Raw genomic sequence first — 218,960 nt, forward strand, 5'->3', positions numbered from 1 at the left:
ACAATAAATGCGACTTACTGCCATGAGTCTGAGCTTGACACAAAGAGTCCTGTCGTGCAGGAGAAGCACAACGCCATAGCTTGTGTAATTTGACGCATTCAGAGAGACACGTGTCGGATATACGTAGATGACGTCTGCGCAACTGATTCAAGAGTACGCGGGGTCCGTTTTACTCGACGAAACAAGACAAGACGAAATGCGTTGGCGGATTTGAGGAATAGAGCGATTAAGCAAGGACTTCAATACTATGACATGATTGTGTCTGATTGTTGCTATTGTTCTATTGAGCGACCATCCCGATAGTGTTGGTGGCGTACGAGGTGGATCGACTCGCGTTGCTAACATGATGCGTCCTGCTTCGAGGACCCTCGACCCTCGCATTCATGCAAATAAACAAGTCTAGCTGAAGGAGCGTTCTGGTGAAATCAACGGCTTTCAAATGACCTTCTAGTTCGCAAAGAAAAGTTTCTAATAGTGCAAAACCCCAAGCTTAGGCTCTATGGCCTTCATCGGATGGCGAACCCGCCTCCGTGCCTCAACAAAGCGACCTGGAAGGCCAATTCGAAGGAACCCCACGGATCGACGGTTCGGCTACGTTTCCAATGCCGTCTGGAACGCATGATGGAAGCCTGCGGGATCAATAGCCGTTTGGTGCCCCCAGATAGCCCGGCCAACATGCATCCTCTTCACAGTCCCCAAACGCGGCCACAACGAGAACGGGAGGCAGGGCATATAATATAAGACTTTTCGGCGGCTTGAGGGCTGGCTCGCCGGATAGGGTTTCTTGCAGATAGACCACTGGCCATGTGGCAATTGACGAGTAGACCAAGTTGGGAAGCATACCGGTTCCTAGCCATCGTCTTGGAATAAGTGCGTTTCGAATTACCATCTGGAGGAATAGTCGGAGAGTAAAGCAGAGCCACCATATCAACTTTCGTTCCAAGTCTGTGATCCCCGAGACCTGTGGCTGATGTGTGGTTGGTGACTCCATTAGGTAGGATGAGTCTGGCGAAAACGGCTGTGTAGAGAGCGTGGGAGCTTGACAAGTGGTTGGACCAAGGAATGTTTGACGAGTGACGATTTTTCAAGGTTTTAAGAATCAACGGGTCATACCCCCTGGTACAATCGACATGGATCGCCTTTGGGATGCCTAATGCATTGTCCATCGGCGTGTTGGTTGGGTTGGCTGACGGGATCAACGCACGGGGTGAAACTGACCAGCCACAGCCACGAGAATTGCTGATGCTGCCTGCCGGTCTTGTCCAGCAATTACTCTGGTGGGACAGAAAGCAAGCTGTGTCCGCCAAGCCAACACATCTTGCATCTCACTCATAACGTGGAAAAAAGGACCAGCCGCTGAATGGTGTACGTGATTACGCCTCCAATTATGTCGTCTTCGTCCCTCATGGCTTGGCACCCGTCTCGTCCCTCTCTGGGGTGAATTTGAACCCCAGCTCTTCCAAAGTCGTGGCCCTGCAGCCCTGGTCCTCGAATGCCCTTTTTGCTTCCAAGAAAATACTTCGAATCCAAAATTGCTCACGCCCCCACCGCGGCGGCTCCTTGCCCAGTTTTGAGGCAGTCATAGCGTAGTCATGCAGCTCGTTCAAGTAGACGCCATCTTGGCCATCGGGCATGATATGCAGCCTGTCGCCAGCCTTCTCTGCCTCTTTGTTCCACCTCAGCATTTCGGGCTTGGGCGGCAGCGGCAGGTGGTTGGACCATATGGCTGAAAATACCGCCGCCTGGGCTTCCGAGACCGGAAATGGGACGATGCGCATATTCAGCGCGGAAAAAACAATGGTAGGGTGTTGAATGCAGAATATGTGTTTGTATAAGCCATGTATGCTTGAGCCATTTGTGATGAGATCCTTTTCAAGGTTGTTGAGGAACGGGAGACTGTATCGGAATCCCGTGCAGAAGATGATGGCGTCAATATCCGTCTCCACGCGCCCGTCCTTGAGTCTCACGCCCTTCTCGTCAACCAGAAACTCGTCGATCTCGGCAATCTCCCGACAGCCAGTGTGCTGCAGCTTTCCCGGCGGTGTCTCGTGTCTAACTGACAGAATGGTTTGCCCCTTGGACACGCTGTTGATTTGGTAGGCAATGTCTAACCCCGACGGCCCGTTGCCAACAATGACCGTCTTTTTATCTCTAAATGTATCCACAGAATGATAGTTCTTGGAGTGAATGATGATTGAGGGATGCGCCCGATGAAAGTCCCTTATATTCTTGATATCCGGGACGAAGGGAGTAGAGTAGTGTCCATTGGCCACGACGACAGCGTCAAACACCTCTTGGACAACTTGCCCATCGACGGTTGACTGAGCCGTCACCTGCCATTTATCTTGGCCATTCTCAGGCTGCAGAAGGACGCGTTCTACCTGAAAGCAAAACTTGATCAGGTCTCGCACATCCTGAGCGTATCTCACCAGGTAGTGCTGTATATCGTGACGGCTGGGATATATCCAAGACTCTTGTGGAAACTCCAAATCCGAGAACATCATGAGGGATTTGGGGATATTGGCATGCAGCTTGCTGTACATGGGCGATGGAAATATTGGGAACTTTTCATGCGGCACACGGGCTGGTTCATCTGGAGGGAAGAATGGGCTTGTCTGGGGAATAGGATTCGGAGCTGGCACAACGGTGTCGTAGTTCCAGACACCACCGACCTCTGCCTGTTGCTCAAAGACCACTATTCGGTCGTATGTGCCTTGAGCTCGGAGGTATTTTGCTGCGGCCAGTCCACAGGGACCAGCGCCGATGATCGCGATGCGCTTGACATTGAATGTGCTCGGGTATATCGAGCCCATGGTGTCGAGATGCGGGAGCGGGACAGGGAAAGGGTGCTGATAAAAGCTCAAGGAACAACAACCAGAGGAAAAACAGGAGAAGGGGATGGTTTATTCCGAAACTATCATGATCTGTTGAAGACAGGTAGGCTTCAGCTGAGGACTGAGGTAAGTTGCACCGAGTACTAAGTAGTGAGTGTTGTGATGCCATCATTGGATGACGGCGCCGACGCACATATTTGTACATACACGCACGAGGCCCGAGGGTACGAGGGTGCCCGACGCCGGCTGCTTGAATTAGTTCGAAAGGCGTGCTTCGCTCTTGCCGCCGCCTGGGCCCACCCAGACTCAGACTGCCTGCCGGCTTGCCAGTTTACCAGTTCCCGGTCAGCTGTTGGCAGTTGACGGCTAATAACTAATAACTAATAACTGACTTGCGCCCCACCAGCAATTCACTCCCTCCTTCCTGGCTGGAATGCCTGGACCCTCTGCTCACCGCCTGCCCTTTAAAGCTCAAGTTTGTTCTCACAAGCTTCTCAGCAGCCATTCGAGCTCCGGGTTGAAGCTCCAATTCCGCTAAACATCACAATCACATCCACGCGACAAAGACTCCCGCTCCCCTTCATTTGCATCACACAGCCTAAATGATGCAGTTGCTGACCCGAGCGATTGGCTCTGCAACACGTTTTGCATGCTGATAACACCCACATGACAGTCGTAGGTGCCTCAGCTTCTGACCATCGATCGACATGGCAGATCGAACGCCGTTGGACGCTCTTCGAGAATCCCTGGCTACACCAATAGCCCAATTAAATCCTGAAATCGCCGATGCAAAGTCTCGGGTTGTCGATGGTGTTGTTACCATCACTTGGCCATACAGTACCGTGACAAAATCCATCGCATTCATCCTCGCCGAGCATGATATCCTCATACGCCGTAACCGTGGACAAATTCGAGTCGAGCTGCGCGGTGCTTCTGGCCAAGCCTTTGCAGATGCGAATATTGGCGGTGGAGACCAACTTCGCATAAGCTTAGATGGTGCTCAATGGACCAAAAACGATGCGAAGACCGGTTTGCCAGGCGGATCGCTCGAATGGCAACTGAACTTCACCAGCCGCCTATTGCTTTCTATTCGAAGGGTCGAATCAGAAGGCCCAGATGCCATTGATGTTAGTGCCTCAGAAGACCTTGTCGATGGTGTGCTGGAGTCTCGCCCGGATTCGCGTATCACTCCGCCACCGGCGTCTGTCGGTGTGGAAGACCGAGAGGAGATTTCAACTCCTTTCCCGCAATCATCTCACTCCACCGTCCTATTGAAACGGCTTGCCTCCAATACCTTCGAACCGGAAGAGTATGCATCGCCAGCATTCATAAAACGGGCCAGAGTTTCGTACGGATCTTTATTCGAAGGTGAATTAGACTTATTCGGAGATGACAAGGGGAAGAATAAGAAGAGCAGACAAAAGTCCTGTTTTAGTATGGGCAATGCTGTCTGGAGATATAGCAGTCGGTCGCCGAGTCCCGAAACAAAAGAATTATCAGAACCGGAAAGTCTAGAAAACGAATCCACAGAAGAGATACGCGCGACAGCAGATTCTAGGCAAATTATCCCGACACCGCAGCGGTCTGCAATGGTTGATGAAGGGTGCCAGACTCAAGAACATGACTTCACTTCTTCCATGCACGTTCAGGTTTCGGCTGAAGCGCATTTTCCTGAGCTAGAGTTGACGGCATCACCAACGCCGGGGTTATTTCCCGAAAGGGGTCCAAGTTTGCATACTCCGTCAAGAAACTTATTCAGTCGCTCGCAACTGCATGATGAAGTGTCTGATGTTGCCACGGAACCCCTTGACCCTCATGTCGCTACTAGTCAACACAATCACAGTTTCGGCCTTGGGCTGTCGACGACTCATGCAGACATTGTGCCCAATGCCTTCGGGACCGTGTCTGCACCGCCAGAACTGATGGGAAGTCATGAGCGCCTTCTTGAGGCCACCGTTGGACCTAGCTACCCCGACTTTGCCACAACAGACCAAGTTTATGCCGAGCCTATGATGCGTCATGACCCAAACTTGCACTTTCAAGAACATGATGTCCATTCAACAAACCATGGATACCAACATGTTTCTCAACGAGAGAGTCCGACTTGGCATTCCGAAGTTGTGTCTTCATATCCACCACTCCCAAGCGAGCGCCGAGATTCGCAAGCTGCAGTAACAATAGTTAGTTCTCCTCCACTAGAGGCTGAGGCCAGCCGTGGCACTGGTTTTCGTACATCACAATCACCCGCAGAAGATTATGAAGCACCCCAAGATCAGGAGGCATCCCCAATAGCAGGACAAGCTTCAACACTAGGACAAGAACAATCAGACTCTGAAGATGATGGAGGGGACATAGAGGGTGAAGACTACGACTTACGGAACTATGCACACACCCGGGATGATGATGAATCCGTATCAGAAGAAGGTTCAGATGCTCCAGGTAGCGATGTGGACGAGCAGGCCATAGATTCGGAAGAGGATGGCGATACAAGCGAGGACGAGGGGGATGAGAGAGAAGAAGGCGTGCGCATAACGCAGCATAGAGGCTTTCCAGCCAGGGAACAGGAAGAATTCGCTGGATCAGAAGATGACGAATTAGCAGAAGTGGAAGAGGAAGAAGAGCAATTCTATGATGAGGAAGGCATGGATGAAGAGAACGGATACGACGAAGACGAAGAGTTAGAAGAAGAATACGACGAGGAAGATTACGATGAAATGGAAGAGGATGCAGTTGACGACCTATCGGCTCCTGACAACCCAAGAGAACCGGTTTGTATTGATCTGATATCCGATTCGGAAGATGAGGAAAGAGATGATGAACCCCCGAATGAAGAACCCCCGAATGAAGAACCCCGAGACATGATGCGAGGAGAACAGGACCAGCGTGAGGATGAGACATCACCATATGAAGAAGAAAAAAAAAATGAACAGGTCATCAAGGAGCCCACGACTACGAGACATCCTGATGACAGCGAGGTAGAGGAGGAGGGTGGAGAATCCGAACCCGTAGCAGAGGAGGTCACCGAAGGCGAGCCGATTCAACCAAGCACGGCATCTCACGATGCTGAGGTAGCGGGTGTTACAGGGAAGCAGGAAGAACATGATGAGATGGACGTTGACGAGGTGTCAGAGCCTGCCAATCAGAATGTCGTTGAAGAGACTGAAATGTCCGGTATTGCGGTTCAGCAAACCACCAAGGATGATACCCGAGAGAAAGCGTGGCATGAGGAGGACGCCGCCGAAGCCCCACCTGTTGAAGATGTTGGAAACACACCCCATGAGGCGGATGTCTCTGAGGAGCAAACGGTAGTCCAAGAGCCCTCCACGGACATGGCCGATGTTAAGACGATGGAGCCCCTGCCACCTGTTGATATTCAGGGACCAGCTGCTAAGCTAGGTGAGCCAGCTGTCAAACAAGAACCTGAACAACAAACGGACAAAACCGAAGCTGCAAAGAATATACAACTTTCCACACCCCCGGAAACTCAGGCTTTAGAGAAAACTACGGAACCCTCACCTGCACAAGAGATGGAGGAAGGAAAAGAATACGACGATTCCGCTGCCGCTGAGGACCAAATCATGAAGGAATATCGGGAGTATCAATCCCCCACCTACAAAGGCTCTACAGCACACGTCAAGCCCGGCGCAGAAGCAGCAACTGAAGCACCTGAACAAGGACAATCACAGGAATTCGAAGTCCTAATCACAGCTGCGTCGCTGCGCAACCGCCGCCAGTCTCACTACAAAACCCAGTCTGCTGATTCTACAAGTTCAGCGCCTAGGGATCCCAGTGTGCTCTTAGCTCAAGCCAGCAGCCAAAACCGCTCGGATGAAGTCGAGCCAGAGCCAGAGCCTGGCAATGAACCCAGTTCGCCACACATGCTGCGCATCATTCGAAGCACCAAGCCCGACCATCAGGATCCAAGCATCCTCCTTGCCAAATGGTCGGCGGAGCCATCCAAAAGAGACGAAACACCCGGTCCAACAGTCCGGGTGACACGCAGCATGACGGGGCACTCTGAAGAACCGTCCTCCCCGATAGGAACAAGAATGTCTAGGCGCGCCGCCACGCCCGAAACCCAAACCACCCATCGTGACGACCAAGTGCTCGTATCCCCCTCTATATCGGGCTCCTTCGTCGAGGACGAGTCACTCTCAGCCCTGAAGCGCCAACTGCAGAAGGACCTGCGCACAAAGCTCCCCGACCACGTCCCCCTTCGCTCCCTCCGCACATTCCTCAATAAGACAGTCGATGTGCTCGCCGTAGCGACATCCACGCCTCCGCAACCGCACCGTCCTAAACACGGTCCGAGGGACTACATGCTCGAACTGACACTTGCCGACCCGTCTTCTGCGCCGTCTGGAGTCTGTGCAGCGCACATTTTCCGTCCGCACCAGGCCTCCCTGCCCGTTGTTCACATAGGGGATGTCGTACTGCTACGCCGTGTCACGGTGGTGTCGATGAAGGGTCGTGGTTTTGGGTTCAGGGTCAGTGATGCCTCTGCGTGGGCCGTGTTTGAGATGGGCGACGATGAGATGCTGCCGCAGATTAAGGGCCCGCCAGTGGAAGTGGCCGATGAGGAGGTTGAGTATGCAAGCGGGCTGAGGAAGTGGTGGCGAGTGTTGGACGAGGCGGCCAGAGGCAAGATTGATAAGGCTACACAGAAGGTGGTGGGTTAGTCCTGTGAATAATATCCCTGTGCCGGAGGAAAGGCCGGAGGAAAGGAGTTTGTGGTGTCTATGTTTTACGAAGTTATGATTCGGCCTAATGGAGGTAGGACGCTGTTGCATGTGAAGCCCGCACATGTGGAATCTACAATTCAAGGAGATGATGTCTTGACGGAAAATATTGGTCACTCGTGCATACAGCAGACTGGACCGTGCTACGTGTAATAATGAAGACAGAGTCGTCCCGTTGTCTGGTCTATACTATTGAGTTCATTCATGTGACAGGGTGGATGGATACGGGGCAAGCCATGCGCGGCAACAGTGATCCCGCCACGAATAACAATGGACAAGAGTAACACATGCGGTTGCCCATCTCACATGCTTCTTCACAAGGGGAGGCATGTATGTACACTGGGCCCTGAGCACACAAGTACCTTCTACCTTGCTCGCCAGGCCGGGATCTAGATGCAGTAGTAGTTGGAGATGCGAGCGGGCCGTGAGTCACTAACACGTGTAGAAAGGCACCGGACCGTTTCGGTTTGGAGGCTGGAGAATGCGGGGGCCCGTCTCCGACATGACTTCGTCTGTCGACTAGTCGCTTAAGCTTGTCCACTGCCCTCCGATGTGCGGAGGAGAAGGGACGACGTATGCATGTGTGAGTGAACCTTGCTGAAATGCTGGGCAGTGCCGCTTTTACCCGGGGGAACTTCTGGCGTCGCTATTCCCGTCTTGGTGCGTTGGGGCGACGTGGTTGTCGTGCTCGTGGCCAAAAGTCCTATTCCATGTTGCCGACTGTAAACGACGGGCGTTGCATCTTCCACCTTGCCGTCGAGTGTGCTTGAATGATGGAAGGAAGGAAGGGAATTTGCTTATCATGGGGTCATCGTGCTGCGGCCGGCGTCGCGTGTCGTCACGAGGGACCTGCACAGGCTTCTTGGCCTCGTCGCCATTCACACCTGGCTAGCTGGCCAGCTCTTTTGTGAGCATATCTGATGTGCAGGAACTCTGAGAATCAGTGTATTCCACACATGGATCCGGGGTCGAGATAGGCGCATATGTCAAGGTCAAGGTCCAGCTATACCTACGAGAGTGCTTTGATGGCCAAACCAGTCAGAAATACGCCACTTGTCTATCCCGCCGGGCTCACAGTCGAGCACGATGATGGAGTGTACCCTTGAAATAGCTTGCTTGGCCCATGAGCCTGCATACTACCGCTCCGATATACCTGGCCTGCTCGACCAATTCCGAACATATGAGGCATCAGACCCGCGGGATAAAATCTTTGCATTTGCAGCATTGACCATGGGGACCGAAAGGGCAACTATAAGTCCGGACTATTCGGTCCCTGTCGACGTGGCATATAGGGGTTTCGTGTACGCCTTGATCAGCTCGCAAAGGAATTTGCAGATCCTAGCACTGTCGGGACTATGTGCAAACACTCGCGTCCCGATTCTATTTTAGACCTCCCATCTGCCGGGATCTAATCCCTAGCTCACCTTTGCCTTGCTGGACCCCTGATTGGACGGTAATGCTAGAAACATACCTCGTTTGCCAAACACGAGGTCCCGGATGATGGCCAGTCCAAACGGCTATATAAAGCAGCAGGTTCCTTTATGCCTGCGGTCTGATTATCCGAGAATGTGAATATAATGAATGTTCGTGGCTGCACACTTGACAGGGTCTTGCACCTTTGTCCGGAGTTTACTGGTCCGCTAATACCGGCAACGATTCGGTCCTGGCATGACTGGGCCATGGCTCATTGTGGAGACGCGAATATTCCACTGCCTCGTTGCATGATGCCTTTCTTCGTACGATTGTAGCGGATGTAGCACACTTGGAGGTACGATGCGTCCGGGGGTTTTCGGCCGAGTGGCCCGTTCCGAATGGGCCGGATAATACTGGGAAGACTTTTGGTTTGCCTTCGGCCATTTATATGGCGGTCCATAGCCGACAACTGTGTATCCCCTGAGAGGGGATTCTTAGGTTTAGTTTGATTTGATACGCGTAGGGGTGATGAAGTTTGTCTCCTTCACGGCGGACATGTGCTGTTCATCTTGGCGCAGGTTGGGGATACGTACCGATTCAATGGTGAGTGTTTTGTACCCAGCTTGATGGACGGGGATGGCATGAGCTATCCGCGTATCTGGAGGGATTTCGCTCTTGGATAGTGTGGTCATCTCGATAGTTTGTACTAGTAGACCTCTATCGGTAACTAGTATTTGAATGTGTATAAGGGCATAAGAGGCACAGGCACAGTAGATCTTTGTCTAACTGGGGCCCTCTTCTTTTAGCGCAAGATGTGACTTCTTACATTGCTCCTGGAGGTGAGTTCCTTGGCTGCCAACTGGTTGGTTATCGAGTCTATATGCCGTCGTGGTGGAACCTGAAGCTTGTGGGAAATAGAACCTGGGCAAGGGCGGCCACAGCACTAAGCCTGATGCGCTGTCAGCCGCAGGCATTTCGCAAACGTACATACTAGAACCTGACAGTAGCTAGGGAGATGTCGGAACTATAAGGTAGCAAGTGCCGTGGCTATACAAGGTGCTAAGATAGTTGCGAGTAGCCCGGCTGATGTGCTTGTGTGGGGCCGAGGTTAGTTGCCGTTTTGCCGTGATAAATGGAATAGACTGCTCAGGGACTCCGTAAAATATGGTCGCCGTTTTTGTTGATGGGGCCAAAGAGATTTCTCCTTAATCAGGTGCTTCTTGGACAATATCAACAGGGGAAGAGCTGGGAGAGGAGGGGTTACAAGGAGTAATAGAACAAGTTGCGGTGCCCTGGCACTTGCCGCTCGACGCCCTCAGCGTCTTGCCTGCACGAGACCCAAGTTACTGCACGAATGAGAGGCATGAGCGTGTTCAGGCTATTCGCTTTATCCGCTGCAGTTTGAGCATCATAACCCCGAGTTTTCTGTTGGATAACTGGAAGGGGGTTTGCTGCGACGCTTTGTCCAAGCCTGCGTTAAGAAGAACCGCCACAACGTCGTCTTCGATGTTGTACGGATGGTGATGATGCCTGGTCTAATTCGAAAGGCGAGAAATGCTGTGCAAAATTGAGGAGGGCCTCACAACCCAGATTCAGAGGCGTTGTTTGGCCGGGGCCTGCCCTGATAGCGGGAGTTGTTGTGATGAAGAATGTTGCAAGTCAACGGGACATGTGGACTGGATAGATATTGTACGACAACACCAACTTCAACAACTACTACGGCCATCTTTCAACAGCCACGGTAATAGGTGCTGGTTCATCTACTATCTGTGGAGCTTCGGACCACGCCAATACCAATCAAGTCTTCCTAACAGGATATTGGTGGTGGCGGCGGCAGCGGCATTCTTGTAATGTTTGACGGATGGCCATGGCAAGAACTTGCGATTTGGGCTATTGGTCTAGAGACACACTAGTCATTGGAATACAAAGCCGGGGGCTTCTATCCGCATGCAAAGCCGCTCTTGACGCAAATAATGATTTTGCCGTGTTACGAGAAGGGGTCAAGTGCCTAGATCGCCTTTTGCTGTAGACGACAATAGTCTCAACAGCCGCCATAGAAGAGCCGAACGAACGCCTCCTCAGCACAGGGACAAATTCGGTGGGCTAATCAACACGTGCAATCAAGATCGTCCCGGATGCTTTTTTCGTAGATATCGAACGCGACAATCAATCTGCCCCATTCTCAACCAACGGATCAGCGTCATGCCAATGTCGAACGACAATCACATGGCGCAGAGGAAGCCGATTCGGTGCTAGACTCGGTTATAGCCTCTACTCCAAAGTTCAAAGACGACGGACTATGCTTGCCGGATGCCAGCCATGGCATGCATGTGAGCAGGCCAAAGTCGCTGGCGCGCATCTTAAACGGTGAATAATGTCGTGGGTGGGACAAGCATGTGAAGAGGTTGCCCAGTTGTATGTCCCAAAATGTCATTCAGTGTAACTGTAATTGGACCAGTCCTCAGCCGACAGCTCACGTTGCGAGTGCCGAGCTCCCCAAGCTTCCAACATCCATGCGAGCAAAAGAGAGCTATCTTGTTGATACACGTGGTTGTGGTAAGTCAAGGCTCTCCTTCAAAGGCTGGGCTTTGGTTCTTAAGGTGCAACAAGTTCTCTTGCTGCTAGATTCTCCGCTCGAAACCGAGAATTGTGACCATCAAACCGAACCTATAAGGATCGTGCGCAAAGGGAACCATGTAGAAACTCTAGTGATGACTGCGATGTTGTTCTTTGGGATGAGACGCGGTTGAAACGTATCAACGGCATCAGGCGAGATGGCTTTGGGGTTTGCCAACGCCTTTCTCGGTGGCTGATGCGGGCCATGGCAAGCCATCATCATCCTTCAGACGATTCACGTTTATGCACTTCTTCGCCCCAAACTCAACCATCAATCAAACACATCAGAGACAATGCTACGCGGCCGATTTGCCAGGCTCAATCCGTAAGGACGAAAGCAGAGTGAGACATATCTCGGAGGCCGGCACACTGCGACAGAACCTGCAACACAGACAGAGACAGACACTTGGGTACTGGGCGGATGGCGGCGGTGACCTCTGCGAAAAAGACTAACTGGCTGGGGTTGAGACCCTATGGTGGCAGATGCAGAGATGGGATGTACACAGAGACCCTTGTCAAGCCGTCGGGGGAAATCGGAAGATGAGCAACGAATCGTTCAGGAGAAAGACATCTCCACAGCATGGTAAAGTTCAAGGAAGCTCGATCAGCTCCGGTCGAAGCCGAAGCCATTTGCGCAGCAGTAATTCGGCCACGAACACACATAGAATGCGAGTTTTGTCCACCGGATACCCAAGATTTTGTGAACGGGACCCCACGCGACAGTGAGACTGTCCAAAGCGCCGATGAATCCAACAGTTGGCGTCAAGAGCGCGCCACTAGAGAGGCAGGCGAGGTTGGCTGGCAGGTCTTGGCTGTGGCACCCGATCCCGTAGTGTCCCGGTAATGTCTTGGGTTGCAGTGGAGCTTCGAGCACGACAGGGGTTCCATTTTGGAGATTTCGAGACGTTGGAGTTGAGCCAAAGTGCCGTGGATTTTAGGCTTTTGGGTTGCAAGTGATATGGCCAGCGGGCAGACTTTTTGCCTAGGAGTTTGTGGGACGTCTACGCGCCGGGCCTCGACGAAATTGGCGCCCTGTTGTTGAACGCCAATACATCAGATACCTGTTTGCGGGTGTTTACCGAGTGGCGGTCATGGTTAGCTTGTGAGTCAACAACTGCCGGGCATCGAGTCTCACCTCGAATGTGATGTGCATTTCATTGCCCGGCCACTCTCGTACGCAAGCAATGAGACACGATGGGGCGTTTGTACGGACCAAGAAATACCCCACTAAAGAAATCATTTCCAGCTTGGGTTCCATCAGCAAAAAGAGCATGGACAAGGACATGAGGACGGAAATGATGGGATGAGCTCCGAACGGCCCAAGGTGGCTGCATGCAAAATGTTTGGACATGATTGCGTGCGCCTCCACCCCAACGGACGAGCACAGAGTACACGGAACATGTACATGTACAGCAAGTACAATGGATTGTGTAGGGCAGGAGCACAACCCGCAGCTTCCTTCTGTTCAAGTATTGCAATACACACAGTACAATACGTATGTACATACTTGTCCGTATTAACCCCAGTCTCATTTAAAGATGGAATGAAGTTGCCTGAACGCTCCTTCCTCGTTGCTGCTCCACTTGCACCACGTTTCCACAGCCCAATGAATCGTATGAGCTTGAGAAACTGGTGGAAAAATTTTCGGAGCTCCGAATGAAGCTGGAAGAGATCCATCTTCTCCCACATTGCACGCTCATCAGGACCTCCATGCCAGACCCATGCTGCGAGCTGGCGAGCGAGCCCGGCGCCCGACGGACCCTGGAGGGTCTGGGGGAGGCTTCGGCGGTGGAGCCTGGCACGCAAGCCTTGTCGTGAGTCGAGACCTGAAGCTAGTGGAAGCATCCCGCTGAAATCCAACCAGGACAGATCCTACCAAGCGGCGACGGGGGACGGCACAGTCACTGTTGTTGAACCAACACGTTTGGAACAGCTCAGCGCCGGTGAAGGGGACGAGATCGGACATGGCGAGGCATCACGCGACGACAAATCCTGGAGAGCCATGCAAACAAGCGGAAACAGTTGTCCGGCTCTTGTCCGGGCGCTGTCCGTATGACAGGGCGGGCCACGCGAGAGACTCGGCAAACATGGAACCAAGCTGGCAGCTCGAATAACTGCAGGTTCCAACTTGCAGGGACGATTCCCAGTGGGGGCGGGCGGGAGCAGCACCCCAGGTCAGGGTGCAGTAGCGGCCATTGCCAGGGGCAGTGAGCCAATGTGTTTGGAACAGGAGGATACGTTTAAGTACTCTGCAGTACAGAAACTGGACAAGGAAGCAACGCGCTGGGAGAGGTTCCGGCGAGGCTGACGACGCAAGGCCCCAAAGTACCTAACATGGTAGTGGGCAGGTCGACTTTCGTCGCATCGGGGTGCCATCCTCCGGCAACGGCCTCCGAATCAGCCTGCCATTCTTCCAATAAACGGTCAAGTCCAGCAAATCATCATCAACCTGACTATAGCCCGCGCCCAGGCTTGCTTCGAGACGTCTCGCAGTCAAAGCCTGACGCTCGGAAGAGTAATAGCAACAGGCCATTTGTCCGGTCCAGAGTACTTCTGTTGTCATTCATGGCTTATATCACAGGCGAAAAGACACAAGGCAGTTACAAAAGGCCAAAGTCATCGTGGGAGGGCCCCAACAATTTCTGTTGGCAGCGACAACGGCACCAAGACTAGCTCAAGTCAGTCACCTATTCATGAACAGCCTGTGCTTCCTTTGCCAGGCACAAGACCCAAATTAATCCCGCCGTGCCGTGGGTTGGGGCAATTTGAGGGCATCGTATCGACTAATAATTCAACTAAAAAAAAATTGGGATTCAGATTGGCGCCGACGTGGCGCCGTCTGGTTGTCCTTTGGGGCCGTCGCCAAACCTCATTCTTGACTATTTCCAATACTATTCTCCGTACACGTGAAGAAGCAGCAGCAGGCAGTACAAGTATTTGGCAGGCTCTGGACGCAGCACAAACAAAGCAGCAGCATACTTTCGATTTATGCTTTTCGTGGGGTTCTTTTTGTCCTTGCGCGCCGCCACTAGGGAGAAACCGCTTCCGAGGAGCCAACGACCTCGGAACCCTCGCGACTAGTCATCATTAGACCTCGGATTCCCAGGCCGGCCGACCAGTCTGTCAAACTGCTCCGATTGCTCCTCCGGCTGCTTCTACGTGAGGACGAGCGTGCTGCTGACTGTCTTGACAACTCGAGCTGTCATTCCTCTGCCTTCTCGGGCGCGCTTTAATTATCTGGAGCCCCCAACTCTCGCCCATCAGTCATCCTTCCCGCTCATTACCCTTCCCCGTCGCCGTGGCTCGTCGTTCTCCGGCGCAACACGCCGCCGCCCTCCGTGGTCCAATTATCTACTTGCATCTCTGCCTCCCCCATCACAATTGTCAATGCCGCGGCTTTAACGCTAGGCTGGGCACATTCCATTTTTATTTTTACCTATTTCAATACCTATTATTACTCGTCTCCCTGCCTCCCGCCATTTCTTCTCTCTGCCCGCTTACACCTACCTCACTTTGTTGGCCGGCTCCACACCAGCAACGCACCACTTGGTCAACAAGTCCCAAACTCCAAGGTACAAAGCATCAGGTACCTGGTACTTCGTACCCGAGAGTTTCGTGGACTCCAATCCACCTCGAGCCCACCCGTCCGCAAAACACGTCCTCGAGACCGTTTTTTACTCTTGCACTCTGTCAAGCGTCTTTGGTTTGGATTTTCGAGCCTCTCTTCGAGTCTTGAAACCCGCCCCCTAGGCGCACTCATACTTGTCAGTCTAGTCCTCCGACAAGCCCCGGTCGATCCCGCTCCCGTCCCTTCCCAGTCTGCACTTGCAACTCTTCTGCCCTTGTCACTCCTGGCCGCTCCCATCGTCCCCTAGTTGCCTCACATGCATCGGCACCGTCTCTCGACCTTGGTCGCATCCCCTTGGCCTCCTGTCGGCGGCGGACTGTCATCCCCCAGGCTTTTATTAAATCGCCCGTCCCTCGCTGCTGCAGGAGTGCAGGACCCATCCATTTTGACGGCAAGATCCTCAGCTGCTTCCGCCGCCCTCCGCCAGCGTTGCCCTGCTTCTTCCGTATATTTTTCTTCATCAGCTCCCGCTGCTGCATTATTGTCTTCTGCTCCCTCGACACCCTCTCCCACACCTGCGATTTCTTCTCCTCTCACAGCCATGCCAGTGCCGTCGCCTCAAGGCTCTGAAAGCTCAGACGTCTCTACGCCTCGCTCCTCCTCTCCCTCATCGTCGATTGGCTCTGGCCGCTCTTCTCGTACATCTGTATCTAATAAGCGAATGTCCATTTCTGGTCGCAGACTCACCCTCTTCAATCCCATGTCAACTGTCGACGTCTCTGCTATTGAAGAAGCAATGAAGATGGCAACTCTTGACCAGCACCGTGGCTATGTCAAGGACACATATGGCGAAGTCCAGCAAGAACGGAACACGGAATACTTGGCCAAGTCGCAGGCTGCCGGATATCAAATCATCCGTGAGCCTCTCTGGAATAAGGGTATGTTGTATCTCTCGCGTTCCTTCATCACCCACCCTAGCCCGGGCGGTAAATCCAGTAGATACTCGGTTTTCAATATATGCGCGCAATTCGGATGGTCGCTCTTCGCATCGTGAAATAGTCGGTGGACAATTCCTCCAATGTCATCATACTAACAATGCCGCCCGTTCGCCTTGCAGGTCTTTCATTTACCCCCGAGGAGCGTGCTACCCAAAACCTCACCGGTCTCCTGCCACATGCCATGGAGTCCCTGCAGACTCAGTGCGCCAGAGCGATGAAGATGATCCAGACTCGCCAGACAAGCATCGACAAGTATCTGTACCTTTCAAATCTGAAGGACCAGAACATTGACTTGTTCTACCGCCTTTTGATGGACAATGTCCGCGAACTCATGCCGTTGGTCTACACACCTACCATAGGCGACGTCTGCCTGCAGTACTCGAGCATCTACACTCGCCCCGAGGCCCTGTATATTTCAATCAAGCAGCGCAAATCTATTCGAACCATGCTGAGGAATTGGCCCTGCACTGATCCTGAGATTTGCGTCGTCACTGATGGGTCTCGTATCTTGGGCCTTGGAGACCTGGGTATGAATGGTGTGGGGATTTCCGTAAGCAGAAAAAGAATAGCATTTCACACGTACATAATGGCCCGAGTATACTGACCAAAACTCTCGAAAGATTGGCAAGCTAGCCTTGTACACGGCTGCCGCAGGCATTCACCCTGCCAAGACTTTGCCCATTGTCTTGGACTGCGGTACCAACAACGAAACCAACTTGAAGGACCCCCTGTACCTGGGTCTCAGACAGAAGCGCCCCTCGTTCGAGGTCCAGCAACAATTCATGGATGAGTTCATGGAAGCTGTGAAGGAAGTGTACCCCAACATGGTAGTCCAGTTTGAAGACTTTGAGAGTGAAAAGGCATTCAACTACCTGGACCGTTACAGAAACACACACCGAGCTTTCAATGACGATATCCAGGGGACCGGTGCCGTGGTTCTCGGCGGGTACGTTCACTCGAACATGATGTCTTTCCTCACAGCTCCCGGAAGCACCTAGACTGACATATCACTAGATACATCGGTGCTTGCAACTTGTCTGGCGTCCCCATTGAGGAGCAGCGTCTAGTCTTCATGGGCGCTGGCTCTGCTGGCGTGGGTGTGGCCAAGCAGCTTGTTGAGTACTACACTCGTAGAGGATTCTCAGAGGCCGAAGCCCGCGACAAGTTTTTCCTTGTCGATACCAAGGGCCTAGTCACCAAGGACCGAGGTGATAACCTAGCAGAGCACAAGAAATACTTTGCTCGCATTGACAACAATGGCCACCAATTCCGTACTCTGGAAGAGGTCATTGAATATGTCAAGCCCAGTGCCTTGATTGGTCTCGCTGCTACCTTTGGCATTTTCACCGAGTCCGTGGTCCGAGCCTTGAAGGCGTCGGTTGACGCCGGTGGCCTTGGCCGACGTCCTATCCTGTTCCCTCTGAGCAATCCCCTCACAAAGGCAGAATGCACGTTTGAGCAAGCCGTACAGTGGACCGATGGTTCTGTCATTTTCGCCTCCGGATCCCCATTCCAGTCGTTCACCGTCAAGGTTGGCGGTGAAATTGGGGAAGTGACATACCACCCCAACCAGGGCAACAATGTCTATGTCTTTCCCGGATTGGGTCTCGGTGCCATCCTTGCCAAGGCCTCGCGCATCACGGACAACATGGTGTACACCTCGGCTGACGCCCTGGCCGGCTCACTGAACTCTGAGGAAATCCACAAGGGCTTGATTTATCCCAGGATCGAGCGTGTCCGCGAGGCCAGCGTCATTGTTGCCCGCGAGGTCATGAAGGCTGCGCGACGAGACGGTGTCTCAGAACTTCCCGAAGCCTACTGGCATGAGTGGGAGGAGTGGGGTGATGTTGCCTTGACCGCGTACATCAAGCAGCGCATCTACAACCCTTCCTGCTTCAGCGAAGCTCGAGGTCGCCTGTGAGGGAAAGGGACGGGCGTAAGAGAAGGCAAAATATGGAGCCGTGACGAGAGCCATGACATGTCGATAATATGAGTCTGGCAATGTGAGGGAAAGGGCGGAGAGCTCGGCAAATGAGTTCCAGAGCCGGGAAGCGGGTTTTCAATAATGGATATGAGTCTCCAAGGTGGCGTTTGTTTTTTCCTGTTTTGCTTTGTCTTTGGAAAACCAGCCTGAGCGAAGACAACTGGGCGACTAATATATATCTGGCAATGCATGTTTCCATGCTTGCACATACTAGACATTCGTTAGCCATAGTCTTTACATAGCGTTGTGCCTACCCTTGAGGCGACGACATGTTGAATCAACTGTCGAGAACATGTTGCATTTGCTTCTGCTGTATGTGTGTATGTGTGTGTGTTTTCAAGTTTGTTGCTGTGTCGACATGCCGCAGAGAAGTGGTATCAGGATACCCCACACTTTGATAGTAACAACATTGATAGGAAAAAGGCAAGTTGCCACAGTGGTGATGAAGTTTGTAATGCACGCCCGGCAAGTGGCCGATCTGACAAAGTTGATTCGAGTGTGGATGCCGATAACCCCGTGGCCAAACCGATGCGGGGAGGCGGGCAATCTCATCGGCCAGCCGTCGGTCAGCCGGGACGGCTCCGCTCCTCCATACTTTTCCAGGTTTTCCCAGAATCCATAGGTGAGCCCGGGGGAGGGGGGGCAGAGTGGGATACGAGTATCAGGTTTGTGGTAGGAAACGCTTGTCCTGTGGTGTTTTCTTCAAGCCTTGCGCGCCCGCATACCCGGGGGCCTGGTTCACAGCGGTACGCGACCTCGAGGCGAACACGAGCAGTTGCAGAGCAAATCACACCTTCTCTTTGGAAAAGATGTTGCCAGACGGCGCGAGGAAGGAAATGGAATGGGATAGGGGAGTTTCGTGGCAGGAACAAAGGGAATAATCATGGCTTTCCGTGTCTGGAACTCGGAGGTAGCCTCGGTGGGCGGCTATCTCCCTCGGAGGGTCGGAGGGCCGACGGGTTCGCGTCGGGGACCGAGCTGGTCTAGGGGACATGTTTACCCTGGAGCTTGGCGGGAGGCGTCTGGGGACACGGGCAGAACGGGGTCTGGGGAAAAGTCCGGAGAAGGCAGCGGTGGATTATTTTCAGAGGCTGGTTTATTGGTTGGTTTTTTACCTGAGCTTTCACAATGTTCTAGGGGCTGGTTTTTCGATTTGCTCTTTGTGTGCGGTGTTGTTTTCGCGATTTCATGGCATTCATGGACCTTTACATTCTGGCTGCCAAGGCGAGGGCTATCAACGCCTGGCTGCCGTATGGTGATGAGTACGAGCTAGAGGTTCGTCACGTTCTTCACCACTCGTGGTTGCGCATTCCGTGAGGCGCAGGATCGGATCCGGAGTGGGGAGCTGTCTGGGCGGGAGCTGCATGGCCGGCGATGAAGATCCATGGACACACTGCGAACCGGAGGTCGCAGCGCAGTCGAGGCCGGGACGACAGGGCAAGCGGCCACGCAGCGATGCTCCCAGGGCCACGGGATACGACGCTCGAGTCCGTGGGATGGACGTCTTTTCTCCAAATATCAGAGATGCCCCTCCCCCCTTTTGCGGTGACAAAATAGGGGATTAGAAAACCATCACTTCATCTACACCCAGAAAAGCCCAGAGGAGGGGTCTTGGTAACCGCATCTGGACCTTGTTTCCAATGCCTCGCGTTGCGGAATCTACAATTCTGGGAGCTGAACCCCCTTGTACGGAGTAGAGTAGCTTCATTACAGATGCTCCATTTGTACTCCGTATGTAACTACAGAAAGAGTCAATGGTGCAATAATCCATGGAGCAACTTAGTCAGCATAACAGCGGCATCGGATCCGCTCGACAGAAAAACGGCGTTGACCAAAGGGCAGGCCAGGGTGGCCGGAATCAAGAGTTCAAAAAAAACCCCGCAGGACAAATGTCTTGCGATCTGCAAATGCGGGACAGGCTGCTTTAAACAAGAAGAGACAAAAAAAAAAGGTGAGACGGGTGTCGCTCACGAGGGCAAGCCACTGGGCAACTGCTTTCAGCCCACCGCCGCGCCCGCATCTGGGAATAAAATGAGATGGCTGCTCCACTGGTCCGAAAGTTGCCGACGACAAAAGCGCATGGCATTGTTCACGACGAGACACGGCGTCTGCACTTGCGGTTTGGTGTCCATGTTTCCCGGCCTACACGTCACCGGATGGGTGGAGGTGAGGGATTGAATATCAAAGGGTGTCATTCACGGCTCTCTGCGTGCAGGAGCATGTCGATTTCCGGACGATTTCTGAGGGTGGCACGACCCGAAGCTCCGGGTGGTGCAAGACGGGGTGGGTGTATGGCGGTGATGGCTGTCGATTTGCCCCCCGCGGAACGGCATACCATCGGATCGGAAGCTGGGGGGTTTCGGTCGAGGTGGTGATGTTATTGATTTGAGGTTGAGCTGCGGGGGAAGGGGGGGAACGGCGTTTGAGACGTGATTGTCATGGAATGGACGACATGCGGACAGGGTCATTTTGCATTGTTCTCGTGCGCGGGTTAATGCAAATACGCAGGTGTAGGTGCTCCTGGTGATGAGCGACTGCAGCTTTCGTTGACTCATCTTGGGCAGTGTAGTTCAAGGGCCATTGGCAGAGCCAAGCCGACGACGCGTCAACGCCTCCCCTACCCCAGATTGATTTGAGGCGGTCCAGTTGGCCCGTCTGAGCGAAGCGTAACCATTCATTACGTTGAAACTACTAGTAGCCGCATCGATTACATTGAAACTACTACTAGCAGCAGCAGCATCGAATTGATGAGGGCATGCCAAGCATCGGGGGAGGGGGCGTGGCGCTCGCAGACAAGAGACTTGGTTCAATGACAATTTGTGTCTGGACTGGAAAGCTTTACAACTTGACATTTGACCATCAAATTGTATTTCATGTGCAGGCCGCAGAGTTGGTCCACCAATGGCGCCTGGCAACACTTGAACACACTTAATGCATGTGCATGCATGTGAGTGAGCGCAGCAGCTTGGCCCCTGCCGCCCGCCACGCCCTGTTGAAGAAAGAACCAAAAAAAGCCAAGACAGGAAAAGACGCAAAAGTCTGCAGTCTCCCGTGACAGACCACGGCAGGGGTACGAGTTGGGAAAACGGCCTGCAGCCAGGCCTTTTGGGCATGGGCATTTACGACAGCGGACGGGGCTGCAAAAGAAGGCCAACTGGTGCTTCCTGCGGGCCATGTTGCACTCAGTTTTTTTTCTAATTGATGTCAATTATTTTGCATTTTCTGCCCATGTGCCATGTATGCAAACGCACCACGTCAGTGATGGCTTGCTGGAGTCGCGACAGGCCCCTGGAAAGGGATAAAACATGGGGTACGAGAGGCGCTTGCGAGCTAAACATTGAACAGAGTTCAAGGCAAGTTCCGGACGTGGATCTGCAGCACAGCGACTGGTCCAACTGCGACTGGAGAATTTCACACCATGCGCTAGGCTAGTGTTTCGTTGGAGCTGGACGGTCAACTGGCGGGCGGGAGTTGGAGCTGGATGCATTGGCTTGCGGGCTCGGCAGGTGTCATCGATTCGATACGGTCATGGAGAATCCAGTCTCCAAACGCAGGTTGACGAGCGCACGTGTATGTAGCTACATGCTTGCACAAGACGGACAGGTCGAGGCGGCCATCACGGTCCACGGACCACGGCGACGGCGCAGTGAGCGTACACGTTCCGCCATGCCATCCATGGCCACGGTGAAGACGGGACGCGGAAACCTTGCGCCCCTTGACGAGCGCCTCTCGACTGCAGCTCACCGTGAAAAGAAGCGGCGATCCATGCACTCGGATGGGAGCGCCACTTCCACCGGATGTTGGAGGGCCTCGTCTGGTGGAGCAGCCGCCATGATGACCAATTGGTAGCCGCTAGTTTTTTGGTAGCAGCAGCACGCCTGTCAACATTGAAATACCATTGACCAGATCGACAGCATCTAGAGACGAGACGGACGAGACGAGAGGCAGCGATGACGCCCACTCTCCAGAGAGTCGTCCCGTCATCCATCGCAGCTCAACAAAGAGCACGGAGGCTTCGGGCACCAGAGGCCAGGACGAAAAATAAAATCAAGTCGCCCAGGCACTGGCAAAAAAAAAAAAAAAAAAAAGGGCAGCCAATACCGATCAAGGTGAAGGGAGCCATGTCACGGTGCCATTTCACGTCGGATCCCCACGCATCCCCACATCCCACCTTGATGCCACCTCCACTCCGGCCTCGCACCTCGTCCAGGCGTGCGGGCCTCCGGGACTGGAGAACGAGGCGCAATCCCACGTCAAGACGCAGGACTCGAGCTCGTCAGATATAATAGCATTCCACGCCCCCCGGAGTCATGAAACCCACCCCCGGATTTATTCTGCCGGCCTCGTAAGAAAGGAGACTTTTTATCCCTTTTTATTTTTATTTTTTTGTATTTCTCTTGCTCTCCTTTGGCATCATCCTTCCTTCATCTCTTGGACCATATCCGCTCTTGGAATTTTTGTCTTGTCAAATCGTGTCGACTCGAGGCCGTTTATACGGAGCACCTTTACACTTTTGCACTAGCAACCGTTCCAGCACCGAAAATTGGCCATCTGGCAATTCACCGCCACGCCCGTTTTGCCAATTCGTTTCGAGACTCGATGAGAAGCTACGGCGAGCAGCACCCCCGGAGCAGAATAGCGCCAACTGAAGGACTCATCTAGCACCTCGAGGCGTCACGGGTCTCGAATTCCAACGGCCTATCGACCTGCAAGGAATACTCCCCCCTCCCCCTTTTTTTTTGGGGACGCTACATGTATTGAATCGCGGCCGATAAATTGGCTGCATCGAATACATCTTTGGAAAATCACCATCGACAGACAGGAGGGCGCGAGCGACAACAATGGCGGAATCCGTCCACGGCGCCTCGCCGGCCTCGTCGCACTCAGACTCGGGCGACAAGAGCAACAGCAAAAAGAGAGCCTCGGCGGGCGACGAGTCCAGCGGCCCTCAAAAGGTCACCAAGCGCAGGGCCGCCCGGGCTTGCGTGTCGTGTCGAGCGCGCAAGGTGCGCTGCGACGTGGTCGAGGGAGCGCCCTGTGGCAATTGCCGCTGGGACAATGTCGAGGTGAGCGAGCCCGACTCTGACTTCTTCTTTTGGACGGCTGCACACGCTGCCGTTTTTACCTTGATTTTATTCCTAATTCTTAATTTTTTTTTCGTTTCTGGACGCTTGGCAAGCTAACCTCGTCGCAGTGCATCGTGCAGGAGAGCCGTCGGCGAAAGTAAGTCGAGATGGGAAGAGTCCCGCCCCAAGCTGCATTTTGATCCGACTGCCCGCTCCGGCGCCCCCGGAAATGCCCCGTTCGCCCGTCCTGCCTGCTTTCTTGCCAATGTGGCCACGTACCCGCCCCATCCGCTTTTACCGGGGGGGCCTCAGTGCCACTAGCCTGCGCTTCGGTGGCTGTACATGCCGCCTGGTACCAGACTTGTGTGAAGCGGTTACTACTACTCCGTACGAGCGAGTGGTCTGGCCCGCTGGCAGGCGGAATTCCTCCTCGACGTCCCAACATGCCCAATTGATTCCTTCTTTTCAAGCTGACGCGCATTTCAACTTTTGCAGAAAGAACCTCGTCACCCCCAGCGCCGTGGGACCGGGCGCAGCCGAGGCACAGCTGCGCGCCAAAGCCACCGCCGCCCCGGGCTCGACGTCCCTGGCCACGCCGCCGCTGTCCCTGAGCAACCCTGACATTTCGCACCTACACCGGACCGGCAGCGTGTCTGCCTTTTCGTCAAACAGCCCCGACGGAGCGACGCCCTTGTTGCCCAAGAACGGTGACGGCCACGTGCCGCATATGCTCTGTAAGTTTTGACGCAAAAGCCCCTCCTCCCCCCCCCTTTTTTTTGTGTGTGTGTTTGTGTGTGTTCCTCTTGGGAATGCCCTGCTGGCGCACGGGGAGAGTTCCCCTTTCATCCTTGACCACCCGTTCGGTGTGGACTGGTCTCCCTCACCTCCACTCACCTCGCTCGCGATGGTCACCACGGGCCTCGTTTGCACAAAAAAACGGGCTGCGGATGCCTCTTCCGCGCCGACTCTCCGCATTCAAACTCAATCGCCCCACATTCCCCAAATTGCCCCTCGTGCCTCTGCCCCACATGATCAACATGACGAGTTTCTTGCCCAGCGTCTGCCCTTTTCACATGTGAATTGGCTTGGACAAAATCTACTTTTCTTTTTTTGCTCGTGGCGTTGCGCAGGAAAAAAAAAAGGAGGTTGGGGGCACACTTGAAAGACGAGCCATGTGTGAAATTATGACGGCCAAACCCCCTAGGCGCATTCAGCCAAGCCATCGCCCAGTAAGCTGACCGTGCTCAACTCGACAGATCAACGATCCGGATATCGCCATGACAGCATCGTCAGCCAGGTACGGCCTTTTGTTTGGTCCACGCCCCCTCCCATGCCGTTACTGACAAACGAGTCTAGACTTCCTCCTATGGAAACGGCCGCACGGCGCAGTTCCTCAACTCGCTCGAACTCCCCGATGCCGGATCCCAGCTTCCCGCGTTTGTGAGGCCGCTGCCTGCCAAGATCGCCCCCGAGGATGTGCAGTATCTCGCACTCAAGGGCGCCCTGACGCTGCCCAACATTTCGCTGCAGAATGCGCTGCTGCAATGCTACATCGAGTACGTCTATCCGTACATGCCGCTGATCGACTTGCACCACTTCTTGAGCATTGTCGATCGCAGGGATGGCGTCAACGGCCAGACGAGCTTGTTGCTCTACCAGAGTATTATGTTTTCGGCGACGGCCTTTGTGGATATGAAGCATTTGAGGGAGGCTGGCTTTTCGTCAAGAAAGGCTGCTAGAAAGGCGTTTTTCCAGAAGACGAGGGTATGTTTTTTTTTTCCTTCGTGAATTCTCCCCCTTGAAAAACAGCGCCGTGACATGGCGGGTATTTCATGTGCTGACCGACATGGCCTAGCTCCTGTATGACTTTGACTATGAACAAGACCGCCTCGTGCTCGTCCAGTCTCTCATGCAAATGACCTACTGGTACGAGACCCCCGACGACCAAAAAGACACCTGGCACTGGATGGGCGTTGCCATTTCCCTCGCCCACACCATCGGCCTGCACCGCAACCCTGGGTCAACGTCCATGTCCACGTCCAAGCAGCGTCTGTGGAAACGCATATGGTGGTCGTGCTTCATGCGAGATCGTCTCATTGCCCTCGGCATGCGCCGTCCGACCCGCATCAAGGACGAGGACTTTGACGTCCCCATGCTCGTGGAGAGCGATTTCGATATCCAGCCCCTCGCCGAGGGCGTCAGTGTTGTCCCCCCCGAATGCACGCTCGTGCGAGACGTCAGTATGCAGCGCGAACTGGCCGCCATGTGCATCTCCAAGGCGAAGCTGTGTCTCTGCATCAGCCACATGCTCAAGACGCAGTACTCGGTGCTCATCCGTGACAAGATGAAGCCCGAGAACACGACAAACAGCACCATGATGCTGTTCCCCAACAAGCAGATGGACAACGTGGACAGCGTCAACACCGTCGACCTCGAACTCAGCGCCTGGGCTGCTTCCCTCCCGGATGTCTGCCAGTACCGACCCCTAAACCCCCTCGACGTCAGGGACGGCAGGTCGACCATTGCCGTCCAACGAACGCTGCTTCACATGGTCTACCACACCACCATCTCGGCCCTCCACCGTCCCCAATTCCTGCCCTCGTCGCCGACCCAAGCGCCCACTACATCTCGCCAGGTCCAGGAAATGTCCCGTCTGCGCGTCCGCGACGCCGCCTCCCAAATCACCCGCATGGCCACCGAGCTGCAGCACCTCCGTCTGGAGAAGTTCCTACCCACGACGGGCGTCACCGTCATCCTCCCCGCCATGATCATCCACCTCCTCGAGATGAAATCGCCCTCCTCGCAGGCCCGGGACCGCGCCACCCGAGGCTTCCGCCAGTGCATGCGCGTCATGGAGAAGCTGCGCGAGATCTACGCCGCCGCCGACTACGCAACGGGCTTCCTCGACGCCGCCCTCCGCAAGGCCGCCATCGACATCAACACCAACGTCGGCCACCAGACCCTCTCTGCCATGAAGGCGGACCTGCCCGCCGAGTTCAACGCTCAGACCACGCCGCCCCCGGACAACCTGCCGTACATGACGGCCTCGGAGTCCCTCTTCACCGAGAAGCCCAGGCCGCCCCTCAGGACCATGCCTATGCCGCCGCCGGCCACCATCAACGTCGCGGCCCTCGAGCTCTCAACCAACTCCCCGCCCCAGACGGACTTTGACTCGGCGCAGCTCACGCCCAGCGCAAGCGGCCAGTCGGAGACGCAGCTCGTCGACCTCGACACGATGGACCTCGACTTCATGCAGGGCCACGACGAATTCGACTGGAACGCCGTCGCCGGCACCGACTTTGATGTCGACCAGTGGCTGCAGTTCCCCGACGCCGGCTCCAACCCCAATCCCAATCCCAGCGCCATCGGGGGCGACGACCTGGCCGCGGGATTGTTTGACAATGCCAACACGGCAAAGTTGATGGAGGAGACGCTAGATCTATCGGCGTTGGACAATGAAGGGGACACGAACATGGGCGTCGAGGCCGTGCAGCTGGAGGCTAGTGTTTTGTAATTTTTTCCATCATTATTTTGGGACGGTCCGCTTGTTTTGGTCATGCATGGATGCATTCACGGCGCTAAGTGTACTATCGGTCAAAAGGAATGAGAAATGACTCTTGATGCAATCACTCTCTCTTGTGTCTGCCTGTGACGTTGTGTAGCTCCATGATTTGTCACTGTCTGGAGTAGTTGCTACCATGGGTAGTCTTCCCTTGTGCAGCTGTGGCGTAAGAGCTGGTATACGGCGGCAACCTTGGCGTGCTTGATCCTGATGTGTAGATTATCGTCGTATGGGTGTGCCTTTGTCGATTCGAAAGGCAGGTGTCTTCACATGGTTGGGATAATACGTTTGTATGTATGTTTTGCTGATGTTGATCTTTTGGATTGTACGCCAGCTACCCTGTACATGCCTGGGTAGGTATCACAAATATGTCGCAGGCCTTGTGTACTACCAACAAATGACTTACTCCTTGTTTAGTAGTCGGTGTGGTCTGTTATGTTGATACTCCTTGATATCATGTCTAATCTGGTAAAAAACGTGTTTAGAACATTCGAGCACATATTTAAACCTCACAGTGCCATGTTCATTTCTCGTTTGTTATAGTAGAACTGTTGGTAGTACCCGTAATCGCTCACATTTTTGTTCTGCCACAAGTCGACTGATCATTAGTTAGCAGTCATTTAATAGCTCTATGATGATGGTGCGGTATGTGTCCCAAGCTTCTCTATCATGTCCCGAGCGTGGTTGAGTTGACCAGGTTCCCAAGACAGGTTTCCACTTCATTGCATAAAGTCTCCTTGTGACAATCTGCTCCACTGTGTTTGAGCATCTCTCCGGGTTTATGCAGGTTAACGGCTATCAACGTCGTTGCGGACTCCGTAGAGGCATCATCCATGTCGTACGTGGGTTCTCAGTGTCACACAGCTTCGTTCGCCTGCTGCTGGAGGGCTTACAGGAATGCGGCAAAGGCGGGGCGCCTCCGGAGTACGTACTTTAAAATGTGGCCCACGAAAGATGTGTTATGTCTTAAGACGATTCCACGAAGTGCTCCTTGATGTGCGGCGTGAAACAAACGGGGCTGGGAGGGGTTTGAAAACGGCAGCGACGCTTCAATCTCGTCACTGTTGATTTTGCCAAACGTCCTTCTTGGTTTTTCCCTGCATCCTGCACGTCAATCTTCCATGCATGGAGAATTGCGTATTTTGCCTGCCAAACTCACCCTAATTGTGCGTGTGCGTCTCCGCGACCCGCCTGCGAACCCCTGATAGCCGAGATGGCGTGTTGAAACCCCTGAGCCAAGTTACTCCAGATTGAAGACATCAAGCAGGCAGCACAATCAAAAAAACGACGACGCTAGGTAGCTCTTGGACGGTTGGTCGGACAGCAGGAGGACCCGGATCGATAGCGTCGAATCACTTGCATTGAAGCACGGGTGTGGTTGCGGGCGGATGAAAGAAAAGGGACAGAAGGACTGAGGCCTCATAATCGAATCGTTGACCGGTGCGTACATGTATGGCACGGCACGAGTGCAATCTACGGAGGAAAGCGCGGGTGCAGGTGGCATTTTTCATTTCCGCCAACTGGTCTCTTTCCTTCTCGTCTTCTCGTCTCCTGACGTCCTCAACCCTTCGCTCCTTCCTTTCGTCATTTGCAATTCACATTCGCTCAACGTATCTTCTCTGTTCCTGCTTCTGCTTCTCCCTTTCGACTTGTGCTTCGATATCTCCGCTTCGACTCGGCTCACATTCACTCAATTGCCAACAAAATCCGTTCCCTGGTAGCACACCACCCACCCTCTTTTTTCGCTCTCCCTTGGCCGCTTTCGTTCATTGTCCTATTCTGTCTCTTTTTCTACCAGTTTAGCCCACTGGCCTATTACCTCCTTTGTCCCATCTCCTCCAACCAGACTGGACCGAAGGAGCAAGTCGACGAGCAAATCCAAGGCACCGCCCAATCATTATCCATCCACCCCCCACAAGACGCGTCTGGCCACTTGGCGGCGCCTCATCCGAAGCCCAAAGCTAACCTCACAGCTGAATCATCAGACGACAACAAAAGACTTGAGCCTGGCAGCGCAGCGGCCCGATCGCCCTGCACGCACGCGCCTCCCGTCAACCTTCGGGGCTAAGCAGGTGGCCGTCACCTGTCGGGGTTCGACTGGCATTCCTGTTCAGCATTGCCCTTTTTTGTCTTGTATTGCCTTGCGTTGGAGCCGTTGTACGGGAGGTGTCTCACATTCTCTTCTGTGCTCCGACTGCTTGTTTCCTGCAAACGTAACGAGACCACGTCCAGGCAGACGTCCTCAAAGAGCACTCGACTATGTGCATCGATACTTCAGTTCGCATCAACATTCCCATCTCCCCAGGGTTATGAACTGATCATGCTACCATTGCCTCGATGCTGATTTGCAAAAGTCATCCAACCATCGCTGCCATCGACGACATCCTCGACAAGACACAATGACCGACCCGCCGTTCCTCCTGAAGCCTAAGAGGCTCTCCCTCGTCGCGCAGTCACCCGCCCGATCTCGCGCGGGAGATGACATCTTCTCCCATTTGAGCCCAACCACAGCCGTCGAGGCCTTGACTTCAGGCAACGGGGCCTTGCGAGGCTGCCTGGATGGCGCGTCTGCTACCGAGCGAGACTTTGCTATGCGAGCAGCGATCGCTTCACAAAGAATATGGGAGTGGATTGACGAGCTTTCCGGCTGGGCGTGGCCTCTCGAGAGCGCCTCAACTGGGTTTTTGACACCCAACAACATACTGCCAAGACTGTCATTCCAAGCCAACGTGCCAAAGATTGATGGAAGCGAGTATGTTGGCAGCCTACACGCTCGAGAGGTGGCTTTGTACGAGCGAAGAATTGAAGAGATACATCGAGATATGGATAGCTTGGCACTGGAAGAGATCAAGAGCCAAGTCCTGACGAACCACATCCTACCCCTTTCGAGACCGAATACACCACTGTCAATATCAAGCAAGGGAATACCTCTTACCTCTACTTATACCAAGATGGAGGACCTCTCTGCAGTTGTCACCACAATTGTCGTCCAGACACTACCAAAGATCTCCAGACTCAACCAATTGCTGCGAATCTGGAGCAGCCGTCTAGCTGTTCTGCAACGTGTTCCGCCCTTGCTTTACGCCCTCGAGGACGCCGAGGCTGGGGTCAAGGCTGGCTGGACTGCTATTTCTAAGCCACTTAGAAGGTCCATTCAGGTTGATGGCAGAGGGGCTGTTGTCGAGAAACCGAAACTGAATCGTAGTGACTTTGAGGTCATGAACAAAGTTCTTATCAAGAAGGTCGCAACTCCTGGCAGAGCATTGGATTACATGCTTGATACTTTGGAAGGAATGGACGACACAATTCCAGACAGCTGGTTGGATCGTATGGAAACCGTTGAGCGCAGCTACAGTGAGTGGGTGGCTGCTTGCGAGAGAAAGATCTGCGAAACAGAGTGGTCTAGGTCTGCAGAAAGACAAAAATCTCCAAAGTCGCCTTTAGCACAAGCTGCTAAGGAGATCATTGACTGCACATTATCTGAGTCTAGCGACCTGCCCACAGATGACTCTGGGGTCGCAATCATGTTACCGGTTTCTCCGAAGCATAGTAGTACATCAGTCATTCCTGTTTCATCAGGTGTCAAGGATGGTGTTGTACCCCAGACGTCGGCTAGTGGTGGCCTATCTAGCCATGATGCCAGAGAACCACAGTACATTGAAGATAACGGCCCGAGAACTCCATCTGATGAAGGATCCTTTGATTCCGAACTTACGGCAGAATCTTCCGCCGAGGCTAACCAATCAATATTTGTTGGTGACAATGACTCGCTAATAGAGCACGACATGTCACATATTACCAGGACTATGTCGCCGGTGGACGAAGAGGAGGAAGGAGGATCTGAAGCAGACCTACCGCGGCTTCACAAAAGTATTACACATCATAGCAGATCCCTCGAAAGCTTTGTGATGATGCATGGAGATGGAGACACAAGCCGATTCGATCTGACCAGTGATTTGCCTGAAGTATCAGCTTCTCCCCCAGTGCCTCGAGATCGGATCCGCGAGGCCCAATTTGTTGATGACAGCCCTCCCAGCTCGCCACCACTTCCTCTGGACGACACGAGGGACTCTTCACCCCCAAATGGATTACTCGACAGCCCTATCATTACGTCAGTGCCCGAAGATGACAGCTCTATGTATGGCAAGACGCTTGTTGAAGGCTCATTCGTCTTTGATTTCGATGATTCTATGTCAGTATCCGAAGCAGCTGGGCCCACGTATCGACGAGACAGCACTGGGGACAAGCAGCTGCGCCAACAGATTAGTGATATTATTGAGTCAATACCGGCCAAGATCAAGTTATCAGCCGAGACGCCTGCCGTCAACCTGAACCCCCCGGACTTACAGTTACCTAGGATTAAGAAGAAATCATCCAAGGAGATGTTCAAAAGGAGCACATCAGGCCTGTCGTCTCGCACTACGACACCCTCTTTCACCCTGTCGCCGGCAAGAAGCACACGACCGCGTCCCACAAGGGGCCAACAGGAAATTAAGGTCTATCATTTATCCCGGTCGAACGGCGAACCACCTATCAAGCTCTTCATTCGATGTGTTGGCGAGCATGGTGAACGTGTCATGGTCCGAGTTGGTGGCGGGTGGGCCGACTTGAGTGAGTACTTGAAGGAGTACGCGAGCCATCATGGGCGTCGCTCGGCCGGAAAAGAAAAGGCTGCCAGGATTGAAGTTCAAGATGTCCCGCGCGGTTCTACACCATCCGCGATGGGGATGGGATCGAGCACACCAGACCGCCCAGCCTCGGCTGCTGCGGTTTTATCTGAGCATTCCCCCGTTACACCGCTCAATATTCGCAAAACAAGGAGAAGCATTGGTGCCGCTAACAGCGAGCTGCCAAGATTGCTACCCAAGACACCCGCCATAGCCACCCAGCCTGCTGATACGCCGTCATCATCAGAATCAACTCGCTCCAGACCCGGGTCTCGTCTCAGCTGGCTTGAAGATGATAGCTCATTCCTTGGTCTTGCCGGGCCAACAGGCAAGAAGGTTGAAATGAGTGAAGAGAACAAAGCTTGGGTGGAGAGTGTTAAGGAGAAGGTTCGTCAAGTTAGTGTTGAGAGGAGGATTCCCCCACCCGAAGAGAGGAATAGATTTGGTGATTTGGGTAGAGTTGGCGGCACGAAGAGGTTGTTTCGAAAGGCGGCCGAGAACGGCGTGCAGGGAAAGAGGTGAAGAAGGCATGAGATGATTATACCCCTACTTGTATTGGAAACATTGAGAATATTGTTATTGGATTATGGAAGGTTATTTTGTCGGGGGCCGTACTTGAGCCAGACCAAATGGTAGCCATGGCGGCCGCAGTTTTGCTCTATTCGGGTAGACGTTATAGATATACAGGAGGGGGCGGCAGCAATGAGTTTTTCGTCATTGTGTTTTGAACCTGTGTTTGTTGTTTTGTCAAGCTTCAAGATGCGGGCACAGCATAGCTATATGGATGCATGGCATGATGTGTGTTGCCTTGTCCGTGCTTACCACGCGCTTGTAGTCAAAGACATTCATTATTTATTAGTCTCACCACAACAGGATCTAACTTTTTGTGTTTGGAGCCTTGTCAAGCAAGGATGCCTGAATGCCATTTCCAGAGAATACAATGTAAACCAGTTTGGTCAACCAACCCGACGCCCGAATACGTTGGTCTCGCACATGGTTATGAGCGGCCTCGCTCCGTGTCCGTTCCTAAAGCTCGCTCGGCGAGCCACACTGCCCGGCCTGCCACATCTTGACGGATCTCACCGTCATGCCGCGCTCGGTGCCCTCGCCCCAGGTCGGCAGCCACTTGGCGGCGGCATCCCAAAAGGTCCACTGGGCGTTTTTGGCACCGTCGATCCAGGGCTTGTCGCCAACGTGGTCCCTTGCAAAACAAAGAGTAAGTTCCATGGAGACTCTCGAGCTGGGAAATGGGGGGGGGGGGGGGGAAGGACATACAGGAACCAGCCGTTCTTGGAGCCGACGGCCACGCTGAGGATCAGATAGAAGCTCTGGTCGAAGGGGGCGTTGCCAGTGGTGGAGTTGGACATGGCTCACGGGTTCGCCAGCAGCGTCTGGTTCTCGGCCATGCTGGCGAAGCGGCCGAGGTCGTAGAGCGGGCGGGCGCGGTCGAAGCCGACAAACAGGATTTGGTGGGCGCGGCTGTCGACGTAGAAGTAGATGTAGCCGGGGGTCCACTGGACGCCGAACGTGTGGAAGCCGCGCGAGAAGTCGCCGCGGCGGAGCATCTTTGCGTTGGTGGTGCGCCAGTAGCTGTCCTTTTCGGCCGTGGGACCTTGTTGGACGGATGTTTAGCTTGTGGGATTTGGAGGAGTGGCGAGGAACCGTCGCTTACCCCAGTGGAGGGTGCCGTAGTAGTAGTTGCGGCCGCCTTCGGTGTAGGCGCGCGAGTTGCCTCTCGATTCCATGATGTCGATCTCGCCGCTGCGAGGCCATTCGCCGTAGGTGGAGGCCTCGGGCATCATCCCTTGGAGGCTTGTTAGATGGACTTTTTGGGGGGCAAGGGGAGGAGGATTTACAGATGGCGGGCCAGATCCAGTCGCCCCTGGGGAGTTTGGCGACAACTTCCACTCTGCCGTAGCGGATGCTCTTCTTGCCCTTTGTCGAGAGGCGGGCGGAGCGGATGGGGGGGATCATGGCGCCCTTTTTGGGGTCCGAGGTGGTGATGCAGGAGGTGTTGGCGGTGCTGGTGCAGCTGCCGTCCTTGGTCAGGTCCAGGGTGTAGTTGGCGAAGAGGTCGTTGTTGGTGATGGGCGTGGACTCGTTGGTGAGGGTGGGAACAATGTGCAGGCCTTCGGCGTCGACGTACGAGTTCTTTGCGTCGCTGGTGGTCCAGTCGAAGCTGCCTGTGCCGAAGCCGTCGAGCTGCACCTCGTGCGACCAGATATCCTTGTTCAGGGAGGTGAAGTGGTCTTCGTAGACGAGGCAATACTGGGAAGGAAGCCTTTTGTTACCGGGTGCTTTCGTGAGATGGACAGAGGAGACACAACTTACAGGCCCGTCTTTGTACGGCCAGACTAAGAAGACGCACGCTACGCCGGCGAGGATGAGGCCGAGGAGGATGAAGCCTCTCACGATCCAGTTGTTCCATTTTGTCTTGTTCATGGCCGGATCTGCGAGCCATGGCTTCTCGAACTCGCCGCGCAGACGGTAGCTCTTGAATCTTCGCCTGGACGCAATGTCCAGCGATGAGAAGTCGCGGGGAATCACGGAGGATGGTCTGGCTGGGACGTCGAGTGCCGACGAGGTTGCTGCGAAGTCACTGTTGATGACAACCTTGACTGCCCTGCGGGGTGCCGCGGACGGTCCCTCGTCTGGTGGCGTTTCAGACATGTTGTCCACGTTGCTCATCTTGACGATGCTCGATGTCCAGTGGTGAAAGGCCTGCTGGCGAGAAGTGCGGTAGAGCCGAGCAGCTCCAGGACAATATTTACCCTTGGGCTGAAAGACGACTTTTACCAACGACGAGGGCAGGTATTAGATGAGAGGTTCTACGTGTATCATCAGAACCAGACAGAAATGTCAAGCTGGGCCCAAGCCAAAAAAAAAAAAAGCCTCCACGGCAACTCTCAACTGTCCATCTTGACGATACTTGACAAGAAGTTTGTTGCCGGCGTCGCACAGCATGACATGGGATGAAGAGCTGCGCTTTCTCATCCAACTACATACATATGTAGTTTTCTGGCCCAAGTCCCTGCCCAGCGTTGGTTGCGCTCAGCTCTCCCATTGGCACCGACCCCCCTGCTTGGATCGATTGAAAACAGGAGTGGCGTCATCCGCATCAAGTTAACTTGGACGACGAGCGTAAGCAACTGGCGCGAGAAGGCTGGTAATTCGATGATCCGCGAACACACTTGGAGCGGGCGGGCCGCGCGATCGACTCCATTTCAACGTGCCATGTGGTGATGAGTCGAGGCGCGGTGAAGACGGATCCTCTCCGAGCGGCATTACAGACGGCAAGGCTGTCTGCGGTGGGCAGCGCGAGATGCCAGCCTGCAGGTTCGCGTATGCAGCGAGCGCAGCGTTGGGCTGACCATGCCGACTGTGCGCATGCAGTGTCCCCCGAAGCATGACCAGGCATTCATTCCGACCGTGGTCGAGAAATATCAGCAGCAACCTGTAGAGATACAACCCGGCTGGTCTATTCTTAGGAGCCCGCACGCCATTATCTGTATGCAGTAGGTGAGCGGCAGAAGGGCGTTATCAGCTGCAATCCATGCGAGGAAGCGGGACGCCCTGGTTTTGAAAAATGGAGGGCGAGAACAATGGCCCTCTGTGACTGTTTGCAATGCCAGATTCTTGAGTTTCATGAACGGCTTCGTTGAGACGGACATGCCGACGTGATGGTTCCGCAAATCCGGTTTGCTGTAGTGTCATGACAATGAGGATGCCACTCTAGATGACGGCTTAAGCCGGTTTTCCACGACGGGGTGTTGTATTGCCCGGTCCAGATAGTCGTATGGGAGGGTTTTCAAAACCTTGGGCCTAATGCTATCAGGCTGATAAGTCAAGATATACACCTTCCGAATACTGTCGGCTCTGACAGCTGGGCAGGGGTGGCGATGCCCCATGTTTCTGGTACTGGCCTGCATATCGTGGCGTCCCCCCTGGTTTAGAGACACAGGGGCGGTAGACTAGCCATGTGTAGCAATTGACAGGATGGAAGAGATGGCGTAATATATCATATCGATCTCAGCACCTGGTCTTGGCAATTTGAACCGCCCAGTCTCGATAGACTTAGACTGGCTCGCGGTGACTAGCATGGGAGATGTGATTGCAGAGAACCTTTCTGAGGCTTTATATGAGACATGTAGGAGAACATAGGAGCCACCGTCCGAAGCCAAGACAAGTACGTTTTGAAGGCTGAAATGCGCGTAAGATGTCCTAGACGGAGCTGAATAACCATGGGCCTGGCGGTACGAAAACCAGCTGCATCCAGTCTGTCAGATATCGAGATGCTTGATAACGGATGACATGGCGATTTCCAGCAGCATGCATTACTTCTTGCCGGCTCCTTGAGCCGTAGAGGCACCCTAGGCCCTCGTGCAGCGCCAATTGGTCACAGATATGTTCATCCAGAGTCTCTGCTGACTTCCTCCATCGCTATACGCAATGTCATGGCACCAAAAAGCGGAGGAGGCTCCGGTGGTAAAGGCCGTCATCTCCCTTATCATGGACACGGAACATCCGACACGTGTAGATCAGGAGTGCTCAGTATTGGCTCTAGGCTGAAAAAATTGAAACGGTCGTCAGGTTCATCCCCCAAAACGATCTTTGTCCAAACTGCGGGTCGATATGCGGCCGAACCTTAAGCCTTTTGAAAAGCCGAGCCGCTGGGTTGACTGCCGTGGTGCGGAACGAGCAACTCTGTGATGAGACGAGGCAGACATTCTGGATCGAGACAACTGATGATGGATGTGCGTTGCCAAACAAAGTCCACGGGAACGAGCTTCGGGGTGGTTGGGTTTGGATGGGAAAACATTGCCGTCGGAGATGTAACCTCGATGCGTTCCCCCTGGTCCTCGTATTGCCCTCAGCGGCAGCCAACAACAACCCTCATTATCTTACCGTCTTGTGGTGGCGGACAATTATTACAGATGGTATCCTTGCGGGCAGAGTCGCATTTTGGGGGAACAGCTCCGATGTGTTGTCAGCCGAGTTGAGCTCGCCACACAGCAAGTTGAGCGGCGGCCGAGAGTTTTGCCAAACAACAAAGGCTGACGGCCTAGACAGCTTCGGGTTGATGAACCGACCGAGGGGAGATTTGACCGCCGGTGGGAAACGGTCGAGGGGATGGAATGGAATTGCAGTCGCTAGTCAGCCGTGACCGTTTTGCCAAGGGTTTTGTGCGATGGGCTGAGTCGCAGATATTGCGTTGCCTTGGGGGCTGTTGGAAATGCCCACGCCGCGGCACCAACACCTGCCCGCGTCCCGCCCAGATTGCGCATAAAGGGCGCCGCAGCTGTGGTGTATTGGGCCTGACATGCCGGCATGTGTTATCCAGGTGTCTGGCGATTTTGTTGGTTCGTAGCAGTTGCAGAGGCTATCCAGGGACTTGGTCATGACCACGCCGCCAAGCCAAGAAGCCGCAGCTGCATCTTTGGTCCGGCCAGAGATGCCTGCTCGTCAGAGGCTAGTCGAGACCCCGTCCGCCCCGGGGTCATGGTGGCGCTGGGGCCTGTCGAGGGTGTCCACTTCAATCTTCCTAGATGAAGCTGGTTGTGATGTTTCCAAGTTGGGATGCCCGCAGCCTGACCAGGCGGCATAGGTCAGCAACGTGATATTACGACAAGATGCTGTCAGTTGTGGTTTTTTTTTAAAAAAGATTTTTTCCTTCTCTCGGTGAGCGCTGGACGGATCTACCGTTCCGTGGAGACCCTGGCAGCTTTCTTCCTGTATTTCATTGTATTAATGCCGACCGGTGGATGCCGTAGACCGTGCCATCTATCTGTTGCCAGATACGCATCCAGAAACATACAGAAGCGTCCAAGACCCAAATTACCCTCCTGGAAATGCTTGTTAATACAGATTCAGATTGAAACTTTCCAAAATATATGCTGGGCATCTCCTAGAGAGGGACACCTCTGAAGCAGGCTGAGAGTCCAGAGTCTTGCACCAATTTCGGCCATTTTGCTGTGTCATAGCTTTTCACCCTCACGAATTGCCGAAAAAAAAAACCCCCAGCTCAACGGAAAATATGGATGCTTCTCCAAGTATGTCGGCTCATGGTATCGAGCCATCAATGGCGCGAAACAGATCGTTTTGTACAATCTCTGCGAGTTCGATTGACTCTTCGCCGCAGAGATCAGGGCAAGACTCCCCTTACAACGCCAACCACCACGATGACTTTCGTTTCAGAACAGTAAGGGGAAAAACTTACGTTGACGCAAGAGAATCAACCATCTGACATTCTGACAGATGGTGACGTACCTACATAATAGAGCAGTAGCCAGTGGCTGGATCCCCCCCGAGTCCGTCAGGTCTCCAGAAGACTGCTCTGGCGTGCTCTTGCGAAGATCTCGCGGCAACTACATTGCGTCACAAACACTGAACCCCATTCTCCTCGGTGCGGCTATCCGGCTGAATCTCCATGTGGCCATTACCATGCGCCCGCAGATGTTGCAGGGCATTCTCGCCTCCTTGTTGCCTGGGCAGTCTGATTTGAAGTTCAAGGACGGGTCTCAGATTCAAGTTCTCGACTCATTGGCCCTTGCACAGCCTGCCACGGTAAAGAAGTTCCAGTACGCCTGCGTCTTTAGACAAGAGCGCCTGATTCTCGTCTGGCACGATGATCTTGTCCACATTGTTCCTCAAGCCACCCACATAGAAGAAAAGCTGCTCGCTTGGGTACGACTTGTCAAGCCGCTATAATAAAAAAGAAAACATGACATCAGAAAGGGCTAACCGTTGTTGGCAGGTTTGGGGAGAAGGGAGACTGCCCGTTAATATCCTACACATGCCGAGCCGCGCTCCGTCAACCTTGTACGACTCCGGTATATCCAGCCCGATCGGAACGGCGACCCCGGCAGCTGGCATCACCACGCCGGGTCTCCTGATGCAGTTGAGCAGCAGCGAGGACGTCTCAGAGAAGAATGCCGCCATAGAGCGGCCAGAGTCTGTCGCGAGGCCAGTCGCCCGCGCATCGGCCTTCTTCATCGGCTGCGCCATGTGTCTGTCCCTGTGCCTCCTGTGCGGTGTATACGTCGGGAAGCTGGTGACGGAGTGTATCCTCGCCAACGACTGGATCAAGATGGCGCTTATCTTCCCCGTCCCCCTGCTCATGTGCGTCTCCTTGTTCTTCTTCCAAGTCATCTTCACCAACATCTTCCAGATGATTGGGCCCATCGGAGGCATCAACACCAACTCGCGCTACTTTTCTGCACACAAGCCGTGCCTGAGGCGGGCCTACGCCGACGGCTTTGTCCCGCCCAAGGTCACCATCCAGATGCCAGTCTACAAGGAGGGCATGGACTCGGTCATTATCCCTACTGTGCGCAGTCTGCAGGCGGCCATGTCGTATTACGAATCGCACGGGGGGTCGGCCAACATCTTCATCAACGACGACGGTCTGCGGGCCGGGTTGACGGATGACGAGATTCGGTGCCGCAAGGACTTTTATGCAGACAATAGGATCGGCTGGGTTGCTCGTCCTAAGCATAATGGGGACGAGGACTTTGTGCGAAAGGGCAAGTTCAAAAAGGCGTCCAACATGAACTTTGCGCTGAATATCTCGCAAAAGGTCGAGGCGTACATGCAAGACCTTGCCGATGCTAGGTTGGCCAACAAGGAGACGGATCTCATTACGGATGCCGAGGAGGAAGAGATGTATCAGAGTGCCTTGGCGCGAGTCCTGGAAGAGAACCCGCTTGCTTGGGCGGACGGTGATATTCGTGTTGGAGAGCTGATTCTCATTGTAGACTCCGACACACGAGTGGTAGGCTGCCCTTTGCTTTCCATCCTTTTTTTTTTCTCCCATGACGTGATGAACCGTCTTCTCTAACGTTGAATAGCCTGAGGACTGTCTTTTGTATGGTGCCGCTGAGATGTTCCTCTCCCCCGAGGCGGCTATTGTGCAACATTCCACTGGCGTCATGCAGGTTACACATGATTACTTTGAGAATGGAATCACCTACTTTACCAACCTAATATACTCCTCCATCCGGTTCTCGATTGGATCCGGAGAGGTAGCCCCCTTTGTTGGCCATAATGCCTTTCTCCGGTGGCAAGGTGAGAAGAAGTCCTCAACACATGCGATGAAATCGTACTGACGACGTGGACCGCGCCCCCCTTCAGCTGTTCAAGATGTCGGCGTGCCTGAAGACGACGGCTACGTCCCATACTGGTCTGAGAGTCACGTCTCAGAAGACTTTGACATTGCGCTGCGCCTCCAGATGAAGGGCAACATCATCCGCGTGGCCGACTACCACGACAACGAATTCAAAGAAGGCGTGTCGCTGACCATCTATGACGAGATTGCCCGCTGGCAAAAATACGCCTATGGCGTCAACGAGATGATATTCCACCCCATGCACCGCTGGATCTACAAGGGCCCCTTCACGCCGCTCTTCTACACCTACATCACGTCCAACATCATGGTGTCGTCCAAAATCTCCATCCTGGCATACATGTGCTCGTACTACGCGCTCGGGTCGGCCATGTTCCTCACGGCGCTCAACTACTTCATCGTCGGCTGGTTCCGCGACGACCTGGCCTCGAGCTACCTCACGTCGTGGAACGTGCTGCTCTCCCTCGTCGTCGTCTTCAATGCGGCGGGCCCTATTGCGCTGGCCATCGTGCGCTACCGCACGGGCGAGAAGGCGCTGCTTGAGGGGCTTGTCGAGAACTTCAAGTGGATGCCCATGATGACCGTCTTCTTTGGCGGCATCTCGTTCCATATTTCCAACGCCATCCTCGCGCACCTGTTCCACGTCGACATGCAGTGGGGTGCCACGTCCAAGGAGAAGGAGGACAGCAACTTCTTCCAGGAGATGCCGCGCATCTTCAGGACCTTCAAGTACATGTACCTGATTATCGTGCTGCTCGTGGGCGCCATGGTGTACCTGGGGGCGTTTGCGCCGCCGGACTGGGCCATTACCGACTTTTCCGTGATTGTGCCGCTCGCTATCAACCTGGGGTTCCATGCGTTGGTGCCGCTGGTGTTGAATCCCAGCCTGATGATTTTCAACTACTGAGCACAACGGTTGTTGCTGGCTGCATGGCTGTATATTTTTCTCTTTGTTGTCGGTTTAGATTGGCAGTAGCTTGCTTCGAACTGTGCGATAGATGGCGTTAGGTTACATTCATTAGAGACCACGGTCATGGCATAAACGGAACATGATGGGGATATAGAGGGATTGTGCCCAGTAAGCATATAATAGAGTTTGAGCATCAGGTGTTTTGAATCCCGTCCCGCCACGTCCTCTGCGACGTGCATGTGATGGTCCCCCGTCATCGGATTTGACAAAAAGAATGTGTTGTAGCCACGTACCGTTGCCGCCATTGGGGCGAAGCAGACACCAATCAGCGTCGAGGCTGTGGTGACTGGTCATGCGGATCCGGGAATTCCAACACCTCGCAGCGCCGGATTCAAGGCGTGAGATGTGTTTGAGGAGCAGGGAAATGCGCATGTGCAACTTGATCATCATAACCTCTCACCAACAGGTGAAAATTGGTGGAGACTCTGAGAGCCCAAAGAGCGCTCCTTCCTGTGCGCGAATTGTAGCGTTAATGGATTGACGTGACGCAAATGGCTAGTGCTGCGACAGCTCCTTCCCTCTCTCCCAATTGGCGTCGCTTCCCCCCCCCGCCCCCCCGCAACATCCCCGTGGGTCCCCCTCCAATGCCGCCTCACCCTCTCTTGACCTCATCCCCATCCAATCTCCGCCCTGCCGTCCTTCCGTTTCAGCATCATTGTGTCGACTGTTATTTCGGGACCAATTGTTCACCAGCCTCTGTTTATTCTACCTTCATCTTCACACGAACCCTGACACTTGTAAACCATTGCCGCCTGCCTTGTCGGGAGCGTTCAAGGAGCCCTCGGCAGCCACGTAACCCCGACCGGAACTCCGCGCTCTCTTGTCTATTGTCCAAAAGGCTCGTCCGTTGCTACTACTGCACTGCACGTCTTGCGCTCTGAATGCCCTCCAATTAGTAAAGGACCTATTTAGACTGTGAGTGATATTGAATTGATATTCTTAAAACAGCAATAAGGCGGGGATTGTAAGAGAAGGTGAAGAAACAAGGAAGAACGCACCCCATGGCTAAGACAACGCATGGAACATGGCTGACCAGGAAAAACCCCGCGACATGTTGCGTATATATTATCTGACACGGCACATTTATAGGAGCTTGAGCTTGTGATACTTGCGGAAAGAGAAGTCCCCCGTTCTTGTCTTTATTTATAACTCTTGTGCGGGTATGTCTCTGAGATCGCTTTACTACTTGCTTTCCATCCTTTGTCGTTACATCCGTCCACCATGAGGTGTCAATTGCTCATACAACAGACATTGCCAGAAAAGCTGCCAGTATGAATGAGAAGACTGGTCTTCACGAAGAGTCCCGTCCTAAGCGGGATACATCTGGCTCACTTGACCTGGCCCCCACCCATATTACCTTTACTCAGTCGTTCAGCTATGCCACCAAATATGCCAATGAGAAGAACTGGATTGGCATCTACTCTTCTGGCAGTACTGGTCCTGACAAGGAGACTTACACAGAAGACTCCCTATCGTGGGAATATGCTCCAGGTCAAAAGGGAACGGTGCAGCTATCAACTGCCAATCTCCCCCCAGGCCAATACAAGGCCTACTTTCTTGCCAATGAGGGCTACAAGTGGCTAGCCAAGCCTGTCGTATTCAAGGTCGCGAATCCCTGGGGCTCCATTTCGATTCGTGACGATGACCCTCTCCTCACCTTCAACTATTCGACTCCGCTTCCAGATCCCCAAAACTGGATTGGCATTTACAACTCCTTTGGCGGTGGCCCAGAGTCACAAAAGTTCATCAGCGGTTCCTTGACTTGGGCTTATGCCCCTGATAAGAATGGGACTGTCAAGGTCGATGCCTCTGCTTTGCAGCCAGGTCTGGGATATCGAGCCTTCTTCCTTGCCAAAGGCGGATACAAGTGGCTTGCAAGCCCCATTGACATCGTCAAACCCGGAAAGGGTCCGTTGACCTTTATTGTTGACCAACTAACTACACACAATGCTCGGGCTGGTGAGCCTTTCCAGGCTACCCTTAGCGGAATGCTAGAAAACCCACGCGATCCAGACAGCAAGTTCGCCAAGGGCAAGTATAGTGCTACGGATACAAGCACACATGACTGGGTCAACATATCTGCCGACGGAATTATCAGTGGTACACCGCCCAAGGCAACCGGAAACACGACAACTAACTTCGTTGTCGAGGCTTTGGGATCCGATGGGTCTACTGCCGAAATTACGGTTACAATCCCAGTCGTTCCGCAGGGCGAGCCTTTGGTCAAGGAACTGACCATCTTGTCGTTCAACCTGTGGTTCGGAGGTACACCCGTGAAGGACTACCACGCCAAGCAGGTTCGCTTCATCACAAACGCCAGAGCAGACATTGTTGGACTCCAAGAGAGCACCGGAGGACATGCGATTCGCCTCGCAAAAGCCATGGGCTGGGACTATTGGCAGGGAGATGATGATGTTGGTATCATTTCTCGATACCCCATGGTCGAACAGTATGCTCCTATCGAGAGATGTGGCGCTGTACGCATAGCCTTGGACAGGGGCCAGGAAATAAACTTTTGGAATTGCCATTTGGGCTACACGCCATATGGTCCCTACGACTTTTGCTTTGACCACCTGTCCCCGGAGGAGGTTCTCAAGAACGAGATCAAGTCTCGTCGTACGCCTCAGATCATTAATATCATGAAGCACATGCAGGACCATCTCTCACAATCCAGAAAGACCCCCGTCATCTTCACCGGTGACTTCAACGCGCCGTCGCACCTTGACTGGACAAATGCAACCAAGAAGCTTCACTGTGGACAGGGATACTTCCCCTGGCCCACATCGAAGCATCCCATTGATGCAGGCCTAATTGATTCCTTCCGAGAAGTCCACAGTGACCCGTTGGCTAAACCCGGCCTCACGTGGTCGCCCATTTATCTAGACAACGGAGGGCGGACCGAACCCAAAGATCGCATCGACTTTATCTACCACAAGGGCCTCAAGACTCATTCATCGGAAGCTGTTGTGGTTGGCCAGCCCAAAGCACAGCCGGACCACGATCACAACGAATGGCCATCGGACCACGCCGCCGTTAAGACAGTCTTTAAAGTAGAGAAGAATAGCTCTGCCGGACAGGGCAACTCCCGCGTCCTCTGGGGCGTGGTAAGCGCCATAATTGCCGCGACAGCTGCGTGTGCTTCATGGATTGTATGCGCTTGTGTTGGCAAGCGCAAGTCCGATAAGAATTTAGACGAAAAGGGCAGGAGAGACAGCGGTTCGGGCGATTCATCTACATAGAAATATCGAAATGACTGGTATTCACATCGTCTTGATGGGCACCATACTGCACCCTGGGGGTGCAATGAATGTTGATCGGTGAATAGACGGATGGTGTGACCAGGCGGGCCGTGTACTGTTTTTGGTCCTGAATCCTGATAGTGAGTCATTGGAAAAGACGTATAACACAACTCTTCCGCGTTCGGCCTAGGCATCTTATCCGACTGTTTTGACTGATTTACATTATTTACCAAGATTTCTCGTGGCTGGAAGAGATATTGTCTAAAAATGCAATCATCCCCCAATACCCGATCTCAAAATCCTTCCCTCGTAGCTGCCTGACACATTGTAGGTATTAAAACTCCAACTGCGATCCGGGCCAGGTCAGCGTATTTCGGACTCTTCAATAGTGGACGACTTGGACCATGTTCCGTGCCGATCATTGGTTTATCAAGTACGCAACAGACTGGTCTGCAGAGCACCCGTTTCCGATCACGATGGCACCCTCATCATGGAAGTCAAATGGAAAAGACTGCCTTGAAATTTCTCCATGCCGTGGATGTCCTTTATACGAATTCGAATATCGTAAAAACCTATAGTCGTGACAGGAACCGTGCGTATCGGAGATGATGGCACCCGGTTGTCATATCAACAAATCTAACACGCCAGAGGCTCTTGTCATGTAATTATTCAGCCCCTGACCCTTTACACTCTTGCATCAGCTAAAGATGCAGTAAACCAGGTCTATAACGATAACCTTTATAAGGCAATTTTCATTGCTATAACCAGAGTACAGGGATTTTATACTCGACAATTACCCGTTCAAGAAGAAGCCCAACTTCTACAAAGCCTGCTACCTTTGCGTTCGGTAGCTTTCGTAGGGTGTTAATCGAGACGCATATACCTGCAACGTGTAAGCGCTTCAATCAGAGTTCATCTATTGAGAGCTGTATAGGCAACTCCGAAGGGCCTCGGTTAAATTGACGACGACTACGACCCACATCGTGATTTGCCTCAAACTCAACGATAGTCCTTATGAGGACTCGCGCCCTTGCGTCGAGTCTTGTTATTTGACGAACAGAGGAAGCCTAATTTAATACCTCGGTTATATTTGTACTAGTACTATCTAGAAACAGGGTTGAATTTTGGAGGCGATATCGGTACACAGTGTTGACGGAGTTGGTGGGCGCTGTTGCTAGGGCCCAGAAATCATCTCGCGTCAAGGCTACGATTCGCGGCCAAGGCGGTTTATTACTATCAATTGATATAACTGGATGTTAACTGGATACTCAAGTGGTCGCTAGTCTCTGATGCTCCATGTGGATAACGTACAGTTCAAGCCCTGACTATTCAGCCAGGTATAGGTCGTATAAGTCAGCCGCATAACATGATAAGAGGGGTTATAAGTTATAACTAATTATAAAAACTACTATATAACGTATTAAGTACTTAGTAAGTTAATTAAAAAAAATTATTTGTAAGTTATTATTAAAAATTATTCCTTTTTTATAAATTATAATCCATAGCTATTATTGTAAATTATAACTATACTTGTTAATAATAAGGCCCCTACAAATAGCCCCCCGTTTCAGGCCACTTATAGTTAAACTTACAGGGGTTAGATTATAAGGGAGGACCTGTCCTGCGCGAGTCAATACTTGTTGTATTAAACAATATCATACTCCCCAAATAATAATCGTACCACGCCCCTTTTTGACCCAAAAAAAGGTAGCAGTAAGAGCTTTGCTTGACTCAAAAAGGTGAGATATGGCCCTATTAGCTTATAAATTAGTTGATGCTAATTTACCTCTCCCCACAACATCGGCATACTCTGTACTGAGGGATGGCTTTGTTGGAAGACAGACTATACGCCGACAGTTATCCCTCACGCTTATCAGCCTACAGGATAGACCTTGACGTAATATATAAGCTGTCCGGTAGGCAAGCAAACAGTAATAGTCATTCGCAATAGTGTTGCAAATAGGAGTCTAATTCCATCATCGCCATTCTTCTTTTTCTTTTGCTTGGCCGTCTTTTACCGGCAACTCCTTTATAGCCAGACTGCACCCAATATATTCCTTGAGCCCCTTGGTCATGATTTGGCTGTCCGTCTCTGCTCTAGTATGGGCAGCTCTGGCGTTTGCTCCCTCCTCTGGGGCAGCAGACGGGGGAGGGCATCGCGGCAACACATATGCAGGCCCCAACAACTATATCATCGAATGCCACAACGGCCGAGACAAAGACGTCCTGATTCACCGTATCAAACATCGCGATGGCCAAGTACATCATGATTTCAATTCTGGCATCTTTTACGGCGTCTCAGCTAGTGTGCCAGGCCTAGGGGGCGACGAGATAAGAAACATGGCAGGCGTCAAGGACGTGTGGCCGGTGCAGGTATTCAGACATGAGGCCAAAGAGAATAGTTTGAAGCCTCGAGCGGCCCCAAAGAGGCAGCCGTATCGACGTGCCGTCGACACTTCGTGGAATCATGCCATGACGCAGGTGGACATGCTCCATTCCGAGGGCTTCTACGGCACAAACATTACCATTGCCATCATAGATTCTGGTGTAAGTCATCCTTTTCCATGGTCAAGGAGAGAAACTTGGGGTTTTGTATAAAATATTAACGTAGACGGGGCGGCAGGTCAACTACACACATCCGGCCTTGGGTGGCTGCTTCGGTCGTGGCTGCCGAGTCGCTCGCGGAGCCAATTTCGTCCGGAACGAGGGAAAGTATGGTGATCCCATGGATCAAAATGGTCATGGAACTGCTGTTGCTGGCGTGCTGGCCGGGAACGATCCTCGGAGAAACTTTGTGGGCGTGGCTCCCGGCGCGACACTTGCCGCATATCGAGTTGTGGATTCCAAGGGGTACGCCAGAGAAGACGATTTGATAGCAGGCTGGCTTAAAGCAGTGGAAGACGGAGCACAGATTATCGCTTCCTCGGCTGGTTTTGACGGATCCGGCTGGGCACAGTGTCCCATGGCAGCTGTTGTGGCGCGCATCGCCGCAAGTGGCATACCTTGCATCGTGGGCAATGGTAATGATTCTAAGAAGGGCCTCTTCTTTTCTCTAGATCCCTCGACTGGCCGAAATGTGCTGGCAGTCAACTCATTTGCCCACCGGATGGTGTCTTCGGCCGGTGGTAGTCGTGCCGTCACGGCGGGCATGTCGTGGCTTTCTGCCTCTGGGCCGACCTGGGAACTGGATATCAAGCCCAATGTCGGCGTACCCGGCGATGAAATACCTTGTCCGCAAATCGACGGCAGCTATGACAATTGCTCCGGCACATCCTTTGCTGGACCACAAGTTGCGGGCATGGCGGCTCTCATTGCCGAGCGCCGGGAGGATTTCGATCCGGGGCACCTGATGAGTCTTCTCATGACCACGGCCGCGGTCCAAAAAGATGGCCATTTCATTCCCGTAGTCCAGTAGGGAGGGGGTCTTGCCCAGGCCTGGGAAGCTGCACACGCGACGACGCTTATAGAACCACCGAGCCTTGCCTTTAACGATACAGACCACCGGGCTCAGTCCATCACCATTCGAGTCACTAATAAAGCTCGGTTTGAGGTTACGTATCAGCTCTCGATTCTTCCTGCGGTCACTATTTACGCTCGCAGGCTACCGAGAGACTTTAAAAATCCAGAGTATATCCAAGCTCCTGCGTCTATTGACATGAGCAAGACTTTTCTTAAGCTAGTCGCCAACCAGTCAGATACTATTACAATCTCGGCTAAAGATCCCAAGGGCCTTGAAGCCGACCGCTTGCCGGTATGGTCTGGCTGGGTCGCTATCAATAGTTCTGATGGCAAGACACTGACTGTGCCATATATGGGCCTTGCGGGCTCGTTACACAAGCAACAAGTTCTTGAGTCTGATGGGGTCAGCTTGCAAGGCTTCAACCACGATATGCATAATGCAGACAGTAATCGTGGTGCAAAATTCAGCTATACTGTCAAGAAGGGCTTCACAACACTTTCAGCCTCTATCATTATTAACCTAATTCTCGGAAGCCGTGTATATGTCGAGGCTGTTCCCCTATCGCCTCGAAAATGGATGACTGACCGCCTAGGCAAGAGCCGAGGTTTTCCGATCAAGGGTTACTCTCCAAGAGCACTCCAGAGGTATACCGGCATTGGGCTATACGACAAAGAATGGGACGGTCAAATTCAGTCCGGTGATTACCTCCCACCAGGCGACTATCAACTGGTAGTGCGCGCCCTGAGGGTTTTTGGAGATCCTACTATGGAAGCCGACTGGGATGCGGCTGAACCACTCCCATTTCAAGTTATGAGTGGCGCGGGCCAGGAAGCATGCAAGGCGTACCAGTCTGGAAAGGGGCCCAAGGACGCTCTATTTCGAAATCTACAAGAATGCCATCAGGTTCACAACAAGACGGCAGTGGACGCTCCCTGGATCCCTCGCCCTCAGGATAGTAGCAAGTGTGATGATGATAATCCAACGGAAGAGGACTGCGGCACTTACCACTACTGCAAAGCGCATCAAGAACGACTTGATGACATTATATCCCCTTTCAGGAACAAATATGAGTGCGTGCATAGCCATAAATTGCTGCCCAAAGTACCGCTTGACCCCCTCAGGTTGCCTGAGTGCCAAACGACTAGGGACCCTAATATTTGTGGCTCGCAGGTTTGGTGTATAGTCATTTTTCAAACCGGAGGGCCTGCACATGGATGGAGCAACAGTGAGGAGTGTCAATGGGCTCACGGAAGTATGTTGGCCTGAATATAGCGCTTATTATATAGTTGAAGCGCGAAATATCACGTTATACAACTAAAGAGACCTTAAGTATATTAAAGAATTTCCCTGTCCTAAATCACCACGGTTGCGCGAGACACCAACAGGATTTCCTGCGGTGAAAAGCGATTGGTGGTTTTGGTGGTAAGTAATAAGGAGTTGCGACGGTTTTGAGAAGATGATGATGATGGAAATCTGCAAAACAATTGGAGTAGAGAAATAACACATATGAGGATAATACGAGGAATATCTTCTTGCGTAGATTGCTCATTTTCATGTCAACACCTCGGTCGATGACCCTTCTAGTACGGAAGCAGGCAATTATTGCCCTGTCATTGTCGTCGATGCCAAAATGCATGGTCGTTCGCGGTCTCAAGCATGCATCTGAGCATGGTGAGATGAGAGGCGTGAGCTGCCGTTTAGTCATCTCGCCACACCCCTCCCTTACCTCTTAGCGTCGGCTGCTTCCGTGCCTGCAAGCCCGCTGGTTGGCTGTCGCGCCAGTTGCTGCGGGGTGAGCCGCCTGACAAACACTTCACGACGCAACAAACCCGAGGCTAGTCCCAAGTAGGAAAGTCAATTGGCGACTTGTCCTAGACAAAAGGACCCTTGGAACGATCTCAACGCCAGGCTAGTTTCGGCCTGCGGTCTTCCTTGTTCTTATGGCTCTAGAGAGGGATTTCTGTTCTTCCTCCTTCTTTCTCTTCCAACATTTCGCATTCCTTTTTTCCCTCTCCTGCCACTCCGACTGCCCACGGGCCACGGTATGGGATACGGGTTGCCCAGCAGCCTACTCGTGGTAAACATGGCGTGCTGAGAGGCCATTGACAATGTCTTTGGGCCATGGGCTGGACCATTCTGCCGCGGCGGCGTGGAACCGGGGAGCCGTAAGTGGTATTGACTCGAGGAATTTCTGCAGATTGTGATAGCAACCCTAGAGGCTCTCTCCGTAGCGTATTTTCCCCTTATAGCTGCCAATGGCCAACCCATCAAGTGTATGTCGTTGCTGCAGCAAGTGTCGACTATAGCTGTCCTCGCAGTCGGATCATGTATCCTCTCCCGATATTCTCACACTTGATCCCCGCGGCCCTCGCTGGCGATTGTGGTCTATCTTTGCATCACAATTCTATGAAATCTAGCCGCTGCTAGCACCCCATGGCTGATGAAGAATGGGATTGCAGTTATAATACTTTACACTGGCACCCTGGAAACTTTCGAATGCTCTATATTGGCATCTTGTCAGCAAGTTAATAATAAAAGGCTGCGGGAGCTTGAATTTTCTCCTCTACGCACAACTTTACGACTCCTCTTACCCTCACGAACGTTGACATGGACAAAGCCATGATCTATTTTAAAGATATCCATGAGCTGTGGGCATCACTGTTTATGTGCTGACGTTGCAGATGTGTGTCAGTCTAAGTGGTCCGGTGCGTGTGCATGATAAGTGGAAAATGGTGAATGGGCGTGTAGGCAAGCGCCGTATATTTATGCTGACATCAATGGCACATGGACTTGTTCTGTGCTATGCCGTCATTCTCTAGGACATTCATAGCGAAAAGAACAAGTTGACATATTTGCTTTCAAGGGCAGGTACTTCTACACTACATACATGCTTGTAGAGCAAAATGTCTCGTCCCCATTTAAATGATATTTAGCGCCGAGGCCCCGTCATTCCTACGTCAGACCCTAGAATATTATTAACAAAGGGAAGTTGGCGGGACTCGGCGCCACCTAGCTTGTTGAGCAGCACAACAAATTACCATGAGCATACTCTGTGACAAGGGCCTAGCTTGGAGCAATTACTCAATTCATCTAATAACAGTCTTTGGTATCAAAGGTCCTTGGTTTTCCTTAAGGCCTTGAGGGACCGAAGCCGTCTATTTATACAAGAAGTCGGTGAGGACCTTCTGCCCTAATCCCGTGACCGTAGCCCTTGTGTAACCAGCCATTTCCGTGTAACATACTCCGTATGCACCAGGGGACTGAGGCATTACGTTTTGCCTCCCACTGAATATCATATTTGCCAAAACAGGACGACTTTGCCTTAACTGAGTCTAAGTACTACAATAAGGCTTGCCATCTCACAGTCTTACAATACCAAGCAGATTCATGACAAAAATGGCCATGGCCCAACCGCAAAGCATGTATAAGAAGTCAAGTCCTCCAAACCAACCAAATTCCCCTTAACACACTTTCCGCCCTCTCCAAAACCTTGAATCACGAAAGATGTTGAGTCAATGCTTATAATTTTGGTCAAAAGTGACGTCTATTACTAGATATAAGTACAGCTAGGTGACGTCTAGAAGTCTTGCACTTGGCTGACACTAACACTCGTCATCTGCTTCGGCATTGGCATTCTTAGTGCAACCCCCCTCAATACGAGTGGTGCCAGCAGGGCAGACACAGCTGCCATTCAACTCAATGCCTCCATCACATCTCGGCTGGGGGGCTGCCAGATTCCCGCTTGGAGGCACAATTCCAGTGGGGATGTCTTCAGGGAGAATCGTCTTGGTGGGCGTCTTGTCGTCAAAGCAAGTGTCGGGCTTTTGGGCCGCTTGTTCTTCAACCGGCCTGCAGACTCCTAGGCCTTCGACAAGGGTCATGCCTTTGCCACAGGCCGCGAGGTTTTCCTTCTCGAGGGTCGGCGCGGGCGCGGCCACGGCGAGAGCGGCCAAAGAGGCAAGGAGAAGAATATGCTGCTTCATTGTTCTTTGGCAGCTGAAGAAGAAAATCGAGTAATGAATGAGATGTGAGGGTTGACGACAGAGGAGAATCTTGATTGGGGGCAGTATCTTGGGGTGTCTTAAAGATGAGCGGTAGCACATGATTTTATAGTCGGCGACTGCAACCTGGTATGGCAAAGCAGATGCCACTATTCATGCCAAGTTGCCATGGCCTCGCGTTCCGTTTTAGCAGCTACCATGAATGACTCTGCACGAAATCACCCATTAACTTATAAATGATAGAAGCAGCACCAGGCGGTTTCAGGACCTGTCATGAATCATGAAATTATGATCATGACCCCACTTATGAAGCCTAGAGTCGGTATAATGCCGGGCCATCTGGTTGACTCGCGGAATAGTTTAGCTCAGCGGGATATAAGAAGGGGTCAAGGATATTTATGCACGGGCTTGAAGGTGAAACCATGGGGATCGCACCACGAGTTCAATGCGAGGCACTCACAGTAATGGCTATGAGAGAAATGAGGTGTCAAAAGACTGACACTTTAGGCTGCGTCATACGTATCGTCACTTTGACCAATTAGTGGCCCTGATTCCATCATATCAACACCCACTCCTGTCACAAATATATTGCATCTTGTGAATGCTGCTGTATGCAAGCATGGAGGTAATTCTGACACAACGTCTTCACCCCAATAGGCCTGAGGCTAGTTATGCGCTTCCCGTACACCAATTCGCCGAATTGCCATGATGAAACACCTCGGCCAGCATCAAGTGTTGTTGCTCGTCCTGTGCTTTGGTGCCACGAAAATGCTGCATTGGGCCTTCGAGTCAACATGGCTTGGCTTACTTCGTCTGTCCCTTTTCACAACGGCGAGACCTCCCGAGCGTGTATTCCGTTGATGGCAAGTGAGCTGACGGCGATTCATTCTGTGGATTGTCCATTCCTCACTCACTCCAACACCGGCGGGTCACTCAGTTTCGTCAAGAGGCGGTGCATTCCCGAGTACCATGGTGGAAAAAGACGCGTATTTCCTCATTAGCTTGTCGTACACCTTCCTCGACTTCTTCCAGCGGCGGGTGTTCATCATGAATTCCAGGTTCTTACTATAAGTCCATAGTTTTGGAATCATTGCATTTCATGCGTGATACGATTCATTCCATAGTAGAGGTGATAAAGACAGAGTCAAGTCCTAGTCTTGACGGAGTATCCATCTCAAATCCAGCACCTACATCGAGATCCGAGCCTCATAGGCCGCCCAGCCCTCTTCCTGGTATTGCTTTGCAGCCTGGACACGATCCTCCGCGGAATAAATGCCTCTCCCAGCAATGATAAAATCGGAACCTCCCCCAACAGCCGCCGCGGGCGTTTGATACCGCTGGCCCAATACATTGCCCGATTTGCTGCCGTTGACGCCCGTCGTGAAGATGACGAAATCTTCGTCGGCCAAGCTAGGATCGAGTCCTGCAGGACCAAGGCTGCGCATGGCTACGAAGCCAATCACCGCGCCGCCCATGCCCGTCCTTCTCGCAACGTCAACGCAGCGCTGGGTGTACTCACCAACAGCGAGGCTGCCGGCCGTTGTCATCTCGGCCAGCAAGAGCAGACCTCTCTCGTTACGGTACGGGAATGTCTCGTCGGAAATCACTTGCTCGAGTGCATCCACGACGCCATCACCCCCGAGAAGGCTTACATTAACAATATCTGCCCATTCGGAGATGCGGAGGGCGCCGCCGTGGTATTGCTTCTGTACAGTCGTCCCTATGTCGACGAATTTACGGTCTTCAAAGATGAGGAAGTCATGTTTGGCCGCAAGTTCCTTTAACCCGGAAACAGTCTTGTCGCTGAAGTCATGGATAATATCGACATGGGTCTTGAAGACTGCGATGTAGGGTCCAAGCTCTGCTCGTAAAGGCCGGGTTAGCAAGTCAATGACGAAGCACGCGCACATGTGCTTACCATCCGCACATTTCAGAAGACTTTCCGTGTCGGTAAAGTCGGCCGATATAATTAAATTTGACCTTTTGCTGTCCGCAATTCGGAAAAGCTTCTTGGCGACAGGGTGCGGATGGGAAGCGGCTCGGCTAGAATACGGTACTGTAGATTTGGAAGCCATGGGGAAAGAAGCAGGCTTTGTTTGGTTTTATGTAGAGAAATGGTAGTGGACAAGACGTAGCAGGCCGGAGCACACCCTCTATATAAGTCCGTCTGGGTCCCTTTGTGTCACGCCGTCTTTAGTGCGTGTGTTTAAAGCCAAATTACATGGCTAACTATAAGTCGCTTGACCATGGTGCCCCATACGGATGGCTGAACAAACTTAGAGTTTAGCTAACCTTCCGACACTACATGGTAGCAAGTCACTCAAACAAGACCGGTGCCTTTCTTAGGGTGAAGGCCATTGTGTTGCGAAGGCTACAATTCTCAGCAGAGCTGTCATGGACCCTTTCAAAATCTGATAGCAGAGGGGACTAAGTGGGAAATGGTTATCTCATCGTATTTCACGGATAAAATTTTATACGGGCTGTATCTAATAATCTAGGACAGATGGCGTCATGCTAAACTGAAGACAACAGCTCATAGTGGCACCTTACTCTGCCTCTCATTTCCAGCTGTGACAAGGGATCAGTGAGGGCTTGGAGAAATAACTCAATTCATTTAATAGGAGTCTTTAGTATTCAAGATTCTTGGTTTCCCTCGAGGCCGTGTTGACCAAAGAGCTCTATAAATACAAGAAGTCGGTGAGAGACTTCTGCTCTAGGTCCCGTGATCGTCGCCCTCGTGTAAAAGTGTGAGTTCCTATCATGTTAAGTGCTATGTTCTGCTCACAAATTCAGTTCACGTTTTTCCCTTCTGGATTACCCACTCACATGGATTCATTTAGGTAGTGGAGCAAGTTTCATAGTGTTGAAACCGCCGGAGATGTAGTAATATCTGGCGAGACGCAGTCAATCAACTACGTAGTCACGTGCGCCCACAACGGAAAGCAAGTCACAATACACCCGAGGAAGCTTAGAGAACGGAGCGTGCATGTATAATACATACTGGGCTCGGTAATAAGGGCTTTTTCTTTTCAATGTAGAAGCCTCTCGTAACGATGACGACGAGTTGCATGACGTAAAAGGGGGGGAAAATATTGACATGTTCAGACCCTGAAAGTTTAGCCAGGTGTGGCATGATAAGGGGGGTTATAATTAATTAAAAGGGATTATTGTCTCATAGAATACCGAGGGGCTCGTGGAGCACCTATTCCAGGGGTTATAAGCTAATCAGATAAGAATAGACAAGTGCTACTTTTATTTACTATAAAATTAGCTAATAATAATTATACTACTAATAATCTTATCAGGTATAATAGATTATATTATACTTTTTATATCATATATTACCTGCTTAGTACTAGCTTTATTCCTTATAGTATGTGGGACAGAGGGGCCCCCACGAGCCCCTTAGTATTTTATAAGATAAGAAGTACACGAGGTAAAAAAAGTACTTAATAAGCTATTAAAAATTATTTACTCCCCTACAAATTATAGTTAATAGCTATTATTATAAATTAAAGGCCCTCTTATTAGCAGAGAGACCCCTCTATATAGTCCCCTATCAGGTTACTCATGGCCAATCTTACAGGGGTTAGATTGTATGTTCAGGGACTTATCAAGCCACGTGGAGATAATATGCCCCTTGTAGTTGTTTAAGCACCTTGGAACCAATAGGGATACTGGAAGCAGACAGCAACCCACTTCTGGTAGACGGTCAGTTCCGGTCTGTCGGACTGCGGCCTGTTCGCCACACGGGGTGCATGTGTAAGAATTATGGCTTTTAAGAAAAATAGGGAACATGCTGCATCAATGCAGCATCACGTTACGAGGGCAGCAGGTCAGCACTGTCTTTGGGGGTAGCACCTATTATTTGGAATCCGAGGATATCTGGAATTTTACCGAGTCAATCCGTAGTGCCACAAAAGTGGGCGGTGAATATTTCGTGTTGGGACTAGAATGAAAATGGATTAATATTGATATAAAAACCCCTGTGCATAGCTCTTGTCAACTTCCTCGCCAGGTCGCCTATAGCGAAACTTGCAGGGGTTGGATTGTGATTCCAAATAAACTGGTCCGCAACACGAAGAAAACCATTCAAGAAAAGGAGAGCTTCAGGGGCCCAAGAGCGCGGAGAAGGACGAATCTGGCTTGAAGGCGCCTTGACGGCATTTCCGTATACATACAACAAGACAAAATAATGGATTAAATGCCAATAATGTACGGGGAAAATGACAGGGTCAAAGTCGCCAAGCATGTCTGCTGCGGCGAGACATCAGGCGTCTTGGGAATCACGGCAAGGGCCTAGGTCTCGTAAATGATATTCTCATTCAAGTCGCACTTGATCTTGCTCCTGCCCTTGTGCCGTCGTATATATAAGTCCTGTCCGAGGCGCATGTGTTGAGAATGTTAAACAGCTCCAGCTTTACCAAGCCCTCTCTTTACAGGCAACAGCCTAGGCTATCCATATCCGTTCTTGATCGAGTATATGTTTGCAATTCCTGCCAGTGCCATCGATCATCACAATGAAAGCCTATCCTTTGGTTGGAAAGGCTCTCTGGCTAGCCTTTTCTATCAGGCCGTCACTGACACTCAAGGTGCCGTATCAGGATGCATTGACTGTGGGACAAGGGTATAGTAACCGTAACATGTTGGGCCTAAACGTGCTAACGCCAGTAGGTATAATACCTTTCTTGGTCGAGGTGTAATTCACAAAGCCGTCATGACCTCCTCTACGGATGCAGCCACAAACACGGAGAAGAGATCCGAAGGACCTGGCAACCAGAACTCAACTGGCAAGTTTAATTTTACAGAGCCAGGTCCAGTTATGCCTGGCGTGGACGTGGACGGATATTTTACGCCAACCACGCTAGAGGAGCTTGCAAAGATCATCGAGGAGGCCCAGGAAGATGAAGCTGACAAGGAAAAAAGAGACGGGGCCAAAAACATGATTTCTGACAAGAAAATGACCATGCAAGGATGCCAAGCCGAGATTCACTCGCACATTGAGTTTGTGTCCGACTACACGTCGTACTTGAAGGCTCTTGGCGTAAATGCGGCTACAAGTATTTCAGGTTACGGTCAGGAGGCTTCCGTATCAGGCAGCTATCTTGATGAGTCGGCATTCTCTTCTAATTCCTTGACCTTTATTGCGTCAATAAGCATCAACAAACAGCGTCGCGTTTCCAACGAGCAGTTTACATTCAACACTAAGCTTTATGAGGACAGCGACAGGCCATTTGCTACAAGATTTGGCAACCGCTGGATTAGAGGTAAGTTGCTTCAAATATATGAAGACTTGAAGCTAATAGCATACTAGGCTTTGAGATGGGAGGCAAATTAATGGCTCGAATAATGCTTACCTTTGACGAAGCATCTGACAAGGAAGAAATAAAAGCCGCGTACGTCTTGAGAATACAAAGGCTACAAACTTAACAGCTACTAACTCATTTTTCTAGTGCCGAGGCCTCGTTGAGTTTCTGGGGGGTTTCAGGTCAACTCAGCACCGAGGTGAAAAACAACATGGAGAAACTAAGCAAAAAGGCACAAGTAAAAGTCAAGATCTTTTATCAAGGCGACATCGGTAGACAACTACAAGGCCGGTCAGAATCCATGGACGAGAAAAACTCGGCCCAGCAAATATTTTCAACCGCCAAGACGTGGGCAGACACGTTTCTCGAAATGGCTTGTGCTCAGGACTACAGCTACCAAACCCTTCTTGATACGTATCCGAATATTGGCAACTTCCCCGAGAACCAATCGATTGCGCACTATACTACCGCGGGCGCTGTAGCCTACCATCTCCTGGGAGAGATGGTGAAGCATACGGAATTGCGGAAGACTCTCCAGCTGCGTAAGACCCCCCATCGCTTCTGTTGACGCGATGGAAATATTGACCTTTATTCTAGGCGATGCTTTGAGTCAAACAGAGGACCGTGAGATCCAGCAGCACGAGATCAAATTGATCGATGCCCAAAAGAGCTGGGTATGCCTCCAGTGAATCAACGTCCATATCAATACTAATACAAGATGCTAGATTCGGGATACTGCTTTAAGCCCAGACAATGCTTTAGAAACAGTCCAACACCTTTTCTGGCTATCCGACCAGTATTACCAAAAATGGAAGCCATACTTGGTGAGTAAATCTGTCGTCGAATTTATCATCAGCGCTAACGAATACTTAGACCAAGCAGTCTTCCCCGGTGGAGATCAAGGCGTTTAATCGCCTGGTATCGGAAAAGGACCCAGACACCAAGGACCCAACGACATATGACTGCAGCGGGTGGTATGAATGGTACGGCAAAGGCGAGTGGACATGGTCCAAGCTCCGATTTTGCCTTCCGACGCACACAGATGTCTTTAGCTTGAGCGTGTTTCGAGAAAGGTCCCAGTATTTATGGGGATCGGCCTGGTACTACGAGAAGGTTCAGTATCCTGCCGACGTGACGGCCAGAGTCACTTTGAAGAGGATCGACTCCAAGCCGCGCGTTTGGACGCTTACTTCAGGAATGACCAGGCGCTTGTCATTCAACGCGGTTTCCGAGGAGAGGCTGATGCCCGGGAGGTACAAGGTTCAAGTCAACTTTTACCAGGATGGCCCGTACTGGGATGACTCGCCTATAGGCGAAGTGGCCGAGTTCGAATTCACGGCATCCTAAGTGAGCTAGCCGGGTTTACCTAACCTCTTTGTCGACGGAAAAGGGCTCGCAGAACGCTGTATCCGAATCGCTGGCTGCTACACAAGCCGCTTCAACGGGGCCCTGAAGATACAGGTTATTCAAGGAGTAGAACCATCCCGAGGCTGAGAGTGCGTGGGTCAAGGAATAGTACAACCACTACATTAGTTAGGTATTTCATTGAGCTTTTGCGTAATTTGTAATTTTATGCAGAACTTTGGTTCGTCTCTTCCGAATTTCGTGTGAGAAGCTATTGTCGGATAAAACTGCCTCTATTAATACGACAAGCAAACTTGGTACAATTTCCATTATTTATAACTCCAAGGGAACGGCACTTCTTCAAGACTTAATAGCTCGGTTAGCTTCTGGGGGAATCTCTTACTCTCCTTGTGAAAAACTGCTTTATCCAAGTTGTACTCGACCCTGCTCGCGCCCTTGTAGCACCACACGTCTCTCTTTCGCATTATTCCAGCCCATCCCCGCTTGACATAGGGCGTGTTTTTTGTGGAATTTGCGGGCGCTTCCGGGACCCGGAGGGCGGCCAATGCAGGGGCAAAGACGGCGAGCTTATCTGGCCGCAAAAGTCGTAAAAGTCACCGTCATCTTGGACATGTTATTAGCGGGGGTAAATGTTAATTTCGCTCCTCGGAAACAACTGGACAGGCGCGTCGATGGTGACCTTGAGATTGCTTTGCCAAGTGGTCCGCAACGCGGCATGGCATTTCCGGCAACCTGTCATGGTTCCGACGTGGCTGTGCCATAAACGGAGGCGCCGAGTTGCCAGGGTTCGGTTTAAGTTGGGTAGAGCGATAATTGGATGAGTGAGAATGTAATGTGGAGTTTACGTTGCCTTATGCTATTAATGGAAAGCTATCACGCCAAGATGAAAATGGCAGCTGCGTCTTATCGTTCTGAAGCAATGCGTAATTCAACTAGTATTCATTCTGTAAGACTTCAAATGTTGGCTAGTACAGATTGAATGCCAAAGCACTGCCAATTAGGGAGTTTAGAACTTGCAGAAACAGACAGTAGGGCTCTGAAAAAGAAAAGATACTGAATGATAATAACATGCGAGTAATCACGCCGCTAAACTGGTATCGGTAGGATATAAACATGCAGGCGGTCATTATATGGCAAAGAGAGTAGGAAAGAGAACATCCATATTCCTCGCAACACATGAACAGATAAAGGTTCGCTATGAGAGAAGCTGATGATGTGGGTTTTGGCGAAAGGAGAAGATGGCTGAACCGTCGTCATCGTTTACATGTGCTAATAGAGTGCCCATTCTAGTAAATGAGAATCGCCATCTCGGATTCAGGGTAGTCCCAGATGCAGACGATCGACGCACGTGGTCAATCAGCGAGGCACGACACTGATCACGTGACCACATGCGAGGTATTGCATAATCAAGAGGCATTTCCCTCCTGCAACCGTTTTCAACAACGGCGTGGCGTTGGTTTTGAAGACGATGCAGACGACAAAACCAGGGAAAACCAATCAAGAGGAATTGAGAAAAAAGAAGCATTTTTGCTGCCGCGTAAGCTACTGGGATATTCCCTGTCCAGAAATTTTGCCAATTACTACCTCGGTATATTTTCTTTCGAGGGTGGGTTAGGTGGGTTTCGGACTGTTGGGCTGGCGATGGAAATCTGACGACTTTTTCATCCCTTCCAGAAGTCCCGACCCCGGGGACAGAGTCTCATTGGCGGAACCGCCGTTGATGAAGACTGGGGAATGACGCTTCGCTTGCGAGACGACCGAGTGCCGATGCCCTGTCGGGTGGAGACAGATGTAACCATCGAGCAAAGTTTTGAGGCTGAACTAGTCATGGCAAGCTTTTTGACACGACCGTGGTATGCACATCTGATAATCATGGTTCGTCTGTCCTCGCCGATGGCGGGAGATGGTGTGGCTGATGATGAATGTAGGAACATTGAAGTCGAGGATTCCCCATGTCCCCTCGGAACAGGTCCTACGACTGCATTGCTTCAAGCCGTCGTGATGCGAACAAACTTCCAGTCCTGTTCCTGCTCGTTGACGGCGTCTCCCGCCTCGTGACCCTGGAACCCTGTGGGTTCATACCCGTTGCATTGACAGACCGCAGTCCAAGACTTTAAACTCAACATGAACCCCCCTGGTACGACAGCATCCTTGAAGATGGAATGGGTCAAAGAGCCACTGTTACCCCATCAGCCCTACCGTCCAGCACCACAGAGTCAATGGAGGCCTGCAACTGCCGGCCGCTTGAATAATGCAGTCGGGTATCGGCGCCCCTTAACGCTTCCAAGAGACAATATTGAAAAACCTTGGGAACGGCACTTTGTCTATCGACTTGCAAATCTCATGGGGATATTGCATCTGAAGCCACCATGTTGAGCTTCCTGAGGGCCATCTCGCAAATGGCTGCCACGCACGGCCATGACGCCGCTGCTCCCCAGCAGAAGCTCAAGCTCATCAAGAGCCCGCTGGTCAAGAGCGACGACAAACTCGCCGACGAGCCAAATTTGAGCACCTTCGGTGACCGGTACAGAGACGATGCTCCAGAGTTTCAAAGGGTTCGTGCTGCGTCTTTCTCACAGCTCCCGGCATCACGGGGGCCACAAGAACAGAAACATGCTGACCTCGTCGACGGATGTAGCATGAGCAAGCAAACATGCTCGAGATCTTTTTCGACCTCTTCTTTGCCGCCAGCTACACCGTCTTTTCCAAGAACCAGTCCGTCACCAGCAGCACCAGAATTGCCGGCTACATTGGCTATTTCACGTCCGTTCCCCCAGCCAACGACGACCTCTTTTGTCTTTGCTGACCGTTTGGTAGGGTGCTGTGGTTTACTTGGCTCGCCGTGGCGCTTTACGACGTTCGCTTTGTGACGGACAGCATTTTTGGTATGCGCACGACCAGGCCAACCGGTGTCCTTGAAGAGGGATCACATACTGACTCGCTCATAGAACGAGTCGCACGAGCCGTCCATCTCGGCGTCATGGTCGGCTTCGCAGTCGTCGCGCCCAACTTTAGACCCGAGGAAAATAACCACCAGGGCACCTTGCAAGCCATGTGTATGCCTTCTTCCCGCGCCAAAGGAAAGAAAAAAAAGGACTAATCCGTCTTCCCACAGCACTCATATTGATGATCTCCCGCCTCTGCCTGGCTGCAGAGTACAGCAGCATATTGTGGCACGTCCGCAAGTTCAAAAAGGTCCGATCGGCATTCTACGCCCAAATCGCCGTGCACTTGCTCGCGGCCCTCATCTATCTCGGCATCTCGTTCCACCTCCAGCACCACCACAGCCACGTCTTCATCACATGGTACATTATCTGCGCCGCCGAGGCCCTCTTCTCCTTTGGCCTCGGGCTGTACCACGACGTCCTGAGCTTCACAAAGACCCATCTCATGGGCCGCATGAGCCTCCTGACCATCATCATCCTCGGCGACGGCATCGTAGTCTTGGCCGAAAAGGTCGTGACGATAGTCAAGTCGCCCGAGGCGTGGAGTACGGTCTTCTCCCCGCCGTGAGCTCTGCAACATGCTAACAGGCAAGTCTAGACCCCCTCATCATTGGCATCGTCACCGCCGGCGCCTCGACAACCTACTTCGTCTTCCTCGTCTACTTCGACTGGATGAAGTCGCAGCACCTCCCCGGCTGGCGGCAGCAGACCTGGGCCGTCCTCCACTTCCCCTTCCACCTGGCCATGGTCCTCTTCATGCAGGGCTTCACCCAGTTCATCCTGTGGGCCAAGATCGTCGACGTCCTCAACAACTTCCGCGCCGACTGGATCACCGCCGACGTGGACGCCCTCTCCCGCGCCACCAGCGCCGCTGTCCACGCCAACATCTCGGCCGAGGTGAGCAAGTTCTTCGCCGAGTACAACCCCAAGTGGCAGGACCTCATCGAGACCATCAACACCACCCTCGAAAACATCACCGCCATCCCGGACGACTACTGGCCCCAGCTGGCCAGGTTCTCTGCCACCAAAGCCGAGGCCGACCTGCCCCCGGCCAACACGACCGAGTTTGTCTTCAACGTCCTCACAACCCTCGCCGTCACCATGGAGAACAGCCTGTTTGCCACGTTTGACGTCGATCTCACGCAGGAGTTTATCGACCAGGACAAGAATAAGAATGTCACCGTTGACACCATGGGAGGCGGCTTCGCAACGACCATCAACAACGACACCTGGGACCGGTTTCAGCTCGTGGTAAGTGCGGCCCTGTCTTCTCTACATCCATTCGCCCACGGCCGTTGCGCGTACCGTAAAATACTAACGAGGAACAGTTTACCTACGGGTACGTCGCGTCCGGGGCGTGCCTCGCCTTCATGACCCTCCTCACGATCGTTTCGCGCCTCACCCCCTGGAAACCATGGCCCGTCGTACGCGCCATCGTCTACTTCCTGCTGGCGTTGGGCCTGGCGCTCGTCACCGCCGTCCAGGTGGACGAAGTCACGCTGGACAAGTACCTCTTTAGCCCGTGGCTGCTGCCGACGATTTGCCTCGTGTGGTTCGTGGTGCTGCTCCTGACGCATACGCATTCGGTGCCGCCGCTGTTCTTCCCGCGGAGCGCTACCTTTGCCGTGCGGCGGAAAAAAGGGATGGATGAGGAAGAGTGTTGAAAGGACAGGACCTGACCTTCATCGGTGGGGTTTGGTGTAAATATCATGCGCTGGGGGTTTGGTGCCGGAATACCATCAGGCTAGGAATATATGGGACAAGTAAAATACTTTGTGTGGGAGACATCATTTATATAGCGTCGGAGTTGAAAAGGCCGATTGGGCAGCCACAATACCTTTACTTTTTTTTTGTCGATACTTTTGCTTAATTTAAATACTCAAGTTGCTATTTAGTCATCCGTGTTCATGTATCTGTGCTTCTTGCTTTTGCCATTCTTAGCCCCGCCCTTGAAGTGCTTCTTGCTGCTCAATAGTTGCACGTCCTTCGGGTCTATCCCGTTCTCCAACGCAACGACGGTGCGGGCCTTTCTTCCAGTAAGCATTCTGCCAGCAGCCTGGCCCTGCTCGGTGTATTTGTGGTTGAAAGGCATGGCGATGTGGCCCTGGGACTTGTCAGGACCGAAGAAGCGGGCGTCGAGCTTCTCCGTCTTTGGGCCCGCGGGGATGGATATCATGTCAGAGTCAACTGTGACGCTGTCGTCGTCCTTCAGCGACATGGCCTCGGTCGCAGCAGCGAGCGCGGCGCGCCGCTTCTCAGGGAGGTTGAATTCGCTGTACAGCTCTCGATTGAAGGCCTTGGCGTCCTCGATTCCTGGCGGTGGGTGCACAAAGAGCAGCTTGCCGTTGACGTAGTCCTTCAGGACGTAGCGAGATGCTCTGGCCTCGTCGGGCTGACCTAGGCCTTGAGTTTGGAAGCCTCTGGCCCTTGCATACGCGCGCAGCAGTTCTTCTCCAGTCGGGATACCACTGCCACCCTCCTCGAGGGGGCGTGTCTTGATCTGAATGCCATAGATGGCCTCGAGGAATCTCTGTGGGATTCGCTGAGTGACCAACCCTACGGGGCCGGTGTACTCTCTCATTTGATCGATGGGCAACACGCCATTGCAGACAAGATCAGCTTTGGTAAAGGCAAAGTTGGGAAACACGAGACCGGGGCAATCGCAGAGAATGACATTCTCGCTCAAGTGGATCGTCTGGAAGTGCTTGGTCTTTCCGGGTGTTGATGAGACTGAAACCTTCTTGGCGCCTATTAAAGCGTTGATGGTGGATGATTTTCCGACGTTGGGGTATCCAACCAATCCTACTTGTAATTTGTGATCCGATGCTAGTCATGATTAGTTTGTTTCTTCAATGGCCATGAAGCACTTGGCAACCCACCTGCATCTTTGGGAGAATGTTGGAGAAATATGTCCTCTAACTCTTCAACGGTGAGAATCTGGGTGTCCTCATCTTCATCAACTGCAGTTGGAGCACCGCCATCATCCTCGCTTTCCTCTTCCGACGAGTCCTCGCCCGTTGCGGGCTGTTTGCCGGCACTGTGGGAGGATGGCTTTTCCACCTCGTCCTCTGATCCACCATCTTCGTCCCTTGCTTCATTCAGCTCCTTCGCCAACTGAGCTGAAAAGAACTTGTAGGCGATGCCAGCTTTCTTCAGGTGTTTAGCCCACGCTCTTCTTTGAGCCAGAGTCATCATATCTGCCTTGTTGATTAAAAGCAGATTCTCCTTCTTCGGATCAACATCCTTGACATAGATCTCGAGATCTTCAGAGCGGAAGAGCAACGGATTTCTAGCATCCACAATCTGCACAATGAGGTCGGATCGCTCAATAACTCGCCACAATTGGCGCCAGACTTCCAAATTTCGCTCAAAGGGCGTCATGAGCAAATCATTGTTCTCTTCCAGCTCTGCAAGCCCCCTCCTCCAGCTTAAAAAGGCGTCTCTTTCTCTGGCATCCAGTTCCTGCGGTGTGGTGGTGGAATCCCAGTGTGGTCTTCTGGGGACGGTCAGACGACCTCTGTGCATCTTGTGCTTGCCAAGTACAGTGCGCTCTTCGTTGGCAGAGAGGAGATACGGGTTCTTCTGGTCGGTATGAATAATTTTCACATTGTTCATCTTCTCGGCAGTAAAATCAGTTCCCGCCAGCTCCGCCGTTGCCAAAAATTCATCCAGAGCGCCCTGCTCCGTGACGGAGCGCATCTTGACCCAGGAGGCATCTTGCTTCTCGTTGACAAGATACTGTTCACCGGTGGCGTGATTAGTTCTAGTGATGGAAGACTGCTTCTTTCTGTCGCTTCCCTTGCCTTTGCCGAAACGATCATTCATCAACGTATTGCCAAGCCCCACGCTCTTCTTCGATTTTGCCAGAACCATGTTGACGGTCGCGGCTCTGCCGAGGTGGAATCAAAATGCGATGTGTTTCTTTTGATGGTATTGTCTTCCCGCTTGAGAAACAAGTCCAACTTGAGGGGAAGGATCTGCTCACCAAGGATATTTGGTGTGAAGGATGCAGATCAGCTTTGGGTGTCAGACTTTCTTTCTTCACTGCCCGCAATGCTGGCTGATTAATGCGTCACGAATGGAGGGGCAAATTTTCCGCGATAGGGCCGGCCTTTAATCTGGCACTGTGCAGCTACCCGCGAAAATGTCACTCACATACAGTGTTATCGGATCGCACACGGTACAAAACAACAGTTCAAAATTTTTGTGACTGCGGCCCCAAAATCTATGGAACCCCATTCCACCACCTCTATAGCCGTCAGAGTTTGATCCCATCAAAAAAAAAACAAAGGAGCATATCGCTAAGATGCCTCGAGGAAAGTGGATGTGCGTTAAACTCCCTTACACTACAGTAATATACGAAGAACGATTCTAACTTTTCATCCGTGAATATAGCGACAAGAAGACGGCCCAGCATTTTACGCTGGTCCATCGACCGCAAAATGACCCTCTCATCCACGACTCGACGGCCCCGGCCATGGTGTTGAACCCGACCCAGCCAAAGCCTGGCTCCTCAAAAGTGAAACATCTCGACGATTTGGCGTCAGAATTTGGCTCTGATGCCGCCGCAATTCGAGCCAACGAAGGCGAGGCTGCTAGCTACGGAGTCTACTTCGATGATACCGAATACGATTATATGCAGCATTTGCGCGATCTCAACTCGGCGTCCAGTGGGGAGGTTGTTTTCATCGAGGCGAATACCAAGAGTAAGGGGAAACAAAAGGAATCATTAGAAGATGCGCTGAAGAAAATGGATCTGGAGCAAAAGTCGGGCGACTTATTTGAGGATGAAATGCTGCCCTCAAAGAACCTCACCCGGGTCACCTACCAGGCCCAACAAGATGTCCCTGATTCGATTCGCGGATTTCAGCCGGACATGGACCCTAGATTAAGGGAGGTTCTCGAGGCCTTGGATGACGAGGCTTACGTAGACGACGAGGACGACGATATTTTCAAAAACCTCACAAAAGACGGACAGGAGATCAAAGATGGTGAATTTGATGACGCCGACTTTTTCGACGAGGATGAAGATGGCTGGGAGTCGGATGATACCGCCAAGCCCACAAAGGAGTACAAGGAAGTAATACCAGAGCTCGTTGCAGTGCCAGAGCACCCCGAGGTCGGGCCGTCACAAGACTGGATGGAGGACTTTAAGCAATTCAAAAAGGAACAAAAGTCTGGCAAGCCTCGCGCTGCGCCGTCCCACTCCGAACTCCAGTCCACTTGGACGACCACCACAAATGGCGGTCGAAAGAAGAAGAGAAAGGGTGCTTTGACCGACGCGTCCAACTACTCCATGACATCGTCATCGCTTGTGCGCACAGAGCAAATGTCTCTTCTGGACGCCAGGTTCGACAAGATTGAGGAATCGTATCTGGAAGACCCAGAGGACGACATGGCTTCTATTTCCCAGGCATCAACATCTAGCGTCGTTGGACCTACGAGAAGAGACTTTGACGGAATTCTGGACGACTTCCTCGGGAGTTACACGAAACCTGGAAAGAGAACGTCTAAAAAGTCCAAGGCACAGACTGGCTTGGAACAGTTGGAAGAGATACGAAGGGAGTTGGGTCCGCCTCGCATTCGCGGTCGAAATGTTGGAACATAGACCGCCAGAGTTTGGCAAGTGGATAATGACTTGATGAGATTTTACTATAGATTCAATAATTGCCGTATTTAACCTCAGTCACTGCAACCGCGCCGAGAATGCATACCACCCGACCATTGCTCGCCTACCTAACCTGACCATTACTTTCTCGTAATTAACTGTCAATATCCTATACACTACGATGGGTTAACCGTATGCATGTAGGTAACATTGAAAGCCGAGGGAAATTAAAGTCCACTCCCAACTCCACTAGGAACACCGAAAAGAGTCAACAAGAGCAATCATCAGGCCAATTCAATGTTACACAGGCCGGGTCGGGTCACGTACCTAGGTAGGTGAGCAATGGTCAGTTCTTGGTCTACACTCTCGTTCACATGCAGAGCACGGTCCGGGCAACGCCCCAAACAAAGAACTGTTGGCATTCAAAACCCCAAAGTGTGCCGTCATGCCTTTCTACCGCGTCCAAGTCCCATTTCAGTCCTCTCCTCCTCCTCGTCTATCATCACCAAGCTTCCTAGCCCAGGCAAGCCCCTGCTCTCGGCCACACTTTGCCCTCTCCAGCATCCAACTTTTTAAAGTCTGCATTTTCTACTTTTCAACATGTCTTCAAAGACGCCGGCAGCCGAGTCAGAGCCAGTGATAAACGACAATCCCGCCCTTCAGAGTCTCTACAAGTCGTTCGAGTCATAAATCGGCTACCGGCTCCTCCTAGGCAACACCCGCCACTTTGGATACTGGGAAAAGGACACGCACTAGGTATTTCTGCTTGGCGGCCCCTTGCGACGGATGGAGGAAAAGATACACAAACTCCTTGCCTTGGCGCCGGGCTTGTAAGTCTTAGACGCCGGCTGTGGAGTTGGATATGTTGCTCTGTACATGGCAAGTCAGGGCTTGCGCGTAACTGCCATTAATGTCCTAGATCACCACCTTACTAAGGTGAAGCGTAATATCGCCTAATCCGGCGCCCTTTGTTCTCTTATATCTGTCTAGAAGATAGATTACCACCACCTTGAGATATTACTCTTGGAGAGCCATGACGGGGTCTATACGATAGAAACCCTGGTCTATGTGATGGATCCGCTTGAGGCTATTAAGGGCTTCTATTGTATCCTCTGACCTGGTGGGCATATCGCCATGCATGAATATGACCATGACTATGAGTCCAATAAGGTCATTGGGAAGACGCTGGCTAAGCTTATGAGGGAGGTGAGTAAGTATAGCGCCATGCCTACGTGGCAGCGCGCTAAGCGAGGCTATTATAAGCAGATACTTGAGGAAGCTGGTTTTATAGATGTCAAGGAGCACGACTATTTGGAGAACGTACGCCTAATGCTTTGATTGTTTTGGCTTTTATTGGCAATTCCTTACTACTTTATTATGTTGTTTTGTCTTGAAAAGTACTTTGTGAATGCGATTGGTGGCGCGCGTGGATATTATGCGCAAAAGTACTGGAGATATGTTGCCATTAGTGCTAGGAAACCTACAACTGGAGGCGACGGCTCGACAAAGAGCTAATGAGAAGAAGACTACAGAACAGTCTGGTGGCTTTGTTTAGGCCTGGAGAGTATTGCTGGCTGGTTACATCGCTGGGTACTAGTGCATTCGGCAGGCTTTGTTGTGACTTTCTAGCATTTCTACAAGTCTTGCTAAACTCTTTCAATTCCTGTGCTCTGACCCAATTGAACCGCGCCGCCTACTCACGCAGTCGTCAAATCCCAACTATCAACGCACCGCCAAGCGAAATACGCCACGCATGAGCTGCTTAAATAACAGTACCCTTGTTCTGCTTCTTATCCACCCGGTAGTTCTTCCAAATTGCAATAGCAGGAATGCCCAGTGTCAGAATGGCGGTAGCAGCAATGGAGCCATACCGCTGGCTTTGCCCCCAGGCGTAGTTGATGGCATCTCGAGTAGGCGAGCCCACAGGGTACGTAACCTGGGCGAGATAGCCGCCGAGGTAGATCTTGTCCACCTGGTCAGCCATGTCTTGGGGAATCCTGGAGCGAAGGGCTTCCGGGAAGGTGCTCGAGTAGATGGCGACGGAGACGGCGTCGCCAATGGCGCCACCAATGCTGGCGAACAGGTTGAGCACGGCGAGCATCATGGGGACGCCGTCGCGGTCGCTGGCGGCCATGACGGCCATGCTGTTGCCAATGACAATGGTGCCGCCGCCAAACGCGATGAAGATCTGGCACATGACGATGTAGCCAATGTCCGCGTCCTGGCCGCGGAAATGAATCATCAGACCGGCGCCGAGAATCATGAGCGGCAGGCCGAAGCCGAGGACGGTCCACTTGAAGTGCTTGGTGTACTTGACCCAGAGGCCAAAGACGACGCCCCAGAAGCAGGAGCCGACATTGTAAATCTGCGTCATGTAGCCGGTGTCGCTGTAGCTGAGGTTGTACACGACGAGGACGAAGCTGTAAAAGTTGAGGTCCCACGAGTAGAAGCTGAAGAAGGACAGGGCGGCCATGCAGCAGGCGCCCAGGACGGTCCTCTGCCTGAAGAGCTCCCACCGGATAAAGTGCGTGCGGGCGAACCACTTCTCCCAGGCGGCGAAGACGGGGAACAGCACGATGCCGGCGACGACCATGGCGATGAAGGTGGCGCTGGCGTAGGTGGCGCGGCCGTAGCTGACGAGGCTGAAGGGCAGCAGGAAGAGCACAAAGGCGGCCATGAGGATGACGGCGCCGACGACGTCGAACTCGTGGACATAGTGGAGGACGGACTGGAGCGCGGTGCGGCCGCTCGGCTGGTGCTTGTAGATGCCCAGGCGCTCGGCCTTTTTCTGGTAGAACTTGAAGACGACGGCCAGGGGCACGAAGACGAAGGGCTGGATGATGGCGAAGCACCCAATGGCCCAGCGCCAGGTGCTGTGCCTCAGGAAGGCCTGGGCGGCCAGCGGGCCGGTGAAGGCGGTGCAGATGAAGGGCGTCGACACAAAGGAGAAGGCAAAGGCGCGGTTCTGCAGGCCCGACGTGTCGGCGACGAAGATGTCCAGGATGAGGTAGATGGCGTCGTAGCCGATCCAGTAGAAGACGTAGCCGGCGGCGTAGCTGTCGGGCCCGCCGCTGGACGCCAGGATGACCATGCCAAGCAGGTAGACGCCGAAGAAGACCAGGTAGCCCTCGGCACGGCCCCAGATGTTGAGCGTCTTGGCGATGGGCAGCTTCAAGACCCCGCCGATGATGTTGGACAGGATCGAGGCCGTGGCGATGGCCGGCGCCGACGCGAAGTCGGCATACGCCGTCGCCGTGACGTTGAAGAGAATGGCCTGCTGGAAAGCCAGCATGAAGAAGCAGAGCCAGATCCTGCGCACGGGGGACCGCGTGAGTCGGGTGATGACGGACCAAAACGTCCAAGGGGGGCTGCTTACCACGCATAGGTGCAGTAGACCGTCTTCTTGGTCCAGACGAGGGCGGCGGCCTCGGCCTTTTGGACACCGAGCTCGGCGCTGGCCGTGACCTCCTGCGGATGCTGCTGGACTTCCCTCTCGTTCTTCTCCTCGAGGCTGGCATTGTCGGCGTCGCTGGGAAACGCCTCCTGGCCGTGGCCGTGGCCGGGCTTCGACTTGAACTCCTCGGCAGCGTCCGCCGGTGGAAACAGCCCTGCCTGGCCGGGCGTCCGGGGGTCGGCGTTCTTGGTCGTGTGCATCTTGGCAGCGGAAACACTCAACCTGTCTCGCAGAATGGTTCTCGCTGCCGCGCCCAGGACGGCGTGGTTGCGAGGGCCCCGGGCGAGTAAATACTCGCAGCGGCCGGGCTCTGCTGCCAGCCCACCGCGCGTGCAACCTCATCCGGAGGACTGCAGAGAATTTCTCTCCATCTCCACAGCCATTAGTGACTCGTTAGTCGGCCCGTCGTGGTCACGCGATTGGCCCGTCGAGGCACCGGCGTCAAAAGAGGATCTGATAAGATGGTGACGCAAGGATGCCGCGCCGTAATCTGATTGCGGGAGCTGTACTCCGTACATGGATCTTGACTCCAATCATCCCGAGTGGCGTTCTGGAACCAATCCAGCACGTTTTCTTGCCGGTTTTGCCGATAACATTGTTCTTGGCTCGCCTTTACTCGGGAATAGCGCTGACTCGCCTCCGAAAGAAGCTTACTGGGTCCGGCATGAGGCTGCGACTAAGCTAAACGGCAACAATGCCAATAGCGCTGTCAATAATCGAACCTTGAATTTTGCATCTTGTTTCTTCGCTAGCCATCTTGGCTGTCAGCAGCTGGCCAGGCATTTGGCCCTTGCCGGGGGTTGCCGGCCACGCGATGATCCCTCTTCAGCCCCGAGCTGCTGGTCCTTCCAGGATTAGTCGCATCCATGCTTGACGCAGCGCAAACGGAAACGAGTGACTGCCATCCAGTCAAGGGTAACGAAAATGGTTTAGTCCGCCTTTTTCATGTTCCGTGACTTGTGCCTAGACTCCACCTTGGTGATACACCGTCACGGGCTAAAAAGGAGGTGGTTGGTGATGCTCAGCTTCATCACGTGACGAGGAGCTAGCAGCTTCATGGCTCTATTTTCCAGGTACCCAGTCTGGTAGTTAACTTAAGTAGGTACCTAGATAGGCAAAGCGTCCGGTCTGGTATTCAACTGTTCGCTGAGGTAGAGTGGAAACGGCATGTTGGCAGGTAACCGGAGCAGGCTAAGGATTTCCGCTTTATGAGGCCGCCCCAGGCATCTAATTAGTCCAAGATGAAATACTGTTTGATAAGTAGCTAGTCAATAAAAAAGTGACTTGCGTCATTTCGTTTTACGGCAAAAATACATACATACGTCATGATAAGTCTCCGTTTGTACGTGGCCTCCACTTTTGGTAGTTCAACACCATTCACGTGCAACATCGTGAGCCTGGTGAAATAGGCACATATCGTATTAACATTAAAAGCAGGCGGCCCCCGGCAGGGGATACATGACAGCACTAATAAGACTTCAATGTTTGCCCTCCCCAAACCGCTTTGCCTACCCCCAGGTCAACATTTCGTTGGCATCAGGGTCTTGTTTACTCTACTGGGTAGTGAGTATTTAAAATAACTTGATACAATTACAACTTATTAGCGTTATTACAACATACTCTACTATTGTGTACAAAGTATCAATTTGGTTACGTGGTGAAAAAAAGATTTGCAGGGGTTTCATTCAACAAGCAGTTACCTTTTATTGTCTACCTAGACCTATAAAAGCAATAACAAAGGCAAGCCCAAAGATTTCAATAGCGACGATCTGACAGTTGGACCTCGGATTCTCTACGTCTGCTACTTTCAACTATCATTCAATATCTCACACTCACCAATCAGGCCAGCTTTATATTCAAGTGCTGAATGTGTCATAAATTTGTCAAGGTTCATGCCATATGGAACTGCGACCATGTCAAGGCAGACTATTAAGTGGACAGACCTTTCAGCCTCACTACTCAAACCTCAACAGCGCATGCTCAAACTCGGACCTCGCCAGCTTTCCCCCCTCATCCGCCTTCGTCACAATATAACTAGTCTGATAAAGACAAGCCCCAGTATCGCGTTTAGTGGAACCATCAGGAACAGACTGACTCTGTGGTTCAGTCCCAGGGCCCTGATAGATGACAATAACCTGGTCAACGTTCCTAGTTCCGACGCGTTTCTTGGCCACAACGGCAGCAAGATTCCCCTTGGGAGTGGTGGCAGTGACTTCATCAATGCCATATTTCTTACCAAGCTCGTCAACAGCAAGGGACTGAATTACATTTTGGTCAGAGGTGTAGAACAGATCCGAACCAATGTCTAGGTTCTCATTTCGCGGGCCGGTAGCAGCCAGAGGGGTATGCGGCGAGGCTGTCGGGTCCACGTCGTTGATTTTACGAGTTGCTATTCATTCTCTATATCAGCGTTCGAAACGACCATCTCTTCAACAAGGTAGGCAGTCACGTACAGGTATCCTGCAGCCACGCCAGATCCAAGTTGCTCTGCTGGAAGAAAACCACGGGCGGGTTCTCGGTTTTGGTATTGGAGATGTTGGTCCCTAGTTCGGCGCCGACAGCGGCGAGGCCAGTGCCCGTGAGGACATCGTCGCCCAGGTCGCGAGTGTCCTGTGTCCACCAGGTTCCGTTCCATGTGACCTGGCGGATAGCGCCGCTCATGTTCGGAACCTGGTAGAAGACGCAGATCTGGTCATTGCCCTCGAAGGGCTTTGCGGCAGCAATCTTGGAGTATTGGGCCGGGATGATTCCCAGGGTCCTTAGGGTGCCGATAGACCACCCGCTGTCTTTGTCCTTGTAGACGGCCTCGCTGAGGTAGTTGTTGCCTTCGATGTAGAAGAGGTGCTAGGATGCGAGGGCAAGATGAGTACGATGCAAAAGAGGGGGTTTGAATAGGGGGCTGGGTAGGGGATTTATCAACGCACTCTCTGTTGGTTCTTGCCAATGAGAACTACTAGCGGCGTGTAGAGCTTTGGAGCCGGTGCGTTCGGGATCTGGATCGGGGATACGTTCCAGTTTCCGTTGGGAGAGGAAGTTGCCTCGCCCAACGAGCCATTGGAAAGTTGGACGTAGATGGTGACTTTGTCGCGATCGGCAACGGCAGCTAAGCCGGTGTCATGGAGGATGGTATAAGACATGGTGTCTAGGGGTGCTGGATACGCGGGGAGTATATTTGGAGAATTGCTTGGAAAGAGATGAAGGTTGCCCGACTCTGTTGGATATATCTACATTACTCCAGCACTGTTCTGAAGAAGATAAATGCCGCACCCCGACTTTGTGATGCCCTGCCGAGGTCAAGCCTCGTTGCCGTTCACAAAGGTTTAACGCACGCAGCCTCACTTTCTTGGCCGAGGGTTGCAATGAGAGTCCTGGTCGTTGACAAATCGTCGGCATAGAAAGATCTGCCACGTAACTTGACTGGTCCTTTGCTTTCAAGGTGGGGTTGAACTGATGGTGTCGATATCAGTTTGAAGAAACTTAGTTTCAGCATTCTCCATCAAACGATGCATCATTCACCCCAGGCTCCGGAGTTGATGAATTCGGCAGTGCGAATATTGGCCGCGTTGTGCCGACGCGTCAGCTTTGACAGCCTTATTTCACTCACTGTACATGAATCCAATATGTGTCATCAAACCTGAAACCGGAAATCTTGATCCATCCATGTCTTCGGCAGTCATGTATGTAAACGGCCTTGCAGGGGGCTTTGCTTTCATGCGTCAGTTGCGCCCGGCAAGTAAGCAGAACGGCAGAGTGAAGCGGGTTATATGACTAGATCGGAGTACTCCGTGCTCTGTCATTTATCTGCCGAAATGAACATGAAAAAATCCGGTTCTACTTTGGCTTTATGCAACACGAATAGGCAACTTATCTGTAAGTGAGAGTTTCTCGGCAATCTCGGGGGGAATTCTCGGCGTCAATACTAATCCGCCATATACTTTATATAATTGACGCGGCAAGCCTTGAATTTTAATTACAGCTACTCTTTAGCCTAGCCTTGTATGAGTTGCTATAAGAAATTCTACATGTGCTTTTACATCGAAAATTGTACATGTAAATACCTGACCCGATTAGGTTCAGCGCCTGCTGCATAACTGCGTGTCTAGTTACCCCCAGACATAAAATTCACCCCGCACTGCCTAATCCGGATTGTTGCCTATAATTGAATGTGGTCGCGGGGAGAGGTGTGAGAGATGCCGGTGAGCATGATGACGACGACGGCAACCGTCTGAAAGCTGGTCAACTGCAGCAGAATCATGGCGTCCAATCACGCAAAGGCATCATTCAGCAGATGTCGGCCGCCCAAGGTGATGATCCCCGGCAAAGGCAAGTAGCCAACAACTCGGCATTTCTAGGCCGACGTCAAACCAATAAAGCGCTGGAATTGTCACACCTCTCTGCCGTTGCTGCAACCACGATGGCACGGCGTCAAGACTGCTTTACTCCAAAGTCATTACTGCACAAGGCAGACGCGGAACGTCTTCCCCGGCTCAACTTTATTTTGGTTGTCATTGCAATAGTGACTAGACCCTTTGGCTTTCATGATGTGTCAAATATTCATCGCCGCCACCATCATGACCGCATGCATGATTTTGCATGTGGTGGTCAGCCGCGGCCATCATTTGTAATACGAAATCTGTCGTGCGACGTGACAACATTCGATCCGGTAAAGCTTCCCGCGAACAGTCCTTTGCACGTTTTGGAGATGAAACAAGGACCGCCCAGCGACAAGAAGGAAATGAGGGAGATTTCCGCTACATCTTTCTCTGATGTTGCTCTTATCCAATTTTGCTAATTGCCAAGAGAAATCCCTTATGTAGCATGAGACAAGGTGGTCACTGGTAACATTGTACATGACTTTGCCCGCGGTTATACCCGAAGGATGATGTTGCGGGGTTATATATCCCGTCAATACGAGCAGAGGGCATTGTTGAACCCAGACGATAATGTCTTACAAGGATTGTCCTAACTATTGCTCTGAATAGGATAAAAAACAAGTCGCAACACAACTTATCACAGCCTCGTCACTCTGGTCTTGCAACCCCCTCACACTCTTCGAAACCCACAGGTATGATGGGTGGCAATGGGAAGGTTTGGAACGGGCTGAACTGGCAGACATGCGTTCCCGCCAAGGATAGTGCATCGGGCATCTACCTGATGGCCATATGACGGCTCGGGATGAGATGCCGATGCTGCCTCTTTGAAACGGTGAATTGACAGCCCTTCTAAATGTCAGCCTCACTATTGCCTATCAACCCATGCCTGCCAGCATGAATGCTACCGTTGCAACTTCAGGGTGTGGTCCCAAAAAAATCCCCGAGAGCAGTCTTGGTAGAGTATTTAAACAGAACAAGAGAAGCAAAGAGTTCACGTCCTCCATCGTATATACAGGCACATCCAGCAACACCATATTCGCGTCAAGTACACTTCTGAGCATCCCATCGTAAAACTAAAACCTGCAATCATGTCTCTCAAACCTGCGGTATGTGCTTCCAGCCGAGTCTTAGCTGAACTCACTAACCCTCTCCCAAGCCCGGTGATGATAAACATGCTTCTTCCGCTCTATCCGCCACCCGCACTGAAAGCGGTGAAACGTACATCTTCTACTTTGATTCCAAGAACAAGATTTGCTACCTGAAGGGCTCAGGCACCGGCTCCTACGCAGAGTACTCGGTATCCATGAAAAATGACGGAGTGTCCACTGCCGCTGTTGGCGACACTCGTACCCTGACCTCGACTCTCTTTGACCAAGAGCAGGCAAGTCTCCCCCTGGTTTGCGAACAGGTAACATGATTTGATTCCACTCACTAACGACACTGTACTCGACAGGTTCACGTCTACTATGTGCAAAATGACTATATCAAAGCTGCCTGGTGGCACGTGCATGACGGTGAATGGAGGACTGGTCTCATCAACGCGAAAGGGTACAAGGTGACACGGGGCACTGGAATTTCTTCTCTTGGACAGCAGGAGCTCCATGGCAAGCCTGGCCAACATCGCCTCGAGGTGTATTTCAATGACCAGGACAACGAGGACAAGTTTTCTGTGGCATACTTTAAAGACAAGGAATGGCACAAGGCGGTTGTCGAGGTGTAATGATGCTGCATCTTGAGCAAGACTTTGTTGCGTCGACGATGGTTCCAACGGATGGCACTGATAATTCGGTATTCGGCGCCAGATTGAATTCAGTCATTTACTGGCAAATTCTGTCAATGTACTGTTATTCGCCACTGCTTCTTTTTACTTGTGCGCACTGCTTCCCCTTAATAAAACACCATGGCAACCAGTGGAACCGGCCAAACGGACCGTGCCACTACTCCCAGTGACTCATGTGTCTAGCAGCTTTATCTTCTAGCTAGTCGGGTAAAAGACATGCCGCGGCCTGACAGACCTCTACGGAACTGCGGATTCCTCAATTGAGAAGCCCTTCTTGAACTGCTAGCAGGGGTGTTGAATCGACTAGAACCCATCAATGAATTCAGAGACTGCAGCATTTCTGCAGACCCCAAATATCTAGACTCAGCTAAGCCACCGGCCTCGTCCTTGGCCAGGTCCAAATTCCACGTTGCATTTGAGGTCAACGTCGAGACCGGCTTCATGCGGCGTCATCTCCGTCGAGAACCTAAACAGTAGCACATCACCTGAAGCGCACCCCAGCACAACCTTGTGGCCGTCAACGTGTGAGTAAGCGGGTACATACTTGGCTGGGATGAAGATAACCTTCTCGTTCCTCCATGTAATATACCAGTTCTCGTCCTCGTCGCTGTAGCTGATGCCGTACGGGTGTCGCCCAGGTGGCAATGACTGTGGCTGCTGTGTCTCGGGCTCGACAGGTGAGGACCCTGGACATATGAGAGGAAGGGCGCCGTACGCGGTCATCACATAGTCGGTGGAGATGCCATCGAACCACAGTGTCCGCGAGAACCACCTTGCGATCTTGATTAGAGGTCCCTCGAATTGTTCCGTCTGCACGTCATATGTTCGCAACTTGAGGCCGTCCGACAAGAGAATCCTGCGTGAGTCCGGGTAAAAAAGTACCAAGTGAAAAAAACACGGAAAGTAATGCGGATTTGAGTCTATTATGATCTTTTCTCTCCACGTCGAGGAGCCCGACTCGCGCTCCCAGACCTGCACCGTGACTCCGCCGGAGGCAAGGTACTGTCCATCGGGGGAGAAAGCGACGGCCGGGGCGTAGCCTTCGGGCTGTCGCAGGATCTGCGGGGGATCACCATTTCTGCTTTCCAAGTCCCAGACGCGTACGGTGGAGTCATCTGACGCCGATGCTATGAATTGCCCGTCTGGCCCAAACACTGCACACCGAACCGGGGCCTCGTGGCCGGAAAACGAGCGCCGTAACTTTCCACTGGGTACGTGATAGGCCCGGACGGTTCGATCGTTGGAAGCAGACGCTACACTCTGTCCATCGTGTGAGAAGGCGATCGAGTTCACCTCGTCGTCGTGTCCCATACGCTCGGCGTTGCGCAGTCGCTTGCCTGTCTCGCCGTCCCATAGGTGGATAGTGCCGTCCGTCATGGCAGACGCCACGCAGCGGCCGTCGAGGGAGACAGTTAGCGCACAGATGCGATGGGCATCAGCCAGGAAACTGTCTGCTTCTTTCTCTACTTCATGGACGTTTGCCTGTTCCTTGGGCTCGTCGTACCAAAGCCGTATCGTGAAATCCTGAGAGCACGAAGCCAGATACGGACCCTGTGGCGAGAATGCGACCGAAGTTACGAAATCTGTGTGTCCACGAAGCACCTGAGTGAGCTGCTCCATCTTGTAATTCCATACGTCAATGACGCAATTTCTACTGGCTACTGCCAGTTGAGAACCGTCGCGCGAGAATGCAAGAGATAGAACTTGGTCGCTCGAGAATGCAAGAGATAAAACATGGTCGCTCGACCGTGACAGCTTTTGTATCTCGTTGCCCGTCAAGGCATCCCAAACTCGGATAGTTGCGTCGTCTGAGCCAGAGGCGATGTGATGGCCGATGGGGGAGAAGGCAACGCAATTGATGGCTTCCTCGTGGCCGTTGAGGGTTCGGAGGAGCGCGTAAGTTTGCCCGTCCCAAATGTTAACTTTTTTATCTTCCCCGCCCGACACCAAGAATCTCCCGTCGGGCGAGAGCACGACGCTGCTGATAGAGCCCCCGTGTGCTTCGAACCTCTTCCAAAGCTCAGGCTTATTATCCACACTAAGATCCCAGACATACAAGCTTTGACCGGAGGCCGCCACGAGCTTTTTGCCATTCGGCGCGAAGCTAACGGCATCCACCCACCCCCAATGGCCTGAGAGGGTTCCGACGGGACGTCCAGTTGTGGCATTCCAGAGCCTCACGGTTGAGTCGGCCGCTCCCGATGCCACGAGACCAGTGCGAGAGAAGTCCAAGCAGAGTATCCAGTGGGTGTGGCCGCGGAGAGTATGCTGCGCCGTCCCTGCCTGGACGTCCCAGATGCGCACAGTCCTGTCATCCGAGCCGGAGGCCAATTGGGTCCCATCAGCGGAGAAAGCGATACATCGAACATAGTCGCCATGGCCACGGAGAGATTGAAACTCGTGGCTTGGATGATTTTCCATCAATGGCCGGGTGACTACCCACTGGGGCATTGATCCTTGCTTCACGACGCTTGAGCTGGGCCAGAACAGACGGGTATCCTGGACCAGGGATGCATCCGGTCTGTTGACTGATCTGTGAAAACGGAGGAGTCGATGCGCGTCACGAACGACCGGGAGCAGCTTGTTTGTGCTACTCAGCTTAGCCTGTTTGTTCAATCAGTCGTTATGACTCCATAAAGGAAACGAAATGTCCTGACCGAACAAGTATGCAAAGATGGACGTAAACTTACTACCAAGAACGCCTCCAGACGTAACAGCATAGTCGCAGACGTCGAAAGTCGCCCCATCGAGCCCAGGATCTTGAGCCAGTGAACGAAGTAGTTTTCCAGAAACAAAGTCACCGCCTCTGTCACTTCCGGATGTTTATCAATATTCGTTATCTCACGTATATGTCTCATCCAGTAAATTGACGTATACCTAACCGGAGCCAGGCAGGCCTCTAGGTCAACCTGCTTGGTAGCGACAGCCGACCCGGTAAGTATTTCCTCGTCTAGAAAGGCGGATAAGGAGTTGATGGCCCGTTCCGATATACGCAAGTGGGCTTGCGAGGTGGCCGACGGCAGGAAAATATGCTGTCGCGCGTAGTCCTTGGTAGACAGGTGCTGAAAGCACACAAAGTTATCGCGAACTTCCAAGAACGGAGAGCACTTCTTCACTATGGTCAACACGTCCACACCCTCCCGAAGTTCCGCCAGGGCTGATAGTTCGGATATATGCAGCGGCTGATAGGCGACAGCCATTGTCGAAAGAACCTCTCTGCAGAAGCTAGGCTCCTCGCGAGGAAGTTGCTGAATCCTAGATCCTATTTTGTCGTACAATTTCTGTAGGTCGTCGGGCATCTCCTGCAAGACTTCGACGGCATACCACTTCTCTTCTTCCCGTAGAGCTGTGCAAACAATGTTTACCCACAAGAAATTACGATGGGGCCGTTGTCGGATTTTCCGCACTATCTCGCTTTCAAGAGCCTCTCCGTAGCTCTTTTCTTGGGCCAATTCAGAGACCTTGTGAGTTATGTGTCTGTCCACAGCTTCAATAAGAGCTCGAGGGCTCGGACTAGCATCGAGGCTCAAATGGCAACAGCCTCCTCCTTCTTCTAATGCCATTTCAGTAGTGTCTGTGTAGCTGCTAGACACTAGCCATCGAACCTTGGACGACAAGGACCTTGATACAGATATCAAGTGTAAGAAGTCATCCAGGCCAGGTCCATCATCAGTGGAGCACTGGTCGATAGCGTCGACCAAGAAGTATGTTTTTTCAAAGTTGGGATCTTGTATCATGCTGTAAAATGCCCGCGATAAGGCGAGAAAGTCACTTTGGTCGTCAAGGTATTTTCCTCGAGTTGAAGTGCGCGGTTCGTCCCAGTGCCTGTCAAGTAACGGTTGCTGCTCAAGCAAGCACCAGATCAGACCCTTCAGCACAGCTGCTACATTGTCTGATCTAAATGTGCTGCTGCCGCAGAAGAAGAAGGCCAACTTGGCCGTAACGGGCTCCTCTTTCCCCCTTGCTGAAAGCTGACTTGCGATCGCGGCGAAGAGCAGCGTCTTACCTCGACCAGGGTCTCCGCTCACCCACAGCAATTTCGGATCAGCCTTGTCCCAACCAAGGAATTCCTTATACTCCTGCGTCGATAGAATCCACTGGTAAAGGTCGGGCAGAGAATAGCTTCCTCCCGGCTCGAGACGCCGCGTCCACTTCCTCAGGGCTATGTGCAAGTCCCGCATTAACTGGCTCTCCTTGTCCGGTCGCGACTGCTCCTTATCGTGGACAGATATCTCTTCAAGAAGCTTCTCAAGTTGCACCTTGACTTGAGAACAATTTAATAGCGAAAAGGCCTTCTCTGCCTCATCTACTTGGCGTTTTGCCTCGCTTCTGTCGAGTGGGACTTGTTCGATCTCGTGGGTGACGCCGGCGAAATCAAAATAAAGGCGGCCAAAATGAAAACACACAATTCTTATTTCGTACAATAGAATGGCCCTGTATAGGTCGATGAGTTTTTTTCTGGGCTCATCGTGGACCTCGTCGACTTTTTCTTCATTGTCACCGGCGGGTGGTGTCAGAACCCTGTGCAAGTTGCAAAACCACTCTAGCTTGGATATGAGATTGATAAAATCCAAGTAATCACTCTTGGCCTCCGTCACCAGACTTTGAGTGATGAGCAGAACCTGTATATGGGATCGGTTGTCAGATCTATGCGTGCTCAGTCTGGAAGACATTATTCCGTACCATTAAAGAGTAACAAGCACCAGCCCAGGCGAGGGCGGCATGTGGCATACTTTGCGCGATCTTCTGAAGGCCAGTTACCTCGTCGCTCGACTCTTCACCGATTTCGTTGAACCAGGTGTCTATTAGTTGCTGCATCTGCAAGCGTCTGGCCAGTGTATCCGCCTGGTTGATCATGTTTTCGGCGGGCATCGGAAATATTGGACTAAGCAGGGTCGAATGAAAGTCTCGTCTCCGAATGCCGGTAGACAGAATTTCCAAAATTACCTCGTACCACCTCATCATCTTCGGATGCTCTTCTTTGAGCTGGTTGTACGCCGCATCCCATAGCCGCGCAGCCTCCATCGACGAAGTAGAGGCCGGAGATTGCGGCCGAATGGGGTTTTTACCTTTTGGGGCCTGGGGGTAGTGAACCGAGTCGCTCTCGGGTGAAGGCGGGAGCTTGATCTTGCCTTTGGGCAATTTACCGTCAATGTCGAGGATTAGATTATTGACCAGAAATCCTATTGCGCGAATACTTGAAGGATGGATGTTAGAGACGGATGCTTTATCCGGTGGGAGATGGAGACGACCCCAGAAAGCTATTGGAAAGCGAAAACACCAAACACGGGCTTGATAAAGAGTTGGTGGCGAGGCGAGGCGGTGGCCCAAGGCTGCCCGATGGGCAGACGATGGGTGTGCTCGCCAGCTTCCATGTCCGCTCGCACATGCATACAGCCAGCAAAAACAGAGGCTCGTCACAAAAGCATTGATTAGAGGTCCAAGTTCTTCTTTGTGAGGGTGCCACCCCAAAAATTAGCTATCACGGCCACACCTGTCCCAATCGAAGAGGAGCGACTCACGGCCCCAGCCTGCCAGCGGTACAACCGCAGGCGGGTACTGCCGGTCGAGTTACTTGAACAATGGCCATGAAGGGGCTGAGGTCTTTGTCCGTATCAATATTTCTTACAAGATCAATGATAGATCATACATAGGGTGCCGTTCCCGGAGCAATCGCCGTCGTAACCGAGCTGCGCCGGATGCGGTTCCAGGACTGTAGGAAGGGCACGGGGTCAACGCACACGTTGTCGCCGAGGAAGCTCAAGTCGTAGCCCTCTTTCTGGCTCTGGTCGAGTAGGCAGCCGTTACTGTTGCAGGCCAAAACGGAGAGCAGCTCGTCCTGCACATCCCTGCTTGCGCTGCGATCTGTCCTCAGGCCCACGTTGGATGTGCTCGAGATGACTACATGTCGGTGCTTCTGGCACGCTGGACGGCTCGGGCCATCTTGTGTTGGGCGTCCCTGGACGCCACCAGCCACCTTTGTTCTGGGAATTTCTGGGTCCTCGGAGTAATGATTACGAAACATGACGAGAAACGCCTGTAGGTTCTTGCCAACCACTTCATAAGGGCTGCCATTGGTGTCTCTGCTAGTCAAACACCCCTTTGAGATGGGAAAGGTAGGAAAGCTTCGTACATGTCTTCGTGATCTAGGATTGTATGGTGTCCCCGGTTGACAGCCCAGCTGCATCTCGTTGTTTTTATTGTTAGATTTAGATTCCCTCGCATCTTGACGTGTTCGCCTTCGAGTGTCGGGGGCCTTTGCGAGGTATCTTGTCCCGTTTTGAAGAGCCGCTCGCCCACAATCTCCCGAAGATCCCTCTGAGCCTGTTTGGACTTATCACACTCTTCGACGGCCTCATAACTCGGACCGCAGTGGATGACAACTGAAAATTCATCTTTGGGTAGCCGCGTTTTACACCGCTCGTCTTCAGGCGTTGATTTAGCTCTTTGAGTTACTCCGTGTCTTCATGTGCAGTCCTGGAGTGCTCCGTCCCCCGCGGCTCCAGGTTTGTCGATTCTCTAGAAAGTCGTCGACCTTGTCCTGGAGATCCTTCATGACAGCCTCCACGCGATGGTTTCGTTGGCCTCGACCATCAATAGCAGGCTCATGGGAAATGCTGCGTCGCTAGATTGGTTGACTATACGCTGCAGGTATAGAGTTTGTCACAGATACCATCCATCAGTCGAAATCCATCTGGCCCTCTTGCTAAAACGGTCGCATGCCGATGCTGGCGGCGGCATCGCGTTTAGGCCGTCCACGATGTGCGCCTCAGGGCTGGCTTCACGCACGGCGTACAGCAGGGCTTGCGCCGCGTCTCCCGGCTATTTGTCCCTGAGGTCGCCCTGTCTACTTTGATCCGTCAAGAGAGCAAGAGGCGAGTGGTTTTGAGGGGTGCAGTGCTAATATGTTGAAGAAAATAGAAAAGAAGAACCTGAGAGACCCAGCCGCGAAGGGCTAGTTGACCAAGTTGCTGGATCTGCATCAGGAGGCACTACTAGGCCTTGATCCAGTGGCTCTAAAGACCTGAGTATTGGTTTTTTATTACATTTAATATCAAGCATAATAAATTAATAGCAAAGTTATGCGCAGCTCTCTTCAAAGCTAAAGGTTGGAATTTTTGGTCTCCTTCAGCCCCATTGCCTCTGGCCTGTAGCGTGCGCAGCTAATCGCAAAGTGTCACGTGAGCCAAGCTGTAGTGGGTTCTTGAAGCTCAACCTGAAGCCTCGGAATAGCTTCTCCGCGACATCAAGACTTAACATCTGCCTGCGCGCCCGAACTGCCTTCAACATCCGCGTCCGGGCGCCCGAGAGCCACCCTCAATGTGCAAGCCGACAACATAGGTGCATGCGACGTTCGTCGCATCGTCGAACCAATGTTTTCGTCTCTCGCCCAAGGGACGCGTAGTTCGGCGCCAGTGGTCAACCCTTTCGCCCCAACCCCGTCCACGGGCGGGAAAAATCCATTCAGCACCGATGTTGCAGGCGACTCAACGAAAAACGAGCGCAGAGCGAGACCTAATCCGTTTCAAACGACAGACAGCAGCCTGAGTGATGGTGGTGGCAAGCAACAAGCAAGACGCAGTCCATTCGATACCGGCGGGAAAAAGCCCAAGGGCAAAGGCAGATCCCGGCAACATAAAGCAGACAATCAGAATGGATCGCTTCAGCCATCACAACCAGATGGGCAAGACTCGCGAGCCACGTCGCCTTCGAGCGCTTTATCTGACGAAATGAGCGACGAACCTGTCCCTGTAATTCCGTACAACTCGACGGATCCTCTGGCCCGGAAGGTCTATGACCGGCTACGCAAAGATGGCATTGGCCCACCTTCCTGGCCGTCGCAGCCAGGAAACCCGAAAAATAAACAAGCAATGGCGAAATTCCGCGAGCAGTATGAAACGTATCGCAAAAAGGTCAGAGCGTCTCTGACCAAGGCCGGGTTAATCGATGACCCAGAGAAACGCAAAGCCCTGAGCGATGCCATTGAATTCAAGGGTATATGCGAGGATATGTGTCCAGAGTTTGAGAAGATTACGAGGATTACAGAGCTGGACGTGGTCCAGGCCGAGAAGGATCCCCGGACTTCATATGCCAACACGACCAAAATGGTGAAGAAGCTGGCTCGGTCAGCTGCTGGTCAAGAAGCTCCCCTTCCCATGGACGTCCGATCTGTTCCGGCCCTGCGCCGGACCTTGGATTATCTTCTAGACGAGCTGTTGCGGAATGATGAAAACTTGGCAGCAGTGCACGGCTTTCTCTGGGATCGCACTCGCGCCATTCGCCGGGATTTTTCATTTTTCTCGTCACTTACTCCAGAGGAGATCAAAACTCAAGTATACGTGTTGGAGAATATCGCAAGATTTCATGTTACATCCTTGCATTTACTATCACAGGCAGGCAAGGCACCCGAGGATTTTGTCCAACAACAAGAGCTGGAGCAGCTTGGCAAAGCCCTCTTGTCACTTCGAGACGTTTACGATGACTGCAACGAACAGGGGATTGAATGCGAGAACGAACCAGAATTTCGAGCATATTATCTAGTTTTCCACGCGCGCGACCCGAGCATCCTAGAAACCCTCCAACGACAGTGGAAGTCGGCTCTGTGGCGCGACTCAGACGAGGTCAGAACCGCAGTGTCACTGGTCGAAGCACTTCAAGATACACACGATTTCCATGGACCGCTAAAGAATGGACCTTCACTGGCCGCCTCGGCAGCCTCACTGGCATATTTTCGGATTGTTCGAGACCCAAAGGTCTCGTATACCATGGCATGCTTTGCGGAATGCCACTTTCCTCAGCTCCGAAGATCAATATTGCAAACCATCAAGCGCGCACTTTCGAGACCAAAGGACCCAGCCAGGGATGTAACGGCGGCAGCACTTAACAAGTTTCTGCAATTCGACACTGTGGAGCAGGCCATCGACTTTGCCGAACTCCATAACTTGGAATTCGTTCAAGATCCCGACAGCCCGTTCGACACTGAACGAAAGATTTTAATTCTCGATGGCAAGCAGCCGCTTCCTCACCGCCGATTGCAGCACCAGTTCTCGCAGGGATTGGTGGAACGAAAACGAGGGCCAATACCACTTCCTGAAGTGATACATCGCACTGTTTTCGAAGATCCCAATGCCACGGTCAAAGTCAATGGCTTGGAGACTGAGGGTAGTCTTTTTGTACAGGACAACGAACCTCAGTCAGAAGCGAAACCAAATATCGGCGGGTTCGGGCTCACAACGGGTGCTGCACCTGCAACTACATCCACAGCCTCGCCATTTGGAACAACCGGGTTGTCTGGGACGGGGGCGACTCCCAATGCTCAACAAGGTCTGATTATTCATTCACCACGGAGGAGATGCACGCCTACAAGAACATTGCTAACAGAAACTTCTCAGCCTCGACCCCGTTTGGCACTTTTAATAATTCGCAGTCTAATACTACCAAAAACCCCTTTGCTCCGGTGTCGACGCCTCAAGCCGGTACTCAACCCAACCCCTTTGCATCCAGCGGGCCAACGCCTGCACTGTTTGCATCAAAGACCAATGGCGATGAGAGTAAAGCCCAACCTGTGTTTGGAAATGCTCCTACTACGAACCCATTCGCACCAGCGTCACCGGCCATTGATCAGCCTGCAATGGTAGGAAGCAAACCAAGTTTCCCATCCACGACACCCAACTCGCTTTTGTCAAACAGTAGTCCAGGCGCTCAGGGTGTCAATCCTTTCTCTTCTGGGCTACTGGGTGTGCCGAAACCAACACAGGATGCTATCAAGCCGACGCCAGGGTTCTCTATGCCGCCTCCTCCGCTCCCACAGCCCAAAGCATTGCCTAATACGTCAGACGTCGCCAAACAAAATTCTGATTCTTCAGCTTCACCACAAGCAAAGCCAGCCACTTTCGGGGTTGGGGGCTTCCAATCTGGTCCGTCCTTTGAGAATCAGGATTTCGGCAAGTCCGTTACCAAGGCTTCAGATGGTACACCAGATGCCGCGAAACAACCCAACGTTTTGGGATCGCAAACATCCTCAGCTATTGGCCTTGGCGGGGTTTCGTCGCCGGCAATTTCGACTCTGACAGCTGGCAAACCTCCTTTTCCTGCCGTGCAATCATCATCAAGCGTGTCCGGCCCAGCCATACCCAGTAGCGTGCTTCAAGAACCGTCCACATCTGGACAACCTCGCGAGAAACCTGCACTTTTCCCGAGCAGTGCAGAGTCGAGAGCTCCAGCTGTGGCGGCACTACCCAAACCTGCTGAGAAACCCCGAGACCTGCTGGGCGACTTTACGAGGTGGTTTGTCATGGGCGACAATGGCTTGCTTGATCAATTTCAAGTGTACATGATTGATGAACTTGCTAGAGAGACATTTGATAAATTCCAACAGGAAGTGGAAGAAAACCGGAGAAGGGAAGAGGAGGAAGCCATAAACAAAAAGGTTAAGCAATTCCGGACATATAATCTTTCTCTCAAATACTTTTACCGATGGAGGCATAATGCGAGAGAGAAGCGTCTAAGTTCTGTGAGGCGAAGTGGTCGAGACCAACTTCGAGCGTTCTACGCGTCGCAACATGCTGCTGAGAGATGGGCTCGGCAAGAGGCGTCTAAGAGAGCTGCCAAGCAACGAGCGGAACTCGCCAAGGTCAACCATGCCGAAGAATTCATGGACATGTTGAAGCAAAAGGACGTGAGCAGACGGAAAGCCCGCGAGGCGCTTCTCTCCAGCGGGGTATTATCCGGCATGGACAATGAGCACGATGCCGTCGACTCGATTGTGAGGCAAGAGTTCAGGTCCCGGACCAACTCTGTGTCCACAAGTTGCCAATCGCGAGAATCATCGCCCAACTCGAGCAGGAAGCTAGGCGGAAAGACCAAGGCGCTGCGCGACCTTTACCTAGCCAAACCCGGCCGGTTCCGCCGCTCCCTGCCCTCCATATCCTCGAGGGAGAGCGAGCCCCCCGATCATTCTAGGTCGACGAGCAATGCGTCGGCTCGGTGGAGGCTCAAAGCTATGGGCATTGTGCAGCTGCCCGATGGCACTGCCGTGCCCGAGTCCATGGCGCGCGACATGATGGAACGGCCTGGCCACTACGCCAGCCCGGCATTCGGATCAACCATCAGAGACGATTCGGTTCGACGGGCGTCTATGAGCGGAGGTGCCGAGAGCCTCGAAATGTCGCGACTTGGTGCAATGGATGACGAGTCAGCCACGAATAAGAGGAAGAGGTCGTCTGAGGATGCGAATGCGGCCGAGAAGGACGTCCCAGAGCGTAGCAAGCATAAGCGAATCATGAGCGAGGCGGAGAAGCTCACCGGCGAACTCAGGGCCATACGGCAAGAGTTGGAACAAGGACGGGAGTGGTTCAGGTCTCAGAACGAGCGTCTACGAAGTGAATCCCGCGCAGAGTCTTGGTTCGACGACAGCATATAATTTGGCGTTGGGGGGGGATCATTGTTTCAAATTATCAATTTCGCGGAAAATGGGAAAAATTCAATATCATATTCTTTTTTTTTTCATCCAAGGGAATCCACGACACCTGTCTATATTTGTCTCGTTGGCCGTCAAGGTCAGATACCCATGGAGTTGGATGGCTATTTTACCCGCACGATCAGGGGGTGTGTCAACCTATGCATGTCATTTGATTTGGGCCTTGGTTCCATTTACTCGTTATTTGTTTTTGTTTTTTCTCTTGTATAGCGGGCATGAATGTAGTACTAGTTCCATGGTCAGGGGGGCAGGTTGGGCAGGGGCAGAACCACGACAATGATGAAGTATTGTTTACGTCACAGCGTGGCGGCCTCATATTTACATTCAATGTTTTATATTCGTGACTGATGTGATTTAGGAACAAGGCGACAGCCCGTGCCGCCTGGGTATTTATCGTCCAATTACTCCGTACCGTGCCTGAAATTACACAAGTTCCTTTTACTAAAATAGTTAAAAAAAAAAAAAGTCAACGCCTTGAAAGCCCCAAACGTCCTACCTCGTCGGCGGCGGGTCAAAGGTGGTCTGGATCCTGGCACCCTGCACAGGAGACCCGGGCGGTCTGGCGGCCGCGTGCCCAGCGCCGCCCGCAAAGTGCAAGTGGCTGGCAAACGCCCTGGCCGGGCTGAGCAGCGGCGCGCTCGACCGCGGCGTGGCGTCGTCGGGCGACGAAGCGCCCCCGGCGGAGACGGGGCTCACGTACGCCGCCTCGGGGGCCGGCATATCGGCGATGGTGGTGGTGATGTTGAGCGGCCACGCGCACGGCTTGGACCGCGCGACGGGGCTCATGCTCACGACAGACGCGTCCCGCGAGCCGCGCCTCTTCTCGAAGAAGCGCTCGTCGTCGTAGTCGTCGTCCTGGTACGGGTACGCGGGCGCGGGCGCGGGGGCCGCCGCCGCCGTCCGGCACCGGAACGAGAGCGTGCGCCGCGCCCGGTTGCGTTTGTTCTGCCGCTTGCGCACCTGCATGTAGACGCAGCCGGAGAGCAGGGCGAGCGCGGCGACGCCCGCCATGGCGACGCCCACGATGGCCGGGGTCGACAGGGCCGCGTGGGAGGCGGGCGGCGACGACGACGCCGGCGGCGAGGGCTGCGTCACGGCAATGGTGTGCCGCGAGAAGACGGTTTCGTTGACGCCCACGAGCAGCGAGGCCGGCGGTCGCTGGAGGCAGGCTGCCTCGAGGACGACCAGGACTGGCCGGGTTAGCGTCATTTTCCTTTCTTTCGCCTTACAGACGTGCTCCTTACAGTTGGACAGGTAGGCGTGCTGCCCGTCGGCCTGGACGCACTGCAGGCAGCTCTCAAAGTACATGCCCGTGGCGGCGCCGGCGTCGACGTCGCAGTATGCAAAGGCCGAGACGGCGGCCGGCCGCGCGATGTCGCTCTTCAGCGCGGCGGCCAGCGCGCCGCACGACTCGGGCGTCACGCAGGGGCTCGAGGTCGCGCCCGCGGTGGCGTTGGGATACCCGAGGACGCAGCGGTCGAGGGCGTACCGGAGATTATCTGGCTCTTGGCGTCAGCGCAACGCCGCACTTTTCACAAACGGCACCGGGGGCCCGGGGGAGGCCGTACACAGAAACCAGGCCTGGTCGCCCTCGCCGCCCTGCGTGTACGTGCTGCCCTGCAGGCACGCCAGGCAGGTCCTCAGCTTGCGCCCCGCGGCGTCGGCGTCGGCGTCGAACTGCCCGTCGGCGCAGACAATGTCGCCCGCGCGCGTGTTGGACGAGTTGGGGTCCGAGGCGTCCAGCCCGGCCGAGTCGATGCACGCCGACGAACAGGGCGAGTTGGGCGTCACCTGGAGGGCGGCCGCGGACACGGCGAGCAGCAGCGGCAGCAGGAGGCGGCGGCTTCTCGAGGCCATGATGGCGGATGGTTTTTTTTTCTTCCTGGGTGATGGTTGAGCAGCGGTCAAGATGGGATGTTTTGTCTACCCAGCCGGGCGCTCCTTGTTCTTGACTGGGAATCCGGGTGCGCTCATCAAGTTGGCCAGAGGGGGGGAGATTGCCGGTCAACAACCTCTCTCGACGCTTGATACTCCGTGCTCCGTACTCCGTGCAAGTTTCTGTACAACAGAGGCGGAAGACGCAGAAACCAGCGGGTTGCACAAACAGCAGCACGCACGCAATATCTACCCCGTCACAACGCAGCGTCGCAGGCTTCCTCCCCGCACGCACGCACGCACATCACACGCAAGAGGCACGACGGCACTCATCACCCCAATCACCAGTGCTGGTGGTGGCACGGGCGGTTAAAGGCGAAAAGGCAGCCCTTTGTTGCGTCGCCGAATCAGAGGCGCAGGATGCCAGGGGCGCGTGCTGTGCGTCCCAGCCGGGCGCTTAAAAAATTAGTATGCGTGACGTCGCATTCGGTTGTTCGCCTCGCCAGGGGTCTTTGCAGCATGCGAGGCGAATTCATTTCAGCAAGGAAATGAGAAGGAGAGAAAAAAAAAACCTCCGAGGAACATGCCATGCGGCCGAGTGGTCGCCAATCCGGGCGCCGTTTCCGAATATCACACTTGGGCTTTTTGCGTGGGCTCGTCATCAGGCGTCTGGTGGGTTAGAAACCAGGCATCACACGACCGGGGCACGGCATTCGCCAGCAATAGTCCATATCCATGTCTCCAAATTGTATGCCGTACACGTCCCTCGGTGAAGCCCAGCCAATCTGGACATGTATCGCAAGAAAAAACACGGCGGCACGGTGGCAACGAGCAATATACGGAGTACACTGGCGCTTCATTGATGTAGTCGTATTGAGTTTCTCAGCTACGCCTCCCAAAACATTTTATGCCAAACGCCGTGTGCCCAACGTCACAAGAATATGGTACAGCGAGACCGTCCACATATCAACAAGAGTAAAAAGAACAAAACTCCCTTTCCCCTGCCTCACCGACTGTCCAAACTGCCGCCGTGCCGCTCAGTCGCTGTCATCGTCCGATCCGGCCTCGCCCTTAACCGCCTTCTTGGCAGCCTTGGCCGCCTTCTTCTCCGCCTTTCTTCGCTTTCGCTCCGCCTTCTCATCCGCAGTCTCGCCCTCGTGCTTCTTTCGCTTCTTCTTCTCGCCGTCATCGGCAGGAGGCGTAGAAATCTCCATCTTGATCTTCTCAACCTTCACAGGCGTCGGGGCCGGAGCGGCGGCGGCGGCGGCGGCGGCAGTGGAGGCATCAGCCGCGCCGTAGTCCTTGTACTCCGAGGTCCACTTGGCAGGCGTGCTGTCATTGGGACGACCAAACTTGTCCAGCTTTCCATCAGCCTTGAGCTTCTTCTTCTCCTGGGCGACAGGGCCGAGGCCCCAGCGTCGAGGGTACAAGTCGCGCTCCATGATGCAACGCTTGACCTTGGCCACCACACCGTGGTCGCAAGTGGACATCTCAACAGTAGACATTTGAGTAATACCAATCGCAATAGCCTCGCCCTTGGTGGTCATGAGGACAACCTCTTCATGGTGCTCAATGCCGGACTCTGTACCCATTGATTAGTCCGTTGTTCCGAACCATTAAATACTCGAAACTGTACATACCATATCTCAGAAGACCGGGAAGCATGAGCTTCGCACCGTAGCACACAGCATTGACAGCACTATCCTTGACAACAAGTCGCTTGTAGCCAGTCAAGAGGGTCTCAAGAGGAGCGATAACGCGGCGCAAGTAGGACTCGTCACGCGTGTTGTCCATGATCCACTGGGCATCGAGCACGTCATGGAGAGTAACCATGTGCTTGTTCTCATCCATAGCACCGCTGCGAACACGACGCAGCTCCTGCATGTGCGCGCCAACACCGAGAAGCAAGCCGAGGTGCACGCAAAGAGTTCGAATATAGGTACCGGCCTCGCAGCTGACCCAGAAGACACCCAGGTGGCGGTCATTGTCAAACTCAATAAGCTTGCTCTCGTAAATGGTTCGGACACGGAGCTGACGCTTAACAGCAGAGATCAGGGGAGGACGCTGGAACAAGGCACCGGTGAGCGTCTCGAGGGCGCGGGCGAGCTGGGCCTGACCGCCAGGCAGCTTGTCGTGGAGGCGAATGACGCAGACGTATTCCTTTCCGGCACCCTGCTGGGACTTGACCAGCCGAGTGGCGCGGTCAATGCACACAATCAAGCAGCCAGTGACCTTGGGATCGAGGGTACCGCTGTGGCCAGTCTTCTCAACGCTATTGCATCAGTTAGCAACAATGCCTTCCGCCATTTCAAGATTTGAAAAAAGGGCCCACGAACCGAAGAATACGCTTGACCCAAGAGACGACTTCGTGACTGGAAGGGTTGGAAGGCTTGTCGAGGTTAATGACACCAGAGCTGATATAAGACTTGATGTCTCGCTTCAACGGAGAGCAGCCATTGGGGATCGGTGTGAAGTGGCCAGTTCGGACAAGCACTGCAGGCACAAGTTGTCAGTCAATCTGTCCATCTCTCACGTGCTCAATTGATTCCACCCAGAGTAAGAAACCAATTGACCACTTTCAGGACGTTTTGGCACTCACGCTTGTCGTAGTTCTTGAGGAGCAAAGGCCACGAGCTCGTGTCCACGGCAGGTGTAACGGCCTGGGGCTTGATGGTGTGCTCCTCCTCCTCCTTCAGGCTTTTGACAACTTCCATCGTCATCTTGAGCTGATAATGTAACCGGGATCCTGCAGCCGGTGTATAATGCACACTCGTATGGGGGTGGCTCGACGAGGGCGTGCTTGCAGGTTCGTGGTGATGTTTTTGCACTGAGTGCCAGTGGCGGTTTGAAAAGCTTCTAATTTTTTTTTTCTCTTTTCTCTTTTGCTTGTGGGGACTTTAAGCTGGCGGTGTGGCTGAGAATACAAGCTAGTCCCTTTTGGGGTAGGGGCTCGTGCAAGCCACAATACTAGCCACATTTATAAAATCTCGCGAGGCGCAGGCAAGAAACGTTTTGTCGCGTCTTGCTTGAGTTTTCAATTGTTATGTTGGATGCTAATGGGATATATTTCGCTGCGTATGCAGTCATAATACGTGGCTGATTATTGCCCGACCTTTCCACAAGACATTAAATACAGAGTAAGGAGAACCCGAACTCATTCAACACCCAACACCATGCAAAAATAATAGCCCATCCCAATGCCCTTCACTCGGCGCAATCTGTTATCCTCGAATGACCCTCTACACGACATTTCCACATCTGGCATCGTAGTCTGTCAGCGCGAGCTGAGGCGCGGGTACATTCCCATCCCTCCCATATCCCGGATGGTTCAACACAGGCGCCTCGCTCCGGTCTCTGGGCGGGTGGCTTCTTGAGCTGTTGCTCTCGCTGGTATCTACCAGGTGCATCTCATAAGCTTCCACTCTCGCCTTGCCCTTGTCGTCCGAAACTGCGCTCCGGGGCTCACCGGAGGCCTCGCCACCAGCCGCAACGCCGGCATGCTGATTCAGGGGCAACGCTCCTTGCGGCCATGGCATGGCCTGCCCATCACGCGCACTGACGGGGCTGTTGTACTGGCTGGAATACGGCGAAAAGTATCTGGGAAGCGGCTTCTCGCCGTTTGCATTCACGGGGGAGTCATCCCAGCCCCGAGAGCCCTGCCGGCTCACGGGAGTGTCATCCCATCCGTTGCCCCGGAGAGGACGTTGGCTGACGGGGGTGTCGTCGTAGCCGCGAAACGACTGTGGTGCAGGAGCCTGGCCCATCTCTCGCTGCTGGGTAGGCGATGGCCAGCCCCTTTGCGCAATCTTGGCGTCCCGATCTCGCAGATATGCCTTTCTGCGGCGCTTCCCATTCCAGATGATGCAGCATCCGACTATAACGAGGAGTGCTACAAGCGCGCCAACGGCAATGCCAACCTTGGCACCAAGGTTCAAGGGGCCGTGGTCAAACCAAGCCGGATTGACCGTCGCCGTGGGACTCGGCGTTGAGATTTGCACAGCCGTGGTGGAAAAGAGCTCGCCGTCGAGCCCAATGTAGAGGCCCGCCGGCGGCTTCTGCTGGCAGCCAGCCTGGAGGGCAATGACAACTACATCATGGGAAGAGTCAGCAGGCTGGACGGGGTGAGTCGGTACGAGAGGAACGCTCACAGTTGGCCATGTACTGCCTGCCTTCAGCCTGCAGGCAATCAGTGCAGCCCTGGAAGTCTGGAGCATCATCCGTCTGCCAGAGATCACAGTACTGGTAGGCGTCGTAGGTCGAAGACAAGTTTTTGAACTGCACCGCATTCTTGAACGGCCCGCATGCCTTGCTGCTCGGATGTTAGTATTGGAGTTGACCAGAGCCGCAGGAGAAGAGCAAAAGGAATCTCACGTAGTAATACAGGGCGTGTTGGCAACCTTGGGGTTCTTTGCCGGCGCATCGCCCCAAACGCAATAGGACAACGCATAGCGGACATTATCTTGACAATTCGCCTGTCAGCAGACTCGCCGGCTGGCCCGAGAGACGTGGTACCTACAAAGCATAGACTGGATGTCGCTGTCGTTCCCACTGTGGTAGGTGCTGGATCTCTCGCAATCGACACATGAAGCAAACTGCTGCCCCGTAGGATCGGACGAAAAGCTGCCCTGGCTGCAAACTAGGTCCTCCGGAGCGGTCTTGTCCAGGATATTACCACAGTTGGCAGCGCATGGCGAGCCAGAGGGTACGAGAATCGACTGCGCCGCTGGCAGCAAGGCGGCTAGGAGGATTGGCAACGGGGGAGGTCGTAGCATGATATTGCTGGCACGGATACGGCCGCTGTGGGTTTCGTGGGCTTCGTGGGCTCAATGTTCCCTTCCGGAGCGACTAGGCGCCAGGGAGATCCAAGGATGGCGGTGGGTGTCTGCAGCCAAGCCCTTTGACAGCTGGTAGTGCCTCACATGGACAAGAACCTGTGTCTTGTCTTCTTCCTCTCTTCTTCTCTGCCCTTCCGGCTCGAAACGAGAATTCAGGTCATCCGGCGACGTTGATATATCCCCCCAGCCTGTCCGACCATCAGCTTGTTGGTTCCGAATTCTGCCACGGCACAGGACGAGAGACTGGCAGTCGCACTGCGCGCGTCCGATGCGGGTGACAACGACCTGCCCGAGGACATTCCCCCCAAGCTCGCACGGCACACGGCACACGGCAACGGCGCACAACATGAGTCTAGGTCAACCTGCAGGCCGACAAGCATCGACCTTGGGCTCCAACTGGTGAGCATCACGTCCACCCGGACCGCCATGCAGTCTTCGACTTCCCCCCAGCCCTCTCTCTGCCTGCAGGGTGCCAAGCCTGTCACATCCGGCGGGATCCACCTACGGCAGACTCAAGGCTGGCGCTTCGAGGTCCAATCATGATGCTCAGTCTCAAATCGTCCTGCAGCACCCTTGTACGACCTTTACATATGACACATGATTCGTCAATTCGCAGCCAATCCTCGCCATGTCTCTTTGTGATGGAGAGGTTGAGAGCAGTCACTGGTCCATTCCCCCACCAATTCCCCAACAGCTCATGCATCTTGACACCGGCCCGTCCCCATCATGGGCCTTTGTGAGCTTGGGTGTTTGTACTCCGTACTCCGTACTCAAAGACCTTTTGACGTGACTTGGCTTCATTTCGTGCCGAATTATCCAGCAAGCACCCTGTACGTCCCGAACCACGTAATTCGATGGCTTGACGGGCCGGTCCCGAGTGGGTCCCATGTCCCACGCGTCCATCAGGGTAATCCTTGAGCAGGCGTTCACATTTGCCTTCGCAGCGTACGAAACACACATGCCCTACTCCGTACTGAGCAAGTCAATTATTCCCGAACTCCTCAGCGACAAGACTGCATGGCGATTATTCCATTACAACGTACGGAGTAAGCAAAATATGGTAAAATCACGGTCCTCGGGTCCTCTTCTGCCGTAGCATCACCAGTCAACACCACAAAGACGCCAAAGAACACATCGCATACGCTTACTATCCCCACGACAGCCTGCAAATCTCAAATTCTACAAACTCGTCACGGCCGTTTATTCATCCCAAAACAAAATAAGAATATGTAGATGTTGCCAGGTTTCAACAAAAATATGGACACGAAAGACCACCCAACCAACAAGGACGACCACGCAAACCAACACTCCCTATATCCCATCCGTGGTACAAATGTCGTGTACCCTCTACCAAATTGCGCTCCGCGGCCGATTTATAGACTTGGCAAGCGACCGTTCCACACATCTCAACGACGCCATGAGCTCCAGTGGGTCTATCTTGCCGTCGCTCACAAGGACCATGGCCTTGGGTGTCTTTGGACCCTGCGGTGCTTTGAGGTTAAGTGATTCGGGAACCATCGTCTTCACTACATCAGATGACTTGTGGGCAGTGTCACGAATCCTTGACCTGGTAGCTGCAGAGCTCGATGTCTTTAGAGTTTTGGAATTCTTCCCATCCAGCTTCGGCGACACCTGAGGCTTGGGCGACCGCGTGGCAACCTCCGGTGCGTCCTTCCTGCTCGCTGGTCGTGGTGTATTTTGTGTCGACCGCCTTCCTACTCTCTCTGGCTGGGCGGGAGGGCGAGCCGGCGTAGTAGTTGCTGGCCTATTGTTCCCGGGTTGGTGGCTCTGCTGCCCGGTTCTGGAGCGGGATCGGGAGCCGTGAACGGGACAATTGGGCGCGGTGTACTCTTCGATAAGTGCGAACTGAGATAGGTCTACGGTCTCGGGGTGACGGTTTCGGCTGTTGTTTGCGCTGTTGCGCCGTTCGCGGCTTCCAGGCGTGGCAGCTTGTTGGTCCGTGGCGGGTCTATCCTCGCGCCGACGACCACGGCTTGTTCCTCTGTCGACAAGTTTGGCAGGTGTGTTGGACCTTATTTCGCGCTGCATGAAGGCGTTTCTAGATGGAGGCTGGTCACCAATTCTCCCTTTGGAGCTACTCCTTTGTCTGATACGACCGCTTGAAACGGGCCGTAGAATTGGCGGATCTTGGGGCGCAGGGTTGGACCGCCGCTGTCTACTCGTATTACTCGAGTCTCTCGAGTCCGCAGAATTGGCGGGATCCGGGCTGAGGGCTATTGGTATCGAAGCAGTCATTTTGCGGCGGTCATAGCCATGGTCTTGTAGCATTGGGATTGGTCTCCGGCTCCGGCTCTTGCTCCGGCTCTTGCTCCGACTTCTCGAGACTTGATGTCCAGAGTTAGACTTTGAACGGTCTCGGTTGCCATTGAAGGAGAAGTGTTGTTGCTGAGGTACGTCGGCGAACATGGCCATGTCTTGCCGTCTTTGGCAGACAACTCCAAGCTCGTTCTTGCCTACGACGTCTGACCTTGATCTCTCATGACCACGAGATCGATTTCTGTGCCGAGACTCTAAGGAGTAAGGGTGCATTGGGAGAGACTCTTGTCTCGAGGCATCAGCGAGGTTATTCATTGGCGATATTCGTTCAGGGGCATCGGGACGAATTCGGACCAGCGATGTCTCATGAGGTGATGTGGACCGGTTGATCATGTGGTTGGCAATGCTCGGTGGACGACCCGGCTGGTTGTTCCACACAGAAACATCAGACCTGATGCTATAGCGATTTTCCTGGTTCGCGAGTGCCGAACCTTCCGAGGCGATAAGATCATCCTCTTCATCTGGAAATGCCCATCTTGAATCAGGCACTTCAGCTGGGGAAATCAGCGCAGATGGCCAGCAAACTCGGGACGACTCGAAAGGCGACTCGGACGCCGCCCATGGAGATAGTTCAGCATTGACATTTGACCCATGGAAACTGGCCTCTCCCCCCAGAATTTTGAAAGGCCCACTGCTAGCGTTTGCCGAATATGATGCAGGAGAAGGTCCATTCAGATGTCTCTGGCTGTTGGGGTGATTTGTTGAAACCATGAGCCTGGGCCGGAGCGAATGAGGCGTTGGACTCGGAGCTGTTGGTGTATGAATATCCGAACCCTCTAGACCATGTCTCGCGGCCGGATCTGAGCGAGGTTGACTGAACGAAGTGTTTCTGCTGTACTCGGCAGACAGATTCTTCCCTTGGGTGGCGTCGGATTCGCCTTGGAACCTCTGACGGCCGCTCGAGGGTGGATCTTCAGACTCTTTTCGGCCTTGAGGATGCTGAGAGCGATAGTTCTCGTAGTCCGCACGGTGGTCGTTTTCCTCTGGCTCCCCAGCCTCGACTTCAGGGTCGTTCTCTCCAGGGCGATATACTAATTTGGCATATGGAGCTTCATCAGTATCGACAACAAGCAGCTCTTTGTCGCCGCGGCCGAGGATTCCGTATACTCGAACTTCGCCAGATTCGATGCCGATGACAGCACTGGTGCCAGCATATGTGACTTCCCCCTCCATGCCAGTACGATTCGCAAACACTACTATAACCTCCTCGGTGGACTCTGCTCTTATTATTGGTTCAAGGCGGGAAACCCAATAGAGCAGAGTGTTCATGTCTGGTTCTTGAGGCATACGACTAAACTGGCGGGGATCGTCATTGGTTATCCAAGCCATGGATATCACAACCAGACGAGCTCCGCAGTCTAAAACATGCTGGGCAAACTCGAACTTATCCCACGGTGCCTCAAATTTGTACGGGCTGCGATACACATTAGAACATGCGAGTCTGAAATTTGGCAACAATCTCAATCTGGCCGCGATTACACGTACTTGAGGTCCATGCAAATTCCGATAGCAGTAGGTCCCAGACCATCCAGTCTCTCGCCAAAGAATCCGGCCGGCCCTTCCAGAGCCCATGTTTCGTCCGTGTAGTACAGGTGAGTCTTTCGGTAGTTGGCCACCGTCTCTCCCTCACCGTTGACAATAATGGCTGCATTGTAATACTCCGGGTTTGTCGGCCACTTAAAAGTCGGGTCGACCTTTTCAGGATAGCCAGCGATGACGGTACAGTCGTATTTCAAGGCGGTAGTTCGGGCCCACAAGGAGCTGATGCCAGAAACTGAGGGTTCGAGGAACTGCGATATATCGCCCAAAGACTTGAAGTTGTATCCTACACTGGAGTTAGAAAATTCGACACTGTTTCGCTCCCCGGGTCTTCTTGTCTCTCAGTCAGCGGCCGAGCAGGCCCCAACCAGACGCAGAGTCCAAGTCCGTGCATCACCGAGTCTTCACGCAGGACGGACGTACCCGAAAATGCCAGCTCCGGCAAGACCAGCAGATCAAGAGCCTCGGGATCTACACGACTTAAAATCGCATCCGCCCGGTTGAGATTATTGTCCACATCCCCGACCTGCGGCGCAAACTGAAGACAGGCGATCCTCATCTTGGCCCTTCGACAGCCCAGGCCAGTATGGCTTTCGCGCTGCGCACCTGCTACTCCCGCCTCAGCCTCGATCGCCAGCCGTATCGGCGGACCAGAACGGAGGGCAGCAACCAAATAGGACGCCCGAAAAAGAAAAGGCAAGCGCAACCAACACCCAAAAGAATCTATCACCAAAAGCGGAATGCTGGACCAACGGGAGGATATAATGGTGGTTTGTGCGTCGAGGTGTGGTGACACAAGCCGTCGGTTCCTAGACAGATTTCATCATTCCAGTCGCCCCCAAAGCGTGGCCGCACGCTGCACCGCCCGAGTGACTGGGGCACCGCAGCTCCAGCGAGCAGGACAGGCAGTCATGAGGTCTGGCTGTGAGATTGATTGGGCGGCTCGAGGCTTGCTGCTAAGCAGACTGCCGACACCAAGACCGTAGGTGGCACGACGCCGTGACGCGTGATGGAGTTGGCTGTAGGACAAATGCTGGGTTTGCCCCTCGCGGCGTGCGACCCCAGATTGTGAACTGCGCCATGATTGGCGGCCAGGCGTCCCCCGCCGCGGTGTGAGCCAATCACGATTCTTGATTAAGCGCCAAAGTCAAAGTTTAAGCAGGGGTGCCTCTGGCCATTGGTGGCTTGGCTTTTTGCCGGTCTGGCCATGAAATATTTGAATGCTGTGCTCCGTAGTACTCCGTACTCCGTACACTACGACATATGATTCCAACGAGAAAACGTTCATCGTCTGGCTGTTGTGCGGCCAACATGGGCTGATATCTACACCAAACGACCCCTTGATTGTACGCATTCGCTCCAAGCGCTTTGGTGCCCAAAATTGCCTGGGATGCGATTTCCCGCAAACTCTGGTAATACACAATGCCTGGGCTTTTATTGGCATCCAAGAAATGGGTTACTCAGGCTGCTGTGTCCGCACAAACTGACGGCGGATTACTTTCAAACCTGTTCTAATATGCAGTGACTGCGTCGACACACAATACTCCAACCAGTAGGCGTGTTCCCCTCCTGTCCTACAAGAAACCCTCATGTCACGCATCATCAGATTCATTGGCAAGCCATGAGCCTACAGTCTTCCGGATACACGCCGCCTAAGATGATGAGAGAAAGGAAACCATCTCTTACTTCTAGCTCCCGTGCAACATTGGCAAGGCCACTCCTAGTCACCTCGCGGCTATTTTGCTCCCATCGTGACCATGATGTCGCACAGGGCGCAGTCCATTATTTTTCCCCTCGTGCCGTATAACCGAAATACAATAAAGCAAGCGCAAAATATTGCGCCTCGTCCAACACCAGAATTCTCGGACTTGCGTCGAAAATGCCCCGGTTGGCGGCAGCCCAGGCAAGAACAATGCAGAGACTTGACCGAGATGCTCCAGACAAGCAAAGCCATGTCCATCCCGGTGCAGAACTCACATCGGCGGCATCTCCGCGGTGTTGTTTGGGCCCGCGTCTTCGAGGTGCTCCTTTGCATTGACTCCTCGCCATCCGAACCAGCACCGACGGGTTCTTCCGGGGCTAAGGAGTTTTTCGTTGCCAACAGGTCAGTATGTGATCCGTGGGATGTTGCTTCTCTGTGGGCGATTTGTGGTGGCTTACTTGACAATGGTCATGATGCCTGCGTCGTCATCCCTCGCGTAACCCCAGGACATGGTGAAGCTGCTGCCCACGCACCTCTGGTCGGAGAAAGAGGCATGTCTCGCGTCCCCGTTGACGTGAACCAGCATGTAGCAGTACATGGGGTCGAGGTTGGGGCTGCTGATGTCGAATCTCATCCAGATCTCCCCGTCGCTTGGGATACCTAATGGTGGCCGAACCGTTAGAGACGAACCGGCCGGAGGCTACGGAGGAGGAGAGGGGGGTTGTGTATAGAACTTGCGTCTGGTGACGTTTGTTAACTCCCAGCTTGGGGCTTCATAGAGGGCCTTGTCATTGCCGCGCTTGTCGTGTGATTCGCCGGATGCAGCGTGAATACTCTGCGCGACGGTCCAGATACACAACAGCGAAGTGTACTTGATAGTGAGCATCGTCATGGCCAGAGAGTTTTGCTGACAGGCGGACTCAATTTTTACGTAAAAAGATACTGGTCTGCTAGCTTCTTATAATCTCAGCTTCGAGGCAGTCCAAATCTTGAGACTCTTTTAACATGTAAACTTGAAATTGCTTCCAGTGACACGAGCAAGTTCAATCATGGCACAATGGCATCGTGGTTAGTCTCAGCTCATCTCCCAACTGGTGTCTGATACCGTCTCCCTGGAAGCACCCGTACAAGCCGTGCTGTGTTTGTCAATCACAAGAAAAGGCTCTCTGCACGATTAGAGCGGAAACCCAGCCACAGAATCTCTGCTCTCGAGTGCCACCGTTCCGGTTTTTTGGTTGTTCATCCACAGACCATGATCTACGAAGTAGTAATACAAGGGCCTGTTCTCCGTACACTCGGTCAAGTGACGGCACATGTCTCTCCAGATCGAAACCCATGTCTCAGCCTGCAAGGGTCCGGTAGTGACAACTGCAGTCCATCATCCCAGCCTACGGAGTACTCCGTACGGGTTGCCAAAATCCCCCGCCTACGTCGAGGTTGAAGTGGACAAATACCTCTGTGAACGCATCTGCGATGTTCCTACCCGGTCACCTCCACCTCCCGGGTTATACGCGGCGTGGTGGTGAACCGCCCCGGGCACGACTCAAGATATGCACCCGAGAGGAACAAGAAATGGATCCATATTACTAGTATGTAGTATTTGAATAACCGCGTTGGCGGTTATCGTCGATGCCACATCAGTAGCGCCGCCGGGGCTGGGATCGGACGAGGCGATTGCCAAGCCGCCCGCGCCATCTCGAGATGCTACATCCCTGCATCTTGACTTTTCGAGAGATCTACTCCGTACTCCGTACTATGGTTCCTCCTTTGTGTTCCCCTCCTGGAGTGAAAAATGTATCAAATTTAGTACAGCACCAGGGCGAGCGTTTTGGCTTGTGTAGTGGTGCCAAGGGTCAAGAGAGGGATAGAGCATGTATGATAGCATATGATGACAGGCAAAGCTCGAGTCGTCATTAGGCCCTCACCGGGAAGTGGCCTGCAGAGCTCAACGGTTGTTTGACGCAATGTCAGGGCTCAAGAGGGTGTGTCTGGTGTGTGTGCATGCCCACCCGGCTCGTCCTCCGTAACGTAAAACATGAGAGCTCGCATCGGTTTGCGAACTCATCGCACGGCGGAGCCGCAAGATGGTGACAGTACTCCGTACTACGCCGTAGACGCCGAAGACAGTCGTCGTACCAGTTTTCCTGGTCTCGGGGCTCCCCGTACGCCTGTATCAGATGCTTGAAGCAAAACCACACGTCTCGCTTGTCACGAACTGGTCCAGAGATACGGACAAAGAGCAAAGGGTCACTCACACATGGAGTCCCCCCAGACTAAACGCACCCTCTCGCCGCGCACGCCGTCTCAAACGCACCTCGAGTGTCCAAATGTCAACTGTCCAAAGGCTCCCGCCTCCCCCACCGCCTCGCAGACGAGCCAGCAAGCCAATGCGGTCGTCCGTCAAGGCAGAAGCCGTGAGTGGCAGGTCGGGAAGACGGGTGGTCATCAGCGCTGTGATTGGTTCGGCCCGCAGGGGTCTGGGTTGCGGAGGCGTCTAGCGGCCTGTGCAGCGCCATCTCACTGGCTGCTCGTCCTCCACACTTGATCAATTGATCTCTTTGGCACTTCAATGTTGACTTGACATTTCAACCACCGCCCATGCAACTCATGCAGCCATCCCGCCATGTCACCAACAGCCAAAGCATTGAATGCTGTTGGTTCAGGGCGATATTCCGCATGCCTTGACTGGCCCAAACGTGGTAGTACAGCACCTGCGCACGGCTCGGAGATGGCAAGGGACGTCTGGAACGTCCAACAGAAGATGTGCAGACTCTCTCGAGTCTCGACAACCGAGCTGCTCTGTTGCCCCCGGCAGAGCCAGCAAGCCACCACCATCAACCATGCGCAATCGAATGCATTTCGCCCGTCTCTGGTCCCCACCGCCCCCGGAGACTGAATCACAGTTACACAGGGCCAAAGGTGTTCTTTCATATAATATTCTGTGCTTGGGGCTGTTCGGCTAGCTAGCTTGCATCTTGGCTCGAGATTTCGATCCTCCCTCCCGGCCGCCGCATCTTGCTCCTCGCCAGTTTATATACCGTCTGAGGGCTTTCCTGCCCCTCTGTGTGCAACCGAGAACAGAGTGCCAGCTTGGCAACCCTCAGGCCATGTAACGAGCATCAGTTTACCCAGTCACCCATCAAGCAGCCCTCCCGTCTCGCCCTTCCGGGGCCTGGACGCCGCAACACCATGGAGCTTCCAGCCGTCACTCTTCTCCTCCTAGCCATAGCCGGCCTCACCACCGCTCTGGAAGTCACCCCGGGATCACGGTGTGCAGTAGAATGCCTCGACTCGCCTGGTGGAAACGACTTCAGTGCCTCGGACTCGACCACGACGGTGGACGACATCAGCTGCAAAGACCTGGACTACTCGACCACCGATGCCGGCATCAAGTTCAGAAAGTGCCTGGACTGCTTGCAACATAGCAAGAAGGTTGACAAGACCGAGTCGGACCTGAAATGGTACATATGTACGGCTCAAGACTCTGGGACCCCGTGCGCCTGGCGTATGTATGTCGTCAAAGACTGACAGACAAGTGGCAGATAATCTACGATATACCCTCACCACATGCATGTACGCCGCGCCCAAGGCCGTGAAAAACGGCACCGTGGCAGCTCAATGCAATGTAGACAAGGCCTGCATGGCCATGAAGGAGCCGTTGATAGAGCCAGGTTTCAACGCCAACCCAAACACCACCTGGGATTACTGCACCGCCAACAACGGTGCCTTCATGGGGCCGAACCTCTCGCCATGTATAAGTTGTCTCCAAGCAACCGAGGGGGAAGCCTATCTCTCCAACTGTAAGACAAGAAAAATAATCCCCGTCAAGCCCATCTCCCCTCATAAATATCAAAACTCTAACGCCCCTACAGTCCTGGCTGCGCTCGAGGCCGGTTGCAAACAAGCTCCAGAAGACGGCGCGGTCCTCTCTCTCAGCGGAAGCGTCTTCACCACCTCCCCCATCAACACGACGGACCCCTCTGCCAACGACCAAGCGAATCAGTCCAGCGGCAGCCTCTCGCCCAGCGCCATCGCCGGCATCGCCATAGGCGTGTTCCTCATATTCCTCCTGGCCGCTGCCCTCCTCGTAGTCCACTTCCGCCGCGAACGGTCCTGGAACGAATGGGAACAGTCCTGCTACTACTCCAACTTCCCCCCGCCAGCCGCGTACACAGAACAGCCCATGTCGCAAGCTTACCGTCGCTACTACACCGGCAACGCCTTCAGCGAAAAGGCGCACCCAGCACAGCCCAACTCCAGCGGCGAATACTACGACCGTGTCGAGGCAGAACTAGCCGCCGCCGCAAGGCAAAACAAGCAAGCCAACTCGGCACCGCATAGCCACGTCTCATCCAGCCCGACCATCCATAACCAGGACGAGACCCTACCCGCGAGCAGCGTGTGCCGGTCCCGCTCCTTCGGCCACGTCAGTCGAGCGCGAACACCCTCGCCGCCGGCGGAAACTCACACCCACCGCCGCTCAAACACGCCAGACTCGTTTGCCGTCCAGGCCTATCTAAACGCCGCCGAGGATTCCGCCCGGCTGGCCGCTCGAAAATCCATCCATCCCACCAGCTACGCCCCAGAGCCGCAAAGCAAGAGAACTCCAGCCATTTCTACCCCTTATCTGCCGTATATGCCCAAGCTTCGAATACCCAAGATATTTATCAACAGAGAGGGACCCAGGGATGTGCGTCAAATGCAAATCTCGCCGCCATTGATGACGCACGACCCCAGGTTTCACGATATACCCATGTCTGGACCGGTGGCCATGTCGAGAGATCGACCGCCGCCCCCGTTGGCCAGTGTTGCCAGGCAGGATGGCTATATCGAAGTTCCTTTGAGAAGTGGGAAAAGCACTCTGTACGGCTACTGAATCGCGTCAGTAGTTGTAGTAATGGTGTGCTATTATACTCTCAGCGCAGCAAGAGCCATTGCGCCACTTTTTGCGTAGAGATGCATATAGGGTGGTTTTCTGAAAGATTATTCCGGTTATCCTGGTGTTCAAGGTTTTTTTTCGGGATATGCTTCCTCACTATCATTTAATTGGCCTTGGGTAGGGACTTGGAGTTGTGGTGCCATAACGCCGGGACAATATAGCGATTATTTCATATCATGAATCAATTCTTCTCTTTATACATTACTTAAACCTATTACAGTACCAACCATCTACCCCAGTCGCTGCCCTGGACCACGCGTTCGCCAAGAGTCGGGCAACGGTCCACTTGAAGTATTGGCGCCAGTGCCTCCGCCAAGAGTCCTGCCAGCAGGTCGGGCAGTACCTCCAACGCCCGTCTGAAATAACGACTCGGTCGACTGCACAATCCTGGAGAGGATGGCAGGTGTGGGAATGAGGTTTCTCCCACCGCCGTACTGCGGCCACGTCCTTGACAGAAAGTCAAAGAGATGACCGGCAAACAGGCCATGAAACTGGAGTATCATGTTCTGAACGCCGCCAGGGAACAGGAGGTTGATGGCAAGCATGGCATACGGCATCATCTGGGCGGGCATGGTAACAAACATGTAGCTGACCTTGGCTCCGCGCTGGTCCTGCGTCACAGTGTAGCTTAGAGCCAGAATAAGAGCCGGCAGGAACATCATGAACCCGAAGCCGACAAAGTGATTTGCTACCTGAAGCTGGGAGTCAGCTTCAATTCTTTCTCTTCTACGGCAGGTACGAAGACAGAAACAGATCAAGGTGTAAAAAGACTATGGGACAAGGTAATAAAATGTAGGGAGCAATAAAACCACCCGAGTGAATTTGGGGATCACACGAGCCATCCATAAGACATCCCACCATGCCTACACCGCAGAACAGTCCTGCGAATAATGGACTGAACCGAAGGGCAGGGGTTCTCTTCCTCATTTCCAGGAACCGTGATAGTAGTAGAGGCACGACACTATCCGGGCAGATATAAGAGGGGTTTTGCGTTTGCAGGCTCGACTCTTCAAAACAGGTGCACCAAGGGCGGAAATCAAGTGGCAAAACTTGGGCATGAGAGCTTACCAAAATCGTCCCACAGACGAATACAAGGTACCAAATCAGGTCTTCCTTTCGTGGGAACCGAGGATTGCCAACCTCCATTTGGCTGAGGTACGAATACAAGAAGTAGGTGTCAAAGACAAGGCCTAAGCCCGAGCCCGTGATTAAAAAGGACGTCGCGAAACGCCATATCTGGGGCGGGAATCTAAGTATGAAAAACGGGTGGTAGATGAAGTACTTGGACGGCAGCATGCCCAGCACGATGCCGAGGGACATGACGAATGCACAGGTTGCAATGTTTCTGCGGCGCGGCCACGTCAGCACGGTCAAGGCATTTTTTTCGGCTTTTTGGTTCTTACCTGGACATTGGCGGTAGCCGCCAGTAATTCTCCAGTGCAATATCCATGGTGGGCACAGAGTATGGGATCAGTAACGGCAAGCCTGGTAGCAGTGTGCGCTTCCGTCGCAGAAAAGGTGTAGCAAGATAGGAGGAAATCACAGATGCAAGAAACGCAGCGACAAAATCAAAAATCAGACTTTGGTGCAGATGAACGCTTCATGCAAAGGGGGCTAGGCAGCAAGCACCAGCGTGGTCATTACGAGTTGGTATCGTGTCATCATCTTCCAGAAGATGGAAGAATGACGAGAGACAGAAGTCGAAATTTGTTGCCAGCTTGCAAAGATATTCGGCGGGCGCAGATGGAGCCAAGCAGCCTCCACTATGCCAGTAGACGGTGTTTCGGTGCATCTAGCGGGGCGTAGTGGGGACTTTGGCCTCAGCACGGCCGCACGGCACCAAGTTTGATTGAGCACACGATCATTGACCATCGCAGTCACCATCTCTGCATACCGATAGCCGGCTACCCTAGGCTGGCCGACAGAACGCAGCCGTCGTTTCCGAATGAGCTCATTCATCCGTACGCACCCCACAACTGCTCTTATTTAAAAACATCATACGATTCTTCTTCATTGGCCAATGTAAAATACTTTGATTGTAATATTTCATGCGTGCTTGCGACCTAGTCTGGAGAAGCAGATTAGCAAACTGCAATTGAGCCCGAGCCGCTGACGTAGTTGGCTCTCAACTACAACCATGAAAACCCACGATCCGTTGAAAACAGAAGAGGCCAACGACGCCGCATGGGAGGCGGGAAAAGGCGCTCTCATGGGCGCAGCGAAATGGGGAGCAGGAGCAGCTGTTCTCGGGGCCATTGGCTACGTATGGTCACCTATTTACCGCGGAACAACGGTCCAGTTCAAAGTGTGAGGGCATTGACACCTACCCATTACGACCCTTTGGTTCAGAACTCACACTAGCCTGCAGGTACCTCCAAATGTCAGGCATGGTGCTAGGAGGCATGATTGAAGCCGATTGGCGCCTAAGACAATACGAATACCAGATGCGCATGCAAAGGAGATGGATGAGGGAAAAGGCCAAGTGGGAGCGGTACGAGGAGGAATTTGGAAAGAATGAGGGCGAGAAATGATTGAGGTTTGGATTTGGATTTACCACGCGAAAATTATGCTGCAGCATGTTGCATTGTACTTTATTTCATCAACAGCAAATGTCAGAGAGGCATCTTGGCCAAATACCCTATCGAATAGATGTTTTCCGAGGCCACCCGTCATGTACCTCAACTAATAGAAACCGATCCAACTCCAACGCCTACTCATGCACCCTCCGAAAATTCACTCGTTCATTTTGCAGCTACTTGAAACTTCTTTGGATCCATATTAATCTTGGACAGCCGCGCAACGCAGCCACTCAGTTGCAGCAACGTTTGGACGCCTTCCAGAATTTTCATGTGGGTGAAGCCAATCTCCTTGATAAACTCCAGCTTTGAATGCTCGCTTAGCGTTGGAATCGTCTTGGTCACCTTGAACATGGTGCTGATGATATCGTGACTGGAGTATCCCAGATTCCACAGCTCCCTCAAAGTATCCAGCGCAGAATCTACGTTACCCTCGTAGCACGCCTTCAGCATAGCCTGTACCTTGATGGGATGAGGCGAGTCGACGACCTTGAACACATTGTCTCCAGAGACGAAGCCAAAACCAGCAAAGGTTGATTGCAAGTTATTGATTGCCTGTCGCATATCCCCTTCTGCGCTGAACACAAGGGCAGCAAGACCGTCGTCGCTATATTCAACCTTTTCGGCTTCAATAATTTGCATTAATCTTTTGACAACCTGGGCGTCGGACAGCTTTGCATATCGGAGGATGGCACATCGCGACTGCAGCGGCTCAATAATCTTGTTGGACTGGTTGCATGCAAAGGCGAATCGGGTCGTGTTGGAGTAGATCTCCATGGTTCGGCGAAGAGCTTGTTGCGCGCCCGATGTCATGCTGTCTGCTTCATCGAGAATGACGAGCTTATGTCTGCCGGGGGGTAATGTAACCTTCTTTTGCGCAAAGCCCTTGATTCGATTGCGTACGACATCAATGCCTTGACACAGCGGTGAGCATTGAAAAAAAATTCTCTCCATCTCTCTCAGATATTTGTCCACATACCTCTCTCGTCACTTGCATTCAGCTCCAGGACAGCCTCCTTATATGACTCTCCCAGTAGCTGTCTAGCCAGACACAGCACACTTGTTGTCTTTCCGATACCCGGCATTCCTGAAATAATGACATGGGGCATATTTCCCTCCCTAGCTATAATTTTCAGCCGCTCGATCGTCTCTGTGTTGCCCACCACATCGTCCAGGAAGACGGGACGGTACTTTTCCACCCTTCAAACAGCATGTTAGTTAGCGGCGCCAGTTTTGAGGGGGAGGAGGACAAGAGTACCATGGCAATTCGTAATTCGGAGATGCATTCGAAGACGAGGCCAGGGCTGCCTTTGACGCAGCGGTCGAGGATTCGCCCCTTTCCTCGGTTTTGGTGGCGGGCATGGCGACGGCGATGATGGATGTGAAGGTTGGAACTTGGAACGATCAATTTACGCGACCTGGAGACGCGTCTTTGGTGGTGTATCGGGCTTCTGGCTCGTGGGGCTTGACGAGGTGCAAGTGGTCCGTGCGTGGTTTGCCCGCTCCACCGCCTTTGGACTGAGGCGGCAAATCCAACCATCAGCCAAAGCAATGTTGAACTTTTTCCCAGCAGACCATATTCTGCCATACAACAACCAAAAAAAGGCCGAATCAGACAGCGCAACTCGTCGCAAAGACCCGAATTTGGGTTTAAACGTGCCAGAAACACCGGAGGATACGCATCAGGACGAGAAGAGCGCATTTCACAGCCGCCACCATGGGTGTCGCGAAGAAAACCAGAAAATTCGGCCAGGTCAGTCCTTATCGATAACCAAAATACCATCCAGAACCGAGCCTCCTAACGTTTCGCCAAATGTCCAGGTCAAGCGAGTAATAGGCCTGCGCGACGCACGCCTCAAAACAAACCAGAAAAAAGACGAAGAAGCCAAAGCCAAAGAGAAGAAGACCATCAATGGCGAATTGATCCGAGAAGCACCCCAGATGCCCAGCAACATGTTCTTCCAGCACAACACAGCGCTCGTGCCTCCCTACAACGTCCTCGTCGACACCAACTTTCTCAGCCACACGGTGCAGCGAAAGCTGTCATTATTAGAGTCCATGATGGACTGCCTGTACGCCAAGTGCAACCCGATCATAACGTCGTGTGTCATGGCGGAATTGGAGAAGCTGGGCCCAAAGTACCGCCTGGCGCTGCGGGTTGCGAGGGATGAGCGGTGGCAGCGACTGGAGTGCGACCACAAGGGCACATATGCAGACGACTGTCTGGTGGACAGGGTGACCAAGGATAGGATATACATCGTGGGCACCAACGACAAGCTTTTGAAACGGCGCATCCGTCGAATTGCAGGGGTGCCGTTGATGAGCGTGGCGAGGGGCAAGTATGTGATTGAGAGGCTGCCGGGGGCGCCTGAGTAATTTCTTGTAGCATAATGACAATTTCGTGATGATCAAGGGCGTCTTGTAGCGTTTCTGGCGGTGTTCTGCGTGCCCTTGTTTCTTTCCCACGGCGAGTCGGGGAGGGTGCAGCGGCGGTGGGCTGGAGTTTAGCTGTTAAACCCGATCGAGGCAAGTGGACTGAAGTGCCGAAAGGGTACAGGCGATGCAACCGTGGCAGACACTGCGGCAGTCCTCGCAGCAAGGCTGCATCACATCTCATTCTCATTTCATCGTACATACATCCCGAAACCCACAACTCTCGGCCAAACACTACAGCGGGAGGCAGAGAGTATTTGACCAGATCAGGTACCCGGCTGTCGCGCTCTATACTAGTATATCGGTGTACACACTTTTCGGCGGCAGACTGTATTTCCCCCCTTCACACACCCGCGCATGAGATAGCAGCCTCATGCTCCGAGACTGCAGCCCCAGCGAGCCCTCCCCCGGCGACAAACAAGTCCAGAAGCGCACGCGGATCCTCCTCTCCTGCGCGCCCTGCCGCAACTCCAAGCTCAAATGTGACCGCCAGCAACCATGCTCGCAGTGCGAGAAGAAGGGCCGCATCGACCAGTGCGTCTACGCCCCCAGGCCCGTCAAGAAGAAGCCCCCGGCCAAGAACATGACCTCGCGCCTCAAGCGCCTCGAGAGCCTGGTGCGGGAGATGATGGAGAACGAAGGAGATGCGAAGCTGCCGGGGAGAAGCAGCGAGGGGAGCGCCGTGCCCTCGTTGCAGGGCCATGTGGTCAAGGGGGAGCATGGGACGACCTACGTCGGGGCCACGCACTGCATGGCTATGCTCGAGGACGTAAGTTTGCAATCACACAGGGCTCGTGCCGCGGTATATATAGACGAGATGCTAATCGGCGTTCTGTAGATTGAGGACTTGAAAATGTACTTTGATGATACGGGGGCCCACGAGGAAGGGATCTTGTCGACGGATGATCTGGATGCGCCTGAAATGCTGTTGTGCCCAACGATTCCGCCGACGAACAGAGACGAACTCATCGCACAGCTGCCGGATAGGCATATTGCAGATCGGTTGATTAAGAGATACTTTGCATCCATGAGTCCTTCTCAACGTGAGCCACCTCGTGCCAAACCCCGTGAACACTTTCTCACGCAAGAGCAGATATTATTCATCGACCTACATTTACAAAAATGGTAAAACTACTCACCCTCCTTTCTCATAAACGGCCATCTGCCATCTCATACTAACATCCCCCCCCAGTATGCCCGGTTCTGGCAAGACTCCAACGACGTAACCCTCCATTGGCTCGCCCAGCTCTTCATGATGCTCGCGCTGGGCATCTTCTTCAACAGCTTCGCCGCCCCCCACGAACTCTCAGCCGACTCGCCCGTCCCCATCTTGGACCGCATCAAGCACTACCGCTCCTGCGCCGGCTGGGCCCTCATCTGGGGCAAGTACACGCAGCCCACGTCCACGACGCTGCCCGCGTTCCTGCTCTACGTCGAATCCCACTTCATGTTCAACCGCGCGGCCCAGATGAACTGCTACGTCCTCTCGGGCGTATGCATCCGGCTCCTGCTCAAGATGGGCCTCCACCGCGACCCGTCCAAGCTGGCCAACATATCCCCCTACGAAGGCGAGATGCGGCGGAGGTTATGGAACATGGCGGTGCAGATCGAGCTCATTGTCTCCTTCCATATGGGCCTGCCGAGCATGCTGCAGGGCATCGAGGCGGACACGCGCCCCCCGTCCAACCTCCAAGACGAGGACTTTGACGAAGATTCCACATCCCTACCCCCGGCGAGACCAGCCACCGAGTACACACACGTGACGTACACCATCAACAAGACCAAAATCATCAGAGTCTTTGGCCAAATCGCCAACCAGGCGCACTCGCTCTCACCCCCCGAGTACACCGACGTCCTGCGGCTCGACGCCGTTCTGCAGGACACATGGGGCGCTCTCCCGGGCTTCATGCGCGTCCGTCCCCTAGACGAGTGCGTGGGCGACGCGCCCGTCCTCTTGACCCAGCGCTTTGGCCTGGCCGCACTCTACAACAAGTGCCGCTGCGTCCTACACAGGCGGTATCTCGCCGAACCCGTTCCCGACAAGGACCACAACTATTCTCGCCAGCAGGGCATCGACGCGGCGCTGTCGCTGCTCCAAAATCAGTACCTCATATGGAGGCACTCGAAGCCGGGCAACGTGCTCAGCTCCACGTCGTGGTTCCTGTCGTCCCTGGCCGTACACGACTACTTGCTAGCGGCCATGATTGTGTATCTGCTGATAAAGAACGAGAATTATCCCGATGGAGAAGGGTTCGACTTTGACGGCAAGAAGCCCAGCAAGGAGGAGCTCAAAGGCATGCTGAAGCGGTCCTATATGATTTGGACAGAGGTATCCGAGAACGTGGCTGAGTTGAGGAAGACGGCGGACGCGCTGGCCGCCATGTTGAGTAAACTAGGGGATCCGGTGGACAAGGAAGTGAGGATACCAACACGAGGTTCGGAATACCCGTCCTCGGGGTCGGTTGGGTGGTCATCATCAGCGGAGAAGAGTACTTCTACTGGCGAGCCGGATTTGCTCTCTAGTATCTGGATTGAAGGTACGAAGGCACCTGTCTATTTTCCACGGCCGGGAGAAAGACACAGGGGCGGTGTGCTGACTTTTTTTGATAACAGGAGCGAACTCATCTTCAGGGCTAACACCATTCCCCATGGCCCAACCTACGACCAATGCTACTCCAGCAATGGACTTTCCCCTGCCCGCCGCGTCGGAGGCCATTCTTGGGAGTAACCTAGGCTTTGATCCGTCGTGGATGGGGCCAGCAGATAATATGGACTGGGTAAGTTGTCCCCGAATCTGGACCTTTACAAAAAAATCCCCCCCCTACGCCACAAAGAAAGAGATCATATCAGGTTGGAACACTGGGCTAATCTTGGTCACCAGCGTTTTCTTGACGTCTCCCTGGCACACAGCCATACCGCCGGCACTAATTCCGCGTCTGGAGCGTCATGGGTCGAGAAACTGCCCCTGGATGAACTGGACGTGCTGGATCCCGGGCTATGGGGCCGGCCATCTGGGGAAGCACACAGACACTTCCCGTCTAGATAGCAGTGCTGGGTTGCGAACGCGATAGCACTCAACGGCCATCTATGGCATAATATTTGATCTGTCCATGCCCCGTATATTCCATTCCACTCTTCAATTGTGAAATATGACATGTGCTGGGAACCGTGATACGTGATACAATGTATCACACGTAATTCGTCATCTGCTGTATGAACTTGCCTAGCCTAGCTCCTGTTGGCGGCGGTCGCCTCAGGTCTAACCAACGCCCCCTCAGGATCGGCCCGCAAAACACAATTGATGGTCAACCACCAAAGCTTGTTGAGGAAGGAAAGGCGTCCGATGGCCGCAGAGAAGAGAAAAAAAAACACACAATGCTTTTCTAATTGCCGGTGCTCGAGCTGCCCCGGACCAATACGTCTACTACTTGCTAGGCCGTGCTGCGAGAAGTACTACCGTAACATAAGCCCACTGGTCAATAACGTGATCCGAAAGTGTGATTCGTGACTGGCCAGAGATAAGCAGCATCCTACGACTTGGCCATGGCTTGGACCGGGAAAAGAACCCGGAAGGCTGGGACTAGACGTGATTCCCAAGTGCCAACACATTATTGTTTCTCGGTGACAAAGATCGGAATACTACTAGCACGACTGTTGACCTCGTTGGTGTCGTACATGTCTTCGTCCGTGCTGTATAAGCTGAGATGTGTCGTACACAACCAAGGCGCCTGGGCAGTCTGCTTGGTCGTCTGCATTCCCCGCATATCCAAAATTGGTGAGAACTAGGCGATGCAAGCTCCCCTTGTAGTATTCTCCTGCATGCGACAGAGAGCTGCATGTCATGGTTTTCACGGGAAAGCTCCTCCCACCAGAACGGCAGGACGGATCAGCACACCCGCCGCAATGCCGATACCATCTCATGTCGCACAATACTATTGCTTTTGCTCATTGGCGGTGCATCAAAGACGTAATTTAATGTCCCGTGTCAGGGTACTTGGCCAGGGCCCAGGGCCGAGGTTGCTTGCTGGCATGTCTCAACTCCCAATACAGAAATCTGGGGTAACTACTTCTGGCCAGCCTCCCATGTGTCAAGTTCATGCAGCTCAGACAACCCTTTTCCGGCCTGTTCGTTATACTACTACTATCCATGCTCAGAGACAGTCTTTTGCGCCCAGACCGCTCAATCAATCTCTGACATCACTTAACTGCCCGCGGGCACACTTCTTCAATGGGGCGCGGGGCCGACAAGTGCACAGCATAATAGTAGTAGGTGAGCAAGAAGGCGAACAACAATCCGTCGTTGGTAAACTCACGCCGCGTCGTCTTCAGGAGATATGTCGGTGTGTCTGATGGGGCATGGCCTTGTTGTTGGAGACGCTTTGGGCCAATGGCTTGGAATCGAAATCGGGCGCACTAAAGCCGGGGTCATTTAGTTATTATTTGTGCCAGGTACTTGTGGAGGTGAATTGGAGATCATGTTCAGGCTGGCGCTTTGCTTCACAATTGTGATGCTAGTTAGCATTGTGAGATCGAGGAATAGTAATTAGAATAGGAAAACACAAACTAGAAACCCCATTTTTTTGCCCCAACTTCTGAACCGTTGCTTGCCCAGCACGTAGGGACATAGCAAATATGACCCGTGGTGTTATCAGTGGTGGTGGTGAACTCTCCCAAGAGCCACTTTACAGCCTTGACAACTCGACCTAGAGTTGCGGGCCACTACCATGTCCGCCGCTATCGACTAGCCACGAAGGAAGCATGGACAATGGACACTGAGATCGAGCCACCCAGCCAGTCTTGTGACCATTTGATGCCCATGAGTCGGGTTGTCGTGGGGTGTTCGAGCGGGCCTTGGGCTGGACCATCAGACGGCCCCGTTTTGGGACAACCTTTTGTAAACGGTATGAGAAACTGATTCAACACGAAAAATTTTAACTGGAGAGAGGGCAGAAAACTTTACCTAATTCTAATGCAGCACCCACATAGCTTGTCTTATAACGTTGCAGGTGACAGTAACATGATGGCAGCAAAACGAGTAATTGGCTTGGAAGCCATTGGCCCCGACAACCATGTTATGTGTTTGCCAAACCCAAAGTTGGGCCAGAGTGCATTGCGGGAGAAACTTGGCAAATGGCCATACTACAAAGTCCACGAGGTCGAAGTGAGGCTTCCTTTGAATGACAATCCCCATCCAATCTGCCTGCTGTGCAAGCCCGGCTGTTCCAGCCTCCCCGCATCTTGAGGCTAAAACAAGCATAAGTGTGAGCTCACTTTGCAGTGCTGGGAGCCAGTGAACGAAGACTGTCCGCAACAAGAAGAGGAGGCGGCATATTGGGCTCTGAGTTCCTGACGATGCCTATGGGCGATTGCCTGTCGCGGTGACGATGCCATGGTTAGCCGCGGGATGCTGCGGTGCACAGAGCGCATGTGTGACACTTGAAAAACCAAAGGTCGGATTCCCTCTAGCCGCGTCTCATTTCCGACAGTAACTTGTCATTTCAATTGTCTTGGGCTCGTGTCAACGTTTTCCAAGGTGAAGGGTTTGCTAGCGGAATTGCGCTGGAAATGGGCATCATGCAATCCAGCATAGCCATTGCACAATCGTCATGACTTTTCATGGCCTGCGACTGAGGAAGGTCGTTGATCATTAGAACCACATGTAGTGCGATTGGCCGGCCCCAGAATCTATATTGTAGAGGAGCAGCAAGGACTGAAGGGCCCCCCTCGGAAACCTCCTACGGATCGTAACAATGCCTGGAGGTTATTAGTTGGGCCCCAGGGTCATTTGGTCAAGGGCCACTATTCTTGTTCAGGGCTGTTGATGATGTGAGGTCTGCTTATTTTTTTGACGGCGCAATGCTAGTGTCGGCAGAGTCCGGGCGCCCAGACTGCGTAGGATGGGAGGATAATAAGCTGTTGGCGCGCATGAGCTGCTGGTATTCTCCTGAACTGGCAGTTAGTGCTCAGAGTCTGTCTGCCTACTTGGTATAGGGGCGGGCAAGTCGGGACGAGATACCAGCAATGTGTTGAAGGTCTGTGGCGGCGCATCCATGGAACACTGACGCCAATGTCCATCAACGCCGGCGCATCCACCCACCATCAGACTTTTCAGCCATTCCGTAACTTCTCCATGCCCCCGTCGCCCGTTTACCTGTCACTGATAAGCCCGTTGGCTGTTATCTCTTGGTTGACGGGCGTGTGTCGATGAATGCTCAGTGCAGGTTTTGCGACGCAGGTTTGAGCGACATGGAGTACCCCGGCGCTACGCGTTCGAGTGCGCCGTGCGGCCACAGCGGTCAGGGTACCTGCGTGGTTCCTTTCCAGTCTGATTGCTGGTGGACTCGCTAGGCAGGAGATGAATTTCGGCCTTCCCAAGCATCGAGAATGGAGGAATCGAGCATCAAGCGCAGCAGACCGCATCCGCAGCCATCCCCAGGCAGAGAGGTCGATCGACTACTCCGTACTACGACTGCGTCTCGGGGCAGGTGCCACTTCGGTAGGTCCTTGTCCCAAACCTGTGGAGGCAGGAGCAGCTCCATCCAGGTCGTCCCAGTGCCTCTTTGCCATCGTGTGTTCCCTCACGTCTCCCGTGGCCTCCGCCCTCGGCCCCGGATTCTTGTTGTGCCAATCCAACATATACCATAACACACCTGCATCGAGGCGCCCTCTGCTTGATTCTCGTGCTCGTGCTCGTGCTCGTGCTCGCCTCGGCCTTCGTTTTCTTGCTCCTTCCCTTCTCCTCGTATCTCCTGCATATTACGAGCGGCATCGATATTTGAGACACGGCCTTGGCATTCGAGTCGTCGTTTGGGAAGCAGCTCGAGCTCTTATCAACTGGATTGCTCCTGCCAGCCGACTTCCGCTGCGCCTGCGCCTGCCCGGAACCCCACCATCCGATCTCGTCGTCTGAGGCCCTATCTTTTGCGTCGATAAGAGGGAGGCTGGCTCAGAACTTGCCAACCTCCGGTGCGAGCATCGTCAAACAGACCGTCTGCACCCCTTTGCCCAAGTTGCGAGGCCGCATCCGTTCGTGCTTCAGCACATCCTCGCCCGCCTTCGCACAGCGCGTCCACGGTTGACAGGCCGTGGCGACACTCCGGTCCTGCGCGGCTGCGTGCTGTGCCCCTCCATTCCCCATCGCTCTCGGCCAAAAGTGCCCACCTCAATCAACCCAAGCACGAACCGGACCACGTCAAAAGGCGTTTGCGCGCGACGCATCCATCCATCCATACACCATACCATAGCAGTACTACTGCGAGACCCTTCCCCTCGCCTGTCTCAGGCACCGTCCAGCAGCCTATCCCGACTCTAGCCTTTGGCTCGCCAGAACCGCCTCGAGGAACTTCTCCGCGAAGCCCTCGGCGAACCGCACACCATCCAGCTGACCTCACGATCTCGCTCCAATTCCAAATTCCGGTTACCAATAATTGACCACCCCGCTCAGACATAGCCTGTCGTGCGCCCGTCGTGAGTCGCCTGCATTGGCCAGCAGTTCCTGTCCTAGCACCATCGTCGGCCCACTGAGCACTTGTATTTTACGTACAGACTTTCATTCCTCACCGTCCACCAAACCAACGTCGCCCAGAGCCTTCTGCCTTTTGGAGTGTCCCTGCGAATCCCGCCCAAGTATCCAGGACATCTACCTGCTCCCTCAGGCGGGCCGTCGTGTGCGAAACCACGGTGGCCTCGCCTGTTGCATGCTGCACGGAAAGGAAGCCTTCTGCCTTGCGCGCATCTCCTTGTCACCATCGCTCGTTGCGCTTTCCCACCCTAGCCAGCACGTCGAGAGCGACAGGGATCGAACCATGCCAGCCCAAATTACCGGCCCTATGGCAGCCAGCATCCCGATTCATATTGCCAACGACCAGAGTAACAACTACCGCAAACAACACAAGCACTCGCGATCGTCCTACTCAGAGTCGTCTCCGCTGGCCAACTCTAGAAACAACTCTCTGACTTTCCGCCCGCCCAAGCGACACATGTCAACTCCAGACAAGACCATCGCTATTACCAACGCAAGCGGGCGCCAGGCTGCGTCCCTGATTCGTGTCGCCACAGCCGTGGGATATCGCGTGCGAGCACAATTGAGAAATCTTGAAGGTGTTGTTGCCACCGAGGTCTCGACTAATCCAAACGTAACAGTATTTGTGGGTGAGCTGTATACCAGGCACAATCCTACAAATGAAAACAAAGACGTTACGCAAAATGGTCCGATTGCCGGCGTCGGCGTCAACCATGACCTGATATCAAATCTGTTCCGTGGCGCACAGCTGGCCTTCATAAACACGACATTTTACGGCGATGAAGTTCAAATTGGCATGGCTCTAGCTGATGCCGCCAAGAAGGCGGGGGTCCAACACTACATCTATTCGTCGATGCCTGATCACAAGGCCTACAACAAGGACTGGCCCTCTTTACCACTTTGGGCAGCAAAGCACGAGGTGGAAGAGTATGTTCGAAAGCTCGACCTCCCCGCGACCTTTGTTTACACGGGCATCTATAACAACAACTTCACGTCGTGCCCATATCCATTGTTTTGCATGGAGCTGCAAGAAGATGGGTCTTTCATATGGCAAGCACCGTTCCACGAGGATGCCAAGCTTCCTTGGCTGGACGCGGAACACGACGTCGGGCCGGCAATCGTACAGTTATTCAAAGACGGCGTTTCGAAATGGAGGGGTGAGCGGATTGCTCTCGCTTATGAATATCTGTCGCCCAAAGAAGCCTGCAGACTGTTTGCAAGAGGCGTTGGCCGTCCCGTACACTACGTCCGTGGCCCCATTGAGGTCAAGGTCCAAATCCCCACTGGCTACCGAGAACAACTGGAGGCACTTGAGAAGCTTTTCAAGCTTAGCGAGACGGACCCCAAAAGACAGCCACCTTACTTTGGGGACATGAAGCTCGAGGTGAGCTGCCCTACCGAAGCCCTTGAGCTCTGGGAAGGCCCTCGGGGACTGGAGGAATATGCCCGAGAAATGTTCCCTCTCGAAGAGGAGGCCAACGGGCTTACGTGGATGCTGGACGAGGACGAACTCGAACAGAGATCTGCCGCCGACGATAAGCTCAATGCCACAACAACGTCTGTGGAACAACTGAGGCTTCACGACGAGAATGAGGATGACGATTCAGATGAAGACGACGGACTTGTTATGCGGGGCTTGAAGCGAGACGAAGAACAATGGCTGGCATAGTGTCAACTGCTATATTTACACAAACAACAACGCCATGTAGTGGATCGAGTACGGATTTGAAGCCAGCCACACGTTTCGCATGTTACGACACGCCCCCCTATTTTCATGACACATAATCTACGAGGCTTTCTGGGCGTTGGGGGTATTGATTTTGAGGGTTAAAACGGTGATATGGACATTCCCCAGAGTAGGATAAAAAAGTACAGGATGCCTTGAATGAAGCCATGGGAAAGCAGACGATTACGAAAGAGCGCCATTTTCATCCAGGGTTGAAGAAGAACAAAAAAATATATGCACTGGTCACAGCGGACATGGAATCTACGTACCGAGGATTGTGGGGATTTATTGAACTGGAGTATCGAGCATTGTGTATGTTGGGCATCGTGCTACAGTAGCTTTGGCGCATCTTGCATATCCGAGGAATAAACATTGTACTATGCAGTTTATGACTGACGTGACTGAACCTACAGGTGCTTTTACTGACCGCATCGCGATGCTGCAATGCTTGTTGGAACCATTCAGTTTTGGCACAGGCTTATATTATAGGTGGTGCGAGAACGAGTCTTATTCGCAATAGTAGTCGAGTTTGCCCCATTCATCCAAAATGCGTCAAGTCAAGTTGAGCCGCCGCCGCCGACGACGACGACAGCATTCACGCATGCCCAGTAAACTATGTACACGACACCTTCCCATTGACACAAAAGACTAACTCTTCTCATCCTTGAACGCAAAAGGAGCCTCGGCGTCAACCTTGCCCACCTGCCCCTCGGGCAACTCATTCAGCTCGTCCTCGTGGACATCCAAGTTCCGAAACTGGAAATAGAAACAGGTGCCGGCGACAAAGGCCAGGATGGCCACAATAGCGTAGTTCCAGACGAGCAGCGGATCAGACGCGAGGCTGACAAAGGCCTGGCCGATGGCGGCGGCAAACGAGGTCATGAACAGGGCGACGGCCTGGACCATGGAGCGCATGTTCTTGGGGGCCTTGGAGTAGGCGTACTCGAGGGAGGTGATGGAGGCAAAGACCTCGGCGAGGGCGATGAGCACGTAGGAGCCCGTCTGGGCCCACACGTTGATCTCGACGGCGGGGCACTTGACCGTCTGGCCGGCGCCGTCGAGGGTGGTGCCCGACGCGTAGCTGCCGCACTGGGATGTCTGGTAGATGTAGTGTTGGACGACGGCGGCCCAGACCATGGCTGCGGAGCCGACGAAGAAGCCGGCGGTGATTTTGCGAATAGGGGTGAAGCGGATGCCGGCTTTGCGCAGGGCCGGGTAGATGAAGAAGTCGTTGAGGGGGATGAAGATGAGGAGCGCGAAGGGGTTGAGGTTGGAAAGTACGTCGTTGGGGATGCCGTTACGCTGGAGGACAGCAGCCTGCGAGATGAGGTTGTTGTTGACTGTGCGTCAATGGTTAGTGAGGAGCAGAGAAAAGAAAAGAAAAGAAAAGAAAAGAGAGGGGTTTAGAGGGGGATGAGGGAGGGGGGACCTGCTTTGGTTGTAGCACAGCCAGAAGATGGGATACCAGCAGAAGACGGCGCAGGCGGCGAATCCGCGTTGCAGCTCGTCGACCCAGGCGTCGTCAAAGGTCATCCAGGCCGGGCGGGTGTCGGGCGAGAAGCGCGAGGGCTTGACCGAGTCCCAGAAGGTGCCGTCGTGGAGGTTGCGATGCGTCTGGAACGGGTTGATGGACCAGCGGCCGCGCTGGGCGAGCATGAAGGTCCGCAGCGCCGGGACGAGCACCGACCCGGCGGGCTCGCGACGGAGATATCGCCGGCGCCCCCACCACATGACGAGCGGGCAGAAGCCCAGCATGATGGTTGGGAGCGTGTATGACAGGTAGAAGCCGACGTGCATCTCGGCGTACACCATGGTCAGCTGCCCGACCAGGGCGCCGACGTTGATGAAGAAGTAGAACCAGTTGTAGATGCGCTCCGTGGTGACGGCCGGGTCGACGATGACGCGCTCGCCGCTCTTGAGGGTCCGCACAAACATGCGCTGCTCGCCCAGCTGCTCCACGATGAGGCAGCTGATGTTGGGCTTGAAGCCACCCGTGCCAAAGCCGATGATGATGATGGCCGTGATCAGGCAACCCAGCGAGGCGCCCTGGCGGACGATGATGGGCGGGATCGCCGACAGAATGAGGATGACGTGGCCGAAGAGGTTGACTCCCAGGGCCGCGCTGATGGTCTTGTACCGCCCCCATTTGGCGTCGGCCACCCACGCGCCGAACAGAGGCATGAAGTATTGCCAGAACTGGTTGAAGATGGTGATGCCTGTCGAGGCGCGCTGACCCATCCCCAGGGCGCCGGGCTGCGTTGGGTCGGCGCCTGTTGTCGAGCCGGGGGGAAGAGGTTGCTGGATGAAGTTGGTAACTTTTGGTCACGGCGATTTCTTAGTATTTTTGTTTCTGGGATACCAAATGACGGCACAGAACGGGTTCCCCCCGTGGTGTATATACTTACACACGACCGTGGATCCATAGTACGAGAAGCGCTCGCAGAGCTCAATAAAGGCGATTGTAAAGAGCTTCAGTGGAATGTGATTGGGTACACGACGCAGAAGGGCCAGCTCCTCGGTCGTCGGTAGGACGGACGTCTCATCGAGTTCCTGTGTATCGCCTAGGGCGACGACGCTATTCTGGACAGCAGCTTCGTGTTTCTGAACGGCCTGGGGGGACGCCCGCTTCTCATCTGTGGCTTCGGCGCGAAGCTGGGCTCCCACCACCGGCTCGGCCAGATTATCACCAGTGGGCATAATGACGCGTGCTGTGAGTCCAGTTGTTTCCCCAAGAAGCAAGCAACACAAAACGGCCTGGGTGGCTCAACGTGGCGGACGGCAACTGTACGGGGAAGGAGGAAGACGAGATGGGACGTTTTTGCGTCCCTTGGCGAAGTAGGGCTCCGACCCCCGTCTTATAGATGGCATTTTGGAATGAAAGGAGTCAGAAGATACAGCATGGCCTTCCTGGAGGCTTGGCCAGGAGCCCATGTTGGCGGGCATATTGCACAGGAATGGCCGGTGGGCGTGCCTGGGGAAGGACTCGAGGGCTTCTTTCGAAAACGCGACGACGGGATTGGAGAAGGAGAGAAGCACTTGGCTTTACACACCCACATGGCCCTCTGAGATATCTCTATCTGGGCACCGGCGGGGATGCTTCGTCTTGGCAAAGGAAGAGGTCAGGAGACGCGGCGTGGGAGAGCCCTACAGCAATGTCGGCCATGATTTGAACAAGAGAAGATGGCTCGCGATAAGACCTCCTGTAGAACGATGGTTCCCCGGCAAGCCCCGTGGTTGCAATTCCGAAGACGAAACTCGACTTGACGAAAATGCTTGGGACCAAGACCTTGGCGCGTTCATCTGGGAGGCAGACATGCGACCATCCCGGCGAAACCTGGGGCCATGGGCAAGGATTGGCGGCCTAGTGCTGTAGTTAATCTCGCTGTTGGGATAAAGTTGCTGGGCAGAGTTATTTCTGGTCCCAATCGTATGCAGCCACTGTCCCAAGAGGGAAGCTCGATATTGCACAAGTCGTCAGCTTGCTTGATGGTGTCCGGTGACAGGTGGTCGGCTGTTTTGCTCATCTTCGGCACCTGGAAGGTGTATGGGGTTCCGCTTGCACGGACGGATCAGGACGTCGCCACCAGCCCCCCTCGCACCGCACTCTTGCCATGATGCCGGAATTTGTCGATGGGAGATGCCGCCATCCATGAATCGCAACGGCCAAACAAACTTGGTACGAGGAGCGGGGTGAGTGCTTTTAATTGGTGTTGCTGATTGGTGCGGCTTGGCACCTTGGCAGCTTGCATCTCGTAGTGCTGCATGTATGTACATACGATGCCTCGTGGACAGACTGGAGGGAAGGAGCATTGCTCACTTTGGAGGGCCACGCCTTAAGAAGAAAGTCTGGTAGCCTCCATGTCCCCTTCTCCCCTGAGTTGTAGTATGTAGAGCATTGTAGGTAGAGTATCTGCAACCCCTTCAAACCACAAGATTGAGCGGTTGTCGAAAAGCCACAAACGCCTATTAACGCTATGCGCCATGGCATACATTTCCACCTGCCCCATTGCTCCTAATCAATCGCACTACCTGCGGGCCAAGATGTTCTGGTTCTATTTCTACTACCCTGTGGCTGTTCCGGTTCCATGCTTGTCTTCCTCGACAAGACCGCCGTAAATTCATACTACCCTGCAGCCAAGACCCTGATTGAAGTTTCGTTTGGAACGAAAGGGAAACATCCTCAACACGGCGGGCTACCCGAGTGGAGCTGTCGTTCATATTCACTTATAGTTTCCTTGGCACCAAGATCTGCGAGGCTACGTGTTTCGGAGCTATCTTGATGTGAATTGCTCGGCGGGCTCACTCTTTTTCCTGGGTGCGCTCACGCCCCATCAAGTACGTGGATTTCAGACTTTATATTAGTAGTATAATATATTAGTACCATATATTTGATGGCAGGTAAATATATTCTGTTTTGACGAGTTGAATGCTTGGCAGCTCACTCCAAAAGCAAACGATGCTGGATATTCTAGCACCCTGCCCATAATGCACATGGAAAGGTTTTTGACCCATGCGCCGTGATTCGACGCCTGGACGAGTTGGATGAGAGTTGCCTCGGCCATGTCATGCGACTCATGCCCTCGAAACATGACAAAATGCAAAGCTTCTTTCAACTTGGGCAGCGTGTTGCTGGAACTATGATCCCCCTCGGCCCGTTTACTATACACCCGATCCCATACTGTCCGTCTAATTATAAAATTACTACGTTGCATCTAGTGACGCACAATCGCAACGGCGGTTCGCACCCAAAGTACAAGCGCCAGCTAGCTTCCTATCCCGACTCCCCTCAATTCACATACTCCAGACATTTTCCCATATGATACATCATGCCAGGTGACCAAGGCAGATCCCATCGACAAGTCCCCCAATTATTGACCAGCTAAATCCACACACACGCGCGCCGTGCCTAGAATTTGCCCCTGAGCAAGTTCCCAACCATCTGCTTGGCCGTCAAATGCGTCGTCTTCCACAAAGTCGGATAGTCAAGGGTGCTGAACAAGCCGTCCGCAAAGCCGAAAAAGAGCATGGGCGGGATCCATCCCCGCGCGTACTCGAGCGCAAAGCACTTGTCCGGCATCCGGTACTGCTTGACCTCTCCGCGACGCAAGTGGTGCACGCTGCCGGGGGGATACACCTCGGGCTCATACTCGCCCGGCACGTACGCCCACTCCTCGCCCGTCAAGATGTGGAAGTAGTCGTCTGCGGTGTGCCGCCCCGTGTGGCCCTCGGTGCCAATCGCCGTTCCTAAAACCACCTTGTTAGCCTGCACCATGCCCCCCCCTCCCCTGGATGAGGAAAACGCGGTACCAAAAATAATGAGATATTCCGTAATGCCTTGTCGTTGGTCAGCCTGGGCCATCTTCGCACTCGGTCCGCACGCAGGTGTACTCACTAGCGTGGATGATGTACATGGCGCCCATGGCACCGCCGGCGTTGTTAAACACCCAGTCCTCCTGGAGGTTGATGTGCGCGCCGTGCGTCTTGTGCAGGTCGTCGACGATGTACTTGACCACGGCGCGCGTGTCGTTGCCATGCTCGGCAAGGCCCCTCTTGGACACGTCGTGTAGCTCGTCCAGGTCAAAGATGTAGAACTTGTCCAGGTTCCGCTCCGCGAGGTACACCATTGATGCTAGGAGGGCGGTTAGCACGCCCAGGATGCCGAGTAATTGGCCGATGGGGGAACTGGCGCCCCTCTGAGAGGGCTTTGATTTGGGCATTTTCTGCAAGGCAACAAAAGGGACAGTGGGAAACGAAAAATGAGTGACTAATCGTGATTGAATAATTGGGCTACACACGGCCGGGCGGGCTGTATATAAATACTAAGTAGAGAGAGCGAGATGCGTGTTGGATGCAACTCGAGGAACTTGGGGGCAGTTTTGCCGCCCCACACCGCTCGTGGTCTCGGAGAGGTAAGCTTCCGGCTGGGTCGATTATCACCAACTTGTGTGAGACGGAGGCTGATGAGCAGTGGGAGGGGACCGGCGTCCGTAACGTCCGCGGGTGCCGAAGCGGAATACTCTGGACCTGGGTCGGAATAGAAGAAGATGATGAAAAGAATCGAATGCACAAATTGCAAATCCCAAATTATTTCATGGTGAAGCTTTTGGAATTATCATCATTGTCGCTGCCACTCCCCCGTGGAGGAAGTCCCCATTCCAACTAAGAAAATCATATACCCGAACTATCCGTTGTAATACACTATCCCTGTTACTTCCTTCAACTCCCATCTGATGGCATCCGTAGAAAAGTCAGAAAATAACCTAGGTATACATGATCTGCCTCGTGACGTGCGCTGAAATAAGTCCAACAGTTACTCCACGTCAGAATCGCCCATGACTTCGGTCTTGTCTGGGTCATCTACATCGTCATCCCCATCATCTAACAAGGCAGTCTGGTCGTCAATATCTGCGTCACCCATAGTAAGATCTCCATTTGCGTCGCCATTCTTCGTGGGGGAATCATTCAACTCATTGTCATCCCCGCCCTTGTTGCCGCTGGCCTTCACTGTTGCCTTCTGGTTCTTGATGGGCGCGATAATGCCCAGCTCGGTTTCGTGTCCTACCCACCGACGGAGACGTCGCGAAGCTCTTCTCAGGGCGGCCGCATAGGCACTGACTTCTTCGCCATAGTCATCTGTCTCGGCAGTCACAAGAGCAAGCCCGCCTAGACCTCTCTCGCGGAACACGGCAGTCTTGTCTTTGCTGGAAATGTTGCGTGGTATTGCGTCCTCACCGTCGCTGTCCTGGAACGGGTCTTCTTGGGCCTGGGTCCGCCTGTATGCTCTATATACGGCTCCATCCTGGCGTCGAGCCTTGCGGCTCTTGTGGTGGTGTTTTCGAATCCCTCGGTCTAGAATGTACTCAACACGTTCATTGCGGTTTCTTTCCACAGCAAGCTGATGCGCTGTTGGGGGCCGAGGTTTCCTCGACCCAACACCTTCCGATCCGTGACGAGCTGGGGATGACCCTTCAAAGATCTGGTACTTGAGCCCCAACCCTCGTCGACCACCTCTTCCCACGTGTCGGGGTGGAGGCGTAGATCTTGTGCTGTCTCGGTCCGAATCATGTTTAGAAGGACGGATGCGTGGAAGGATAGCAGGACCTTCCTCATTCAAAGTCGCCCGTTTTCCGCGTTTTGTCTCCCTTTCATTCAGATAGGCTTGGTCCATCTCGAGAATCTTGGCTCGCGTCTTTTGCTTATCGCGCCCAAAAACGAGTTCCTCGGGGGTATCTACGTTTTCCTTGGCTCGCTCATCGTCCGACATCTCAACAAGCTCTGGAACACCCTGGTTTGCCACATCTAGGCCGTAGTCGACACCAGCACCAAACGGATTTTCCTCACAGCCCTCCTCGGTGAAATCAGACTCAAGGTAAAACCACATGAGCCACAAGAAGGCCGAAGCGCGGGACTTGCTGCTGTACTGTGTCTTCATAATAAGGTCGTGGAATTCTTGGTGATTGGGGAAATGCAATTCGGCAACCTTCTGAGCCGAATGGCACATGGAAAAAATGAGATTAACAGGGTTGGTTCGAGGTACTTGGACCTTCTTGATCTTCTCCAACGAATTGGGTTCTTCCCTGTCCTCAGCACCGCCCTTCAAGATAGACTTGAGACGGGGGGCGTCTTGCAGTTGCTTGTACGCGTGTGCATCTTGGTGCGCCTGTAACGACGGGATCGCGTGGTATGTTCGAAGCTGGGCTCTCATTTCGGGAAAGACTAAAAGTTTGGCTCGGTTAGTTTGGATGTTTCAAAAATGATGTATTGGTGGTATGTGCGGATGGGGGATATTGTACGTACAATTGAGCGTGGTATTCATGCGGCCAACGTTGACCAGAAGGCAGACCATGGCCATGCCCTTGGCTGCATCTCGGTCACTGAGGAGTTTGTCTCTTAAGACTTTGCTAGTTTTGCTACTTCGCGACATGGTATCAATGTAGAGATCGGCAAAACATTGCTTGTCCATGTCACGATCGTACGAGTTGGTAAAAACCTTTTGATCGTTGTCGAAAACGGCCTTGAGGAAGTCGTACTGAATATCTTCACGCCAGAGCGGCTCACCATCTTCCTTTTTCAGATGTCGGATTTTGCCAATCTGATGGGGCGCATCGCCGCCCTTTGTTGAAGCCCTGCCTCTGCCACGGGCAGGCTTCTCCTGGATCTCGGTGGGTTCATCGGCCATCTGCGTATCCTCATCGTCGCTCGCAGCGCGTGAGATGAATGACTTGGCTTCCTGAGCAGCAGGAGAGCTTGGGGCTTCGATGTCGGACGTGGCCGCGTCCGAACTGGGTGAGGCGGCCATATTGATGGTGGGAGGCTGCACGGGGGGTGGACGAGAAAAGGGCAGTAGGATCGCGGGTACTGAGCTGGAAGTGTCGCGGGTTGCGATGCGAATCAAAGGCGCATCATCACCATGGCACGGTTGGACTACGGAATGAGGGAGTAAAAGGCGCTTGTTTGATGAATTCTCGATGGCGACGCGAGAATTAGATGGGTGTCGATTATGTCGGGTTTATGCAAGTGGTGGTCAGGGCTGGCGAGAATCAGCTTGCATTGAGCTTGAGAAAAGTCGATCCACGTTTGCTGCGCAGCCAAGTCCCAGGACAAAGTCTCCAAGTCACCACCATTCTTGGAAGTCACGGCCCACGACATGTCGCACGCTTGACTTGGCCCGTGCGCCACTTGACCCCTGCATCCACTCGGCCGCCTGACTTGACTGGTTGTCTGCCGCTTTTCGTCGCCTGCCTCGATGAACATCAACAAATATCACAGCCTCGACGACTCGGAGCAGAAGCTCACTGGCCATCGTGCCCACGCCCAGTGCATCTACTAACCAGCAGCAAACGACTATTTACGAGCGATCGGAACATTTATCTCACCCATTTTTTTCTTACGACGCCGCGTTAGATACACGGTAAGTCGGGCAAAGCTTTTGCTGCCAACCGTAGGCCGCGCTGACCAGACCAACTTCCTAGAGCTCTCCTTTCCAAGAGTACCCCAACCCTCAACACTAGGAATTGGACCATACCATTCTAGAATAAAGCACTCCCGGCCAGCATGTCGACTCCTGTCCAGTCGACGCCCACCAAGGCAGCTCCCGCTGTTGACAGTCCTGGCACATGGCGGCATCCGCGATTAAATGAAATCACCCGAAGGCAGAGTGCGACGAATTTCTCCGAGAAAAATATTCGGCAAATAGTCTACAATATAGTTGCCTTATTAGTCCTGTGGTCTCTTCGACTGCTTGCCAAAATGAAGATCAACCCCCAAATGTAAGAAGCCGTGCGCCCACCATTGGCAGCATCACAAGCTAACCACCGTCGCAGTGTCTCCAGCACATTCCGAACGTACTTGAGTTGGGCGTGGTTCGTGTTTCAAATCATCCCATTCATTCAAATATGCCTCGCCTGTCTACCACTTGTCCGCGCCAAGGACGACCTCTCCGACATCCCTTTGACCGGTGCCCAACGAAAGCTGCTCGGTCTTCCGCCAACTTCCGCCCCGCCGACTCCAGATGCCAAGTTCAGTACGCCTCCACGGTACTCGAGGACGCCTTCGATTGCTGGATCTGTCGGAAGCAGGGGCAGCTATGCTAGCTCACCGCTGTCCGGACGAGGCAGTCCGCTTATTCAGGGCTCCTTCGGGGCTTCTGGTTCACAATACTCCCCAGTGGGTAGCCCGGTCTTTCAAAAAAGTATTAGTGGGCTAGGAAATGGTCGACGATCATCCTTTGGATCAGGCAGTCCCTTTGCTCAGAGTACGTCGGCAAACTTGTTTTCGGATCCAGGCTCTCCCAGCCCCTCTGGAGGCAAGCGCACAAGTGTAGGGCTCAACAGCAAATGGCTGTATGAGAGAGGGAGACGGTCCTCTAGCAGCGCATGGCTTCATTAGATGGGCGCGGCCGTGATGAATTTTGTACAAGAAGCGCAGCATGGATACGAAGTGGTGGAGCCATAATGTCACGGATAGAAACCAAGTCACATATTTGGGCACATGCCATGTCAGCAACTTTAATTATATGGTAGGGATGGCGTAAACGGGCGGCTACTGCTAATGATAAAAAAAATAATGTATAGCTGAGAAAACCTGGTTGCTAGGCCATGTCTTTCGGTGTCCTTTCATCCTCCTGTGTTTTCATCCCATTCAGCGAACGACGTGCAAGACCGGCCGTTTACGCGGATTCATCTTGGAGCGCCTTTCGTCCATACACAACGTGTCTAAAAGCCGAACAATTTAGTAACAGAAGCAGCCCAGAGTAACTTGCCAGCAAGGCACGGGGGAAACTTGAAATCACTCACATGGGCCAGCACAGGCGGATGCTCTCATCCTCCATGTCCCTCAGCATGTCGGGAGCAAGGCCATCCAACACGCCCGACAGGTCCGTTGCTCCAAAATACGACCCGAGGCTCAGAAGCGGCCCCGGCTGCACCTGCACGAGGTGCCTGCCAATCTCCCTCATCCTGTCGTCCTCGGGCCACGCGTTGCCGGGGACCATGAGCTCGACGTCTACCACGTCGACGAAGCCAATCTCCTCCAGCCACTGCTTGTACTTTTCGGCCTTTTGCATGTCCCTGCCGTCCCTGGCGGCGCAGGACGATGTCGAATATCTCGATTTGTCCGCCTGGGCGGAGGGCGGCGTGGGCCTTTCGCAGGACGGACTGCGCGTCGTCGAAGCAGCTTACTATGTAGCGGAGGTGGATGTAATCCAGGGGAAGGGGGTACTTCCACTCTTCCTTCTCGACGTCTTGCCGGACAAAGGAGACGTTGGGCGCGGCGGTAGTGCCGGCTGCATGATGAAGAGGTCGGTGCCGATGGCGTGGGCTTGGGGGTTGGCTTTGGCTTTTTGGAGGGGATTTGTGTTGGTGAGGTTTTGGGGGGGGTTTGTTTGGGGAAGTAGAACCGTATTCGAGGGCCTATATGCCTGCGTCTGTGGCGACGTCGAGGACGTGTTTGGGGGAGTGGACGGGGCCGAGGCCGAGTCTGCCGTTGAGGACGAGTTTGCACATTTGGTGTTGGAGGTCTGCGAGGTTTAGTTGGGTCAATTTGTTGAGGGTGTTGATGGGAGGGGAGGACGTACCGAGACGATTTTGCTCGGGCTGGCCGCGGGTGTTAGCTTGTTGTCTTGCTTCATGGAGATGGGGGCCTTGGGTGGGCGTACGACATCATGCGCATTAAGCATAAATGATAACATGATTCTTTATACCTTGTAGAGTAGCCTTAAGTCATGCTCTTACTTATATTTTTATGCTTGTAAGAATTTTATTAGTAGGCATCTATCCACATTTAATCTACCTAAAACAAATTATATTAAATCTTTTTATGCATTTTACGTGGCCCCCTAAGAGACTTATTTTACAGGTTTAATTACAAGAGGCAATTAAATTATGTTATTTATGCTTAATGCGCATTATAAATTTATTTGTCGGACTAGGCTATTATTGCTCTATATAAAAGGACACGTGGATATCCAAATAGCAGTCTTATTTGCTAATAGTATAATCTTATATATTATAATTTATAATATAATACGTATATAAAACATTGTTATGCAAATAGGACACGTATATAGCTAGCCTCTATGTACTCCCTACAAGGCTGCACAATCCATGCAACTGGGATAATACGTAGAGACGCGTATAATGCGGCGTATCCTAGTTGTCTCTTTGCAGTCTGGTACCCAATAACTTCTGTTCTAGGCAGAACTAAACCTAGTACGGAGTACAACTTTGCAATGCACAATCCCGAATCTAATGCAAAAGCTGACCTTTGCTCTGCCCACTCTTTACTTTAATTTTGTTTTACTTGAAACAAGGATAGCTAGATACCTAGGTAGTTTAAAGCGCAATGCTTTAGCGCCGCTGACTCGTCAACGCACCGCTAATTTTTCTCACGCGAGTCATCTCAACTAATGCCCCTATAAGATAACTATAAAAGAACACAACAGCTCTTACCTAGTCTATCGAGGTTGCCTTATTTAGTCAATACCTAACACTTTCTAGCGGTAAGCTAACTACTACTTTATACTATCTTCTTAAATTTGCCCATTACTTTTAACAAATATCCATCATGAAGAACGTCGTACTTGTTGGCCTCTTTCTAGCCGGGTCGACCTTGGCGATGCCCTGCAACAGTCCATCTTCTAGCCAAGACAAACCAGCAACAGAGGTAAACAGCGTCAACTTAGACCTCTGCGAGAAAAGAATGCTTGAATACCTCCAGACCAATTCGGACGGGTGCAAGGAGATTCCCTGTGCTGATTCTGATTCCACCGCACTCGTTTTAACTGCGATGATAGATTGTCTCATCAGAAAAGAACCGAATTCGCTTCAGGATGGGGATCCGGATTTCGATCGGGATTTTGATTGCGTAATAGAGGCCTCTGAAAGCGCTGCCAAATGCATTCAGGAAAAACCGCCTTCCAATAGCAGCACTTACAGATTTGACCCCTCGGGCAAACAGGTTGCTACTGATGAAAATCTTCGGGTTGCTCGTCAATGTAGTCAGCAGGCAATTCCTGGATACAAACAGTGTCTTGCGGCCGGCGAACAGCTCTAGTCCTAGCGTCATGGACAGTCGCTAGCAGAGATTAAGGTCGAGTTCTCGATTTTTTAGACTAGCGCAACTCTAATTTGTGGTTCGGACGGGACGCCTATGCCCGAGATGGTTGCGTCGAGATAGAGAAGCTCTTTATCACTTTCATTTTTAGATTATAGCAGCAGTTGCCTAGTCAAAAATAAGTACACATTTAACTAAACTTATATCGTTACACCTCTGAAGTCTTACCTGACCTGTAGGGAATGTGTATAGATCTGCGTACAACAATATAAGGTAGTCGATATAACGACAACAACAGGGATTCGATCTAGTTCGCAATCGTCATCCCGCCGCAAATTTACCTCCCAACAGATCTACTAAGAAGGGATAATCCCTAGACAACCAAGCGGACTTCAAACTCAAAATCTTCCGTCGTCCATTAAAAAGGCACTGCCAAAGACCAGACAAATTAACAGCTACATAAGCATCTTGCCACCAGGGTCGGACCCGTCTAAGTTAGAGGCATTTAAACACAGTAATAACCTTAATATGGATGTTTCTACCAAGTCAGGGACTGATGGTAGTAGACTTACGCCTAAAGAGGCGTTGGATATCGTAAAAGGTGCCCGTCGCTGCTTCGAGAAGAATCATGACCAAGATAATTAGACGTGTGATATTGTTACACGGGAAAGGCCCAACAGATCGCGAAGCCCAATAAAGGGGCTTTACCAATATAAGACCTGTTAGTTATATAGCTAGAACACGTGCCTGGGTAAGGACCTTAGGCCTGGGCGTTCCTTTCATGTATATAAGGCAGTCACCCTTCTCTTCCTCTCTTGTAGCAACGGAGGACCTTTGACATCCTACGAGATTATTATTGAATTGAGCCCCTTTTGCTCCAAGCCTTCATATTAAACCCTTGTCACAGATGTCCACCACGTGCTGTTCAAAAAAGTGTTTCGCAGGTCAAGTTAAAACACTCAACAAAACCTTGTCGATTTCGTTCGGTGGTGTACTCAGCCGCACAGTCCTCGATCTCGATCTCAAAGAGATTGCTAACAGGATCCTACTCTCGCAGCACAAGTGCCTACATCATTCGGGAGTACTTGCCGACAGCAGCACCCAATGGACGGATTGACATGTGTACGTCGCAGCACTGGAAAGCGAAGCTGGTGGTATCGAAGGCGGGATACCGCCAAATGGAATACAGAAGGTAAATGAGGACAAGATGGAAACGAAGGAGCCGGACCGTCGTGAAACCGAAACCCGAAACGTGAGCCTCGATCCCGCCAGACACGTTGCGGAAATGACTGATTTGATGACAAGCATGTTCATCATGCCACAAAGGTTGCGGCTAATAAAAAAAGCGGGCGAGTTGAACAAAATATGCGACGGTTCTTGGCCATACATGTGGGCAAGCTGATGGAGTTGACAGATGCGCATCCGGAGACAGAAATGGAGGCATCCATGCCCCATTCAGCCGGGCTTCAGCAAGCTGGCGCCAAACCTACCCTTAAGCTTGGCTAACGTACAATGGGACCTCGGATGCAGTGTCCATGTGGCTCGTGAGTCGTGACGATCATTGGAGCCGTGTCCCGTGTCTGGTGCATTCGGACTTGGCCGGGAGGCTATTAAGTAAAAGGAATCAAGTATTATATTTTTAGAGCCCCGTGGCAAAATCATCAGCAAAAACAATTGCCATGTGTGTTTGTACGGCGTTTCCTCTGATGACATGCAGTTCTGTGGTTTAGGTACGACTGGGCACACGGTGTTTGTATGATTGAGCTGCACTTGATGCAGTGCTGGCACGATATTGGGATAGATTGAAGAAGAAGAAAAAAAAAATAAATAAATAAATACAGGCGGTTGTGGTACAATCAAACCCCAAAAAGTAAATTGCGTGAACCGGGACTCGAACCCGGGTCGCATGCTTGGGAAGCATGCATGCTAACCGCTACACTATTCACGCTAAGAATCCTGTGGTGTCAGTCGGTTGTTATGAAAGTATATATGGACTATCAATTAGCGGCGCGTAAGTTTTGCTGCAGCGAGGTGGGGACCCAATGCTGCGACTTGCCGACCTTTTTTCAGCATTGTGCGCCTGGTTAATGAGTCTCTTTGCAAAGCGAGCTACGATATTTGGTCTTTACAGATCGACACTGCTCCGTGTATTTCTTCTCCTGGCCTGATGGCGGTGGAGAAGCCGGTTCAGGCTCCCGAGCGTGGTGGCGCTAGTCTGGTATTGGCAGAACCGTCGTCGACTTGAAGTGGCGAATTTCTTTCTTTATGTTCCTGGGAGATTCTGCTTACGCCATGTAATTGCAATTGGCTTTCTGTAAATGGCGGAAGTATTTCCTTGTGGCACTGTTGAGGGCCAAGTTGGGATTCGGCCGACGGTACGGAGTAGACGGCGCAAGTCGGAAAACCGGGGCAACTTACAACGCGCTGGCAGCCATGGACCAGATTGAATAGTGGAATTGCGCCAGAATTAGAAACATTAGGTGAGGCTTCTTTTATGTTTGGCGGGGCCGCTCACTGGCTTGCCATGAATTCGATGCTGCTTGACCCTTGATATCGTCGATACTATCGAATGCCTTGCACCAACCCGGCACTGTGAACAAGTCACCGCGAGCAAGAACTGCAAGTGTAACACCACGTGCAGACATACATGTAACCATCAGCCAGCCCTCCAACGCCGGCAAGCTCGGTAGCTGCGGAAATGCGGATGTATTGACATCATATTACTCCATCTTTCTACCTGGCCTTGCGGAACCTAGTCTGTCCATGCCGAGTCTCCGGCAGCATCGGCCACCGCTGAATGCTGCGTAAAAACCAACCTCTTCATAGTCTTCACCCGCGTTTCCCCAGCAGACGATATTCACCAACCTCCCCCAGCGGCATATAAACATGCTGCCCTCTCCCCTGATCCTAGCGAGCCTGGCGCTCCCTGCCGCCGCGCAGCTCAGCACCCTCACAACGCCTTACCTCAACCTCACGGCCCTCACCGCCGCGGACGGCGAATCGACCCTCGAATGCTGGCAGCTCGCCAACCCGTTCCGGCAATCCACCGAGTCGGGCATCACGGGCTCCCTGCAGCTGTCCCTGGGCGAGTTGGCGAACGCGACGTACAGCGTGATTCCTGCCCGCTTCGACGGCGGGTTCCATCACGCCCCTGCTTTCCAGTATGTGCTCGACGGCCGCGCCCTTTCCGCCGCGCCGACTAACCGTGCCGATAACGCGTAGATATGTCCTCTTCATCAGCGGGTTGGTGCACATCAGTCTGTACAGGGGGAGGGACGAGGCGTGGATCCAGGGCGGCAAGTACGGGCTGATTGTGGCGGCGGACACGGCGGACCGGACGGCGCATGGCCACCTCACGAGGTATCCGGGTGCTGCGGACACTGTGGCCGTGTCTTTGCCTGTTAGGGACAGGGACGGGTTCAAGTACAGTGTTCTTCATGGGGGTGCGTGCACCCAGGACGAAATGGTGGGGATATAGTTTATGAGTTCATGGCAGAATAATGCCCACTGGGAAGTATACTATATACTATATACTTTATACTTATTACTTTACTGTAATGTATTCCGGTGTGGAGTGTCATGGTTAGGTTACTGATGTGGTCAAATACGTTTTGCCGCCTATTCTGAGACGACTGAGACGACGATGCAGGGACATGAGGCATATTTCTTGATGGGTACTACATCAGCGGATTGTGTACACATTGAAGCTAATTACACCTGGAGCAGCGTGCCTTCATCCTCGATTTTCCACCATCTCCCGCGTCTCCGCTGTCGATGATTCGGACACCGTCGCCAGAGTACCAGAGGGGCGGAAACCAGGAGCCCGTCTTTGCCCCCGCGTGCTTTGACCATAATGCCAGTCTCTGCGTGCATTTTCTACCACAGAGCTTCCCGGAGGACCCTGCAGCGCCGTTAGACGCGGCGTCTCGTCCACGGAGAATGTCCACTCAGCTCTTGAGCTGTCCCCGTCCCTCCTCCACCTGCTGGGCGGGAAGAAGGTCGGGCGAGGCGACATGGGCAGTTTTTCGTGAATCTTCAGCGGCCGCGTCGTGACTTTCCGCCGGCTAGCTGGCGTTAGAAACAGCGAGACACAGGTACGTACGCGGTCCACGTTACCAGAGCGGACAAGTGGCCGAGCGCCCGAGCAGCCACGGGTCGATGCACGCCCTGTCAAACTGGTGCCCGCAGGGAAGCCTGCGCAGCTGGACGCCGTGCATGAACGGCTCGGTGCAGACGGAGCAGCACCTGTCGTTTGGGCCCGGCCCGGCGCCTCTCACGGACGACGTTTCCGCGAGGACAGCGTCATGGGTATGCGTTGGCAGCAGAGCCAGAGCCTCGGGGGTCAGCGTGTCGGAGCGGCGTGGCGGCGTGGCGGCCGTGTAGGCGCCAAGGGGGAATATCCTCCCCCTCAGCACGTAAAACGCGAGTCCTATGATGATGGCAAGCGCGATACATAGGCCGGATGCCAAGCCGCTTGTTCGGGAGGCGTCGGTGGACGGAGCAGGCGTGTCGGTGGGCGGCGTGCCGGGCCAGTCTGACGGGACCGAGGGCTGAGACATTCGAGTGCGGCGCGGACGGAGCGCGAGAGGCCGTGACACTGTAAAGAGCGGCCCGGACGAGAGCGACACGGGGAGAAGGCAGCAGACTGGTGACACGAGGCATTTTGCCTGCGTCCAACTCGTCACGGGTCCTGGCAGACGAGGTCCATGGAGCGGTGCGGTGTTCCCCGGGGGCCGGCAGGGCCTGGGCCGGAGGTGCATGACCCACTTCCCGGCCGCATCGTGACATCTGGAAGCTTTTTTCGACGTCGCTGCCCGTCCTTCTCGCGTCTGAGACATTGTGCCGGGGGCCCCGCAGCGTCGTCTGCCATACAGAGCGCCCGGAGCCGTGTCATTTGAAAAATTCTGACTCAGAAACGCTGGCTCTAGGAATGGATTTCTGCACGCGAAATGCGTCGCTTGCACTGAGACTGGCCGGTATAGCGGTGCCCCACAGAATCACTTGCCCGTGCCTCTTTGTTTGTGTTACACAGACCTGCCTTTTTTTTATTGTTCTTTGTTTGGTGCTGGCTTTGGTTTGCCTGAATATTCGACCATTCATCTTCCATCAGTTGCACCTCTACGTCGACTCGGAGATTCATGTACTCGACGTATTGGGAGATGCCCGAATATCAAAGCGGCGCGCCCGTGTTTCAGTCGCGTGCAACGTCATACAAAGGCCAACTATCACCGGCAAAGGCTTCTGTTTGCTGTTGGCTCTGGCAGACGAGTTGCGAGGCACCGCTTGGGGTAGTACTTGAGACGGGATAACGCGAGCTTATACTTTGCCTTAGTCGCCGTAGGTTCAGGGTGGAATCGCGCCGGGTCAACATTTCCCGGATCTGTTGGTACGTTTATTCAACCAATTTGCCAGGGTAAATGATCAGACTGAGGCCAACTTGGTATGTCATTATACAAGCTTTTGATGTGGAGAAGATCAAGCTGAGCGGTGATGGCGAGAGCAGCGGAGATTTCGCCGATCCTGCCACATACGGATTCCAACTTGCAGGGGACGGACCAGACGGCACGTTTTGATGTCTCATGAATCCGGACCTAAGCACGGCCAAACACGACCATATCTGGGCCTGCAAAGGGTATAAGGAGCCCTTGTAGGCGATGCCGTGCAAGACTAGTACCAGGTACGCAGTATACATAAACTTATAAAGACGCTTTGTCGCTCGCAACTCCACAGAGTGCCGGAGTCCCACAATTTGCCGCGGCCAGGAACGACTCAATTGGGCGTTTCGGACCCCACCTTCGTCCTATCCTGGCCATGCACGAGATCGGCCAACGGTCATGTTTTCCATGTGGATCGGGGACGAAACCCTTGAAACAAATTATAACCTAGTTTCGATGCCCAGAAAGTAGTTCGATTCGAGGCCATGTGCCTTGCCCGATGCGGTTCGACAACCTCCCGCGTCAGTGCGCCGTATAGCAGCCACCGCTTCAGCCCAAGTCGTGTTCAAAGCGTAACTTTTGCGCGCCCACCTGCGCTGAAGAGAGCCGCCGCTAATGTTCCAAGTTCCGGTTGCTCGCGTTCAACACCGTTGCACATGGCAAACCGGCATGGCTGTGCGCAAGTCCGCCGGGCCCTGCGACCATGTCGCCATGCCGCGGCCGCCAGTGCCCTCCTCCCAGCACAACCATCTCGACATGTATAAAGGCGTTTCCACGCCCCGTCCGTAGTCTTCTAGTCTCTTGGCCTCACAGCAACTTCACTCTTTTGCCTACTCTCCTAGTTCTCTCCGAGCAAGCCTCCACGTTCACTCTGCATAATTCTCTTCGGCCCCATACTTTAATTCACAACTCTTGTTCCGGCAACACACCATCGTTTTATATTTTCAAACAACTAGTCAACATGAGATTCGCCGGCTCTGCTCTCGTCGCCGCCACGCTGGCCCTCTCCGCCGCCGCCGCGCCCCTGCCGCAAAACGCCAACGGCCTCACGTCCCTCCTGTCCAACATCCCCATCATCGGGACCTTCCTCGGCGGAGCTGGCGGCGCCGCTGGCTCTGCTAGCCCTGCCGGTTCCACCAACAACACCGGCGCCGGTGCCGGTGCCAACCCCCTTGCCACTGTGCAGGAGCACCTCCCGGCCCCCGGCAGCGGCATCGAGGGCATCCTGTCCAGCGGCCAGATCCTCGGCGACCACATCAAGTACACGTCGAACCCGCCCAGCGCGCTCGAGCCCATTCCCGCCGCGCAGAACAGCCCTCCCCGCGAGATTCACCGACAGGCGCACGCTGCCCTTGTCCCTGCGTCGCAGAGGCCCGCTAGCTCCTAAAGACGGAGCTGCTTGAGCGGTTGGTGCTTGGTTGACATTGACTGCTTGGTTTGCTGATGGGGAGGGGGGATTGTCGGCTGCACAAGATTCTGGGATAATGGACATCTTATGTTCACTTGTACGATGATAATGTGTAGTTGGTTCAAATACACTTAATAAACTCGCTTGGCTGAGTTCTACTTTACTTTGACTCTTTGTAAAAACGTGGCTGTGAATACGATGAGAGTAGGTTGCCGTGACTTTGTTCAAAATTCTGGGGAAAGTTGTACCGAAAAAGAGGACTGGGTTTTCATGGGCGATTTTTACGACACCGTTTCCGTTCTCCGAGAGCACTGACTGCGTTCGCCTGAGGAATGGGATTTTTGGCATTGGGATGTAGAGTGCTGGTGGTGGGAATGGAAGCATTTTCCTGGCGAATATCTGACCTGAGTTGGATTTATTATCGCAGGTGGGTAATAAGTGTTTATTCCTTGTTTGCAAGTGAACATGGTCGATGAGCTGGCGATATGGAGTGGAATTTATAGTAGTGACGGTGAGATGAAGCGTGTGAGATGCGGCTACGGGCTCGCGTGTAGCTGCAGTAGATATGCTGAAGCAGTTTTTCTCTCAGAACATCATCCTTGTGCGGCGCAAAGCGTATTCCGGGAATTTATCTGTGCTTTTCATAAGACACTCCATCTGCTTACCCGTGAGGAGACGTGGGAGATTGTCACAGAAGAACGTGCGAATTGCGAAGCAATTACCTGTCAGACGGTAGTGAGAGAAGATCTAAAAAGACATTACAAGCTGGATCGGGGAAACTTCTATTGCTGGCCCTTTTGTTCCATGGCTCGTCGATGACTGGCAGTAAGCCCCTTTATATTGCATATAGGGCATTAGGGAGCTATTGACAGCACGACAGAGGTCTGAACCAATAGTTGGAGGTAATCTACGTGGCAGAGCACGTGTATTATCCTTTTACATAACCCGCCTTGAACGTCTGCTCATTGACAGGCTCATGGTAAAGGCATTGACAGTTGCTCATTGTCATTCACACCATTGATAGATACTGTCTGCGCATCATCCACAAAAGCCGCAGATTCACATCGGGCACCTGTATGCGTGTCCGGCACCATGACCATCTGTCTTTATCACATGGTACACCTGATCAACTCGGCGACACACATCACACTAGGTACACCGAGCCAACAATCCCAAGCTGCACCTCTCGGCGCTGTACTTGCAATAGCCAAGCCGTATAATCCGACCCGCCTAAGAACGCGGCTTCTCCTTCTTCTCCCTCCAAAGCGAAAGCAAACTCACCCCCGAAACCTTCACCACCTTGAACCGCACACCCGGGATATCCCCTATAGCCCGGCCCTTGCGCCCAAACCCCGCCAGCAGCACCTCGTCATTCTCGTCGATATAGTTGAGGCACCCATCGTTGGGCACTATACAACCCGTCAGCCAGCCTTCTTCACCACACACTAGTAGACCCGGGGGGCCCAACGCACCAAAGGCAGTCACCTTCTTCCCGTTCTTGATGAGCTGCACGCGGACGCACTTCCTGATGGCCGAGTTGGGCTGCTTCGCCTCGACGCCCACCTTTTCCAGCACGATGCCCTTGGCGTGGGAGGCGCCGCCGAAGGGCGAGGAGCGGAAGCGCGACCCGAGCGCGCGGTGGCGGTAGTGCTTGTCGGCCCAGTTCTGCTCCTTTTGGTTGAGGCGCAGCTTGCGGGCGGCCTGGATGCCTCGGGGGCCTCGTGTCATTGTGGGAGGGGGACAAGACGGCCGTTTGGGGTACGAACTACAGGCGGAAGGGGGAAGAAGAGGAAGAAGAGAGATGTGAGGGCATGGCGAGTTTATAACATTTCAGTCGGCGGCGTGTGAGGGTGGTCTTGGGATGAGAAGATGGCAACATGTTGTGGCGCACTGCTGGCCGGATGTTGGATAGAGTTGTGCTTTGCGGATTGGAGTGGCCGGCTGTTGGTCCAATTGCTGTTTTGTGCTACCCATAGAACTGAGGATGGTGTTGTATTTCCGGGATGCTGCGTGGGTTTTTATTCGCTGGCATGGGTGCCGTAGAGCGTGGCCGAGAAGTAACTCTTGGGACGGTGTGGCCAGAGCTGTATAAAGAAATATTTGAAGCTAGGGGTTCTTGCAGGGATGGTCGTGATGTCTGGTGGTATTGCGCGTGGAAATATCAGGGTTGTTGCCCTGTCTTATGCTCGTGGCGGAGCGAGGAATTTGGAGCTGATGCATGCGGCTTTTGTGTGTGGCAAGTACCATCTACGGCGAAATGTGAGTGATGGTAGTATCAAGGCCATAAGATTACTTCAACCGTTGTTGAAAAGAAGAGGCCAATTTTTGGTGTTTTGACGATACCTGCAAGCGCGAGATCGGAGGGTCTACGAGACGCTGGCTGCCGGCACCGTGGAGCATTGCAACTATATGGGCAACTGCATAACACTAGTATTGTTCCGCTCGCAGTTCTGCAGCATTAATTGTATTGATCATGTCTACATGTGAAGTTGACTCAGCCATTCCGGACACCAGATGAAACGCCACGCCCTGCCGGAGACGCGGCGTGGGTCTGTATCAGTCACACGGCCGAGATCGCCCAAATATAGATTGTCATGACTACAAGTAGCGCCGCGCTACGGAGTATCAGACATCTTGTTCTATCAACCCGGTGTTCAAGTACTACGTATCTACACACCAGAGCAAGTCCGCCCAGCGTTGTACAAGGATTTCACCATGTCTTTACCCTCGGAGCCACGGAATTGGACCAAAGATGGCTTCTTGATATCAACCGACAAAAGTCTCATCTCTGTCAAGGCCCTCAACGCAGTGTTTGCCCAAGAATTCCTGTACTGGGCAGCGGCCATGCCCGATGAAATACTCCAGACTATGGTCGATGCATCGTTTTGCTTTGGGCTGTACAAGATGCGCCAAGAAAACCCCGATTCGCTTCAACAAATTGGATTCGCGCGCCTTGCTACCGACTACGTCACATTCGCATACCTGACAGATGTATACGTGCTTCCCGAGTATCAAGGCCTCGGGCTGGGCGGGTGGATCATTGATTGCATAGACGAGGTTATGGATCCATTGCCGTACTTGAGGTGGTTTACGCTGCGGACGGCGGTGCCAAAGAGCAAAGAGGCGTATGAGAAGAGATTGGGCATGAGTGTGCTGGACCAGGGAGACGTGACCAAGGGGGCCGTGATGATGGGGAAGAAGGGCAGGGGCAACTATGTTTAGGCGTGAAGGTTGAATGTCGCTGCATCTGTCTGAGAATTGGTGCCTTTTTTGAAGGCGTCGTCAGGCTTGTCGATGGACTCTGGTGCTATCGCGGACGGTAGAACTCGGCGACTGCCTACCGCAATTATTAAAAGCGAAGTGTGTGTTTAATTATATTACATGTCCGAACAAAAATAAATAAATTGGCCAGGGTACCAAGGACCAGCGTGGTTCCCCAGCAAGAACTTTTGGCCGGCGGCTATTGACGCTTTTAGATACACAGGTATACTTGACATGTCACTGCACATGTGGTGTACTTGACCAAGCAAGAGCAGGATCATGTGAAGTCTGGTCGTTGGCGCTACATATGTCCCAGGCCTAGAGCACCAGACCTGACTGCCGCTGCCATGAGGATCAATTCAGGGGCCTCCGCTCTAAGCCCACGTTAGCGTGCCCCAGGAGCCGCCCGGTTTTCCGCAATCCATAGTGCTGGTTGGTATCAATGTCCGTATGGCTTCAAGTGCTACTTTGGCCCGCGTCTAGAGGTCGAGGCCCAGAGCCTAGCCGCCTGCATCTGCAGCAACGACGAGGCCAAGCCACAGACTCGAGTCCAGCGCCCAGGGGCCGGAACGACACCAATTGTCGCAAACCACCTCGCCCGGGCTCCCTTACACCTGCTACAATACCTCGACATAACATCAACGACTACCAGAGGCCACAATGCCAACGCTGCCCAAGCCAGACGTGGAGGTGCTCTCTCAGCTCATCGACGATGAAGACGGACACTATCGTCTCCGCATCGGCCACAGAGTCCACTACCTCACAATCCCCTCGGGCGTATACGACGACGACACCATGTGCCGGCCCTATCTACTCATCCCGGCGCTGCCAGCCCTTCCCGACTCGCCATGGACCACCATGACCATCTCGCGGGACGCAAATGGCTCTCTCGTGTCCACCGTGTCCACGAACCCGCTGCCCGAAATCCGGACGGCCTGGCACGACCAACGCGTCGATGTCTTGAGCCTGGGGAGGAGGAAGCGCTTCCGCTCGGGGGTGCACGAGGTCGCGTTCAACGGCGCGCCTGCCATTGTCAAAATTGCCTGCTTCGAATGGGACGTGCCTCGGATCGAGCGCGAGACGTGGGCGTACTCCGTCATTGCGCGTCACCGCCGCCAGCATCCCGAGGAGCCTCCCATTGCACCCGACTTCATCGCCCATGTGACCGAGAACGGCAGGATCATGGGTCTCCTGCTGCAAAAGGTTGACGGCGAGCCCGCCTGCCCCGACGACTTGCCCGGCTGTGAGGCCCTGGTTCGTCGGCTGCACGGCCTAGGCTTGATTCACGGCGACGTGAATCGCTACAACTTCCTGGTTGACCGCGCCTCCGAGGGGGCAGGCGCGCGTCTGGTTGATTTCGAGCATGTAGAGGGTTTTGACGACGAGCGGGCCAGACAGGAATTGTCATCGTTGCCGGCAGAGCTAGCTGAAGAGACGGGACGGGGATCGACTGTTTTGCTGCAATGAGATTATGAAACCCGGAAGAAGGATTGTAACTACCAGATGGGCCTACTTGTCTGCATATGTACTAGTTTAGCTCTAGCGTTTACCACATACGACCACAGCCGCCAGTTGAACTCACGATCCCGTCCGATCTCGTACGATAACCTGGCGAGCGCTGGATTAGTAGTTGGGTCGGTGACGACCAGCGAATACCCAGTGTTGTATGTTTACTTTTTGCCACCTTGAAGCCTATAACAAACAGGTTGCTATTGTACTTTTGTCATGTCAATATAGTCAAGTCCACCAGACTCGATTAGTGGGTGAATACCCAGGTATATGTAGAGATGACATAGGCCGGTCCATGTATCCTTAGCTGCAACATCGCCAACTCCCTAGTCTTAATTTGAATCCTCGGATTTATTTCTGTTACAAGTTATCAAAGTTGGTGCCTTTAATAAAAGCTGTTAATTTTCCGCTATTTAGTAGTACAAATAGTATCTATACTTAAATGTTCCCATTTCTTGCGGTCTATACTTATTGAAGTCCATTTATTAGGCATAAAGACACCTATTCGGACGTATATGTTTGGGGATTTAGATGTGGACTTGAGAATCAAGTAAAATATTACCGGTGGGTTCCCGCGCTCTCCTATTTTAAGAAGGTAGAAGCGAGATAAAAGATGAATTGTATGACTGCCTCTCTGTTTATCAAGAGCAAAGACGCTCTGTTGATAGCGTAGGGTCTTAAATCTAAAGATGGACCGTGAGCCAAAGAACCATGCGAAACCATCCCGCATCTCTAGCTCAAAAAGGAATGTCCATAAACGCCCCTGGAGGACTAAACGGCTGCTTTCAATTATGCCATGCGGGTTTGTGCTTGCATATTGGCATCTTGCTTCTCTTACTTGGACAGAATTCTCCGAGTTACCCAAATCTACTTGCACGCTTCGGGCTTGCGACGCACTGGCCCATGACCAGCTTGGGAAGATGTCATGTCTAGATTAACAACATCTCCATAGTATGGCTGTTGCCCAAGCAGGATAGTGCAGCCATCGTCAATCAAACCAAACGGAGTTGTAACGTAGAGGGCAGAAAAAGAGGTCTGGTAACGTCGCGACGGACCTTTTCGGCGACCCTGATTGTGAACTGCCCAGCACGATGCGTTGCGGCCGCGCCATAGCCCATTGAAGGAATACACTAACGCCCTTACTCGATTACGCAGTCGCTCTTTTATTTTCCCGATATAGCTCTGCCTCCAGCGCGATACAATGTGCGGCATCTCTGCGATTTTGGTACGGCCTCCTCGTGCTGCCTCTCCCCCGCGTCCGTCGAGACCCATGCCAAGCAGCCGATGCAGCTTCGTCTGCTCAAGGAGAAAGGCGCTGGGAACTCGACGCGGGTCTGAATTGGGGGACAAACATGCTGACTTTTTTCTTCTCCCTAGCTGGGCGATTCGAGAGCCAACAGCCGCCGTCGATCTGCACGAGCCGTGGTTTTACCTCCAACATGTTCGTGTCTCGGCCGCCGTGGCAAAGGGCACACCGCCAATCGCCTTGGATGGATGATGGCATGAGCAATATCTTGGATAGGATGCCGCTGGCATTGCTGTTTGCCAGGGAGGCAGAGTATATCAGTGCAGGGGGCTAGGAATGGCGGCAAAGGTTTTGGACGAATCCAAACGCAGAGGTCGGCGTCTTTTGCGGCAAGTACAGGACGCCCGTGCCCAGCGAGTACTTTGAGCGCATTTCGAGCCGGTCGCAAGAAACGAGAAAGAGGAAAAGCGCCGGCGGGCCAGACGAGGCACGCGAGGCCTTTGTTATTGCTAGCAGCGGCCTGTGAATGTGTCGGCTGGAAGTGATCCGCCGTACCTGGAATACCAGGAAGATGTCAGGTAGGCGTTTCTTTTTAAGGATCATGATAGGGGTTGGTCGTTGATACTTGTTTGCAGCCTTTATAATTTTGCCAGTCGGCCGTAGGGTGTGACTCGATAGAGGAGATGGCGTGCAAACGTTGGATGAACAGTTGGGGCAAGGACTCGTTTGGTCGGAAAAGTGCCTGGTGTAGAGAAAAGTTTGTTCAGTAGAGTGAAAATGAAAAGTTAGTAGACTTGGATACAAAATGAGGAATAATGTTAGGATAGTATATTGCACCAGACTTGTTGGACGGCTTGAAGTTCGCCCAGTGGATGCCTTGCCCGGTGTCGAGTACTTGGCTCTGTGGCAAAGATGTGGCGAATGAAAGGCGAAATACTGCATTCTTTAATTTTTGTCGCCTGCTTGAGTGTCTTGAGTGTGAGTTCTATAAACGCAAGAAGTCAGTCAGGGCCTTCTGCTCCAGATCCCGTGATTATAGCTCTTGCGTAGCTGCGTCATGGTGGTTCAATTCTCAGATAGATGAAACGATTTATAAGTTGTGGAATCCTACTGACTTTTATGGTTAAGTATGTAATATATTACTCGTGTTGCTCGTCGTGACGAGATGCCTTATTACACTATGTATTGTTAGGACGCACAGGTTGAGCTCTGAAGATTGGGGCTCCATCGTTGAAAAACGGACAGCCTGCCCTAGGATGAGAGAATTCCAGTACTTACGATACCTCCGCGTTCCTATTCTATGCCGACTCGTGGACTCTTCGGTGAAGGAGTTGATAGGCCGAACAGGGGACGATGCTGGGCCTTTTAGACTCAAACGAGATGACATCTTGAAATTATAACTGGAACCTACTCAAAAAAAACTAGAAATATCCTCGGGAAAGGTGATACATAACAGAAAACCTCCTGGACAGGCTATAGCAATTTGGTTCCTACTGATTGAATGGTTGCGGCAGTCCGGAGGCAGCCAAAGAATCCTCTTCCCATCCTTGAAAACCCAGTCAGTTGACGACCCGTATCCTTGAAACCTGACCCCATTTGGATCCTCAGAATCACCTGAATCAAACTGCGTGAGATCAATTTTACCCAAGTTTGTAAAGAGCTGTGTATGGTCATCCCGATTGCAGGCAATTCTTTCTAGTGGAGGTGTCCCCATTGTCTTGACAATGTGGCCGGAGGGGACTTCCATGATCATTAGACGAGCATTGCTGTCACTTGATAAAATTTGAGTGCTGCCTCCGATACTCCTCATATCCATTGTCATCTGGTGAGTGTATGGAGGTGACAGTAGTGGAATTTGGTTGATCAGCTGCCCAGTGTCAACATCCCACAGGTAAATAACATTAGCATACCAGGAACCCGCGGCAACCCAAGTACCAAACAAGGCGATGCAGGTAGTGCCTATCACGAATTTGTCGCACTCACATGTCGTCTTTAGTTGAAATGTGCTATTATGACCCGCAATGATTAGGGATTTCCTTTTTAGCGCTTGCGAATTGCTTTCTTTGACGTCAAATACTTTCAGTTGCTCTGTGGTCGACGCAGCGAGAAGTCCATCGTTTCTAGAAAATTCCAGGCAATAATCTGGAAGACTGTTGTACTCGAATGCATTGATTTCCATAGAGCACGCTCTTTTGAGATCCCAAATTCCCACCTTTCCCTTTATTGTGGAAAATGCAAATTTTGTGCTGTCCCATGAAAATTTGAGTGCCATCACTCGTTCATCCCCGAGACGTCTCTCGAAACGTCCAGAGCTTGACCACAGACTAACTTTTGATTTATCGGATACTGTAGCGATCCATTTGTTGTCCTGAGAAAGGTTCACCTTGCATATTTTGCGCCTCTCATATTGTTCGCCCTCAACACGTCTCCTATGTGGAACTTCGAGCGGCCAGATTTGAGTGTGCAGACTCATATCCATTCTAGCCGAAGGCGTATGCATACCACATGATGCCAAATACTTGGTATCAGGGGAAAATACCAATGACGAAACGTCGCGCGAGTGGCTCTCAAATCGAAAAGTCCACATACGCAAAACTGTGTTCCAAACCCATATCTCACCATTTGGTCTTGATACGGCAAGCAACCTGTCATCATCAGAAAACGCCATAGAGCCACTGAAAGGCGATTTGATAATCTCCAAGCGTTCATGTCCAGAGGTATCCAAAATGTGTAAATTCATGTCAACCCCGAAAACAGCGACGATCCTCTCGCTTGGGGAAATCACAACCTTTCTATCACTGAAGGACACTAGTCCATCCATCATCTTAACTGCTTCCCTAGTTCCAATATTCCACTGATATAATTCACCTCTATTTAGTATTAAAATTAGCTTCGACGAATCATAAGGGAATGGCACTAGCTCATCTATGTCAAATCCTGTCTGCAGCTCGTAGCACCTCTCTCCCGTTTGTGTCTCCAGGATTTGGATACTCTTATTGATGAACGGAATCGCAATCATTGTGCTATTTCCGAGAAATTTGGGATCTTGGCTATCAGCAGTTTCTGATTCAAGCGTAATTCGTGAGACGAGCTCGCCTTGCTCCGTATCCCATATTCTGATGCAATTTTCCCATACTCCGGCCAACATCTTCGAGTCATAAGAGAAGTCCAAGCCGTTCAAATTAGCGGGTTCATAAGGCAGCTCAATCCACGTTTCATTTAAAACGTCAAAAAGCCTTAAACATCTATTCCTTACACGCGAATTATCACCTATAGTAGCCGAAACAAACTTTGTAATATCTCTTGATTCTCTGGTGGTCCGTGGAACGTCCGCTTCGACGTCGAAATTGCGGATACGAGCACCTGTAATTGTGTCCATAATCCCGATGGACTCATTATCCGAGGCAAGGAGCCGAGTTCCATTCTGACTGTATGCCAACCGTGGCAAATCGCCAGCTGAAACCTTTTCTATCATAAGAAGGCATGAGGGCCACTGAGAAATATCATGATTAGAAGACGTTACGGTTGCCCATTGAGGATATTGGTGATTGAAATATTTTCTTATTTGACTTGTTGAAGGACTGAAAATCATTCCAGACGCGTAAACCTGCAACGGGGCCGTAGCTATGGGCTCTCTGAAGCGGAGAAAGAACCTATAGGCGTCCCAAAGAAATTCGGACAATTCATCCATCTGATACTTGACCTAGAAGCTATTAGCCTTCGTGAAGAAGCGATATGCATAAGAATGACTGTTAGGCCTACAGCAAAGTTTCTCATCTTATAGAGCATCATGGCACCCTCTGATAACACGCCCAAAAGACTTAGAGCCTCAATCCAATGAAGAAGATGTTTAGAAAGGAAGCTTAATATCTGACCCTGCAATTCTCCGGCCTCAGAAGAACTTATTTCCGTCCAGGTATGGGTATCAAGGTGGATGCCCCAGAAGGTGCAAGCATATGAAATAGATTCCAAGCGGTCGAACTTGGGCCGGTCTCCTTTGGCTGCTCCCGGATGCCTCAACCGCCACATGTCGCGGTGAAGAACATTCCTCATGAAGCAAATACTTTGAGTGAATATGCTTTGGTCGATTCCACTTTGAGGCAGCGTGTCCCTCGCATGCTCTTCGAGAAATTGCTTGGCAGAGTAATGAATAAAACTAACTGTATCTGATGTAGAAGATACTCGTAAAAGGTTTCCGCATCCTTCAATCCATGTCTTCCAATCCAGAAGGCCGGTTCCTGCCGGTACCAATGGAGATTCGGGACTTAGAAACATTGCAAATTCGTTAACGGTAAGAGGGCGGTGAGCGACGAGGCAAAGGCTAAGAACATACTTGAATATGTCCGCTTCTGGGCTGTTAAAAACCGTTGCAAGCATCCTCCCATAGAGAGCATGCATACCCGCGGGCAAACGGCTCAATATCTGGGGCGCAGACGTGAAGCATCGACGATTTTTCAACTCTGCGAAAGCCAAGGCAACCCAAAGAAAGGTGCCGTCGGCGCGTTTAATGAGTTCGTTCTGCAGCCCTTTCATTTCTTTTTTGGTTGGTTTCAGGTTCCAATGCTCGGCTAATTCCTTTATCTTTGACCGAACGAATCTCTCGACGGCTCCGGAAACTGACGTCTGGACGTCTTCTAGTGACAGCCTCACGCAATTAGGATAGCTTCGAAGTTTTCTTTCCACGGATAAAGTGCCAGTACGACTCGACACCACCCATTTGATGTTGGGGTATTCTGTGACCAATTCCAGAACATGGACGATATCTTGGCCGCACTCATCAAGACCATCAATGCATATGATGGCGCCCTTTAGACCTTCATCACTTAAAATGGATCTAAGTGTGTCCCGAGCAGCAATGGCGACGCCACTGCCAACGCCTTTGAAGGCATTTTGGTTCTTGTCCAGACTTTTCCGGAGTGTATCAAGGTGTTTGTCAGATTCAAAGGCAATTGCCCCAATAAGACCCCTCAACGCAGCCGTCTTGGACAATTCTGATTCCGAGTTTCTAGCCTCGCAGAAGTAGTAGAATACTCTTCTTGTCTTGTCAGGAGAGGACTTGAGACGTTCAATAACGTCACATAGAAGCATCGTCTTGCCCTTTCCAGCATCGCCGGTGATCCAAAAGATCTGTTGCTCCGGTTTATCAAGAAACGTTTGGAACTCGTCGCTGTGAAATAGCCACCTGGAACATTCCATATTGAGGCCGCCCTTGTCCATTTTCATTCTCTCGAGTTGGATCTGGGGATCGGGAACATCGGAACCAAGAGCATCACGGCATTCCCGGTTCCGAGCATCGCGCTTTTCCTGGCTCTCCTTCATCTGTGTATAGTCACTGATGCACTGGGTGACTTGCTGTTCAGCCTGCTGGATTTCCGACAGCTGGCCAGCCCAGTCTTTCCATTTGAGCATGTCTTGAAGCCAGCCGAGAGCCCGATTCCTTTGAAGCATAAGAACCGAGTCTACTTCATACAATAGAAATTGCTGGTAAAGATCGACAATAAAAAGCCTGAGGTTTTGCCCCAGCCCTCTCATGGAATCGATATCCTGGAGCAAGAAGTCGGATAGCTCCCAGTACCATGCTAGTTTCTTTTGCACATACACGAGGCCTTGTCGGTTCGCTCTTCGCTCCGATGCTGGATTCGCGACGAGCTTGAACTGTTAGCATCTCTCGTAGTTGCTTTTAATCAATGACCAACTTACCACGAGGACCAGACCTAGCGCTGCGATTGCAGGGCCTGCTTGAGGGACGGACTCGAGAGGTCCTTTGATCAACTCGGTGATACTTTGGGCGATGCGAGCCACGTTCTCGATTGTGCCGAGGTGTTTATCTAGCTTTTCTGTTTTTTCCACTTGGGACCGAACAAATCTTCTCATTAGATTCCAAACGTCCTCGGAGCGTACCACCTCCTTGCTTTGTGAAGAAGTTGAAGAAGTAGAGGCAGAGCTCTTCCTCATTATTGCTTCGAACTTTTCCATCGTTTTTTTGTTGTCGTCTTTTAGGCCTTTGTAGGCATCATTCCAGACTTTTAGCTGAATAGATGATGCAGATAGCTGGTCCGACGTATCGTTTGCTTTGGTTTGGAGTGGCTCTGACGAACCGTCGATGGGCTCACAGGACTCCCCCGAGACCAGGTCCTTCCCATGCGTTGGAGAATCATCTTGCTCTCCGCTAGAGGTTTTAGGAGGCATGGCGACGGGCTAGCAGCACTTCAGTACAAGCTCTCGTAGTACGGAGTATTAGGTTCGTGTTTTCGTCTTCCCAAAGAATAGAACCGAGGTTAGGAGAAGGCAGATTTGGTTGTGGCTGGGAACGTTGGGATGGGGAGACTACCTACGGTGCTTGGGCAGCAAGGCTTCAAGTCGCACAATTGACTAATAATTGCATAAGAAGTCAGACAAAAGTGCCACCCCAGTAATTTGGGCGGAACATGCAACCTTTTGGCTGTAAACTACGTGCCGATGCCAACTCTTGCAGGACACATATGCACCTCAGATGCCGTGTTACCTGTTCTCTCCAATAGTGACGGAATGTGCTATCGCTGTTACACTTACTCACGAGCTCGGCGGTTAAAAGCTTCAGCTGAGCGAGTTTTGATAGCCATAAAATATTCGTATACGGAGTTCCACACTACATCTGTTGTTTTAAATCGAGTATATAATTATTTCCTTCCACGGTGCGGATTAACTGCCCCCTGTCATACAGCAGTAACGTAACATTGCGGAACGGACCGTCCCTTAAACCTGACAATAGTTACACAAGGGCTCAAGACCTAGTTGAGCCCTTAGACTTGTAGCTTACGGCTGATGAGACAAGACCTCATCGTCTTGAAAGGCCTCGAGAAAGGCGAGGACCTTTGATAACAAAGAATGTTATGAGATGAGTTGAGCTCTTTATTCCAACCCTCTGCTCAGCTGTTGTCACATTCCTGCTGGACAAGAAGCTGTGCATGGGCTCAACACGGACTCAACCCCGGAACTCATGAATTTCAGGGGTAAACTGAGAGTCGCCGAAATATTTTCGAATCCAGAGATGAGCAGTTCCCATCGTATTTTGGAAAGACATACGGACTACGCGTGTTGCTGACGCGGACGACCTGGTGTTACACAGTTTGGCTCAGCAATGGGTCCAACGTCGCACAAAAACCGATCACAAACCAGCAAGAAAGCCTCAGGCATTTCTAATCCTTTCATGTAATCTCGCTCTTGCCCTCCTCTAATTCCTGAGAAACCAAGGGCATTCGACACCCTTCGACGTTATCTTTGAATTGAGTTATTAGCACTCCAAGCCCTTTTATCAAGCCCTTCTCGCACCCGGAGCCCGCAGTTGTCTTTGGACCCCGTTGGTATGAGGTGTAGCAAGGGCTTTATGGGGCTTGGGGCATAATGACCCAATTCAAACATAATATCGAGTGGTGTCAAAGGTCCTTGGTTCTTTAAAGGAGGGTAGGGACGAGTGACCGCTATATACATGAAAGGAACAGCTGTGCCCAGGGTTTGCACTGGGACATGTGCTAAGTCTGTGTAACCTCGAGGAATGTTATCGCCAATGCCGCTTTGTTGGGATTCGAAGTTGTTGGACTTTTCCCGTGTAAAAACAGGGGCTTCGAAGCATCTACCCAGCCACTAAACTATCAATTGATATCTCTTTGAACTTGGAGGGGCTCGTGGAGTACCCATTTCAGGGGTAACAAGCTAATCAGAAGATAGCAGGAAAACAGTACTTTTATTTATATATAACATAAGTAATATAACTTATATTAGTACCCTTATTAGGTATAAAAAGCTATATTATATCTGACATAATATATATTCTTTATTTAGTACTAGCTTTGTAGCTCCCGATGTATAGGGCCATGGGGCCCCCACCAGCCCCTCCAAGTTCAAAGAGATACACAACTCTGAGAGCGCGGAGATATCTGATTTGTCCTGCCAGAACATTAGGAACAGCCACAGTACGAGCAGGGAAATGTCTCTATTTATACCTAGGCAGGCCCATGTGCTAGCACTGGTTCTAAACACCACTGAAAACTGGAGATGAGAGCGAGTAAAAGCAGGCCTTCTCGGATTTCAGTTGATACCTGCATTCAAACAGAGCAAGATATTTTTATTACGCCCAGGTGATTAATTCTTTTGGCACTTGCTTAACTGCCGTCCTGCTTTCATGTCACACGGCTAAGGCCCGTATCAAAGTATCGGACTATAAAGGTTACCCAACAACAAAGAAAGGTATCACGAGAGACCAGAAACAAGCTTTAAGCGAGGGCTGCCTCAGGTATTGGCCCCTTTTAACTTCATATATTTATAAGAACCTCTAGTTCGTCAAGACCACTAAAAAACCAAGAACCTTTAATAACTTAAAGGTAATTATTAAATTAATACTTGAACTAAAATTCTAAGCTGAGTTATTCTGCCCTTGTCACCTTCTTGAGCTTCGCCCACCGCTTCTTGCGCTCGCAGGACGTTTTAAATAAATTTGACTCTTCGACCTATCTTGAAGGATTTTCGCCTTTATACTATTACTCTTGCAAACCATCTGCAATCACCTTTATTCATCAGATTGCCCGGCGTAGGCATGCTTATGGAAAGCGATACATGTCTACTCGTGTGACAAGGGCTAAAGACTTGGAGCAACATGACTCAATTCATCTAATAGCAGTTTTTGGTATCAAAGGTCCTTGGTTTTCCTTAAGGCCTCGTCGACTAACGGGGTCTTTAAATATAATAAGTTAGTAAGGGACTTTGCCCTAGGCCCCGTGACCATAACCCTTGTGTTACCGTGTGACAACTCGTCATCTTTTCCCAATGGCTTCGCGATGACTAACCTTTCTATATTGCCATTTAGAAGACTGTCAAGAGCAAAAGAGTTTGTATTCAATCAGGGTAAAATGTGAGAGAAAGCTTGTGTTTTGATATGCTGTTGAAGAATCTAAGGGTCTGGAAGGATGGCGCTAGTGAAATTTAGTGTGGAAGTTGATTCCATGCTGATTTTGCCGAGCTGATCTGTGACATAGAGGTGACCCATGTTTTGAGTCGACAACTGGTGCCTATTGCCGGTCTTTTTTGTCTAAAGTTTATGTTGTTGCGCAGCATCACAATACTCCAGCGCTGACTTGTGTCCTGAAGGCAAAGTGCGGGCTGGGCAGGTCGGAATGTTATAACACCAGACCCCAATTTTATGCTACTGCTAAAGATGACCAAGCAGTCTGCTGACTGCAAAAGATTGGGCCAGTTGGCTCGTGTCGCCACACCAGACTTTTTCGATGATTTGCAGTTGGCTGGTCATAGCTTCTGTGCTTGATTTGCGATCGGCTCCTGGGCCACAACTGGATCGGTTAGGGTGCGTTGCACCTGCGTGTGCCTGAACCATTGAAGTCCATGTTTCGGATACCGGAAAATACGGGGTCCAGTGAGTGTGAGGCGTGTGTGCATTTCGTCTTGAGCTTGGTGGTAGTACCAGGTCAGGACAGCTCACAAGCTCGGAGCAGTTATGATACGGGGCGTCAAGATATACTTACCTGGCCATATTAGGAGAATTAGGCGGCCCAATTCAATTTATTTTTTTTCATTTCACCTTGACAGCCATCAGAGCAAAGGCAACAAACAGTCATTGACCTGGCATCCTGTACGGGGACTTCGGACCGAGCGCCTGCAGGTAAACCCCCGAATGGACCCCGTGCTCCCTACATGGTGCCAGCTCGTCTCGTCGCAGAAAGAGTTTGAAATCGGAGAGTGGATTCTGCATGGCCCATGTTCTAGAAACCCACGAAACCTTCAGAGGCTGCAACATTGGATGCAAGCTAATCTTGACGAGCGCAAGGCTAGACCAGGACCCCTGTGGGTCTACAAACACGAATAACACTGCTCACATGGCTGACCGAGCATGAATTCGTCAATAGGGACCGTGGAGCTGCTAGCAAAGGATGCATGAGCCTCGTGACCGATATAAAATTGGAGTGTTGCAGATTGTAGCTTCGGTGTTGTCGGCAACGGGGCAAGGGAGTCCAGTCGCCGGCCCAGCACACGCTCGCCGTTGCTCGGGTGAAACAATTGACCCAGCAGAAGGGAATCTGTTCAGAATCTGATGGTCAGCTGACGCCCTGGCATGGATGGTGTTATGTCCGGGAATACCGTGTTGGAGTTGGAACGTGGTCCCGCATGCAGCGCGGCGGAGCAGCTGTGCGCTGCGACCGGAGGCAAAGGAGGGGAGGCGCCAGGGGCACAAGCTTGCGCAATAGGCATTGATCAAGCTTAAGCTCACGATGGAATTTCCCGATGTTGAGAAATTGATGCGACATGCAGCGTTAGCTCCTCGTTTGCAGGCGAAACGAGTCCGACAGACTGTCCCCAACTAGGAAAACCGACGGGCGAACGACGGGTATAACAAGAGTCGCGCCACTGGCATTCCCACTTGGACGTTCTCGGCCCCCATGGGCCAGGCGGGCCAGATGTCGCCTCAAGTTTTGAGGGCGCACGATGCAATGTGGTGCGAGGGCGGGCGGCAGAGTCGAGGGAGGCGCGGGCCAGGCGCGGCAGCTGACGGCGTGGGTTGGCGGACGAGTCGGCTCACCTTCCTGACTTCCTACGCGTCGTGGGCAGCTCCTGCCCGTATTACCCAAACAGGTAACTCGAGCCTTCCCCGGAATCTGCGGGGTAACGCAACTCCCTTGCCACGCCCCAGGTGCCGCGTCCACCGGCGGAGCTTCAATGTTGTCTACTGGGCAGGAGCACAGGAGCTCACCGGGTCCTGCAGCAAACCGCACGTCTCTGCCGTGCTGCACCTGCCCCAAGGCACGGCAGCATCGACGGGTTGACACCTGCAGTGTTTGCCCACCTGTTCCTGCCTGATCATCGCTGACAGTTGACCACTTCGCCTTCTCACAGCTGTCCGCAGCTGTCCGCAGCCACGTACAGCCATTAGTGGCAATAGTCCAGTCTGATCAAGCCCGTTCACGCACCGCTGCCGATGTGGCTGATTACTGGCTCAAGATCAAGCTCCAATATCGACGGATTATCCCAAAATGCAAACCCATGCATCAAACATTGGCAGTGTCCCCACCATCAGACCTGAATCCCCATCTCGTTCCATCTCGACTTGGTCGAATGACCCCTCTGGCTTCGGACTAGGTCTCACCGAGCAGCCTCGTCCCGCGGAGGCACCGTCGCCCTCCACACATGGACATCCTTCAAATAGCCACGCTCTGCCCTGCGTCCATCAACCCGAGGACTTCCTTTCCCTACCATACGATACTACGCTGTTCTGCAAACCAGGCTCGACTGACTGCTCCTCAGAATACATCAGAATCAAGCATTCACAATGGCAACCACGACGGCCACCGCCGACGTGACTCTGGTCGGCACTATTCGTGCCACAGCTGTCTCAGCACCCCCTCCTCAGCAGACCATGAAGGCTGTCCGCTTCCACGGCAAACGTGACATTCGTCTTGACACCATTGCTGCTCCCAAAGTCGGCCCTGGAAAGGTCAAGATTGCTCCCAAGTTCTGCGGCATCTGCGGATCAGACTTGCACGAGTATCTTGGCGGCGCCAACCTGATCCCCAAACCCGAAAACCCACACCCCATCACCAACGAGACTTTCCCCCTTACCCTTGGCCATGAATTTTCTGGCATTGTCGAGGAAGTTGGTGAGGGCGTGGAGTCTGTCAAGCCCGGAGACCGTGTATGTGTTCAGCCCATCATCTACGACGGAGACTGTCGCTCGTGCGTCAGAGGCCTCGTCAACTGCTGTGATCAAAACGGTTTTGTTGGCCTCAGTGGATGGGGCGGTGGCTTATGTGAGACCATGGTTGTTCCCGACTCTTGTGTTAAACAGCTTCCCGACAACGTTTCACTCGAAGAGGGCGCTCTCGTTGAGCCTCTCGCTGTGGGCTGGCATGCCGTCGACATTTCCCCCTTCAAAGAGACTGACAGTGTCTTGATCCTCGGTGCTGGTCCCATTGGCCTGGCCGTCGTACAGGTCTTGGTAGGACGCGGCTGCAAGAACATCATCGTTACTGAAGTCAGCAGCAAACGAAGAGATTTTGCAACCCAGTTCGGAGCACACCACACCATTGACCCCATCAATGAGGATGTGGTAGCAAGAGTGGAGGAACTTACTGGTGGTCTGGGTGCAGACGTTGCTTTTGATGCTGCCGGTGCCCAAGCCGCTCTCGACACTGCGTTTAACGCACTCAAGGCCCGAGGCACCCTGGTCAACATTGCCGTGTGGGAAAAGCGAGCCAACTTGGCCATGAATGGGCTTGTTTTCCGCGAGAGAGGATACATGGGAGTGTAAGTACTCATCCACTGGCACATCGATTCGGCTACTAATGTAGGATACAGTGCTACCTACAGTCTCGGAGACTTTGAGGCGGTCTTGGACGCAATTTCGACTGGTATGTAATCCGCTTTCACCATGATGCGCAGACAGTATTTTTCTCAGAAGGCTAACGTTTGTCTCTATCAGGCAAGATAAAGCCTGCCAGCATGATCACCAAAACCATCAAGCTCGACCAGGTTGTCGAGGAAGGCTTTCACGCCCTCATCAATGATAAAGAAAACCAGGTTAAGATTCTCGTCGACGTTGGTGCTGGACTGTCCACCTCTACATGAACGGATTGCTGGCCAATCACAATGCATGACCTTTTTTGGAAACAAAGACGACGGAACTCAGGTCCCAAACCATGTACAAAAGTATTAGCCTATAGCAATAATTCCCCCTTTAGTTCATATGAAAATTTAATTTATATTCAGGACCATACCCGGCGACTTCTCGTTCTAGTTAGCGATGAAACTTCTGGAAGTTGGATTGTTCAAAACCCTCTCTTTCGGAATTGGGCAGGGTGTTGTCTCATCCTGATTCTCGACCCAAAGAAAGCTGCCGATGCCACAAAGCGTATTGTTGCCGGCCTGGTTCTTTTTACGCACCTAAAACAAGGAAAATGACCGAGGAAATAAATCCTGTCCATAGGTACGAGTCCTACGAACTCTTCACTGGCAACGCTGCCGTCTCCCGCTGCATCATAAGTTCTTCCGTCTCATGCAGCCTCTAGTATATCCAATCAGCCCTACACAGTATGGAAAACTTATCCACTTTCAACGCAGAGGAGTGTTGCATCAACCGCAGTCGTTGGGCGTCAACTCCCATTCCACTTCACCCTTGGGCAACGGTGCAGATGTAAACTTCAGGCGAGGCACCCCCAAGCCCGGGGTTCCTGCCTTCCGATAGGTATGCAGCTACTAATGGGATTGTGTTGAGTCGCAGACTCGCGCGTAGGCTACCCGTATGTTGTGTCAAGGTTGGCATCTCCATCGTTCATCACACCTCCCGGCGAGCTTTTTACCATGTAATAATTTTGGCACGATCACGAGCTCCCTAGTGACTGTCATATTGCCCTTATTTGATCTGCCCCGGTTAGTTGGGGAACAGGGACCAGCGGGAAAAGGTAGTCCGGCGTCAAATTAACAATTTCCCAAGCATATCTTGCAGCATGATTAAGCCTCTAGTTCGGCAACAGATTCCTCGAGAAATCATCGAAGAAACTAACGCAGCACCAGCCGCCTCTAAATCATGTATCTAAGATGGCCAGCAACCGCGGGTTCCAGGGTTTCCCTGACTCAGCTGCAGAATGAACCACTTTTCTGGATCTCGACAAGTCGTGACATGTTCAAGTTGCAGCTGATGCATGCCACAACGAGCAAACTGTCTGATTCATCCTGACGTAAGGCCATAGCAAAACCAGCGCTCCCCGCTGGTGTTCACTTAGTTCCGTTCGATGGGGTAGCGACAAATCGGACACGTATTATGCTCTCGCAGCCATAGTACAATGCACCTCTCGTGAAGCCAATGCTTACAAGGAAGGAATGTGACTGATTGACGCAGCCGCATCTCATCTGTGCAAATCGAGCAGTCCGTGATTCCTTTCATTCGGAGGAGGTCCCTGCCCACTGTTCTCCGCTCCAAGTTACGAATGACTTCTTGCGATGCCGGAGGAGCAGGTCCTGGTCAATGGTGTGACAAGGGCTCAATGATAGGCTTGAAGCAACGAGCGTAAATTTAAAGATTTTCCTGAAGGGTGTTAAAGGTCCTCAGTCTATTAAGAGGATGAGAGATAATAGTGACTGCTTTGTATATAAAGGGAACGCTTATGCTTAGGCCTCCTGCCAGGGCACGCGTTCAATCTGTGTAACCAAGAGGTCCTTTATCGGCGAGCCCCCTTATTGGGCTTCACGATTGTTGGGCCTTTTCCGTGTAACAGAGGGCCAACAACCCCCAGGAGCCGGGCAAGCCTTTGGTCATGCGACTCTGGAGGATGGACGCTACTGTTGATGATGCTCCTTCCGAGGAAGAGGTGGAACCCCCTGGCGAGCTTGAGCGAATCGTTGATGGTCGAGCCGGCCATCTGTTTGTTGAAGCAAGCTTCGTATACTTCGGACACTGTAAGTTTCTCGGTTCAAAACAACACAAGTACAGCGGCGGCCGTCTCAGGATAAGGGTACTTACCGTCGAAAGAAGAGAACATCATCACCTTGGCCAGTGCGCTCTTCATCAGCACGGTTGCTATTGCTAGTCGTTTCAACCTCCAAAGATAGGGGTCCATCCGCAAGCACATTGTCTATGAAGGATTCTCTAGGCTTGACTGCAGGGGATATAACCAGGCTGATGTACTAATGGCACATGAAGTGTACATGTAAGCAAACCGTTATCTCGACGTCACCACGTGCAAGCCACATGCCGTTATCGACGTCGTACCGATTGCCGTCGCAGGTGAGGCAAAAGACCGACTCTGGGGGGAATTTAATATCGACGGTCGCGGTAGAAGGCCTCCGAGCATGGCTGCTGCAGACGTATGGTTGAGATTGCTGAACTCAAGACATCCTGCGAGGCAAGCACACCGGGCAGCACAGAACCACAGACCAAGTATTGTACGTTGAATCAGAGCTAGCGGCAAGAAAGTCGGCAGAATTGTTGATCCAAGTGTACCGACGAACACATATCGTTTGTAAGAATCGACGGCCGGTGGTGATGGACGGTCAGGCCAAAGGTTGTTTGTGTGTCGCAACTGTACCAGTTCCATGGAGGTGCAAAGAACCCGAATAAATGCCAGAGGAATTGTACGTTAGATGCATATGCAGTTAATTCTTACCGGTATGTATAAATATATATACTAAGCATTAGCGAGCGTAGACTTATCACCACATAGATTGAAAGGAGGCTGCTCAGACTATGTTAACTGACAAGTTTTATAGCTGTCTATCTAAAACCAGAGATTAAGCCAGGATCAAGCGCGTACTCCAAGTAAAACTTGAATAAGGTGAACTGAGCACAGATCTGGCTTATCCCAGGACAGTATGAAGGTAAAAAAAAGCTGGTCTTTTTGCTTGCAGTCTCCCGCAACTGTTGGTTGACCGTGTTCGGCCCGAGAATTACACAGAACTACTACCCCCCATGTTTTCCTTAATAAAAGAGATGTAGCCGCTGATCCTGGTATAGACTGAGGGATTCGTAGGACCACATGGGAAGCTACCCATGGTGAATGATGTCACACCAATGAATTGTCTCGTTTTCTTGTCAAAAAGAGGACTGCCGCTATCTTCATGGCAGGCACCCTTGCCATCCCCCCCAACACATAGGTACGTGTCCTTGCCATGGAAGATGTTTGGGGCTATCTTCTCACAAAACTCGCGTCCGCGAACAGGAAGTTCAACTTTGATAAGTTGGTGATAACTATACCGAGATGTGTCGTAGTTATAACCCCTTGCCTACTAGTCAGCGTCTTTTCCAACAGTGCCAAGTCAAGTCTGGTCAATAGCACTTACCAGCCTGCGGCTATTGCGGCAGAGTCGGCTACAGGGTTTGAGCCGTCCTCCGGTAGTGTTGCGTACTCGATGACAGCGCTTGTCTCAATTGGAGTCAACAATTTCACGATGGCGATGTCATTCTCGGGAGTGTCATAAACACTAGCCCGTTTCTTGTAGTTGGGGTGCGGCTTCCGAGATGAAATATTCGCAATGACTCCGCCCTCGTGTGCATTCTGGAAAATTATTAGCTGCGTAAAGGGCAGCTTACTCCCGGGAGAGGAGAGTAAAAGGGAAGATGCTTTACCAGCGTTCCTGCCCTGACAGCGTGGCTTGATCCAAGGCAATGAGCGGCAGTGAGAACAGTGGTGCTATCCAATAAAGTACCACCACATTCGTGGTGACCTCTCTCATTTTGAATGCTAACCATGCTTGGAATCTCACTAATTTTGGCAGCTTCTCCCCCAGCAAGTCTCTTATCAATACTTGCCGCCGTCGTTAAAAGTGTAGAGCATGCGACAGCCAGCATGATAGCTGATTTGCGTGCCATTTTGAAGATGGAAGATGAGATTGTTAATGGGGTAAAAGATGAATGTAGAAGATTGCACAGAGTAGTTTTTGTTTCTGGTGAAGAGCAAGGCAATAATTTGGATAGGAAACTGGCGGTATTTATCTCGCCGCCTACTACAGCTCAGGAGATGAGCTGAGCGAGTTGAGTCATACACAGCAAGACACCGCCTCAATGAGCTCATACAAAGAGTAGTAACGGGAAGGGTATCTCAAAGTAAAAATCTGTTGGATTATGCATTGTCCTCCTCGTAATATCAGGTGCTACCGTACCCGGATAGTGGTAGCCTTCGTGCAATATAGCTCAAAGTTGGGCCAAAAGATTCGCTGCGAGCATCACCCTTGAGACTCGTCGTCTATAATGACAAGGGTTGAACCTCCGGAGATGCTCTTTCCTCATTTCCTGCTATATACCATCGGTACCCGCGGGGCCGGGAATATTTACCCCTACACTTGTCTTACCAAGGGTGCCCCGACGTTGGATCTAATAAGTCGTTCCTGCTTATTATAAAATTAATTAGGGTTTAATTTAAATCTATACGACGATCTCGGGTCAAGTGCCGCGCAAATAGTACGGCTTGAATCGCGTGACGAACGGCATCACGTTTCTTCCAAGCACGATTCTTGTTACTCTGACGCGAATTCGGGGTTTACAGTCGGCTGCTACACCAAAGTCTACTGACATGTCAACTCACCAGACACCTTGACCCATATCAATGGCAACTCCCTGCCACCAGACCCTGCTGTATATTGTCGTCACTCCACGGAAGCCTGGCCACTATGGTAATGGTGAAACTATGGTATGCTCTTCCCAAGTGTAAATATAGTAAATGCTATAACCATGAAGTATTTGCCGACTATTATTTACAACGAGCAGAGGGGGAGCTGACTCGGCCAGCGCTGCACACCATACGATACCAGTCTATATGTGCGAATCATGCAGCGCAACCCCTGATTCATGATCCACCCTAGAATCGCGGTCTACTATATTTAAATGGCTACCTATTGCCGGGGTTAACAAGGAAGCAACCCCATTGGCAACATTACTCGCGCAGTGGGCAGAATAAAAAAAGATGGACAAGAGACCCCCACGCCTACGCGGCTCCGAAACCAGGAAACAAGGGTGATTTACCCAAAGTCAAATTCGAGAAAGAACGAAAGGACGGGCAGGAAGAAAATATGGGTAAAATCATACTGCCAAGCTCCTCAGAATTTTGCTACACGCACCAACTTGGAAATCTAGCACAATTTCGCTCCTCGGAGGGCTTCATCATGGGCTGTTGAGTTCAGCTCTCTGGAAAAGAAGCAAATCATTTTTCCTGTCTAGTCTTCCTTGCTCCCGAAACTACAATTCCGATTCCGAATAGGCGACAACAGGGCGTTGAGCACGCAATCCACGATGCATGAAACAGAGTAAAATGAAGGGTCCATGCCTCCTCCAACCGAGTCCGTACATCGCTCCACACGATGATAAATACACCGGACATTTAGTCTGCCACGCCTTGTATGTAATATAGTGATGCTTAAATATACGTACTTTTTCCGGGGTTTTCAAGTTTCTTCATGACTTGATGAAGGGTATCGTTATGTGGGTTATGCATAATGCTACACGGATAAATGGCATGACTTTCTTAATCCGGCGGACAACATCACAAAGAATACATCGTTACGGCACACAGGGTAGTTAGGGAGATAAGTTGGGGGGTACAGCTGGAAGTTTAAGTGAGCTATAAATTAAATACTTTCATTATTTAGGTTAGGTTATATATGATATAACGCTCATGTATACAGCTCCCAATAGGCGGACTATCCCGCAGCCGTCTTAAGCACCAAACGGCGTCATGTGTCGGCTGCGTATAGGATACGAGACCAGGTACCTTACCAAGGGAGAAGAATAGGAAAACATTTATCCCCTTCCTATACACGCGGTACGTACCCCCCCAGATTCTTGGTTGATTCTTGAACTAATAGTGGGAATAGAGACCGCGAAGCCGTGACGAGGGACTAACTGGGCTCAGAACGTAAAGCTTAAAATTTAAAGATAATATTAAAAAGTATTACAAATCCTCAATCTTTTAATAAAAAAGTATTAATAATTATTATATATATATATATATATATATATATAAAATACCTGCTCTTAAAATCCTTACCTAGACACGTGGTTTACTGATATAATAAGTAAGTTTATTATTAGTAAATCCCTTTTATTGGGCTTCACGATCTGTTAGGCCTTTTCCGGGTAACAGAAGCTTTGGTCCGCTCCTTTGTCGAGTACACTCTGCGGTAGACTGTAGCTGTTATACAGGAACGGCGTCGACTAAGATAGTAACACTCTCTGCCAAAAAATATTGGTTGATAGTCTAAATTGCACTCCGAGGGCACACTGCCAAGAACTAGCTTTTACCGGCACACAAGGCCTATAATGCCGCTGGTTGGAGAAGATGGGACTTGTGGCGGTTTTGCATCATGGGTACGCGTACTGGTACGAATTAGAGAGCTAGTCTCACTTCACAGTTTAACCTAGTGATGAACAAGCTCCAGAGAAGATTCTTGGCACGATTGGAAGCTAGTGATTGGATTAAATGTAGACTTGGTCTTTGACCAAGGTTGAGGGAAGGAACTGACATTACATTCACAGCTTGAAATCCAATAGGGGACATTGCAAATGAAAAGAAGGGCTGTGGCTAGGTCTCTAGTAAACATGTATTTGAACCTTGTAGCTTAGTCTTAATCTTATGATATGTCTTGAACTTTCTGAATAGCTTACCTGATAACGTAGTTGCTAAATAATATATAACACTTTATAATTGTTATAAGGAACTCTAAAATATTTTAATATGTAATTATATATATTTTATATTCTAGTATATACTTTTATATTCTAGTATATACTTTTATACTTTAATATATACTTTTATATTCTGGTATAAATTTATATATTCTAGAATATATTTTTACTGTTAGAATATTTAAGTATACCAATATATTTCGTAGTAAACTAGAATCTTCTACAGTACTATCGCGATTAACAGCTATAGACTGGATTAAAGCGTGGAATTATCCTTGTATTTAAAGCTATCTAGGAAGGAAAAACAGGCCCTTTTTATAGATATTAACCGTCATCTAGCTAGTTGCCTAGGAAGTTAGTAATTAAGGGATTTCTAGCTATTAAAGGTCTAGCTTTAATAGGGTAATAGCATAAGCCTTTTAGAGGCTTTTAAAGGCTTTATTTTAATAATTATATTAAAGCTTTTAGGGCTTTTTAATAATACTACTAAATAGCTTTCTTTTTTTATTAAAAGGGGGCCTTTTATATTAATATACCCTTATAGCTTATTTTAAGAAACTATTAAGGTTTAATAACTTTTAGGTTAAGCTAAAAATTATTAAACCTTAATTTCTAAAATAAGCTAGATTCTAGTTATTTTAGCCTTTTTTAATAATACTAATAATATTAACTAGCTTTAACTACTTAATAAAGCAGTTAAATTATTAGCTTATAAGGACCTTAGTTAATTTATTTACTAGATTATTATTACTTTAAATAAATTTTATATTAAAGGTCCCTTATTAATAGGCTTATTAAATCTAGTTATTATAAATATTAATATAATAAAAAGTAGTCTTAAGCCTTAAAAGATTACTATTAATAAGCTGGATTATTTATAAATTATTATATTATATTATAGGTTTTTCTTAACTTAGTTAAAGGCCTAGCTATTAAAAAAGCCTATAAATCGCGATAGTCTCTTTTATAGTATATATAAAAGCTAGTAATTTAGCTTTTATTAATAATATTATAACTATATTTTACTTACTAGTAATCTAGCTAATAGGTTTATTAAAAAGTTAAATTATAAAGCTTTATAATAATTTTTAGGTTTATTAATTATTAATAAAAGCAGTATTTAAAGCTATTAAAAGCTCTAGGTTATTAGAACCTTTAAGGCTGTTAAATTTTATTGCTAGGTATCACGTTAAATACAAATATTTAATCACTTAATTAGTAACTTATTAGTAGGTTTCTAATAAATTAAAGAGGAACTTAGCTAGTTTAGCTATAATCTTAGTTATATTTGGTTTTTTAATAATTATAATATAGTTAATAAAGCTAATAATTTACTAATATTAATAAATTTAATTAGTGGTTATAATACCTAGATTAGGTTATAATTAACTTCTAGGTATTAGATTTCCTTTAAAGCTATTTTACTTAAATATATTAAATTTTATAACTAATTTTTTAATATATAAATCCTAATATAGCTAAAACTTCCTAGTAAGCCTGTCTTAAAGGACCTAGATACCTAGGAACTAATATAGCTAGCTAAGGTTCTTTATATTATAAGTGGATTTAAGCTTTTAAATTAATTAATTAGCTGCTTTTATAGCTATCTAATAATATAAAAAGATGATATTATTAATATAAAAAAAAACTATTAAAATTAGGCTATTAAAAATATAAAAGTCTTTTAAATAAGGCTTTAGGCCTAACTACTTAAAGGTTTAATTAAGGGTTTATTACTATAAAAAGGGTAACCTTTATAGCCTATATAAGGCTTATAATAGCTTTATTATCTAATTAGGCCTTTTAAAGCTATCAGGAAATTTAATATAAACTACTTTATTAATCAGGCTATTTATAAAAGTATTAATCGTATTAAACTACCTAGCTTCTAGGTTAAATTTAGCTATAATAGCTATTAGGGTTTAAAATAACCTTCTGGCTAAGGTTATAGTATAGGTTTCTTTATTATTAAGTAATTAAAGGTTATTTTATATATATAAATAAGCCTTAAATTTATTAATAAATCTATATATATTATATTTATACTTAAATACCTAAGTTAATAATAATAGGTATTAATATTATTTAATTTAATTAGGTTAAATAAGCTAAAAAGTCCCTTACCTATAAAAAGCATTATATTTAGCTTTTATAGCTTTCTTAAATTTAAGCTTATATAAGTGTTTTTTTAGCTCTTTTTAATATTAAGGTTTAGGCGGTAAGCTTCTTTTATATAGCTTTTTAAGCTATTTAATTAAAAAGCTACTATAAAAGCTACTAAGAGCCCTATTAAAAATTTATTATAATTATTTTAGGCCTTTAAATTAATTGCTTTAGTTAAATAATTCTAATAAAGCTAGTATTAAAAGGTCTAGTTAATAATTACTTATATTTAATTTAAGGTTTTTAAAAATATTAGAGCCTAATAACTAGCTTTTATTTTAACCAGCTTATTTAAGGCTTTAAGTATTAACTTTAATAATTAACTATACTTTATTAGTATTATTATTATTATTAAACTTAATATAAGTTAAAAATTTAAGCTATTATAGCTTCTTTAGTTAAATTTAATAGATTTAGCCTTAATAAAAGGTTTTTTTATTAAAGGTTATATTTTTAACTTATTTAACTTTTAATTTTAATAGAATTTATACATAAAAAACGTTAGTTAAATTATATCTAATAAGATAACTAATTTTTATATAAGCTATTATCTTTAAAAACTATTTTTAAGCACCTTAAAGGGCTTCCTGGGTTATTAAATAAGCCTTATAGCTGTACATAATTAAATATGTGATATTAGGCTTATCTAGATAACCTATATTATGATTATTTAATTAGAGCTACTATTAAAGCTATTAAAAGGGCGTCTTTTAGTCTATGCCTTATTATAATAATAGATTATAAAGGTAGGTAGTAACTTTCTAGATTTTAGGCTATAATTTAGCTAGAAGGTTAGCTACTAGCTATATTATATAGGCTTTTAACCCTAGAATACCCCTGGACCTTTTAGTAGGGCTGTTTTATATAAGTATATATAGTAATATAAGCTTATTAATAATACCTTTTTAGGTAACCTAGGCTTTATAGGCTATCTAAAAGCTTTTATTATTATCCTAATAAATTTAATAAACGCCTAGTTAATATTACTATTAAATTTAAGCTTTAAATAATTAAATAATTAATAAAAAGGTGTTTTAAGTAGTATTTTTAAGCTTAAAAACTATTAAAAGGCCTAAAAATTTATCTTTAACTATTAGGGCTATTAACTTATTATTATAGCTAGGCTTAAATTAAAAGATATTAATATAAATCCTCTAAAAAGGTCTAGGGCTTATTATTTATAGGTTTTTATAAAAAATAACCTTTTTAGCCTTAGCCTTAAAACAAGCTTTATAATTAATTTATATAAGGCCTTAGATCTTAGACCTAATAGTCTATTAAACCAGATATTTAAGGTTATTTATATTTAAGTAGCCTAGCTACTAATACCAAAGATTAGTAAAGATTATTTTCTTAGATTAAGGTTATATTAAATTAAATTAAAAGCTTTTAATTTAATAGATTTTATTAAATTTAATAATAAGCTACTTAAAATAATACTTTATAAAAAAAATAACTTTATTATCCCTTAATATAGCCTTTATAACTAGGTTCTAATTATAGCCTTTTTTTAAAAAGCGGTCTAATAATACTATATTAATATAAAAGGTTAAAATAAAAGCTACTTAATTAAGCTAAAAAAGCCTTATTTATATTTATAAGGTAACCTTTTTATAGCCTTTAATTTAAAGCTTTATATTACTTATAAAGGCCTTATTAGGCTATTAAAGGACTTAATAATTAGTAAATTAATTAAGGTTATTATAAATATATATATTTAACCTAGAATTAAGAATAAAAGAGTCCCTTAAAAGGTAGATTTCCTTATAAATTAACTAGATAAATAACGCGGTTATTAGCTTTATATAACTTAACCTGTGATTTTATTAGTTAAAGCCTTTATTTTTATTAATTTAAGCGTTTTTAGTATTTTTAGCGTTTTTAAGCCCTTTAGGCTACCTTTATTTTTTAACCTTTTAAGCTCTTTAATATCTAGGCTTTTATAGGCTTTATTATTTATTAATTTTTTAGGCTTTTAATATTTTTAACATATATATAAAAGTATTTAAAGCTTATTAAAGATAGTTTTAACCTTTTATTTATTAAAAAGGCTAAAAATCAGTCTTTTAATACTTACTTTTTATTTTAAAAAGCTATTAAGGTTTAATAACCTTTAAGGTAAGCTATTAATATTATTAAACCCTACTTTTTATTTTAAGAAACTATTAAGGTTTAGGCTATTTTAGCGCTTTTAAAAGGCTTTTATCTTATAATAAGCTTTATATTTAAGGGCCTTTAATTTAAAAAATACCTTATTATTATTATTATTAAGGGCCTTTAATCTAAAAATCACCTTATTATTATTATTAAAGTTAGCTTAAAAATATAATACCTTTTATTTCTAGGTTTTCTTATTACTTTTAATTAATTTAATTAAAAGCCTATTAATAAGCTTAATTAACTTTAGCCTTAATAGATAAGTCTAATAGCTTTTATTAAATTTAAGCTTTAATTTTAGTATTAGGCTTCTATATTAGGTTTCTAAAAGGCTTATTAAGGTATAAATAATAATAAAAGTAGTATTTTTAACCGTAAAAGTAAGTTAAAGCTGTTTTTAACCTTTTTAACCCTTTTTATTAATAGATTTTAGGTTAATTAAGTACTTATAATAAATTTAGGGTCCTTAATAATAGGCTTTCTTAGAAGGTAAAGGATAAAAAACCACTTTTACCTTTAGTAGCTTTTTAATACTAGTAATATTATTTAAATAAATTATTAATTTAAAAGCTGTCTAGAACCTTATTCTTTTATCTTTTCTTATTAAGATTTAATAGATTTAAAATATAGTTATTCTAATAGTTTAAAAATATAGGGCTAATTAAAGCTATTATAGCTATAAAATCCAGGGTTAATTAAAGCCTTTAAGTATTAAGTAGGTTAATTTAATAAGCTTCTATTAGTACTTTTTGCTAGCTTATAATTTAAGCCTTAATTTTTATATAATTTATACCCTTTAATATTGATTTATATCTTATTAAGACCTTTTTTTTAAACTCTTAAAATATAGGTTATAATTAGGCTTATAATAGCTCTAGTTATCTTAAAATATTATTTTTAACAGCTATTATATTATAATAATTACTAATAATCTTAATAATAAATTATTAAATAATTAAAAAGGCTTTTTAATACTTTTAATAGGCTTAAATATTAACTTAATAATTATTTTTAAGGGATTTAAGCCTCTTAAATTAAACTTTATTAAGGTTTATAATTATTATAGCCTTAAAATTAATATTATTAGGTTAGGGTTTTTTTAGAGGGATAATAGCTGCCTTATTAGGCTATTAAGGGTTAATTAAATATTAAATACCCTGATTTATAGTATACTTCCTAATAATAAAAATCTACTAAAACCAGCTACTTAAACCTATTAGGGTTATTAATAAAGGACCTTTAATATTTATAGCTAGGTTATTTTAGGTCTTTTATTAAAAACCTTAGATATATTATAATTTAATATTAAAATATCCTAAATTTAGTAGTAAACCTAGGCTTATAATTATTATAATTAATAGCTATAAACTAGATTAAAGCATAGAATTATCCTTATATTTAAAGCTATCTAGGAAGGGAAAACAGGCCCTTTTTATAGATATTAACTATTATCTAGCTAGTTACCTAGGAAGTTAGTAATTAAGGGATTTCTAGCTATTAAAAGTCTAGCTTTAATAGGGTGGTAGCGTAAGCCTTTTAAAGGCTTTTAGAGGCTTTATTTTGATAATTATATTGAGGCTTTTGGGGCTTTTCGGCGATACCGCTGAATAGCTTCCTTTTTCCATTGAAAGGGGGCCTTTGGCGTTGACAAGTACTATTCAAATGCCATAGTTTCCCTAAAGGAGCAAAGCTGCTTACATTTTTCAAACACGGATGACTCAACCAACAAGGCAGCCGACATCTTTGAACAAGATAGCTCTGCTTACAAGGTATCCGAACACTGCGGTGCTCCAAGAATCCTCGGCAATAATTCCCACACGCATATTTCGCCTAATACTGCCTGAAGCAGTATCGTGACGTCTCGCAGGTGATTTGTCTAAAGGACACCGGATGAAGGACACGGTTGTGCAGCCCAAGAATCTCCATGGCCGTTGCATGAGACCCAATGTACTTGTTCCGCACGATTCGAGGCTCCTTCACAATCAGCCCGCCCCCTCCGGTATGCCAGTCCGCAGCGCGTTCCCACGCCCTCACCGCGTCGGCGCTCAGCGAGAAAAGTCGATTGCCGTGCCACTCGACGGATGCCTCCCTCCCGGCCACCTCGTACCGGAACCCGCACACGTTGCCTTTTGTGCCGTTCCAAACGTCCATCCGCGTCAGCGCCGGCATCTTCAGCGCGCCCCTACCAGCATTCTCTATTATCTCGTTGATCACCGCATCGTCCGACAACCCGTTCAAGTGGCGCGAGGTCAGAGACAGCACGGTCAAGCGGTCCCAGAAGTATCCTGGTTTGACGGCCTCGCTGAAAAAGTCGCGAGCGTCCACCATGTATGACGCGGTGAGGCTGGAAAGCCGTTGGCTGCTTTGCGCCAAGGCTTCGCCGACAAATACAGACGGCGTCCTGATGATCTCGAAAGGGGTTTCGCCTAGCCAAGGGTACAAATCACGAGCCACGGCGTTGTAGTCCTCGTTGAAGTCTTCAAACATGGTGAGGCTCTCGACTGTGTCTGGCAGAGTGCCAATAAGCATCAGGGCGAGATCTATTTCCACAACCGGCGGTTACTAGCGGTCCCAAAGACAACAGAAGTAACAACGTGGAAGGAGGGACTTTGGGGGGGGGGGACACCTACTACGGTCCTGGGGATACCAGCCCCCTGGTGAAAAACAATCGAATTCTCTCCATGACTCGATGAGGACGCGGCGCAAGCTGGGGAGCCTGCGGATGATGTTTGCCAGTGCCAGCGGTCCGAATTGCCAGCGCGTCTGTCTGCGGACGATGAAGCTTGTGACTGCTGGCGCCGTGGGCAATCCATCTAGATGGCAGAAAGAGAAACCCAATGTCGCCAAGATGGAACGTAGGCTCGGAGGACTCGTTCTTTTTCCTTGGAACCAGCCGTTCCTCGGATACGAGTGGCTCGGCCGGTTTCGCTCCAGAGGCCCATCGACGTCAAAGGGGCTGGTGTCGAAATGCAAGTCGTTGTAAAAGGTGTACTCCATGTCACTGGGCGAACACGCACTGATCTCCAGTGTAAGTCCTGGAGCCCCGGAGCCTTGCTCGGTGTCCCAGGAGCGTAGAAGCTCAAAGGTTTGTCTGATGGTGGCGTTGACCAAGGTTGAATTGGCGTCATATTGCAGGTCACAGACCTCCCAGTAGAAGTCCGTATCGTTGGGGGAGGCGTATGTGGCCAGGTCAACCTTGACCCAGAGGTAGCGCACCATCCGCTGTTGACGTCGAGTAAGTCTGCTGATGCTGTCCAGGGAATCTTGCGTGACGAAGAGGGCGCGATACGTCTCCTGTTCGAAAAACTCGAACCAGTCCCTGCAGACTAGGCCGTGCGAGGGCATGCGGCCGTGCATTCTCTTTAGAGGCCTTCCAACTGCTTGATTCTCTTCTGGTGCTGTAAGCCGAGCAAAAACCATGTTGAGTATGATGAGACGAACATCGTAGGGGAGTCCCGTCCATCCAGCCATGTTGATACCGGATGAGGGGGCTCGGATTGGTGGTGTTGTGAGTGAGTTGGCAGAATCGGAGCGAAGAAGACGAGAGAACGAAACTGAACCTTTTTGGAGTATATATAGGTAGTGCCCATAGTGTACGATACAGTAAGTTACGGTTCCCTAGCTTGGGTACGGCCAGGCATATAGTGTTATGCTACTGGGCCTCCCTCAACGTAGTGCTTGCACGACTATTTAGACAGGTCAAAAACTCAAACTCTATGTATAAGCTATGCATACGCCATGGTATTATGCTTTACCAAGAGAGCAAGGGAAAAGTGTGTTCTAGCCATGTGGCGTCCCTCGGCGTCCTTTGGCGTCGTCCGGTCTTCTACCTTAAGCCACTTAACCTGGCCCGGAGCCAGATGCCACGAGAGTTTCAGACCTTATCACTCTGTTTTGTCTAAGTAGAAATTAAGGGCGCAAAATTATAGACCATCCAGGAGTGCAGGCAGCCCGGCTGGCCTGTTGTCCCGCTCCAACGCAATTTTTTCTCCTTGCTAAGGGGCCGTGTATTCCAACTCTGACTCCAGCTGCCAATCCGTTTCTCTCTGGGACGGATTGTTCCCTTCCCGTGACGTCTGACTATCTTGGGGCTACACGAGCTGGCTACACGAGCTGTGACCGATGGTGAATGGAATGGAGATGCATTCGAGATAATTTCTGGCCAAGGCAAAGGCCTATGCACTGACTACAACGTGTATATACAAGAAGAGAAGAGCAATGTTCAGGATTGTCATTAATTGCCTACAATCATCTCGGCAGCAGATATTGCTAGCTATTCCTCCTGTTATTTGCATCGAGCCAGGGGATAAGACATTTTCGAGTTGAAAGACCATGACACAAACCAAGGTTCAACTCGTAGACTGTGACCCGTGTCCGGATTAGCTGGCTGCCTGATGATACTCGCACAGCCACCAATATTGGCCTATAATTATTCAAGCCTGTTCAGTTGTTCTTCACTGTTCCTCAAGTTGGTCTCATTACAGGACGTATTTCTTGTAACTTCTCGACACCAGCCTGGGTTGGTCACGATACCCCCCTCTCGTGTGATTACAATTGGCGACTGGTAGACAAGGTCCGAACCAAACTCGACGTCCTTTTAGGTGATTCATATTCTAACAAGACTTGAGCCCATTCCTAAAACCCAGACTACTCATACAACCAAGGCCCCTGCCCTCATGAACTCTACACAACGCCGATCACGACCCAGTTGCCCAAATCCCCTCACAGTCAGTCATTTATGCCTTTGGAAACGCCTTGTCAAAATCCGTAAGAGTGCATCGGTACCTAAACTTGTTATCCTTTTGTCCCTGAAACGCCTCTCCGCAATTCTTCTCCGAAATAGGCATCAGCTCGACCCAAGGCTTGACGCCCTTCTCAGCAGCAAGTTCAAGAAGCGCCTCCATCTCCTGGTGATTACCAAGATGGCTCCCCGTCAACTTGGGCGCCCCGCCGGCAAACAAACCCGCCGTCATCTCCGGGAGCGCCTTGTCCGGAAGGCCAACCATGTGAAAGTCGGCCCCGGGCTTAAGAATCGACAAGTACGCCGCCATGTCAAACCTGTCCGTGGCATCGGCGCAATTCATGACAAAGTCAAACGTCGCCTTCCACGGCTCATTCCACCCCTTTTCCGTCGTGAGAATGACCTCCTTGGCGCCGAGCTGCCTGCCGTCGTCCTTCTTGCCAGGAGAATGCGAGAGCGCGTACGTCTCGGCGCCGAGAGCCGCGGCCCATTGCACAGCGAGATGGCCCAGGCCGCCGATGCCCACGACGCCGACGCGCTTGCCGGGGCCGACGTGGGCGCGCACCATGGGCGAGTACGTCGTGATGCCGGCGCAGAGCAGTGGCGCCGCGACGTTGGTGTCGAGCGCGTCGGGTATCTTGAAGGTGAAGTACTCGTGGGCCCGGATGTGCGAGGCGAGCCCGCCGTGCGCCCAGCTGCCGTCGGGATACTGGGCGTTGTACGTGTCCACGAGCTTGGGGCAGTAGTTCTCGTTCTTGTCCTTGCAGAGGTGGCACTCGAGGCAGGCCCAGACTTGGGCGCCGACGCCGACGCGGTCGCCGACTTTGAGGTGCTTGACGTGCTGGCCGACCTGGACGGCTTTGCCGACGACTTCGTGGCCGACGCAGAGGGGGCCTTTGTAGTCGCCCCAGCCGCCGGTGACGGTGTGAAGGTCGGAGCTGCAGATGCTGCAGGCGGCGATTTCGACGTCGACGTCGTGGTCGCCGAATGGCTTTGGCTTGAGTTCTGATTTATGGAACGTGTTCCATGTTGTTGGCCCGTCGACGCAGAAGCCTTGGAAGGTATCGGGGTAGCCCATTCTGGAGTATGGTAGGTAGTACTTGGTACAGATGGGTGTGAAGTGGAATGGTTGTACAGCCGTTAAGGAGGGAGCGGCATTTGTTATAAAAGACTATTTCAACGGTAATGTATTGGGAATTTCTGATTACTGTCCAAAATCATCATGACGTTGGTCTTGGCCGTTGATGATGCGCATAGTGGTAGAACTACGTCATCGACGTTTAAACTTTGCAGCGCCATGGCCGCGGTCGCGCTGTTTTAGGAGGGAACCTCGGTGAGCCGATTTCTTTCAAAAGCTCATGTTGGCAGGTGAATATATGCCATCATGATAAATACGTCTATTGCCGCGGTTGGTGACTAGGGATGGGATGGTTTACTGCAGGTAATATCCAGAAAGTGCCGGTCTCCTTGCCAAATCGGGCGGAAACTATTGTGATCGGGACAACTGGTGAAATAGCAGTATGCACCAACGGACGTTCCTCCACTTTTTTTAGTGCACCTAGCAAGCCGGACAAGCCGTACGACAACTGTTGCTACTTGTGACAGCCTTGACTATAAAAGGGCTTTGAGAACACGGGATACAAAGGTTGACGATACAAACACTGACACAGTAGATGCAAATGGAAGTCCGTGAAACATGCAAAAGAAAAAGGTACCAAAGAGTGATATTCTTCATCTCCCATGCCATATACACAGTAAACTTAAACATACTTATACCAGCCTATTACTCTAGCTACAACAACCAGTACCGATCGTAAAGAGCGTAGTCCGCTCCCTCCAATGTCTAATAATTCCGTTACAGCCTTTAGAGAAACCAATGCGGCCGGGACATAGTTTGAGTACCCTAGGAGCCTACACATTACCGTAGTTGACGGTATATCCCCCAGTAATCTTAGTGTACTTGATATTAGCCTTTCCACTACAGTCGCCATAGTCCTCGATAGCCGTAATAGACCCAGCACCGCCCGTATTAGACGTAGGGTCGTAAAAGGTGATTTCCGTCTTGGGCTGCTTAGGACAGTCGGGGCCATTCGCATTCCAGGGGAAGTACTCAACAAAGCCCACCTGAGAAGGCTTAATATTCTTCGCCTGGCTAGGCAACTTAATGACACCAATTTCGTCCTTCTTCCCCGTGACGGTGTTGGTCATGACGCCGCGCCAGGTCGTGTCGCTGACATGCTCCACGCTAAAGTTGTATGTGTCGGCGTAGTCTCCGGAGCCCTCGATGGCGCAGCTCACGCCGGCTCCCCCGTCCGCGCCAGACTTGCACTTGGCGTGAGTGCTCGTGGCCCCCTTTTGGAAGGAGGAAAAGACGGCGAGGAAGATGGGCTTGCCGTTCCTGTCGGGGCGGGGCTGGAAGCCGATGTATCCCACGGCGCTGATGCCCTCGAAGTTGAACTGCTGGGCAAAGTAGTAGCCTCTCTCGTGCTTGGCGTTGGCCATGTTCATGGGGAAGGTTATGTCCTCGAGCCCGGTGGCCGGAGCGCTGGGAAAGCTCCATTTGACGCGGACGTTGGCGAGCGCCAGGGGGATGGATGTGCCGGCAAGAATGGTAGAAAGCTTCATGTTGGCAAGCGTGGTTGGTTAATGGGGGATGTAGTAGATGGACTGTGTTGTGCTGTAGAGAGATGTGATGAAAAGGTTTCTGGAGAGTATGGCCGTTGGAGAGCCCCCTTTTAAAGAAGTCATGAACATGTTGGAAATCGAGACGGCATCCATATATTCCTTGGCTTGCTCCCTAATTTTGAGCGATGTTGGTACGAATGCTTGGAATCATGCCGTTGCAACCGTGAGAATCACACAAAAATGGAGCAGTAAGGATACAGCACCTTCGCGGGAGCCGGATAACCAGCCTGTGCGAAGCTGAAATCCCGTCTCATGACCGCCGAGGATGCCAAGTTTGCTTGAAGGTACGTCCTTTGAACGCATAGCCACTAAACTGCCTAGTCGGCCTCGAATTTTGTTTCGTAAGTCAAAATTTAACTGGGACATGCATCATATCATTGTACTCAACTAGTGGCCTTGTCCCAGTCGGAGCACATCCGCAGCAAGTTACCCAACATGAGTTGAATACAGAAACCAGCCTTTCAAGGGACACAAGAAAGGCAAAATCATTCCATTTCTAGTGTGATCGGCACCTTCTGGTATTGGCATATCTAGGGCGAGGGTTTGAAGAACAACGAAGTACATAAGCCGTACCAGCAAAAGTCCGGATTCGCCGCAATGACAGCCGTGCCATTGATCGTGGCATCATGTTTTGGGGGCACGGGATGGGGTGCCGGCGGCGAAATGCCGGTGGCTTCAGTGTTCATTCCGGTCGGGATGAGATCTGGGCCTGTCTCCCGTCTCACCTCTATCTCGCCGTCTTGACCTTGTATCTTGTACATGGCAGTCCGCAGCATCTCCTATGAAACGCACCGTGGCCACGAAGCGGGCCGCCTCAGTACTTACTGACTACAAACTCATCATGTAACTGCATGTGCTGTTCCTCTAGACCTCCATGCCGGGAATGTTGTCCTCGCACCACCAACAGCCAACACGTCCATCAGTTACTAGCTCAACCGCTCCTTGAAGGCGGTATTGTTAGAAAGGATGGAGCCCCAAGACCATCCCACCTTCCACAACGGGTTGCTGAGCCTGAAGACATTGGTCACGGCCAGGTGACATCAAGGTGATTGACATTCTCTTTAACCTCGCCCTCGGGGTGGGAACGATGCCCCGAGGAGTAGGCGGGCGTGGGGGTCAGAGACGAAGGTCCTGGTGCTAGTAATAGTATTTACCCTAGATCTATTCTATTATTGACTTTATTCTACTTTCGTCTCTTCCATGCTTGTGGCACGCGTAGTCACAAGGGGATGTTAAGGGAGTAGGATATTTGCATTTCCCGCCCTAAAAGCGGGCAAGGTCTGTCCATAAATGAGCTGCCAGAAAAGGCCGGACTGTATTCCACACCATTGATATTGGCGCTCCTCGAGGGGCCCTTGTAAGCGGCGTTTGGTCGAGCATCTCAGCAGAGACGACAATATCTCGTGATTTGACTCGAGTGCGGCTGGAACGGCAACCCATCCACCACAACCGACATCCAGACTCGACGCCGAAGTGGGAGGCAACGAACCGCTTATTAATATTCAATATTCTCGGCAGTGGCATGAAAGCCGTTACCGGTAGATCATCCGCGTGCAGCGTTGCATCCGCTCCCGGGTTGCGCCGTCTCCACAAAGTGCCGTTATTCCGCACATTTGCCGATCATGGCCAGCCGAACATGGAAGGTAGTATGCATGTATATTAATAACTTCGCCAAGGGAATGCGGAAATTTCCCCTTCATGCCGTCGTTCCTCAGCCTCAGCGCAGCACAAACCCAATACTATTGAGACTACTCGCGCCCTGACACGGACAACTACTGGGTCCAAGGGCGGCTGACACTAGGGCTGAGCAGACACCCTCCAGGAATACCCCAGACCTTTTCCTGTAATTGAATGATTGGCAGTTCCATTATGCCGGGCCCTTGGCGGCGATCATTGCATCCGTCCGTATGTACAGTACAAGCTGCCTCATCGCCCGATCCTTGCAACGTACATACGACCGCGGGTGCCTGGCGGCGCTTGCTGCTTCGTCTGATGGAGCATGCTCGGCGTCGCACTCGTATCGATAATAGTACCACATGGAATGGGGTGTAAATTTGGCCTGGAGTCCTGGACGCGTCATTGAGAGACCTGCCTTTTCCGCTAGTGCCTCGTGGATCATACGACACGCTACAACCCAACGCCATGCTGTCGTCGTGGTCAATCGTCAGATCCGCCGGCTTGAACTATTGCTTTGTTTCCCGTTTCCGCCCAGCGAGGACAAGGATGGTCAAAGCTGGCCACCCTCATTCCATATTCACACCCAAGTGTCACCACCCGACCGGCCCTGATGTCCAGTGGCCTTGCTCGGGCTCAAGGTGCCGAGCGCCGACCATGCAAACCCAGCAGCGGGCCCCCTGCCGGTGTTTCTGAAACGAACATTGAATGCGGCTCTGCCACCCTTATGGATATCATTCTGCTCCTTTCAGCTTGGCTTGTTTAATAGACTACGCCGCACGGGTTCTGCCGTCCGTGGGCAACGGCCGGTGGGCAAAACCCAACAACGCCACCACCCAGTTGCTCGGGGAGGAACCCTCAAAGTGATTCATGAGCCGGCATGTTCTTCCATGCCTCGCGGGCACTCATTCTATTTTTTGAACAAGTTCGATTGACGGAAGCCCGTGCCGGATGAGGCAAGCTTGACGTGTCCTCGTTTCGATGTCATCCGTCACATTGGTACGTTTTGCGCTTGATACACTCAATCATGTTCTTGTTTGCTCACGTCTGGCGGAACGGGCACTGGATTAGTCCAAATATATTTACGCCAGCCGTCCCGAACTGCAGCTTGAGGTGGCTACTTCCCCATTACTTACGGCGGGTGTGACCGTAGAAATTACTTCGAGTTGGACCAGACCTTTCGTCAACCGGACCTTTTCTTACGTAACCTGGTTTGTCATGTCCATGGCAGTTGATCGGCCGAGTGTGTGATGAGGACTCTGTGAGGGGAGCAATCATCCATCCATCTAGCAACAGTCTTTGGTATAAAAGGTCCTTGTTTTTTTCAAGCCCTAGATGACTAAAGGAACTCTACGTATAAACGAAGTCGGTAAGAGCCTCGTGGCCTGGGTCTCGCCATCTTTGCCCTCGTTTAACCGTGGGACGCTGCCCAAAACGTGTCCTGGCCGCAGCGATCAGGTCAACGGCGTCTGAACCACCACCGCTGGGTCGATATTATATGTACTTGCTTAACTTGCGGCGACCGCAGGAGGTCCCGTCATGCCCAGTCGGGTTCGAGAAAAGAAGAATGCGATTCATATGTAACGAAAACACGAGCACATGGTTACAATATAGCCTAAGAAACGTCCTGTTGTGCTGATTCCTTATAATATATAAAGTGGTACTTTTCTCATGAAATTCCCCAAGAAACCCCAACTGCCCAAATACTTATTGTCGAATCTAAAGATTCACCCACGACATTAACCCTAAAAAAACACCAACCGGCAGTCGGCAAAGCAGTCACCAATTAGCTGGGAAGTCGAAGCACCAAGTTTTATTTAAGTACATTCACCACACCACATGACACGAAGCAACGCCTCAAAGCGACGGCTGCTCAGTGTCCCATCTCACCTTCTCCTCCGCCAACGTGCGATACAACCCCAACGACAAGAACTCGTCCTCGGCAATGCCCCCCCCAAAAAGCTCCTCCAGCTCCGTATGGAAAACCGCCAAAGCCCACCTCTCGGAATCAGCCCGCGCGCGATCTCCCTCCAAGGCAGGCGGGTCAAACATTGTCGTGTACAAGTCGCGCACCGCGCGGCTGTGCTCCTCACTAGTCGCGACATACTCGCTAAACGACATAAACTGCGCCGTCTCCGTGCTTTTAGCGGTCTGAGCCTCGTCCACAGCCACGTCAGTATCCACGCTCGATTCAGACGCGGACAGGTGGGCGGCTCTTCGGCGCTGACCCAGTCTATTCTTCTGTCGTTTGGCGTGGACTTTCTCCGCAAACGCTTTGCCATCGGCGCGGTACGAATCCGACAACTCCTTCTTCACATTGTACATTGCTTTTGCCATTGGCGCCATGTCGCCGTCGTCTGCGTACTCCTTGTCCTTGGCGAGGTGGACAAACTGCGCAAATTCGGGCACTGGGTTCGCCAGGCCCAAGCCTCCGCTGTCGACGTCCATGTACAGGAAGCAATCGGGCACATCGTACTTGCGGAGCGAGCCGAATCGTGCCTGAATCATTTTTCGCACGTGCTGAGCCACGTTTGCTGATTCTGCGGCGTTTTCCACGCTCGAGGCGTCACCGCCGCCGTAGAGACACTGCTGCGCGTATTGCAGCGCCTGGAGGACCGTGATGGCGTGCGAATCGCCCAGCCCGGTGACGACTTGGCCAAAGCTGCTGGGGAGGAAGTTTTGGATGTACGCGTTGTAAGCCTGTACGTGGGCCATGACGGCAGTGCGCGACTTGAGCTGGAACCGTAGCTCATTCATGTGTTCTTTGATCGCGGGCATATTGGGTACCCATTTCCACTCGTCTGGGGTAAACAGTAGGAATCCCCATTTTAGTTTACCCGCGGGAAGACGATTGAGAATGGCCTGGTCGACGGGGGCGTATCGGGGGTTTGCCTCGTCCACGGAGTGTGCAGAGGCCGTTTTCTCCTTGTTGAGCTGCAGGCCCATGACGTCTGTAAAGTCACGAATCGTTTGCCAGGCGACTGAACACTTTTCTGGCTGGCCCCAGAACCAAAGGTCGTCGTGGTTGCGGTACAGATATGAGCCGCCAGTCTGCTGATTGACGGCAAAGTCTAGCGTAAATAGTAGCAGCTCTGATATGCCTTCGGTAAGCTGGAACGACACCGGGATACCAGTTTTGCGCGTCAGCACAGGACCATCCTTGCCGTCCTCTTCAAATTTCATGCTCATGCGTAGAAACTGTTCGACAAGATGCACCAGCTCACTGGGGAAGCGGAAGTACTTCATGATGGCGATGAGCGTCGAGTGCGGCAAGGATGGGCCGAACCACTCGAAATCGCTTTGTAGAATACAAAACTGGCCGTGGACGAGCTTTTGCACGGCCATCTCGGCAGAGCAGATGCGTAGAATGTCCGTCCTCAGCGAAAATTTGCTCGCGGACCCGTTCTCCAAGTCGGTAAGTTTCGGTCCATCGCCAGCGGAGCCAGAGTCGTCGTAGGCGTCATCTGCATCCCCCGAATGCGCTGGCAACCCGACAGTGTAGAATATGCGTTGATATATGCTTCGGCGCAAGTAGTGGACAGAATCTCTGGTCTTTCGGAGTGTAAAGTCTTTTATCTGCGCCTGCATCGCTGCCGTTCGGGCTTCGTCTGGACCCTGCTGCCACACATGGCATACATCAGGGTACCACGCCGAGGCCAAGGCATCCCTGATATTTACCGAGATGGATTGGCCGATGCATTGGATGAGGATAGCATCTAAAAGGTCCAGATCTAGATATACACGATATTTGCCATTGATGGCCTTGCGCATCTGCACCGTGATGGGGTTGTCGCCCCAGGACCAGCGGCGGATCGAGTCCAGGTGTGTATCAATGCTGAGGATATCGGCAATTTCAGACAGGACGTTGTCCTTGTTGCTGATGTCTAGCAGAGCACGACGCTTCTCGCTTGTCAGCTGGTCGGAGCTGAGGACGCCGCGGATAGCGTCGGTAACCACCTCTTTTGTCACCAATATCTCCCGTTTGCAGGCTGTCGAGATGCTGCTGCGTATCTTGCGTAAGAGGACTGCGCGCAAATCCGTTGGCTCTTCACCCGAGGGGTCCTCATATTGCGGGCCAGAGTGAAACAGTTGGTCCAGAAACTCAACAATCCTATTCGTGTCTGTACGGCGCTCGTTTGTGACATGGCGCTCCCAGGTTTCGCGCTGCTCATGCATTTCCTTGCGACCCACGATGACGGGAGAAGCCTTATCATCTTCAGAGGCTTTCAAGGTTTTTTGATTCGGAGTCAACTTTGCCTTGGACAGCTCGCCGAACCGAAATTCGGCCCATTCGTTGGTCAAGTGGCCGAAGAGCGTTGTGTATACCATGCGGCGCTGGCCTTGGTAAAGATAGCTCAGCAACTCGTCGCGCCACGCCAGCGTTGCCGAGTTGGAGAATCCTGAGGAATATTTGGCTTCCCACAACATGCGCTCAATGGCATCCAGTCGATCTTCCAACCTCATAGTTCTTTCCTCCCAACCGCTTCTTGTTCCCCGGTATGTCGTTGTGCTCGTGCCGCCAACTGCTCCCCGGCCGTTGACTTGTACATTCAGGGAGCCGGCAAACGCTTTGCGTACCGTAGTCAGTAGCATGCGCACATCAGCCTCCAGACTGCTGCTGTCGGCTACGCCTGACCGTGGCGAGATAGCAGCCTCCGCATCGCGCACATGGCGGTCAATCGTGGCCAGTCGTGCGGCAGCCTTGTCCTGTTTGTTGGCTGTAACGTGTCTCAGGATGGACAGGATTTCGGTTGAGGCAGCTGAGGTAGACATGGCTGACTGAGTGACTGACTAAGAAATTTCCTGATTCAATGAGGGAAATCATCATGTAGGCTCAAGAACTGGGTGGCTCAGCCATGGCCTTTATGTACCGGTTTCAAGGCCGATAAATTGATGGGTCAATCATATTCTGAATTTGGGGCGCAATTGCTGCCTGAATGCTCAGCACGGCCCGCAACCCAATGTTACCGTTTGCCGGTGACTCACCATTCTGTTACCTGGCATGCCGGTGTGACGAGCGAGTCGATGAATAGGGAATGTGCCGATGACTATCTTCAGCCGTGAGAAAAAATTGATTGGCCCTTCCCAAGGCTCCAATTAGTTCAAGGCGACCGTGTAGTCATAATCTAAAAAAAAAAAAAAAAAAAAAAAAAAACAGCTTGGCCGGCCTCGAGGAAGCTCAACAACGCCGGTATCTATTGCTATTGACCGCTTCACAAGAAACCTGTGTAAGCTCTAGGATCAAGGGACTACATGTTAGACATGGTATATGGAACAACGAAATTCAAAATACCAGCTATTTATTGATGAAGAGCTCAACGTGGTATACACGTCGAAGAGCGAGGTGCCTTGGCGAACGGGCAAGTATGTCCACCTGGTAGAAGCTTGGCGTCGGAGACAGTGAGAAATTCACGAAAGTTGCGCTAGGAGCCTTAAGATGACGGCATTCAAGGAAATGTGGCCAATATCGAGAGCCCATTCACTGAGTAATAAAGAAAAATTACTACCCGCGCTAACGGAGGCTCCTCCACAATCGCAGTGCAGCTGACTACCTAGGTAGTCATACAATACCTAGTATGGACTTGTCAAAGCGCAGAAGTAGTCGAAGAGGCCAATCGTCCCTATTATTGAGAGATTGACGGCGTTGTGTCTATTTCTGGCAAATTCATTTTCGCGGATGCTTGGGGTGGGTGTGCGTCTGCAATGTCACGTAGGTTACTTCTGGCGTTGCTGATTGAAGACCAAGGAGAATCATGTGTATTTGCCTCACGAACCTGGTGAGGTATCTTGCTCTGGCATTATTGCTATTTAGCGGCTTTCCGATCCCGTATAGAGTGAAAGCATTCCAACAGAAAATGTCGTTCGAGAAGTATTCTGTACATCTGTCAGAATTTGGCAAACTACAGCGAGGAGGGTTAATTGTGAGTGCGTGTACACACATTGTAAGTAGAAATGGCACGGCTGAACCCGCCACTTTTGCAAGTATTTTGACTGGATTCGTTTTCGGCTCATCTGGCGAATGGAGCCAATGCATGAAAACCAGCGTTGAGAGTGACACGGCAACTATACCGCCAGGTACTATGCTTCTAATGGATATATCTGACCGATTGCGGCGAAAGTAGGCTTTAATAAAGGCAGAGCTCCAAATGACGCGACACAACATGTTGATGATGTTGGCGAGTACAAGGCCCTGCGCACCGAGGGGGAAAACGCGCATGAAGACGAAGGCGGAAGCGGCAAAGGCCACGGAAAATACTCCCATCCACATCGATTGCCGCTGCACCTCTGTCTCAGACGCAACAGATGCAATAAAAGATTCGGTGATGCCATTGAGAGCCAAAAAAGGAATGTAGAAACAGTAGACACCCAAGACATCCCCGGCGCCATCGTCTGTCCATCGTTTCCCTGCGACAATGGACAGCAGCGGCGGGGCGGCAAAAGGACCAAGACCTACCGCAATTGCCGATAAAATGGTGTACAGCCTAAGAAGAGTCTGCAGGTTCTTCTTGGCTTCTTGCACCGCTGCCGATGGTTGAGCATCTTTGGCGTCCTTCTCGGTTGTCGATGCGGCGGCCAGCAGTTGCGAGAAATAGCTCCGACTACTTTCCTCTACGGGCTGAAAGAGCATTCGGGCCAATAATCCGCCGTAGTTGTTGGCCATGGCATACACACCCTGCATTTCTGGCGTGGAGAGTATAGATATGAGAAAAGTATCGCCCTGTGTGAGGAGATGCTTGACGACACTTTGGATCATCATCCTACTGGCAAGGGTGACGGTTGGTCGGTAGAAATAGGACCATACGTAGTCTGCGCCGGCCATGCTGTCGGCCGCCATAGCTTTTGGTAGCAGCGAAAAGCCAATGGATGTTGCGAGGCCGTAGCCAGAGACAAAGTAAACCAGCAACAATGACACGCCGTAGGTGAGTTGGCCAAGTGCAAAGGGCAGGACGCCAATATCCAGCCGCTTCCTTGACGCCAAGACTGTAGATGCAAACACAGCCAGACATCGTAGGAAAGTAGCAGCTGACTCGGCTGTGGCGCGGGTGCCAAACTGCAAGCGCCTCTGCATGAGGACGAAGCATGGCTCGGAGAGCAGCTCTACCATGGCGGCCAAATCATACAGGTAAAGCGAGTGGACGAGGTATGGCGTCTGCAGGATTGATTCGTTGGCGTAGGCGAGGTACATCCATCCGAGTCCGGTGCTGACGAAGAGTCCGAGTACAATGGCTAAATAGCCCAAGTTGACAACCGCCTGACTGTCGCGACGTGTCACGAGCAGCTGCTCATCTTGCTTGTCGCTCTTGGATGATGGCGCTGTTGTGCTGCCCTGGCGCTGGATTGCGACACGCAGGCTCTCTCTTGCAAAAAATAAAACCGACAGGTAATACACCTCAAGTTGGCTAGACAGGCCCACGAGCCGCGGCGTCAGGAAGCGCAGCAGGAGCTGGTTGGCAACAAAGGTGATGAGGCGAGATATCAGCTGCAAAAGGATGAGGAGGGATGCGCCTTTGACCATGGATGGTCTAGTCGGTTGAGAAACGGCGGGCGACGAGGCATCGTTGGCATTATGGCCGGAGTTGTCCTTGGGCGATGAGGCCATGTTGGCGGAGACGGGCGCCAATGCCGGGTCGCAAATGGTGAATGAGGGACGGTTTCGCGTGATGTTGAAGACACGGTGGATAATTTTGCTGTGAAGTCGCCGTGCAGGGTTGGGATCCAGCCGTTGACCCTAGCTAGGCTAGTGCTACCAGACTACGTACTGCCCAGGTGCCATGTTCAAAGACACAGTTGACCCCTGTCGTTGGTGGGCCAAGTCCCTGAATCTAGTCTACGATCCGCCTTTAGGATATTACTCCTAGGCTCGGATCTTGAAGTGGTGCATGCTTCAAGCAGGGGAAAAATGCGCACTGCATGCCAATTGGCACATGTGGTCAAGGGTGCATGACATTTATTGAAGTAGTCACGCGCCCGCCGCAGATGCGACTATTTGTGAGTTGACGTCTCGGAAGAACTTTAGTCCACAGACCCCGGGTCTCTTTCTTACTGCTAGCCAACCTTACCAAAGACCCTCGTCATATATGTTTCTTAAAGTCTTATATAATCTGATTAATTAGGTCAGGCTGTATGGAAAATGAAGATGATTCACCTGCTCTAGACGGGGATCTCGAAGTTAAAGGCGGGCTGAAAAAAAATCGTGCTTGGAGATAATCGCAACTCTCTACAGCAATACCAAGCCTCTCACCCGTAGGGGCTAAGACTGGTCTGAAACTGTCATATTTTGTAAGATAGAGCTGGATGACGAATCGTCGTTTATCTTCTTCTGTGGGGGTCCTGATTTTACCATTATTCGCCGTGTATCCACAATAGCCTCATGAGGAGTTCTTTTAAATCCAGGTAGGTGCTTTGGAAGAGTCAGAGGGGGCATGCTATAATGTTCATGTCGCAGCCGGGTTCTTTTCGGTTTTGAGCCAAGGGTGAAAATGGCCTTGCAGGCATGTAAGTCGATCGTTAGGAAGCCATGCAATAAAACACTCCATGAAGCTGACGAAATTTTCCTTATCCACTCCTATAAAGTCACCTATAAGAGACTCAAAATCCTTCTTTGGTGGTAAAGGAACAGGGCCCTTCCATTCACCTGGTACAAGAGAGACGTTGTTAGTAACCGTTGATAGAAACAGGTATATCTAAAGTGATATATTAGCGCAATCCATCATGGACAGGCACTTACCGTTTTGGTGCCAGTATTTACGTGATACCTCGCTGCTTTGTAGTAATTCCGGGGGTGGTGGACCAATGAGTGCAGTAATAGCTGCAAGATGATGAGCGTCGTTTAGCTCCCGAGATTCATGGTCATAGACATTGAAGAGGCTCTCTCCCCTGAGAAGATCCCAGGCCTTGGTAAAGAGATACGCAGTCCATTAGATAGAGTACGTGCAGCGGAAGGAATTTTGGGCCATACCAGAAGACCCGCGCTCCAGGCATCTACGCTATTTCCCCATAGCATATTGAGAATCACTTCGGGGGCCCGATAAGGTACAGGCATAGCGTTACCACGATGCTCACGGCCAATTCGTGCTTGTCCCAAATCACAGAGAATGAGAGGGCCTTTGCCACCCAACATGTATTGGGAGACTTGAGTGACGGCATCGCCGATAACCTTGCGGGGTGATGGTTTATGGATCTCGTTTTCTTCCACTGTGGAAAAAATCGACTTGTTCACAATACCGATGAGTAGATTGTCAGAGTGAACATCTAATAGTTGGCCAATTAGCTGCGCACCTTCAGGTAATATGACGGAATAGTGATTGACGCGATTCGGAGATGCTTCGCTGTACGCACCGGTATGAATGATGCCCGCTTCGTGGAGAAAGTCCAGCGCAAGAAAGACTTGCGCGAGAGCACCAATGACAAGCTGCTCGGGGAAGGCACCATCTCTTTGGATCCCCTGTAGACTTCTCAGGCTCATACCCAGAGGTTCCATGACAAAGACTTCATGATTACCATTCGGGCCCTTGAGCGTGAATGAGTCGTGAAATTCGCGAACATGGTTCCGGCCGGGGTGGTCTTCGGCATGGTGCGCCAAGTGCCGATAGACAGCCAATTCGTGATTATACTTTAAAGAATTGATATGAACCTTCAGAACCCAGTATTTCTGGTTTCTAGCTTGGAGAGAATAGCGAGTCAGATAACAGGGCTCGCCGTCAGATGAAAATGAGGGGGGAAAGAAGAGAGAGAAAGAGGGAAAAAGGGGGTCCAGCAGGCAGATGTCACCTCAAATCGCGCGAGAGCCACACGGTCGAGGTTGCGCCGTAACCCAACTTCGCGACTATCTGGTAGTGGCCATAGACCACATGGCCAATTTTCATGGGATAGTATTCATCTCTCTTATAGAAAGGAAGCCGCTCCTCCTCAACCTTTTCAGATGAATCGATCAACTCGAATCCGGTAGACGGAAATTTGCGCGGCGGCGATGACTCAGAGGATTTAGAGAATGGCCGTGAGACTGCTGACACTGAGCGCGAGATTGCATTTGAAAAATGAAGGGTTGGTCGCGACGACAACAATGGAATTGAATGGAGCATGCGTCTTGCCCCCATCTTTGTGACGACTACTGACAAAACTAGGATCAATCGGCTGGCTTGTTTGTGAAGAGAACGCATCGGATGAATGGAGATTGGGACGTGTGGGGCAGAATATGACGACCAGTGACCTTTTGCTTCTCAAGGAATTAGGGAGACTTGTGCAACGTGCACATTTACTTGCTGAGGTAAGAATACCAGATATGTAAGATGAAATGGCCGCTCGTCAAGTCCATTTCCAAACCACATGCACTCCGTGCTTGCATACACACACGAGCCGACAACAACTTTGAATGTATTGACACCAGACCCATTCACTGCGTTTCGCTGCATGCAACGGTAAAGCCCAAGCTGGAAACATGCTCCTCCGGCCGTCACCCTCACTGTGGTCGTCTGTCGCAAGACAAAGGACGGCCACGAGACGCCCGTCGCTGGCCATCATCGACGACTACCTCAACACATCCGGCCCGCATTTCGCACATATTCCGTCCTCTAGCCTCCAGGTCACGACATTCAACGACACCATCCTCCCCGCCAATGAGACAGAAACTGCCCGCCTGGTGGATCGGCTGAAGCCCTTTGAGCTCATTTCCACGGTCCGCGAGCGCACCGCGTTCCCGGGTGCTCTGCTGCGCCGCCTGCCCAACCTGAAGCTCCTGCTGGCCACCGGCACGCAGTTTGAAGAGTTTGATCTCGCCGCGGCACGGGAGCTGGGAATTGCCGTCGTTGCGGCGCCAGGCCGTGGCCGGACGGACCAAGTCGCCGCGGGCCACAACATCAAGAAGGGCCGCGCCCATCCGACGACGCAGCACACCTGGGCGCTCATCATGGCCCTCGCGCGCAATGTGGCCGCCGACGACTGTGCGTTAAAGGCCGGCCACCAGTGGCAGAGCGGGCTGGCCATGGGCCTCACCGGCCTCACTCTGGGTGTCGTCGGGCTCGGCCGACTGGGTGCTGCCGTCGCGCGCATCGGACACCTCGCCTGGGGCATGCGCGTGGTGTGCTGGAGCGAGAACCTGACGCAGGAAAAGGCCGACCGCATGGCCACCGAGATGGGCCTCTCGCCCGACGGGGGGGTCGACGGCGGCAAGACGTTTCTCGCGGTAAGCAAGGAGGACCTGTTTCGTGGAGCAGACGTCGTCAGCCTGCACTACGTTCTGAGCGCCCGCTCACGGGGCATTGTCGGGGCCGAGGAGCTCGAGCAGATGAAGAGCTCTGCCATGCTGGTCAATACGTCTCGCGGTCCGCTGATTGACTCGGCCGCGCTTCTTGACACCTTGGAGCGCGGGGGGCTGCGCGGCGCCGCGTTGGATGTGTACGATGTTGAGCCGCTGCCCTTGGACAGCCCGTGGAGGAGAGCCAACTACTGGGGGGCGGGCGGGCGTTCACGGCTCGTCATCACGCCGCACATGGGATATGCCGACGAGGGTCTGATGAATGCGTGGTATGCTGAAACGGCCGAGAACGTCGAGCGCTGGCTCGAGGGCAAGCAAGTTTTGCATCGCATTGCTTGAATCGTGGTGAAGCTCACTCGCCATTTTCTCTAGATCTAGTCTAACCGCGCCGTCTCGGCGTCTATAGCATGGGGACTCGCCCTGGGGCTTGCTCTCATATTTCTCTTCAATTGTACAGCCTTTGTCTTTACCGTCATGCCTGTGGACGTGTACGTCTTGTCAGCTCTACACTCGCCCTGCTTCCTTTTCTGCGAAGCGGACTCTTCGCTCTTCCCTCCATTTCGGTCCATATCTGGTCACGGCGAAAAGCATTGGGCTCAGCACAATCATGACTAGTCCTACAAGCGTATACGCCCATCCGGTTCCCATGGCGCGGATCATGGGCTCTATCACGGCGGACCCCCCCGCCGCCATCAGACATCTCGTTAAGTTGTTGGCAGCCGAGGCCGTCGAAGGCGAATTGGGGTATAGGTCAACAAGGAGCAGGTTCATGCTATTATAGCAGGCAGTCAGGAACAAGGCCATGACAAAGGTGAGGACCAGCATAACGGCCATGTGCGCCTGCTTATCAGCGGCCCAGCCGAAGCCAATGGTCGCTGCCGCGCCCACGTAGATGAGCGGCCAGACAATGTTGATCCGGGCCTTCTCGATGGGGAACTTTCTCAAGTCATCGCCACGCTTCTTGTCGACCTGAAACCCGTTGGCGCGAGCGACCCGCGCATAGTTCCAGTCCTGGATATGTCCGTTGGCAACGATGGAGAGCGCCGCTCCGACTCCAAAGGGGCTGCAACTTGAACATTAGCGCGTGCGATTTATCCAGGGGCACGTCTTTGCAAAGGGAACCCTACATGTAGCACAGTCCTATCTGCAGGGTGTTGATGTGGTACAGCTCCGACAACAGGTTGGACAAGTTGGCTGTAACTGTGTACCAGGACGCATAGATGATGGCGTTGTAGAGGAGAATGACGGCGCAATCCTTCTCCCCAATAATCAGCAGCGCTTTGAGCGGATTTGGAAATCGGAAGCTACGCCTTGGCTGCTGCTTCGAGGGTGCCGCTCCGCCGGTAGCCCGCGCTGCCCTTCGACGAGCAAACTCGTTGAGTAGCGAGCGACTCCACCACGCGGTCGGCGGGATGGAGCCGTTGCCAACTACCTTTCTGGCGGTTTCGGGAACGGCAACGGCAAAGACGACCAGATACACGCCGCCGCACTGTGACTGTTAGCGTCGTGGAAGTATCGGAAGCCGGGACGCCCATCGTCAACGTACGATGGTAAGGAACCTGCGCACTGGTCAGTGGCTGTGGAATTTTGCCATTGGCGAAAACTACAGTACCAAAATATTGATCTCCAGCCGAGATATTGAGCAAGCACGCCTCCTAGAATGGGCCCTTTGGCGCAGTAATGACGTCAATACAAAACCGACGGACTCGTGTGGTACGTAGGGGAGCCTTTACCGACTGCTGGTCCGAGCTACCCAAGTGTGTAGTTAGCAGATGAAGCTATACATGGTGCAGGCGGCCGTGTGTGCGTACCATGATTCCACTTTGCGCAGCGCCCATGTACTTGCCGCGCTCGGCCGTGGTAGATATGTCGGCGATGACGCCGCTGTTGAGCGCATATGTGCCGCCGGAGCCCGAGCTCTGTCATCGTGTCAGTACATGGCCACCAAACGATTGGGCGGTCGCAGACGCACCTGGAGACATCTCAGGATAAACAAGGCCGGGTACGAGGACTGGGTGGCCAAGCCGATATTTGCCGCGATGTAGATGATGAAGGAAATCAGATACGCCGGCCGGCGGCCTGCAATGTCGGCGAGGTCGCCGTAAAAGGACGGCGCGAGGCCCTGGAAAATCAGAAAGGCAGTCACCGTCAGGTTCATCAACGACGGCGACACGTCGAGCGAGCTGGCCAGACTCGGGATGCTGGGGAGGTACGTATTTGCTGACAGGGGCGAGAAGAAGCCGCCCAGCCCGGACATGAAGACAATAAAGTGCTTCTGTCGCGGCGTGTATATCGAGTACAGAGCATCGAGATCTGCCGCGGGGGATTCGGCCGGGCCGCCATCGTCAGAGGAGCCGCACTTGTCGGGCGGAGGCGCCATCTCCTCCTTGGGAGCGCCCATAGACATTGTGTGACTGGAATTGATGCGCACAAAGTAAACCTACCCCGAGGACGTATCCTCTAGCCCTAGCAACAGTAGGACCACAAAACACAGCAATGGAGAGACGACTATATTTATCCTTGCCCCCCGGCGAGGGACATGGTTTCCAGCTCTGCTAGCATCGGCTTCTTTGACTGATGGATGCCGACCTTGGACGGGACATGTGATGCAAACACGGAGTGACACGGAGTGGACCAATTCGCTTATGTCGCTTCAGACAATTCTGACGAAGGCGCTCGGTTTGGGACAATATGCAGACTAACAGGCCAAACTACGTAATTAGGAACAAATCGCACAGGTTGGGCACACAATACCTGAGGTGCCAAGTGTCAAACGCCGAACCAGGGATAAAAGATAGGGAAGTAGCCGAAGCGCTAGATTCATGCCGTTGCTCTTCCCCCTCACCCGTTATACACGATGCTGACGCTCCATTAATAATACACTGCAACCCTAGGGTGCAATCTAGATGAGCAGCGCAGACAGGGGGACATATGATGGCCGCCCCAACCGAATCTGACGCATTGATCCCTGTCAATCCGGGCAGAGTCCGTACGTACTTGCATACTTCCGGCCACTGCGCGGGACTTGGACCAGCCAACGGGCTCACAGCATATGGGAGGTTCGACGTTGACCGCATGACAGGACGCCCGACCGCGGAGGGATTTTCGGCGCTCATCAATTAGTTACTGCAACCGGACCAGACCAGTTGACATTTGATGAAGGCGGAGGCGGGACGGCCCGCCAAAGCCGGTGAGTGGCCGCTTGGCGACGCCACTCCGGGGGTAAGCCGAGGATACCATCCATGTCTCGGCACAGTGCGAGAATTACGGTGGCTGGCACTACTGTATCACAGAAGGGGTTCCATCTTCAAGTGAAACGGGGTTTTTTATCCCTCCTCTTCTTCAAGAGAGCGGAATCTTATCATCTCAAAAGCCTCTTGTTATGTTGCCTTTTCCCAGCCAGTCATCAACAATGGTGGGTGCGTACAGTGTCACAAGTCAGTCAAACGCACGGTCCGATCTGACATGATTCCAGCCTCCACAACGATGACTGGTGCGGGTGGTCAACGGCAACATTGTCTCGGACGAATTTGTTGGCTGGTGGTTTGCCCAACACCCAGGGGAATACAGGCAGGTAATATACCCAAGGTAGTGAGGTTGCAAATTCCTCTCTAGGGTGGACGTTCAAAATACGGGGATCAAGAGAGACCTTGTCCTGCGGCGGCGACGTTTATCGGAAGCGCCACCCCAGTAATTTTGACCCAAGCTGCGACCTCGTGGAGAACGTATATGTACGGCGGGAGGTCAAAAGTATTCGAGTCCCTTCAAAGACTCTTCCCTAACCCTTTTATGGCGTTGTGTTGCACTAAACCCAGTGTCCCAAATAGGCTAGCCGGCTTCGCGGCATAAAGAGGGGGTCGAATATTTATGGCTGCTGACTGTGTACAGCCTGGCTGAATTCCGATGGGGCAACCGGCGCATCCAGTCTCTCTACTTGTATTCTCGCTTATCCTTTGAATATGCGCGGGTACTTGCCATGTATCTATTCCACTGGACCTTTTTGCGATACTCAATAAGTACATATGCATTTTTAGTACCGTGTGCGCCTTGTTTCAATGTACGTCTTTATATATGTGGAGTTCGTAATATAGTTGTTAACCCGTAAGTGACTTATATATCTTTCAATTTCCCATTGTTAATTGTTTACCCTTCTCGTTCGTCACCAAAATGGTGCCTGCGCACACTCAATGAGGCGGCATCGACAAGATGATGCCAGTAACGTCATTGCGATGCCATGTACGCAGGTCAGCGTCACATCTCCATGACCCTGCGGGTGGTTATAATAGACGATTTAAGCTCAGCCTATGTCTGTTTCCAGCCGCCAATTCGGCGGAGCTAGGACTCGTATGCCCGTGTAAAGGTTGTTTTTGCGAGACCCCCATAATGTTGTCGATGCGAGCATTTTGGGTAGTGATTCGCATTCCCGTCTGACTTGCTTACACTGCATGCCTGCATGTCGAGTAAGCAGAAAGCATAGTCAGAGAGTGACATCGCATCTCAGAAGCTTGACTGCTGTTGGCGGCTGCTTTCTGAGGATGGCCTACTCAGTGTACCTATGCCATACGCAGCGACATCCCGATGCGACTCAGAAGCAGATTTGAGTGCAGTAGCTCGTAAAGCATGACCAGCAGGTTGTCCATGATGTTCCGGAGCTGCAGATTTGTTTCTACTTCGCCCCGTTTCGCCTCTTCGCATCTACCTTCATGGAGAGCGCGAAGTGTTTTTCTTGCTATTTTATTAGTTGGCTGTGCTGATGCTCTCCATAATACCAAGAACAACACATGAAGATAGAGGGGAAGTGGACTGCTTGCTGCTGTTTGTGACGCGGTATGCGATGGCTCGCGGGTCAAGTGAGCGCCGTCGCACGACACGTTGCCGATCAATCACGTTCGCATCAAGCAGCATTGGCCAAGTCGCTTCAATGTAACACGCCCCAGCGGGATAAGGCTTCTTGTCTTTCTGTTGATTATCTCACTTGCTAGTCGTCAACAGATGCTCCCATCTGAGTGAGCCTGAGCAGAGTTGCCTAGACCACCTCACCTCTACTCTCAACTTGACGAGTATTTAGAGAGGACCACGGCCTATTGTCCTTCTTGATAGCCATGTACCAAGCTTGCATCGCGAAGAGGTCAATCAGAAATCTCTTATTGGCCTTTAGCTGCGTAATTATAGTATAGTTCTCGTCCTCGTTGCCCACAATGCTGTCGGTCACTACCCGCCTATCCTCAACCATCAGGAGTCGTCTAGTTTCTACGGGCGCAATCACAAGGCGAGGCCAGGCTACCCTCGCAACTGAGCAGCCTCAAGCTACGGCGAAAAATACAGCCCCGGGATGGATTAAGAACCAGCCCTTTGAGCATGTTCCATGGAAGAAGCCCAACGGGACGAAAGGAACTATTCGTTTCCTCGGCGCAACCAAGGATGGCAAGCCTGCCTTTCTCAACTTCAAAAAGGGCGAAGAACATCAGACCAATTTCGGACCCAGTCTCGAAAAGGTGGTTGACATCACAGATTTGCGCTACTTTGAGCCACGGACTACTCTTGGTGTGGAAGGCGTCGAATGGGTTCACGCCCCGACGACACTGTCTGAAGACAAACTCCTCGCCCCAGATAAGAACGACGTCGAGGCCTTTGTTCGGGGGCCTTACTTTGATGAGTGTGCCCAGCTGGTAAAGGAGACGGCCGGAGCAGCCAAGGCAGTCGCGTACAACTTCCGCCATCGCCGAATCGAACTGGTAAGTCTTCTACCTCTTTTGCTTTTCATCACCATTCTAGACCTCCTTTCCCTTTCGTCGCTCGATTCACGATTCTTACCACAAGAGGCAGACCACCAACCTCCATGACCCATACAACTTCTCGAGCAAGCCCCTTCCCAACTTCCACATGGACAACGACGCGGAAACCGCCAAGGTGAACCTGCGCCGTGTTCTGGGCGAGCAAGAGGCCGCCCGCTGGCTCGGCAAGCGCTGGGGAATCGTCAATGTGTGGCGGCCTGTTGGCGACGTCGTGAGGCAGTGGCCGCTTGCGCTCGTCGACTCGCGGACCGTAGTATATGGCCGTGACACGGAACCCATCTACACACTGAACAACTACAAGACGCACTTTACTGCTCTTCGGCCGCAATCCCATTTCAGCTTCTACTACGTGAGTAACTTGGCTCCGGATGAAGCACTTCTCTTTGTGGACTTTGATTCTGCGCATGAGGGCAAGGACACTGTCGTGGGAATGGCGCACGGTGCTTTTCAAGACCATAATGCCCCTGAGAAGATTCCCAGGCGCCGGTCCATCGAGGTGCGGTGCTTGGTGTTGTATGACAATTAGACTATTGGGAGGTTCCAGTCTCGTGGATGGGGATGTCTCAGCAACCGCGAAATTAATATAAGATCCGTGGCCCTCAGCTTCCGTGTGTAGATGGAAAGAAGTAAGGCGGGTTTTTCTTCCGCGGTATGGTTAAGCTTGATCGTCACCTCTGCTGAGGTGCCAGAAACTACTGGGTTATGTATTTTTTGGGTTGAGTAGCCATATTCTACAAGTTCTTAATAGCGCTTCTTCCATGTGCAAAGAAAAGGGTTAGGCTGTTGTTATATAGCAAGAGCTCCCAGGACCACTGGCGCGTTCTGATATCAGCGTTGGGTAAAGCACACGTTTTTTCGTAGCCTTGTAAGGAGACTTTAATACCAACAAGAATCTTCCAGATGAGTAATTTTCGGAATCTCTGAGATACCTTAAGCTCGCCCTTGAGGAGCTTCCCAGCAAATTTACAAGGAGAATCGGTTCAGCCGAACATCTTGACAGCTTTCATGTTGCCCATCATGGCGGGTGCGGCGACCCGAGCCTGAAAACGGCAGACACGTGTCAGTTAAGCAGGTCCAAAATGGCGAAAAACACCCACAGCAGAAACTAGCTGAAGCTATTCATATGCGTATAGTTTTCGTACAGAAAGGGGGTTAGGGTTAGGGTTGTAACCCGAGGACCAAAAAAAAAAGGCAGCGAGGATCGCCGAGGCATATAACAACTGGAAGGACGGGCACCAATCTCTGGAACAGGTGCCTAGATTTCGTGGGTTTGTCCGAAAGTGGATATGATCACTCCCTGTTGGTGCCTGTGAGAGTAATATCGGCCGAATCTTTGACTGCCGTCTGCCGAAGACAGTGGTAGCTTGGTCAATCTCGACTACAAGACCAGATCGAGCATCCAGTACGTTTAGTGCTAGTACTCAAGACATCTGTCAAACTTGCCAGGAGAAAAGAGGTATTTAGCTTGGACAAGTTTGAGTCACTCACCGCAAGTATCAGTGTAGACAAGTAAAATTGCTCCCGCGAGTGCTTGACCATAACGAGAGCGGTCTTTCTCCGCCCCATGCTGGAGGCTTGACACGGAGGCTTCGGTGAAAATGGCTGACGAAAGGGAAAACTTGCAAGAGTGAGTCGTGAGGGAATGGCGGAGAGAAAGGCGGGAGGTATACGGAAATTGTTGTTCGAAAAAGTCTGTGGCGGCCGGAAGTCCTTGTCCAAGAAGCTTCCAGCCTATTAAAGTTTCTCTTCATTCCAGTGCAAACATCTGGCCTTGGTATATCGTCAAGCTCGAGCGTGCTCTTGTAGATGAATTTAGTTAGCCCCTCATGGCTGCCTTGGATGGGAATCAGTCGACGTGTGCCGGTACAATGTTACATCTGCTTACACCACTGCGACTTGGTCTTGAAGCCGTGACAGTTCCTTCTTCATTTTGCTCCCATCTGTTGCAACGGAATGCCTAGGTTGTCCGTAATGGCAAAACATAGCTGGTTGCTATCCCCAGACTTCAACTTCGTCCCCGAAAGCGAGATCCGGCTCGGCCCGACCCGTACGCGAAAGCATCTTTGCCAAGTTATCGATTTGGCCTCTTCTTCGGGAAGCAGCCAGGTCTCCAAGTATACATGTCGCTCGTTCTACGCCGTGGACCACGAGGTGCGTCACGGCGGCTATGCCGACAGCCACCGCAGTCGCTATCGACGACCCCGGTTGACGCACCAGTTGACAGTTTTCTTCCGGCAATGGTGAAATATTAGTGTTTGGTGCATTGTGTCATCTTCCATATCGGATAGTTTGATTTTGAACGTCTTGAAACTGCTCGCCGCCTTGCCTGCTTAAGCGGAGTTCCCGCCAACAAGTCATGTCCATGGATGATGCCAGAATAGCGAATGAGGCATCGGTGAAATCCCCCTCCCAGCATAGTCTAGTTGGATGCCAGGCCAAGTGGCCATCAAATATTTTGTATACATCCGAGAGACACTCAAAGTGCTTCCGAGGATTCTCGAGGAGCCGTTGGTTTTGCTCGGAATGATCGTACTGAACAACGTTCTGTAGATCGGTCTGGGGGCAACCAGCGTCCTCAGCAGAGGTCGGGGCGAGCTTTTCGTGCCAACTTCGACAATCTCGGTGGAAGTCAACGACTTCAGCTGATCACGGAAGATTTGGTCGACATCGTCTTCAATGCAGTAAAGAGGACGGTCTGAATATCCGGGCAGACAATCAGAAGTCTCGTAGCAATCTCACCTGCCATAAGGAGCATGTTCTTCCAGCCTCCCTCCAATGTTGCGGCATATTTGACCCAGGGTGCCAGTAAACTGCTTTACCCGTGATACTTACTCGTGGGGGGCATGATCTTGGGGCATTTCGGAAGCAGGTACTCCGTACATGATAGATTCTAGGTCGGAAGAGTTGGAAGACTTGAGAGGAGTCTGAGACAGAAGTAGCATCCTTCCCCGCTCGTAATCTTGAGTAGCCAGGCCACGCGTAGCCGACGACGAATAGAAGCGTGCCCTGGATCATCGCGTATGACAGGCATATGTCAGCCGCTTTTGCCCTCCTATCCATATTAATGATTCTACCCATCAAACAGTCACTGGCAGCACAAATCACCCTCCTGTTGCGACGAGTATCAGATATCACGATGCAAACGAACTCCCCCGAGCCTGACCCAGTCCTGGCTTCCGTTCTAGAGATTACAAAGGGTTGTGTTTGCAAGTTGGAGGCATGCTCAACGCCAAATAACCAAGGAGGCATCGCAGCCATGGACAATAGGATGGCAGATTTATTTCCTCGGGCGGACAGCGTTGGGGCAGCTGTTGAAGAAACTGCCTCCCTTGACTGGAGCTTCAGACGCAGGTCTAACAACCTCGTGTGGGTGCAGACCCTTCTGATCATGCTAGGCGAGTCTATTGAAATTCAACCAACCGGTTGACGATGCCGTCCACCAGTCGATTCGGCTATGGGGAATCCGTCCTTAATTCGCGTGGCAACCCGACGGACTGGAGAGGCATAACGACGACAGAGAGCAGACAGGCTGTTTGATCCAGCAGAATATGAGGAACGAAGACGGCATCTCGAGTTCGTCATTCTCCTTCGGTCCAGCGAATCCGGCATACTAAGTCAGCCTGACTCGTTCAGTTTGATCATAGCCCAGAAGAGATTGATCAAAGCCAGTCTTTTTCGGCGCCATCGACTCGTCATCGCCCGAGAGCGCTCAAAGACGCCCAAGGGCAACGGCAAAGTAGGCCGTTGAATCTTCCATCTCCCACCAGCGCACCAGAATCGATCGATACAAAAGGAGAAGAGGCCAGGAACCACTGTGGGACTGGCTGCAGCTTCAACCGCCGAGGGAACTCTCTGGGCTGTGAAGGACGGCGATATGCACCTGGGGCTGTGAGGAGGCAGATCACAGCTCTCGCCGCCGACACCGAGTTCCCAAGGCCATCCCACAACCCTCAGGGCGTTCGCATTGGAAAACATCCGTGCTATCGTCAGTTGATTCACGACGAAGAGACGACGAATCCCAACCCACGGAGGATCCCGCTCCATACCACATTAATGTCATTTGCGTACTAAAGACTATCAGGAAACATAGTATCGATGACTCGCCGCCTTACACTCGTATTATTGAGGGGTGTCCGTCGCCTCGCCCGCTTCTTAGTACCCGAACGGAACGGGAGGCCCATCTTAAAGCCGATCATAGATCTCAACGGTGCTGTCCTTTGTGCCAAGAGCAGGAGCTCATATTCGACTCCGAAGAGGAGATGACGAATCACCCGGCAGCCAAGCACTACGGGGACGTTCTAAAAGGCGGTAAACAATTGAAATAAAACCAAACTACGGTGACGTGCAAAAACCGACCTTCTCGACGCTGTTAGCTTGGTCCGAAATGCCTCGAACGAGAATCAAGTCGTGAGGTCCCGCCCGTCTCACAGAAGTGAGGATTCTGCCGACGGTATGGACCATGTGCCGAGGCACTTTGACAAGTTCTCCCCGCGCGCTCGTCCCCGGACACAACATGATGTACGCGGCCTCTCGAGGCAGGTTGGAACTTCTTGCCTACGACAGAACGAGCACAATACAGACCGGTCGGCGGAATGGATCGCGAATGCAGACTGCGGTGCCTCCACGGAACTCTAGGCCTCAAGTTAAGAAGCCATGGGCCGCGAAGTAAACGTCCCAGAGCATGTTCAGGAGCCAGGCTACGTCTTGGCACATTATTCGTGTGATGGCTATATTATTGCCTCGCTGTGTAGCTATGCAGCTATCTAGTAATTTAAGCGTAGTCCAAGTACACAACTGATGTGAATAACCTACGCGCCGAGGCAGGGAAAGAACCTGCATATATCGGACAAAATCTATACACATGAAAGAAAATCATCGTCGTCTGACAATATTGCTCCATCACCCCATGGCCCAAGATGCCTAAATTCCGCTAATACGCCAGGCTCTTTTATTGATGGCCGTTTTAAGAACGCCTTTTGGCTTTCCTCTTCCTATGGCGTCTGACATTCGGGTACACGGAGCTCCGTGGCACGAAATTAATTACCGGTTTCCCTTCGTACTCGGTCATAGGGGAATCGTAGAATGCCTTCAACTCTTCAAGATCTTGTTGCTGGACACGCAACAGGCTCGAGTGAGTGTAATAGTCCATCACACTGTTCTGGCATCCGTTCCCCCACTTCGCGGACCACTTGTACTCCTTCTCCTTTGCGAATACGTGGCGGAGACCGAGGATATGACCGATCTCATGGGCGAGAATATTAGCCTGATAATCGACGTGGGTATCTGAAAAGGCCAGGGCGTAGATATGGAGGGTGCGTTGATTTCGACGACCCCCATTAGGGAGGAAGGCATTGGCTAGTACGTCCTCAGTGTCAGGCCGATGCTTAGGCCTATAAACCACCCTGAATGTGGCCTTGCGGTCGCGTCTCACTTGCTTAAAGGTGGCACCAACGCCCATCCACATGTGTATGGCCTCGGTCAGCTGGTTGGTAGCGTAAGAGGCGTCATCAGGGCTTGGAAATGTCTCGGTGCATATAACATAAGTCAGGACGCTGCCAGGAGCCCATCGTGGGACGTGGTCTCCAAATCCAATCTGGGCCGAACAGGGGTCCGTCTTAGCATGTTGTTCTGTGACGCAGCGATCGCTATGTGGAGAGCGAGACGTCGGTCGACTGCGGAGGGGACTGGGCTCTCGTCCCAGCGTGCCCAGCTGATGTTGAAAGCTGGCAAGGCTGTGGTTTACTACGGAGTGCACAGTTTTGAAGGTGATTGAAAAGGCAATCACTTCGACGACTTTGTTGTTGGTTAAGTAGACAAGGGCCGAGAGCCCCTTGGTGAGAACCAGCTCTGTGCAACGAGGTGGTTCAAAGATCCCGCAGTCATTGGCGGTTATGGGTATCCCAGCGGTGGCACTGGGATTGAAATAATTCAAAGACTGTGCCGAGAAACTCGGTCGGGGTACTGGTACAGCGGCAAGGCGAGCCCGCCAGTCGCTCGTACTGGCGGCCATCTGATTGGTATGCAGTTTCCAGACAGGGGGATGATGGTTATTGGCGGTAGAATGTATCTTGATGACAAGAAATGTCTAACGAGATGTTGTAAGGATGAAGGTGTCGGTTAAAAAGCAGAATGCCACGTCGGTCTTTATGGACCAACGGGGCGGTCTGAACTCCCAGAGAAAGTCGGATTTGCCTGTTTATTTCATGTTCACAGGTAATTCTGAACTCTCTACGGAGTATTGCAGTGAATCAATCTTAGGATTTTGCTTCCTGTGTTCATTGGCTGGTCGGTTCTCATTTTGGTCAACATGTGCCACCTGAGGTTGTACATGGCTGAGGCGCCCTGTCCCGGCCGTCGGTGGCTTGGTCGAGAACTGGCTTGAGGCATCATTGGCGGCCTGCCTGGGAGCCGGGATATACGTTAATCCGTCATATATAAATATCTAGTGACATATAAAGTCAAGGAGGATAATTGATGTCTAGCGACTTATGTAGCAGCTGCCCTTCTAGCATTAGTTTCTTCCTGGCCAAGGAACTATTGAAGAAGTAATAGTGTAGGTCAATGATCGGGCTATTGGTTTCAAATGGTGTAAAAGCCAGGTACTATTGAAAGCTAGCTGTTGCTATCGTGGGCTCCCTTTTATGGTGTTGAGCCGGCTTACCTAAGCCGGTTCGCTGCCCCTTTTCGTTGGCTGCAACCACTCCAACATCTAGGTGTATTGTATAAAATATAAATTACAGTGAATACAAATCGATCAATGACATCGGTTACATTGGTTGTCGCGCAACTCTCCACCAGGCTTATACAGGGGAATAGAGATGGGTAGTAGTCGAGTGGAGTTGGGCAAGGGCGTGATGTGATCAATGCCTTCATGCTGAGATATTACATTGCTGCAAAGGGGGGAAACCAATCAATTGATGTTTGCAACACACTTCGGTGCTACAAGTTGTTCCAGGTGTGGTTGCTACGACCCTAACCCTAAACCGTACCGTTGCTGTCGGGTAGTCAAATAACTTTTCGAAAGCTTGAACACATAGTACTAGGGAAAATTAAACTATAGTCGCGTAAAATGGCGTTTTAGACGATGAATTGGATTTTCGCTTAATATTTGACACAACGTATGCAAGATGAGGTCATCTCTCATTTAGTATCATATATACGCCGGGTTGTGGCTGGGCAGTCGGGTGACTTGCAGAAGATTATTATGAGAAGCCTCGAACCACTTCAAGAACAAGCAAGCAATGACTAAATGCTGAACTCTTTATCAGACGACTGCGTCTCGTCCACTGCTGTCTTGGTGCATGTTGTGTACGTAGCCAGTTGATACTTGTCGGCGTATAACCTCGACTATATGATGGCCTGTGGTCATTACGTCCTTGTTCTTCTCCAGCTGTCCTTTGTCAAGTCATCCTTTCGGATTCCCGTGACGCCCAATAGCTCCATTACTCACCCGAAATGGGCTGTTCTGGCCTTTTACCACTTCCAATAAACTGATTGATACGATACCTACCGCTGTCCTCGCCGCGAGCAGAGCGTCCCTGTTCGCTCGACAAGCGACTACTACAGTTACAGTCACCGCAGACAGCAGTGACGACGACAGAACAAGCACGCTGACTGGAGGTGCAATTGCAGGCATAGTTATTGACTCTGTTGTTGGTATCCTACCAGACTCCTTATTTGGGTGATTCGTTCGTGCTTCAACCTCGGAGCGCCGCCCAAGGAAAGAGAGAGATTGTATCACCATATCGAGCCGACGCGACACCGGCATCATTCTCGACATCATTCGCGCCCTCGAAGCTACCCCTACACGTCTGAAGTGTCAAGGCCGCACCCGTCATTTTAACTGATACTGGCAGAGCTGGCAGCAGTCAAAGGCAGCCAACGTACTATTACTCGGACGAGAGAAGAGGCCGGCGTTACAAAAGGGCTCATTAATTTCTTGAATATTAGGAGATGATGTGTCACCTCTAGAATATAATTTTACGCTGTAATATAGGCTCATAAGAACAACTGCTGGCCCGGGGATTTATTGGACGGACGTTTGGTGCATGTGGTTTAATAAATAGCGACGAGCCATGGAGGAAACGCATCTAGTAATAGCGCCCTTGGCCGAATAACCCTGATATCCAAGCAATAAGCCTGTTCTTTCGAGTATCTTTCTGTGGCCTTGATACCTTTGGAGGCGTATACTTTAATTGCAAATAAACGAAATCTCATTTATAGCGCAACTACCTACAACACATTTCGGCTTCTTACGTTTAGACACAGCCTTTTGAAAACGTATTGGACTTCAAAATATTACTCGCTCTTGACAATTTTATATGCTTGCAATTGAATCTGGTCAATTCTCAGGGAACTGCAAATGCGTCGCAGATAACAACGCCTGCCACCATCCCGCCGCCAACAAGGTCCAAGCCAGTCTTTGTCTTTAATTATTCACCGTAAAATTTCCCCCCCTGTGCTCGAAAGCAATCAATGAACGTAGTAGTCTTAGAAGCATTACCAGAGGCTCCTTTTGCCCATGGTTCAATGTCAGACTGCCTCGCCGTGGCGCTCGTTGTCTTGAGTAGGTCTATTCGGAACTAATCACCACCGAACAAAAGGAAGTCATGGCCATGATAGAAGATACCGATGGTTGCTTTTATTTCACCTTGTACGTGCGGGACGTCCTTGGCCAGAAAGCTGGTTTGACGATTGTCTCACCGTGATGCGCGAACACCCCTCTGCCGTGGCTTCTGCTGTTGACCTCGAGGCCCTTCAGCCACTGACACATGCGGCGGTAGTAAAAGTATAAATTAAGACATGGCTCTGGTCGATGGATACACTACTGCAGCAAGACAGCCGCCACTTGAAACCATTGGCCAATAACTGTTGGCGATGTGGCGCTCTCAACTTGAGTGGCCCTGGTGTTTAGCCTTTGCATTCCATGGATCCGGCCAAGATCGTTTAGAGAATGCCTGGATCTCTGCTGTGAGCCCTTTTGTATATATACTCCTGCGAATTTCCGGTGTCCTCGAGGCCAAATCAAGTTTGCCCCATGGTCAGTGTAGGGCCAATAGTAGATACAAATGATTCTCGCCAATCTTTTCCTGTTATCCCAGTCTCTGGCGATGACCACTGCATTGCAACAGCTCAAAGTCCTCCAGGTTGGTAAAACCCCAAATGGATTCAATGGCCCAGCGTACGGTTGGTCTTCTTTCGGCATGTCGGTCCACTCGCCAACGTTTGAAATGAACGAATCCTCCATCATCCAACAGTGCGATGTTCTGAGTAGCACGCTCGGCAATAACTATCCTTATTGTAACTTGGACGCAGGCTGGACCGGCCCCACAGACAACTTCGGGCGCATCATGTACAACAAGACACTCAACCTCCCAGATCTTGCCAATCATCTCCACAGCATAGGTTTGTTCCTGGGTGTATACGTCGTACCTGGTGCACTCAAATCAGATGCCAAGAAGACTATATACGGAACAGACGTCACGATTGGTCAAGTATGCTCCGGCACAGAAGGGTTGGCGAGGTGCGTTTTCAACTACAGCCGCCCCGAAGTCCAGCAATGGCACAACTCTGTTGTAGCACAGTTCGCATCGTGGTATGTTCTCAAAATTTGTGGCGACTCCCATATTTATACATGCTTACTCGCTGTTCTCAGGGGCGTAGACCTCATCAAGCTCGATTATGTGACCCCCGGCTCTCCGCCTCCGCCGGGAAAACAGTCCAAGCTTCCGGCAAACCAGAGCGAGGCCGTGATTGCGTATCATAAGGCAATTGAGAACAGTGGCCGGCAAATGCGGCTAGATATTTCCTGGCAGCTAGACTTGTCAGAGCCGTCCTTTGCCATATGGAACCAAAATGCTGATTCGATGCGAGTCGATTCAGATATTATCAATTATCAAGGCAGCTCGTTGACGAGCTGGAAGGCCATTCAGCGAGCGATTGATAATTATCGCAACTGGACAATTGCTGCGCTTGACTTGCCCTTCGCACTCGACATATATGCGGATTTATCCAGTCTTGCCGTCGGCAACAATGAAACACTTGCTGGTGTCAACGCCACCCAACAACAGACAATAATGACCCATGGGATTGCTTCCGGATCCAATTTGATCCTGGACTCGGACTTGACGCAGCTGGATGGTAGGCTGAGCCAGTCTCTATTGTTGAATGCCTCAGTTTTGCAGTTGGCCGACTTTACTGCTCGATACCCCATGCAACCAAGGAATCCAGGGACAGGAGGACAGGACGCAAAGCAGCTGCAAGCGTGGATTGCAGGGCCATCAGAAGACAGTCGCGCAGTTGTAGTGATTGCAAATTATGGTCCTGACCAGGGCCAGGGCGGCTTCAACACTTCCCTAAGGGGACCACAGCAAGTGACTGTGTCTTGGACCGACCTTGGCATCAGTGGGTGCTGGCAGGTGAGGAATGCCTGGACTGATGAAATTGAGGGTCGGATGGATACAAGTATTTCTGTGCTGTTGGGTGAAGGCGAAAGTGTCTTGTTGGACCTGACCTACGTGGGTTTGTCTTCAAGAGTCGGTACATGCGGTTTTGCTGCCAGGGCAGGGAAATTTATGAGCAGGTTCTTATTTCAGACACCTGGTTGACAAGTGAAACCACGTTTGCAAACAATTATCGTCTATCCATTTGAAAATTAGGATCGAAAAGCACTACTATAAGCCGGAATGGTATTACTCACGTTATGCGTACCTGCCGGGGGAGGCGGTCTATTTCAAATCCTAGAGCCCGATAATGAATCTTCATTGAACATGTGAGCTTGAACCTTGTCGAGATCCTGGGACGAAGTGCAAAGCCAAATGAACCTCACTTTGGTCCGATGTTATGTCCTTCTTGGAAAGGGAATTCTCACCAACCACGTGCTAATTTTCATGAATCCATCTTCGGGGTTCTGTCAGACGAAAGCCGGAAGTTCTCTAAAAATTGCCATTGCCAGAAAGTAGTTGACCGAACCCTTGGGGTCAGAACCAGTGTCAGCGTAGCATGCATATGACCCTTGACTAAACGGTGGGCTAGCCCGACAAGGAAATGCCTTATTCCAAAGTCAAAATTAAGCATGCCTTACTAGACTTTTCTACCCCGCCGCATTTCCTGGGCAATGTAACCAAATGTTGGTCAGATGATGCGGGGAGAGAACTGCTGTTGTTGAAGGCATCAACACCTCTACATCCAAGGACGGAATATTTCCACTCTCATGAGCCATTCCTTACACTCGGCATTTAGGTCGCTCACAACATTTACAAAGACAGCCGGCAGCTGATGTGAAACCCGGCTGGTTGGCCATGGTCGTGGGTTACATGTCCAAAGCGGCACTAGAACACGCCATTGTTGCCCTTGAAAAGAGCAACATCCATGTGGTTCCCTAGTCAGACATCATTTTTTTACAATACTGAAGGTGTATGCCGTGACGGCATGGGGCAGAGTCCGCGGGACACATTATTCTCAGTCACGCAAGCCTGCGAAAACAACGCTTTCCCAACAGGAATCTGTCAAGCATAAAAATCCAGGTTTATCCAAGAGTGGGGTTGCTTGGCAGGCTGAAAGGAAAGTAGCATGCCAAACAGTCCTTCATAAACATTGATAGAATAGTAAGCAGTATATGGCTAATCATTGTGGCAGGACCCCAAAACAGCGAGCGTGGATGCAAAAGTGGCTTGTTTTAAGAAGTACAGGAACTACAATAAAAGCTTCTCGGATAGGCTTCGTTGGCACGAGAATGATATTCAACCGTTTCAGCTCGGCTTTATATGACGTATGCTCTCTAATATGGGTGAGGGGTGTTTAGGGCTTGACTCAAATATAGGAATTTGGCACACATGTCAGCATGCTGTCGGCGTCAAGTCATTTCCTGGGTTCTCCATCCACCGATTGAGTTCTCAGCATCCTCTCGTAGTCCGGCATCGCGTACCTAGTCATCCACTCCGAGCCAATAACCTCGTTGACGCTGCAACGTTGCTCCGGTCTGTACGCCAGCATCGGCCGCAACATGGCAAGCAGAGCCTCCTTCTCGGCCGAATCCATCGTCTCCATGTTTAATTTTCTGCGCCCGCTTTGGATAGTATCCTCAAACTGGTGGTCAAAGGTACACATAGGACCGTCTTCGACTCGGATAAGCTGGCCGTCCTCCGTAAAGCCCTCTGAGTGCGCATCCCATTTCTCCCACCATTCATCAGGCAGTTTCCCGAGAGTCTCGACCTGCATCCCTGTCACGTCGTCCTCGGTACCCCAAAACACCTCGAACAAGGATCGCTGGGCGAGGGTGGCCCAGACAGTACATGCGAGGGTCCAGATGTCGCTGGAGAACGACTTCGGCTTCGTTGGCTCAAACCTAGACTCTGGTGGGCGAAAATGCACCGGCGTGCAACATTCGAATTTCGACTCCTGCGAAGGGCGGTATGACTCGCCAAAGTCAGCGAGGACGATGTCGGCCTCGGACAGGGGAAGCTTGTCGATACGCTCCATGGGGAACCAGACGGGCAGAGTGGCAACGGGTGGGACGCCCGATGGAATCGGCTTGTCACCAAACGTCTGAACTGGCTCTTGTTCTGGCTCTCCGCAGTGCTCCAACAGCTCCTCTTCAGACCAGAGATGAAATTTCTGCGGAAGTCTGAGTAGGACGTTGCCGAGATGAAGGTCTGGTGTCGGTCAAGTCAGTGGGTGTCGGGACAGCGAACAGGTACTAGCACTCACCTCCGTGGACAAACCCCTTAGCATGCAGGTAGGCAACCGCAAGAATTAATTGAGCTGCGATAGCACGTGCAACGGGCAGCATTAGAGGTGCGTAGAATCCTCTGCGTTTTCCCTCGTCCACGCTGCACCGTGCAACATCGGTGACCAGGCACGTATGGGTGCCGTGGGGACCATTGATGTGAAATGTGTTGAGAAGTATGGGCATCATGCCCCGGCCCAGGGCGTCGTCGTTCCCATCGCCGTCCACCTGAGACGGATGCCTTAGGAGGGACAGAATCTCAGACTCACGCGGGCTCGCATCCGCCGTGCAGACTTTGACCGCAACGAGTCGCTGGAGCACCTCGTCTCGCGCGAGCCAGACCGTGGAATAGCTGCCGTGGCCGAGCTTTTGCAGTACATTGTAATGACCGCCAAGTCGATCGTCGATGGCCACTGGATGGTAGCCACCAGGGCCATATCTGTAAAAAGGCTCCGCGTCGTCAATAGCATGGAAGCGGACCCCAGAGTCCGATTCAGACGTGCGGCTCCCATCTGGGGTCTGTGTTGCTGGTTTGCTCATGACGAAACGTGACGAGGCCCAATGTGCAGGATAGAGTCGAAATAAAGGACAGCGGAAGCCGCCAGCTGGAGCTGCTAGTAGGGGAAATGGAGGAGAAAGAAAACCTTGACAGCTTAGCAGAGCCAAAGATGGCCTTCTCATCACCGTTGAGATAGGACTGGAGTTGCAGTAAGTCTTGATTATGCACATGGGTGTGACAAGGGCTAGGCTTGGAGCAATGACTCAATTCATCTAATAACAGTCTTTAGTATCAAAGGTCCTTGGTTTTCCTCAAGGCCTTGTTGACCAAAGGGGTCTTTAAATACAAGAAGTCGGTGAGGGACTTTGCCCTAGGTCTCGTGATCAGAGCCCTCGTGCAACTATCGTCGGGATCAAGGCTCGGCCCGTGCCTTCATGGCAACGTGTCATCCGTGTAACAATGCGTGATTCTGTCAGGGATTGAAGGGATGTTGGCAAAGATGAGGCCGTTGGCCAACGTGGAAGGGGATGGCGACTTACGTAAGCTGTCACTTACACAGGGCCTTGCTAAGAAGAAGAACGTTGTTGGTCGACTGTCCACGCGTCACGGAAATTATTACTGCCCCTGGCCTTGTAATTCTAGCTGTAGGAATAACATCAGGTCTGGACTTAGTAATTTGACCCAGGGATATTGCCTAGTCCCTATTGTAATAGTACCCTAAAATATAAAGTCATATAGTATTTCTAGCCGCTAAATTTATAACTATCTTGCCCGCATTTTTATATAACTTAATATCTAATACAGGCTTAAGTTATCTTATAATTAATATAAATAAAACTTATAAGGTCTCTTATATAAACGTGATAATAAAAATTCCACCTTTATAAGCTTTAAACTATATTATACTAGGTTGCTTGCGAAACTCAAGGTTATTCAATTCTATTATGCCTCAAGCCAACCTTTAACTTCTCTAGGCCAAGCTGCCGCTACGCTGCGGGTACTAGACGCTATAAATAGAGCTCGCTATAAGCATAATATTTCAGTCATCCAAAAATGTTTCAAATTCCTCATCTAGCAGCTCGGACTCTGATCCAGACTCCTCTTCCACAGTCTTGCCATCTTCACCCCACGCCATGTCATCGCCCAGAATCATAGTCCTGCCAGTCAAGACGTCGAGTGACTGCGTTTCAAACTGAGGTAGTGTATGAGTCAGAATCCTCACAACTTTGGGTGACGTCATTTTGGTTGCGAGAGCCTCTGCCTTCTCTTGTATGTCCGCTTTCAGTTGAAGCAATCCTCCTTCCTGGAAACCACATCGTTTAGAGTGAGCCGCCGAGGTTATCCCTGGTAGGTTGGTAGTCAGGCTCAAGTTGACGACCACTTCGCTCAAGTGCAGACTTTCGTTTGGGTCCTGGGGCTTCAAAACGTCAGGGCAGATGCTGCGCATGCGTACATGAAGGGTTCGAAGCGTGCGCAGAAGGGTGCCGATGGCTGGACAAATATGATGGCTACCCCCTTGCTCTCCCGATGGGGCTAGAATGCTGACAGATGAATCCAGCACTAGCATGCAGAGGTTCTCCATCGAAAGCAAGGCTTGCATCGCTGCTAGCGGCAGATAATCGTCAGAGCTATCCAGCGGCTGAGGGGAGAGATAGCCCCGGGCTCTTATGCGCAAGGTACGCAACCTGTGAGATTTTTGGGCCATAATGGTGAGTTGGGCGAGGTCATTTCCAAGGTCCTTTATCCATGTCTCAGTCGTATGTTCTCTGGGAGCCTCATTCGGGCCACTGTCCTTTAATAGATCCAATTCCGAAGCAGGGTTTTCAGGATATAACGTGGAGAAAGGGGCATGATATCCGCTGAGATCAAGCTCCAGGATTTCCAGGCGGCCCTGAAGTAGAGATGGACTTTTCATGACCCGGGAACTTACTAGGCTACGCAGGGTCTTTTGGTAAAGTTTGATGCACTTGAAAAATACAGGAAGGGCATATTCGAACCATTGTTTGCAGACCGTAAGGCGACCCAAATCTTCGTGGAAAAAAGATGACCCGACTTGATCAAAGATCTGTGTTAGAGTCTCGGGAGGCAATTTGTAAAGTGACATTATAGTCGTCGACTAGGGCGAGTTTTAAGGATTCGCTGTAAAAGGGATATACAATATGTTTCGAGAATTAACGATATGCACATTGAATCTATCTGAAGAAGGTGGTGCGAGATTTGTCAACTCGACGCAGATATCCTTTTATCGTCCACACTGCATAGCGGGGCTCCCCTAGTTTTATTGGCCGTTTTCCACAGCAAGCCTCCACATGGCTGCCCTCTGGGCGCTAAGTGGAGCCACACGATTGGCTGCGCTTCTTTCTTGCTTCCAGTAATCGCCCAAGACAGAAATGCCCTGGTACTTTGTATAGTCTGGTACGGAAATTGCTGTAGGCACCTAGTGCGTGGAACACCTTAAGCAGGTTACAGATTTTTGGAAGGGATGAGAGGGAATTATTACATGTGGCTTATATATACGTTCTTTGTCTAAGTTCTTTTACTAAATCCAGGCTTAATAGTTTATTATATTATTTTACTCCTAGATTGCAGCTTAGGATAGTTATATATAAGGAACACGTCAAGGTTCTTTAATAATATGATAACCCAATTTCAGTCTTTTAATATTGGCTCATAGTTAGAGATTTAGCCGTGAGTTATTGTACAAATAACCGGGAGGAGCTTACAGTACTACCATTTCAACATCTTATCAAATTTCTATGAGGAGTTCTAGTCTAATTCTTGCTCTACCTATTCGCCTCGTACCATACCGTAAGCCAAATTGGAAAAGTACCAGTATCAACGCTTCCACAAGTAGATCAAGCCAGCACTCCCTCCAGGAAACAAAGTATCGTACCGTCCAAGCATGGCAAATCACCAGATAATCTGATACAGAGTCACTTTGGCCTGGCAACACATCGATTCTTCCTTGCCCCTTTTCCTTCAATGTATTGCATGGTCTTCGTGCTGTTGGCAGGCTGGATAGGGAATTTTCTCCGCAGTCACGTGCTTTTGTCCCATCCATACGTTGTCAAAACACCATGAAACGTAGCCCATAATCGTTCATCATCACACCTTCCATTCTCCTTAACTTTCCCTCAAGTTGACAATTTTTCGACAAACTTCCTCAACTTTTGCTCTTATCCAAGGCCCGAACGAACATAAGAAGATGGAAAAACCAAGCGACCACTGGCAGGGCTTTGCTAGTCTGGCTCCAGGTTCAGACAGATATAAGCGAATCCAGCTCCTCTCCTCGGCAAACTTCGAATATCTCAAGGCGCGCGGAATAGAGTCCCGCAAGAAGCATCAACCGGGCTTACCCTCCGATGTCAAATGCAGCGTCAATCTGACACATTTCACATCTGGTTTCAATAATGTCGTCTTCGAACTTGCATTCTCAGACAATGTGTACTGGATAGCCCGGATCCCGCACCAGTGCCAGACCGAGAGTGATAAGACCTCATTAGCAAGCGAGATTGCCACAATGAAGATGATTCAAGAACACACAACTGTCCCGATCCCCCAGGTTTTCGACTTTCAAACGTCCGCGGACCAGCCCTTTGGCTATCCATATGTTTTCATGGAGTACTTGGGCGGCCGTACCCTTCCAAATGGGCTGGCGAGAGCTATACCTTCCCAGCACCATAATAAAGTAGCCAGGCAGCTTGCAAATGTTTTTGCACAACTCCAAAATCTTACCTTCAGCCGCATCGGGCGTCTCTGGTGTGGCGAAAATGCTGATCAGCCCGTCAAGATCATACCCATGGCCTGGCACGCGACGCCTGGCCCGTTGGAAACCTCGCTGGAATACTTCTACAATCAAAAACAGGATGAAAACAGGGAAGCCATTTCCATGCATCCGGATGACCCAAACTGGCGGACTGCTTGTTGGGTGCTGAAAACAGCGCTAACCCACATGATTATTGAGGACAGAGTCCGCGGCCCCTTTCCCCTCTGTCACCTCGACCTGCATTTCGGTAATATGCTTTTTGATAACGACTACAATCTTACGGGAATCATTGATTGGAGCAGTGCCCAGGCTGCCCCCCTCGAGCAGTTGTCGGTCTGCCCGGAATTTGTCACCTTTCCTGGATTATCAGCAGAGGAGAATCAACCCATTGTCGACCTGAAGAAGCTTGTTGTAGAATCTATAATGAAAATGGAGAGCAATCAAGAATGGAGGCCACCCATGGATAATCCAGGAGCAAACATGGTGCTGAAAGCGAATATGACACGCCTTTCCACTTACATGGCTTCTAAGAGCGCAGAAATCACTCATCGTCATTACATGGCTTCTTCAAGGAAAAGCCTTTTCGGTGGCAAGGCAGTTGCAAAGCTCATTTACGGGAAGAGCGTCACTTGGGAACAGCTGACGGAGGTATATGGCACCATGCCGCTCTCCTAGACGATTTTCGCTGCCGTGGTCCTATTTTGTCGCTCCAAAGGCGGTTCTTTTGTATCGTATCTACAAACTTGCTCTATTTGCTACTATGACATACTATTCTTGCCCCCCACCAAATTTTGCATAACGTTTAGGCCAGAGTGTGATATTTATATACACTAAAGATGTTGCTCCTTCTGGGAGCGCTCAACGACTTCCACTTGAATCAGTTCAGGTATACCTTGACAAGGGGTAGTGTGTTAGCTTTGTGAAGCCTGAAACCGACATACTCAAAGAGCTCTATTGGGCACACCAAGACCTGCGATTGCAAGCTTCGTTCGTTGCTAGTTGAGAGTACGGTGGGCAGTAATGGGTGTACGGTTCACCGTTTTAACAAGAAATGATGTGTAATTCCTACCGATGTGCCCTCTGCCATGAAAGTCTTGTCTAGGCTTGTAAAACTGCAACATATAAAGGTGGATAGTTTTTACACAAACTGCAGGAAAGTTTTGGAAAGGGACCTACATTCAACTTCTTCAAGCGAAAATTTGCGAGATCTGCATGTGGAGTGGTCGTCAAGTGGAAAGAGTAGAGGAAGCGGTTCCAAGAAGTCATCACCTGTCAGAGTATATGCCAACCCAGGAGAGCGGGTGACCCCCAGGTACTTTATCAAAAATTGTGAAATATAGGGGTAAATATAGCGGCAAGATATATTAACCTTGTTTACAGCCGGCAAAGCCATGTATATGGTCAAAATTCTACTAAAGACAGAGTATATTTACATGCACTTTCATACAATTCAGGATTGATAAGCCTAGAAAGCCCAACAAACAATGAGACCAGTGATCGGCCAAATTCTCTACTTGATTGAACACCATTCAAGCCACGTCTCTAACCTTGACTTTAATGGTAAGACGGTCCACTTGGAAGCCGCCAGATAGCGAGAAAGCCAAGGTCGTTTGGGTGCAAAGGGGACGTTGTATTGAAGAGCGGGCTTCTTCTTACATGTAGTGTTCAATCCACTCAACTGTGGATAGAATTTGAGGGCATTTTATATGTCATGGAAGGGCTCGGCCACTCATTGGACCCATGTCGCATGTAACTTTTGAAGATATAGCGACGTCGTTTAGGATATTCTAATATACCAGACAAGTTGATGATTGAATTGCCATCACTAATCCGCGCACAGAAAAGGTATCACGGTTTAAAGACACCAAGCCAAAGGGAATTCCACAAGTACCTGTCATAAGTATCCTTATATACCTCTTGACTGTAGATGTCCTGTATTTTCCCGTTAATACAAGGGATGTGTCGAGTCAAGTACACTATGGACAGCCCAGAATGAGATACCTGTCACTGTATCCCTTCACATGGAAACTTGCTCTTGGAGCCTGCAGAAAGGCGCTCGCCTCAAGAACAGAAAGACAGCACTGCAACATGGAAGGCCAAGGCTGCGCTGTGCAGGCCACGACAACTTTCCACATGATGCGATCAAGCATCTATCTATGAAGATCTATAAATATTCCATGATGAAAGACGGGAAGCAGTTCATCTTACATGGCGAAACTGATATGTTAGGGTTACATAGTACTTGCACTTTAATGTTCAATGTTGATACGTATTCCTCCAGAAAGCCCGTGCGAACGACGCGGCCTCCGAGTCCGGACGGGGCGCTTCTGGTCCAGCGGCTGTGGTCCCAGTGCCACTACCTGGGTACATGCATGTGTACCTACTTAGGTAGGTGGTCCAGTGGGCACATGCAAGCCTAGAGCGGGCGCTAACCACAGCCTGGCCTGGTAACATCAGATTGACATATCAAGGTCGCGATGCACGCGTCAACCACACTTCCCATCACATACAGCGCTTGAGAAAGTAATCGCTTTTCATCCAAGAGAAATCGACTTGCTTGATAAATCTGATGAAAAAAACCTGGAAAAGCAGCCCTATCCCTCACCCCTGTCCTGTCCCGGTGGATGCGCTGCACTGGGTGTAAACCCACAACCCTTTATAAGGCATGGTCAGGGTCAAACGTTGACAATACCAAGATGGCCGAGGGGTTAAGGCGGTGGACTTAAGCCATTTTTGGCGTAATTTCCACTATCGAGAGATTCCTGGGTTCGAACCCCAGTCTTGGTAGTTTTGCTCTTTTTGATGGCCGCTTCCTGGCCCAAAGCGATGAATTTTGCACCTATATTTTGCCAAAATGCACCCAACATCTTTCATTTTTGTTCATTCTTTTTACTCAATTTGCATATACTGTCATTCCATGATTCAGCATGTGTGGTGTGGAGGAACCGACAACTCTCGACTTGATGGACGGGTGGCTTACAGCCTTACGCGCGGCAGTCGGCTGCGATGCCTCCTCCCGGAAAGGGCTGCGTGATTGACCGTATGCCATCTCTTGGGGCTACGCGATTACAAAAAGAACCTACTGGACATCTCCAATCAATTCGACAGGACGTTTTGGCTACGAACCCTGGTTTACGACACTCAGTTTAGCGAGTACATCGGCTCCGGGAGCGCGAGCCCGCCACGTCGCAACGCCGCAAGCCATTGTGTGGATGTACTTGTTGCATTTTCTTCCGATTGAACCAGGGGACAGGATTTCAATGACACGAGCGCGGCTGGACAGTTGAAGCTGCTTCCGACCAGTCCCAGGCTGCATAGCGAATAAAAAATAGCCATGCTTGATTCGGGCTGGGCATTGAATGTCCTGCGACGGCGGCCGGTTCAAAAACGGCGTAAACTGGACGGCGGTCCAACATTGTAGTTTTGTCTACGTTGGAGACGCGACATGTTCGTGCTGCGGCTGCGGTATGAATGACTGGACAATCTAGCATGGTGTGCCGGCTAATTCCATCGCTCCTGAGATTTTTGAGGAAATAAAAGAGCCACTTGAATTGATGCAGTGGTGCTCATGTCGTTGAAGTAGTTCATCCCAGCCTTCCAGTATCATCGTGGCCGGCGCTGGTCACGCTATAGATTGGACATGTTCCATTCAACATCTGACACGCAAAATGAGGGAACCCATCAGCTGGCAGCAGGCAGGGGCGCATTGCCCGCTTGGCCCGTCGTACAACTAGCTATAGAGCCCAAACTTCAAGTAACATTGAACAGCTATATACTTCTATAACCCCGCTGGATGCTAAAAGTCCAATGCCACTACTTCTGCAGATACTCCTCCACAGCTGAGGTAATATCCTGGAGGGGAAACTCGGTTCGGTTGCCAGCAACGGTCTCGGGCACGGGGTTTTTAATATCGTCAAAGTACTCAAGAACAGCATAAAGACGGTCCTCCACCTGCACGGTTGTTACAACAACTCCATCGCTCTCGTAATTGTTGGGAATTGCTCCCAGGTTCTCAGCCGAATCCCAGCTACCGTCCTTGGATCGCAGTACATAGACTCCTTTGGAGTTGGAAGCCACTAGGAGAACCTTGCCCTCGTACTTTTTAGGCAGAGTAATGGCTTCAATGTTCTGGAGAACCGCGTCCGTTGTCGGCGGTGTACCGGTTGTTCCAATAGGAACGGGAGTAGGCTTACCCTGTCCCTGGCAACTGTCCCAGCGTTGCAGCTGGCCATTTTGCCCATACGTCGTGAGAAACTTCGTGCCCAGATAGACAATACCAGTGAATCCAGTTACCGTCGTGTTGGTCTCTTCGCTTACATACCATGGAGTTATTTTCTTTCCGATGGGGTCGACCTTGAGAATGGAGCCTGGAAACGTGCCGATGACGTAGGAGTTGCCGGCGGCATCATGCGCCACGTCCTGGTACCCTCCGTACTTTCCATCCAGTGCCGTCGTAAGATTACTCCGCCAGAGCTCGTCGCCCGTTTTCAGGTCGAGCTTGATGAGCCACGTGTCTCCTGTTATGTTCTCTCCCGCCGTTGTCCATGCGGCGCCGGGGTTGACGATGACGGACAGCCGATCGTTGAAGGGGTCAACTTTGACACCGCTTGCGTGATAAGAGGTATCATTGGTAAGTGGTGGAAATTCGGTAATTTTTTCAATGGTGTTTTTCGACGGGCTATACGCGGCAATGGACGAATTGTACAGTGCACTGTAGGGGTCAGTTTTATTGCACCAGACATGACGAGTAAGACGGGAGCCGTACCCAAAATGTAGCAGTTTGCGCTTGAAATCGTAGTCGGCATTTTCGGGATACAGCTGGAAAGAATTCACGATAATATCGGCATCAGTAACCGCCGGCGCAGCGGCGGCGATGGTTCCTAGGGATGCCAACAGGGGCAGGACAGCGGCACGGTGCATGATGGGCAAAGAACTGGCGATATTCTGAATATATTGGCGATTGGTGGATGAAAACCTCGCGAGTACGGGCAGACCGTAGCCATACTATATATTCACTCTCAAAGAAGCAGTGTGTTTACCCATGGGGATTAATCCGGACCTTTCTGCTTGCCAGTGTGGCCTTGTAGGCCGAGTGGGACACCTGGAGCCTAAAGCCGAATGTCTATTAGGATCGTCGATGAGTAATCCCTCGATGTCGCATGAAGTCGCAGCCCTGAATTCAAAAGTATCTGGTCCTTATGCCATTAATGGAATATGCCAAGAAACCTTATCAAATGCGATAGACAAGCCCTACAGTCCACCCCCTGAATTTATGTATTCTTCATGCGTGACCTGACAGGGCAGCTGGTAGCAGGGGGCAGTGCACTAACTATAGCTTATATATTTTAAGAAATCAGGCGTTAGGAGAGGTCAACGGTTTTATATTAAGCTTTTTTTTAATCAGTTAGTAACCCCCCTATAGAACTATTTAAGGGTTAGACTGCGTGTACTACTACGCGCAGGTGTTTCTCGAAAAGACAGCCGACTTGAGGAGCCAAGAGAGACGGAAATATGTCACGTCAAGGTACTCCTCCTTTCCGTCTTACGAATTGACTCTTATTACCGCCCACTAAGCGCACCCGAAGTGGATCCGATGTGGCCCGAATGGGGTTCCGATGGGAATCCCGGCGGGCCGGAGCTATGACCGAATGACCGACTCCATGGCATGCCATCACGTCAGTCGCAAGCAAGGAGGGTCGTTTCGTCTTGATTCGTGTCTTACATGCATGAACGCATTATCCGCCAGGCTTGCATGTTCAATATATGCTCGACCATGGTTATAACGCTTCATTCTCATGCCATATGATAATAGTAGCCCTTTGATATGAACGCACGCCTGGCTATGGGGGTTTGCCTAAGAAAACGCCCCGTCTTACCGTGATCGCAAGACCTGCTGAGTAATATGTACATTGGCTTTTTCCCTCTTTTTTCATCGTTGGTAGGTTCTGTGGTCGGCTCGGTTTTGCCATAAAGAGAGCGCTTTTCCTCCTGCATTAACACCGCAATCATGGCATTTTCCATCGCAATTCCTACGTGGGGACTTTTGTCATGCATCCACGGTCATAATGCAAGCGGCAGCCAGTCACTTATGGCGAGAGGCAACTGACACGGCCAACATATTGTGATAATGCTGCCTGCGACTGTTTGAGCGCATTGCTCATGCGTTTTTTTTATCATGTCGCCATCTGCTCATATATTTCGCAAACGAAATATTCCAGTACCCAAAATTTAGGACTACAAGCACCGTGCCATTGTCTCGGAGCTTCAACCTCAGCAAGTGATTATCCCTGAGAACCATCTTCCCCGACTGTCCTTCCTTGTTCTCTGCAGCGGCACATGAAATGCGTGGGCGGGAAATGAAGCCCACGTTTACGCACCTGATGGAGTCGAACAAGTACAGAGCAAGGCGACAAGTAAAAGACATGGCTAGGGACCACGAATTCAGACACCTTGTCGGAGCTAATTTTATGCATGGGGTATATTCGGATAAGTGGGCAATTATGATGAATGGAATCGCTCCCAGAAATCGGACTCTATTATACGATATAAAAACATGGTAAGTGATGGAACGGACATAGATGGATGGATATTGACGGTTTAAGATGGAGGATACGGGCCGCTTGAAACTGTCAATCAGTTTGTAAGTTCTGGCTTGTGCACTAGTGCTAACCTTGAACGGCGGGTGTGTGATGTATGTGTGCAAACTGCGAGTCCAGACAATGGAGAATTTGCAGTCGTCGGCGGAGAGAAGCCGGTGGCTGCAACGTGTCACAGAGGGGTTTCGCTTCTGGGCGTTGCTGGCTCATTTATTGAGAGCCTTAATCTCCGTCCACGGAATATATGAGGGTATCGTTGCTGCTCATTCGGAGCATGTTCCTATTGTGACAATATTCCATATTCGCACCATGAACCAGGCTGCGTCCGAGCCGAATTGCGGCAGTAAACAGTTCAAGTCACACAACGGCCGCGGTGGAAGGGACTCGACGCACCTCGTCCTTGTTCCGGCAACAGACAACCCGCCACCATTCACGTTGAATTTAGTCCATGGCCAATATTTTAGTCCGAATTGCAGATGGCAAAAGCGCCAAATCACCACATATTATTTGGTCTCAACATGCTCTCAAACCTTATTTGGGGGTATGCAGGCTCGACCAGACCACTTTCAACATGGTCGGTCGGCGTCGCACGAGTAATGCTCAGCGTGGCACTTGCCATGAAACCTTGTCGCTCATCAGGCCACGTTTCGTTGGCCAGTCCGGTTATTAACACCAGTCGACATGTCTCTTCTTGCGCCGCGCCCCATCGATGGAATTGACCCTTTTCGGTTCAGCTGGCGCCTGCACACCACCAGACCGCCAGAATGCGCTCAGGGTCCAGATCCCGTCTGGGGAACCGGACCCGCGCTCGTCATCTCGATCTCCCTTTGCTTTTGCTTCACATGCGTTTGAAGAAACAGAAAAGGAAGAAGAAGAAGAAGAAGATTGCTTTCCTTTTCCTTCTCTCCAGGGTCGAGAATAGCGTACCTGCTCCGTCTAGCAATGGGATAGTTTCGAGCTTTGCCAACATGCCATCTTGAGCCTTGGGTTGACTGTGTATTCCTGTTGAAAGGAAAAACAGAAAATCTACCAAATTACACCTCGCAATTTTGTGAGGCATCCACTTTGGGTAGATTTGCCCACAAACAAGTCCCGCCAGAGCCGTAGACCTCTTGACTTGAACGTTGCGGCTGACTCTGGTGGCGCCAAGGCTTGGGTCGGCTCACGCAGCAAACATCGGAGCGACTTTGCCCCGGATTCCAGCCCTTCAGCTGATGTCAGTTCCTTTGACCGACTGGTTCATCTGGGCGGATCAAGTGCTGCCGTGGTCTGATGGCAGTCGGCCGCCTTGGTAAGCCCCGAGTCT

General features: G+C 51.5%; 63 protein-coding genes and 3 non-coding genes across 66 annotated transcripts; 32 read left to right on the plus strand and 34 right to left on the minus strand.

Annotated features, from left to right (window-relative positions):
• Window positions 1–1,403: 1,403 nt before the first annotated feature.
• Window positions 1,404–2,813, minus strand: fmo1_2 (Thiol-specific monooxygenase; the record flags this gene model as incomplete). The annotated part of the gene is made up of 1 exon (XM_014688564.1): window positions 1,404–2,813. The coding sequence occupies one exon, from the start codon at window positions 2,811–2,813 to the stop codon at window positions 1,404–1,406; it is 1,410 nt and encodes a 469-aa protein (XP_014544050.1).
• Window positions 2,814–3,541: 728 nt separating this feature from the next.
• Window positions 3,542–7,513, plus strand: G6M90_00g107950 (uncharacterized protein; the record flags this gene model as incomplete). Its single annotated transcript, XM_014688563.1, has 1 exon — window positions 3,542–7,513. One exon carries the CDS (start codon window positions 3,542–3,544, stop codon window positions 7,511–7,513), a length of 3,972 nt encoding a protein of 1,323 aa, XP_014544049.1.
• An 8,258-nt stretch (window positions 7,514–15,771) lies between these two features.
• malA (NADP-dependent malic enzyme) lies at window positions 15,772–18,089 on the plus strand (the record flags this gene model as incomplete). The annotated part of the gene is made up of 4 exons (XM_014688562.1): window positions 15,772–16,108; window positions 16,288–16,718; window positions 16,789–17,114; window positions 17,183–18,089. 4 exons carry the CDS (start codon window positions 15,772–15,774, stop codon window positions 18,087–18,089), a joined length of 2,001 nt encoding a protein of 666 aa, XP_014544048.1.
• Window positions 18,090–22,993: 4,904 nt separating this feature from the next.
• Window positions 22,994–26,732, plus strand: CTF1-_4 (Cutinase transcription factor 1 beta; the record flags this gene model as incomplete). The annotated part of the gene is made up of 6 exons (XM_014688561.1): window positions 22,994–23,218; window positions 23,347–23,375; window positions 23,714–23,952; window positions 24,475–24,515; window positions 24,575–24,982; window positions 25,074–26,732. 6 exons carry the CDS (start codon window positions 22,994–22,996, stop codon window positions 26,730–26,732), a joined length of 2,601 nt encoding a protein of 866 aa, XP_014544047.1.
• A 2,447-nt stretch (window positions 26,733–29,179) lies between these two features.
• Window positions 29,180–31,969, plus strand: G6M90_00g107980 (uncharacterized protein; the record flags this gene model as incomplete). The annotated part of the gene is made up of 1 exon (XM_014688560.1): window positions 29,180–31,969. One exon carries the CDS (start codon window positions 29,180–29,182, stop codon window positions 31,967–31,969), a length of 2,790 nt encoding a protein of 929 aa, XP_014544046.1.
• Window positions 31,970–32,473: 504 nt separating this feature from the next.
• BGBP_1 (Beta-1,3-glucan-binding protein) lies at window positions 32,474–34,135 on the minus strand (the record flags this gene model as incomplete). The annotated part of the gene is made up of 6 exons (XM_066131738.1): window positions 32,474–32,648; window positions 32,723–32,755; window positions 32,822–33,059; window positions 33,120–33,251; window positions 33,304–33,715; window positions 33,779–34,135. The coding sequence occupies 6 exons, from the start codon at window positions 34,133–34,135 to the stop codon at window positions 32,474–32,476; spliced, it is 1,347 nt and encodes a 448-aa protein (XP_065987940.1).
• Window positions 34,136–37,499: 3,364 nt separating this feature from the next.
• G6M90_00g108000 (uncharacterized protein) lies at window positions 37,500–40,476 on the plus strand (the record flags this gene model as incomplete). Its single annotated transcript, XM_014688558.2, has 5 exons — window positions 37,500–37,646; window positions 37,703–38,131; window positions 38,202–39,218; window positions 39,295–39,511; window positions 39,578–40,476. The coding sequence occupies 5 exons, from the start codon at window positions 37,500–37,502 to the stop codon at window positions 40,474–40,476; spliced, it is 2,709 nt and encodes a 902-aa protein (XP_014544044.2).
• A 1,334-nt stretch (window positions 40,477–41,810) lies between these two features.
• G6M90_00g108010 (uncharacterized protein) lies at window positions 41,811–43,778 on the plus strand (the record flags this gene model as incomplete). Its single annotated transcript, XM_014688557.1, has 1 exon — window positions 41,811–43,778. The coding sequence occupies one exon, from the start codon at window positions 41,811–41,813 to the stop codon at window positions 43,776–43,778; it is 1,968 nt and encodes a 655-aa protein (XP_014544043.1).
• A 2,073-nt stretch (window positions 43,779–45,851) lies between these two features.
• Window positions 45,852–48,421, plus strand: aprE_1 (Subtilisin E; the record flags this gene model as incomplete). The annotated part of the gene is made up of 4 exons (XM_066131739.1): window positions 45,852–46,325; window positions 46,390–47,189; window positions 47,256–48,308; window positions 48,409–48,421. 4 exons carry the CDS (start codon window positions 45,852–45,854, stop codon window positions 48,419–48,421), a joined length of 2,340 nt encoding a protein of 779 aa, XP_065988007.1.
• A 2,419-nt stretch (window positions 48,422–50,840) lies between these two features.
• Window positions 50,841–51,221, minus strand: G6M90_00g108030 (uncharacterized protein; the record flags this gene model as incomplete). The annotated part of the gene is made up of 1 exon (XM_014688555.1): window positions 50,841–51,221. The coding sequence occupies one exon, from the start codon at window positions 51,219–51,221 to the stop codon at window positions 50,841–50,843; it is 381 nt and encodes a 126-aa protein (XP_014544041.1).
• Window positions 51,222–52,426: 1,205 nt separating this feature from the next.
• Window positions 52,427–53,314, minus strand: pyrG_1 (Orotidine 5'-phosphate decarboxylase; the record flags this gene model as incomplete). Its single annotated transcript, XM_066131740.1, has 2 exons — window positions 52,427–53,100; window positions 53,158–53,314. 2 exons carry the CDS (start codon window positions 53,312–53,314, stop codon window positions 52,427–52,429), a joined length of 831 nt encoding a protein of 276 aa, XP_065987806.1.
• A 2,445-nt stretch (window positions 53,315–55,759) lies between these two features.
• On the plus strand, window positions 55,760–57,892 carry G6M90_00g108050 (uncharacterized protein; the record flags this gene model as incomplete). Its single annotated transcript, XM_014688553.2, has 7 exons — window positions 55,760–55,866; window positions 55,914–56,506; window positions 56,554–56,635; window positions 56,693–57,087; window positions 57,143–57,219; window positions 57,271–57,369; window positions 57,419–57,892. The coding sequence occupies 7 exons, from the start codon at window positions 55,760–55,762 to the stop codon at window positions 57,890–57,892; spliced, it is 1,827 nt and encodes a 608-aa protein (XP_014544039.2).
• Window positions 57,893–60,279: 2,387 nt separating this feature from the next.
• On the plus strand, window positions 60,280–62,519 carry G6M90_00g108060 (uncharacterized protein; the record flags this gene model as incomplete). Its single annotated transcript, XM_014688552.1, has 7 exons — window positions 60,280–60,465; window positions 60,549–60,673; window positions 60,728–60,795; window positions 60,859–60,966; window positions 61,026–61,400; window positions 61,454–62,106; window positions 62,184–62,519. The coding sequence occupies 7 exons, from the start codon at window positions 60,280–60,282 to the stop codon at window positions 62,517–62,519; spliced, it is 1,851 nt and encodes a 616-aa protein (XP_014544038.1).
• A 227-nt stretch (window positions 62,520–62,746) lies between these two features.
• Window positions 62,747–64,728, minus strand: LSG1 (Large subunit GTPase 1; the record flags this gene model as incomplete). Its single annotated transcript, XM_014688551.1, has 2 exons — window positions 62,747–63,681; window positions 63,735–64,728. The coding sequence occupies 2 exons, from the start codon at window positions 64,726–64,728 to the stop codon at window positions 62,747–62,749; spliced, it is 1,929 nt and encodes a 642-aa protein (XP_014544037.1).
• Window positions 64,729–65,161: 433 nt separating this feature from the next.
• On the plus strand, window positions 65,162–66,463 carry ltv1 (the record flags this gene model as incomplete). Its single annotated transcript, XM_014688550.2, has 2 exons — window positions 65,162–65,181; window positions 65,251–66,463. 2 exons carry the CDS (start codon window positions 65,162–65,164, stop codon window positions 66,461–66,463), a joined length of 1,233 nt encoding a protein of 410 aa, XP_014544036.2.
• Window positions 66,464–67,597: 1,134 nt separating this feature from the next.
• Window positions 67,598–67,801, plus strand: G6M90_00g108090 (uncharacterized protein; the record flags this gene model as incomplete). Its single annotated transcript, XM_066131741.1, has 2 exons — window positions 67,598–67,669; window positions 67,730–67,801. 2 exons carry the CDS (start codon window positions 67,598–67,600, stop codon window positions 67,799–67,801), a joined length of 144 nt encoding a protein of 47 aa, XP_065987864.1.
• Window positions 67,802–68,225: 424 nt separating this feature from the next.
• Window positions 68,226–70,117, minus strand: sit2 (Siderochrome iron transporter 2; the record flags this gene model as incomplete). Its single annotated transcript, XM_014688549.1, has 2 exons — window positions 68,226–69,774; window positions 69,840–70,117. The coding sequence occupies 2 exons, from the start codon at window positions 70,115–70,117 to the stop codon at window positions 68,226–68,228; spliced, it is 1,827 nt and encodes a 608-aa protein (XP_014544035.1).
• Window positions 70,118–71,872: 1,755 nt separating this feature from the next.
• fleA_1 (Fucose-specific lectin) lies at window positions 71,873–73,054 on the minus strand (the record flags this gene model as incomplete). The annotated part of the gene is made up of 3 exons (XM_014688548.1): window positions 71,873–72,306; window positions 72,371–72,761; window positions 72,842–73,054. 3 exons carry the CDS (start codon window positions 73,052–73,054, stop codon window positions 71,873–71,875), a joined length of 1,038 nt encoding a protein of 345 aa, XP_014544034.1.
• Window positions 73,055–75,378: 2,324 nt separating this feature from the next.
• On the plus strand, window positions 75,379–76,010 carry G6M90_00g108120 (uncharacterized protein; the record flags this gene model as incomplete). The annotated part of the gene is made up of 3 exons (XM_066131742.1): window positions 75,379–75,396; window positions 75,447–75,686; window positions 75,744–76,010. 3 exons carry the CDS (start codon window positions 75,379–75,381, stop codon window positions 76,008–76,010), a joined length of 525 nt encoding a protein of 174 aa, XP_065987980.1.
• Window positions 76,011–76,433: 423 nt separating this feature from the next.
• On the minus strand, window positions 76,434–82,626 carry HET-E1_13 (Vegetative incompatibility protein HET-E-1; the record flags this gene model as incomplete). Its single annotated transcript, XM_014688546.2, has 6 exons — window positions 76,434–78,674; window positions 78,761–80,692; window positions 80,754–81,267; window positions 81,812–82,153; window positions 82,204–82,453; window positions 82,527–82,626. 6 exons carry the CDS (start codon window positions 82,624–82,626, stop codon window positions 76,434–76,436), a joined length of 5,379 nt encoding a protein of 1,792 aa, XP_014544032.2.
• Window positions 82,627–83,443: 817 nt separating this feature from the next.
• On the plus strand, window positions 83,444–87,492 carry G6M90_00g108140 (uncharacterized protein; the record flags this gene model as incomplete). Its single annotated transcript, XM_066131743.1, has 2 exons — window positions 83,444–85,394; window positions 85,463–87,492. 2 exons carry the CDS (start codon window positions 83,444–83,446, stop codon window positions 87,490–87,492), a joined length of 3,981 nt encoding a protein of 1,326 aa, XP_065987985.1.
• A 549-nt stretch (window positions 87,493–88,041) lies between these two features.
• Window positions 88,042–89,406, minus strand: G6M90_00g108150 (uncharacterized protein; the record flags this gene model as incomplete). Its single annotated transcript, XM_066131744.1, has 3 exons — window positions 88,042–88,739; window positions 88,794–89,048; window positions 89,118–89,406. The coding sequence occupies 3 exons, from the start codon at window positions 89,404–89,406 to the stop codon at window positions 88,042–88,044; spliced, it is 1,242 nt and encodes a 413-aa protein (XP_065987867.1).
• A 1,055-nt stretch (window positions 89,407–90,461) lies between these two features.
• cbf5 (H/ACA ribonucleoprotein complex subunit cbf5) lies at window positions 90,462–92,144 on the minus strand (the record flags this gene model as incomplete). The annotated part of the gene is made up of 4 exons (XM_014688543.1): window positions 90,462–91,006; window positions 91,065–91,696; window positions 91,761–91,917; window positions 92,024–92,144. 4 exons carry the CDS (start codon window positions 92,142–92,144, stop codon window positions 90,462–90,464), a joined length of 1,455 nt encoding a protein of 484 aa, XP_014544029.1.
• A 519-nt stretch (window positions 92,145–92,663) lies between these two features.
• G6M90_00g108170 (uncharacterized protein) lies at window positions 92,664–94,196 on the minus strand (the record flags this gene model as incomplete). Its single annotated transcript, XM_014688542.1, has 4 exons — window positions 92,664–93,511; window positions 93,573–93,733; window positions 93,796–93,883; window positions 93,941–94,196. The coding sequence occupies 4 exons, from the start codon at window positions 94,194–94,196 to the stop codon at window positions 92,664–92,666; spliced, it is 1,353 nt and encodes a 450-aa protein (XP_014544028.1).
• Window positions 94,197–95,606: 1,410 nt separating this feature from the next.
• nta1 (Protein N-terminal amidase) lies at window positions 95,607–98,694 on the minus strand (the record flags this gene model as incomplete). The annotated part of the gene is made up of 3 exons (XM_014688541.1): window positions 95,607–98,010; window positions 98,082–98,421; window positions 98,559–98,694. The coding sequence occupies 3 exons, from the start codon at window positions 98,692–98,694 to the stop codon at window positions 95,607–95,609; spliced, it is 2,880 nt and encodes a 959-aa protein (XP_014544027.1).
• Window positions 98,695–100,108: 1,414 nt separating this feature from the next.
• G6M90_00g108190 (uncharacterized protein) lies at window positions 100,109–100,729 on the minus strand (the record flags this gene model as incomplete). The annotated part of the gene is made up of 3 exons (XM_066131745.1): window positions 100,109–100,214; window positions 100,296–100,497; window positions 100,576–100,729. 3 exons carry the CDS (start codon window positions 100,727–100,729, stop codon window positions 100,109–100,111), a joined length of 462 nt encoding a protein of 153 aa, XP_065987819.1.
• A 2,297-nt stretch (window positions 100,730–103,026) lies between these two features.
• On the plus strand, window positions 103,027–104,713 carry G6M90_00g108200 (uncharacterized protein; the record flags this gene model as incomplete). Its single annotated transcript, XM_014688539.1, has 3 exons — window positions 103,027–103,306; window positions 103,380–103,637; window positions 103,710–104,713. The coding sequence occupies 3 exons, from the start codon at window positions 103,027–103,029 to the stop codon at window positions 104,711–104,713; spliced, it is 1,542 nt and encodes a 513-aa protein (XP_014544025.1).
• A 293-nt stretch (window positions 104,714–105,006) lies between these two features.
• DERL2 (Derlin-2) lies at window positions 105,007–106,226 on the minus strand (the record flags this gene model as incomplete). Its single annotated transcript, XM_014688538.2, has 3 exons — window positions 105,007–105,468; window positions 105,845–106,121; window positions 106,180–106,226. 3 exons carry the CDS (start codon window positions 106,224–106,226, stop codon window positions 105,007–105,009), a joined length of 786 nt encoding a protein of 261 aa, XP_014544024.2.
• Window positions 106,227–106,913: 687 nt separating this feature from the next.
• On the plus strand, window positions 106,914–107,307 carry G6M90_00g108220 (uncharacterized protein; the record flags this gene model as incomplete). Its single annotated transcript, XM_014688537.1, has 2 exons — window positions 106,914–107,083; window positions 107,145–107,307. The coding sequence occupies 2 exons, from the start codon at window positions 106,914–106,916 to the stop codon at window positions 107,305–107,307; spliced, it is 333 nt and encodes a 110-aa protein (XP_014544023.1).
• Window positions 107,308–107,517: 210 nt separating this feature from the next.
• rfc4 (Replication factor C subunit 4) lies at window positions 107,518–108,714 on the minus strand (the record flags this gene model as incomplete). Its single annotated transcript, XM_014688536.1, has 3 exons — window positions 107,518–108,266; window positions 108,332–108,552; window positions 108,611–108,714. 3 exons carry the CDS (start codon window positions 108,712–108,714, stop codon window positions 107,518–107,520), a joined length of 1,074 nt encoding a protein of 357 aa, XP_014544022.1.
• A 189-nt stretch (window positions 108,715–108,903) lies between these two features.
• Window positions 108,904–109,728, plus strand: FCF1 (rRNA-processing protein FCF1; the record flags this gene model as incomplete). Its single annotated transcript, XM_066131746.1, has 1 exon — window positions 108,904–109,728. One exon carries the CDS (start codon window positions 108,904–108,906, stop codon window positions 109,726–109,728), a length of 825 nt encoding a protein of 274 aa, XP_065988008.1.
• A 430-nt stretch (window positions 109,729–110,158) lies between these two features.
• Window positions 110,159–112,831, plus strand: fsa6_0 (Fusarisetin A cluster transcription factor fsa6; the record flags this gene model as incomplete). Its single annotated transcript, XM_014688534.1, has 6 exons — window positions 110,159–110,554; window positions 110,624–110,828; window positions 110,879–110,910; window positions 110,978–112,322; window positions 112,399–112,562; window positions 112,667–112,831. 6 exons carry the CDS (start codon window positions 110,159–110,161, stop codon window positions 112,829–112,831), a joined length of 2,307 nt encoding a protein of 768 aa, XP_014544020.1.
• Window positions 112,832–117,590: 4,759 nt separating this feature from the next.
• Window positions 117,591–118,976, plus strand: nmr (Nitrogen metabolite repression protein nmr; the record flags this gene model as incomplete). The annotated part of the gene is made up of 1 exon (XM_014688533.1): window positions 117,591–118,976. One exon carries the CDS (start codon window positions 117,591–117,593, stop codon window positions 118,974–118,976), a length of 1,386 nt encoding a protein of 461 aa, XP_014544019.1.
• Window positions 118,977–119,681: 705 nt separating this feature from the next.
• Window positions 119,682–121,730, minus strand: G6M90_00g108270 (uncharacterized protein; the record flags this gene model as incomplete). Its single annotated transcript, XM_066131747.1, has 3 exons — window positions 119,682–120,373; window positions 120,467–121,348; window positions 121,439–121,730. 3 exons carry the CDS (start codon window positions 121,728–121,730, stop codon window positions 119,682–119,684), a joined length of 1,866 nt encoding a protein of 621 aa, XP_065987796.1.
• A 2,209-nt stretch (window positions 121,731–123,939) lies between these two features.
• Window positions 123,940–124,750, minus strand: ERG2 (C-8 sterol isomerase; the record flags this gene model as incomplete). Its single annotated transcript, XM_066131748.1, has 2 exons — window positions 123,940–124,367; window positions 124,426–124,750. 2 exons carry the CDS (start codon window positions 124,748–124,750, stop codon window positions 123,940–123,942), a joined length of 753 nt encoding a protein of 250 aa, XP_065987799.1.
• A 593-nt stretch (window positions 124,751–125,343) lies between these two features.
• On the minus strand, window positions 125,344–127,332 carry INOE (Ino eighty subunit 1; the record flags this gene model as incomplete). Its single annotated transcript, XM_014688530.1, has 2 exons — window positions 125,344–126,749; window positions 126,831–127,332. The coding sequence occupies 2 exons, from the start codon at window positions 127,330–127,332 to the stop codon at window positions 125,344–125,346; spliced, it is 1,908 nt and encodes a 635-aa protein (XP_014544016.1).
• A 755-nt stretch (window positions 127,333–128,087) lies between these two features.
• Window positions 128,088–128,921, plus strand: POM34 (Nucleoporin POM34; the record flags this gene model as incomplete). Its single annotated transcript, XM_014688529.2, has 2 exons — window positions 128,088–128,302; window positions 128,357–128,921. 2 exons carry the CDS (start codon window positions 128,088–128,090, stop codon window positions 128,919–128,921), a joined length of 780 nt encoding a protein of 259 aa, XP_014544015.2.
• A 280-nt stretch (window positions 128,922–129,201) lies between these two features.
• G6M90_00g108310 (uncharacterized protein) lies at window positions 129,202–130,221 on the minus strand (the record flags this gene model as incomplete). The annotated part of the gene is made up of 4 exons (XM_066131749.1): window positions 129,202–129,247; window positions 129,329–129,688; window positions 129,785–130,050; window positions 130,108–130,221. The coding sequence occupies 4 exons, from the start codon at window positions 130,219–130,221 to the stop codon at window positions 129,202–129,204; spliced, it is 786 nt and encodes a 261-aa protein (XP_065987962.1).
• Window positions 130,222–131,096: 875 nt separating this feature from the next.
• G6M90_00g108320 (uncharacterized protein) lies at window positions 131,097–131,585 on the plus strand (the record flags this gene model as incomplete). Its single annotated transcript, XM_066131750.1, has 1 exon — window positions 131,097–131,585. One exon carries the CDS (start codon window positions 131,097–131,099, stop codon window positions 131,583–131,585), a length of 489 nt encoding a protein of 162 aa, XP_065987870.1.
• A 1,876-nt stretch (window positions 131,586–133,461) lies between these two features.
• G6M90_tRNA00000120 lies at window positions 133,462–133,533 on the plus strand. Its single transcript has one exon. It is a non-coding gene; the product is annotated as a tRNA-Gly (tRNA).
• A 938-nt stretch (window positions 133,534–134,471) lies between these two features.
• Window positions 134,472–135,063, plus strand: G6M90_00g108330 (uncharacterized protein; the record flags this gene model as incomplete). The annotated part of the gene is made up of 2 exons (XM_014688527.1): window positions 134,472–134,746; window positions 134,808–135,063. 2 exons carry the CDS (start codon window positions 134,472–134,474, stop codon window positions 135,061–135,063), a joined length of 531 nt encoding a protein of 176 aa, XP_014544013.1.
• Window positions 135,064–135,318: 255 nt separating this feature from the next.
• On the minus strand, window positions 135,319–136,144 carry rnf12-a (E3 ubiquitin-protein ligase RNF12-A; the record flags this gene model as incomplete). The annotated part of the gene is made up of 2 exons (XM_014688526.1): window positions 135,319–135,649; window positions 135,702–136,144. The coding sequence occupies 2 exons, from the start codon at window positions 136,142–136,144 to the stop codon at window positions 135,319–135,321; spliced, it is 774 nt and encodes a 257-aa protein (XP_014544012.1).
• Window positions 136,145–137,981: 1,837 nt separating this feature from the next.
• Window positions 137,982–138,407, plus strand: G6M90_00g108350 (uncharacterized protein; the record flags this gene model as incomplete). The annotated part of the gene is made up of 1 exon (XM_014688525.1): window positions 137,982–138,407. One exon carries the CDS (start codon window positions 137,982–137,984, stop codon window positions 138,405–138,407), a length of 426 nt encoding a protein of 141 aa, XP_014544011.1.
• A 1,251-nt stretch (window positions 138,408–139,658) lies between these two features.
• On the minus strand, window positions 139,659–140,156 carry G6M90_00g108360 (40S ribosomal protein uS12; the record flags this gene model as incomplete). The annotated part of the gene is made up of 2 exons (XM_014688524.1): window positions 139,659–139,837; window positions 139,901–140,156. The coding sequence occupies 2 exons, from the start codon at window positions 140,154–140,156 to the stop codon at window positions 139,659–139,661; spliced, it is 435 nt and encodes a 144-aa protein (XP_014544010.1).
• A 987-nt stretch (window positions 140,157–141,143) lies between these two features.
• On the plus strand, window positions 141,144–141,650 carry G6M90_00g108370 (uncharacterized protein; the record flags this gene model as incomplete). The annotated part of the gene is made up of 1 exon (XM_014688523.1): window positions 141,144–141,650. The coding sequence occupies one exon, from the start codon at window positions 141,144–141,146 to the stop codon at window positions 141,648–141,650; it is 507 nt and encodes a 168-aa protein (XP_014544009.1).
• A 699-nt stretch (window positions 141,651–142,349) lies between these two features.
• On the plus strand, window positions 142,350–143,156 carry G6M90_00g108380 (uncharacterized protein; the record flags this gene model as incomplete). Its single annotated transcript, XM_014688522.1, has 1 exon — window positions 142,350–143,156. One exon carries the CDS (start codon window positions 142,350–142,352, stop codon window positions 143,154–143,156), a length of 807 nt encoding a protein of 268 aa, XP_014544008.1.
• An 88-nt stretch (window positions 143,157–143,244) lies between these two features.
• Window positions 143,245–143,360, plus strand: G6M90_rRNA00000024. The gene has a single exon (XR_010715695.1). It is a non-coding gene; the product is annotated as a 5S ribosomal RNA (ribosomal RNA).
• Window positions 143,361–145,855: 2,495 nt separating this feature from the next.
• HET-E1_14 (Vegetative incompatibility protein HET-E-1) lies at window positions 145,856–150,633 on the minus strand (the record flags this gene model as incomplete). Its single annotated transcript, XM_066131751.1, has 3 exons — window positions 145,856–148,147; window positions 148,207–150,093; window positions 150,145–150,633. 3 exons carry the CDS (start codon window positions 150,631–150,633, stop codon window positions 145,856–145,858), a joined length of 4,668 nt encoding a protein of 1,555 aa, XP_065987784.1.
• A 5,125-nt stretch (window positions 150,634–155,758) lies between these two features.
• bdhA ((R,R)-butanediol dehydrogenase) lies at window positions 155,759–157,053 on the plus strand (the record flags this gene model as incomplete). The annotated part of the gene is made up of 3 exons (XM_014688520.1): window positions 155,759–156,732; window positions 156,784–156,836; window positions 156,908–157,053. 3 exons carry the CDS (start codon window positions 155,759–155,761, stop codon window positions 157,051–157,053), a joined length of 1,173 nt encoding a protein of 390 aa, XP_014544006.1.
• Window positions 157,054–160,256: 3,203 nt separating this feature from the next.
• TRYP_18 (Trypsin) lies at window positions 160,257–160,789 on the minus strand (the record flags this gene model as incomplete). Its single annotated transcript, XM_014688519.1, has 2 exons — window positions 160,257–160,475; window positions 160,547–160,789. 2 exons carry the CDS (start codon window positions 160,787–160,789, stop codon window positions 160,257–160,259), a joined length of 462 nt encoding a protein of 153 aa, XP_014544005.1.
• An 8,958-nt stretch (window positions 160,790–169,747) lies between these two features.
• Window positions 169,748–171,388, minus strand: G6M90_00g108420 (uncharacterized protein; the record flags this gene model as incomplete). The annotated part of the gene is made up of 2 exons (XM_066131752.1): window positions 169,748–170,457; window positions 170,548–171,388. 2 exons carry the CDS (start codon window positions 171,386–171,388, stop codon window positions 169,748–169,750), a joined length of 1,551 nt encoding a protein of 516 aa, XP_065987859.1.
• A 1,265-nt stretch (window positions 171,389–172,653) lies between these two features.
• On the minus strand, window positions 172,654–173,736 carry ADH6_3 (NADP-dependent alcohol dehydrogenase 6; the record flags this gene model as incomplete). Its single annotated transcript, XM_014688517.1, has 1 exon — window positions 172,654–173,736. The coding sequence occupies one exon, from the start codon at window positions 173,734–173,736 to the stop codon at window positions 172,654–172,656; it is 1,083 nt and encodes a 360-aa protein (XP_014544003.1).
• Window positions 173,737–174,569: 833 nt separating this feature from the next.
• Window positions 174,570–175,283, minus strand: G6M90_00g108440 (uncharacterized protein; the record flags this gene model as incomplete). Its single annotated transcript, XM_014688516.1, has 1 exon — window positions 174,570–175,283. The coding sequence occupies one exon, from the start codon at window positions 175,281–175,283 to the stop codon at window positions 174,570–174,572; it is 714 nt and encodes a 237-aa protein (XP_014544002.1).
• A 3,591-nt stretch (window positions 175,284–178,874) lies between these two features.
• Window positions 178,875–181,790, minus strand: G6M90_00g108450 (uncharacterized protein; the record flags this gene model as incomplete). Its single annotated transcript, XM_014688515.1, has 1 exon — window positions 178,875–181,790. The coding sequence occupies one exon, from the start codon at window positions 181,788–181,790 to the stop codon at window positions 178,875–178,877; it is 2,916 nt and encodes a 971-aa protein (XP_014544001.1).
• An 892-nt stretch (window positions 181,791–182,682) lies between these two features.
• Window positions 182,683–184,617, minus strand: RFT1 (Oligosaccharide translocation protein RFT1; the record flags this gene model as incomplete). The annotated part of the gene is made up of 2 exons (XM_066131753.1): window positions 182,683–182,891; window positions 183,087–184,617. The coding sequence occupies 2 exons, from the start codon at window positions 184,615–184,617 to the stop codon at window positions 182,683–182,685; spliced, it is 1,740 nt and encodes a 579-aa protein (XP_065987845.1).
• Window positions 184,618–185,452: 835 nt separating this feature from the next.
• Window positions 185,453–187,114, minus strand: SRPK_5 (Serine/threonine-protein kinase SRPK; the record flags this gene model as incomplete). Its single annotated transcript, XM_066131754.1, has 4 exons — window positions 185,453–185,652; window positions 185,746–185,911; window positions 185,977–186,676; window positions 186,789–187,114. The coding sequence occupies 4 exons, from the start codon at window positions 187,112–187,114 to the stop codon at window positions 185,453–185,455; spliced, it is 1,392 nt and encodes a 463-aa protein (XP_065987959.1).
• Window positions 187,115–187,455: 341 nt separating this feature from the next.
• serA_1 (D-3-phosphoglycerate dehydrogenase) lies at window positions 187,456–188,610 on the plus strand (the record flags this gene model as incomplete). Its single annotated transcript, XM_014688512.1, has 1 exon — window positions 187,456–188,610. The coding sequence occupies one exon, from the start codon at window positions 187,456–187,458 to the stop codon at window positions 188,608–188,610; it is 1,155 nt and encodes a 384-aa protein (XP_014543998.1).
• A 165-nt stretch (window positions 188,611–188,775) lies between these two features.
• ITP1_3 (Itaconate transport protein) lies at window positions 188,776–190,678 on the minus strand (the record flags this gene model as incomplete). Its single annotated transcript, XM_014688511.1, has 7 exons — window positions 188,776–189,334; window positions 189,399–189,760; window positions 189,818–189,830; window positions 189,884–189,938; window positions 190,005–190,020; window positions 190,083–190,190; window positions 190,244–190,678. The coding sequence occupies 7 exons, from the start codon at window positions 190,676–190,678 to the stop codon at window positions 188,776–188,778; spliced, it is 1,548 nt and encodes a 515-aa protein (XP_014543997.1).
• A 2,791-nt stretch (window positions 190,679–193,469) lies between these two features.
• Window positions 193,470–194,592, plus strand: aclN_2 (Aspirochlorine biosynthesis protein N; the record flags this gene model as incomplete). Its single annotated transcript, XM_014688510.1, has 2 exons — window positions 193,470–194,006; window positions 194,098–194,592. 2 exons carry the CDS (start codon window positions 193,470–193,472, stop codon window positions 194,590–194,592), a joined length of 1,032 nt encoding a protein of 343 aa, XP_014543996.1.
• Window positions 194,593–199,029: 4,437 nt separating this feature from the next.
• G6M90_00g108510 (uncharacterized protein) lies at window positions 199,030–200,076 on the minus strand (the record flags this gene model as incomplete). The annotated part of the gene is made up of 1 exon (XM_014688509.1): window positions 199,030–200,076. One exon carries the CDS (start codon window positions 200,074–200,076, stop codon window positions 199,030–199,032), a length of 1,047 nt encoding a protein of 348 aa, XP_014543995.1.
• A 3,100-nt stretch (window positions 200,077–203,176) lies between these two features.
• Window positions 203,177–204,673, plus strand: agl3 (Alpha-galactosidase 3; the record flags this gene model as incomplete). Its single annotated transcript, XM_066131755.1, has 2 exons — window positions 203,177–203,661; window positions 203,722–204,673. The coding sequence occupies 2 exons, from the start codon at window positions 203,177–203,179 to the stop codon at window positions 204,671–204,673; spliced, it is 1,437 nt and encodes a 478-aa protein (XP_065987825.1).
• A 1,252-nt stretch (window positions 204,674–205,925) lies between these two features.
• On the minus strand, window positions 205,926–207,333 carry SRPK1 (SRSF protein kinase 1; the record flags this gene model as incomplete). Its single annotated transcript, XM_014688507.1, has 2 exons — window positions 205,926–206,719; window positions 206,775–207,333. The coding sequence occupies 2 exons, from the start codon at window positions 207,331–207,333 to the stop codon at window positions 205,926–205,928; spliced, it is 1,353 nt and encodes a 450-aa protein (XP_014543993.1).
• A 998-nt stretch (window positions 207,334–208,331) lies between these two features.
• Window positions 208,332–209,396, minus strand: G6M90_00g108540 (uncharacterized protein; the record flags this gene model as incomplete). The annotated part of the gene is made up of 1 exon (XM_014688506.1): window positions 208,332–209,396. The coding sequence occupies one exon, from the start codon at window positions 209,394–209,396 to the stop codon at window positions 208,332–208,334; it is 1,065 nt and encodes a 354-aa protein (XP_014543992.1).
• A 1,101-nt stretch (window positions 209,397–210,497) lies between these two features.
• G6M90_00g108550 (uncharacterized protein) lies at window positions 210,498–211,733 on the plus strand (the record flags this gene model as incomplete). The annotated part of the gene is made up of 1 exon (XM_014688505.1): window positions 210,498–211,733. The coding sequence occupies one exon, from the start codon at window positions 210,498–210,500 to the stop codon at window positions 211,731–211,733; it is 1,236 nt and encodes a 411-aa protein (XP_014543991.1).
• A 2,015-nt stretch (window positions 211,734–213,748) lies between these two features.
• Window positions 213,749–213,845, plus strand: G6M90_tRNA00000113. Its single transcript has one exon. It is a non-coding gene; the product is annotated as a tRNA-Leu (tRNA).
• Window positions 213,846–214,871: 1,026 nt separating this feature from the next.
• Window positions 214,872–215,978, minus strand: TRI14_3 (Trichothecene biosynthesis protein 14; the record flags this gene model as incomplete). The annotated part of the gene is made up of 2 exons (XM_014688504.1): window positions 214,872–215,769; window positions 215,824–215,978. The coding sequence occupies 2 exons, from the start codon at window positions 215,976–215,978 to the stop codon at window positions 214,872–214,874; spliced, it is 1,053 nt and encodes a 350-aa protein (XP_014543990.1).
• Window positions 215,979–218,960: the final 2,982 nt, after the last annotated feature.

The sequence above is a fragment of the Metarhizium brunneum genome, chromosome 7 (assembly GCF_013426205.1).
Source record: "Metarhizium brunneum chromosome 7, complete sequence".
Taxonomy (NCBI): Eukaryota; Fungi; Ascomycota; class Sordariomycetes; order Hypocreales; family Clavicipitaceae; genus Metarhizium; species Metarhizium brunneum.